This window comes from Ranitomeya imitator, chromosome 3 (assembly GCF_032444005.1).
Source record: "Ranitomeya imitator isolate aRanImi1 chromosome 3, aRanImi1.pri, whole genome shotgun sequence".
NCBI lineage: Eukaryota > Metazoa > Chordata > Amphibia > Anura > Dendrobatidae > Ranitomeya > Ranitomeya imitator.
In genome coordinates, this window is record NC_091284.1 from 127,534,433 (window position 1) to 127,822,790 (window position 288,358).

Genomic DNA, 288,358 nt, shown 5'->3' on the forward strand with positions numbered 1-288,358 from the left:
TGGCTGTGAGCGTCGGTCAGCCAGAAAGCAGAGCGGTGACGTCACCGCTCTGCTTTCTGGCTGCCCAGCGCTCACAGCCAGACCAGAGAAGCAGAGCGCCGAGGACAGACAGCGGTAGGTAAGTATGTAGCGTTTGTTTTTTTACTTTTTAGGATGGTAACCAGGGTAAACATCGGGTTACTAAGCGCGGCCCTGCGCTTAGTTACCCGATGTTTACCCTGGTTACCGGGGACCTCGGGATCGTTGGTCGCTGGAGAGCGGTCTGTGTGACAGCTCTCCAGCGACCAAACAGCGACGTTGCAGCGATCCGGATCGTTGTCGGTATCGCTGCAGCGTCGCTATGTGTGACGGTACCTTAACTCCCACCACTGATTAGCAGCTTTTTGTCAATATACAGTGTACACAGAGTGCGTTCAATCAGTAGTGTGGGCAGAGTTAATAAGGGCTCAACGTTCAGAGCATTGCTACACCGTCAGCAGACAAAACTGATTTTATCACAATTGCACCCAGTATGTAAGTGACACATTGTTGAAATCAGGGCCTCTGCCCCTAAAACATGCTGCTCTAACATGAGATAGCATAAACCTCATGACAGATTATCTTTAAATGTTAAAATTCTTGATGCTGAAAACCACTTGTAGATTCGGCTTTGAAGATTACTGCATTACATTTTATATTTTAGCACAATGTATGAATCTTGTGCAGTTCAGACCTAATTGTCCCCTTCAGGTACTTAAAGGAGACCAAAAAAATGTAAATTGAACTTTATCTTTGCAGATCTGATCCCAAAATAATATATTAAAAAAGTATTTAAATTTCCACCTATTGTTGTTATATAAAAGAAAAATATAGTGGTGTTCAGGGGTGGACCTTCAATTTAAACATGGCACAATCTGAATCAGCCACTTGAACATAATGGAGACAGATGTTTGTGGCCAATGTTTAATGAAAATATTTTTATTATTAAGATCAATGACTCACGTTATGGTGGGAGCTGTAAAGGGTCTCCTCGTGCAGACCACTGGTCTTATCTAATGTGGATTGCAACATTTATATTCAGGTAAGAGATAGAAATGGAATTTAAAGGTATTTTTCTATTCATTTAGTTAAAGTAGATCTACTCTTGTATGAAGTCTGGTTTGTGCTGATGACCTATTGAACACTGTTATAGACATAATTAGGCAACTGTTTTCCCAAAGTCTTCTGTAGACAAACTTCTGAAAGGATATGTTTTTTTTCTACGGAGGGAATAAAGTGGTTACCAGCTAAATCTACTAACTCCGTTTTCTAAAGGATAATGGTATGTTAAAATCCAACCCAACCTGAAGAGACATAGAGTGATAGTGAGGATTCTACATTCACATGAGATTGTCTATGATCGCTAACACAAATCTAGTTAAGTTAATGTGATGCTCAAAGTGATTCCTGATAGGGTATAACACTAGTGATGGGAAAGCTGCATCAGACTTTACAATAAAAATATTCTAGCTCCCTTACAGTCTGCAATGGTCAGTGAGTTTCTCTATATGTGCTTATGTGTCTAATAAGTTGAATCTGGCTAACGACATGTTGTGACATGGCATTTGTAGTCCAACAAGTATCATGGCTATTACCTGTGATTGTCTTCTAAAAAATAATGATTGTTTCATTTACCCTCTTTTATGGATGATGGGATGAGCGGAAATACCATGAGCAGTCTGACAGGTCTGACATCTCATAGCTATGATGTACTTTCAATGATATTTTTGGTGGGGGTCTAGGACCTTTAGCAACCGTCTAGATAAAAAACAAGAATTACTTGAGCTCCAAACCCAGCGACCACACAACGACTTACCAACGATCACGGCCAGGTCGTATCGCTGGTCGTGATCGTTGGTAAGTCGTTTAGTGTAACAGTACCATAAGACTATAATCTGCAAAAGTGTCCTAACTTATCTCTTCAAACTCCAGGGATCAAGTATAATTACTACTTCTGCATCAATTATAGTTATGTCTCTAGACAAAGGGGTGAAGTTTGCCTTTAGTCGGCTCTGCTTAATTATAACATATAGGGCTGAACATTACAGTTCCAATGTCAATGAGATCTTCAGTAAGACATAAAGAAATATTTAAGTAAAGCCAAGTGAAGCTGAAAGGGCATGACATGCTCCATCACTTTAGTGGCTTTGGAATACTAACCAACACTTATATTACAAAATTTAGGTTATTTAAGCCCATCCCAGGAATGCGTGTGGCCACTTAATAAGATGCCCACTTGTAGGGTTTATTAAGCCATACCCATTATGTGACCCAACTTGTAGGACTGTTCTAGCAAAATCAGGACAACTGACAAGTACAGTATGCTAATGAGTCTTAGCCTTCCGGTTCATCATTGATATGTCAATAGATGTCTAATGGTCTACAGTGTACACAGTCACAAATAGGTGGAAATAGATGGAAGCAGCTAATGGCAAGAACCACTATTGTTAGAAATTAAAATGGCTGATTTCCCTTCTACTAGAATCAGTTTTTAAACAGTTTTTAAACCTGAGAACCAATCTAAAGGTGCTAAGTGTGTAGACGTAACATTTTATTAAATTATAAGGTGTAATTTTTGCGTGTAAGGCTACATTCACACATGCGAGTGTTACTGTCTGAGAGAAAGGACTGACTTTTTTTGTCTCCGGTATCATCCTGGTAGCTCCAATTTTTTTCTCCTCCCTTTTTTCCCTGAAGAAGGTAGACTGTCTGACCTTTTTTAATCCATTTACTCTTAACAATGTATGATGAAACTCAGATCTGTACAAGATCTGTCTTCAAGTGTTTCATCCGTATTACACGAATCCCCATAGACTTTAATGGCTGAATCTGAACTGTAGAATGGATGAGATCAGGACTTGCTGAGTGTCACGGACCAGACACAAAGACCCGTTTTTAACACCTTAGTGACCACCAATATGTCTTTTTACTGATGTGAGATATAAAGGAATAGTATCCCCCTCTGGGTGAAGCTGTCAGCTCTATATAGCTGCCTAACTGATAGATCAGCCATGATCATGTAACCATTATACATTTCATAATGCTATACGTCCTAATTAGGGTTGATTGAATAGCTCCGGATAAGTGCTTATCAGAATAGCTATAGCGCTTCCCGAATAGCTGCAGTGGGAACCCGGATACCTGGAGTGCCCCCAAAAATTAGCTGTTCGATGCCGCCGTATGTGTCGCGGTTGTGTAACAGTCACAACACATGCATGGAGAGCCCAACAAACATTATTATCAGGAGCGCTCCAGGTATATGGATTACCGATGCAGCTATTCGGGAAGCGCTATAGCTTTTCGGACAAGCACTTCTCCAAAGCTATTCGATCATCCCTAGTCTTAATGTTATCCTTAGATGTTGCTGTCAATAGTGACTATGGCATCTAGATGGTTGAGTGTGGGGACATCCTCTTTAACCCCATTGGCATATTGAGATCAGGATTCACCTCAGGTCAGGTGAGGCCGCTGCATAGCCTCAGAGACTACTGCTGATGTCACTGAGAATGCGCAGACTCACAGCCTGACCTCAGGTGAACTCGACAGCGTGGGAAAAAGTTGAGAAACTTTCCCATGCAAGAGAGTTCGTGTCTGGTCAGGTGGGGAGGCTGCGCAGGCAGCTTGTCATTCATTCCTCCATGGTTTACAGCCCGGGCCGGTAGCTTTAACACCGCTCCCGGTTGTAAACTATTTAACCCCTTGAGATGGATTGCAGCGTGGGACTTGACTGTACGGCGGACAGGTATGGGCTATTGTTGCGTTTTTATTTTGGACTTTTTACAGAAGAACGAGGGCTTCGCTTGGATTGAGAGTGTAATAAAGATGGAAAACCTGTGGGCTTAATTATTTCATTAAAAGACTTTATTCTTAGGCTGTGTTCACACGTTGCGGTTTTTTCGCGGTTTTTTCGCGTTTTTTCCCGATAAAAACGCTATAAAACCGCAAAAAAAACGCATACAATAAGCATCCCATCATTTAGAATGAATTCCGGATGTTTTGTGCACATGATGCGTTTTTTTCCGCAAAAAAAACGCATACCGCACAAAATCCGGACATGCTCTATCTTTTTACGTTTTTTTTGCGGATTTCCCACTCCAAAATGCATTGGGAAGTGTCCGGAAAAAAACGCGTCAAAAACGCATCAAAACCGCGGCAAAAACACGTCAAAACCGCGGCAAAATCGCGGCAAAAACGCATGCGGTTTTCTTGCGGATTTCATGCAGAAAATGTCCGGAATTCTAAGGAATTTTCTGCATGAATTCCTGAACGTGTGCACATAGCCTTAATGTGTGTGTATTTTTTAACCCTTTCATACTATTGGATTAATAATGGATAGGTGTCTTATTGACACCTCTCCATTATTAACCAGGCTTAATGTCACCTTACAATAGCAAGGTGACATTAACCCCTTATTACCCCATATGCCACCACCACAGGGCAATGGGAAGAGAGACGCTAAGTGCCAGAATTGACGCATTTTCTGTGGTGGCTGGGGGTAGATGTTTTTAGCTGGGGGGCAATAACCATGGTCCCTCTCTAGGCTATTAATATCTGCCCTCAGTCACTGGCTTTCCCTCTTTGGCAGAGAAAATTGCGCTGGAGCTCACGCCAGTTTTTTCCGTGAAATAATCATTTAGTTTAACACTTACAGCTCCAAATTTTACACACACACTACTAACATTATTAGTGAGGGACATATAAAAAACTAATGGATATGCAATGGTTTACTGTATATAAACCATGTCTCATGTCCTGTCAGCTTCTGCAATGATTTTACAGAACCCCATAATTGAATTATCGGCTATTCTGCTACCTATCTCTCTATGAAATACATACAGTATATATGTATATATATATATATATATGTCTCACTGACATATATATTTATATATATAGAGAGAGAGAGACTGTATATATGTTTTCATGAATATTTGAGGCCATGGATCCATTATATGTCCATTTTGCAAAAGCTCGCCATACGGATGCCATACGGATGTCACAGATGTCATGGATGTGAGAAAATCGCATCCTCGCATTGCAAACGGATTACATATGGATCACTGTTCAGGGAACATTTGTGCGATTCTCAGCCATGAAAAACGGACCGATTTTTTTATACGTTGTGTCTGACTCCGACCTTATTCAAACTCTATGGGTCAGTGTGCTGTCCAAGAAAAAAACATAGAGAACTTGGACATGTACAATGTGTGTGTGAATGTAGCCTAAGACAGGGAAGTCTACCTGACAGATTCTCCACTGCCTCATGAGGGGACAGACAATTTCTGCAGCACTTCTCTTGGTGAATAAATACCGCGTAGAAAAAAATTCCAGTTCTACTGTTCCGATCTAGTCCAGACATCATCCATAAGAAGAGGGTTTAGCTGCCCACATAGATACCGGATTGTTCATACAAGTACAGCATTTATGGGCCGCTTTTAGGTATATTGACTAGCGGTCTATTTGCTGCAGAAATTCTTTGTGACTGAAAATCAGTTCCATACATCTGATTAGGGTAGTTTTGGCGGCGTGTACATGAATGGGACAGTCACAGACTGCAACAATTCTACTGCGTGTGAATTCACCCTTAGACAGTTTGACAAGGTCTACTTGTGTACAACAGGAGCTTGGGTCGCAAATATCCTGCATTTTCAGACTCTGCGAACCTACATTCAGTATAACGGGAAATGCTGCGTATCAATAACTCGGAGGTGAAGAGATGAAATGTTTTTAGGAAGTCAAATGTACAATCTAAGGCCAATAATGTGTCAGAGAAATTGCATTAATGTACTACAAACTAAAGAAACATTTTCCTCATACATAATATAAGGCAAAAATGTGGATTATTTTCAAATGTGCAAAACTGCTGCACTGAGGAAAATGCACACTAGGGGATGATGTACACATAATGGGCATGAATACTATGAAGTGCACTTATAGGACACAGCAAACGTGGGAAATAAATGGAGGAAGCCTGAAAAAGCCTCAGATCATTCACTGCTGAAAAGCTTTCATCTCTAATAGCTGCAGATACATTACATAAGATGTGTGCATTATACTGGCCTTTCAGTGCTAAACCTAACTGTATATAGAGATACATCAGAACAGTAGGAGTCTATTTAAACTATAGTAAAACAAACACCGAAGAAGCCAGTATATTAGTCATCTTAGCGGTGGGCCGTATATAGTCGCCGATGGGTGCTGCATATATCAACAGTCACGATGTGTAGATATAAGAATGCTGGTGGTATTAAAAGCTGAGAACCAATCTATAAGTACTAAGTGTGTAGACATATAGCATTAAATTAAATGATAAGATGTCTTTTTTGTGTGTAAGACAGGGACAACTACTACAGCAATTCTTCTGTGTTCTCTACCCAAGCACATTGTGGTCCTATCCCAAAGACCAAGCCTGATTTGGGCCGACAGCGAAAAGCAGTAGTCACTTCTTGGCAACAAGAACAAGTACTCAAGGACAACAGGCGAAAGTCACAGTCGACATTGGGAGGATATGTACAGAAAGCTAAATATACAGAGAGGTATATACACAAGGTGCAGAATGCTCCTCTGAACAAGATTTCTGACAGAAAAGGACGTCATGCAGGGAGGATGTGATGAAATGACGCCCTGAACGACAACATATATTCATTACTAGAGACGTAAATAGTTTTCAAAGTGCCACATTAAAAAAGCCAGGTTCATCTCCGCCAGTCCTGGAACCATTACAAGCCTTCTTATCCAGTAGGCACCAAGTGGAACTACAACATCTTTGGAATTCCCTCACTGCTCACAGTCAGTGGCAACAACTTCTGGCACAGCAGGAGCCATTCCTAAATCGAGGATGTAGGGATGTGTTCCCTAATCCGTGCAAGGTAAGCAGTATGAGCTCCCCACAAACACAAACACGTTAGGATATCTCCCGCGAGGGGTTCTTCATCCTTGAAGTTGATGCTATTCTGGGTCTTCAGGGTGTGCATGCAAGGTGCAATCTCCTCTTCTGTAAATCTCCCAAAAACCTTTCTCCAGCTGCTCAAGATGAGAGCTAAGAGGAAGTTGCAAATTTAAGTGCCTGAGGAGTGAATCCAACCAGAGCTGGAGCTGCGAGAAACTTGGCCTGTAAAAGAAGTAAGAAAAAAAAAAGAATTTCAAAATGTCTTCTCCCTGTGGGACCTTTGGTCGCATTTCAACCCTGGACCTCAATGCTAAAAGGCATCAATTCTACCGTGCTGCCCCTTTGAATAATTAAAACATACTTTAAGGAGTAACCGTATTTTAATTTTTACTTAAAAAAATCAATTGTTCACATGAAAGTAATCAACATTGTAATAGATCTTATTTGAGAAATCTGCTTCTTTTTCCTCCTGGACTAATCGTTCTCTCTTAATTCATCGGTGAAATCTCTATTCAGTGAAGATAATTTGCAGTGAATACAAAAAAATATTTGGCCAAAATATCCTACATGTCCTTCACCTACCCCTTACAGAGAAACTCGAGGCGACAAACTCAAACCTGCAAAATTTACTAAAATCTGGTTTAAAAAAATAAAACCCATACCTCCCACCTGGACTGGTACCATTCCTGTGACGTCATGCTTTAACATGAGTCAAAGCACCAACATCAAAAGAACGGCGCCGGTCCGAGAGGTGAGTATGTGTTTTGGTTTGTTTTTTTACCTGGAGCATTTTAACAGTTAAGAAGTGGTTGTCCCTCAAATTATATCTTATCCGTAGGAAATACAAGACATCCAGATTCTTACACAATATAGGAAATCGACCTGATGCTGAATGTCCAAAGTGCAAAATGGAGAATGCTAGTTTATTACATATGCTTTGGGAATTTTCTGAGTTGGGAAACTATTGGAAAGAGATATTATCTATGATTAAAGAGGATATAAGATTGAGATACATGTGGATCCCAAAAATCTACATAAGGGTTCATCTATAATATAACGCTGGGAGCGTCACTCTGTCCGAAGCCTCTATAGACTGCGCAAGCGCAAGCGCCGGCGCAGTCTGGGCCTCACAGAGCGACGCTCCCGGGAGATCGCGGTATGCGTAAGCACTGAATGCATACCGCGATCTCCACCGGAGAGTCAGGGACCGCCAGGAGGGAGGGTAAGTATACTCACCTTTCCCGGTTCCAGCGCTGCTTGCGGCTCCGTCTCCCGGCTCCTCTGCTCCCGGCTCCGGAGGGCGCGGACTGCGCAGGCGCCGATTCCTGCTGCCGGAATCGGCGCCTGCGCAGTCCGCGCTTTCCGGCGCCATTTTCTTGAAGACACACTCCGGCTCCACTGCAGGTGTGTCTTCAAGAAAATGGCGCCGGAAGCGCGGACTGCGCAGGCGCCGATTCCTGCTGCCGGAATCGGCGCCTGCGCAGTCCCCGCTTTCCGGCGCCATTTTCTTGAAGACATACCTGCAGTGGAGCCGGACGATAGGTGAGTATGGTATTTTTTTTTTTTTTATATGGCAGCAGCATTCGGGGGCATACACACTGGAGCAGGGGGCATATAATACAATGGTGGCGCAGGATGGGAGCAGCACATGACAGAACGGGCGCAGGATGGCAGCAGCACATGACAGAACGGGCGCAGGATGGCCGCAGCACATGACAGAACGGGCGCAGGATGGCCGCAGCACATGACAGAACGGGCGCAGGATGGCCGCAGCACATGACAGAACGGGCGCAGGATGGCAGCAGCACATGACAGAACGGGCGCAGGATGGCAGCAGCACATGACAGAACGGGCGCAGGATGGCAGCAGCACATGACAGAACGGGCTCAGGATGGCCGCAGCACATGACAGAACGGCCGCAGGATGGCCGCAGCACATGACAGAACGGGCGCAGGATGGCAGCAGCACATGACAGAACGGGCGCAGGATGGCAGCAGCACATGACAGAACGGGCGCAGGATGGCCGCAGCACATGACAGAACGGGCGCAGGATGGCAGCAGCACATGACAGAACGGGCGCAGGATGGCAGCAGCACATGACAGAACGGGCTCAGGATGGCCGCAGCACATGACAGAACGGCCGCAGGATGGCAGCAGCACATGTCAGAACGGGCGCAGGATGGCAGCAGCACATGACAGAACGGGCGCAGGATGGCCGCAGCATATGACAGAACGGGCGCAGGATGGCAGCAGCACATGACAGAACAGGCGCAGGATGGCAGCAGCACATGACAGAACGGGCGCAGGATGGCAGCAGCACATGACAGAACGGGCGCAGGATGGCCGCAGCACATGACAGAACGGGCGCAGGATGGCAGCAGCACATGACAGAACGGGCGCAGGATGGCAGCAGCACATGACAGAACGGGCGAAGGATGGCAGCAGCACATGACAGAACGGGCGAAGGATGGCAGCAGCACATGACAGAACGGGCGCAGGATGGCAGCAGCACATGACAGAACGGGCGCAGGATGGCAGCAGCACATGACAGAACGGGCGCAGGATGGGAGCAGCACATGACAGAACGGGCGCAGGATGGCAGCAGCACATGACAGAACGGGCGCAGGATGGCAGCAGCACATGACAGAACGGGCGCAGGATGGCAGCAGCACATGACAGAACGGGCGCAGGATGGCAGCAGCACATGACAGAACGGGCGCAGGATGGCAGCAGCACATGACAGAATGGGCGCAGGATGGCAGCAGCACATGACAGAACGGGCGCAGGATGGCAGCAGCACATGACAGAACGGGCGCAGGATGGCAGCAGCACATGACAGAACGGGCGCAGGATGGCAGCAGCAAATGACAGAACGGGGACGCAGGATGGGAGCAGCAAATGACAGAACGGGCGCAGGATGGGAGCAGCACATGACAGAACGGGCGCAGGATGGGAGCAGCAAATGACAGGATGGGAGCAGCAAATGACAGAATGGAGGCGCAGGATGGGAGCAGCACATGACAGAACGGGGGCGCAGGATGGGAGCAGCACATGACAGAACGGGGGCGCAGGATGGGAGCAGCACATGACAGGATGGGGGCGCAGGATGGAGCAGCACATACCAGGATGGAGACCATATACCAATATAAATGCTCGCCACCCGGGCGTAGAACGGGTTCAATAGCTAGTAGAGTATGACATGGAATATGACCGTGTTCAAAGAGGGATTTCACAAATCTTATATCAAGCTAGGAAACATGTTGCATTCAAATAGATTAATCCCTCATCACATTTAATGAAAAAATTAGGCTAAACAATACTATTAGATTGGAAAAGGTATCTATAAAAATTTAATGCAACAAACAAATTCATTGGAATTTGAGGTCCATGATTAGAAAGTCCTGGTATCTCATCAAGAGGGTTATTGGAGAGGCCTCATGATTTATTTGGGAATGCCTTACATAAGCCTAATGTGTCACTCTAGTACTCCTAAGAATACTTGGTAGGTCTCATCTAATATATAATTGCCTAGAATACTACTTCCTGCAATTTGTGCCAACTTCCGTGGCTTTGTCCGGAGCTAATGTCCGGAGCTAATGTCCGGAGCTAATGTCCGGAGCTAATGTCCGGAGATAAGTGACGTCAACAGTGTCCAGTGTCTGATTGGTTGCCGCCTGCTGCGAGCGACCAATCAGAAACGTGCCGTACTGTGACACACTCCGCCCGCCATTTTGGTGTGATTTTTGAATTTTTACCTCACAGCAAGTTTCTACTGCGTGGAGGCGGGCCCAGTGACGTTGCTCTTCAAGCTCCTGCCGAATTTCGTCAAAAAATGATAATACCATTTACCAAAACTATATATATTTAGTTGTGAAGTGGTTCAGTGACATTTTCACACCAATTTTGAACTTTTGTTTGGTGTTTTCTCCATATACTGCCTATTATTTTTGTTCTTTCTTACTATTATTTATTAATTGTATTATTCTTACATTTGAATAAATAAAGTATATATGGATTCTAGACTCCCGATTCTTTAGAATCGGGCTGCCATCTAGTAACTTATATTTACCTGTCTATATGGCTGAAGCATTTACCCTTATAATCTGCCGTCTACAATACAGTAATATGTTGCTTAAGGTGTTTGGAAGAACTGGGAGAACAAGGAGACCAGGAGAACAAATATGAAACCCCTTTCTATGTACTTTTTAGTGTAAATGATGTTATGTTTATTGTGATTAATGTTATAATTGACTTCAAAAGCTTAAAAAATTGATTTGATTTTAAAAAAGGAGTGGTTGTGCAGTGGTGATGAACCCCTTTAGTGATGCATTAGACTGTCATGGCTGTCATCGATACCTCCACTAGATATTAGATATTTGGGCATATTTACTACTGTGAGAGTTCCTTGACTTTGCACATTTAGGAACAAATTTTTGCATCTAATTGTAAATTTTTAGAGGCACTAGTCTAGGATTTCTCTAACTATTGCCCTATTAAATGGGTTGTCCACTACTCAGACAACACCTCTTCACTCAAGTGTTTGCCGGTTAAAAAAACACCTATGCTCACCTCTCATATTGGGGGCTGCTCTCTGACTTCCGGTTAATGTTCGATACATCCGTAGACGCGAACCATAAGGGTATGTGCCCACGCTGCGTCCTGGTGTGCGGATTTTTCCACACTGATTTTGATAAATCCGCATGGCAAAATCACTGCATTTTTTCTGCGGATTTATCGCGGATTTTCTGCGGATTTTCCACGTTTTTTGTGCAGATTCTACTGCGGTTTTACACTTGCGTTTTTTTAATATGGAGCAGGTGTTAAACCGCTGCGAATTCCGCACAAAGAATTGACATGCTGTGGAAAATAAGCCGCAGCGTTTCCGCGCGTTTTTTTCCGCAGCATGTTCACAGCGGTTTTTGTTTTCTATAGGTTAACATGGTACTGTACACCACATGGAAAACTGCTGCGGATCCGCAGCGTCAAAAATGCTGCGTATCCGCAGTAAAAACCGCAACGTGTGCACATAGCCTTAAGCTGGCGCTGATTGGGCTCAATGACTCGCATGACTTAACATCTGCACGTGAGCCATAGGAAAGTCAGTGCCGACACCCGATAGAATGGCGCCGGCATGGGAGGTGAGTAAATGTGTTTTTACTTTAACAGGGGCAAAACACTCAGATTGTAAAAAACACAATTTTTAAAAATGTAATTTTTTTTAACCATCACTAGCTCCGTAACGTACCGTTTTTCTGGATCTAAATCACAGCATAATACTGCACTGGGAAAGAATCCCGGTGGGCAATTTGTGGGGCAAAATCGATCTAGAAAGGCACGAACATTCAGCCCAAAATCCATAGTGCGAGGAAGATAATCAGGGTCTGCATTCACACGGCCAATAATCTGTAAGAGACCAGAAAAAAGATGGATAAGCCTGAGGTTAATATACAAAACCCCCGGTTTATCATTTTTTTAATCGTTTTCTTTTTTTGTGGTATTAATTGCTGTTTTTGGCACACAATTATTCAAAATGGCACACAAGAGTCAGCAATTTGTTGCAAAGATTGTTTTATGTCAAACTGCTTTTGCACTTTTTAGCATAAGTCACACATATCACAAAAATTGTGCCGAAATACTTTGAAACTCACAAAGGGATAACTGTAGCGGAGTTGCGCCAAGTTTTGTGACTTTTTAAACAGTTTCAATTTATGAATCAGGCGACAACATCTGGAATCGCCAAACTCCGCCATTAACACGGAAAACAAAAAAATAAATAGGTGATTACTGTATTTTTTGGACTATAAGACGCACTTTGCTTCCTTTAAATTTGGGAGGAAAATCGGGGTGCATCTTATAGTCCGAATGTGGCTTATCTGGGGGGCGGGCGGCGGCAGCAGTGGAGCGCGGTCACAGGAGGCAGAAGCAGGATTGCTGCTGCAGGAAGTGGGGTGATGCTGCAGGCCCTGGGCTGGGAGGGAGAGGTATTCCGGCGGTGTGAAGCAGGAGCGGAGCCCCCGCTGTGCACACTTACCTCATGGTGCGCTCCAGGAAAATGGCGCCGGTGCTGGGGCATTTGCACATTTAGATCTCAGCTCAATGATGAGCCAAGATCTCAATCTGCTCATGCACTAGCTTCGGTGCCATTTTACTGAACAGAGATGTGCACAGCGGGGACACCACTCCTGCCTGGCACTGCCGAAACATCCACTACTCGTAGCCTAGGGCCCGCAACATTTTCCAACTCGTACTGTCAAATGACATAGCTGTAACCCTGCTCCTGCCTCCTGTGACCCCGCTCCATCTTCTCCCCGGTAAGTTACATTCGGACTGTAAGATGCACCTATGACTCCTGACATGCCTGATCCTGAAGACAGGTTAAAAATTCCTTTTTTAGCTATTTTCCTCCTCTAAACTTGGGTGCGTCTTATGGTCTTAAAAATACAGGTACATATAAAATAGAATTAAAAAAGGTGCAAATTTCTATTGGGTACAAATAAAAAAAGACATAAAACTAGACAAAAAACAGGCACAAAGACAATGATGAGTCAGGGCCAAAGTATAAATATATCATCCAAATTACCAGATGTTGTGTAAAGATCAACTAAACTGAGAAAAAGGCAAACAGTTAGGCTGCAGTCACACTATCAGTATTTCGTCAGTATTTTACATCAGTATTTGTAAGCCAAAACCAGGAGTGGATCAATTAGAGGAAAAGTATAATAGAAACATGTGCACCACTTCTGCATTTATCACCCACTCCTGGTTTTGGCTTACAAATACTGATGTAAAATAGCGACCAAATGTGACAGCAGCCTAAGAGAGTAGGAAAAAAAGTCTGTATTACCTCGCAGAGCACAATCCCAAAAGAGAACACATCTACAGATTCATCGTAACGTCTTCCTACAAAAAGGAAAAAAAAACAGCTGAGACACCGATATGACTGAAGCCTCGGCATAGAGCAAATATCTGAAGCCTCCTGTCTGTCTGTCATGGAAATCCAGCGTCGCTGATTGGTCGCGGCCCGAGTATCATTATATACTCACCGTCCGGCGCCTTTCCCGCTCCTCGCGATGCTCCGGGCCATGCTTTGCGGTCTCGCAAAATAATGACGTTAGCGGTCTCGTGAGACCGCTAAGTCATCTGGGTAATTTCGCAATGCATCGCTGGGAACAGAAGCTGGCGGCCACATCGCGCGCCTAGGGACAGCTTTGCTGGACGCCAGAGGGTGAGTATATAACTATTTTTTATTTTCATTCCTTTTTTAACAGAGATATGGTGCCCACAGTGCTATGTAGTACTTGGGCTGTGTTATATACTGCAAGGCTGCTATATACTATGTGGGCAGTGTTATATACTGTGTGGCCTGTGTTATATACTGCATGGGCAGTGTTATATACTATGCGGGCAATTTTATATACTACGTGGGCAATGTTAAATACTAGGTGGGCTGTGTTATATACTGCGTGGATGCTATATACTACGTGGGCTGTGTTATATACTATGTGGCTGGGCAATATACTACGTGGCAGTTTTATATACTACGTGGGCTGTGTTATATACTACGTGGGCAGTGTTATATACTATGTGGGCTGTGTTATATACTGTGTGGATGCTATATATTATGTGGGCTGTGTTATATACTACATGGCAGCGTTATATACTACGTGGGCTGTGTTATAATTTACATAGGCTGTATTATATACAACGTGGGCTGTGTTATATACCACGTGGGCTGTTATATACCACGTGGGCAGTGTTATATACTACGTGGGCTGTGCTATATACTATGTGGTCAGTGTTATATACTACGTGGGCTGTGTTATATACTGTGTGGATGCTATATATTACGTGGGCTGTGTTATATACTACGTGGGCAGTGTTATATACTACGTGGGCAGTGTTATACCAGTATATGCCAAAAGAGTATATTGTACTAGACTATTTTATAGGAAGATATGCAGTAATGTAGGGGTGGGCGATAAATTTTCCAGAGAGGCAGACCGTGACTGCTGAGGAGGACTGAGCCAATAGACTGAAATTAATTTTGCTCAATGTTAAAATTATTAACTTATAATTGTTTATCGAGCATAATTAAGTTTGCTGACTAGATGCTACTGTTAGCACATGTTACGATAGGGCTTATTGTAAAGTCCATTCTTACCTGTACACTGTGTTCCAAATTATTATGCAAATTGGATTTGTGTCAAAGATTTAATTGTTTTGTTTTTCAAATAAACTTGTGGATGGTATTGTCTCTCAGGGCTCAATGGATCACTGAAATCAATCTTAAACACACGTGATAATTAGTTTTCCAGGTGATTCTAATTAAAGGAAAACTACTTAAAAATGATGTTCCACATTATTAAGCAGGCCACAAGTTTCAAGCAATATGGGAAATAAAAAGGATCTCTCTGCTGCTGAAAAGCGTTAAATAGTGCAATGCCTTGGACAAGGTATGAAAACATTAGATATTTTACGAAAACTTAAGAGTGATCATCATACTGTGAAGAGATTTGTGACTGAAACAGAGCACAGACAGAGTTCATGCAGATAAAGGCATAATGAGGAAGGTTTCTGCCAGACAAATTCATTGGCTTAAGAGAGCAGCTGCCAAAATACAATTACAAAGCAGCAAACAGTTATTTGAAGCTGTTGGTGCCTCTGGAGTCCCTCGAACCTAAAGGTGTAGGATCCTTCAAAGGCTTGCTGTGGTGCATAAACCTACTATTCGGCCACCCTTAAACAGTGTTCACAAGCAGAAACGGTTGCAGTGGGCCCAGACATACATGAAGACTAATTTTCAAACAGTCTTGTTTACTGATGAGTGTCGAGCAACCCTGGATGGTCCAGATAGATGAAGTAGTGGATGGTTGGTGGATGGCCACCATGTCCCAACAAGGCTGCGATGTCAGCAAGGAGGTGGAGGAGTCATGTTTTGGGCCGGAATCATGGGGAAACAGCTGGTAGGGCCATTTAAGGTCCCTGAAGGTGTGAAAATGACCTCTGCAAAGTATATAGAGTTTCTGACTGACAACTTTCTTCCATGGTATAAAAAGCAGAAACAAAATCATCTTCATGCACGACAATGCACCATCTCATGCTGCAAAGTATACCTCTGAGGCATTGGCTGATATGGGCATAAAAGAAGATAAACTCTTGGTGGGGCCATCATCTTCCCCTGACATCAACCCTATAGAGAACCTTTGGAGTATCATCAAGCAAAAGATCTATGAGGGTGGGCGATTCTGACTTCATGCAAAGAAATACAAGCAGAAACTCTCCAAAAACTCACAAGTTCAACGGATGCAAGAATTGTGAAGGTGATATCAAAGAAGGGTTCTTATGTTAACATGTAACTTGGCCTGTTAGGATGTTTTGGAGTTAAATAGCTTTTTTGTTCAGTGAATGTGACCTCCTAATGCTGCAAATTCCACAAATGAGCATATCAAATGTTTAGAAATTATACTGTGCCTAATAATTTGGAACAGTGCATTTTGAGTTTTTATTCATTTTGGAGATTATACTGTTACTAGATGGTGGCCCGATTCTAACGCATCGGGTATTCTAGAATATGCATGTCCACGTAGTATATTGCACAGCCACATAGTATATAGTATATAGCAGAGCCACGTAGTATATTGCCCAGCCACGTAGTATATTGCCCAGCCACGTAGTATATTTCCCAGTTACGTAGTATATTGCCCAGTCACGTAGTATATTGCCCAGTCACGTAGTATATTGCCCAGTCACGTATTGCCCAGCCACATAGTATATAGCACAGTCCACGTAGTACGATATATTACCCAGTCACATAGTATATAGCAGAGCCACGCAGTATATTGCCCAGTCACGTAGTATATTGCCCAGGCACATAGTATATAGCAGAGCCACGTAGTATATTGCCCAGCAACGTAGTATATTGCCCAGTCACGTAGTATATTGCCCAGCCACGTAGTATATTGCCCAGCCACGTAGTATATTGCCCAGCCACGTAGTATATTGCCCAGCCACGTAGTATATTGCCCAGTCACATAGTATATTGCCCAGCCACGTAGTATATTGCCCAGCCACGTAGTATATTGCCCAGCCACGTAGTATATTGCCCAGCCACGTAGTATATTTCCCAGTTACGTAGTATATTGCCCAGTCACGTAGTATATTGCCCAGTCACGTAGTATATTGCCCAGTCACGTATTGCCCAGCCACATAGTATATAGCACAGTCCACGTAGTACGATATATTACCCAGTCACATAGTATATAGCAGAGCCACGCAGTATATTGCCCAGTCACGTAGTATATTGCCCAGGCACATAGTATATAGCAGAGCCACGTAGTATATTGCCCAGCAACGTAGTATATTGCCCAGTCACGTAGTATATTGCCCAGCCACGTAGTATATTGCCCAGCCACGTAGTATATTGCCCAGCCACGTAGTATATTGCCCAGCCACGTAGTATATTGCCCAGTCACATAGTATATTGCCCAGCCACGTAGTATATTGCCCAGCCACGTAGTATATTGCCCAGTCACGTAGTATATTGCCCAGTCACGTAGTATATTGCCCAGCCACGTAGTATATTGCCCAGCCACGTAGTATATTGCCCAGTTACGTAGTATATTGCCCAGTCACGTAGTATATTGCCCAGTCACGTAGTATATTGCCCAGTCACGTATTGCCCAGCCACATAGTATATAGCACAGTCCACGTAGTACGATATATTACCCAGTCACATAGTATATAGCAGAGCCACGCAGTATATTGCCCAGTCACGTAGTATATTGCCCAGGCACATAGTATATAGCAGAGCCACGTAGTATATTGCCCAGCAACGTAGTATATTGCCCAGTCACGTAGTATATTGCCCAGCCACGTAGTATATTGCCCAGCCACGTAGTATATTGCCCAGCCACGTAGTATATTGCCCAGCCACGTAGTATATTGCCCAGTCACATAGTATATTGCCCAGCCACGTAGTATATTGCCCAGCCACGTAGTATATTGCCCAGTCACGTAGTATATTGCCCAGTCACGTAGTATATTGCCCAGCCACGTAGTATATTGCCCAGCGACGTAGTATATTGTCACGTATTGCCCAGCCACATAGTATATAGCACAGCCCACGTAGTACGGTATATTGCCCAGCCACATAGTATACAGCAGAGCCACGTAGTATATTGCCCAGCCACGTAGTATATTGCCCAGCCACGTAGTATATTGCCCAGTCACGTATTGGCTAGCCACATAGTATATAGCACAGCCCACGTAGTACGGTGCTGAGCGCAGATGGAAAAGATCCCACTCCAACGAGCACTTCATTGCATTCAAACAGTCCCTCACTACTTTCAAGACCACACTCGCCACAGCCAAACAAACCTACTTCTCATCTCTCATATCCTCCCTGTCTCACAACCCCAAACAGTTATTCAACACCTTCAACTCTCTCCTCCGTCCCCCAGCACCTCCTCCCTCCCCACTCATCTCAGCAGAAGACTTTGCCTCATTTTTCAAGCAGAAAATTGAGAACATCAGAGACAGTTTTAGTAAACAACCCCCAGAACCCTTCCTCCCAACCACCCAGCCCGCCACCTCCAAAACCAACTTCTCCACCATTACAGAAGACGGACTCTCCACTCTACTCTCAAGATCGCATCTCACCACCTGTGCCCTTGACCCACTCCCATCCCACTTCATCCCAAACCTCACCACAGTCTTCATCCCAACCCTAACCCATCTCTTCAACATATCACTAACAACTGGTGTTTTCCCCTCAAGCTTTAAACATGCCTCAATCACACCTATCCTCAAAAAGCCCTCTCTTGACCCATCCTCTGTATCTAGCTATCGCCCTATATCACTTCTCCCCTTTGCCTCAAAACTACTGGAACAACATGTCCATCTTGAACTGTCCTCCCATCTATCTTCCTGCTCCTTCTTCGACCGCTTTCAATCAGGCTTCCGATCACACCACTCCACTGAAACTGCCCTAACTAAGGTCACCAATGACCTATTAACCGCCAAGAGCAAGCGACACTACTCTATCCTCCTCCTCCTGGACCTGTCCTCTGCCTTTGACACAGTGGACCATTCCCTCTCATCCCTTGGAATCACAGACTTGGCCCTATCCTGGATCTCGTCATACCTAACTGACCGTACATTCAGCGTCTCCCACTCACACACCACCTCCTCACCTCGCCCCCTATCTGTCGGAGTCCCGCAAGGTTCAGTACTAGGACCCCTGCTCTTCTCCATTTACACCTTTGGCCTGGGACAGCTCATAGAATCTCACGGCTTTCAGTATCATCTCTATGCTGACGACACACAGATCTACATCTCCGGACCAGATATTACCACCCTACTAACCAGAATCCCTCAATGTCTGTCTGCTATTTCATCCTTCTTCTCCACTAGATTTCTAAAACTTAACATGGACAAAACAGAATTCATCATCTTTCCCCCATCTCACACGACCTCCCCAACGAACCTATCCATTACAGTAAACGGCTGCCCACTCTCCCCAGTCCCACAAGCCCGCTGTCTTGGGGTAATCCTTGACACTGATCTCTCTTTTAAACCACATATCCAAACCCTTTCCACTTCCTGTCGCCTCCAACTCAAAAATATTTCACGGATCCGCACATTCCTAAACCAAGAATCCGCAAAGACCCTAGTCCATGCCCTCATCATCTCCCGCCTTGACTACTGTAACCTCCTGCTCTGTGGCCTCCCCTCTAACATTCTTGCACCCCTCCAATCTATTCTAAACTCTGCTGCCCGACTAATCCACCTGTCCCCCCGCTATTCCCCGGCCTCTCCCCTCTGTCAATCCCTGCACTGGCTCCCCATCACCCAGAGACTCCAGTACAAAAGCCTAACCATGACATACAAAGCCATCCACAACCTGTCTCCTCCATACATCTGCGACCTCGTCTCCCGGTACTCTCCTGCACGCAACCTCTGATCCTCACAAGATCTCCTTCTCTACTCCCCTATTATCTCCTCTTCCCACAATCGCATACAAGATTTCTCTCGTGCATCCCCCCTACTCTGGAATTCTCTACCACAACATATCAGACTCTCGCCTACCATCGAAACCTTCAAAAAGAACCTGAAGACCCACCTCTTCCGACAAGCCTACAACCTGCAGTAACCACCGATCGACCAAACCGCTGCACGGCCAGCTCTACCCTACCTACTGTATCCTCACCCATCCCTTGTAGATTGTGAGCCCTCGCGGGCAGGGTCCTCTCTCCTCCTGTACCAGTTGTGACTTGTATTGTTCAAGATTATTGTACTTGTTTATTATGTATACCCCTCTTCACATGTAAAGCGCCATGGAATAAATGGCGCTATAATAATAATAAATAATAATAATAATAATAATATTGCCCAGCCACATAGTATATAGCAGAGCCACGTAGTATATTGCCCAGTCACGTAGTATATTGCCCAGCACAGAGCCACATAGTATAGAGACTTAAAAAAATATATATATATACTCACCTATAGCCCGTTGAAGTCCTGCTATACTTACCCTCCGCCGCCTTTCTCGCTCCTCTCCACGCTCCCGGGACCGCTCCATTGCAAGTGGCAGCTTCCGCTCCCAGCGCTGGTGTGAGTAGGACCTATGATGACATCGCGGTCACATGACCGTGCCGTCACGGCAGGTCCTTGTCGCACACCAGCCCTGGAACAGGACCTCACCAGAAGCTACCGCTTGCAATGGAGCGGTCCCGGGAGCGTGGAGAGGAGCGAGAAAGGCGGCGGAGGGTGAGTATAGCAGGTTTTTTGTTTTTTTAATTATTTTTAACATGACATATTTTTACTATTGATGCTGCATATGCAGCATCAATAGTAAATAGTTGGGGACACACAGGGTTAATAGCAGCGGTAACGGAGCGCATTACACCGTGGGCCGTTAGCACTGCCATTAACCCTGTGTGAGCGGTGAGTGGAGGGGATTACGGAGCGGGCGCCAGGCAGTGAGTGCAGGGGAGTAGGGGAGGGACTAATCGGACTGTGGCCGTCGCTGATTGGTCGCGGCAGCCATGACAGGCAGCTGCCGAGACCAATCAGCGAACGAATAACTGTGACAGTAGGACAGACAGACAGACGGAAGTACCCCTTAGACAATTATGTATATAGATCATTGGGAGGTTTCTTCAATAAAATTCAATGTTATACTTTAACGGGTGATGACTTTTATTACACTGACTGTCTTTTGCACTGACCATTTAGGAAAATCCGAGAAACTGTGATTTGCATAATAATTTGGAACATGGTGTATTGGTTAATCAAAATCATATACTTTACTGCTTTACGGCAGAAGCCGGTAGCCGGAACACCGAGGGAGTCATCGTCTCCAAGCCTGGCTCCAGAGACCGGCAGGACAGCTAGTTCCATATTAGTTGCCCGACCTTATACCCAGGAGGCACGGTGGCAACTGTGGGGGTCGGGGCGTGATAGTGTCCCTGTAAAAAGCCTCAGGCCATCAGTCATATGGGTTTGTCCTATCCTATCCATCAGGGGGACAGAGAAAGACACAACATCCAGAACAGTTGTGAGGTCCTTACCGAGGCGCACAGCAGGGAGGTACTATAACACCTAGGCGCTAGAGGAAGGCTACTGATCTTCACCTGGATAAGGGGACTCTGGATTTGCCTTCAGACCGGCCGGACTCTGCCTGCCCTGTGTTCTGGTGCTTTGGACTGTGGATGCTGAACCTTCAGTAAAAAGGTAAAGAGACTGCATTCTTGTGTCCTCGTTCTTCACTGCGCCTCACACCATCCACCATCTACACTTCGGGAAGCCCTGGGGATATACTTCACCTATTGGATAGTATACCATCTAGCTGCCATAACATCACCCCAGCGGACCCCTAAGCAGCGTCAGTCACCCTGACCGAATACCACAGGTGGTGTCACAAACACTATCCCTTTTAAGACCTTACCCTATCTACAACGGACGCCCCTAGGGCCATGGACCGGGTCAGCCACCGTGACATCCCCCTTGAGAACCGAAGGGCCCGGCTCCGAGTAACCCCTAGCCCTTGGGGACGATCCAAAAGTCCTCACAACCCCGCAAACAGTATGATCCTCCACAGTCCCCACACAGTAAGATGCCGCCACAGTTCCCCACACACTATGATCCCCCACAAAATATGCTGTCAAAACAGCCCTCCACACACAGTATGATGCCTCACAGTCCCCTATGATCATTCTCACAGCCTCCAAAAAGGTATGATTTCCTCAAAGTCCATCCCCTTTAGTTCCCCAGAGTGTTAAGCTCCTACAAACTATGATTGCCCCACAGTGCCTGCCACATAGCATTATGTCCTCACAGCCCTATACCCAGCATGATGCCCCCCCACAGCTCCCACACAATATACTGCACCCTCTTTTCGCCCACATGTACTTACTGACAATCGAAAAAATATATACTACTCACCTTGCCCCTTTCCACCAACGTACTCCTCTGGCCTATGCTGTGTGTGGATTGAAGCTCCACGTACCAAGCATGGTCTAGTGCCGCATTGTTGATATTAACACACCTACTAAGGGGATCATGGTGCCATTTGCCAATGAGCTCCCCGAACTTATGTGTCCCACTGTTTCCGGCCCATGTGGCCTATGGCTCTCAGTTTGCCCAGGTCTACAGTGTATGGTATCACATAGTGTGTTTTTTTGCATTTCCACTGGGAGGCTGTTACATATTCCACTATTTGACTGTAGAATGGGATGCAGCATGTGCAGTGAGGATAATATATGAACCTCTCATTTTATCATGTACTTGAGTCCTACAATTCTAGATTTTTATCACAGTGTATAGACATTCATACAGTTCTACTTCTTTCTCACCATTTATCATTTCTGGTGCCATCCAGTATGGATTCCCTACCACAGTGTAGCGTTTCCTTCTGTCCTTTCGGAGGTCCCGAGCTTCATCTGTTGTTAATCGTGCCAAGCCAAAATCTGCCACCACCAGGCTGCCATCCTGAATGCCAAAAACAAAGATGTAAGTTTTTGTGCAGGACCAAAAACATATAAGGTAGATAAAAAAATCATGAGATTTCTTATCATAAGCACAGTCTCATATGTTGATACATACAATCATGAGAAAAACTAATTAAAATTAATTCTATGGTTTCACATATTAGAACATAAAAAGAAAAAAAATTCTTTAGAAGATCATAAAAGTAGGTAAATAAAACCTCAGATAAATGAAAACACATGACAAATTACACCATATAATTGTTTACTGAAAGAAAAACAAGGCCAAAATGGAGAAGCAGTGTGTGAAAAATTAAGTACACCCTTACTGCTTCCATAGGAATTAAGAGGATAAGTTTCAGCCCTATGGTGCTAATCAGATAAATGTTAGTGATCGTTAATAAACAGGTGAAGCACCTCAATAAAAGCAGAAGTTTTAGCAGTTTGCTGGTCTGGAGCATTCAGGTGTGTGTTAACACAATGCCAAGGATAAAAGACAACAGCAATGATCTTACAGAGGCAATTGTCCCTGCCATCAATCTGTGAAGGGTTTTAACAATTAATTTTATATGTGAAAATTAAAAAAATAAATATCAAGTGTGACTTTAATCTTGGTGAGTCAGCGGAAGGGTGAGACTCTGTAATTTTGCACCATCTTGGTTATTTTGCTGTGACTGTTCTATATGTTATTGTCTGTCTGTGATTCAATAAAGTATTATCACACTGTTTTACCCTCACCCTGTGTTGTCTGAGTAGTATTACATACATAAAAAGAGAGCAGGCGTTCAGTGGGAGGAGCCCTGGTCCATGCAGTTTCGGGTCAACGGACAAGAGCATCCACTGACCTCCTGTGTTTCCACATCTAGCTTTCTAGAATTATTACATACAAATAGCATCTTCCTAGGTATACTAACAGACAGGAATATATCTATCTATGACTGTCTTACCTCCCGTACAAGGCAGTTGTGAGAATTCAAGTCCCGATGAATTATATTCATAGAGTGGAGGTAGGTCTAGAAGTAATTATGCACATATATCAGAAATACTTTTCACATTGTATAAGTAAAATATAGATAGATAGATAGATAGATAGATAGATAGATAGATAGATAGATAGATAGATAGATAGATAGATAGATAGATAGATAGATAGATTGAGTGGGTACGGAAAATATTCAGACCCCTTTACATTTCGTTTCATTTCAGCCATTTGGTAAATTCAAAAAAGTTCATTTTTTTCTCATTAATGTACACTCTGCACCCCATCTTGACAGATAAAAATAGAAATGTAGAAATTTTTGCACATTTTTAAAAAAAGAAAAACTGAAATATCACATGGTCATAAGTATTCAGACCGTTTGCTCATCATTTAGTAGAATCGCCCTTTTGAGCTAGTACAGCCATGAGTCGTCTTGGGACTGATGCAATAAGTTTTTCACACCTAGATTTGGGGATCCTCTGCCATTCTTCCTTGCAGATCCTCTCCAGTTCCGTCAGGTTGGATGGTGAACGTTGGTGGACGGCCATTTTCAGGTCTCTCCAGAGATGCTCAATTGGGTTTAGGTCAGGGCTCTGGCTGGGCCAGTCAAGAATGGTCATAGAGTTGTTCAGAAGCCATTCCTTTGATATTTTATCTGTGTGCTTAGGGTCATTGTCTTGTTGAAAGGTGAGCCTTCGGGCAATTCGGAGATTCAGAGTGCTCTGGAAGAGGTTTTCATTCAAGATATCTCTGTACTTGGCCGCATTCATATTTCCTTCAATGACAACCAGTCATCCTGTCTCTGTAGCTGAAAAACACCCCCATGTTTCACTGTTGGGATTGTATTGGACAGGCGGTGAGCAGTGCCTGGTTTTCTCCACATATACCACTTTGAATTATCACCAAAAAGGTCTATCTTCGTCTCATCAGACCAGAGAATCTTATTTCTCATAGTCTGGGAGTCCTTCATGTGTTTTTTTAGTAAACTCTATGCGGGCTTTCATATATCTTGCACTGAGAAGAGGCTTCCGTCGGGCCACTCTAACATAAAGGCTCGACTGGTAGAGGGCTGCAGTGATAGTTGACTTTGTGGAACTTTCTCCCATCTCCCTACTTCATCTCTGGAGCTCAGCCACAGTGATCTTGGGGTTCGTCTTTACCTCTCTCAACAAGGCTCTTCTCCCACGATTGATAAGTTTGGCTGGACGGCCATTTCTAGGAAGACTTCTGGTGGTCCCAAACGTCTTCCATTTAAGGATTATGGAGGCCACTGTGCTCTTAGGAACCTTGAATAATGAAGAAATTCTTTTTTTTAATCTTGTCCTGATCTGTGCCTTGCCACAATTCAGTCTCTGAGCTCCTTGGCCAGTTCCTTTGACCTCATGATTCTCATTTGGTCTGACATGAACTGTGAGCTGTGAGGTCTTATATAGACAGGTGTGTGCCTTTCCAAATCAAGTCATATCAGTTTAATTAAACACAGCTGGATTCCAATGAAGGAGTTGAACCATCTCAAGGAAGATCACAAGGAAATGGACAGCATGTGACATAAATATGAGTGCCTGAGCAAAGGGTCTGAATACTTATGACTATGTGATATTTCAGTTTTATTTGTTAATAAATTTGCAAAAATTAGTACATTTCTGGTTTTTTTCCAGTCAAGATGGGGTGCAGATTGTACATTAATGAGAAAAAATGAACCTTTTTTTTTTAATTTACCAAACGGCTGCAATGAAACAAAGAGTGAAAAATTTAAAGGGGTCTGAATACTTTCCGTACCCACTGTAGATAGATAGATAAATGGTTTATAGATATAATCTCACCATTCCAGCTGCTATATCTCTCGCCAAACTGACTCTCTGATTCCAGGGATGTTGAGCGTCCTAAAAGCACAAGGAAAACTTACCGTAATAACGTTTGTGCTATATGATCTATTCTGTGAAATGCTGTTACTAATCTAATAACATTTCCAAATGTCTATGCCAAGTATCTGAAGCTAGCTATAGATGTTAGATTGTTATCAGATGGCAGGTATTGGTTGACAATCAGGTTGTGTTAAGGTACCGTCACACTCAGCAACTTTACAACGAGAATGACAACGATCCGTGACATTGCAGCATCCTGGATAGCGATCTCGTTGTGTTTGACACGCAGCAGCGATCTGGATCCCGCTGTGCCATCGCTGGTCGGAGCTAGAAGGCCAGCACCTTATTTGCTCGTCAGGTCGGCGTGTATCGTCATGTTTGACAGCAAAAGCAATGATGCCTGCAATGTTTTTACATGGAGCTAACAACCAGCGAGAACGAGAAGTGAGTCACCGTTACGTCACTGGATCGCTCCTGCATTGTTCTGGAGCTGCTGTGTTTGACGTCTCTACAGCGACCTAAACAGCTAAGCTCCAGCGATCGGCTCGTTGTCTATATCGCTGCAGCGTCGCTGAGTGTGACGGTACCTTTAGATGTGCGTGTTGTTTACACAAGGGTTAGTGGCTGCTTGAAATCTCCTTATGAGAAAACAATAGGTGATCAACTAAAAAGTTAGTAATTGGAGGATCCAAAAATACCTATGAATGATATCACCACCCTGTAAAAAATAAGATAACTCCCTGAATGACAATAGTAATCAGCAGCAGTCTGTACATTGAGGATCTCTGCATGAGCCCTTATCCTGTCCGGGTCCAGGGCTAAAGGTACCGTTACACTAAGCGACGCTCCAGCGATATAGACAACGATCTGACCTAAACTAGATCGCTGGAGCGTTGCTGTTTAGGTCGCTGTAGAGACGTCAAACACAGCAACTCCAGAACGATGCAGGAGCGATCCAGTGACGTAACGGCAACTCACTTATCGTTCTCGCTGGTTGTTGCTCCATGTAAAACATTGCAGGCATCGTTGCTTTTGCTGTCAAACATGACGAATCACGCCGACCTGACGACCAAATAAAGTTCTGACCTTCTAGCTCCGACCAGCGATGTCACAGCAGGATCCAGATTGCTGCTGCGTGTCAAACACAACGAGATCGCTATCCAGGACGCTGCAACGTCACGGATCGTTGTCGTTCTCGTTGTAAAGTTGCTCAGTGTGAAGGTACCTTTAGTCTCAGTAGCTGCTCCAATTGCTTTTTGTTGTCAGCAGCGCTGAGGTCATTTTGACAGTGCTGCAGACAACCAATCAAAATCATAAGGCTAGGGTCACATTGCGTTAGTGCAATCCGTTTAGCGCTAGCGCTAGCGGATTGCGCTAACGCAATGTTTTCTATGGGGCTGCGGTCGGGGTCGCGGTAACGTCCCCGCTCTCGCAGATCCCAGATCTGCGAGAGTGGGGAACGGACCGCGGGCGCGCCTCGGACGCTGCAAGCAGCGTCCGCGGCGCGCCAGGAATCACCGGCGCGTCGCTAGCGCGTGCCGAACATGGCACGCGCTAGTGAAGCGCGTTCCCATTAGCGTGAATGGGCGCGTTAACGGCCGCGTTGCACGGCGTTAATTTCGCCGTGCAACGCTGTCCGTTTAACGCGGTCCCATAACGCAATGGGAACCCAGCCTAAGCCCAGAACACAAAATAAGCGTTCGGTACTTCAAAAATTCATATGAAAAACTAAAGACAGGTGATCAATAAATTCACCTGACGAGAAGAGTTCAGCTCACGGATTGGCTGCTATGACGCGGCAGCCAATCAGCGCTAGATCTGGGCAGGGAAGTAAAGGAGATTTGTTTTGGAAACTTATAGGAAGAACTTTTCTGAAAAGGGACAATCCATTAAAGTTAAAGAGAAATCGTCTCCTGATTACTGCTTCCCAAACAGCAGGCAGCATGAATCAGATCCCCGCTGCACGGTTGCAGCTAGACATATTTTCTGTGAAATACTCTCATGTTTCAGAGGAAATATACTTTGAAGATCCATCTGGGGGCCATAATCAAACACAATACAATATTAACTGTGCCCCTTGCCGGCTTTTCAACATGCTGCTCTAGGTGAATGAGAAGTGTATCGCTATGGGAGATACCTGTATGACGTTGCCCAGGCATAAGAAGGCAGCACCATACTGGAAAAAAAAAGAAAATGCCCCCAAAGGAACTTAGAACCAGCTTTTTCAGTTATACGTGGTAAGACTGATGTGTCTAAACTTATCACACTGAGATCTCACTGCCAGCGCTTACAGAAATTACAAGCGCAGGGAGAGGAGGACAGCTGAGCTGTCATTACATTCACAGCTCTGTATCTATCTCAGACATCAGGGAATAAAGCCATGGTAGCTGACATAGCTCCAGAATGGCAGTGCATGTGACAGCTCTCCTCTCACAGCGCTGTCATGTCATTCATAATGTCATCACATGACAGTGCTGGCAGATGAGAGCTGCAGCATGTCACACACAGAGCTGTGAATCTATGCCAAATATTGGATGATTATTTCCCAATGCTTGGGATAGATGCAGAGCGGTGTATGCAATGACACACAGCACAGCTGTCCTCCCTCTGCACTGATAATAAATGCAAGCGCTGGCAGTGTGACATAGGTAGACACATCATCCTGAGAAAGCCTGTTCTAAGATTCTAAGGGTTGTTTGCTATTTTCCCATATCATGCTGCCTGCTTATGATTGAGCATGATCATACAGTGAAAAAAGTAAATGTACAAGACAAAAACCTCTGCTAACACTACCTTGGTTAAAGGTGAAATTAGCAGATTGGGCACCCTAAACTTTACAAGATAATATCTGGAGATGTTACATCTGCACAAGGACCTGGTCCTGCGATGCCTGCTTCTGTGCTTCTGTTGTCAGGTGTGACGCCATATTCATTCTGCCGGTAGCACTGATGATGGAAGAAACCCAAGAACCAGAAGCTCTGGGCAGGGCAGGCATTCTCCAGCCATTAAAGTTAGAGTTATCAGCTCCATTCTTCAGCCAATTGGAAAGCACCACACACTACTAAAGCACCCAGCTTACTGCTGGAAGCTTCCAGGTATATCCTTGTTCTCCATTTAAGGGCTCTTGCAGACATCCATGCAAATCGGTCAGAGCACAGACTTCTAATGCACGGACTGGCAGCGATGTCTCGACTGCAGCATGTCAGCTTTATGTAGGTCTATGAGGCTGCCACGCTCGGGCCAGGAGACCAGCAGCCAGTCTATGCATTGTGGTCTGAAATCGGACTGAGATCCAAGAATGTCTGCATGAACCCTAAGTCTCCTGTCTAAGGATTTATTTCCTATTTTGATCTCTGTCTGTTTTACTGACTACTCTTCTGTCTTCTGATTTTGTACCTTTTCTGCCCTCTTGGTTTTGACCTGGCTACCTGACCACTCCTACCAGTCTGAACCACAAACACTGGCCCCAGCTAAGGGACTCTGTGAAAGTCCAGATCCCAGGGGTTAAAGGGTGAAGCTCAGGGCAACTCCCGGTATCTGGTAAAGGAGTGGCTTTCACTAAGCCTGTTTTAATTTTTAGAGTTGTCAGGCGACCATTGACAGACACTCATTACATTATACCTGGCCTTCACCCTTTAACCCTTGTACAGGGATCTGAACTTATACAGGGGCCCCTCGGATGGGGCCATGGAGTCAGCTGCTGTTCAGTGGTGCAGGCTGGCAGGAATGGTCAGGCAGCTGGGTCAGAACCAAGAAGGCAAAGAAGGCACAAAATCAAAAGAGTAGTCACTAGGCAGTAAAACAAGCCGTGGTCAAAACAGGAAACAAATACACTAGATGGGAATTAAACACCCATATATTAACCAGAGGAGAACAGGATTATATCTGGCAGCTTCTAGGGTAAACTGGGAGCCTCAATAGGGTGTGGTGCTTTCCAATTGGCTGAAGCAGGGAGCTGGATAACAGACACCCATACTGCCAGGGTGGATGACACTACTTAGTGGCTGGACCGATCCTGCACTGCCCAGAACTTCTTGTTCCAACGTCTCTTGCATCACCAGCGCCACCCGCAGAATGAATACTGTGGCACTTGATGACAGAAGCAGATCCTGGTGGAGTTGTAACAGGAGAGGACAAAAAAAATTAGTAACTACATTTTATTCTGCTCTTCAGCCATTTTACCATGAGGTGGCCAGTTTGTAAAGCATTTTAAATTAAATAAACTGTAATTATAGGTACACTATTCTACTTTAGACCACCACCATAATCGCCTCTTCCATCCTTAATACCTGGAGCACCATGCAGAATGGTTACCAATGCTAACCCTTTCATCATCTGAGACCATCAGGTATCATAGGTATACTAAAGCCAAGTGGCTACACCACTGTAGACCACCAGAAGCATTAAAGGAATACTATCACTTACCCCTAACACTATGCAATAACTGGAAAAAGGATACTTGTCTGAAGCTAAATAATTAAGAAGCTCAGCTTCAAGTCTACAAGCACAAAGTATTGTTACAGCTTTCATTGTGAAGGTCCACATTATTAAAGATCTCATGACATTTCCCAATCTAGGATCTCATAACATTTGTTTTAAAAATGGAAGAATTATGCACCAAGTTGCCCCCAGCACTTCTGAGACTTATTACTGTCATATATTTTCATGGACTAGGCAAATGGGAAAAATAGAAAATTGCATACCATCCCCTTTATCACCCAGCGTAGAGTCCCTCCAGGGATGTATTCTGTAATAAAGTTCAATCTCTTGTCCTTGTAAAGCACACCTATAAACCTCAAGACATTAGGGTGCTCCAGACAACGCATGACCTTCACCTGCGGGACAAAGGAAAACCACTGACATTGTTAATACTATAAAATGAGGTCATGCCTCTGACAATCCTCCCCCAATGATGTCACCAAGCCATAGGTGATAGCTCCTTTGACATCACACCTATGGTTTCATTACCCATTGTGGAGGTCTAAAAAGAAGGCATCACATTCTCACAATGGGCCATAGTTGTGGCTAAAGTCGCAGTACTAAATATATAGGGCCAGTGCTTTTATTCATGTTACTACCTATAATGTTCTCATGTCACCACCTGTTCTGGAGCCATTGAAGGGAATCTGGGTTTCCCTTCTGAGAGAGGCATAATGAAGGGTCAGAGACCTTGATTCCAGCAATGTGTCACTTACTGGGCTGTTTGCCACCATTGTGATAAATCCCTATTTTATCTGCTGCAGATCTACCAGTTTTCTTAATGCTGAGCCCTGTATAACCCCGCCCACAACACAGATTGACAGCTTTCTGTGTACACTGGGCATAGGCAGAAAGCTGCCAAACAATGGTGGGGACAAGGTTATTAAGAGCTCATGATTATGGAGGACTACATGGCAGCAGGTTTACTAGTCCTCTAGTAATAATCTCCTGCTGATAAAGTAATGATTTATCAAAACTACAGCAAGCAGGCTAGTAAGTGACACACTGCTGCAATAAGGGTCTCTGTCGCTACATTATGCTGCTCTCAGATTAGGTGGAAAAAAACTGGTGACAGATTCCCTCTGTGAATTCAGCATGTGCACCTGTGCCCTATAGAGAAATTACCCTTCTCTGCTGTCACAGAAGTACCATTTTCTTATTGATCCACCCTGTGCATCCTGTTTTTTCTATTTTTCTTCTGAGCTGCACAATATCACTATTCTGTCAGTATCACATTCTCTTTTTCTCTACTTTTTCAGCAGCAGCATATCCCCTCAAACCTTATCTGCTGTGGCAGAACATCCCCCTGACTCCCATCCAATGCTGCAGAATATCCCCCTGACTCCCATCCAATGCTGCAGAACATCCCCCTGACTCCCATCCAATGCTGCAGAACATCCCCCTGACTCCCATCCGCTGCGGCAGCACATCACCTGACTCTTACCTGATGCAGCAGCACATCCCCTGACTCTTATCTGATGCGGCAGCACATCCTCCTGAATCTCATCCGTACATCCCCCTGACTCATCTGATGCGGCAGCACATCCCCCTGACTCTCATCCGATGCGGCAGCACATCCTCCTGAATCTCATCCGTACATCACCCTGACTCATCTGATGCGGCAGCACATCCTCCTGACTCCCATCTGATGCAACAGCACATCCCCCTGACATTCATTCACTGAGGCAGCACATCCCCCTGACATCCATATGCTGCGGCAAAACATCCCCCTGACTTCCATCTGCTGCGGCAGCACATCCTCTGATTTCCATCTGCTGTGGCAGAACATTCCCCTGACTTCCATCTGCTGTTGTAGCACATCCCTTTGACTTCCATGTGCTGCGACAGCACATTCCTCTGACTCACATTCACAGCACATCTCTGACTCCCATTCGCTGCGGCAGCATATTCCCCTGACCAGTATCAACTGTGGCAGCACATCCTCCTGAATCCCATCTGATGCAGTAGCACATCCCCCTGACTCACATCCGATGTGGCAGCACATCCCCCTGACTCTCATCCGATGTGGCAGCACATCCCCCTGACTCTCATCCGATGTGGCAGCACATCCCCCTGACTCTCATCCGATGTGGCAGCACATCCCCCTGACTCTCATCCGATGTGGCAGCACATCCCCCTGACTCCCATCTCATGCGGCAGCACATCACCCTGACTCTCATCTGATGCGGCAGCACATCCTCTTGACTCTCATCTGATGCAGCAGCACACACCCCTGACTCCCATCTGATGCGGTAGCACATCCCCCTGACTCCCATCCGATGTGGCAGCACATCCCCCTGACTCTCATCCGATGTGGCAGCACATCCCCCTGACTCTCATCCGATGTGGCAGCACATCCCCCTGACTCTCATCTGATGCGGCAGCACATCCTCTTGACCCTCATCTGATGCAGCAGCACATCCCCCTGACTCCCATCTGATGCAGTAGCACATCCCCCTGACTCTCATCCGATGTGGCAGCACATCCCCCTGACTCTCATCTGATGCGGCAGCACATCCTCTTGACCCTCATCTCATGTAGCAGCACACCCCCTTGACTCCCATCTGAAGCGGTAGCACATCCCCCTGACTCCCATCCGATGTGGCAGCACATCCCCCTGACTCCCATCCGATGTGGCAGCACATCCCCCTGACTCTCATCCGATGTGGCAGCACATCCCCCTGACTCTCATCCGATGTGGCAGCACATCCCCCTGACTCTCATCTGATGCGGCAGCACATCCTCCTGACTCTCATCTGATGCGGCAGCACATCCTCTTGACCCTCATCTGATGCAGCAGCACACACCCCTGACTCCCATCTGATGTGGCAGCACATCCCCCAGACTCTCATCCGATGTGGCAGCAAATCCCCCTGACTCTCATCCGATGTGGCAGCACATCCCCCTGACTCTCATCCGATGTGGCAGCATATCCCCCTGACTCTCATCGGACGTGGCAGCACATCCCCCTGACTCTCATCCGATGTGGCAGCACATCCCCCTGACTCTCATCTGATGTGGCAGCACATCCTCCTGACTCCCATCTGATGTGGCAGCACATCCCCCTGACTCTCATCCGATGTGGCAGCACATCCCCCTGACTCTCATCCGATGTGGCAGCACATCCTCCTGACTCTCATCCGATGTGGCAGCACATCCCTCTGACTTTCATCTGATGTGGCAGCACATCCTCCTGACTCTCATCCGATGTGGAAGCACATCCCCCTGACTTTCATCCGATGTGGCAGCACATCCTCCTGACTCTCATCCGATGTGGCAGCACATCCCCCTGACTTTCATCTGATGTGGCAGCACATCCTCCTGACTCTCATCCGATGTGGCAGCACATCCCCCTGACTCTCATCCGATGTGGCAGCACATCCTCCTGACTCTCATCCGATGTGGCAGCACATCCCCCTGACTCCCATCTCATGCGGCAGCACATCACCCTGACTCTCATCTGATGCGGCAGCACATCCTCTTGACTCTCATCTGATGCGGCAGCACACCACCCTGACTCCCATCCGATGCGGTAGCACATCCCCCTGACTCCCATCCGATGTGGCAGCACATCCCCCTGACTCCCATCCGATGTGACAGCACATCCCCCTGACTCTCATCCGATGTGGCAGCACATCCCCCTGACTCTCATCCGATGCGGCAGCACATCCCCCTGACTCTCATCCGATGCGGCAGCACACCCCCCTGACTCTCATCCGATGTGGCAGCACATCCCCCTGACTCTCATCTGATGTGGCAGCACATCCTCCTGACTCCCATCTGATGTGGCAGCACATCCTCCTGACTCTCATCTGATGTGGCAGCACATCCCCCTGACTCTCATCTGATGTGGCAGCACATCCCCCTGACTCTCATCTGATGTGGCAGCACATCCCCCTGACTCTCATCCGATGTGGCAGCACATCCCCCTGACTCTCATCTGATGTGGCAGCACATCCCCCTGACTCTCATCTGATGTGGCAGCACATGCTCCTGACTCCCATCTGATGTGGCAGCACATCCTCCTGACTCTCATCTGATGTGGCAGCACATCCCCCTGACTCTCATCTGATGTGGCAGCACATCCCCCTGACTCTCATCTGATGTGGCAGCACATCCTCCTGACTCTCATCTGATGTGGCAGCACATCCCCCTGACTCTCATCTGATGTGGCAGCACATCCCCCTGACTCTCATCTGATGCGGCAGCACACCCCCCTGACTCTCATCTGATGTGGCAGCACATCCCCCTGACTCTCATCCGATGTGGCAGCACATCCCCCTGACTCTCATCCGATGTGGCAGCACATCCCCCTGACTCTCATCTGATGTGGCAGCACATCCCCCTGACTCTCATCTGATGTGGCAGCACATGCTCCTGACTCCCATCTGATGTGGCAGCACATCCTCCTGACTCTCATCTGATGTGGCAGCACATCCCCCTGACTCTCATCTGATGTGGCAGCACATCCCCCTGACTCTCATCTGATGTGGCAGCACATCCTCCTGACTCTCATCTGATGTGGCAGCACATCCTCCTGACTCTCATCTGATGTGGCAGCACATCCCCCTGACTCTCATCCGATGTGGCAGCACATCCCCCTGACTCTCATCTGATGTGGCAGCACATCCCCCTGACTCTCATCTTATGTGGCAGCACATGCTCCTGACTCCCATCTGATGTGGCAGCACATCCTCCTGACTCTCATCTGATGTGGCAGCACATCCCCCTGACTCTCATCTGATGTGGCAGCACATCCCCCTGACTCTCATCTGATGTGGCAGCACATCCCCCTGACTCCCATCTCATGCGGCAGCACATCCTCCTGACTCTCATCCGATGTGGCAGCACATCCCCCTGACTCTCATCTGATGTGGCAGCACATCCCCCTGACTCTCATCTGATGTGGCAGCACATGCTCCTGACTCCCATCTGATGTGGCAGCACATCCTCCTGACTCTCATCTGATGTGGCAGCACATCCCCCTGACTCTCATCTGATGTGGCAGCACATCCTCCTGACTCTCATCTGATGTGGCAGCACATCCTCCTGACTCTCATCTGATGTGGCAGCACATCCCCCTGACTCTCATCCGATGTGGCAGCACATCCCCCTGACTCTCATCTGATGTGGCAGCACATCCCCCTGACTCTCATCTGATGTGGCAGCACATGCTCCTGACTCCCATCTGATGTGGCAGCACATCCTCCTGACTCTCATCTGATGTGGCAGCACATCCCCCTGACTCTCATCTGATGTGGCAGCACATCCCCCTGACTCTCATCTGATGTGGCAGCACATCCCCCTGACTCTCATCTGATGTGGCAGCACATCCTCCTGACTCCCATCTCATGCGGCAGCACATCCTCCTGACTCTCATCTGATGTGGCAGCACATCCCCCTGACTCCCATCTCATGCGGCAGCACATCCTCCTGACTCTCATCTGATGTGGAAATAACACGGTCCTGCTGTATTTCATATATGGAGTTGGGATCTGTTCAACTGTAAATGCCTGTAGAATGAGATAGCATAAAACACTTGCCTCTTTCAAAAATGTTCTTTGTGTTTCTTCATCAAATCGAATTAACTCCTTCATCACCATCACCTCGCCAGTCTGACGATGAGTAACCTGGCAACAGACAGAAATAGTACACGTCATTATATCCAATTCGCAGACTCTAGGCAACATATGAACATTCAGGCAGATTTGTCAATGCATAGAAATACCATGAAAAATACTGCACTCGGGGCACTTACTGATGCAGGGGGGACACACTAATGTACCAATCACATGATCCAGCAGTGTTAATAATGCTCCTGCATTTGCCATTTAGCAAATATCTGGCAATTGCTACTGAATACACAAGTAAATCAGCATGCTTTTTTTTTTTTTTTTTAAATCTCCTAGCAAATGAAAGAATTGTTTGTGATGTTACTCTCTTAAGCATGAGGAATATTTTAGCATTGATTAAACTAATAGGATAGAGTCTGTACAGAACAGAGCTTGTCTGTATAGGATCGAGATTGTCTGCACAAAATGAAGCTTGTCTGTATATGATGGAGCTTGTTTGCATAGGATGGAGCTTGTCTATATAGGATGGAGCTTGTTTGCATAGGATGGAGCTTGTCTGAATGGGATGGAGCTTGTCTGCACAGAACGGTGCTTGTCTGTATAGGATGGAGCTTGTCTGAATGGGATGGAGCTTGTCTGCACAGAACGGTGCTTGTCTGTATAGGATGGAGCTTGTCTGTATAGGATGGAGCTTGTCTGCACAGAACGGTGCTTGTCTGTATAGGATGGAGCTTGTCTGTATAGGATGGAGCTTGTCTGCACAGAACGGTGCTTATCTGTATAGAATGGAGCTTGTCTGTATAGGATGGAGCTTGTCTGTATAGGATGGAGCTTGTCTGCACAGAACGGTGCTTGTCTGTATAGGATGGAGCTTGTCTGTATAGGATGGAGCTTGTCTGCACAGAACGGTGCTTATCTGTATAGAATGGAGCTTGTCTATATAGGATGGAGCTTGTCTGTATAGGATGGGGCTTGTTTGTATAGGATGGAGCTTGTCTGTATAGGATGGAGCTTGTCAGTATAGGATGGAGCTTGTCTGTATAGGATGGCGCTTGTTTGTATAGGATGGAGCTTGTCTAAATGGGATGGAGCTTGTCTGCACAGAACGGTACTTGTCTGTATAGAATGGAGCTTGTCTGTATAGGATGGAGCTTGTCTGTATAGGATGGAGCTTGTCTGCACAGAACGGTGCTTGTCTGTATAGGATGGAGCTTGTCTGCACAGAACGGTGCTTGTCTGTATAGGATGGAGCTTGTCTGTATAGGATGGAGCTTGTCTGCACAGAACGGTGCTTGTCTGTATAGGATGGAGCTTGTCTGTATAGGATGGAGCTTGTCTGCACAGAACGGTGCTTGTCTGTATAGGATGGAGCTTGTCTGTATAGGATGGAGCTTGTCTGTATAGGATGGAGCTTGTCTGCACAGAACGGTGCTTGTCTGTATAGGATGGAGCTTGTCTGTATAGGATGGAGCTTGTCTGCACAGAACGGTGCTTGTCTGTATAGGATGGAGCTTGTCTGTATAGGATGGAGCTTGTCTGCACAGAACGGTGCTTGTCTGTATAGGATGGAGCTTGTCTGTATAGGATGGAGCTTGTCTGCACAGAACGGTGCTTGTCTGTATAGGATGGAGCTTGTCTGTATAGGATGGAGCTTGTCTGTACAGAACGGTGCTTATCTGTATAGAATGGAGTTTGTCTATATAGGATGGAGCTTGTCTGTTACTTGGGTATTACCTTGATTGCCTGCCCAAAGCAGCCCCTGCCCAACACTTCTCCGGGTATAAGATCTGAGGGCCTGAAAATTCGATGTGATCCAGCAACACCACGGACAGATTCCGAGCGACACATATCTCTTTTGGAGCAAGATGGTGAACCCACACAGCTGGATCCGGGTGATCGGTCTATGCTGCAGCTGCGCCTTCACATGGGAGAGGAAGAAATAATAGTTAGCATTACTAGTTAGCATAATAGTCCCATTTTCTTTTCATGGGCAGAGGCTTTAGGGTATGTGCACACGATCAGTAAATGCTGGGGGTTGGACGCTGAGTACTCATACAATGTCAAACCCACAGTGTCCAGCTGTTACAGCATAGTGGATGGGATTTCAAGAAATTCCATGCTCACTATGCGTTCACAGACGCCTGCAGCTCACCCATGGAGTCAGACATGTGGCACGTCTTTCCAGACCGCAGAATGTCAGATGCGCGTCTCCGCAAGATAAATGTCACCCGTACAATGTATTGGATGCGGGGAATCTGCACAGTTCAGTGATCATATGCGGATTCACCTGCGTTCAATTGACGGCAACGCTTTGGACACACTACGCCCAAAGTGTTGCCACTTCCAGATCATCAGCACATCCCCTAAGAGTGGATGAAGAATAGCTTTAACTTTGGATTACACCCTCATTAATAAAGCATAAGAGATCTGATCATACTGCATTAAAAGCTGTTTCAATTTATTTTTCATTATCTAAGATAATTTAAAGTGGTTCTCTAGGAATAAAAAGCATACAATAAACAACTAGAGGAAATGCCTCTCTAAATACATTTCTAAATATATTTAATAAGAAAATGACACTAGTTTTGTCTATGGAGGTAATCACTATTGAATTAAAAAGCCTGTTCGAGAATGTTAGGACGGTGCCCTTGAGCATGTGCAGCAGGAAAGCCATTTCAGCAGTGTAGCTTCCTACTGTACATGCTCACTAGCACGTGTCCTAACATTCTAGGACAGGATTCTGTCAATGTAACAAGGTGGCAGCCATTTTAATTCTATAATGATTACTTCCATAAACAAAATGAATGTGATTTGACGATTAAATTTATTTAGGAATTTATTGAGAACTAGATGGTGGCCCGATTCTAACGCATCGGGTATTCTAGAATATGCATGTCCACGTAGTATATTGCACAGCCCACGTAGTATATTGCCCAGCCACGTAGTATATTGCCCAGCCACGTAGTATATTGCCCAGCCACGTAGTATATTGCCCAGCCACGTAGTATATTGCCCAACCACGTAGTATATTGCCCAGCCACGTAGTATATTGCCCAGCCACGTAGTATGTTGCCCAGCCACGTAGTATATTGCCCAGCCACGTAGTATGTTACCCAGCCACGTAGTATATTGCCCAGTGACGTAGTATATTGCCCAGCCACATAGTATATTGCCCAGCCATGTAGTATATTGCCCAGTCACATAGTATATTGCCCAGCCATGTAGTATATTGCCCAGCCACATAGTATATTGCCCAGCCACATAGTATATTGCCCAGCCATGTAGTATATTGCCCAGCCACATAGTATATTGCCCAGCCACATAGTATATTGCCCAGCCATGTAGTATATTGCCCAGTCATGTAGTATACAGCACAGAGCCACGTAGTATACAGCACAGACACATAGTATATTGGCCAGTCACGTAGTATATTGCCCAGCCACGTAGTATATTGCCCAGCCCGCGTAGTACATTGCACAGCCCGCGTAGTACATTGCACAGCCCGCACAGAACATTGCCCAGCCACGTAGTATATTGCCCAGTCACGTAGTATATTGCCCAGTAACGTAGTATATTGCCCAGCCACGTAGTATATTGCCCAGTCACGTAGTATATTGCCCAGTCACGTAGTATATTGCCCAGTCACATAGTATATTGCCCAGTCACGCAGTATATTGCCCAGTAACGTAGTATACTGCCCAGTCACATAGTATATTGCCCAGTCACGTAGTATATTGCCCAGTAACGTAGTATATTGCCCAGTCACACAGTATATTGCCCAGTCACATAATATATTGCCCAGTCACGTAGTATATTGCCCAGTCATATAGCATATTGCCCAGCCACGTAGTATATTGCCCAGCCACGTAGTATATTGCCCAGTCACGTAGTATATTGCCCAGTCACGTAGTATATATTGCCCAGTCACGTAGTATATTGCCCAGCCACATAGTATATTGCCCAGCCACGTAGTAATATATAATACAGCCCACATAATATATTGCACAGCCCACGCAGTATATAGCAATGTCGGCACCATATCCCTGTTAAAAAAAAGAATTAAAATAAAAAATAGTTATATACTCACCCTCGATTGGCCCCCGGATCGAAGCGGTTACCGACGCTCCTCGCGCGCTCCGGTCTGAAGAGTGCATTGCGGTCTCGCGAGATGATGACGTAGCGGTCTCGTGAGACCACACGTCATCAACTCGCGAGACCGCAATGCATGGAGAGGTCACCGTGGTGTCGCGAGGAGCGGGAAAGGCCTGTTCCTGATCCGACACACGGTGAGTATATAACTATTTTTTATTTTTTTAATTATTTTTAACATTAGATCTTTTTACTATTGATGCGGCATAGGCAGCATGAATAGTAAAAAGTTGACCACACAGGGTTAATAGCAGCATTAACCGAGTGCGTTACACCACGGTCAACGCTGCCATTAACCCTGTGTGAGCGCTGACTGGAGGGGAGTACGGAGCGGGCACTGACTGCGAGGAGGAAGGAGCAGCCATTTTTCCGCCGGACTGTGCCCGTCGCTGATTGGTCATGGCTGTTTTGCCACGACCAATCAGCGACTTGGATTTCCATGACAGACAGAGGCCGCAACCAATGAATATCTGTGACAGACAGACAGAAAGACAGACAGACAGATGGAAGTGACCCTTGGACAATTATATAGTAGATGACAATTACCTTTTTTATTCCTGGAGAACCCCTTTATATCTTGAATAATAACAAGATGACTGACTTCTTCCTAAAATAACACCGAACCTGTCTATTACATCTATCTGGTACAATTCAGCTCAATTTAACCCTTTAATGACGCATCCAATTCTGTTTTTTGCAATTAAATTTTTTACTCTTCTTGTTCTAGAGACATAGAGTTTTTATATTTCCATTAAGGTAACCATAAAAAGGATGCATTTTTATGGTACAAGTTTTAGCTTTGAAAGAAACTACTTATCTACCTATATAATTTACTGAAAAATGGAACAAAAATTCAAATGAGGTGAAATGGTGAAAAAAAAACACAGTTCCACCTTGATTTTTGGGTTGGTTTTACAGCAGCAATTGTGCAATGAAAATTTCCGTGTTTCATTAATCTTCAAATCATTAAGATTACCAAGCATATAGTTTTTCAAATTTCTATTATTTTATTTTAGTGCCTTAAGAAAATTTTGAGCTATAGAAAAAATCTGCTTGTATTGCACTTTTCAGAGAACTACTTTTTTTATTTTTCCCATTGATGGAACTGTGTACTAGCTGTAGATTTAATTGATACAATTTTCGGGTACATATGACGTTTGATTAATTTGTATTGCATTTTTTGGGGCATGAACAGAAAAAATGACAACTCTGGTGTTTTGATTTTTTTTTCACTGCAGCAGATAGATTGGACTTTTATGGATGTGTTCATACAAAATCCATGCAGATTTAGATTTTTTTTTCATTTCTTTTTGGAGTGGGAAAAGAGGAGTAATTAAAACATTCATTTTTTATTATTTCAATATTTTTAAAAACAATTATTTACTACTTTTCACTTTATTTGTCAGGGAAACTTCAACCTACCAAGTACTTGTACTATAGATTACTTTACTTACGTATTGCAGCTTACAGTGAAATCGATTGTCTCCTAATAAGCCCGGCATATTGTTTGTAGCGTGTTCATCATTTAATTTGCCTTGCTACAAAACTTAGTATAAAAGCCAAACCAGAATCTCAATTTGCAGACACGTGTTTCAGGGTGTTGCCTCTCCTCAGTGCAAAGCATGAGATTTTATTTGGCTGTATAAGGCCGGTTTCACACGTCCAGATAATTCCGGTACCGGAAAAAAATCGGTACCGGAATTATCCGTGTCCGTGTGCCCCTACGTTTCTGTGGCACATCAGTGTGGCACACGTGTGCCGCCCGTGTGCCCACTGGGTACCACACGCACCGTGCTGGATACCACACGTACCAGCATCTGGTGCTAAAGCCGCGATTCATATCTTCCCTGAAGCAGCGTTTGCTGCAGAGAAGATATGAATAATAGTGTTTAAAATAAAGATCTAAGTGCTGCTTCCTGTTCTGGCCGCATCTTCTCCTGTATGCGGTCACGTGGGGCCGCCGATTACAGTAATGAATATGCGGCTCCACCCCTATGGGAGGTGGAGCCGCATATTCATTACTGTAAATGAGCGGCCCCACGTGACCGCATACAGGAGAAGATGCGGCCAGAACAGGAAGCAGCGGCAGCCAACGAGGGAGCTTGGTGAGTATTTTCAGAACAGCGGGGGGGCGCACAGGGGGTGGGAGGGCGGGGGGCACATAGATCTTTATTTTAAACACTATTATTCATATCTTCTCTGCAGCAAACGCTGCTGCAGGGAAGATATGGATCGCGGCTTCAGCACCAGTGGGGGGACAGCGCTTAATGTAGCGCTGTCTCCTGCACGGCACACAGACTGCACACGGACAACGTCCATGTGCGGTACGTGTTTTACACGGACCCATTGACTTTAATGGGTCCGTGTAATACGTGCGCTCCCACGAACACTGACATGTTTCCGTGTTTGGCACACGGAGACACGGTCCGCAAAAAATCAATGACATCTGCACAGATGCATTGATTTTTATGTGTCTACGTGTGTCAGTATCTCTGGTACGTGAGGAAACTGTCACCTCACGTACCGGAGACACTGACGTGTGAAACCGGCCTAAGGCTGCCGTCACACTAGCAGTATTCGGTCAGTATTTTACATCAGTATTTGTAAGCCAAAACCAGGAGTGGGTGATAAATGCAGAAGTGGTGCATATGTTTCTATTATACTTTTCCTCTAATTGTTCCACTCCTGGTTTTGGCTTACAAATACTGATGTAAAATACTGACCAAATACTGCTAGTGTGACGGCAGCCTAAGAGGCTGCTGATTCATTAAAAGGCGCACACCTCTTAATGAATCAGGTGAGGCGTGAAGTGGCACAAGGCACGCCACCTCTCCTCATCAATTTGACAAGTGGGAGTTGCCACAGCTCAGTACAGCCCCCATCCCTCCCTAGCTCCTACTTTGTCTGAGCTCGGCAAAAAACACCAAAAGACTCACATTACTTTTGCGTCCTCATGTTGCACAAAAATTTTGCAACTTTTTAAAGCTTTTAACCCCTTCATGACCCAGCCTATTTTGACCTTAAAGACCTTGCCATTTTTTGCAATTCTGACCAGTGTCCCTTTATGAGGTAATAACTCAGGAACGCTTCAACGGATCCTAGCGGTTCTGAGATTGTTTTTTCGTGACATATTGGGCTTCATATTAGTGGTAAATTTAGGTTAATAAATTCTGCGTTTATTTGTGATAAAAACGGAAATTTGGCGAAAATTTTGAAAATTTCGCAATTTTCACATTTTGAATTTTTATTCTGTTAAACCAGAGAGATATGTGACACAAAATAGTTAATAAATAACATTTCCCACATGTTTACTTTACATCAGCACAATTTTGGAAACAAAATTTTTTTTTGTTAGGAAGTTATAAGGGTTAAAATTTGACCAGCGATTTCTCATTTTTACAACGAAATTTACAAAACCATTTTTTTTAGGGACCACCTCACATTTGAAGTCAGTTTGAGGGGTCTATATGGCTGAAAATACCCAAAAGTGACACCATTCTAAAAACTGCACCCCTCAAGGTACTCAAAACCACATTCAAGAAGTTTATTAACCCTTCAGGTGCTTCACAGCAGCAGAAGCAACATGGAAGGAAAAAATGAACATTTAACTTTTTAGTCACAAAAATTATATTTTAGCAACAATTTTTTTATTTTCCCAATGCTAAAAGGAGAAACTGAACCACGAAAGTTGTTGTCCAATTTGTCCTGAGTACGCTGATACCTCATATGTGGGGGTAAACCACTGTTTGGGCGCACGGCAGGGCTTGGCTCCACTCTTTAGCGGACATCATGTCACGTTTGGAGAGCCCCCGTGTGCCTAAAAATTGGAGCTCCCCCACAAGTGACCCCATTTTGGAAACTAGACACCCCAAGGAACTTATCTAGATGCATAGTAAGCACTTTGAACCCCCAGGTGCTTCACAAATTGATCCGTAAAAATGAAAAATTACTTTTTTTTCACAAAGAAATTCTTTTAGCCTCAATTTTTTCATTTTCACATGGGCAACAGGATAAAATGGATCCCAAAATGTGTTGGGCAATTTCTCCTGAGTACGCCGATACCTCATATGTGGGGGTAAACCACTGTTTGGGCACATGGTAAGGCTCGGAAGGGAAGGAGCGCCATTTGACTTTTTGAATGAAAAATTATTTCCATCGTTAGCGGACACCATGTCGCGTTTGGATAGCTCCTGTGTGCCTAAACATTGGCGCTCCCCCACAAGTGACCCCATTTTGGAAACTAGACCCCCCAAGGAACTTATTTAGATGCCTAGTGAGCACTTTAAACCCCCAGGTGCTTCACAGAAGTTTATAACGCAGAGCCATGAAAATAAAAAATAATTTTTCTTTCCTCAAAAATGATTTTTTAGCCTGGAATTTCCTATTTTGCCAAGGATAATAGGAGAAATTGGACCCCAAATATTGTTGTCCAGTTTGTCCTGAGTACGCTGATACCCCATATGTGGGGGTAAACCACTGTTTGGGCGCACGGCAGGGCTCGGAAGGGATGGCACGCCATTTGGCTTTTTAAATGGAAAATTAGCTCCAATCATTAGCGGACACCATGTCACGTTTGGAGAGCCCCTGTGTGCCTAAACATTGGAGATCCCCCAGAAATGACACCATTTTGGAAACTAGACCCCCAAAGGAACTAATCTAGATGTGTGGTGAGGACTTTGAACCCCCAAGTGCTTCACAGAAGTTTATAACGCAGAGCCATGAAAATTAAAAAAAAAAATTATTTTCTCAAAAATGATCTTTTAGCCTGCAATTTTTTATTTTCCCAAGGGTAACAGGAGAAATTTGACCCCAAAAGTTGTTGTACAGTTTCTCCTGAGTACGCTGATACCCCATATGTGGGGGTAAATCACTGTTTGGGCACATGCCGGGGCTCGGAAGTGAAGTAGTGACGTTTTGAAATGCAGACTTTGATGGAATGCTCTGTGGGCGTCACGTTGGGTTTGCAGAGCCCCTGATGTGGCTTAACAGTAGAAACCCCCCACAAGTGACCCCATTTTGGAAACTAGACCCCCAAAGGAACTTATCTAGATGTGTGGTGAGCACTTTGAACCCCCAAGTGCTTCATAGAAGTTTATAATGCAGAGCCGTGAAAATAATAAATACGTTTTCTTTCCTCAAAAATAATTATTTAGCCCAGAATTTTTTATTTTCCCAAGGGTTACAGAAGAAATTGGACCCCAAAAGTTGTTGTCCAGTTTCTCCTGAGTACGCTGATACCCCATATGTGGGGGTAAACCACTGTTTGGGCACATGCCGAGGCTCGGAAGTGAAGTAGTGACGTTTTGAAATGCAGACTTTGATGGAATGCTCTGTGGGCGTCACGTTGCGTTTGCAGAGCCCCTGATGTGGCTTAACAGTAGAAACCCCCCACAAGTGACCCCATTTTGGAAACTAGACCCCGAAAGGAACTTATCTAGATGTGTGGTGAGCACTTTGAACCCCCAAGCGCTTCATAGAAGTTTATAATGCAGAGCCGTGAAAATAATAAATACGTTTTCTTTCCTCAAAAATAATTATTTAGCCCAGAATTTTTTAATTTTCCCAAGGGTAACAGGAGAAATTTGACCCCAATATTTGTTGTCCAGTTTCTCCTGAGTACGCTGATACCCCATGAGTGGGGGTAAACCACTGTTTGGGCACACGTCGGGGCTCAGAAGGGAAGTAGTGACTTTTGAAATGCAGACTTTGATGGAATGGTCTACGGGTGTCACGTTGCGTTTGCAGAGCCCCTGGTGTGCCTAAACAGTAGAAACCCCCCCATAAGTGACCCCATTTTAGAAACTAGACCCCCCAGGGAACTTATCTAGATATGTGGTGAGCACTTTGAACCCCCAAGTGCTTCACAGAAGTTTACAACGCAGAGCCATGAAAATAAAAAATCATTTTTCTTTCCTCAAAAATTATGTTTTAGCAAGCATTTTTTTAGATTCACAAGGGTAACAGGAGAAATTGGACCCCAGTAATTGTTGCGCAGTTTGTCCTGAGTATGCTGGTACCCCATATGTGGGGGTAAACCACTGTTTGGGCACACGTCAGGGCTCGGAAGTGAGGGAGCACCATTTGACTTTTTGAATACGAGATTGGCTGGAATCAATGGTGGCGCCATGTTGCGTTTGGAGACCCCTGATGTGCCTAAACAGTGGTAACCCCTCAATTCTAACTCCAACACTAACCCCAACACACCCCTAACCCTAATCCCAACTGTAGCCATAACCCTAATCACAACCCTAACCACAACCCTAATTCCAACCCTAACCCTAACCCTATGTGCCCACGTTGCGGATTCGTGTGAGATTTTTCAGCACCATTTTTGAAAAATCCGCGGGTAAAAGGCACTGCGTTTTACCTGCGGATTTTCCGCGGATTTCCAGTGTTTTTTGTGCGGATTTCACCTGCGGATTCCTATTGAGGAGCAGGTGTAAAACGCTGCGGAATCCGCACAAAGAATTGACATGCTGCGGAAAATACAACGCAGCGTTTCCGCGCGGTATTTTCCGCACCATGGGCACAGCGGATTTGGTTTTTCATATGTTTACATGGTACTGTAAACCTGATGGAATACTGCTGCGAATCCGCAGCGGCCAATCCGCAGCCAAATCCGCACCGTGTGCACATAGCCTAATTCTAAAGGTATGTGCACACGCTGCGGATCCGCAGCAGTTTCCCATGAGTTTACAGTTCAATGTAAACCTACGGGAAACAAAAATCGCTGTACACATGCTGCAGAAAAACTGCACGGAAACGCAGGGGTTTACATTCCGCAGCATGTCACTTCTTTGTGCGGATTCCGCAGCGGTTTTACAACTGCTCCAATAGAAAATCGCAGTTGTAAAACCGCAGTGAAATGCGCAGAAAAAAACGCGGTAAATCCGCCATAAATCCGCAGCGGTTTAGCACTGCGGATTTATCAAATCCGCAGCGGAAAAATCCGCAGAGGACCAGAATACGTGTGCACATACCGAAACCCTAACCCTAGCCCTAACCCTAACCCTACCCCTACCCCTAACCCTAACCCTACCCCTACCCCTACCCCTAACCCTACCCCTAACCCTAACCCTATTCTAACATTAGTGGGAAAAAAAAATTTCTTTATTTTTTTATTGTCCCTACCTATGGGGGTGACAAAGGGGGGGGGGTCATTTATTATTTTTTTTATTTTGATCACTGAGATAGATTATATCTCAGTGATCAAAATGCACTTTGGAACGAATCTGCCGGCCGGCAGATTCGGCGGGCGCACTGCGCATGCGCCCGCCATTTTGGAAGATGGCGGTGCCCAGGGAGAAGACGGACGGGACCCCGGCTGGATCGGTAAGTATGATGGGGTGGGGGGACCACAGGGGGGGGGGGGGGATCGGAGCACGGGGGGGGGAATCGGAGCGCGGGAGGGGTGGAACGGAGCACGGGGGGCGTGGAACGGAGCACGGGGGGGCTGGAATGGAGCACGGGGGGGTGGAACGGAGCACCGGGGGGGGTGGATCGGAGTGCAGGGGGGGTGATTGGAGCACGGGGGGGGTGATTGGAGCACGGGGGGAGCAGACAAGAGCACGGGAGGGAGCGGAGCACTGGACGGAGGGGTGCCGGAGCAGTGTACCGGCCAGATCGGGGGGCTGGGGGGGCGATCGGTGGGGTGGGGTGGGGGCACATTAGTATTTCCAGCCATGGCCGATGATATTTCAGCATCGGCCATGGCTGGATTGTAATATTTCACCAGTTATAATAGGTGAAGTATTACAAATCGCTCTGATTGGCAGTTTCACTTTCAACAGCCAATCAGAGCGATCGTAGCCACGAGGGGGTGAAGCCACCCCCCCTGGGCTAAACTACCACTCCCCCTGTCCCTGCAGATCGGGTGAAATGGGAGTTAACCCTTTCACCCGGCCTGCAGGGACGCGATCTTTTCATGACGCCGCATAGGCGTCATGGGTCAGATTGGCACCGACTTTCATGACGCCTACGTGGCGTCATGGGTCGGGAAGGGGTTAAAGATAATTTTTTGTCTTTGATGTATCGGAGCCATAGCTTACTATAGTTAAGGTCCTTTTTTTTTCTGCAAAATACATCTCGATAGAAATTTAATGCTACTAGGAAAAAAACACCTGTTGCAAAATAAGGCACCATCAAAAAAACTTGTAAAAAAACATAAAATGTATGCGCTTACATGTTTTTAAAAGGCTGAAAAAAAGCGTAGATTATTACAGTACATTTATGATAAAGACTTACGTTACAGGCCTCTGGCGTCTGATTCCAGGCTCTGCGCAAGGGGTGGGCAAGGGGGTGTTTTCATGTGGGTCATGCTCAATGGTTAGCTGTAAGATCCTGCTGGTCTCTTGTATTAAAATATCAATCTAGAGAAATGATAATAAAAAAATTTTTCTAAAAAAAATAAACTAATAGGACAAAACAGAAATGAAGCTAATTAAGATGGCTCACCTCATCGAGAGGAACGCTGCGGATTGGGGTGCCATTGATCTCCAGTATTCGATCTCCAACATGAATCGAACCTTGGATGTCGGGACTGAGACAATCGGCGTCCAATCTAAAACACACAGCGCAGATTGTTGGAATATACGGTATACATTACTGTAGTCATTTCTTCCATAGAAGATACTTCATCATGCGCATGTGATAGCAATTAACTGCTAGAAAAACAGCGTGCGCCCAAACAAAAGCCGGCGTATAATATTATATCACTACTATTACTGATATATTTCTAACATAAAAATACACTAATGTAAAGTTGTGCGCTCACATTGTGCAAATAACATGCAAAATAGCTCTAACATCCAGCGCCAAATCCCCAATAGTGGAACATAAACCATGTCACTAACAAAAGCTAACATGTGGTTTGGATTCGCCATGTAATTAAAACAAGATTCTTTTTTTTTTAATGGACAGATCCAATGTATTGTCAAAGCTAAGGCATTTTAATAAACTATTTTAATGACCTGGAAAAAAGGAAAATGTAAAATATTGCCCATTGTTGAAGCTGACCAAAATGTCTAATAATTTAGCTTCCCAGCTCTCAAGAGCCTCATCATTCAGTGAATATAGTTCTAATCCTCACTGACTGTTCTCTACTACAACAATCATATATGGCTTACAGAGAATGTCATCAGAAAACGGCCTAGTGAACAAATCAATTTTTGTTATGACAAATGTATTTTTAAATTTTTTTCGATAGTGTCGATTTCTTTAAAAAAAACATAAAAATCTTGCAATTTTTACACATACCACTTAGGCTACTTTCACACTAGCGTTTTTTGACGTACGTCGCAATGCGTCGTTTTGGAGTCAAAACGCATCCTACAAAGTTGCCTGCAGGATGCGTTTTTTCTCCATAGACTTTTATTAGCGACACATTGCGACGTATCGCCACACATGTTTTGGCAGACCGTCGGCACAAACAAACGTTCCATGTAACGTTTCTTGGTGCGTCGAGTCGGCCATTTCCGACCGCGGATGCGCGGCTGGAACTCCGCCCCCTCCTCCCAGGACCTTACAATGGGGCAGCGGATGCGTTGTAAAACTGCATGGCGACGGCCCCGTACTGACGCTAGTGTGAAAGTAGCCTTAGCCTAAGGCCACATTCACATGTTGAGTATTTGGAGAGTTTTTTACCTCAGTATTTGTAAGCCAAAACCAGGAATGGAAAAATCAGAGGAAAAGTAAAAGGGCTGTTTCTCATCTACGCATAAATCAGACCTGTGCAATTCGAAAGGAAAAGGAAAGGAAAGCAGACAGCTGTGAGCAGGTGTTTTTATTCTGGGAAGGGGCCAAAATCCATGGAGCTTCCCAGCCTATTAATATCAGCTCACATCTGTCTGTGTAGCCTGGTTATTGAAAAGGGGGACCCCCCAAATAATGACCTTGGGTCCCCCTATTTTTAAAAAGCAGCAAAACTCCATAGTCAAAAGAAATAAACACACACATAAAAAATTCCTCTAATTGTAAAAAGCACTCCCTGACAACTACCCTCTTTTACCCACTTATTGGCAAAAAAAAAAATAATCCACAGGGTCCGCCATAAATCCATAATATGGAGGACCCAAGACGATCCCCAACTCTGCTACATCCGAAGGTTGTGATGAGCGGTGAGCTCAGTAACGTGACCGCTCAAGAAGGCCGCCAGGACACACTGAGACTAGGGTGAAAACCAGTGGCAGTGATGAGCGGTGACGTCATTAATGTTACCACAGGTCACAGCCGGCGGTTCTCACGGTAACCTCTGTGTGAGCCATAGGGCACAGTGTGTGAGCTAGCTAGCTGTGAACTGTGGTAACCTCATAGAGTACACCGCAGTTAACAGCTGGCGGCTCACACAAAGGTTACCGTGAGAACTGCCAGCTGTGACCTGTGGTAATCTTAATGACGTCACGGCTTGCCACTGTCGCTAGTTGTTACACTACTTTCAGTGTGTTCTGGTGGCTGGGGTGAGCGGTCACATTACTGATGTCACCGCTCATTACAGCCTCCAGATGTAGCAGAGTTGGAGATCATCGTGAGTCCTCCATATGATGGGTAATTGTCGAGGAGTGCTTTTCACAATTAAAGGACTTTTGTATGTGTGTGTTTTTATTTCTTCTGACTATTGGATTAGTAATGGGGGTGTCTGACAGACACCTCTCCTTTACTAACCGTCGGCCTTAATGTCAGCGGCCATTACACAGCTATCATCAACACCAAAACCATTAGCTATGGCTAAACACCAGATATGGTGCATATAATGGATGTGCCATTTCTGTGGTGTCTCAGTGCTGGTGTTGTTAATCTGGGAAGGGGCCAATATCCATGGCCCCTTTCCAGCCTATTAATATCAGCCAGAACTGTCTGCTTAGCTGGTTATTAAAAAAATATGATTTTTTGGGGTTCCCCACTTTTAAATAACCAGTGAATGCTACACAGACAGCTGTGAGCTGATATTAGTAGGCTCGGAAGCTCCACGGATATTGGCCCCTTCCTAGAATAATAACATTGTCACCAGCTTACATCTGGAGACTCCAAGCAATTTTTTTTAAATTATTTAATAGGTTAAATAAGGCTAACCACTCTTTAGTGCCACATGAAAGGCACTAAAGGGTGCTGGTTTATTATACGTAGGGGGCTTGTGATATTAAATATCTGCAGGACATCTATCCTATTTATTCTAACTACCTATCTATCTATTCTACCTATGCATAGCTGTATATAAGATTGCTTTATTGGTTTGTAAAGCTAGCTTTAAATGACATCATTTCCACAGTTATCTGTCAGTGAATGTAAGGGATTTCAACACTGGACAATCTCTGTAATCACGGCATGTACTATATCACCACAGCAAAGCACATTCAATAAGGTTAGCAGAAAATATATAGAAGCAAATATGTGATCAGATTCCTCCCGACACCCACATCTTCTGCAGATATTTGATTTGTGAAATACTTTCTGGTATCTATTTATTAGAAAAAAATTCCACTGGCATCAGGCTGGGTCAAACTGACCTAATCAATGAGCATGTAAGTAATGAAAGGATGGTTTCCATGGGAGCATCTGACAGAATAATAAAAAGTAGAATATGTCTTGCTTTCCCACTAGTCTGAAATGATACGTGTCATTAACATTTAGTGTTATGTAGGTTAGAAGTAAAATAATAAGTGAAAAAAAAATCAGCAATCCCTTACTTATTTTTTTTTACTTTGTTTTGAATACATTTTGTTGCATTTTACAATGAAAACTGGGAAATGTATAAATAAATATTCTATTCTATATGTCTTTTAGGCTATGTGCACACATTCAGGTTTTTTAGTGTTTTTTCACGGTAAAAACGCTATAATAACTCATTAAAAACGCATACATTATGCATTCTATCATTTAGAATGCATTCTGCATGTTTTGTGCACATAGATGCAATTTTTTCCGTGAAAAAAATGCATCGTGGTAAAAAAATCAGCACGTTAATTATTTTTGCGGATTTTCTGCGTTTTTCCCGCAATTCTATGCATTTGGGAAAAAACGCACAAAAAACGCGTCAAAATGCATAAAAAACGCATCAAAAAACGCACGCGGATTTCTGGCAGAAATGTCCGTTTTTTGTCAGGAAAATTTCTGCAAGAATTCCTGACCTGTGCACATACCCTTACAGTTCATCATCCTTACCTAGTTTTTCATTGCCACTGACTTGTGTCTGTTAGTGATGAGGGAGTATACTTGTTACCCGAGATTTTCCAAGCATGCTCGGGTGATCTCCGAGTATTTGGATGTGCTCGGAGGATTTAATTTTTGTTGCCGCAGCTGCTTGATTTGTGGCTGCTAGACAGCCTGAATACATGTAGGGGTTCAATAACAAACATGCAATCCCCACATGTATTCAGGCTGTCCAGCAGCCGCAAATCAAGCAGCTGCGGCGACAGAAACTAAATCTCCGAGCGCATCCAAATACTCAGATATCACCCGAGCATGCTCGGGAAGTCTCGAGTAACGAGTATACTCTCTTATCACTAGTGTTTGTCTGTAAGGTAATTGGCTGCAGCAGTAGCCTCCCCCCACAACTCTGTCTGTAGTAGGACACAAATATTGTTACCCATGGCACCTTAGCTAAGCTCCTCTTCCAACCATGTACCAGCTAAAAATGGAACACATAAATACATATACACTGCTTAAAAAAATAAAGGGAACACTAAAATTCCACATCCTAGCTATCTCTGAATGAAATATTCCAGCTGCAAATTTGTATTCATTGCATAGTGGAATGTGTTCAGAACAATAAAACATAACGATTATCAATGTAAATCTCAATGAATATTCCATGGAGGTCTGGATTTGGAATGATACTCAAAATCAAAGTGGAAAATCAAATCACAGGCTGATCCAACTTCTGTGGAAATGCCTCATGACAAGGAAAAGATGCTCAGTATTGTGTGTGGCCTCCACGTGCCTGTATGACCTCCCTACTGTACAACGGCTGGGCATGCTCCTGATGAGGTGGCGGATGGTCTCCCGAGGGATCTCCCCTCCAGACCTGGACTAAAGCATCCGCCAACTCCTGGACAGTCTGTGGTGCAACGTGACATTGGTGGATGGAGCGAGACATGATGTCCCAGATGTGCTCAATCCGATTCAGGTCTGGGGAAGGGGCGGGCCTGTCCATAGCTACAATGCCTTCATCTTGCAGGAACTACTGACACAATCCAGCCACATGAGGTCTGGCATTGTCCTGCATTAGGAGGAACCCAGGGCCAACCGCACCAGCATATGGTCTCACATGGGGTCTGAGGATCTCATCTCGGTACCTAATGGCAGTCAGGCTACTTCTGGCGAGCACATGGAGGGCTGTGCGGCGCTCCAAAGAAATGCCACCCCACACCATACTGACCTACTGCCAAACCGATCATGCTGAAGGATGTTGCAGGCAGCAGATCGCTCTCCATGGCACCTCCAGACTCTGTCACATCTGTCACATGTGCTCAGTGTGAACCTGCTTTTATCTGTGAAGAGCACATGGCACCAGTGGCGAATTTGCCAATCCTGGTGTTCTGTGGCAAATGACAAGCATCCTGCCCGGTGTTGGGCTGTGAGCACAACCCCAATCTGTGGACGTCAGGCACTCAGACCATCCTCATGGAGTCGATTTCTAACCATTTGTGCAGACACATGCACATTTGTGGTCTGCTGTAGGTCATGTTGCAGGACTCTGGCAGTGCTCCTCCTGTTCCTTCTTGCACGAAGGCGGAAGTAGCAGTCCAGCTGCTGGGTTGTTGCCCTCCTACGGCCCCTTTGACGTCTCCTGGTGTACTGGCCTGTCTCATGGTAGTGCCTCCAGCCTCTGGACACTACGCTGACAGACACAGCAAACCTTCTTGCCACAGCTCGCATTGATGTGCCATCCTGGATGAGCTGCACTACCTGAGCCACTTGTGTGGGTTGTAGGGTCTGTCTCATGCTACCACGAGTGTGAAAGCACAACCAACATTCAAAAGTGACCAAAACATTAGCCAGGAAGTATTGGTACTGAGATGTGGTCTGTGGTCCCCACCTGCAGAACCGCTCCTTTATTGAGGGTGTCTTGATAACTGCAAATGATTTCAATCTGTTGTCTATTCCATTTGCATAACAGCATGTGAAATTGATTGTCAAACAGTGTTGCTTCCTAAGTGGACAGTTTGATTTCACAGAAGCTTGATTTACTTGGAGTTATATTCTGTTGTTTAAGTGTTCCCTTTAATTTTTTGAGCTGCGTATATACGGTACATATACAGTGGGTACGGAAAGTATTCAGACCCCTTTACATTTTTCACTCTTTGTTTCATTACAGCCATTTGGTAAATTCAAAAAAGTTCACTTTTTTTTCTCATTAATGTACACTCTGCACCCCATCTTGACTGAAATAAACCACAGAAATGTAGACATTTTTGCATATTTATTAAAAAAGAAAAACTGAAATATCACATGGTTATAAGTATTCAAACCCCTTGCTGAGATTCTCATGTTTAAGTCACATGCTGTCCATTTCCTTGTGATTTTCCTTGAGATGGTTCTACTCCTTCATTGGAGTCCAGATGTGTTTAATTAAACTGAAAGGACTTGATTTGGAAAGGCACACATCTGTTTATATAAGACCTCACAGCTCACAATGCATGTCAGACCAAATGAGAATTATGAGGTCAAAGGAACTGGCCAAGGAGCTCAGAGACAGAATTGTGTAAGGCACAGATCTGGCCAAGGTTACAACAGAATTTCTGCAGTACTCAAGGTTCCTAAGATCACAGTGGCCTCCATAATCCTTAAATGGAAGAAGTTTGGAACCACCATAAGTCTTCCTAGACCTGGCCGTCCAGCCAAACTGAGAAGTCGTGGGAGAAGAGCCTTAGTGGGAGAGGTAAAGAAGAACCCCAAGATCACTGTGGTTGAGTTCCAGATATGCATTAGGGAGATGGGAGAAAGTTCCACAAAGTCAACTATCACTGCAGCCCTCCACCAGTTGGGCCTTTATGGCATAGAGTTTGCTAAAAACATATGAAGGACTCCCAGGCTATGGTCTGATGAAATGAAGACAGACCTTTTTGGTGATAATTCTAAGCGGTATGTGTGGAGAAAAGGGGGCACTGCTTATCACCACCCAATACAATTCCAACAATGAAGCATGGTGGTGGCAGCTCATACTATCGGGGTGTTTTTCAGCTGCATGGACTAGAAGACTGGTTGTCATTGAAGGAAACATGAATGCGGTGAAATACAGAGATATCCTGCATGAAAACTTGGCTGAAGGTTCACCTTCCAACAAGACAATGACCCTAAACTCACAGCTAAAATAACAAAGGAGTGGCTTCAGGACAACTCTGTGACCATTCTTGACTGGTCCAGCCACAGCCCTGACCTAAACCCAGTTGAGCATCTCTGGAGAGACCTGAAAATAGATGTCCACCAATGTTCACCATCCATCCTGATGGAACTGGAGAGGATCTGCAAGGAAGAATGGCAGAGGATCCCCAAATCCAGGTGTGAAAAACTTGTTGCATCATTCCCAAGAAGACTCATGGCTGTACTAGCTCAAAAGGGTGCATCTACTCAATACTGAGCAAAGGGTCTGAATACTTATTACCATGTGATATTTCAGTTTTTCTTTTTTAATACAGTTCCCAAATTTTTTTTTTCAGTCAAGAGTGTACGTTAATGAGAAAAAATAATGCACTATTCTGAATTTACCAACTAGCTGCAATGAAACAAAGAGTGAAAAATTTAGAGGGGTCTGAATACTATCCGTACCCACTGTATATACTTGAGCAAGATTCTATTTCTTTAAAGGGAAGAGTGAAGCGTTCCATTAAACAAAATGTTCATGTTCCGCATAGTATGAGATACTTACTCACGGACTCGCACGGTGTGAGAATGCTCCGCACATGATGGAGTGATGGAAATGGAAAGACCACGTCTCCCATCAGATGCAGGAAGAGACACCAGGGTCACCGTGTGGGGGGATCGAGAGACTGGAGAGTCAATTACTGGAGTCAAGGAGACCTGATAGTAGCAAGGTCCACTGTCAAGAGGAATAATTAAGTTACGTGTCTGACATTATGCATGAAATTACATCAATCAGTAGATTATTAAATTATCTATGAAAAAAGAACTAACCAGACCATTGGGTTTATAACATACAATACAAAAACGATAGCTGCGATCTGACTGGTCGTGTGCCTATGGCACATATGTATTGGTTTCCATAAGTTTTCCCAATCACCTGTTGCATGAATGTACAATAAATGTGTTTAATATATGCAATTCGTCCCTTCCTAATAAAACAGGTGCGCTGTGTGCTGTAATGTGAATAATGTTTTGTATTAATGTTGTGATGACTCGTGTATTTTGATAACGATGACTCAAATGTGTTTTAATGATATTATGATGTTGTATTGCATAAAACATAGGGACAGTATAGGGAGGAGGATATAAGTTAAGCATTAGTTACAGATAGGATTGGGAAGTGGAAAGGAGGGCACACTAGCTCTGGAAGTTAAATAGGTTTAGTACAGAAACAGTTAACACTTCTTTGTTTAGATAGTTGGGAAGCAATATAGATTGCATAAGAGTGATCGGGCAGTGGTTCAGGGGTGGAGGGCTGAAGATCACGTGAGCTATGAAATGGAGAGAGAGCAGCATGAGAACGGCTGCAACAAATTTCGGTGCTCCTTCCCGTATTGTCCGAGGTCAGCGGCCTGAATTGGGTATGGAGAAGCCTGGCTTACTTTCGTCTCCAAAGGGGAAAACAGACAAGGACTCATAAAAGGAAATTGGGAAGCTGCGGAGTTGGGCTGAACATCCCCAGGGCAAGAAGTATACAGACGGAGGGGCTACCTGTAAACCGTGGCTGTATTTGTACTTTACACTCATGACTTCAGGTCTTGCACTTTTTTCTTTTGATGGCTGCCACCCTTTATGTATTTTGTGCGCAATAAGTGTCTTACCACTTATGGTATTTATATTGCTATTGCACAATGAGACACATTTTAGCAGAATGCATTTGCACTTTATGACCTGTTTGTCATGCCAACTTGGCCTAGGGATTTTTGCAACTTGCTAGCCTGTTTTACAACCGTGGCCTCATCTTTCAGTCTACCATTGTCTGCTCCCTGTATAAATTTGTGATATGTATGATCATAATTTGTTGTGTAATAATAAACTTTAATATTTTTTAGTATTTTTTGGTTCATTTTGTGCTTTCTCTACGGTATGATTTTCATGATAAATCTAATGTAGATGCCATATGCAAATCAAGCTGAAAGTGCATGGGGGCGTGTCTGGTGTCTACAGTTGGAAGAAGCAGTGTCAGTGCAGTGACACACCCCCAGTGCTCTTCCAGGATGATTTGCATATGACTTCTACTACTACCACTATCACCTTATATAAAAATGTACGGACCTGTAAGAAACAATAACCATCTAGATTATTAGCATAGACTGTGCAGTCTATGCAATGAGTCTCTCCTAGGATAAAATAAGATGGATAGTTAACCGGGCAGTATATGAATGACTGTCGAACTGGGATCAATATATTGGATGTGAATGTTTTCTTACCAGTACAACTTGGATCGCTCCACCAAGGCATATGTCTCACCATCTCCAATAAAAGAGGAGCAGCGAGAACATACAAAGCATTCTGGGTGATACTTGTGCTCTCCTGCTACCTATCAAAACAGAATACATCAGTGTCAAATCTTCAATAAGAAACATCAGTCTAAAATTTCTCCTGGATACAGGCAGTGGTTTATTACAGTGGTAGGGAATATATTACAGTGGTAGGGAATAATCCCCGACCATCGCTCTTCTGCCATAAAAATCTTCTTTATTTTGCACACTTACTGCGGTGAGATAACCCACAGCACAGACAGCAGCCTACAATCGTTTCAAACAATTATTTGCCGTTTGTGCTGTTATTTATCCCACTGGTGTTTCCCCATGAAATAAAGAGGATTTATGCATTAAAGGGAATCTGTCAACAGATTTTTGTTACCTCATCTGAGAGCAGCATGATGTAGGGAAAGAGACCCTGAATCCAACAATGTATCACTTAGATTTCTGGGTGCAGCCGTTCTGACACAATCAGAGCTTTTAGATTTAGAATGAAGCAGAGCTGAGAATGCTAGCCCCGCCCACACCAGGCTCTTTGTGTACAAAGTGCATAGACAGTGAGCTGCCTATCACAGGAGGGGGCGTTACTGGACTTGTGTAGTCCAGCAATGATAATCTCTTAGTGATAAATCCTTCACAGTTAGTAAACAATAGCACGCACTTTGACTAGTGACACATCGCTGAATTCTGTGTTTAAGTCTCTATCTCCTGCTGTCTTCAGGCTACATAGCAAAAACCTGCTGACAGATTCCTTTAAAAGCAGAAGGGTGAGTGACTTGGATTATTTTCTACTGCTGGACTTGAGTATTGCGTTTCCTTTGCAGCCCTGAGCACCAATGCTGTGTATCCACCATTGCCGTAGAAAAGCTTTACACAGCCGTGTCCAGGGACAACCATGTCTACAAATATCTGAAGGGATGTCACAGTGTAGGGGGATCATCCTTATTCTCATTTGCACATAGAAACACGAGAAGCAATGGAATGAAACTGAAAGGGAGAAGATACAGATTAGATAACGGTGATGGTGATCAATGAGTGGACCAGGCTGCCACGAGAGGTGGTGAGTTCTCCTTCAATGGAAGTCTTCATACAGAGGCTGGACAGACATCTGTCTGAGATGGTTTAGTGAATCCTGCCTTGAGCAGGGGTTGGACATGATGACCCAGGAGGTCCCTTCCAACTCTACCATTCTAGGATTCTATGGAGTAGTGTTAACCCCTTGACTTTTTGCAGACAACAGTTTTGATCAGGATTTTTTTTTTTTCTTACCATGACTAACCCTTTGGTAATATGCTCAGAACAGCCCTGGCACATCCCGCCAAAACGTGCCCAATAGTGCTTTTTACAAAACAGTCTTCCATCTTTTTCATAATAGCGGTGGGATAAGGATACGCCGCAGTCACTGCACCTGAAAAAAATGAAACAAGAACCTTGTCAGAATTTAGAGACACTGAAAAACTAGCGAAATGTAGCAAATGCTAAATGTACATTCATTTCTATTAGTTAAAGGGGTTTTCCACTTTCAGAAAAGTGGTCCCCAAACGATTCGAATCCAACCTTGAGTAAGATCTTTAAGGATATGTTCCCATGTACAGAAAAGTGACATTTTTACTACTGCATTTTATTCTGCAGGTCCGTTTTTGCTCTATTTTTTGTTGAGTTTTCCCCTTACTTAGGTTTTTTTTTTTTTAAATGCAGAATTGATGCAGCATTCTGGATGTAATGCAATTGTAAAGTCAAGTATACACCGAGCCATACAGACAGCTTGATGTTCTTACACTAGGTGGCGCCAAATGCATTAAATTGCCGCACAAAGGGCCGAGCTGGCAGCGCCTTTTAGAGCAGATGGCGAAATAATTAACATCACAGTCAAAATAACAGAAATGATGGATTTTAAAATTGCATATGTCTGACGGAATATATTTGCTTTGTAGAAATGATCGGCACTGATCAGAAGGTTACAGATGTCCTTTTCTTTACACAACACAATTATGCATCATATGGTTGTGTGTGAGATTCAAAGAGTTTAAGGGATAGTCCCATATCACACATTTATGGCATATCACCAAATATATCCATAAATGCATTAGGGATCCTCCTCTATTGGGAGGGCCAGGGTCACAGGACTTCCCTGACATTCTGGCGACTGCTTTTCCTATTCAATTCAATGGGACTCTGGTTCTGTGCACATTTAATCTAGCAGTGATTAGAAAATGCAACTTGTAACTAAATCCTAAAAAACAATATAAGCTGGCACGCCCAGCTGGCAAGAAGACATAAAAGTAATATCACATTTTTGATTGAAAATTTCATAAGCTTCCATTTAAAAAATAAAATGTATCATCTATTAGTAAAAGTAGCTGCGATTGTTTAGTAATTGTTATCATCATCTTATAAAAGGCAATTTTTATATTGACAACTAATTTGTTGCTTTTCTTGCAGTCACTTTTCCAGAAATGGAACAAAACAGAAAAGTGCCAAGTACAGCAACAAACCTTTGCATAAAGCATAACGGGGCGATAGATTCACACTGTGGGTTTTCTGTGCTGCGCAGACATAACATTTCATAAAATCATCCACTAAATTGTTACTGTAAATAGGCAGCTGATTTTCCATCATGAGCGGCGTGACAGAAACGCCGCTTGTTTTCCGACATTTGTGGACGTCCCCTCTATTACCAGCCAGCCATACGGCTATAATGCCATAGAACTACGTAGTTTGGAGTTGGCAGCCTGGGAGTGAAAAGCTAGAAAAACGACATTTTCTCATGAAGATCATGGCCGACTCTAAAAAATAGCTGTCCTGTTCAAGACTGTATATTTTAATCTGGGGGCCACATAGCACAGATCCAAACTGAAGGCTTCCCTCATGGGCCCCAGACTGGAGTAAATCAACCCATTGGGTTCATGGGTTCCCAATGGTGGCGACAGGACCTCTTCCAACCACTTAAGTGAGATGTTCACCACGGCATGTAAGGGTTTATACTGGTGCTCCACTGGCATTAGTTATCAGCAGGCGCCTGCTGTGTAGAACAGCTGACACCAACCAGGTTTGTAGAAGGTTCAGTATATGAGCTTCCTCCATACAAAGCCCCCAACTTCTGCCATACATATGGTGGATCTTGGGAGACTGGCGAGGGCAGACTGGATTCCCCCAGCTCACAGGCCCCACAGCAGACACTAGGCTTGGCCCCATTGGCGGTACCCCACTCACCCTGTTCTGAGTCCTACGTAACCAGCTGTTATGTTTTGATGTTAGGTTTTATGGCGCATATTGAAATGAGTAGCTGCCATGTAATTCCTACATAGGGCAGCAGGGTGGCTCAGTGGTTAGAACTGCAGCATTGCAGCGCTGGGGTCCTAGGTTCTAATCCAACCAAGGACAACATCTGCAAGGGGGTTGTATGTTCCTCCTGTGTTTCCGTGGGTTTCCTCCGGGTTCTCCGGTTTCATCCCACTCTCCAAAGACATACTGATAGGGAATCTAGATTGTGAGCCCCATTGGGGACAGCAATAATAATGTCTGTAAAGTTGTGTGGAATTAATGGCGATATATAAGTGAGTAAATAAATAGGCCAGAAGAAGATCTGCATCATCACTGTGGTTAATAAATGGACCTATATGTATACTTGATATGGTAGTCACGAGTCAAACCCTTCAACAAGTAAAGTTACATCTAAGTCTATGTGATATCTTGTATTCAAAGACTTTCTGCACTGCAATGTTATAATGTTCAGAGCATATTCCCCTATTGGGAGAGAACTTCGGGATGACGATATGGGATTATTATATATATGATATATGTGATACCCAGTGAACACAGCAACCAGCTATTTTACAGATGTCATTTAACCATTCTTTTCTTCACCATGATAACTTCGCTGAGCTTGGATGTTTCCTATGGAAAACCACAGATAACACGTAGAAGTGTCACCGACTCACCGCACATTATAAGAATGACAGAATTAATTATGTCGCATTGACAAACCCAGCTCTGATAAGGAAAAAATGTGCTGTAGTAAATAAAAGGAAAGTGCAGAACCGGTCTGGATTATGCCACCTTGGAATATAAACTCTAGCCCTTGAGGGCCACTTAAAGGCTCAACACAAAATGACAGATCATTATGCAGGAGCCCAGGTGTCCCATGGATGGTCAGACCCAGGATTTTTTTTCACTCTGCTTTTACGCAAAAGAAAAAGGGAGATCAGTTTACCATAAAGTAAATACAACCGAGCCTTCAACTCTTTCCTTGATCTTACAGGCCCCCTGACTGAAAATCTATATAACTTTTCCTTGAATGTTCCTAGTGTAAGTGCTACATTACAGCAGACATAACAAGGACAGTAAAGCAGTTCGAGATGCATCTTCTGAGACCTTAGTATTATTCTCATGTCATTGGTAAAGGCCCTACAAGCAAATGCGAATGAAACTGTGACAAATATATGTCATGTGGAAAATTTGTGTACTGATTAAGTGAATATCACATGTGTAATAAGCTGCAAACCTATATCTTCAGGCAATAGCTGATTAAAGTTCCCCCACACTAATGAGAGCACGGTGTCGGTATTTTATTTTTTTTTACCAGCCTTCGGGCTTGTTCTGGAGTCATGGCGCCTTGATAGATGAGCAATCTTGTGGAAGTCTAAATAGGTCCACCAGAGTCTTCTCCACTGTGATCTTTAAAGTATCAAGCCATTGGGTTGCAGATCTTCCTCTTCGCCTTGTTCCTTCGATTCTGTCCTCCTCCAGTGATTGCTCTCTTCAAATAATGAGTCCAAAGTAGACAAGTGATAGCTTGGTGGTCCTTGCTTCGAGAGACATGTCTGGCCTGATATGTCACAAAATTGATTTGTTTGTTCTTATTACCATCCATGGTATTGATAATATCCTTCTCCAGCACCACATTTCAAAGGAGTCTATTCTTCAAGTCTTGTTTCTTTATTGTCCAAGTTGCATATGTTAACACAGAAAAGACCAAACCATGTACGAGCGGTGTCTTCATCACCATGAAATATATCATGATTTGAAGACCATGTCCAGTGATTTCATTGTTGATTTGCCCCTAGATATTCTTCTATTGACTTCTGCTGCCGTCGCTGCAACTTGAGTGATCATCGATTCGAGTAGGTAGAAGTCCTCTACAACTTCCAGTTCGTCGCCGTCTCAAATGTGTTGCGGTCCTACCTGGTTGAAGTAATATCTTTGTCTTCTTTGTGTTGAGTAGCGGTCCGATATTTGGGCTTTCTATTTTCACACTCCGTAATAAATCCTTCATTCCATCTACACTATCAATGTTTTATCGATGTTGGTGTAAAAGGCATAAAAAAGTCTCGTCTGATTTATAAAAGTGTTTAAAGTAAAATTTTTGCTCCTCTTGACACCAGATTGAAGCAGCTCCACCAATTCGGGCAAGGCTGGGAGGAGCCGGTGTGGGATACGGCGTGGCTATGCCACACCCATTAAATTAACGATAAGTGCCGGCGTTTCGAACAGCAGAACTGATACTCCATTTTCTGACTTGAGTAAGATTTCTGGCGAGGCGCACACCACTGATAAGATGCATCATGCATTAATGAATCTGTTGCATCACTATTTGCTTAACCAACATAGATGCCATGTCTCTACTGACCAAGACATCTAAGGGGTTAAACGGACAAATCTTTTTGGCAGGAGCCCAGCAATGTGTACCAGCCATTCCCCTGTAGCTAATTTCACAGGTACAGTGGAAGAATGACATGTATATTCTTCAAGAGTAAGAAGTATATTTTGCTCATGATGGATGAATACGTCATAGACCGTTAAAGGGTTAAAAAGTTTTCAAGGACCAAAATACCAATTGCCAATACTTAGGATAAGCGGTCAATATATGAGAATAGGCCACCCACGCAAAGATGCTGGAAAACATCATTATTGATCTTTTAATAGCCAGTGTTGGACTATCCCGCCAGACTACCTATCCAATCCAATGTGCCTAAGATGGGTCCCAGTGGTCTAGCACAAATAGAAGCTGAACAGGATCCTATAATGTGCCATTAGCGTCAATTTTCATTGGTTTTAGTTAGTACAATTTATTATTTTAGTCTAAAGAAGCACTCCAGTTTTTTTTTATTCCCTAAACCTGTGTAAATGTTAGTGTAGTGTCAGTGTATTAATACATGCAAGTTGCCTCATCATAGAGGACTAGAACTCTAGTGCCACCTATTGGAAGTAGCAATCTTAAAAGTCAATATCGTCCCTCTAAAGAGCCTTGCCACATGACTTAGGATAAAAGTCTAACGAATATTAACTTTTAGGCTTCCTACTTCCAGTAGGTGGCACTAGAGTTCTAGTCATCTTCTTCTCAGAAGAGACAATTTGCATATTTTCCAGAGGAGCATTGCAAGGCTTAAAAGTCTCCTCACCTTGGCATGTCAGGCTTGACATGTCACTCTCCGCAAGGAGAACAGTTACCCCTTGAATGAATATAATGATTGAATGCTTGCTCTCCTGTATCCAGCGCCGTTACGCTCCTCTATGGAGTGACGTGATGGTGATTCCGGCTCTCTCTATGCTCCGTGTGTGAGCCTGATGTGTCTTTTACAATAGAGCGCAGTGTGGCCTGGGATGTCTAAATTACCTTCACGTGAATCAGAAGAGGAGCGTAATGGTGCTGGTTACAGAAATCAGCAATCAGTGACTATATTAGCTGACATTACATTACACTAACGTTTAGGGTGTAAGAAGCTTTAACAGGTGGACTTCTTTAAATTTAACCAGGAAAAGGGAAAGGACGTAGCTCACTATGATCTACTATATAATTGTCTAAGGGTCACTTCTATCTGTCTGTCTGTCCTTCTGTCACGGATATTCATTGGTCGCGGCCTCTGTCTGTCATGGAAATCCAAGTCGCTGATTGGTCGTGGCAAAACAGCCACGACCAATCAGCGACGGGCAGAGTCCGGAAGAAAATGGCCGCTCCTTCCTCTCCGCAGTCAGTGCCTGGCGCCCGCATACTCCCCTCCGGTCAGCGCTCACACAGGGTTAATGGCAACGTTGACCGCGGTGTAACGCACTCGGTTAACGCTGCTATTAACCCTGTGTGACCAACTTTTTACTATTCATCTATTCATGCTGCCTATGCAGCATGAATAGTAAAAAGATCTAATGTTAAAAATAATAATAATAAAAAAAAATAGTTATATACTCACCCTCCGGTGGCCCACCCCCGGATCGAAGCGGTTTCCGACGCTCCTCGCGACGCCCTGGTGACCGCTCCATGCATTGCGGTCTCGCGAGATGATGACGTGCGAGCACCGCAACCGCAATGCACTCTTCAGACCGGAGCGCATGAGGAGCATCGGTAACCGCTTCGATCCGGGGGGCCAACGGAAGGTGAGTATATAACTATTTTTTATTTTAATTCTTTTTTAACAGGGATATGGTGCCCACGTTGCTATAGACTGTGTGGGCTGTGCAATATACTACATGGACTGTGCAATATACTACGTGGGCTGTGCAATTTACAACGTGTCCAGATATAAATCACTGCACTCGTACTATGGAAAATGCTTGTTGCAGGTGAAAAAGTTTATTGAAACCAGTGTTGCAGTAAAATACAGAGGTGAAGCGATAGGCATATTCTAGAATACCCGATGCGTTAGAATCGGGCCACCATCTAGTAATAGTATAATTAGGGTGTAATTGAAAATAGACATGCACTATTTCCTATGCTGGTGCCAAAATAATACCAGTTGGCACCCCATTAGCTTCCCCATGTTGCTCAGTATGGCAATGTAATACAACAAGTTATTCTGTACTGAAGAATAGTCTTCTAGACTAGATCTCTGTTAGCCCAGTATGGGATGGAGTATGCGCAGCTTAGGTCTGTTAGATTCTACATGAATGGAAGGCATATGGAAGCATGGTAGATCCCTATAGGGGCCAATGGGTGATGGAGGTTGTATAGTCTTGTGATACAGCACTAAGGGCCCGATTCATCATTATGCCAGTCTTGAGGAAGGGACGTGTTGTAGTCAGATACTCCTGATTCATAAAGAGGTGCACGTTTCTTCATGAATCTGGAGCGTCCGACAAGTGTCCTGCACCTCCATGCCCCACACCAGAAGTCTCACTCTAGTCAGGTACTGGAGTAAGATTTCTGGAGTAGGGAATGCCAAAGCTTCTCAATGATTAGATTTGCTGCGTCCCGCCGCGACCCCATCCGGCTCCAGCTCTGCCCATTTCGTCAGAGCTTGGAGAAACTGGTGTAAAAGCTTTGAAAAGTCGCAAAATTTAGTTCAGAGTTGGGACAAAATTTTGTGACTTTTCAAAGCTTTTACGCCGGAACTCTGACATGAAAGCTTTGACGAATCGGGCCTATACCTGGTGATAAAAGGAATCACAAGTTTACAGCAATTATGAAAAGAGGTGCGCAAAATGTGTACGACCCGGACAATCAGAAGGGTGGAAAAGCTGGATGACAAGATGACAAGAGCCGGGGGTTTTCCACCCAGCTTTCCAATATACAGATTCAATGAAAAAAAAATCTGCAACAACTCAAGAACAAATATTTTCATGGAATATTTTATTTCTGGGAAACTGTAGAAAAATAGAGTTTTGAAAACAAAATATTTATTTCTTTATTGAAAAAGTCAAATGTAAAAAACCCAATAACATTGTGCAGACAATAACACAGCTTTGTACAATCTGGAAAATGTCAGTAATTGCTTCATGTAATGTCCTGTCTGTGTCGCTGCGGTATACACCATTCTTACAACACAGAACAAGGAAGTGCTTCACTTGGTATTCTGAAGTGTACTGTGCCTTTAAGAGAGAACCTTGTCATTCTATTGTCATGGTCCCTGCAGAGCGACTGTGTTGGCCAACAATAATCAACCCTGGGAATCTGCATTAGGGCAGCCTGCAGCACTGCTGTGTATGTGGGCTGCATCCTAACCGCAGCCTGTGTGTGCGAGTGCTGATAACTACCACCAAGGAAACCTAAGAAATGGAGGGGTATGACAGTGTATATCTGCACCGCCTGATAATTACTGTTATTTTAGGGTCACCGACCATGTAGAATATTGCTCTACCGGGCAAGATGTGATCATGTAGTACAGAGGGTACAGATCCCTAAGATCTATGGGGTCCACATGGACTTAAACTAATATATTTGTAAATCCAACTGAAACAACGATAAAAAAAAAGGCAAGAAATAGACTTGGAATGGTCGCACGGCATATGCAGGGTTAATCTCGCCTGCACAGAGAGATAATTATGGGGAAATAATTGTGTTATTCATTTATGGAAGTGAAGAGTCACGATGCATCGGAAGTGTCGCGTTGGTAAATACCGGCAGCTGCCGATGCCCCTTGTGCCGCCACCAGATGACACCATGACATCATCCTTCTGATTATTATTAATGGGGAAGGAAACCCAATTGCTCCATTTAAATCCCCCCCGGACAAGAGCAACCAATGAGAACCCGCACTGCAAAGCGGAAGCTTCTCTTAACCCCTTAGGAGCCCCGGTGAAATAGGGGAGATCGTGCATTAAGGCCTAAAAATACAACCTGAAAATAGCGACATTGAGTCAGTGCAGCAGGGAAATCGCTCCCCCCAACCACTAATCCCACTCACAAGCGTCCTGTCAGCGCCTCTTTGTTCCATCCGACAGCTGTCATCACGCTTGAGTAACAGCTTAATATACTTAGTTGTATAAATTATTCATTTCCATTTTGAAGGTTTTAGAATTTCTGTGAGATCACACAGTCACACAGGGGCACAGATCCACCATCTCTCCACTCCGAATTCTGCATCAGCCAGAACTGAGAGATGCTCTGTTAGAACCTTTTATAAGGAGGAGGTTAGATAATGAATCTTTCTTTTTTACTCAAAAACAGCATTACACTTATCCAGAGTCATACAGTAGCTTCGGTCCATTCACTTTAATGGGCCTGAGCTGCAATACCATGTACAACCAATGAGCAAGAGCGGCGCTGTTTCTGATAAATAAAATCAGACACATTGATCAGTATATTATAAAAAAAAACCAATGGTGAATAGTAAAGACTGCAGTTTTATTCCAACAGGGCTTAAGCCCTTAACGACCAGGGGTATTTCAGTTTTGGAATTTCCGTTTTTTTGCTCCCCTTCTTCCCAGAGTAGTAACTTTTTTATTTTTTTTTTGTCAATACGGCCATGTGAGGGCTTGTTTTTCGTGGGACAAGTTGTACTTTTGAACGACACCATTGGTTTTAAAATATCGTGTACTGCGAAATGGGAAAAAAAATTCCAAGTACGGTGAAATTGCAAAAAAAAAGTGTGATTTCACAGCAGTTTTTTTTTTTTTACCATGTTCACAAAATGCTGAAACTGACCTGCCATTATGATTCTCCAGGACATTACGAGTTCGTAGATACCAAACATGTAGAGGTTCTTTTTTATTTACACACGAGTTCAAAATTGTTGGTACCCCTCGTTTAATGATAGTAAAACCCACAATGATCACAGAAATAGCTTGAATCTGACAAAAGTAATAATAAATAAAAAAAATCTATGAAAATGAACAAATGAGAATCAGACATTGCTTTTCAGCCATGCTTCCACAGAATTAAAAAAAAAATAAAACTCATGAAATAGGCCTGGACAGAAATGATGGTACCCCTTAACTTAATAATTTGTAGCACAACCTTTTGAGGCAATCACTGCAATCAAACAATTCCTGTAACTGTCAATGAGTTACCTCTCGACAGGTATTTTGGCCCACTCCTCAAGAGCAAACTGTTCCAGTTGTCTCATGTTTGAAGGTTGCCTTTTCCAGACGGCATGTTTCAGCTATTTCCAAAGATGCACAATAGGATTTAGGTCAGGGCTCATAGAAGGCTGTGACGCCCCAGGGTCCTGGTCATCACAGTGGCATTGCTTTCCCCACGGGGAGAGTGATGTGAGGCTTGGAAGTGATGAAGGATATCTTTCACCAGGTAATCACAACACGTTCATACTCCAGGCCAGAAGGGGGAGCTCTAAAGCTGGTTTAGGGTGAACTCCCCTATAAATACATTCTGGTCTGGAGGGAAAGAGAGATTTGAGTCAGACTGTCAGAGGACAGGAAAGAGGGCAGACGACATAAAGTATCAGAAGGTCTGAAGGGGCCATGTAGTCTGAGGTAGTACAGCTCCTGGAGAAAAGAGAACTTAGAAAGAACGAACAACTAGTGGAAAGTGTGCAGGAGAGAAAAGGCACAGGAGAGTGATAGCAGCGGAGCAGAGCAGTGAATTAGCTACCTCCCTGGCTGGCGCAGATTCCGGTAGCCAGAAGACCGCGGCCGTGCTGAACTCTAAGTGGTATAGCTAAAACCTGCAGGACAGCTGAACTTCAAGTTACCTCTCCGCCTTTACACCCAGGAGACACAGTGATACTTATGGGGCCCGGGTCGTGATAGAGACCCTATAAAAAGGCCTGCTTCACCTGTCATATGGGTTGTGTCCTAACCTTTATGGGGGACAGAGAGAAACTATGAGGACCTTATCAGAAGCCATAGGTAGTAAGGGACTACAACATCACTGCGCTTTGAGGAAGGCTTTCATCTCCACCTGGTGAAGGGGACTCTGGATTCGCTTCCAAGCCGCCAGACCCTGCCTGTCCTGTGATCTGGTGCCCTGGACTGTGGTTGCCTGAAGCTTCAGTAAACCAGGTAAAGAGACTGCAAGCCTGTGTCCTCATTATTCACTGCACTTCTTACCATCTTCACTTACTCATCGGGAGCCCTGGGGACGTACTTCACCTGAGGGAAGTTATACCATCTAGCTGCCATACCATCACCCCAGAGGATCCCTTTAAGCAGCATCGGTCCCTAATGACCGAAGACCACAGGTGGCGTCACGAACATAAACTGTAATAAATATCCCTTTAACATGGGCACCCAGGGCCACGGACTGGGTTACCGCCCTGACATGTCCCCTTATGTACTGGACCCAGTGCCGAGTGCCCCATGGCCCTGGCGGGTGTCCAAGGCAACTTCAGAATACTCCAATGCTTTCCTCTCAGCCATTCTTGGGTGTTTTTAGCTGTGTGTTTTGGGTCATTATCCTGTTGCAAGACCCATGACCTGCGACCGAGACCAAGCTTTCTGACACTTGGCAGCACATTTCTCTCTAGAATCCTTTGATAGTCTTGAGATTTCATTGTACCCTGCACAGATTCTAGACACCCTGTGCCAGATGCAGCAAAGCAGCTCCAGAACATAACAGAGCCTCCTCCATGTTTCACAGTAGGAATAGTGTTCTTTTCTTAATATGTTTAATTTTTCCATCTGTGTGTAAGGGGGTTACCTTCTCTGCTTACCTTCTCTGCCCCGTGCCTGGAACCACTTAGCTGTGCAGCAGGTTTCCCTGGGGACAGACTTAGAAGCCGGGACAGGAAGGAAGCCGGGCTGAGAGAGAAAAGAGGCGCGCTTTCCAGGGCTAGAGCAGCGTGTACAGAAAGGAGAGCACAGTGTGCAGCAGAGAGAGCAGCGTGTACAGCAAAGAGAGCAGCGGATACAGCGGACAGAACAGCACGCAGCTGCGCTCTGGGGAGGAGAGAGAGCTCCCGGTCGGAGGACTGAGACAGGAAGATTGTCCAGAAAGACTGCATCTTGTGAGTACGTGAGAGCGGACTCTGCTGTGACTGGAGAGGTGTGCCCTGACGCTCGTGCAAAGACATTGACCCGTGCAAAGACAGTGACCCGTGCAGAGACAGTGGCCCCTAGCAACCACGGCATTAGTGCAGAGCCCCTGATTCCTGTTGGGAGACCCAATAATTGACTGAGCATCATTCTCCTGAGATAGGCTGCACTGTTGAGACAGAAGACTCAGAGCACAGGGGACCCCGTTTGCCTAGCATCCCCTCTACTCACCACAGTAACCCCTCAAACCCCAGGTTGCGGGTTCCCAGAGACTACACAGCTCACGGATAACAGAGGGACGACAAGTGCCGCTGTTTCCCGGCGCCTACGTTGGAGAAGACAACCCTACAAGCAAGTCCTCATCAGACTGAAAAGTGTTTTTCCCAAGAACTTCCGTTTACTTCTGTTATACTGCTTCCCATATTTTGCACCGTTATTTCTGCATTTTATATTCTACTGTTTTCTCCCTGCGAGGAGAATATCGCCCCTGTTAATAAACCTCCCTCAACAGTTGGTCTGATTGTTCCGTGGTGATATAGTATACCCTGCCAGGGGTGAACCTAGCCTCTCTGCTGCCTGAGACGAACTGCAAAATGGCACCCCCCCGTACACCACGTACACACACAGCTCTGCTCCGCTCCGTACACATACACGGGTCAGCTTCATACCCTTTGTACACACAGGGCTCTGTTTTGTACACCCCATACACACGCGGCTCAGCTCTGCACACCACGTACACACGCGGCTCAGCTCCGCACATCACGTACACACGCGGCTCAGCTCCGCACACCTCGTACTCACGCGGCTCAGCTCTGCACACCTCGCACACACACGGCTCAGCTCCGTACACCTCGTACACACGCGACTCAGCTCCACACACCTCGTACACATGTGGCTCAGCTCCGCACACCTAGTACACACGTGGCTCAGCTCTGCACACCTTGTACACACGTGGCTCTGCTCCATACACCTCGTACACACGTGGCTCTGCTCCATACACCTTATACCCACACACGGCTCAGCTCCGGACATCTCGTACACACACGGCTCTGCTCCGTAAACCTCATACACACATGGCTCCGCTCTGTACACCTCATACACACGCGGCTCCGCTCATTATACCTCATACACACGCAGCTGCGCTCTGTACACCTCATACACACACGGCTCCGCTCCGTACACCTCATACACACACAGCTCAGCTCCGCACACCTTGTACACACACGGCTCCTCTCCATACACCTCATACACACATGGCTTCGCTCTGTACACACATGGCTCTGCTGCATCCACACTGTAAACCCCTCCTGACCCCACACATAAGCTTACCCTCTTCCAGCACCATGACAACCAGCACAGCAGAGTCCTGCATACATTGAAGCCACTGATCATGTGACCACTGACTCCTCCCGTCCGGTGATGTCATAACAGGTCCTGTGCACACAGAACAGTCTTCTATGAGCAGCCCCAGCAGATGGAGGAGAGGAGTGACTTCAGGTTGAGGACCTGTGATGATGTCACGATCACGTGACCGGTCACATGAGCTGGTAAAGGCTGAATGAGAGGATTCGGCGATTCGGGACGTTTGGGAGCCTTGAATACAATAGTAACTGAACCTGTGTCTACGACGCAAATTCAGTTACTACCTGGCAGAATCTGCCGCCCCCTCTCTTCATTGAAGGCAGCGCCGCCTGAGGCAAAGTACTCAACTTGCCACATGGTAGCGGCACCCCTGTACCCTGCACTCTATTACATGGGAACATAGAGCTGATGTGCCTTGCCAAAAAGTTCCATTTTTGTCTCATCTGTCCATAGTACATTCTCCCAGAAGCTTTAGGGCTTGTCAACATGTAGTTTGGCAAATTCCAGTCTGGCTTTTTATGATTTTTTTTCAACAATGGTCGTCTCCCATGAAGTACAATTTGGCTCATAAAACGACAGATGGTGCGATCTAACACAGATGTTCCTTGAGCTTGAAGTTCACCTTTAATCTGTTTAGAAGTTTTTCTGGTCTTTTTTGTTACCATTTATATTATCCGTCTCTTTAATTTGTTATCAATTTTCCTCCTGTGCCACTCCCAGGGAGGTTGGCTACAGACCCATGGATCTTAAATTTCTGCATAATATGTGTAACTGTAGTCACAGGAACATCAAGCTGCCTGGAGATGGTCTTATAACTTTTATCTTTAACATGTTTGTCTATAATTTTCTTTCTAATGTCATGGGGACAACTCTTTCCTTCGTTTCCTCTGGTCCATGTTGAGTGTGATACGCACCATGTCACCAAACAGCACAGTGAGTACCTGTAGCCCTATATACAGGCACACTCACCGATTCCAAGATTGTAGACACCTGTGATGCTAGTTAGTGGACACACCTTGATTTAACATGTCCCTTTTGTCACATTATTTTCAGGGTACCATCATTTCTGTCCAAACCTATTATATGAGTTTTTTTTTTTTTTTTTAATTCTGTGGAAGCATAGTTGAAAAGCAATGTCTGACTTCCATTTGTTCATTTTCATAGATTTTTTATTTATTATTACTTTTGTCAGATTCAAGTTATTTCTGTGACCATTGTGGGTTTTTCTGTCATTAAAAGAGGGGTACCAACAATTTTGACCACGTGTGTATTTCATTTTTTTATTGTTATATTTTGAATGGGGCAAAAGGGGGGTGAATTGAACTTTTATTTTTTTTTTTTTTTTAATATTTTTAAAAACATTTTTTTTTACTTTTGGCATGCTTCAATAGTCTCCATGGTACACTAGAAGCTGCCATAACCCGATCGCCTCTGCTACACACAGGCAATGATCAGATCGCATGTGTGTAGCCGAAATGCTCATTTGCTATGAGCGCCGTCCATAGGGCGGCGCTCATAACAATCTGGTAATGATAACCATAGAGGTCTGCTGCAGACCTCTGGTTGTCATGCCGACTCATCGTCATACAATAAAAAGGAATAATGAAACAGAAGTACTAAATCTGATGTTGCAGAAATGGCTCGTATCTTTATAGAGGGAAGAGCTCCGTTAAGGAAACTGGAACACTCTCACAGAGAACTGTGTCTTCCAGAAATGAACAATGACAGAAACACAATCTCTGATTTGTGTTACATCAAGTTTACACCCACATACCTCCCCTTGGTCAGCTCATATGGGGGCTGGTCGCAGGATATCTTCTCCCCTGGAGGTACAGGCTGTAGATATTGTCATCATGCTTCCTATTGCTATTTTACCTTTCTACAGAGATGAAACATGGCATGAATAGCATCTGTAAGACCCCAGGTAACCGGTTGTTACAGTGATATTGCCCTGCCTTAGGGGAGGGTGATATCATGCTTGGAGGCAAGGAGGATTCTCTTTACCAGGTAAGCACCTGCATGCAACACATTCCAAATCCAGAACAGAAGGGGGAGCTCTGAACCTGGATTCAGGGGAGCGTCCCCCAGCTATATGTGTTCTGGTCTGGAGGAGGAGTTAGACAGTTGTTGAGAGACATTGAAGAGAGAAGGAAGTCTGAGAGAGCAGACAGTGGAGCCGGCAGCCAGGATTGAGCTGCAGCTCCAGGGAAGGAAGTAAACCTCAAGGGTTGGAATGCAGAGGAGCTTGAGAGGAAAGGAGCACAGTGGAAGAGAAGGGGCTCAGGGGGGAACGGCAGCTGGTCACCCTCAGAGTCAGAGCGCAGAAACCGGGTACCGGGAGCCCGAGGTCATGTTGTTCTCCAGGAGGCACGGCAGAACCGGAGGGCATAGGACTGTATGTTAATTGCCCACACCAAGTCTGAGGTGAAGCAGTAACCTGAGAGCCCAGGTCATGATAGAGACCCTATAAAACAGCTCGCACTGCCTATCGTACAGACATCTGTCTCAGGACAGGAGAGAGGGGACCTTGCCAGCAAGCTACAAGCAGCAGGGACCTCACCAACTAGCGCAAATAGGAAAGGCTTACGGACCTCACCTGGGAGATGGACCCTTTATTGCCTCCAAGCCGGCCGGACCACAGCTACCCCTGCACTTGGTACTCTGGACTGAAGCTGACTGCTACCATCAGTAAACCAGACTGCAAACCTGTGTCCTCTGTCATTTACCGGCAACGCATCATCCCTACCATACATCTTGGGAGCCCTGGGGACCCCGCTTCACCTGTGGGTATGGTCACCTTCTTGCTGCATAACATCACGGCAGAGGACTCCTTTAAGCAGCATCGGTCCCTACTGACCAAAAACCACAGGTGGCGTCACGAACATAGACATAACAAATCCCTTTAAATACATTTCCCTTTAATTGGGCACCCAGGGCCACGGACCGGGTCGCAGCCACCGTGACATCCCCTTTAAGACCTCACCCGGCACCGAATACCCCACGGCCCAGGCGGGCGACTCACATCATCCATAAGTCTAAATTAATTTGGAGGGGTTAAAATGGCCTTACGGAGATGTGAGCGAATGTGTTATGTTAACAAATATATCTCCCATAAATATCGAATCAATGCAAACCCAATATTCCTCACTGACCACTGGCTCCACAATCCAGGGTCAGAGTGCGTCAAGGCAAAAGGGGTAATACAAACAGATAGTCAAAAGGCAGCTTCAAGGTTCGGCAACAAAGATCAGAATATCAGAGTTCAGAGTACAGTGCAAACACACCACTGAGCAAAAAGCTACAACTGGCAATAGTCCCAGCATAGTCGACCAGCTAAATAGCCAAGCAATCACCCTGAAAAGGCGACACCTGGAGGATTTCCAGCAAGCCTGACCTAATTGGGCTGCAAAGAAATTGCATACACAAAATTGACAGCCCAGCACGCCTCTGCATACTATAGGAAGGGTGAGATATCACTCACAATGCTGACAGACTGGCATGCCTATGCAATCCATAGGACGGCTGAGCTGCCAGTCACTGCATCCAAAAGCCACAGTGAGCGGTGGGATCGAGACGCACACACTGTATTAGTTTATTCACATATTTCTGGGATGAATAATGGAAGAACAACACAATGCAAAGCTAGAGTATGTTTCAGAATTTTTTTTTTGAATGAATGCAAGTATTTACTAATGCAATTTACAAACAGAAAAGCAAAAGTTGCCCAGAAGCAGGTGATAATCTGAGCACTGTAGTAACTGCTGCACCCACTTCCTCTCATGGCTAAATATATTACTTGCAATAGGACATGTAGGAGGAGAGAAGCCACGGAAACAGTGTCTATAAATTCATAAGTATGCTTTCAAAATGATTATGCCATTAAAATATAATTGACGATTGACCCCGAAACTAAAACCACCACTTAGATCTCTTCTGTTTTTATGGCTGTGGCATCTTGTAATATGGTAAATACATTCGGAAAGATGATGAGCATTCAATGCCATTAAAATTAATCAGGATCAAAGTGTGATAATAATCCATGAAACAGAGAGCAATTCTGGGTATGACAGCACTTCATTTAGGGGCCCCAAAGCAGGGGTGGAGGAAAGAATAAAAAGCAGGGTCAAATTGTTTGCCAGTGAACAGTGTTCCCACTTCTCTGCAGGTGTTTATCACTCCTCAGTCTGTTCAGATGGTGGGAAGATTTACTGGTTTCTAATATTTTGCAGAACACAACAGAACAACATCTCTGAGATTGTTTTTGTCACTATATTAAAAAATAATAAGTGTTTTGAAAATTCATCAATTTTTGCCAGTTAGAAAATAAATTATGTTTTACCACGACTCCCAACCAAAGGGCTTTACGACTCAGTAGGATAGGGTATAATACACTAGGTCCAAGTGAGAGCACTAAGCAGCAAAGAACAAAAACAGCAAAAAACTAAAGGGGACTTTCTGCTGGCACTGATCTCTGGCACCACAATTCAATGTACAGTGACTACACCTACATACTGTTTATATAGTAAGATCTCTGCCAGGAAAGAGACCAGTCCATTCTTGACATCTGAGGGTCTGAAAATGTGGACCCCTTGCTAGTGTTTAATGATAGGACACCGTCCATACTCTGGTTGATGATTATATCTGGTGGGCTTTACACTCAATCTTGTGCTGAACAATAAAAGATGAAGCAAATAGATTGAAAATGAAAATGGAAGTCAAAATAAACCAGGGGATGATGAAAACAGCCTTAAAAGTTTTCAAATACAAGGCGCTTTGGGGCATTAGAGAACCTATGTCAAGTATACAGAAACATTCCACAACTAGAGGTTGATCCGGAACTTCAGAAAAAAATGGAAAAAGTATATTCCTTTATTAAACCATTCATCAACATAGAGCGTACACACGATCAGTAGTTTGGCAAAGTCCTCAGAGGAAAGAATCCCAAAGAGAGTTAAGATCTGTGTTGGGGCGTTTGGAAGTAACACTTCTTACAACTGGTTACGGTACTTCGAAACCTGTCTACCCAGTCCGCAACTCTTCTTGGGATTTTTTCCTCTGATGGGTTTGCTAAAGTACTGATCATGTGTACCATCTTTTTTGAAACATGTTTTTAATGAAGGAATTAAAGTTTTGCTTTTTATCCGAAGTGCGGGATCAACCTCGATTCGTGGACTGTCTCTCCTTTGGAACTGAGATCCTGTGCACTCATCGATAGGTTAGCTGATCACACTTCATTTTCAGTATACAGAAACATTGCAGTAGTATACAAAGAAAGAGATGTCTCCTAATAATTGATAAAAGGATCCTAATGCCCTGAAACACGTTGTCTTTTGAGATCTTTTAATGATAGATGGGAACATTGCTTGTTTTCATCGTCCTCTGCTGAATATTGACTTCCACTTTGGTCCATTTATTGCTGTCCAGCCCAATCTTGCAGGCAAAACCCACCTTACATCCCCACTGTTTTCTTCTTGGCTGGGTGTTGAAACTTGTGGTACACCAGCTGCAATTATCGCTCCATATGCAGATACAACATGTCGCATATAATATCTATCAATACGTAGTATATGTTATGCAGTAATTTGCATATAAGTAGTCAGGACCTGATCTTTTCTATATTACAACCCATCCTGTAAATTAAAGGGGTTTTCTGGCTGGAACCATTTTATTTTTTTACTATGGTACTAAAAACTATCAGGCAAGTACCGTAGTTGCTAACTACCTGCCTGCTGTGCATAGTGCCATCTCAGAGCGGTCGCTGACTGCTCCTGCTGGAGATTCTGCTGCTCATGTCAACGGAGCAACTTTTCCGGGCTGCAATGTCGACAGACTGCTGGCGTCATGCTGACTGACAGCTAACTTCCTGGAGTAGACATCAGGGAACTGATTGTCAGTCACCATGACATTGGCAGTCATGTCCCATCAACAGAGCAGAGCGGAAGAAAGGAAGCTGTTCCACATACGGATTATCAGAGGAAGCAGCGGAATTATCGGCAGGAGCGGTATGTCACTGCTAAAATAAAAATGGTCCCAGATAACTCCCCTTAAAGGGACACTGTCACCTGAATTTGGAGGGAACAATCTTCAGCCATAGGGGCGGGGTTTTCGGGTGTTTGATTCAGCCTTTCCTTCCCTGCTGGCTGCATGCTGGCGGCAATATTGGATTGAAGTTCATTCTCTGTCCTCCGTAGTACACGCCTGCGCAAGGCAATCTTGCCTTGTGCAGGCATGTACTACGGAAGACAGAGAATGAACTTCAATCCAATCCAATATTGCAGCCAGCATGCAGCCAGTGGGTAAGGAAAGGGTGAATCAAACACCCGAAAACCCCGCCTCCATGGCTGAAGATTGTTCCCTCCAAATTCAGGTGACAGTGTCCCTTTAATGAAGAAGGCAGGTCATAGTAGTTGTGTGTATGTTGTAATAACACTTTATAAATATTTTTTCTTGCTCATTGTTAAGCTTTGTTCCCAGCATTAACTATTGGTGAGTTTTTAAGCCACGTATTTTTGCCCTGCTGAAAACTCAGCGTCTTATAGTTCCAGCAAATTGGATGGGATTTATAGAAACCTCCTGCCCAATGTGATTCTTTTTAACGCTGTGTAAACTGAACTGAGGTGCATCTTTCAAATCCGCAGCATGTCATTTTCTCCTGCTTGTGCACCAAAAGTTCTGTGCAGAATTTCCCCATAGACTTGCATTAGGTACGGAAATTCCACAGGTAAAAAAAACACACAGTTTAAGTGCGTTTCTATGACGGAAACACATAAAAACGCATGTAATCGGCACCTAAATATAGCAATAAAGTTCTGTCAAAGCCAAATACCAGGAAGTATCAAAAACAAACAACTTAATTTAAAGAGACAAAAACTGCAGCATCAAAAAACTCGCTAAAAACGCACACAAAACGCAATTAAAAAAAAACAAGTAACCTATTTTAAATAATAGGTGCAGAAATTCTGCAACAGCACAACTGCACCAAAAGCTCATTGTGCGAATGTAGCCTTACAGGACGGTTTCTACACTGTAGCAGTTACCAGCGGATCTCTATGATACATTTATCCAGCCATAATGTATCTGTATCACATTACTGTGGTGGGATCCACTGACAATGCGCTAATTGGGGTTGCCTGACTGTCTCCTTATGTTTGCCTTTCGGGAGACAAGAATGTGGTGTATTGTATTTCAATATGCTTGAAGCCTTTTTTTCCTCATGAGAAAAGTGTTGCCAGTTTGCGAAAGTGACTTATCCCCTAGGCCAGTGGACCCCAACCTTTCTGACCTTGAGAGCCACATCCAGCTCCTGCTCCCCTCACAGTAGTGGCACTGGCAACCAAAGCCCCCATTACGGGTATAATGATAACCAAAGCTTTCCACACAAATCACCCTGAAGCAGTATACCAAGATCCAGGGGTTCCCACCAAATCCCACCACATTCAGCGTTCTCCCATCATGCACTCCCAACACAGTCACCTCCATCTTCAAGAACCTCCTCTGACCAGTAGTATCATCCTGTCTCCAGCATACATACCGGTACTTAAATTATCTCTAAGCCCCCAAGACCAGTAGATGTGTACCCAGATTTGCTCTTCCGTGCTGGGCTTGACCATTTTGAGATGTGCTCTTTACACCAGTTTACTAAATCTGGAGCTAATGCACCAAGCTAGCAGCCAGCCGCGAGCCACAGTTCATGGGACCGTGAGCCATATGTGGCTCTCGAGCTACTGCTCTAGGCAGTAAATATGTAGGTTTAGCCAAACCATCCATGGAAATTAGTGGGGAAAGCAAAAAGGCAAATACGGTAGGTGCTTGGTGGTCCGTTACTTTATCTATATGGCTGATAGTAATCACCATTTCTTATATTTCCCACCTTGTCCAACTCAATCTATATCTGGCATTAATGGTGTGACTTAAGCCGTGTTCACACAATGCACTTTTCCGCATATTTTTGTCTGTGATCTTTTGGAAGAGAAAGTACCAGCAAAAGCAATGAGATTTCAGAAGTCTCGTACACACGCTTGGTTTTTTTTCCTGACTGAAATTGAGCATTGCAGCATTTTTTTCAAATCTGCAGCAAGTCAACTCTTTTTTCAGCAAGTCAACTCTTTCAGTTTTTTACAGCATTTTTACACATTGAAACTAATAAGAAACTGCAAAACACAGAACAATACAAATGCTGCATTTCTGCAGTTTATCACGAGCTGTTTTGGTGAATTTAACTGACTTTATTAACATGTCCCATAGACAATCTGCACAAAATAAAAACAATAAAACATAAAAAAAGCAAATAGCTGCAAATATTTTTTTACCTCCAAAAATGAAGATTTTGGCTGTGAAATAAAATACAGTAAAACTGCAACGCTCCAATATTCCCTTCCAGACATCCCCAGAATGAAGTGTCTGCCCAGTAGGTTTGCACCCACCGGAAAAGTCCTTACAGGGGTTGTACCTTAGTATGAAATAACGGTGAGTTCACTAAACCCCAGACATTATGGAATATTGTATTATATACTGTTTTGAAGTTTAAAGCCCTTATTCATAATGCAGAGGCTAAATGGATAGATATGACAAGGTTGTGAGACCGCTGGCCTTCAGGATGCTTTTTCTTACCGGTGTAGACCCCTTTAAGCTGGGATAATAGAATATGTCAGCTGTCTTTACTGGTAAGTAATTCAATGCTGGAAAAATTGTCTGTCTCTAATTAAGTCTCTTCCCCTTTCTGTACATATCTAGTCGCACAGCAGACACTGGAAACCCCGGAAAACACTGTCAGCCACTGACATGGCCGGATGTGGCTGTGAAATGAACACCACCTTCATGTCTAGTCATTGCAGAAAAAACTTTCATTGCACAGAGGAAAACAGTTTTATAAATCAATATTAAACATCTCAGGTGCGATACTAAATGCAATATTTGTCCCATCCGTAGCAATGTTCTGTCTAAGGGTAAGTTCACATTAGCATTCAGGAGCTTTGCGGGGGGCTGCGTATGTCCTCCGTTAAGCCCTGCCTACTTATGCATACTTCTGCATGCCTCCTGCATACCTATCATTAACATTGCGTGCACAGGCCATGCAGATGTAGGCGGATGCGTCCGCATGCGTTGTTTTGGCACTGCGCCAAACTGCGTTGAACGCACATCAAAACGACGCATCCGCATACATCCGCATGGCCTGCGTACCCAATGTTAAAGATAGGTACGCAGGGCGCATGCAGACGTAAGCGGAGCTGAATGGAAGAGGCTCGGCAGTGGGCGGGGCTTAATGGAGGAACTACGCAGCCCTCCACAGCTCTGCCCAATGCAAATGTGAAACCAGCCTTAGAAATAACATTATGGAATATTTGATTCATACAATTAAAGGACAAGAAATACAACCATTCGCCTGACTGGCATTAGGGTCATAGGTTGGAATTCACACTTGGTAACATTTACAGGACGTTTGTATGTTTTTTACACCTGCTTGGGCTTTGGGTGTTTCTCATAATCCCTATAAATCACTTTATATTGTATGTGACATAAGAGACTGAATTGTGGGCACAGGGAATGACGCCACAAGTTACACAGTTACAAAGTTGTATACAATGTCTACATTAAAGTAACATACAATTAATAATATGGTTAATAGTAGTCACGTACCCTTTCAGTAACCAAACCTAATTTTCCCATGGTGGCCACACAGGTTGCATTACCCCAAGATCTGCTGTGTTAAGGTATACACAGGCTCGGACTGGCCCACAGGATAACAGGAGAATTCTCCGGTGGGCCACTGTGCAAATTTGGTCACCACCCTCTTATATGAGCAGTACTTGGCACAATACACTTGATTTACCATGTACAGACAAAGGCAGCATTGTATTAAGGTATTAATCAACCCAGTTTGTGAATGATGATAAAGTCATATTGGCATGTATCTGATTTGATGTTACTGCTGGATCCTTGGAACTCCAGTCCGATACATGTACATACACCTAGTTCTAAAGTTGTCCAAAACCCAAAAAGATTGGAGGGATAAACTGGCAGTCTAATGAGCTTGGAAGTCAGGGGTCCTCCAGACAGAGTTGTCAGCTGTACAGAAATTCCAGGACGGTCCTTGAAAATTGGACACTTTTTTTAATTGAAGGCATCCGTGATTTTTTTCAAGCTGAAGACACTTGTCCAGATTATTTACCGTAACTGTAATTATCATCTTAATACGGTGTACAATGACTGCAGCTGATGTCTACAGACCATATTATGGGCTGTAGACAAGGATCACTGATCATAATGATTTATTATGGCTTTCCAATGTGTCTGTAAAAAATATTCTGTCTGTCCGTGATTTTCTGATAAGCTGTCCAGGAAAAATAAAAGGTTAAGTTGGCAATCCTCCCTCCCGAGCTCTTTGGCCAACATCTTTCTAATGTGTATGGCCAAACCCCTACATACGGGCATGGTTGGTTTGGCTGATTGTACATGTGCCCACTGTAGAGACAGGGCAGGAATCTCCGGTGTTAGCTTACCTTCTCCATATGTCCCCCACCAACATCATCTATCAACAGGTTCCCATACAAAGAAAATTGCGCCAGGTTCAGAAAACTTTTACAAAAAATGTTTAATAAACCTGCTCCACAATATACAACAGTCTAGAATATGCCGTCACCTTCATTAATATTTTGTTTGTTTTTTATATTAGGAGCAATAACATAAAATGAGTTCCATCCACTGCAGATCATCTCATTAATGAACTGTGTCCCAGGTAGGGCGGCTCCAATATCTACAGCATTATAGGCACTAGAATAATGACGCGGCCTGCTCCAAAATCAGGCCGGCAGTTATAGCGCATGGCAGAGATTGGGATGAGGCCAGGCTAGAAATGATCAGTACACAGCGAGGAGGAGACACATCACTCTATAAACAATTCCGAGACTGCTGACTGCATGAAAAAGGGCACAATGCACCAACAATATGTTTCCCACAGCACAGCATTAATATCCAGAAATGACCTTGTGCTAAATTGGTCGTCTGCACTGCTCAACAATTTTGGGGAGGAGGGGGAGGACGAGTAGGCAGACATCAGGGAAAGTGGTTCACAGGGTCCCATTGTATTAATGTATAATTACTGCATGGAGCAATATTTACCTTACAGATAACAATAACAGCTATCTATTCTCTATCTATTCTCTATTTATCTATCATTTATCTATCTGTTTATTATCTATCTATCTACCCCATATCTATCTTATCTATTACTTATCTATCTATCTAATATCTATAGATCTAATATCTACGTGTCTATCTACTGTATCTAATATCTATCTATTTCATATCTATCTATCTATAGTTTCTATTTATCTATCTAGAAAAAATGAGGAAGCAGAAGTGCGCTGCTTCCTCATTTTTTCTATTAAAAGGACTGGTATGTACCTGTAAAGCTCTGCACCCAACTACTATTATTTTTTTAGGTGATGTTATCTGATTAATTTTATCTATCTCTCTCTCTCTATCTATCTATCTATCTATCTATAGTATCTATCTATCTGCAGTATCTATCTATCTATCTATCTATCTATCTATCTATCTATCTATCTATCTATTCAAAAGGGCTTTATTAGCAGAACTAAATACATGTTAGCATTGCCACAGCAAGTTGTAAAATAATGGGGGGGGGGAGAGATCGGGATAGGGACGCATCCAGGAACGGGTGTAGGGGTCCATGACATATCAAGCTCCTCTTAGTCTGTGGCATTGTGCTGCTATGGCCGCTTCACTTTCCTCTTCCCCCAGTAGTATAAGCAGTTTCTCTTCCTCCTTCATGGAAGTGAGGTCTGGGAGGAGATCAGTCTTCTAAAGTGAGTGTCCCTCACTGTGGAGTAATTGGGGCACCTCACAAGAAGTGGGCCTCATCCTCCATAGCCTGCTAGGGGCACTGCTGGCAGAATCTGCTCTCTCGGGGCTTGTAGTTCTGTCGGTGCCACCCAGATTCAATGAGTAGGCTGTGGGCACTAAGTCTGTACTGACTCAGGATCTGTCACACTTCAAGGTTTGCTAGTTTCTCTAGATACGGGCCCAGTTTGTATTCCCTCTGTAGGTTCTGGTATATCATCAGTTTCTGTGATTTGTTCATGGCATTCCTCCAGACGTTAAGATTATTCCTCTCTGCCTTTGTGTACCATCGTGCGGATTTTGCATTTTGTCAGGCCATGCAGGTTGGTAGCTTTGTCAGGCTGGTTTTGGATGATTTGTATTGGGGGGGGGGTGTTCTCCTAGGGCTTCTTGATCGAGCAAGGCTTCGTGATGGTAGGAACTGGGACTACTTCTTTGCAGATGAGCCTTGAATTATAGCGCCTTCTTATGGATCGCAAGGTGTAGTGGAAATCTGCCCAGCTCTGCTCAGCAGGCATTGTTTGATGTGCTCTGATGGACTTGGAGAAGGTGTTTGCAGAACTATAGGTGGAATATTTTTCTTGGCCCAGCTTCCCACTTTGACCAATTTGGGTATGAGACTGGACCTCAGACTTCGCTGCCGTGCAGAAGGATTGGGGCAATGATGGTAGCAAACATTTTTTAAGATGGTACTGATGACTTCTGATGGCATAGAAGGCTTTGCAGGCCTTGTCTATCAGCAACCGTATGGCTTGCTTAATGCTCCCCGATTGGCTGAGTTCTAAGCCCAAATAGGTGTTCTTGTTGGTTTCTGTAAGCAGACAGTTGTCTATTAAGAAGAGGGGGGTGGCCAGCTGGTTTCTGCTTTCTTTTCTGGAACTCCATGACATTATTTTTTATTTCCAGTTGATTGGCAGTTCGCATGTGGTGCTGAAGATCTCTAAAGGTACCGTCACACATAACGACTTCGTTAACGATATCGTTGCAACGTCACGCTTTTGGTGACGTAGCAACAATCCCGCTAACGATCTCGTTATGTGTGACAGCGACCAACGATCAGGCCCCTGCTGGGAGATCGTTGGTCTTTGGGGAATGATCAGGACCATTTTTGGGTCGCTGATCATCCGCTGTCATCGCTGGATCGGCGTGTGTGATGCCGATCCAGCGATGCGTTCACTTGTAACCAGGGTAAATATCGGGTTACTAAGTGCAGGGCCACGCTTAGTAACCCGATATTTACCCTGGCTACCATTGTAAAAGTTAAAAAAAAAAAACACTACATACTCACATTCTGATGTCTGTCACGTCCCCCAACGTCCACTGTGTCAGCGCCGGCCGTAAAGCAGAGCACAGCCGTGACGTCACTGCTGTGCTCTGCTTTACGGCCGGCGCTGACACAGTCAGTGCAGGGAAACTCTCGGCAGCAGCGTGTGCATTAGCAGTGCTCCTGCCGAAAGCAGTTTTAACCCTGTGGACACCGGGGGACGTGACAGACATCAGAATGTGAGTATGCAGTGTTTTTTTTTTTTTAACTTTTACAATGGTAACCAGGGTAAATATCAGGTTACTAAGCGCAGCCCTGCACTTAGTAACCCGATGTTTACCCTGGTTACCTGGGTGCTGCAGGGGGATTTCGGCATCGTTGAAGACAGTTTCAACAATGCCGAAGTCGTTCCTCTGATCGTTGGTCGCTGGAGAGAGCTGTCTGTGTGACAGCTCCCCAGCGACCACACAACGACTTACCAACGATCACGGCCAGGTCGTATCGCTGGTCATGATCGTTGGTAAGTTGTTTAGTGTGACTAAAGCTTAAAGGTACCGTCACACTAAACGATATCGCTAGCGATCCGTGACGTTGCAGCGTCCTGGCTAGCGATATCGTTCAGTTTGACACACAGCAGCGGTCAGAATCCTGCTGTGATGTCGTTGGTCGCTGCAGAAAGTCCAGCACTTTATTTCGTCGCTGGACTTCCTGCTGACATCGCTGAATCAGCGTGTGTGACACATCCATTGCTGCGATCCTGTGACCTCCGGGAAAATGGCCACCGGAGGCGGCGCATGCTCAGATTGAGATCTCAGCAATGAGATCTCGTCTCCCGAGATCTCAGGGAGAGATCTCGTTGCCGAAATCTCAATCTGCTGCAAGGCAGTGGCTCTGGGAAAATGGCCGCCGCACATGCTCAGATTGAAATCTTGGCAATGAGATCTTGTCACGAGATCTCATTGCCAAGATCTCAATCTGAGTATGCGCCGCCCCGGCAGCTATTTTCTTAGAGGCCACCGCATCTCAGTAATGGATGTCCGGGGGCCTCTGGGCTTTCACAAAATCAGGGCCGGCTCCAGGTTTTCGAGGGCCCCGGGCGAAAGAGTCTCAGTGGGCCCCCCCCCTTTAACACATACCCCGATTTATGATGCACAGATACGGCAGAGAAATGTATAGTACAATGCCAGATTTCACTTTTTACATGAGTGACAGCTATTGTAAATTCTGCAGTGTATATATACAGGAGGAAAGGTGCTGTGCAGTGTATATATACAGGAGAGGTGCTTTTCTGTTTTGAGTTTTTCTATGAAACAAAGACTTTTCTACATAAACAACGTTGTTTGGTTTTGCGGCCCCAACAGATCTGTGCTACAAAGTAACAGGTGGCTCGGGCATTAATGAGGGACCTGATGCTGAATCCTTTCCACAAACCCTAATGACCCAATTAGTGCCCCGTCATTAGAAGCTCATTAAATGCCTCCCTGTCCCGAGCAGTCATGTACAGTATGGGGGGATCCTGCAGCCCACCCCATGACTGCTCCATACCATACACTGCCCTCTGTCGCTCTCACTATTATCCTGTGCATTTCTCTGTCATCGTTACCCCATGTTACACTTGTCACCCCCCACTACAGAGTAGCAGGGCAGCCAATGTCACCCCCTCCCGGACCCTAATGGCAGCAGGAAATGTCTGCTCCTCTATTGGGTTGGAACCTGATTTAATCAAGGAATAATGTGGATTTGTTGCCGGTGGCTGCAGGGGAAGGGTTAAGTGGTGCCATGTCCTTGGTGGGAGCAGTGGCAGCTGCTGGGACCTGGACAGAGACAGCCAATGTTGCTGTGACTGCACAGTGTGATGTGGAGGAGAGAAGCTGAGACTCCGGAGCAGAAATCACCCACATGCCAGCACTGGGCAGAGTCCCTCCAGTCACCAGCCTGGGGCCACGGGGCCCCAATGTACAGCCCACAGCTCAGTTTTATCCATGGCAGCAGCTCCCCTTCCTCCTGGCATCTGGTTAACCCCATTTATGCAGGTCGGATTGTTATCTTTAAGGTTCAGCAATAACCTTCATACAGATAGGAAGGGGTTAAGCTTCTTCCTACCCCACTGGTGCAGGTTTGGTGCAGCATGCATGTATTCTGGGTGAGCTGGGCGGCTACAGGCTGCACCCCACCAGCTGCTCCTCCAGACATCACCCACATTTTTAGGCAGCGGAGACAGACAGCAGCAGACTGAGCCACAACTGCAACCACTGCTGGATACCTTTGCACTCACTCAGGCACTAGTAGGACGGAGCTCCTCCGGAATCTGCCTGATAAACTTCAGCACTGTCTGCAGCCACCCAGTGGGGAGAGCAGAGAACGTGCTCTCTCCGCCCACAATGTCACACTGGCTGCCTTCTGTTAACCCCTATGTGTGCCTGCCTGGCTGCACTGACTGAGTGAGAAGATGCTTGTGTCAGAGCTGGCACATAGGGGTTAAGAGAACGCAGCCAGCAGTGACTTTGTGGGGGGAGAGAGCATGTTATCTCCTGCTCTGCTCTCCCAGCTGTATCTGACAGCGTGAGTGGGGCCCCCCCCCCTCTCCCCAGGGCCCCGGCATTTGCCCGCTGTGCCGGCTGCTGACGCCGGCCCTGTACAAAATGCACACATTCATTTTTTTCCCTATTTTCCTTCTGAAAATTTCTGGTGCGTCTTATGGTCCGGTGCGTCTTATAGTTCAAAAAAATACTGTATACTAATCTTAAACAAAACCACTGAAAGTCACAGACTGGTATCGGAGGAAAGAGGACCTTGCCCGCAAGGACACACAGTCTACAAAGGATGGGTGACTATCTATCTATCTATCTATCTATCTATCTATCTATCTATCTATCCCTTAAGGTACCGTCACACTAAGCGACGCTGCAGCGATACCGACAACGATGTCGATCGCTGCAGCGTCGCTGTTTGGTCGCTGGAGAGCTGTCACACAGACAGCTCTCCAGCGACCAACGATCCCGAGGTCCCCGGTAACCAGGGATTACCTTGTGCAGGCGTGTACTATGGAGGACAGAGTATGAACTTCAATCCAATATTGCAGCCAGCATGCAGCCAGCGGGTAAGGAAAGGGTGAATCAAACACCCAAAAACCCCGCCTCCATGGCTGAAGATTGTTCCCTCCAAATTCAGGTGACAGTGTCCCTTTAAAGGGACATGATGTTTATGAAGAGGGAGGCCAGGGCCTGCAAAGCCCGAGTAAGGCCGGGTTGACATTAGCGTATGTGTGTGCAGCGTATACCTGCATACCGATCCTCATGCGTCTACATATATTTAACATTGTGTACACAGGGACATGCGTCTGAATCAGTTCGCATGCGGATGCGTGAGTTGTTTCGCGGTGTCCGGCGAACGCAACATGTTACATTTTTTGAGGCGTCAAATAAGCGCAGGCATATGCATGTGGATGAGTGGTAAAAACAACGCATTACTGTCTATGGGAGCGCATTGGTACGCAACTGGTATGCGTTTGATGTGCTTGCGTACTTCGGACTGCGCAGGTCCAGGAACTGATTGAGACACACCCTCCTGGAAATATCGAACGCATGCGCATAAACAGCGCAAATGCAGGCAAAAACGCATACATACTCAGCGGGTTTTTTTGGCGTCATGCGTAAGCTGATGCGGATAAAAAACGCAGCGTAAGCATGGGTTTAAATGCGTTTTGGCATGCGTTTGCACATGCAGATGATACACTGTGGACAGATACGCAAATGTGTACTTAGCCTAACTCAGCCACGACTACAGCACTGACGTTTACACTAGTACCATATGTGGGGTTACAAATGGGTGCAGTACATACCTGAAAACGTGTTTATCTATAGTTGTCACAGTGTTTTTTTGTAACTTTAAGGGAATATTTGAATTGATTTTTGACACTTAATTTGAGGGCAACATAATGTAGAAAAAACACCTTGATTCCAGCAATATGTCACTTATTGGGCTGCTTGCTTTAGGTTGAATATAATCACTGTTGTATTAGCAGGAGATTAGGACTAGAGGACTAGTAAACCTGCTGCCATGTAGTTCTCCATATTCGTGAGCTCTGCATAACCCCACCCCACCACTGATGGGCAGCTTTCTTCTCATGCACAGTGTACATAGAAAGCTGTCAATCAGTGGTGTGGGCGGGGTTATTCAGGGCTCAGCATTCAGAGCACTGCTAGATCTGCCGCAGAGAAAAAATCTGATTATATCAAAATGACAGAAGGAGCAGTAAGTGATACATTGCTGGGATCAGGGTCTCTGCCCTTATACCATGCTGCTCTCTTTTGGGTGGCAAAAACCTGGTGACAGATTCCCTTTAACTGCCAAGGCAACGTGCCCATTTCAGCTGCATAAATCCCTGCAGGACAGCTGTGATTTTCAAAGGCAGAAATAGTGTGGTCACATTCTAAAAGGATGTGGCCTGTGGTAGGACATGTACTTAACTTCAGGTTTGGATCGGAGCAGATTTTGCTCTGATAAATAATGGATTTTTCATTCATCATAAAGTGTCCTGTCTAAAGGGAGCAAAGAATAACTACTATGACTGTAATGATCAGCGCAACAAGGGGGCTGTTTCCTTTGTACAATGATGCCATCATGCAACAACTAAATCACCATGACAAAAATTCACAATGTGGTGTGAGAACTAGCATCGGACCCTCACATACGTTTTATATAATTGTTTCTGAATTAGAGATGATGGAATAAATTTACAATACTCTGGTCAGTTATCTGTGGCTGCTGGTCGAGAGACCTGCGTACTGCCTCCTCTCTGAAAGAATCCGCGGCTCCTCTTTTGATTAGCCAGATTAGAGTGACATCATGCCCTGGGAACCGCTTCCTCCCTGACCGCATTCCGCAGCTCCTCTTTTGATTAGCAAGACTGGCGGAGCATCGTTTATGCGTCACGTCACAACGGCGACTTTGTGCCAGGTTAGCTTGTCAAGTGAGGAGCCGCAGGTAAAGGTTCATGGGGTATGAAGTCATGCTAGGCTGGCTAATCAATAGAGGAGCTGTGGATGCCATCACGTAGGAAGGAGACGCCTCACAGGACCTGAGTCTAGTGGGCACAGAATACAGGAGGAGCTGATCAGATTAATGTATAGTTTTGTGGGAAAGGTCTCATTAAAATTTCTATGCCATTCATTGAAGTCCCTGGTGTTTGTATGCATGTGAGTCCAGTGTTCCCTCTAGGACTGTGCTTGCAGAGATAGCTGTCAGTCACTATTAGAACCGCCCACTGGACTCATATACTTACAGACAGCAGCGATTTCAATGAATAAATTACAAGTTATACTGAACCCGTTCCTACAAACCTACATATCATTCTGCTCAGGTTCTTCTCTATGCCATGATGTCCACAGATCAGACTGCAGGTACCATGCGACAGGTACCCTTTAAGTTGTGGCTCTCATGGTTTATCTCATTTTGAGGGAAAGAGCGGCATCTCATGGAGAGACTCTGACTGACTGGGTCCATGTTAGCTGGAGGCAGGGAAGAGACGAAGTAACACTGAGCTATATTTGTGCTCTTCACCTTTCCCAATGTGAAGGGTCAGAGTTGGGTCACACAGTTCCCAATAATGACGCCGATTGGCGCTAGGATTGTGGAAATCAGTGCATGCCTTGTCATAGGATTGCAGTAATACAGCTCTTCTAGCGTTCTCCTTTTACTATGTCCAGGCAGTAACCAATACATGACTATGAGTCATGGAAACCAGCCCGAATTTCCTCTCAGCAGATAAGGACAAAGCAGCCCCCCCATCATCCCTCCTCATCATTACCTATACTCATATCTGAAAACACCAGTTCCATTATATCAGCATCACTTCTCATACAGTGACATGATGTCATGTGCTGAGTGGCGGAAACCATGTTGTGAGATCAATCAATATTCAGCAGGAAGTCTCAGAGACATGAGCTACATCAATTCTATGGACTACGTATCGTTGGGTCCTATGGAGCTGTGATGGTCCGATCTCATGCCGAATATGTAGCATGGGGTGAAAGTGGTCCATTATAGATGAAGACGACCTTGGTCACATATAGTTCAATAACAGTAACAGGCTACATATGGAATGGATTCATTCTTATACACAGTCCAAATATGAAAAGAAATGAGTGTTTGGCCACATCTATTAACAATGATTCCACATTCAGGACCTTTTAATTATACTGCTTATGTATGTATGGATGTGAGTGGGATTTGTTACTGTTGGTAAGTTGACCATTCCTATTTAGACAGCATAAAGTCTAATAGGACTACACAGTAATGTTGGGCAAGCCTGCTAAACCAATATCTATGGCCCCTTCCTAGCCTATTAATATCACCCCGCAGCTGTCTGCCTAGCTTTTGCTGGTTATTAATGACAGGAGGGCCACGCATATGTTTTTTTGGGGGTTCCCCGATTTTCATATATCCAGAAAAGACTAAGTATACAGCTGTGAGCTGATATTAATAGCCTGTGAAGCTCCATATTTATTACCCCCTTCCCAGATTCTGAGCCCCAATGGGGGCAGTGATGATGACTGAACATGAACATGAAGCTCCTTAAAAAGTATTGAGGTGGAGGGGACATGTTCCATCAATCCCACAATACAATTTGCCCATTGTTGTCCCTTTATTGAACCATCAAGAAAGGCTCGGCAGACTCAGTATTTCGGTTGCTATAAAAATAGAAGAGTTTCCGCTTGATAATTGCAATGTGTTGTCCCTACACCATATACAGGTCCTTCTCAAAAAATTAGCATATAGTGTTAAATTTCATTATTTACCATAATGTAATGATTACAATTAAACTTTCATATATTATAGATTCATTATCCACCAACTGAAATTTCTCAGGTCTTTTATTGTTTTAATACTGATGATTTTGGCATACAACTCCTGATAACCCAAAAAACCTGTCTCAATAAATTAGCATATCAAGAAAAGGTTCTCTAAACGACCTATTACCCTAATCTTCTGAATCAACTAATTAACTCTAAACACATGCAAAAGATACCTGAGGCTTTTATAAACTCCCTGCCTGGTTCATTACTCAAAACCCCCATCATGGGTAAGACTAGCGACCTGACAGATGTCAAGAAGGCCATCATTGACACCCTCAAGCAAGAGGGTAAGACCCAGAAAGAAATTTCTCAACAAATAGGCTGTTCCCAGAGTGCTGTATCAAGGCACCTCAATGGTAAGTCTGTTGGAAGGAAACAATGTGGCAGAAAACGCTGTACAACGAGAAGAGGAGACCGGACCCTGAGGAAGATTGTGGAGAAGGACCGATTCCAGACCTTGGGGAACCTGAGGAAGCAGTGGACTGAGTCTGGTGTGGAAACATCCAGAGCCACCGTGCACAGGCGTGTGCAGGAAATGGGCTACAGGTGCCGCATTCCCCAGGTAAAGCCACTTTTGAGCTACAGAGAAGCAGCACTGGACTGTTGCTAAGTGGTCCCAAGTACTTTTTTCTGATGAAAGCAAATTTTGCATGTCATTCGGAAATCAAGGTGCCAGAGTCTGGAGGAAGACTGGGGAGAAGGAAATGCCAAAATGCCTGAAGTCCAGTGTCAAGTACCCACAGTCAGTGATGGTGTGGGGTGCCATGTCAGCTGCTGGTGTTGGTCCACTGTGTTTCATCAAGGGCAGGGTCAATGCAGCTAGCTATCAGGAGATTTTGGAGCACTTCATGCTTCCATCGGCTGAAATGCTTTATGGAGATGAAGATTTCATTTTTCAGCACGACCTGGCACCTGCTCACAGTGCCAAAACCACTGGTAAATGGTTTACTGACCATGGTATTACTGTGCTCAATTGGCCTGCCAACTCTCCTGACCTGAACCTCATAGAGAATCTGTGGGATATTGTGAAGAGAAAGTTGAGAGACGCAAGACCCAACACTCTGGATGAGCTTAAGGCCGCTATTGAAGCATCCTGGGCCTCCATAACATCTCAGCAGTGTCACAGGCTGATTGCCTCCATGCCACGCCGCATTGAAGCAGTCATTTCTGCCAAAGGATTCCCGACCAAGTATTGAGTGCATAACTGAACATTATTATTTGATGGTTTTTTTGTTTGTTATTAAAAAACACTTTTATTTGATTGGATGGGTGAAATATGCTAATTTATTGAGACAGGTTTTTTGGGTTATCAGGAGTTGTATGCCAAAATCATCAGTATTAAAACAATAAAAGACCTGACAAATTTCAGTTGGTGGATGATGAATCTATAATATATGAAAGTTTAATTGTAATCATTACATTATGGTAAATAATGAAATTTAACACTATATGCTAATTTTTTGAGAAGGACCTGTATGTCACAACTTCTAGAAGTTTAATTACCCCATCAAGGTGACATAGATAAAAATGAATTGTAAGAGTTTCAACCAGTTTCTAATAATCTCGCAGTAAATCAATTTTGGATTCAATCTTTCTTTTTTTGATGAAAATGATGTTCTTATTTAGCTACTGGTGATAAATGTTCCTTTCCCCTATTAAAATTGCACAATTCTTTGCATAGAACTTGTGGACATGTTGAGCAAATTATGATTCATATAACAACACTTCTGGCCTTGTTTTATGTTGTTGTTTTTTTCCATAGTGAACCATTACCATAGCTGATGAATTTTATGAATACTGTGCAATAGTAATACCTTACACATAGAAGGGTGGGATAACCTTATCTAGCACGTCAGTTGCTTTTGAATAGTTTCATAAAATAATAGTCTGTGCATCCAACAATTACGACAATCCACATACCTACGACAAGTGTGTATGTCTTCAAAAATCATTATATATATATATATATATACATATATATATATATATAATATATATATACATATTATATATATATACATATTATATATATATATATATATATACATATTATATATATATATACATATTATATATATATATATATATATATATATATATATATATACATACATATATATATATATCAATAAACCACTTTTATTTGGGGGAATCATAATGTTAAGAAATAGCAATACCAATAAATCTATATATATATATTAAGTATATACTTAAAAAATAAAAGTGGAAAACATGTCTTAGGTTAGTAAATTGCAGGGGAAAGTTTTCTCCTCCATGTAAATGATGCTGTGACACTTACTGTTTCTTTGCTGCCTGTTGCTCCATCGCCCATGCAGCCGGTTCTCACAGCTGTCTGCCCTGACTGCCTAGTCCCTGTTTTTGGTTCCCCAGCCCCCTGTGAGTAATATAGAAGAACAGGAAGTTCTGAGCACACAGCTGCATTAACAGCAGAGACAACCTCCCCCCAAAGCGAAATCTCACAGTGTTCAACTTCCGCAGAGCCAGCGACTGATATACTGCTCAGATAAATGATCGCGTCATGATGAATTGCATCTACTAAAAATTCTAGATTTTCCATTTTGTTTTCTATTCCTTTGGCAATAAAATATTTTATTTTTGCCTTTTCTACAAGTTGTTGTAGTTTTAAACTGTTTAGAAGTATCGAGACAACATTTAAAGGGGTTTTCTAGCTTAGGAAATCTAATTTCATATATTTTAGGTTATGGGTAATCTGTTTGGGATCCTCATGTCTTGGCCAGAGTGGAGAGTGAATTAAAGGGCGTCTCTTGCTCCGGGGGACCGGCCCTGTCCTTTATTGATTTAGATGGACATTGTGTAATGCGTCATCTCACCTGTAAGAGCGCTGCAGGGAAATTGAACATTTGCTGCTCAGTTTTCCCACAGAAAATAAATGATTTTGGGGGGGGGGGGATAGTTTGTCAGCATCTTGCTAGTAAAGGGAAGCTGTCACCAGGTTTTTGCCACCTAATCTGAGAACGGAATAATGTGTTTTATGTTTTATAAGCAGGAATCATCACTAGAGGACCAGTAACCCTGCTGCCATGTAGTTCTCTATATTCATGAGCTCTGTATAACCACACCTCCACCACGGATTGGCAGCTTTCTGCCTATGCACAGTAAACACAGAAAGCTACTAATCAGAGGTGTGGGCGGAGTTATACAAAGCTCAGCATTTAGAGAACTGCTAGATCTGCAGAAGATAAGACAGGGATTTTCTAAAAAAAATAAAAATGCAGCCCAGTAAGTGACACATTGCTGGAATCAGGGTCACGGAGGGGGTAGCACAAACCTGCTGATTCTCTTTAAGGGATCCTTCTTACAAATGGTATTTTTTGAAAGCAGAGAATGCCAATAAGGCAATTTACAAGTTAGACTTCACTACGAATTTGAAGAGAGCTGTGGTTGTAGCTCTAGTTACTATGGCATTGATATTATACCTTGCTATTCACCTACCTTTCCAGTTTGGAATAAAAAAAAAAAAAGTAAAACAATGTGAAAACATAAGAGATTATATTTTTCTGGTTTGCAATGATGATGACTTTTTTTTTATACCATCGTATTGCAATAGAAACAATTACAGATACATATAAAGATTACATGATACAGTACATGAGTCTTGCAGGTAAAATACCGTAAATGATAATTTACAGTCTTAGTCCTGTCCCACACGTCCAGATAATTCCGGTACCAGAAAAATCGGTACCGGAGTTATCCGTGTCCGTGTGTCCGTGTGCTCACGTGGCACATCAGTGTGGCACACGTGCGGCAGCCATGTGCCGTCCGTGTGCCGACTGGGTACCACACACACCATGCAGGAGACAGCGCTAGAGTTAAGCGCTGTCCCCTGCTTTGGGTGCTGAATCCAGAATTCATTCCTTCTTCCCAGCAGCGTTCGCTGGAGAGAAGGAATGAAAAATCAGGGGGGGGGGGTTTGTGTGTGTGTTTAAAATAAAGTTCCCGGTCAGCTCCCGCCTCCCTCCCCCTGTGCGCCCTCCCGCTGGCATTAAAATACTTACCCAGCTCCCTCGATGCTTCCTCTCAGCGTCGCAGCTTGTCCCGTATGAGCGGCCACGTGGTGTCACACATTACAGTGATGAATATGCGGCTCCACCCCTATGGGACAGCATCCATGTGCGGTACGTGTTTACATGGACCCATTGACTTTAATGGGTCCGTGTGATCCGTGCGCTCCCACGAACACTGACATGTCTCCGTGTTTTTCAAACGGACACACGGTCCGTGAAAACACGCTGACATGTGCAGAGACACATTCATTTTAATGTGTCTACGTGAGTCAGTGTCTCCGGTACGTGAGGAAACTGTCACCTCACGTACCGGAGCCACTGACGAGTGAAACCGGCCTTAAGACCAGTTAATCAGTGAACGAACGTTTATGGAAATGCTCATTCCCGACTTTCGATCCAGTCAGACTAAGCTAAATGCTCATACAGCAGGTGTGACGATTTTTGTAACAATTTTAAAAATCATTGCCATGGGCAGCACTTGGTCAACGGTAAACAGGTGATGTGCTGAAGATAATATGATGTCCTATGTGCACAGAATGATCAAATTAAAGGGTTGCTTCACTACATCACTATTAATGACCTATCTGCTGGATAGGTCAACAATATGAGATCAGTGGTAGCCTGAGAACAGTTGATCGGTGGTGGTGCCGGGTATTGGACCCATACCAATCTAATATTGATAATCTATCCTCAGGATGGTGAGACTACTCTTTAAAGGGGTTTTCCAAGAATGCAATAAAATGGCCCTAGTCACGTAATTTAAACAGCAGCCCATTATAGTAACATAACAAGACGGAATGTAGTTTGAAGAAAAACAGTTCCCAAGAACTGTGTCTCAACTGACAGAGAATCTGTATTGTATGCACAAGTCTCCTTGATCCAAAGAGAAGTGTGTCACATCAGAAGAAATAAACCTTCTCAATGGCTGACTGAGCACAAAGGATTTTTTCCTCTAGATTCAGTCCTGTAGTGGAGGAGAAAATGTGTTTCTTCTCCTGTCATCCACATCTCTGGTGCTTATGATACAGCTCCTCTGTCAGTTGAGATACAGGTCTCGGGAGATGTGCAATATTCAGATTGCTGCTGGTCTTGACACATAGCTAGGATGAACTGGAGACTGAGTTATGCAATGGAGGAAATTTTATTAAATTTTTAGAGAAACCCTTTAATGATTATCCAGTGTGCGTAGAACATTTGTCCACACTCAGAGCACTTAATAACTCACACAGCACATATAATATAGAGTTGCAGGGAACCTGACAGGCGATACAAACCGCATAGTTTCAGAATCAAAAAAACATGGCTGTTATCATATACCACGGTTTGGGCAGCATGTATCACCTGTCAGATTCCCTTTAATGTATGTAGTTGCTTTAGTCCTTAATACAAATGACATCTCAAACTGATAGGCTTGGCTAACTCAAGTAACTTGATGTATTTGTTACTTCGCTTCCTATGGAACTGCTCATGGAAATTAAAGGGAATCTGTCATCACATTTGACATATCTAAACTATTAATATGGGCATACAGGTTATAGTCTGCTGAGAAGAGTGATACCTCTGTGCCTCATATCTCCTGTGTGCGCATAACTGTTCTTTTCTTTCATCCACAGTCATAGAGTGATAAAAGATGATTTATCCACAAGAAGGCATCTGATATAAGGCATACAGGTATCACTCGCCTCAGCCATCTATAACCTGTATGCCCATATTAATAGTTTAGATAGTTCAACTGTGGTGACAAAGACTGATTTTAAGACATTTCATGCTCATTTCTGTGGATTCTGTTGGTAATAACTGAACCATGGGGAATATATATAGAATACCGAACATTTTGTTTAGCCTCACAATGTTATTCAGATATATTACCTGTTTTGCTACCGTCTGTAAAAGTTGCAGAGTCATTCATTAGACTAAGTGCCTCTTACAACACTGGCACAGGAGCCTATTCTCCTCTACTGTCTGAGGAGCAGCAGCACCAGCAAATCTGCAGATATTATTTTATAATGCAGAAACCATACAGAATATATTACACCACAATATACACATTTTCCTTTTTCCCTTGTAATTGACAGTTATTTGATCTTATAGACTGATCAGCCATAAGATTAAAACATCAGTGATAGGTGAAGTGAATAACGGGGACAACTGCACCTGTCGAGGGGGAGTACAGTATATAATTGGCAGAAAGTGAAGTCAATTCTTCAAGTTGATGTCTTAAGAGCAGGAAAAATGACAAAGTATAAGGATACCAGTGAGTTCAAAACTGAATAAAATATATGACTTAGGCTGTGTGCACACGTTCAGGATTTTTTGCGTTTTTTCGCTATAAAATCGCCATTATACCACTAAAAAAAATTACATTAAGCATCCTATTATTAAAATGCAATCTGCCTTTTTTGTGCACATGCTGCATTTTTTCCGCAGCGGAATCGCATTCCGGAAAAAAACGCAGCATGTTCATTCTTTGTGCGGAATTGCGGGGATTCCGCACACATAGGAATGCATTGATCCGATTACTTTCCGCATGTGACTATGCCCACCATGCGAGAAGTAAGCGGATCATGTGCGGATGGTACTCAGGGTGGAGGAGAGGAAACTCTCCTCCGGGCCCTGGGAACCATATACCTGTAAAAAAAGAATTAAAATAAAAAATCGTGATATTCTCACCTTCCGGCGGCCCCGGCAGCCTTCCCGCTCCTCTCGATGCTCCCGTTCCCAGTAATTCCTCGCGGCAATAACCTGTGATGATGTAGCGGTCTCGCTTGATGCTACGTCATCTGGGGTCATTGCCGAGAGGCATTACTGGGAATGGGAGCATCGCGAGGAGCAGGAAGGCTGCTGGGGCGGCCGGAAGGTGAGAATATCACAATTTTTAATTTTTTAATTATTTTTAACATTATATATTTTTACTATTGATGCTGCATAGGCAGCATCAATAGTAAAAAGTTGGTTACACTTGTCAAACACTATGTTTGACAAGTGTGACAAACCTGTCAATCAGTTATTGAATTGGGGAAGCTCAGGAAAAATCCGCAAAAAAAACGCATGCGGATTTCCTGCAGAAAAAGTCCGGTTTTGTTCAGGAAATTTCTGCAAAGAATCCTGACGTGTGCACTTAGCCTTAAAGGGGTTGTCAGGCCTTAGGCTACAAGTCTACAGTTACTCTACTTGACTGCCGACTAGTGAATCCTCAGATCAAGTCCACTGCGCGCTGTAAGGCTGCCGTCACACTAGCAATATTTGGTCAGTATTTTACAGCCTAAACCAGGAATGGAACAATTGGTCAGTATTTTACAGCCTAAACCAGGAATGGAACAATTAGAGGAAAAGTATAATAGAAACATATGCACCACTTCTGTATTTATCACCCACTCCTGGTTTTGGCTTCCAAATACTGAGGTAAAATACTGACCAAATACTGCTAGTGTGATGGCAGCCTAAGGATTCTCCAGTGAAAGACACTCCAACCCTCCTTGGACCCGGTTGTGAGACCCTCCACCTATCAGATATTGATTTACTTTCTGTTAAACCCCCCACCTATGAGATTTTGATATGCTATACTGAGGATAGGTCATAATTATCGCAGGCTTGGAGAACCCCTTTAATACATCAGCAGAATCTGCACAAACCTCTGTGGGAGTTTGTTCCAATGCATTAGTCTAGACTCCAGGCTGATTAGCTCAGACCATGGTCTAGCCTGGATGCAATTGGATCCGCTGTTGTCTGAGAGCAGGACGCTTTACAACCTGTAATGTATTCACTGATAGCAAACTTGTATATTAAAAAAGGGCGAGAGGCTGAACTACAAAGAGTTTTAGAAACTTGTCTTTAACCCCTTTGTGAGGGAGGCCTTTTTCGTTTTGGCGTTTCTGTTTTTCGCTTCCCTTCTTTCCAGAGCCATAACTTTTTTTATTTCTCTGTCAATATTGGCATGTGAGGGCTTGTTTTTTGCAGGACAAATTGAACTTTTGTCCACTTAGAAGATTAGGCACCAAATATATGGATGATGACTGTGCTTCTTTCACTTCAAGTGATACCTCACACTCTTAGTATCAAAGACCTCTTATGGGGGATGCTTACACATAAAGTAATGGTATATTGCACAAACAAGAAGAAAAAAATTGGGCCACTCACTCGGTCTTTCTTGTTGAAATTCCTTTATTTAATCTTCGATTATATCCGCTTTATCTCGATAAAGTGCATGGTGCGGTGTGTAGGAGACAGGGGAGTGAGCAGGTTTCGCGCTGTTACTGCGCTTCAAGGAGTCCATATATTTTTATATTGATTGGGCGATTCTGAACGTGGCAATACCAAATATGAGTATATTTGATTTTTTTAAATTGTTTTATTTTGAATGGGGCAAAAGGGGGTTGATTTGAACTTTTAATTTTTAAAAAAAATATTTTTAAAAACCTTTTTTTACATTTGCAATTCTTCAATAATCTCCATGGGAGACTAGAAGCTGCAACAACCCGATCGCTTCTGCTACATACAGGCGATGATCAGATCGCATATATGTAGCAGAATTGCTGACTTGCTATGAGCGCCGACCACGGGGCGGCGCTCATAGCAATCTGGCAGTGACAACCATAGGGGTCTCTAGGAGACCTCTGGTTGTCATGTTGACCAAACGGTGACTGCGATCACATGACCGGTCACCAATGGGCGTGATTTCCGTAAGAGCGCGCTAAATGCTGCTGTCAGAGTTTGACAGCGGCATTTAATGCTTTAACAGTCACAGGTTGATCGCGATTCCACCTGCGGCTGTTGTGGGCAAATGTCAGCTGTTCAAAATAGCTGACAGAAAAGATGTGGTCTCTGCGCCGGAGTCCACCTCAAATGGGGAGACATGACATGCGCCGAACTAATACGGCACATGTCGTGAAGGAATTTAATTCAGTAGCCACAGCCACTACGCAGTTGACAAAGCTGTTATGCTCTGCAGCTTCCAAACTCAGTACATCCAGCTTCCTTCAGCACAGTAACAGCTGATCGGCGGTGATGCATGGTGTTGCACCCCTACAGATCAAATATTGATGACCTATCCTAATGAAAGATCATCAATATAAAAGTCCCAGACAACCAATTTAAGTCTTGGAATTTCAAGCCTGGGATTAGAAACTGATAATGCTAATGTCATACATTTAAATACACTTAAGTTTAAGTCAGTAAAACCCATACTTTTCTACCACACAGATTTCATTGTAAGAAACTATTGTGATGATTCTGTAGGAAAATGGGCAAAAAAGTATCAATAGCAACAGTAAAATGTGTGCTATATTAACATGACCTAAAAGGTGGCTCAGCAATGGAGAAGCTACTTCTCTCAGACTACCATAAAATAGCCAGGGGACAGTTTGTAGCTGTACATGGGGACAAAGGTAGGGTTTTTTGGAGAAATGTCTTCCGGTCTGATGACACAATTTGTTATATATGTAGGAAAAAAGGGGCAGGCAATGGCACGCAATCAGAAAAACGCCATGCAAACCACAAAGCACAGGGTTAGCAGTATCATGCGGTAGAGGTGCTTTGTTGCAGGATTGGCTAGTGTAATTCACAAAATTCAATGTCATTATACGGAAAGGAAAATGATGTGGAAATATTAAAGTAACATATCAGGTCATTGGCCAATAAGTTAAAGCTTGGGCACAAATGGGTCTTTCAAAAGGACAAATTTCCCAAGCATTAAGCATTCTGTCAAAGTTGTGGCAAAAGTGTTTAAGGATAGCAAGGGAAGGTAAGAGCCCCAAAAAATGCATCCACCAACTGGAGTGACAGTGAGTCGGATGGGAGAAAGAAGGCCAAAGATTGAGGGTCTACTTGAAGGAGGGAGACAACAATCCCCACCCTCTGTACATCATTCCCATATGACCGCAGCGGAAACCTGAAATAGAGCTTACAGGCTTCCTGAAATGCGACAAATTTATTCCGAACCCCAGAAAACCTATCCAGGAGTGTCACTTTAGGTTCCAGTTCAGCTGTCTGTTGTGAAGAAACCTTAGACCATAGGTCTGATAGCTCAAAAGACAGACTCTGCAGCTATCTCGCAATGTTAGCGACAGGATCCATATCAAGATCCAAAAAAGTAGGCCGAGTGAAAATGTCACGCTGTGACTATATGTAATTGGGGAATGGGGACCTGTACAGACCCTAGGACCCTAACTATTGCTCCCAAAGGTGCCACTGATGGTGAGTAGGTTTGGGCCACCTGCCTTAAGGTACCTTCACACTGAACGATATCGCTAGCGATCCGTGACGTTGCAGCGTCCTGGTTAGCGATATCATTGAGTTTGACACGCAGCAGCGATCTGGATCCTGCTGTGACATCGTTGGTCGGAGCAGAAAGTCCAGAACTTTATTTCGTCGCTGGACTCCCGCAGACATCTCTGAATCGGCGTGTGTGACGCCGATTCAGCGATGTCTTCACTGGTAACCAGGGTAAACATCGGGTTACTAAGCGCAGGGCTGCACTTAGTAACCCGATGTTTTCCCTGGTTACCAGCGTAAACGTAAAAAAAACCAAACACTACATACTTACATTCCGGTGTCTGTCCCCCGGCGCTCTGCTTCCCTGCACTGTGTAAGCGCCGACCGGAAAGCAGAGCACAGCGGCTTTACGGCTGGCGCTCACAGTCAGTGCAGAGAAGCACAGCGCCGGGGGACTGACACCGGAATGTAAGTATGTAGTATTTTTTTTTTCTACGTTTACGCTGGTAACCAGGGTAAACATCGGGTTACTAAGCGCGGCCCTGCGCTTAGTAACCCGATGTTTACCCTGGTTACCAAGGGACTTCGCATAGTTGGTCGCTAGAGAGCTGTCTGTGTGACAGCTCTCCAGCGACCACACAGCGACGCTGCAGCGATCGGGATCGTTGTCTAGATCGCTGCAGCGTCGCTAAATGTGATGGTACCTTAACTGTTCTCCTTTTATCCCCAAAGCTGTCCCATCCCTTCCCCCCAGGAAGCCTCCGACATAAATGCAAGTGTATAAACAAGTAAGACAATCAGAGATAACAAAAAGCAACTAACATACAAAACACTCACCCAAAATAGAGAGGTATGTTTGGAAGGGTAGAAATATACAAACCAAATGAGGACAATGAAGAAATTACACACCCAAAAACCAAAGAACAATCTCCAACTCTGCACAGCAATTTCAGGGAACTATCAGGAAATAAACTTTCACTGGCAAGGAATATAAGGTCTTGTCAGATATTATAGAGAGAGGGAATGACTAGATCAGGAACAGCTGTAAGATGGAGCTTCATGTTCCTAACCAGTACAGAAGGGGTCATGAACCTCTTCGGCACCATAGGAAACAAAATCCATTAAATATGGGACACGAAAGACCTGCAAATCACAATATGTAATGATTTTCTAACCCGGGATCATCCAGGAGGACGTGACATACTCGTGACAGGAGGCATGTGCAAAGGCACATAGCCTATAATTGTTGTATGGGTAGATCCATGTAGAAGACAGCACTAGCAGCATTCCATAAAAAATTAAATTTATTGTTAGAATAAAAACATGAGTGGCAAAGAGAAGCAACAAAAATAATTCAAATATATATATAACAAAGGTAGAGAATTGATGCACGTCTAATCTAATCTTGAAGCCTGGATAACTGATTAGACGAACGTGTGTGCATTCTCTCCTTTGTCATATATAATTTTAATTATTTTTGTTGCTGTTCTTTGCCACTTATGTTTTTAATCTGAACAATAAATTTCATTTTTTTACGGAATACTACAAGTGCTGGAATGTTCAGCTCAGAAAATATATATTTTCTATACCTATTGGGGAAATGTAACCATACCAGAAAGATGGCTCAGTGAGTAGCAGTGCAGCTCTGGGGTCCAGGCTTCAAACACCACCAAGGAGAACACCTGCAAGGAGTTTGTATGTTCTCCTCCGGTTTCCTCCCACTACTGATAGGGAATCTAGATTGTGAGCCCCAAAAGGGACAGCGATGATAATGACTGTAAAGCGCTGCGGAATAAATGGCGCTATATAAGTGAGTAAAATAAATACCTGAAACAGTCAGTGTGCCAATCTGAGTCCAAGGCCTGAAGATATCGTCCATCATAGATACTTTGTCCACAACTTGCACAAACTGGCAATTCATTACCTATAGGAGGAGAACAAAGTGTGTAAAGAAGGTGCCAAGAGGAATACATTATACAATAAGACAGTTCCTAATTGTTTTATATTTTTATAAAAAGTTTTGATGGTAATACTGGAAGTCCCCAATAATTGAGTGAATCTAATTCATTTTTAATTTCGTTAGATAGAGAGAGAGAGAGAGAGAGAGAGAGAGACCCCAGAATGGGAAATGCAGCTACCGGGCATGCTCAGTGTAAAAAAAAAACTGAATCAGTAGCCGGATTCATCTATTTCACCCATGTTTCATCCTTTTATCGCTGGATCCGTCGCTGTGCGTTTTTTCACCGGACACAAAAAACATTCCTCTGGACGTTTTCTCCGGCCGCCGGAAAACTAATTTTTGACGTATCCACCAAAAAACAGATGAAACGTTAGGCCATCAGGTGCAATCCGACGCTAATACAACTCTATGAGAAAAAAACGGATCCGGCAGGAAAAAAAACGGATCCTTTTTTTAAAAAATATGTGTGAAAGTAGCCTAAGGCTGCAATTGAACAATTCATCTTTACCCTCCAGTGTTACATGAGTCAAGACTAGTCTCGTGAGGCATCTTTACGCCCGTATTTATAATTGCTCTGATATTCTAATCATGCCTCTCTGACATGATTGAGAGCCGGCATACGCTCCCACCGGACTAGTCCAGCTTTAGATCTTCTCTGGGCGTGAATGATAACCTGAATAGCAGTCCTACAAGTCATGTATGAAGGACGACCCTGCTGAGCTAGTCCCGCCTCATTAGTATATGCAACGATATAGGAAACATGCACATTTTTCAACATTGCAACATTAGTCTGGCATATCATACACGTCATCAGAACCCCTACCGCTATAGTAGCTGTTGGTGACAGTCTACTTGTCAGGTTCCTTTCAAACCACGGCTATGTGTCAGTAAGTCAAATCACCAACTCCTCAATTTCCCTGATTTCCGACTCCACGACTCCACAGCAGTGGTCACTACTGAGCATGTACATAAAGTGCAGCACAGATTCATCTCAACTGAAAGCCCAGATCATTAGATCAGGAACAGAACAGACATTTATAGGACATTTCATAACTTTCCCAAATTATTCTATAAACATTATTCTGCACTGTACTACTGAACCCAATGTATTATATATGTTAGGAGTCGGTCCATTTTATACCGACTCCAACTCCACCAAAATGGACACTGACTCAGACTCCACAGCCCTGCTTTAGACATAAAAAAAGACATAGCACAGGAAGTTGATTGCTATTATTGTTAGTAATAAATTTGGTAACAGATTCCTATTGGTTAACCTTGGTAACTGATGCATTTTGGTGTTCATGTAATGGTGGGAATTTTTCGATTTCTTACAAATCTACTGAAACCTATGGTGAGCTAAAGCCTACCATACACACAAAATGATTGTCAGCCAAATGGTTGACTGGCAGCCATCTTGGCCGTCTTTCCCATACACAGGAGCACTCCATCAGCCGAGTGTTCCCTGTGTTCTTTATGAGAAAACTGATGACCGATACTGTATGCAGCCAGATATTATCTCCATGAGAACAAAAGGATCGGCAGTCTCAAATCGGACATGCCAGATCCTTAATTGTCTGGGGACCCTATAGACATATGACTATGGGCGGAAACAGTTGACATCAGCAGGTTCAACCAACATTAGTCTAATGTGAACGGAGGGCTTAATTTCAGCATAATCTTCAGGCTGAGTTGTGCTGTAAGAGGGTGAACTGTAGTCCCACTGAGAGGGCACTAGGACCCTGTGGTTTTTGCCTATTGCAGAAGAGAACAGACCGTGCAAAACTCCCAGAGACAATGTGTGCTGCTGGGTGGGGTCTAGTGTCTCGGGTGTAAAGTGAAACTTGGAAGTGAGAGCTGAGAGAGAAAAAGGCGGGAAGCAAAGGCAGAAGCTGCTGTGATATCTTAAAGAGAGACTGTGTGGATTTACTGCAAGTGTTTTTGGAGGAACAGAAGCTTTTGAGAGACTTTTTGTTGCTAACGTTCCCCTGGAGAAGAATTAACCTTTTGTTTAACTCTGTGAGAGACTTGTGTGGCTAACGTTTCCTGGAGAGGAGTTAACCCTTTATTTAACAAAAGACTGAGACTTTGCTAAGAACCCAGTACGTATTTGGAAGTCTGTGGATTCCCTGTGCATTGAGTGGAGAACCAAGTCTGGACAGACGGCTGATACAGAGACGGACGGATTGTCGTGGAAGCATTCCTAGGAGCTACAGAAGCAGAGACTACATCGTGAGACCACTAACTAAGTCCCCGGCGTTTGGGCTCGGCATCGGCCGACAAGACAAGACAAGAGGAGTTTGCTGTAACTTATTGGCGCTGAAAATATGAACTGGCTGCAGCCTGTGCGGATTCCTGCCTGAGAGGAAATCCATCTCAGGATACGGTACCATAGTTATAGATACCCGGGTATCTCTGCTCAGAGTGTTAAATTGTTACTTTAGAGGTGTATCTTATATTAGAGTTGTGTAAGTTATACTCAATGTGCCATTCCAGGGGCTCCCTTAATAACACTACATTCAATTTACACTTGTTCCTGTTTTTAGTTGCCTGTTAGGTAAATTTCTTACTAGTCTGTTGTAGTATACAGTTCTCAGGAGACCTTTGAGTGGCACAGTGATTTCAGCTGCTGCTGAATTGGTGTATCTTTGGGGTGCATCTGTCTTAATATTCTCCATATTACCTTGATTATTTTGCCTTTGAGTAAATACCGTTGGAGATTTCTGCCTTGGTCTTGGTTTGTGACTCACTGGATCTTATTCGGACCTCTGGTCATTACATTTTTGGCGTAGTCGGCAGGATCCAGTGTTTGTCATGGACGAGGGCGAGGGTGGAAATGACCCCGCTGTATCCGCATCCTCCTCAGGGGTTGGGGTTCCCTTGGCAGCCGCTGCGACTCCGGGAGGGTATGTGCCTGTAGGGGCTTTACTTCAGCACATGCCGAAATACGATGGGCGCAATATGGCGTTGCAAGATTGGGCTGAGAGAATCCGGAGTATTCTGCGCATGTGTAATTTGACCCCCGCGTTACGCGCTGAGCTGGCATTAAATGCACTGGAGGGTGATATTAGGCGTATGGTGATGGTGCGCCCAGAATCAGAGAGGGATACATTAGAAAAGATTTTGGAACTGTTAGAGGGGAGTTTGGGGGGCCGAGCGCGTGTGGCTCAGCTTCGGTCCCTATTCTTTAATCGTCCCCAGAGAGAGTGTGAGTCCCTGATGCAGTACTCTAATATTTTGCAAGAGATGTTGAATGAGATGCAGCGACTAGACCCGGGGGCCATGGGGGCATTCCGGGAGGTAGACCGCTTGCTCCGGGACCAATTCATCACCGGTGTAGCCAATAGACTTCTCCGGGACAAACTGTTGGAAATGGCCCGGGTTGCACCAGAGTTATCTTTCTGGCAGATTTACCGAGCTGCAGTGGAAAGGGAAGAGAAATCGGCCTATGTTCCCGAGGGGTCAGTGAACAGTGCCCAGCTGGAGGAAGGTGGTTCATCAGGGTCGGGGGGAGAGGGGCTGGTAAGCGTGGTACAAGCTCTGCGTGCTGAGGTGAAGGAGTTGAAGCTGAAATTGTCTCAACTGACAGTTGATCCCGCCTCTACCCCCTCGCGGGAACCTCCTGCCTCACCCCCTGGAACGGTGACCCCGCAAATGGCCAGGTCGTCCTATCAGAATGAGTCAAGCCCTCGCCCACGAGGAACAATCACCTGCTGGAAGTGTGGCCGCCAGGGACACATCTCGCGTTACTGCCGGGCGCTTACAGCCCCAGAAACCCCGTCGCCGGCTTTAAACTTCCGGCCGCTGCCATGAGAGGGCAAGCAGCAGCGGCCCCACCCACACAAAGCCCTCGACGGAATGAACAAGATTTGTTTGCATGTAGTCCAGTGATAGAAGCAGAGTTTGAAGGGCGGAAGATGAGGTGCTTGGTTGACACGGGATCCGAATGTACTATAATGCCTCTAGAAGTATATGAGAGATACTTCAGTCGACTAGTGATTCCAGAGGATGGCCGAGTGATACGACTGACCGCCGCAAATAATGGTCAATTGTCAGTAAAAGGGATCGTGTGGATGCAACTAAAAATGTTTGGTCAAGAGCTGGGGCAGAAAGGGGTAGTACTGGTGGATCACCCCCCTAGAAGAGGGATGGAAGTGACGCTCGGAATGAACGTGCTGCGAGATTTGAATCACCAGATGTATGCCAGTGAAGGACCCCGATACTGGGCCCGTGCGACAAGACACCGACCCACACAGAGAATTCTACACCGTCTAGTGCTGAGTTGCGACTTGCTGAAAAGTGCGGTCCCAGGTGGCCGGGTGGGCCGGGTCCGAGTGACTTCGAGGGCCCCGATCCTGCTGGGACCCAGACAAGAGGAACTCTTAATGCTGCCTGTGGGAGCTGCACAGAGATTGAATGGGCTTGAAGTGCTACTTGAGCCCGCCCGAGAGGGTTCCTCATTTGCCAAGGTACATGTGGCCCGTTCTTTGGCGATTGTGAAGAATGGACGAGTACCGGTCCGATGCATCAATGTTTTAGATGAAGCTGTTGCAATTCCCGCTGGGACCATACTGGCTGAACTGTTCGTACCGGCAGAGAAGGTGCCGGAAAATGCAGGGTTCGAATTGCGACCAGACCAACAGTCATCCTGGACATTCGCGGTCGAGGTAGGCCGGACTGAACCTCCTACGGAGGAATGGAATGTTCATGTGATCATGGAGCAGATGGGAGTGGATCGGGAGAAGCTGACCCCCGTGCAGTTGGAGCAGTTGGAAAGAGTTTTGTGGGAACATCAAGAGACCTTTTCCCGACATGGAGAGGACTTCGGGTGTACCCAGACGATTGAGCATGAGATTCCAACGGGGGATACTCCACCCATTAGAGAAAGATATCGCCAAATTCCTCCGGCGCTCTATCAAGAGGTGAAGAGCATGGTGGCCAGTATGCTGGACAACCAAGTGATCCGAGAGAGCCGGAGTCCCTGGGCGGCCCCTGTAGTCTTGGTCCGCAAGAAGGATGGGACACTCCGATTTTGTGTGGACTATCGGAAATTGAATGCCCACACCGTACGGGACGCCTATCCTTTACCCCGTATTGAAGAATCCCTGTCGGCCCTGGGTCGGGCCAAGTATTTCTCAACGTTGGATTTGGCAAGCGGGTACTGGCAGGTCCCAATGGCTGAAAAAGATCGGGCCAAGACGGCGTTTGTATTGCCAATGGGGCTCTTTGAGTTCAACCGGATGCCCTTTGGCCTCGCTACCGCCCCGGGAACCTTCCAACGCCTGATGGAACATTGCTTGGGTGATCTAAATTTTGAATCAGTCCTGATATATTTGGACGACATTGTGGTGTTCGGAACCTCATTTGAAGATCATCTGGAGAAGCTGCGTCAAGTTCTCCGGCGGCTCAAGAGCTACGGCCTGAAAATAAAGCCAAAAAAATGTCAGCTGTTACGAAACCAGATTGAATATTTGGGGCATCTGGTGACCCCGGACGGGGTACTACCTTTAGCCAGTAAGATTAAGGCGGTACAAGAGTGGCCACCTCCTTGTGACCTGCGAGAAGTGCGGGCCTTCCTGGGCCTAGCAGGATACTATCGGCGGTTTGTGCCTAAATTCTCACAAGTGGTGAGTCCCTTGAATGAACTTTTGAGAGGGACAGCGCTGGGTCCTCGAAATCGCCCCATTCCATGGGGGCCCCTACAGAAAAAGGCATTTGATGGAGTGAAAACCGCCCTAACGAGTGCCCCATTGCTGGCCTACGCCCGGTTTGACACCCCTTTTTTGTTGTATACCGATGGTAGTCTTCATGGGTTGGGGGCAGTACTAGCACAGGTGCAGGACGGCCGAGAACGAGTGATTTCTTATGGCAGCAGATCTTTAAGAGACTCCGAGCGAAATCCGGCTAACTACAGCTCATTCCGTCTGGAATTGCTGGCCCTGGTGTGGGCAATGACAGAACGCTTCGCCGAGTATCTAACAGGAGCTGAGGTGCTAGTCATGACAGATAACAACCCGCTAGCTCACTTAGAGAATGCAAAACTGGGGGCGTTGGAGCAGCGGTGGGTCGCCAGACTGGCCAAGTTCAATTACCGCATTAAATTTCGCTCTGGTCGAGAGAACGGCAATGCAGATGCATTGTCAAGAGTGCCCCTTGGGTCATCCGGGGAAGATGTTGATGAACAACTTGAGGATACTGAAACTCCAGCTTTGGGGCAAATACCTATCTTCCAAAGTGTGGTACACTCAAGTGGGGTGGCCACCGGGATGCCCTGTGTCCTGGGTAAAACACCCTCAGATTGGACAAGAGTCCAGGATGAGTGTCCGGACGTTGCACTTGTGCGCCGTTGGGTACAAAACAAGGCCTGGCCCAGTGCAGAGGACAAGGCTCAGTTGTCCATGGAAGGAATGAAACTCCTTCGACAATGGGATAAATTGTGTGTGGAACAAGGTCTTTTGTATCGTAAGGTGTACCTGCCATCGGAGCTGCAGCATCGGTACCAACTGATAATTCCTGTGGGGATGGGGCCGGTGGTCGCTCGTGAGGCGCATGAGAAGGGGGCCCATTTTGGAAGTGAAAAGACACTTCAGTGGTTGCAGCGAGTCCTCTACTGCCCTGAGTTGGGAGGGATGGTGGCCGACGCGTGTCGGCAGTGCCGAATTTGTGGGCTCAACAAAAGCCCTGAGCAGCGGGCTCCCACACAGTCTATTAAGACTTCAGCTCCACTGGAACTACTCATGATTGACTACGTGTTGATAGGGTACTCTACATCAGGGTACTCCTACTGCCTGGTGATGACAGATCACTTTACCAAGTATGCTGTAGCGGTGCCGACAAGAGATCAGACGGCCAAGTCGGCGGCTGAGGCAGTGTGCCGACATTTCTTCCAAGTGTTCGGGTGTCCGCAGAGAATACATTCAGATCAAGGGGCCTGCTTTCAGGGAACGCTGATGAAAGAGTTGCACCAGCTCTATGGTATCGAGCAGTCGAGAACAACGCCTTACCACCCTCAGGGTAACGGGGCGTGTGAGCATTTTAATCGGACCCTGTTGCAAATGTTGAGGTCCTTAGAGAGTCAGCAACAGACATGCTGGCCTGAGTATCTCCCCGAATTGATGTGGGCTTACAATAACAGGGTGCACAGTACTACTGGTTACTCACCACACATGTTGATGTTTGGTAGACCTGGCCGAGACATTGAGGATTTGAGCATGCCAGATCCCTCCTCCGCCCCCCTTCGGACTGCATCCGAGTGGGTACGAGAGCATCGGCGGCGGTTGAGGGTGGTGCATCAGGTGGTGGGTGACCGCCTTCGCCAGGTGGTCCATAAGGACACGCGACCTGTACAAACAGAGCTGTTCTCTCCGGGAGACAGAGTGTTGGTGAGGACAAAACGACGGTCAGGAAAGCTGAGTGACCGATGGGAGGCGATACCGTATCTGATAAAAAAACAGGTGAACCCTGAGATTCCAGTGTACGAGGTCGAACCGGTGGGGACAGGGGGGCCAACCCGTAATTTGCATCGTAATATGTTACAGCGGTGCTGGTTTGAAGATTCGGCGCCTACCCCCCTAGAGCCAGAGGCCATGTTTCAAGGGGCGGAAGCTCTGAATGATCTTGAGTTTGATGGTGTGCTTACTCCTGCGCCTGCTTATTTGCCCCCTGTGACCGATCTGGCCTCGGGTGATGAGAATGTTGGGGATATGGAGGATGTTGTTGAGGAGAGTGCATCAGGTCAACTGCTTGGTCCTGACGCTGTATCACAGGACATCGAGCCGCAGGAGGAGACAACTCCACTTACGCCCACTGACACGACCATGGAAGAGACTCTAGCTCCCTCTAAGGTCGCACCTGTTGATGTAGGACTCAGGAGAACTACACGATCTACGGCAGGAATACCGCCTCAGCGATATGCTCAAGATGAATTTGAGTGGGAAGGTATGTCGAGGACGCCAACCTCTAGTGGGGTGGCATGTAAGAGGGTGAACTGTAGTCCCACTGAGAGGGCACTAGGACCCTGTGGTTTTTGCCTATTGCAGAAGAGAACAGACCGTGCAAAACTCCCAGAGACAATGTGTGCTGCTGGGTGGGGTCTAGTGTCTCGGGTGTAAAGTGAAACTTGGAAGTGAGAGCTGAGAGAGAAAAAGGCGGGAAGCAAAGGCAGAAGCTGCTGTGATATCTTAAAGAGAGACTGTGTGGATTTACTGCAAGTGTTTTTGGAGGAACAGAAGCTTTTGAGAGACTTTTTGTTGCTAACGTTCCCCTGGAGAAGAATTAACCTTTTGTTTAACTCTGTGAGAGACTTGTGTGGCTAACGTTTCCTGGAGAGGAGTTAACCCTTTATTTAACAAAAGACTGAGACTTTGCTAAGAACCCAGTACGTATTTGGAAGTCTGTGGATTCCCTGTGCATTGAGTGGAGAACCAAGTCTGGACAGACGGCTGATACAGAGACGGACGGATTGTCGTGGAAGCATTCCTAGGAGCTACAGAAGCAGAGACTACATCGTGAGACCACTAACTAAGTCCCCGGCGTTTGGGCTCGGCATCGGCCGACAAGACAAGACAAGAGGAGTTTGCTGTAACTTATTGGCGCTGAAAATATGAACTGGCTGCAGCCTGTGCGGATTCCTGCCTGAGAGGAAATCCATCTCAGGATACGGTACCATAGTTATAGATAAACCATTATTTCTTATTTTTAGTGACTCTATAGCGACAGGGTCTGTTCCGCAGGACTGGCGCATAGCAAATGTGGTGCCAATATTCAAAAAGGGCTCTAAAAGTGAACCTGGAAATTATAGGCCAGTAAGTCTAACCTCTATTGTTGGTAAAATATTTGAAGGGTTTCTGAGGGATGTTATTCTGGATTATCTCAATGAGAATAACTGTTTAACTCCATATCAGCATGGGTTTATGAGAAATCGCTCCTGTCAAACCAATCTAATCAGTTTTTATGAAGAGGTAAGCTATAGACTGGACCACGGTGAGTCATTGGACGTGGTATATCTCGATTTTTCCAAAGCGTTTGATACCGTGCCGCACAAGAGGTTGGTACACAAAATGAGAATGCTTGGTCTGGGGGAAAATGTGTGTAAATGGGTTAGTAACTGGCTTAGTGATAGAAAGCAGAGGGTGGTTATAAATGGTATAGTCTCTAACTGGGTCGCTGTGACCAGTGGGGTACCGCAGGGGTCAGTATTGGGACCTGTTCTCTTCAACATATTCATTAATGATCTGGTAGAAGGTTTACACAGTAAAATATCGATATTTGCAGATGATACAAAACTATGTAAAGCAGTTAATACAAGAGAAGATAGTATTCTGCTACAGATGGATCTGGATAAGTTGGAAACTTGGGCTGAAAGGTGGCAGATGAGGTTTAACAATGATAAATGTAAGGTTATACACATGGGAAGAGGGAATCAATATCACCATTACACACTGAACGGGAAACCACTGGGTAAATCTGACAGGGAGAAGGACTTGGGGATCCTAGTTAATGATAAACTTACCTGGAGCAGCCAGTGCCAGGCAGCAGCTGCCAAGGCAAACAGGATCATGGGGTGCATTAAAAGAGGTCTGGATACACATGATGAGAGCATTATACTGCCTCTGTACAAATCCCTAGTTAGACCGCACATGGAGTACTGTGTCCAGTTTTGGGCACCGGTGCTCAGGAAGGATATAATGGAACTAGAGAGAGTACAAAGGAGGGCAACAAAATTAATAAAGGGGATGGGAGAACTACAATACCCAGATAGATTAGCGAAATTAGGATTATTTAGTCTAGAAAAAAGACGACTGAGGGGCGATCTAATAACCATGTATAAGTATATAAGGGGACAATACAAATATCTCGCTGAGGATCTGTTTATACCAAGGAAGGTGACGGGCACAAGGGGGCATTCTTTGCGTCTGGAGGAGAGAAGGTTTTTCCACCAACATAGAAGAGGATTCTTTACTGTTAGGGCAGTGAGAATCTGGAATTGCTTGCCTGAGGAGGTGGTGATGGCGAACTCAGTCGAGGGGTTCAAGAGAGGCCTGGATGTCTTCCTGGAGCAGAACAATATTGTATCATACAATTATTAGGTTCTGTAGAAGGACGTAGATCTGGGGATTTATTATGATGGAATATAGGCTGAACTGGATGGACAAATGTCTTTTTTTGGCCTTACTAACTATGTTACTATGTTACTATGTTACCCGGGTATCTCTGCTCAGAGTGTTAAATTGTTACTTTAGAGGTGTATCTTATATTAGAGTTGTGTAAGTTATACTCAGTGTGCCGTTCCAGGGCCTCCCCTTAATAACACTACATTCAATTTACACTTGTTCCTGTTTTTAGTTGCCTGTTAGGTAAATTTCTTACTAGTCTGTTGTAGTATACAGTTCTCAGGAGACCTTTGAGTGGCACAGTGATTTCAGCTGCTGCTGAATTAGTGTATCTTTGGGGTGCATCTGTCTTAATATTCTCCATATTACCTTGATTATTTTGCCTTTGAGTAAATACCGTTGGAGATTTCTGCCTTGGTCTTGGTTTGTGACTCACTGGATCTTATTCGGACCTCTGGTCATTACAGTGCAATCATAATATAGACCCAAAAGTATAGTTGTATTACAGGCGTGTGAAACTGGCTTTAGTAATTTTCTTGCGTCACTTAATGACTACTCAATATGGTTCAATTGTTTATCTTTAGGAAGAACATTTTATATATTAAGCAATTACAGTGATCAGTCGTCAGCATGCATTGGACGGTAGGTACTGCTATTAACCATCTATTATCCTTTTTACGCTGTGTTTCGAATTATGGTGCAAGAAATGCTCCTGCTGTACATAACGTCCTCCTTGTGGGATCACTCTGTTAAACTTTTTAACAAAAGAACACTTTTTTTAACAATTGAAATTAATGGGAGACTAAATGTCCTCCACTGTAGGACAAGCGAAGACAGCATTACAAAAGCCTAAATTAGCATTCTACTGCTGCTTCTACAAAACATTCTCTACACGCATGGCTGCCATACAAGGACTAGCTAAAAAATGTAAGCCTCCAATGATCAATAGATTAGTGTGGGTCAGCACGTAACCCTAAACAGTTCCAAAAGCAATCATCATGTGAAATAGCTGAGTTGCTCCAGATGATAAGATCCAAGTTCTTATGATGATCTCCAGCAAGTTTGAGGAGGCGGCAGATAATATGTGGAGGCTATCATTTTGAGATGCTTCGATCTAAGTACTGAAATGCTTCTGAATTTCGATTGGATGTTATATATTAATTCATCTTTTCATAAGACTTTTACCCTAATGATGGGAGAGAAATATTATATAATCGTTGAGCAGGTCCCTCAATACCTATTTCAATTATTCTGGGTATTGTCCACCCATGGATTCTCTTCTGCCACTAAAGGCTGAAGCAGGACTTATGTAGACATTCAGGGGGTACAAATATAAGGCTAAAAATATGGTACAATTACCTGAGACAAGAGAATTCTGAAGTAAGTACTCAGCTGACTTATTGTGGGCTCAAAGTGTTTTGTACTCGCTAAAGATTTTATTTCCTTTACATGTTCTACAAAGATTAAAAAACTCAGTTTAGTAAAAAAAATCACCTAATGATCTAAATGGCAGAGGTTTCATCACATGCAGGAGTGACATAAGTACAGCAACATTTAGTCGTAGCCAGTTATCTCATGAACACATAAGGTTGCAATGATCCTTGGGCCATACCACTTGACTGTGCTCTCTACACTGATATAGTAATGTGTTCAAGCAATGTTAGATAGATGTAATTGAAAAAATGAAAATAAATATAGTAACTCATTTACGCCCAGATGCCCCTATCTAATTTTCAATAAACATAGCTTTTAGTATTAGATTTGCATACACCTATTGACATAAAAACATAGCAAACTATATGTAAGAAAGCCCAAAAATCTGCCATATGTTCTAGTCGTCAGAGGCACTGAGAATGGAAAGCTGATTGGAAACCTCCCTATCTACATCAGGAAATTGCTTGCTCATCAAACTCCCACAAAGTTAGATTGTTATCTCCTCTGCTAAGCATGTCAAATATTTTGGGAATGTCATCAACTGAACGACACCAAAATTCACATCATGATTACACACACGTTCAGCTACATGGATTTCCTCCTCTATTGAAAAAAAAGTCTAATTGGTTAAAGGGAACCTGTCAGCAGCTTTTTGGCCTCCAAGAGATGACTACGCCCCTATTATGCTCTATAATCATGTCTTTAATAGCCAAAACGGATAGCGCATTGTATTAAAAAAAAAAATTCCTAAGCATGACGATGGCTCTTTGCAGTCAAGGTGGTGGAGCAGCTCTGTAGAGAAGTCATGTTGGTTTCAACCTAATTCTTCCAAGTCTACCTTGATTGACTTCCTGGGTCATTGTGCATTATTGCAGTACAATGTGTTAATAAAAAAGGATGTGCTCTGTTTCCAAAAGAATTCCACTCCTGTCTATGGGCAGTGTCCGATAACATAGATAATCTCCATTTATAGCAATCCTTTACCTGTGGACTCAAAAGTGTCCGTACATTCCTCATGTACAGACTACAGTCACCCTACATACCCTACTTGGTATCGCCATTTGCCTCCTGCGGCCTCCTCTGCATTTTTCCTTCTTCTAGGATGACCATCGATTTGGCATGGAGGATGCAGTGGCCAGTCTATACCATGTCTTTCTTATGTTGTGGGATAGGTAAGGCAGGAGAGGGGTGGTTTGCTCTTACACCATGCTACTGCAGTGTCTATTTTGGAAACAATGAAAATGGATACCGATCTAAGCAGAGGAGGCAATGGGAAGCAAGCAAAGGTCACCAGGTAGTGACTACAAATGAGAAATGTATAGTAACTTTTAAGGCCCAGGGTATAGAGTTACTTTAAGTAAAGCTGATGTGCAACCACAGACAAGACAGGGGTTGTTGGAAAAAAGAAAAACAATTTTTTTTATACATTTGTGAGTGAACATTTCCTAATACCTAAATACCATCATACGGGTACAGCCCATGATTCCTGTGATGCAGTAGTAGCACAGTAGCTTAGCTGTAAAGTTGCACAAGCCCTATATAGAGCTCAAGCCATACACCCTGAATATTAATCGGTGTCTGAACACCCAATTGGAGCACATTTTATCTAGTCAAAATGAACAGGACAAATTTGGGGCCTCCTAGTATACTGGTCTCAAGGCTGCCAATCTGAAATTTTCTATTATTAGAATTATTACCTGATGTTCACCATATGCCTCAGCTCATTAAAAGAATGGATGGAGATCTTTAACATCCCCTTCTCCAACAAGCAGAATTAATAGACTTTCAAATACTTGGCGCATCAGTGCATGCAAAGTCCGAATTATACAAGTGTCTTCTCAGATCTACAATCTGGTTTCCGCCCCCATAACTCAACTGAGACTGCCCTGACCAAAATCACTAACGACCTACTTACCGCCAAAGCTACTGGACAATACTCTGTACTCCTCCTTCTAGACCTGTCCTCTGGTTTCGACACAGTTGACCACTGCCTCCTACTACAGATCCTCTCCTCCTTTGGCATCAAAGACCTCGCCCTATCCTGGATCACCTTGTACCTTTCCAACCGCACATTCAGCATCTCCCACTCCCACACTACCTCCTCATCCCACCCTCTCTATGTTGGAGTCCCCCAAGGCTCTGTTCTAGGACCCCTACTCTTCTCAATCTATACACTTGGCTTGGGACAACTCATAAAGTCCCATGGATTCCAGTACCACCTCTATGCTGATGACACTCAGATCTACCTCTCTGGCCCAGACGTCACCGCTCTGCTGTCCAGAATCCCAGCGTGCCTATCAGCCATATCCTCCTTCTTCTCCTCTCGCTTCCTCAAACTCAATGTGGACAAATCTGAACTCATCATCTTTCCTCCATCCCACAAATCTTCCTTACCTGACCTATCTATCGCAGTCAATGACATCATGCTTTCCCCCGTACCCGAAGTCCGCTGCCTCGGAGTAACCTTCGACTCTGCCCTGTCCTTCAAACCACACATCCAAGCTCTTTCCACCTCCTGTCGCCTCCAGCTCAAAAATATCTCCAGGATCCGTCCTTTCCTCAACCCCCAATCTACTAAAATGCTTGTGCACGCCCTCATCATCTCCTGCCTTGACTACTGCAACATCCTTTTCTGTGGCCTCCCTGCTAACACCCTTGCACCTCTCCAGTCCATCCTTAACTCTGCTGCCCGACTAATCCATCTCTCTCCTCGCTACTCCTCCGCTTCCCCCTTCTGCAATTCTCTTCACTGGCTCCCATTCCCTCAGCGTATTCAGTTCAAATTACTAATACTGACCTACAAAGCCATCCACAACCTGTCTCCTCCATATATCTCTGAACTAATCTCCCGATATCTTCCCTCACATGATCTCCAGTCCTCCCAAGACCTCCTTCTCTCCTCCACACTTATTTGCTCCTCATCCAATCGCCTCCAAGACTTCTCCCGAATATCCCCGATCCTCTGGAACTCTCTGCCCCAACACGTCCGACTATCAACCACAGTCGGATCCTTCAGACGGAACCTGAAAACTCATCTCTTCAGGAAAGCCTACAGCCTGCACTAACACCGCTGCCGCCTCATCACTATCGAAGCTACCGCCTCACCAACACCGGAGCTCCTGCAACCCTCAACCTATTGTCTCCTTCCCCATAATCCTGTAGAATGTAAGCCCGCAAGGGCAGGGTCCTCGCCCCTCTGTATCAGTCCGTCATTGTTAGTTTGTTTACTGTATGCGATATCTGTAACTTGTATGTAACCCATTCTCATGTACAGCACCATGGAATCAATGGTGCTATATAAATAAATAATAATAATAATAATAATATTTTAATTGAGCATAATTTTAAACCATTGTAGATATACATCTGACCTGCAGTTTAATGGTTTCACTATGGAAATGCAGCATGTATATTGAGGGACTCACAAAGCCAGTGGTCAGCTTTGTAATCTGAGCCTAATTTTTTTTTTTCAATCTAATGTCCCTGTCCTATTGCTGTGGGGACAACATCTGCTGTCAGTTGAAGAATACAATCGTCAGATGTGACCTCCGGACCAGGAGTGTACTTTCAGCTCAGCCATTTTGTGATTCAGGACACATCCTGGAAGAGCTGGAAAATCTCCCAAGCCTCATCAAAAACATCTGAGACCTCCCCCCAAAAATCTGTATTTTCTGGAATATTTTGTGCTCCAGAGTTGGTAACCGAGACATGAAGGGGGGAAGAAGAAAGGGAAGGGGACGAATATGATGGTTAAAGTGGGTGTGTACTTGTGGTAAAAAATGCCCGGTGGCACACTTCGTGTGCTTTAAAGTTGACTTTTAAGGTACCGTCACACTCAGCGACGCTGCAGCGATATAGACAACGAGCCGATCGCTGGAGCGTCGCTGTTTAGGTCGCTGTAGAGACGTCAAACACAGCAGCTCCAGAACGATGCAGGAGCGATCCAGTGACGTAACGGCGACTCACTTATCGTTCTCGCTGGTTGTTAGCTCCATGTAAAACATTGCTGGCATCGTTGCTTTTGCTGTCAAACATGACGATAAACGCCGACCTGACGACGAAATAAAGTTCTGGACTTCTAGCTCCGACCAGCAATGGCACAGCGGGATCCAGATCGCTGCTGCATGTCAAACACAACGAGATCGCTATCCAGGACGCTGCAACGTCACGGATCGTTGTCGTTCTCGTTGTAAGGTTGCTGAGTGTGAAGGTACCTTTAGAGAAAGCATGTTATTCATGAAAGACCCACTTAGCACCCCTAAGACTTCATTTGTACTGTGACTGAGTGTAACTGGTTAGTGATATTACAGTATATAACACTGTAAGCATGACATTAAAAATAAAATGCTAAAATACACCTTAATTAATAGAACAAAAGGCTAACTCATTAGAAGGGCCACATGTTTTCATACCTCCTGTGACATCAATGTTAGTCATGCCTTTCCTTCAATCATCTGGGCCTCCTTGCAGTCTCTTAAAAGATGGGGGTCATGTAGACTTTTCCTTACCCCCTGACCTTGCCCTTGGAAATTAGAGGTCAGGCAAGCTTTTCACTTGGTAGCACTAACAATCCCTGGGCAGAGAATTATGGTACTGAATGATGATGGAAGTCACTGAATAATACCTTGGATGAAGACCTCAAATTTTTGTTTCTAGTCATTCTGAAACCTATAAAATAACCTTCAGTTGTTTACAAAGCTTCTGGGCTAACCCTACTAATATTTGAAGCACGTACTGTACAAGTGTATTGACAGGGACACGCTCTTTGTCCCCAAGCTTCCAACGTCATCTGCATGCTCATCAGTATGCGTTCTTTGATGGGATCAATACTTTTAATGTGAGCTTTCATTTGTCATTTATCCTCTTCTCAATTGATGCAATTGAATAAAATGAAATATCAAAACTATGAAGAGCAGATACATAAGCAAAAATATATGTGCTGTAGCCAAAATAAGCCTTTCAAAGGCATATATTCTAGGCATGTGTGGAAAAATGCTGCAAAATCATAATAATTTAAACAATACAAAAATAAGTGTCGGTTAATTTTCATCAATTAACAAAATACAAAGCAAATGGACAAAATTAAATCAAACTACTATTTGGTGTGACCACCCTTTGCCTTCAAAGCGGGATTTCTTCTAGGCTAGCTTCACTTGTACACAATTTTTGAAGGAATTTGGCAAGGAAATTGTTCCAAAAGTCTATGAAAACTAACCACAGATCTTCTGTATATGTAGGTTTGAGATCAGGAGCTCTGTGGGGCCATATCATCACTATCAAGACTCCTTGTTCTTCTCTACGTTGAAGGCAGTTCTTATTGATATTGGCTGAATGTTTGAGGTTGTTTTCCTACTACAGAATAAATTGAATTGATTGACCACAAATCACAAGTACTATAAAGCCTCAAATTGCCCTGAAATGACATTTATAAAACTCTGAGGTCTCCTAGGACTGTATTGGACCTTTTCCAAGTTCCTTAATGCAAAACAGCCATAGAAATGTCCAAGTGACCTCAATATATCTGACTATGGGTAATCGGAAGGTACACTGTAGTAACCAACTGCTTGTTTAAAAATATACTGCACTGACAGACTATTTATGCTTTTTAAAATATAAAATTGTTAACGAATTATCGATTTTGGGGGATAGATGACTGCCATGCTAATGTTTCCACACAGAAGAAGCCATGGCTCTTGACAAGCAGTGCTTCAAAAATTATGTCTTGGGAGAAACCACAGGTTTGTTGTTTGTTAAATGAAGAATGTATAGCTTTTAAGCAAACAAATTATATAGGTCACAGTGGACAAGCAGGGGATCTATGAATGTCTATTGGGCAGTGTCTGCAGCAGCAACAACACAACATAAAAAAATGATGAAAAAGGCAACGGGAGATCTGGCTAATTAAGGCCAGTGCTGGCAGCCCCAACAGCAGCAATACTGTACATCTATAGGTCACAGAGATGTTTAGCTGTTTATCGAAAGTTCCAGTTGCCACACGGTATAGAATATCAAGGGACAGGCAAGAAGTCTGGCTGGGCAATGATAGTGCTATAAAACACAGTGGACAAGTATAAGATGTGTGACTGCCTATCGGAAGTAGTGTGCCATCTCGTTTTCTTCAGTGCTGCAGTTTTATTATATTATTTTATTATTTCAGACTAATATTGTCTGAAATATTAGTCCTTTATTTTAAGGCTTTCCGTGAGCTATGATTGACTTTTACTACCCAATATTACAGTAAAATGACCGCTGCATTCCCTACCTTGGTTATTATACAGGCTACAAAAGTCTCTCCTTATTGGCAGCGCTATATTATGTGATATAATAGCTGTAAGGTATTATGGGGAATCCTGATGTCATCTGAAAATTCCCTGCCTGGTGCAATCTTCTGCTTTATGTAAAATGACAGAGGGTATTTTTTGGGGCAATTCACGTGAATTAAATCACAAATTGTTCGAACTGATTCGCTCATCTCTATCCACATCAAAACTCCATAGAAACATACCCTGTTACATTTTTTAGTAAAAGAAAGATTCCTACTTTAAAGGATTACCAATGCCATTTTCACACAGTTACTCCTTCCATTTAGCTTGTGAATGTATTAGGGCACACTGTAGAGGTAGAGTTTTTGCTTTAGGGAACTTGTCACCTATGATCATTGTCATATGAATACATCTCAGGCACATTTAGCTGGTTCTGGGAAGAACTACAACCGAGTACATGGAGTAGGAATACATTTTTTGAAGGCTATCCTGCTTCTTTAGTGTTTTTCTCTTACATTTTTTCACGTGTGCATACATTTACATATGGATGACATGGTTTAGTGGTTGTCTTGATGAACATTTAGTTTTTTCTTTGTGGAATTTCACATATCCCCCTTAAGCTTTAATTTGTACATAACTGCTTTTCTTAACCACTCTAATTTCAGTTACATATGATGATATTCAGTATGTGTGGTGACCTGCATCATGATAGCAATAACCATTAATTGCTCTCAGTAAGGGCTATTTCACATACGTTCTTATGTTTAGACTTTTTTTTATTACTGTCCGTTAATTAATTAATTAGTAGGTTCTGGGCCCATTGCAATCAATGAGCTTTTTCGCATGCAATTTTTTCTTTGCGGACCAATTGTCCACACAAAAAAACAAAAAACAGACATTTCCTATTTTGATTTGTTGTGGATTAATTCAATGCTCCTGTGAAAACTAAAAGCGCACAGATGTCATTCGTGTGATGTCTGCATGTTACGGTTGAAAGGGTGGGTGAAGGTAAGATTTTTTTCCATATGAGAAACAAGGATTGCAAAATGACACAACATGGACCAAAATGTCGACCATTTTCCACAAATGAGGAAAAAATGAAATCGGTATAAGAGAAACCAAAAAATAATATTTTATATATATATGATACCTTTTAATGGCTAACAAAAATAAAAAATATAGGATTGTATTGATCTTACAAAGGGCACATAATCTTCTTTCAACTGGCGAACACGGTACCCAAACCATTTTTTCTTTTGAGAAATTACGATGGCTTGTGTGTCGTCAAACTGGCATATTGTTGAGTGTGAACATAGTTTGGGTTCTGTCACAAAAGGGTTTGTAGACAGTTAATGGGGTAGTGGTCACAACTGACCAATGCCATGCTTATTCACATAAGGGACTTTGGACCCCCTGTTCTCAAACTCTACCCCATCTCATTAGACCCCAGTGTTCGTACATTTATCACCTGTCCTGTAAATATTTTCTATCACCCAAGTACCTCATTAAATAGGATGCAGTCCAACTCAACTCCTCTCCAAACAGAGAAGGGTTTTCAGATCAAATCTCAACCCTGTAAGTGAAAAATCAATTTTAGGGGTAAGACCAAAGTCTCTTTTCTTCATTGAAGTTCAACATCTCCCTGAGCAACCTAGTTCATTGAACGTTAGCATCTCCTTCCATTTGAATACCACCTCTTATAGACCCAGTATTTGGTACCTAAAAGGTAACACAGGTCAATCAAGTCGACAAATCCCACCAGAATGTCCCCTTTTCTACACACTTTTAAAAAGTCTTCTGTCCTTTTTTGGCTAAATAAATAATTTAAAATGATTTACACAGAAAAAAATTCTGGTTTGCTTAACTCCATAATTCTATAAAGTAAAGGAAGTACAACACTCTGGTTTTTGATAGGTGAACGGATCTGATTCTAACCTTCAGAATTAGGGTTGAGCGACTTTTACTTTTTTAGGGTCGAGTCAGGTTTCGCGAAACTCGACTATCTCTAAAGTCGAGTCGAGTGAAATCGGCCGATTATGGCGAAAAGTCGGGGATCGACCGAAACACGAAACCCAATGCAAAGTCAATGGGATTTTTTTCTCTCTCTCTCTCTCTCTCTCTCTCCTTCCCTCCCTCCCTCCTCCGTCCCTGAACAGAAAAGCTGGTGTTACACATTTCAAATCGCTACAGTGCACAAGCGACAAGATGACGATAGGCGTCCACGCCCCTAAGACCTATGTCATCACTCTGCCCACGCTCCTTCATTGGCTGAAAAAATGGCGCCAAGCGCGTCATACGAAACGCGACTTTGGCGCGAAAGTCGCGTACCGCATGGCCGACCCCACACAGGGATCGGGTCGGGTTTCATGAAACCCGACTTTGCCAAAAGTCGGCGACTTTTGAAAATGAACGATCCGTTTCGCTCAACCCTATTCAGAATATATTCAAAAGTGCCGGATTCCTTTTTTGAATAATTCCAGAATTCTGGCATAACTCCCATTAAAGATCAGCCCCATGGTTCCTCGTCCTCATACACTTGCATGAGGTGAAGCTGGCACAGATCTGTTTTGTTAATTTTAGTTGTCTCCAAACGTTGGCTACACACGTGTATGTTTTTGATATACAGAACTAAACAGTCAAAAAATTGGGAATCTCAACATCTTTCTCATGATCACGTCTACAGGAAAGTAATTCTGCAAGTCTGAATTTCATAGCACCCACCTTCCTCCAAACTCTTTTAAGTCAAATTGTCATCATTAATGAGAAGTGACAGATCTAGGTGGCTCAACATGAATAGAGAAAATATAGTAATTTCTTTTTTGAAACATGGGGAAAAAAGATCACAGCACTTCCAAGTGATAGCAGAGACTGCTGTTTGAAGGACATACAATTCCCCTTTCCCAAAATTAAAATGGTTCTCCGAAAAATAAAGAAAACTAACAGTGGAATACGTAAACTGCAAACTGTAACCTCTACAAAACCCATGGCATTATGTGGTACCATTTTTTACAGCAAGGGGATATCGGATGTCGGAGGCCATCATGACACTCCTTTGGCTTCCTTAGGATGAATCTCTATGTATGATTTTAAAGAGTAACTATAATTTTAATTTTAGTTGATGCATCAATAATACACATGGAAATAAAATACTTTGTAATATATCTTTATAAGAAAAAACTACTTTCTGAAGGACTGGTCATTTATTCTCAAAATTTTCAATTAACGGGTAAAATCTGTATTCAGTGAAGACAGATTTTTACATAACTGAGATATGAGATGGTAGTTACTACTGATAATTTTCCATGTACACAATAGGGGAAAGGAAAGCGTAGCTCTGCCTCTAGCTCCTTATTCTCCTCCCATATGCCTAAAATATTTTCAGTAGCAATTGTTATCTCCTATATCATTAATGTAACAATCTGTCTTCACTGAATACAGATTTTACCTGGAATCTGGGAATTTTTAAAATTTAAATCAGTTCAGGGGGAGAAAGAAGCAGATTTCTTTGAGAAAATATATTAGAAAGGTTCTGATTTTCATCTGGATCATTGATTTAGGAAATAAAATTTTATGATGATGATAACTCTTTAACCCCTTCATGACCTTGCACAAACCCAGTATGTCATGGTTGGGAAGTGCTTCCCAACATTGGATGTTCTAGGTACTGTATGTCCTGGCGATCTTACGAGTACAAGGGCTATGCGCAGAAGAATGCCGCCGGGTATTCAGCTCATTTCAGAGCTGAAAAAAAAAATAAACCGTCACCCTCGCAGCGGTGACAGCCAGGGTCCTTCGGAGGGGTGAGTATATCCATATTTTTTATTTTTATTCTTTATTTTTTACATGAATAATGGATCCCAGGGCCTGAAGGAGAGTCTCCTCTCCTCCAGACCCTGGAAACCATCCAGGATACCTTCCGATATTTGTGTCCCGTTGACTTGCATCGGTATCGGGTATCGGTATCGGCGATATCCGATATTTTTTGGATATCGGCCGATACCATCCGATACCGATACCTTTGAATATCGGAAGGTATCGCTCAACACTAGTCATATCAAACAAATTTTACCACTATCATGAAGTACAATATGTCATGAAAAAACTTTTTCATAATCTGTGGGATCCGTTGAAGCGTTCCAGAGTTATTACCTCATAAAGTGACACTGGTCAGAATTGTAAGATTTAGCCTGGTCAAGAAGGTGAAAACAGGTTTGGAGGATAAAGGGGTTAATGTTATACCTTATGCTCAAAGCTTTATTGTACATTTTAGTACGTAATGCACATGACACAATCTGTAACACCATGTGCTTTGTAGACCAGCATCAGACCTGGTGATAACTACAGGGTCACACCAATACCCCCATCTCATTGTATCTACAGTAACCCACCAGATGCACTTATAGTAATTACTGCTGGTTCAGCCATCTGTCACCAGTCATTACCATGTGACATCTGTCTACTGTACAGTGCTAGCATCCACTATAGCGATATCATCAGCACCGGCCTACACTTAGTGCCAGAGACCGAGCACTGAACAGCGGCTACCCGCTCCTCTCACCCTCAGTAATTCACTGTAAGGGCTCATGCCCAAAACTGAATTCCTTGTAGGAGTACCATCTGTGGTTTTCACCGATAGCACTCATACCTATGATATTCTATTGGGCTGTGCACATGTCCGATTTTTTCCTCAAACCCAGTGATGGGAGGGAGAAATCAGAGATATGTCCGATTTTGATTTGAGTGCCGGATCCAAATCGGCAATGCAAGTCTGTAGATCCATGCAAAAACATCGGACTACACTCGGATGGCATCAGAGTGTGGCCCGATTTTCTCAAAATGTCAGAAAGGAGAAGGTGGAGAAACTTTTTTTTTCTCTCCATGTCCGAGAAAAGCTGATGCCACTCTGATCAATCTCAGATCATACACTCCTCAGAGTCTGATCAGAATAATCAGCCATTTTTCTGGGATGGATTCTTCCTAACAACTACCATAAATGTTCCAATCCAAAGTAATAAAGAAAAAATAAGCGCAATCTAAGTTGAGAAGGCAGTGGTGTAGCATGGGTTGTCAGTGCCCGGGGCAAGTTAAGTGTTTTGCGTCACTTAGCCAGTGAACCATTAGGCTATGTGCACACATTGCGGATTTTGCTGCGGATCCACAGCAGATTGGCCGCTGCGGATTCGCAGCAATTTTCCATGCTTTTACCGTACCATGTAAGCATATGGAAAACGAAATCTGCAGTGCACATGCTGCGGAAAAAAACGCGCGGAAATGCTGTGTTGTTTATTCCGCAGCATGTCAATTCTTTGTGCAGATTCCGCAGCGGTTTACACCTGCTCCTCAATAGGAATCCGCAGGTGTAAAACCGCAGGTGGAATCCGCACAAAAAACACAGGAAATCCGCTGTAAATCCGTGGGTAATCCGCAGTGCGTTTTACCTGGGGATTTTGCAAAAACGGTGCGGAAAAATCCACACACAAATCTGCAACGTGCACATAGCCTTAACCCTCTCGGAATCCCTTCTTACAGTCCAATAGTTGATCCCCGTATTCCCCAAGAACATGTATTTTAAGGCAAAATGGATGTAAATAATGTATGGCTACATTTATGTCTTCACTAGATGGTGGCCCGATTCTAACGCATCGGGTATTCTAGAATATGTATTTATGTATGTATATAGCAGCCACATAGTATATAGCACAGTCCACGTAGTATAAAGGAGCTATGTAGTATATAGCAGACAAATACTGTACTACGTGGCCTGTGCTATATACTATGTGGCTACAATATGCATACATATTGTAGAATACCCGATGCGTTAATACAGGCCACGCAATATATAACAGTGGCCACGCAGTATATAACACAGCCACGTACTATATAACACAGCCCACGCAGTATATAGCAGCCACGCAGTATATAACACAGGCCATGCAGTATATAACACTGGCCACGTAATATATAGCACAGCCCACGCAGTATATAGCAGCCACGTAGTATATAACACTGCCAACGCAGTATATAGCTGCCATGTAGTATATAACACAGGCCACATAATATATAGCACAGCCCACGCAGTATATAGCAGCCACGTAGTATATAACACTGCCCACGTAGTATATAACAGTGGCCACGCAGTATATAACAGTGGCCACGTAGTATATAGCATGCAGTATAGAACATAGCCCACGTAGTATATAGCACAGCCACGTAGTATATAACACTGCCCACATAGTATATAACACTGCCTATGAAGTATATAGCAGCCACACGGTATCTAACACAGCCCACATAGTATACAGCAGTGTGGACACCATATCCCTGTTAAAAAAATAATTAAAATAGAAAATAGTTATATACTCACCCCTGGGATCCAGTGAAGCTCCGGCGATACGTGCACAGCTGCCGCCATCTTCCGTTCACAAGATGCATTGCGAAATTACCCAGATGAATTAGCAATGCAGGAACGAAAGATGGCGGCAGGCGCGTGCGGCTCGGCGGACTACGGAGGGTGAGTATAGCAGGTTTTTTGTTTTTTTATTATTTTTAACATTACATTTTTTTACTATTGATGCCGTAAAGGCAGCATCAATAGTAAAAAGTTGGGGACACACAGGGTTAATAGCAGCGGTTACGGAGTGCGTTACCCGCGGCATAACGCGGTCCGTTACTGCCGGCATTAACCCTGTGTGAGCGGTGACTGGAGGGGAGTATGCGGGCGCCGGGCACTGACTGCGGGGAGTAAGTAGCGGCCATTTTCTTCCGGACTGTGCCTGTCGCTGATTAGTCGTGGCTGTTTTGCCACGACCAATCAGCAACTTGGATTTCCGTGACAGACAGAGGCTGCGACAAATGAATATCCGTGACAGACAGAAAGACAGACAGATGGAAGTGACCCTTAGACAATTATATAGTAGATATTCCATTTCACCGGTCCACTTGGAGGAACAAACGGAATTCATGTGCAAAAGTATCCAATGCCATCAGACTCATCAGTTATTGAAATGGAAGCACAGGGGTCACATTGATTATTGTGGGACCCATGTGGGTACTATTTGGTGCCATTTTTTACAATGAAAGAGAATGTTATTTTTATATTCTTAAAAGTGACATAAAACAAGACCCCAAAAAGACCCCATAACAATCACTATGCATCATTAATACAATGGGTCCTTATTGCACAAAAATTTCATTTATGTCTCTAAATGGAACAGACAAATGGAGTTTTTCCCTGCCTCCGGCCCATCACCTCGCATCTTCTAGTTGTTCTCCTGTCCTGCAGCCTGCCCGCGTCCATTTATAGTTTATTCCCCAAACTGAGTGTAGTAAATGAAATGCTAGGTGAAATCCCAAGAAACAATGAAAACCCTATATTAAGGGTCACCAATCTAACCCAAGAAGAGGTGCGAAACCGGCTAAATAAGATTAAAATAGATAAATCTCCGGGTCCGGATGGCATACACCCACGAGTACTAAGAGAACTAAGTAATGTAATAGATAAACCATTATTTCTTATTTTTAGTGACTCTATAGCGACAGGGTCTGTTCCGCAGGACTGGCGCATAGCAAATGTGGTGCCAATATTCAAAAAGGGCTCTAAAAGTGAACCTGGAAATTATAGGCCAGTAAGTCTAACCTCTATTGTTGGTAAAATATTTGAAGGGTTTCTGAGGGATGTTATTCTGGATTATCTCAATGAGAATAACTGTTTAACTCCATATCAGCATGGGTTTATGAGAAATCGCTCCTGTCAAACCAATCTAATCAGTTTTTATGAAGAGGTAAGCTATAGGCTGGACCATGGTGAGTCATTGGACGTGGTATATCTCGATTTTTCCAAAGCGTTTGATACCGTGCCGCACAAGAGGTTGGTACACAAAATGAGAATGCTTGGTCTGGGGGAAAATGTGTGTAAATGGGTTAGTAACTGGCTTAGTGATAGAAAGCAGAGGGTGGTTATAAATGGTATAGTCTCTAACTGGGTCGCTGTGACCAGTGGGGTACCGCAGGGGTCAGTATTGGGACCTGTTCTCTTCAACATATTCATTAATGATCTGGTAGAAGGTTTACACAGTAAAATATCGATATTTGCAGATGATACAAAACTATGTAAAGCAGTTAATACAAGAGAAGATAGTATTCTGCTACAGATGGATCTGGATAAGTTGGAAACTTGGGCTGAAAGGTGGCAGATGAGGTTTAACAATGATAAATGTAAGGTTATACACATGGGAAGAAGGAATCAATATCACCATTACACACTGAATGGGAAACCACTGGGTAAATCTGACAGGGAGAAGGACTTGGGGATCCTAGTTAATAATAAACTTACCTGGAGCAGCCAGTGCCAGGCAGCAGCTGCCAAGGCAAACAGGATCATGGGGTGCATTAAAAGAGGTCTGGATACACATGATGAGAGCATTATACTGCCTCTGTACAAATCCCTAGTTAGACCGCACATGGAGTACTGTGTCCAGTTTTGGGCACCGGTGCTCAGGAAGGATATAATGGAACTAGAGAGAGTACAAAGGAGGGCAACAAAATTAATAAAGGGGATGGGAGAACTACAATACCCAGATAGATTAGCGAAATTAGGATTATTTAGTCTAGAAAAAAGACGACTGAGGGGCGATCTAATAACCATGTATAAGTATATAAGGGGACAATACAAATATCTCGCTGAGGATCTGTTTATACCAAGGAAGGTGACGGGCACAAGGGGGCATTCTTTGCGTCTGGAGGAGAGAAGGTTTTTCCACCAACATAGAAGAGGATTCTTTACTGTTAGGGCAGTGGGAATCTGGAATTGCTTGCCTGAGGATGTGGTGATGGTGAACTCAGTCGAGGGGTTCAAGAGAGGCCTGGATGTCTTCCTGGAGCAGAACAATATTGTATCATACAATTAGGTTCTGTAGAAGGACGTAGATCTGGGGATTTATTATGATGGAATATAGGCTGAACTGGATGGACAAATGTCTTTTTTCGGCCTTACTAACTATGTTACTATGTTACTATGTTACCAATGTCTGCCGAAGGTGCCCTGAGAATAGTGCCCATAGCCCCATTCAGTATTGTCTATGTTCTTCACTCTTAATCTTTATGGTCTAAGAGCTGGACAGCCACTCTTAAAGTATATTTGTTGCTGCCAGTACAGTAGCAGTTGAAATGACTTTGTCATGCTGCTGCGCTCTGCATAGGCAGTGACCAAGATCACACAATTACTATTATTATACTTTGTCATCTGTGTAGATACTGCAGTTGGCAGAGAGCGGGCTGCCTTTCTCTGAATGAAGCCAGCGTCTGCTGAGTATTCAATATTCCCATGTACTCTTAGTAGAAGCAGCAGCGGCTTAGTGAACATTCTCGAGGAACGAGACCTGCTGTCTTGGATCATATTGACCTCAGAATTTGGCTCTGTAGGCTGAACTTCAAAGGAGACTGCAATTTATACTTTATACTGCGTTGGTGCAGTATACAGGATAAGTGATCAAATGATCACAGGTTAAAATCCCCTTGAAGGTCAAAAAAATAGCGTTAAAAATAAAAAAAAATGATTTAGTATGAAAAAAAAACTATAAAAGTTAGGCATTGCCATGATCTGAAGACTCAAATTGAGGGGTCATTTTTCCTGCACAATGAACTCGCATAATCAACAACTGAAAAATAATGCTGCAGATGAAATGATAATCTATGGGCATGATTGCTATGTGCGCATACAATGTTCATCAGCCTGGATTGACCAGTTTAATGGGAACCTGTCACCCCCCCCCCCCTGGTGTTTTTAACTAAAAGAGCCACCTTGTGCAGCACTAATGCTGCATTCTGTGAAGGTGGCTCTTTTTTGGGGGTGCCTTCCAACCCTGCAATATCACTTTTCCTAATTTGCCCGCCATACCTTTAGTCTGTCCGGGGGCATGTCTTTTTCCCCCGGACACAAACACCTCCCAGCCATCCCTCAGCCCCTCTGTGAGCCGCCTCCTTCAGTAACATACCCGGCACCTGTGCTATAAGTTCCTTTTTCGGGCATGCGCAGTTTGCGCTGCCCTTCGACTCCCATCACATGATGGGAACTTACAGCGCAGGCGCCGGGGACATTAATGAAGGCAGAGGAGGTGGTACCCGGTGCAAGGAGGGGCTGACGGATGGCTGGGAGGCGTTTGTGTCAGGGGGAAAAGACTTGCCCCCCAGACAGACTAAAGGTATGGCGGGCTAATTATAAAAAGTGATATTGCAGCGTTGGAAGGGACCTCCCAAATAAGAGCCACCTTGACAGAATGCAGCATTAGTGCTGCACAAGGTGGCTCTTTCAGTTAAAAACGCCAGGGGGAGTGACAGGTTACCTTTAAAGCACCACTCCAGTGTTTTTTTTTTATTTCAATGCTGGAGTGGTGCCACTAATGTTAGTTTCTTAACCCTAGCAATATACTTGCCAGACCCCATGTTCAGCTCTTCCTAGCATTCCTGTGGTCCTGCGACGCCATCTAGTGACCATAACTTCTGACTAACCGGAAGTCAGAGGTAACAGTCGAAAACCCTCACTCTAAGTCAATTAGACCAACGTACTGGTCTCGTTCTGGCTGTCATAGAATTACACTGGGTAGTGACCTTCGGCTCACCCAGCAAACACAGGAGCCATCCGGCAGGTCACACCCTGCAGAAGACCACCGGAACAGCACCGGTAACAGATGAAGATGGCGGCTGGTAAGTATAGTACTAGCGACAGGGAACTTAAGTTATTAGCACCACTCCAGCAGTAAGTTTATAGAAAGCCAACCGTTTAAATGATCTAAGGTTCACCTGTGCAACCCGCAGAATCGCGGAAAGTAATGTGCTACCCCATCTTCTACCAGGCACAGTATGACCAGGAGCATGGAAGAAATCATTAGCAAAAAGGCAGAATATATCATTTCTCCACAAATATACCATTAATATGAGGCATAGAGGTAGGACTAGTGTAATATTTCTATTACCTGTATGCCCATATTAATAGGTCATACATGTCCCGGGTGACAGATTCACTTTAATGAACGCTACATGTCATAGAGTTCACTGTTCTTGGCAGGACACGTTGAGTACATGTGAGCGCTTTGCTCATTGATTGGGTGACTGGTGGTCTGTTTAGACCATCTGATAATCGGAAAACAAGCTCTCCGTCCATAGCAATTATTATTATGCTTTGTTTATATAGCACCATTAATTCCACAGCGCTTTACACACATCATCATCACTGTCCCCGATGGGACTTACAATCTAAATTCCCTATCAGTAGGTCTTTGGAGTGTGGAAGGAAATCCACGCAAACACGGGGAGAACACATATGCTCCTTGCAGATGTTGTCCTTGGTGAGATTTGAACCCAGGATCCCAGCGCTGCAATGGTAACCATTGAGCCACCATGATGAAACTCCAAACCTTCTGCCACCGTAGCATAAGCAGTACCATCACCAGCGCCACCATTCACAAACATAATGCTGCATTGATCACCATCCATTGCGTACAATATAGATTTAATCTGTTTGTAACAAGTGTCTATGAATAAGAGGGCAGAGTCCACATAGGAGTGTTGCCTATCTCCTCTCACTGCACTACCTATTGCCTCTTGCACAGTCCCACCTTGCTACCAGCTGAAAATGACTATATTCACACCAACTACATACCCCAAGGTCTCTATATGGGAAATCCCACCTCTGCCACCATTCAGCCTACGTACAGTATAGTATGCATTCAGCGCAAAGACTCAGGAGTGACCAGCCGTTCATGTCCTAGTGCTTGTCTCAGTAATTGGACATCAGCAAGGTAACCATAGACGTAACTACTAGATCTCATAAAAGAGTCCTGATATTTATCTAATTAGCTTAAATTAACAGCAAAATTCAGAATGATAATAAAGTCCTTTTCTACCTGGAAACCCCATGATTTGTCCATCCAATATGAGCGACCGTGAAGCATCTTATGCAACTTGTCGGTTTCCATGCACGCGGTTCTGACAGAAAAAAAATCCCAAACATTTTCCTAAGGGTTCGATCACACCCCACCACCACAGACCTGGTGGTTATTGCCGACTTCACCACCTTATGCAGATGAACTACTATATGTAGAGAGGCGTAGCTAGGGGGGCTACCAAGGCACCAGGTGCTCTTAGGGGGATACGCCAACAATGCTCTCCACCTTGGCCAGGATATTTAGATACAGAGCTGGGGTACCAGACGAAAGCTTAGCCCCAGATGAAAGACAGCCTGGCTACGGCTGCGGTACCATGCAGAATAGCTGCATCCACTGCACCAGCACCATCATAGGGGCCAACCACAGTCCAGGCAGCAGACTGCACCATGCTGCACTGATCATATAGTCATGCCTCACCTTCCTCTTCTCCCATGTGTTCCTCACTCCAGGAGCAGCACAGTAACATCAACCTCATTCACCCCACGTGTGTGAGGCCGCAGGTCAGGGGGTCCCAGTATGTGTGTCCCCTTGTTCAGTGAGCTTGTGTCCCTCCTGGCTTGTCCCTTGCATGGGAAGCACTGCTACACACAGATGCTACCCAGCAGAATGGGAGGAGGAAGGACAACCATGCAGATTTCCCTGGGAGAGATGCTCCTCTATGAGTGTGTGAGAGGCTGTGTCACAGGCAGGCTTGCATCAGGCAGTAGCGTAGAGGCGATCCTACGAGCGCTCGCCACAATGCTGCGTCAATCCTGAGCATAGCAATTACCACGTTTATGGGATTACATCACCTCGTACACAGCCTACATTCCCCCCCCTTCTTACCCAATAACTATTAGATATTGCGCTGATGTACGGGGTTGCCAACGAGCTTCATTTTTACGACAATTTACCCAAAAATCACATACTTACAATATTCTTTATAGGCAAATTAGAAAAGTAAATTCTAAAGATTATAAGTGAGGTGTCGCCACAGCCCAGAATAGCAGTATGAAGACATTAGACGCAATTTATGGATACATTGCAATTCTGTAACATAGGAAACTGTAAATGATTAATAGCTGCTATTGTAAAAAAAAAAACATTGCAAACAGATGATAAATGAGAAAAAAATCATCCCACTTTTCTGGATGAAAATAGGACTAATTTTTTATACCATCGTGTGACCCTTCGTGAACTGTGAAGGGTAATAATTACAGCTAACCTGTACAAGATCCTGCCCCTAGAAAGAAAAGCATGGACCCATCCTTTTCTTTGATGGAATTAGAAAAAAGTGCCTAATTTTACAGTCTGTCGAGGATTTTCAGAGTTGGCAACCATGATTATGTCCAGGTATTTACACAGAAGCCTAATGTACGCCGGCCAAACAAATCTAGGGGAGAGTCAGCACTGTCGATTCATCACTGGAAGGCCAGATTAGGAGATAGCGTCTATAAGAAATTCCAATATGTGATAAAACCATCGATCACTAACATACAGGTGCACCTCACAAAATTAGAATATCATCAAAAGTGAATTTATTTCAGTTCTTCAATACAAAAAGTGAAACTCATACATTTTATAGAGTCATTAAAAACAGAGTGATCTATCTCAAGTGTTTATTTCTGTTGATGTTGATGATTATGGCTTACAGCCAATGAAAACCCAAAAGTCAGTATCTCAGTAAATTAGAATACTTTATAACACCAGCTTGAAACATTTATTTTAAAATTTGAAATGTTGGCCTACTGAAATGTATGTTCAGTAAATGCACTCAATCCTTGGTCGGGGCTCCTCTTCCATCAATTACTGCATCAACGTGGCATGGAGGCGATCAGCCTGTGGCACTACTGAGGTGCTATGGAAGCCCAGGTTGATTTGATAGCAGCTTTCAGCTCATCTGCATTGTTGGGTCTGGTGTCTCTCATCTTCATCTTGACAATACTCCATAGATTCTGTATGGGGTTATGGTCGGGTGAGTTTGCTGGCCAATCAAGCACAGTGATACTGTTGTTTTTAGACCAGGCATTGGTACTTTTTGCAGTGTGGACAGGTGCCAAGTCCTGCTGGAGAATGAAATTTCCTTCTCCAAAAAGCTTGTCGGCAGAGGGAAGCATGAAGTGCACTAAAATGTCCCGGTAGACGGCTGCGCTGACTTTGGTCTTGATAAAACACAGTGGACCTACACCAGCAGATGACATGGCTCCCAAAACCTCATTGATTGTGGATACTTCACACCAAATGGTTGCAATGAAACAAAGAGTGAAAAATGTAAAGGGGTATGAATACTTTCCATATCCACTGTATATGCAAGCAAAATACAACGTAAATAATGGGGTTGTCCACTACTAGGAAAACCCCTTCATGAACTGAATGTTTGGCCCAGATAACCTTTAGAATCTATACTCCCCGCCCATGCCAGCAGTGTCTGTACTTGCTCTCCCTGGAGTTCTCATGCAGTGTTGTGCCACGTGACCCCATCAGAGAGCAGCAACAGCCTGGACTTCCACTTCATGTTCAGTCTGTACGTAGCTCTTCCAGCGCTGAAAAAGTAATTACGGAAACGGGGCCGGCATGGGAGGTGAGTATAGGTTTTTATTTTATTTTATTTAGTTCAACAAGGGGTTGTCCTAGTAGTGTCCTAGAGGGTGCCAATCTCTCCAATGCTGGGACTCCCTAAATCCTTAGAGATGAGGCCTCAAATGGTCTGGCCCAAGATGTTGTGCACTTGGTTGTCCACACCTAGTCTTCTCATGTCAAGCCGAACAACGCGTCACAGAGTCACCAATAACAGATCCAGAGTTGCACCGCCCTAGCCAGGCTTTCTCCAAGGATCCACAGCTTCGCTTTCATTCTGGACTCTGCTTCGACTCCTCCCGACCACCAAACGCCAAAAACACATGCGCTCCAACTCCGGCCTCTCACCGTTGCCTTTTACTGGCCAGATTATTTATTACATCACAAATCTCCAACAATACAGTAAACTGTGATTAACTCTTAGGCTTCTTTCACACTTCCGTCTTCTGCTGTGCATCATTGTGCAGTAAAATGACGTATCGACGGACGTTATGAAAATAGTGAAAAACGTGCGTGACGCATCCAGTGTAATGACAGATGCGTCGTTTGTGTTGTTGCCCCAATTTCAATGGAGAAATTTCAGGGAATCAAATGTGAGAGAGAGAGAGACTTTTTCCTGGATTTGAAAATCCTTCCGGGCATGCTCAGAGGGGGAAAACGTGATACGTTGCTGGATTCCTGTGTGTGGCGGTCAGCGATGGATCCTGCGTCCATAGGCTTCCATTATAGCCGACGACGGGCAGCGCAGGACGCTTCGCAGACCGATTTTCCGACGTGCAGAAAAACCGTTCCTCTGAACGTTTTCTCCGCACGATGGACCGCTATTTTCCGACGGATCCAATGCACAACGGATGAAACGGATGGCCATCCGTCACAATCCGTCGCTAATACAAGTCTATGGGAAAATGCAGGATCCTGCCAATTTTTTTGCAGGATCCTGCATTCTGAAAAAACGACGGATTGTGACGGGAGCTCAAAGACGGAAGGGTGAAAGAGGCCTTACATGTGTATCAGTAAAGCAACAGGTGAGTTTTGCACAAGAATTGCGTTTGTTCCTCGGATTTAAAAAAATGTTTGGAAAATGCCAGTAAAAAAACACCTAAAAAAATAAGGACAAAAATAAAATAAAAACAAGAACGTAGAAGCGCTCAGGAAACGTATAAAAAAGAATACAAAAAAAAATGATTCAGGTTTACAAAACTTCATAATTTCCGAAGCACCTTGTGCTTGAAAAGAGACAGTTTTGACAACTGGAAAAAGGCAAGGTGTGAACATTGCCTTATAGAGCTTACTCTATTTTTGAAAACAGCGGTTGTGCAGCAGCTGCAGTTTGCATTATGCGTGTCTGTGTCTGTTGTAAAGCAACATAATGCAAAGCTCAGATTCAGCAGAACTATGTTTTGAAAAGGGATTTTCTTGTCAATCTGTGATTGACATAAAGCTTTTCCTTAGGCTTCGCATGTTTACATGTTGAGGTAGTGATACAGATTTTTGGCATTACATCAGATCACAGTATGAATGGAGTTTTTGTAACCCTGTTTAAATGCATCATAAATAAATCTGTGCAGTTTTTTTGCAGTTTTTTTTTGTCCGCAGCACAACCAAAAAAAAATCCACATGAATAAGTAGTATGCTATTTATTCCACATGAGAAAGTCTTGATTTTGCCCAATGTGATTTTGCCCCATGTGATTTAACCCGATGCGATTTAGCCCCACTGAGAGCTTTCTGATGAAGCTGTTGTACTTACTTTGAAAATACATTATTATTCTTACTTATTATTATAGCGCCATTTATTTAATCTCAGAATGGCCACATAATCCTTTTTATACGTTTCCCTAGCTAATATTTGAATGATAATTTTAACCATTTCAGGATGGGGTAATTTTTCCCTCTTCCTGACCAGGCATATTTTTGTTGTTTTTTTCATACATACGGTTTAAAGTGCTGTAAAATTTTTTTTTTCCTTATTCAGATATTCAAGTAATTTTTGCGTCTTTTTTGTGATACATGGGGCTTAATTTTTATGTTCTTTTCAAAGTCCACCTTTTTTTGCTGATATCGGGTGAGATTAGTGGGAAAACCAAAAGGTTTTCTTTACATTTTTCTTCTTGCCAAAAAAAAAAACACTTAAATAAATCTGAAAATGAGTTCCACTTGTGTGTAACAAATATTGTTTTATATATTTTACAACTTTTTTTTTTTTGCTTTTTCTTTAGAGAGGTAGGGCAAGTAACAATAACTTGGGCTTGCATTGGATTTTTATTTAATAATTTTTACCAGTTTTTTATTTATTTATTTGTTATTTATTTCACATATTGTGCCTCCCCCCATCCCAATAAGGTCATAGAAGACCTTTCTGGGACATTTCAAAATTTAAATCCTATTTTTTCATATTCCTGATTACCACTGTAACTGGGGCTGTTATATCAGCCCCAGTTACAGTGAAAATGCAGCCTCATTTCAGCAGGACAGAGTGGGTCTCCTAGGACCCTACAGCTACTGTTCCTTCCCTACATCCAGTGAACACAGGACTGTTGTGTCAGGAGGAGGAAGCATCCTTCAGCGATCAGGAAGACAGAGACGGTAACAAACTGTCCCTGCCTTTTCTATGGTGAGATCGGCTGTTTCTGATAGCTGGCTCCCCACTCCGCATCTGTGCAATTGTGTGCAGCTTCTCTACAATCCAGTGACATTTTAATGTCTTTGGCTGGTCTGCAAGTAGTTAGTCCAAGTCTAACAGGACTCATAAAATGCACATTTTAATATCAGGATTATATAGTCATTCTGACAGTGTTTTAAGTAAGTACACTAGCTTCACCAGCCGTGAGGTTTATTGAATTTTTTATGCAGTTTGTACTGGAAAATCTGGTGGCAGGACCACTTTAAAATGTTAAAGTACTGCTCTTGAGCTTAACTAAAGAGGTTGCCCACTACTTTTACATTGATGACCTATCTTTAGGTCCCCGCCGCCAATTAGCTATACTCTGCAAGTACTCACTTGCCAAGCTGCTCCATCTGCACATCCGCCTCCCATTGATTTGAATAGGAATACCAAGCCTCGGCCACTACCAGAAGATGGAACAGCTCAGCAAATGAGTACTTCCGGCCAAAGCCTGCCGACACCGATAACAGCTGATCGGCGGGGGGTTCCGGGTGTCGGACCCAGCCGATCAGACATTGATGACTTTTCCTAGGGATTGGTCATCAATGTAAAGTTGATGGACAACCTCTTTAACTTCACATATAACATATTATTAAATACTAAATGGTGGCCCGATTCTAACGCATCGGGTATCCTAGAATATGTATGCAGTTTATTTATGAAGTTTTCAGAATAATGCAATTTATACACAGGATTCGACCGGCCGGGCGATACCAATTAGCGAAGCGTGGTTCAAATTCTGCGCCAATTCGCGGCCGGACTGCGCCTGTCGCTGATTGTTTGTGGCTGGCCGGGCGTGAGCAATCAGTGAAGCCAGGGCCGTCTCCAGGTAATTGAGAGCCCCGGGCGAAAGAGTCTCAGTGGGCCCCCTCTTTAACACATACCACGATTCATGATGCACATATACAGCAGAGCAATATACCACAGCCAAGTAGCATATAACACAGCCCATGTAGCATATTACACAGCCCACATAGCATATAGCACAGCCACGTAGCATTTAGCACAGGCCACGTAGTATATAGCACAGCCCACGCAGTATATAGCACAGCCCATGTAGTATATAACACAGCCCATGTAGTATATAACATAGGCCACATAGTGTATAACAGAGCCACGTAGTATATAGCACAGCCACGTAGTATATTGCCCAGCCATGTATATTGCACAGCTACGTAGTATATAGCACAGCCCACATAGTATATAACACAGCCACGTAGTATATAGCACAGCTCACGCAGTATATAACACAGCCACATAGTATATAGCACAGCCACGTAGTAAATAGCACAGCCCACGCAGTGTATAACGCAGCCCACGCATTGTATAACACAGCCCACGCAGTATACAGCACAGCCAACGCAGTGTATAAAACAGCCCATGTAGTATATAGCACAGCCCACGTAGTATATAGCACAGCCCACGTAGTATATAACACAGCCATGTAGTATATAGCACAGCCACGTAGTATATTGCCCAGCCATATATATTGCACAGCTACGTAGTATATAGCACAGCCCACGTAGTATATAACACAGCCACGTAGTATAGAGCACAGCCACGTAGTATATTGCCCAGCCATGTATATTGCACAGCTATATAGTATATAACACAGCCACGTAGTATATAACACAGCCACATAGTACATAGCACAGCTTATGTAGTATATAGCACAGCTCACGCAGTACATAACACAGCCACATATTATATTGCCCAGCCACATAATATATTGCACAGCTACGTAGTATATAGCACAGCCCACATAGTATATAACATAGCCACGTAGTATATAGCACAGCTCACATAGTATATAGCACAGCTCACACAGTATATAACAAAGCCACGTAGTATATTGCCCAGCCACGTAATATATTGCAGAGCTACGTAGTATATAGCACAGCTCACGCAGTATATAGCACAGCTCACGCAGTATATAACACAGCCACGTAGTATATTGCCCAGCCACGTAATATATTGCACAGCCCATGTAGTATATAGCACAGAGACGCAGTATATAACACTGCCCACGTATGATATAGCACAGCGATGTAGTATATAGCACAGCCCACATAGTATATTGTTATGAACTGGTGGTTTAGGAGCAACATGGGACGAGCTCTGAAGGAGGTGGTACCTGTACTGACCGCAGTCCCTAAGCTCAACACAACACTAGAAGTAGCCGTGGGATGCTCCTGTCACTCCCTAGGCACCTCGTCACAGCCTGAGAACTAACTAATAATAATAATAATAATTTTTATTTATATAGCGCCAACATATTCCGCAGCGCTTTACAAATTATAGAGGGGACTTGTACAGACAATAGACATTACAGCATAACAGAAATACAGTTCAAAATAGATACCAGGAGGAATGAGGGCCCTGCTCGCAAGCTTACAAACTATGAGGAAAAGGGGAGACACGAGAGGTGGATGGTAACAATTGCTTTAGTTATTCGGACCGGCCATAGTGTAAGGCTCGGGTGTTCATGTAAAGCTGCATGAACCAGTTAACTGCCTAAGTATATAGCAGTACAGACACAGAGGGCTATTAACTGCATAAAGTGAATGAGAACATGATGCGAGGAACCTGATTGTTTTTTTTTTTATAAATAGGCCACACAGGGATCGTTAGGTTAATGCATTGAGGCGGTAGGCCAGTCTGAACAAATGAGTTTTTAGGGTACGCTTAAAACTGTGGGGATTGGGGATTAATCATATTAACCTAGGTAGTGCATTCCAAAGAATCGGCGCAGCACGTGTAAAGTCTTGGAGACGGGAGTGGGAGGTTCTGATTATTGAGGATGCTAACCTGAGGTCATTAGCGGAGCGGAGGGCACGGGTAGGGTGGTAGACTGAGAAAGATAGAAATAGGAAAACTATCTTGCCACAGAGAAAATCCCCAAAGGATAGATAGCCCCCCACAAGTAATGACTGTGAGTGGAGAGGGAAAAGACATACACAGAATGAAACCAGGATGTAGCACAGGAGGCCAGTCTAGCTAAATAGATAGGACAGGATAGAATACTGTGCGGTCAGTATTAAAAACTACAAAAATCCACACAGAGTTTACAAAAATCTCCACACCTGACTAAATGACTAAAGGTGTGGAGGGTAAATCTGCTTCCCAGAGCTTCCAGTTTAACTGAATTAATCCATACTGACAAGCTGGACAAAACATAGAAAGCACAGAACGAATAAGTCCACAACCTGTGGACAGAAAAGAGCAAGCAAGGACTTAACTTTGCTGAACTGGTCAGGATATCAGGGAAATCCAAGAGAGATGTGAATCCAACCAGGAACCATTGACAAGTGGCACTAGCTGAAGGGAAGAGCCAGGCATAAATAGCCGAGCAGAAAGACAATCAGTGGAAGCAGCTGCAGACTGCTAAATCCAAGGAGCAGCCATACCACTTAAAACCACTGGAGGGAGCCCAAGAGCAGAACTCACAAAAGTGCCACTTACAACCACCGGAGGGAGCCCAAGAGCGGAATTCACAACAGTACCCCCCCCTTGAGGAGGGGTCACCAAACCCTCACCAGAGCCCCCAGGCCGATCAGGACAAGCCAAGTGAAAAGCACGAACCAAATCGGCGGCATGGACATCGGAGACAACAACCCAAGAATTATCCTCCTGGCCATAACCCCTCCACTTGACAAGATACTGAAGCCTCCGCCTCGAAAAACGAGAATCCAAAATCTTCTCAACTTCATATTCCAACTCTCCCTCAACCAACACCGGGGCAGGAGGATCAACCGAGGGAACAACGGGCACCACATATCTCCGCAACAAAGATCTATGGAAAACATTATGAATGGCAAAAGAGGCTGGAAGAGCCAAACGAAAAGACACCGGATTGATAATTTCAGAAATCTTATAAGGACCAATAAACCGAGGCTTAAACTTAGGGGAAGAAACCTTCATAGGAACATGACGAGAAGACAACCAAACCAAATCCCCCACATGAAGCCGGGGACCAACACACCGACGGCGGTTAGCAAAACGTTGAACCTTTTCCTGAGACAACGTCAAATTGTCCACCACATGAGTCCAAATCTGCTGCAGCCTGTCCACCACAGAATCTACACCAGGACAATCAGAAGGCTCAACCTGCCCTGAAGAAAAACGAGGATGAAAACCAAAATTACAAAAGAAAGGTAAAACCAAAGTAGCCGAACTAGCCCGATTATTAAGGGCAAACTCGGCCAACGGCAAGAAATCCACCCAATCATCCTGATCAGCAGACACAAAGCATCTCAAATAGGTTTCCAAGGTCTAATTAGTTCGCTCAGTTTGGCCATTAGTCTGAGGATGAAACGCCGAAGAAAAAGACAAATCAATGCCCATCCTAGCACAAAAGGCCCGCCAAAACCTAGAGACAAACTGAGAACCTCTGTCAGACACAATGTTCTCCGGAATGCCATGCAAACGAACCACATGCTGAAAAAACAATGGAACCAAATCTGAGGAGGAAGGCAACTTAGGCAAAGGTACCAGTTGGACCATTTTAGAGAACCGGTCACAAACAACCCAGATAACAGACATCTTCTGGGAAACAGGAAGATCCGAAATAAAATCCATGGAAATATGCGTCCAGGGCCTCTCAGGGACCGGCAAAGGCAAAAGCAACCCACTAGCGTGGGAACAGCAAGGCTTGGCCCGGGCGCAAGTCCCACAGGACTGCACAAAAGCATGCACATTGCGCGACAAGGAAGGCCACCAAAAGGACCTAGCAACCAAATCTCTGGTACCAAAAATCCCAGGATGACCAGCCAACACTGAACAATGAACCTCAGAAATTACCTTACTTGTCCATCTATCAGGAACAAACAGCTTCCCCACTGGACAGCGGTCAGGCTTATCAGCCTGAAATTCCCAAAGCACCCACCGCAAATCAGGGGAGATGGCAGAAAGAATCACCCCTTCCTTAAGAATGCCAACCGGCTCAAGGACTCCAGGAGAATCAGGCAAAAAACTCCTAGAGAGGGCATCAGCCTTAACATTCTTAGATCCCGGAAGATACGAGACCACAAAATCAAAACGGGAGAAAAACAGGGACCATCGAGCCTGTCTAGGATTCAGCCGCTTGGCCGGCTCGAGGTAAATCAGATTCTTATGATCAGTCAAGACCACAACACGGTGCTTAGCTCCCTCAAGCCAATGTCGCCACTCCTCAAACGCAGTCGAAAACTTTCTGGAAAAAAAAGCACACGGTTTCATCAAAGAACCATCAGAATCCCTCTGAGACAAAACGGCCCCTGCCCCAATCTCAGAAGCGTCAACCTCAACCTGAAAAGGAAGAGAAACATCCGACTGACGCAACACAGGGGCAGAAGTAAATCGGCGTTTAAGCTCCCGAAAGGCCTCAACAGCCGCAGAGGACCAATTCGTCACATCAGCACCTTTCTTCGTCAAATCAGTAAGGGGCTTAACTACACTGGAAAAGTTGGCAATGAAACGGCGATAGAAATTAGCAAAGCCCAAAAATTTTTGAAGGCTCTTCACAGATGTGGGTTGAATCCAGTCATGAATAGCTTGGACCTTAACAGGATCCATTTCCATAGATGAGGGAGAAAAAATAAAACCCAAAAAAGAGACCTTCTGAACTCCGAATAGGCACTTAGACCCCTTCACAAATAAAGCATTATCACGAAGGATCTGGAATACCATCCTGACCTGCTTCACATGAGACTCTCAATCATCGGAAAAAATCAAAATATCATCCAAATATACAACCATGAATTTATCAAGATAATTGCGGAAAATATCATGCATGAAAGATTGGAACACAGATGGAGCATTAGAGAGCCCGAATGGCATCACGAGGTATTCAAAATGGCCTTCGGGCGTATTAAATGCAGTTTTCCATTCGTCACCCTGTTTAATACAAACAAGATTATATGCCCCTCGGAGGTCAATCTTAGTAAACCAACTAGCCCCCTTAATCTGAGCAAACAAATCAGAAAGCAAAGGCAAGGGGTATTGGAATTTGACCGTGATCTTATTAAGAAGACGATAATCTATACAGGGTCTCAAGGAGCCATCCTTCTTAGCAACAAAAAAGAAACCCGCTCCCAATGGTGACGAAGACGGCCGAATATGCCCCTTCTCCAAAGATTCCTTAACATAGCTCCGCATGGCGGCATGCTCTGGCACAGACAGATTGAAAAGTCGGCCCTTAGGGAACTTACAACCTGGAATCAAGTTAATAGCACAATCACAGTCCCTATGTGGAGGAAGGGAACTGGACTTGGGCTCATCAAATACATCTTGGAAATCCGACAAAAACTCAGGGACCTCAGAAGAGGGGGAAGAGGAAATTGACATCAAAGGAACGTCACTATGTACCCCAACTAGTCACAGACATAGTTTTCCAATCCAGCACCGGATTATGTTCCTGTTAGCATGGAAAACCCAGTACAACAACATCATGCAGGTTATGCAACACCAGAAAACGGCAATCTTCCTGATGTGCTGGAGCCATGTACATGGTCATCTGCGTCCAGTACTGAGGTTTATCCTTGACCAATGGTGTAGCATCAATGCCCCTCAAAGGAATAGGGCTCTGCAAAGGCTGCAAGGAAAAACCACAACGTCTGGCGAATTCTAAGTCCATTAAGTTCAGGGCAGCGCCTGAATCCACAAATGCCATGACAGAAAAGGACGACAATGAGCAAATCAGGGTCACAGATAAAAGAAATTTAGGCTGTACAGTACTGATGGTAACAGACCTAGCGACCCTCCTAGTACGCTTACGGCAATCAGAAATAACATGAGCAGAATCACCACAGTAAAAACACAGCCTATTCTGACGTCTGAATTCCTGCCGTTCTGTTCTAGTCAAAATCCTATCACATTGCATAGGCTCAGGACTCTGCTCAGAGGACACTGCCATATGGTGCACAGCTTTGCGCTTGCGCAGACGCCGATCAATCTGAATGGCTAGAGACATATATTCGCTCCAACCAGCAGGTGTAGGGAAGCCCACCATAACATCTTTAGGGCTTCAGAAAGTCCTTTTCTGAAAATAGCAGCCAGAGCATCCTCATTCCATTTAGTGAGCAGAGACCATTTCCTAAATTTCTGGCAGTATAATTCTGCCGCTTCCTGACCTTGACACAGGGCCAACAGGGTTTTTTCTGCATGATCCACAGAATTAGGTTCGTCATACAATAATCCGAGCGCTTGAAAAAATGCGTCTACATTCAGCAATGCCGGATCCCCTGATTCAAGGGAGAATGCCCAGTCCTGAGAATATGATGATTTTAACTTGCTGAATGGGATCCACAGAAGAACGGGGTTTCAAGGCAAAAAACAATTTGCAGTTATTTTTAAAGTTCAAAAACTTGGATCTGTCCCCAAAAAACAAATCAGGAGTAGGAATTCTAGGCTCCAAAGCAGGAGTCTGGACAACATAATCTTGGATACTCTGTACTCTTGCAGCAAGTTGATCCACACGAGAAAACAAACCCTGAACATCCATGCCAGAGCATAAATCCTGAACCACCCAGAGATCAAGAGTAGTGTTGAGCGATACCATCCGATACTTGAAAGTATCGGTATCGGATAGTATCGGCCGATACCCGAAAAATATCGGATATCGCCGATACCGAAATCCGATACCAATACAAGTCAATGGGACACCAAGTATCGGAAGGTATTCTGATGGTTCCCAGGGTCTGAAGGAGAGGAAACTCTCCTTCAGGCCCTGGGATCCATAGGGATGTGTAAAATAAAGAATTAAAATAAAAAATGTTGATATATTCACCTCTCCGGCGGCCCCTGGACATCACGCTGGTAACCGGCAGGCTTCTTTGTTTAAAATGAGCGCCTTTAGGACCTGCGAATGACGTCGCGGCTTCTGATTGGTCGCGTGCCGCTCATATGACCGCCACGCGACCAATCAGAAGCCGCGACGTCATTCGCAGGTCCTTAATTCCTAGAATGAGGAGTTTAGTGAATGAGAATGACGTCGCGGCTTCTGATTGGTTGCGTGGCGGTCACATGAGCGGCACGCGACCAATCAGAAGCCGCGACGTCATTCGCAGGTCCTAAAGGCGCTCATTTTAAACAAAGAAGCCTGCCGGTTACCATCGTGATGTCCAGGGGCCGCCGGAGAGGTGAATATATCAATATTTTTTATTTTAATTCTTTATTTTACACATCCCTATGGATCCGATACCGATACCCGATACCACAAAAGTATCGAATCTCGGTATCGGAATTCCGATACCGCAAGTATCGGCCGATACCCGATACTTGCGGTATCGGAATGCTCAACACTAATCAAGAGGAAAAAAAAGACAAAACAGAGCACAGAAAAAAAAATGGCTCAGAATTTTTTTTTCCTTCTTTTGAGATGCATTTAATTCATTTTTGGCCACTTGTACTGTTGTGAACTGGTGGTTTAGGAGCAACATGGGACGAGCTCTGAAGGAGGTGGTACCTGTACTGACCGCAGTCCCTAAGCTCAACACAACACTAGAAGTAGCCGTGGGATGCTCCTGTCACTCCCTAGGCACCTCGTCACAGCCTGAGAACTAACTACCCCTAAAGATAGAAACAGGAAAACTATCTTGCCTCAGAGAAAATCCCCAAAGGATAGATAGCCCCCCACAAGTAATGACTGTGAGTGGAGAGGGAAAAGACATACACAGAATGAAACCAGGATGTAGCACAGGAGGCCAGTCTAGCTAGATAGATAGGACAGGATAGAATACTGTGCAGTCAGTATTAAAAACTACAAAAATCCACACAGAGTTTACAAAAATCTCCACACCTGACTTAAGGTGTGGAGGGTAAATCTGCTTCCCAGAGCTTCCAGCTTAACTGAATTAATCCATACTGACAAGCTGGACAAAACATAGAAAGCACAGAACGAATAAGTCCACAACCTGTGGACAGAAAAGAGCAAGCAAGGACTTAACTTTGCTGAACTGGTCAGGATATCAGGGAAATCCAAGAGAGATGTGAATCCAACCAGGAACCATTGACAAGTGGCACTAGCTGAAGGGAAGAGCCAGGCATAAATAGCCGAGTAGAAAGACAATCAGTGGAAGCAGCTGCAGACTGCTAAATCCAAGGAGCAGCCATACCACTTAAAACCACTGGAGGGAGCCCAAGAGCAGAACTCACAAAAGTGCCACTTACAACCACCGGAGGGAGCCCAAGAGCGGAATTCACAACAGTATATATCACAGCGACACAGTATATTGCACAGCCCACGTAGTATATAGTACAGAGACGTAGTACATAACACAGCCCACGCAGTATATAACACAGCCCACACAGTATATAACACAGCCTACGTAGTATATAGCAATGTGGGCACTATATCCCTGTTAATAAAAAGAATTAAAATAAAAAATAGTTATATACTCACCTTCCGACGGCCCCCGGATCCAGGCGAGGTGTTTAGCGATGCTCTTTGCGACGCTGCATAGGCAGCATCAATAGTAAAAAGTTGGTCACACAGGGTTAATAGCAGCATTAACGGACTGCGTTACACTGCGGCATAACCCGGTGTAACGCAGCCATTAACCCTGTGTGAGCGCTGACTGCAGGGGTCACTGACAGAAAGTAGGAAAGGGCGAATTCGCGGCCGGACTGTGCCCGTCGCTGATTGGTCGCGGCTGATTGGTCAGAGACGCGGGATTTCCGTGACAGACAGACAAACAGATGGAAGTGACCCTTAGACGATTATATATATACTAGATGGTGGCCCGATTCTAACGCATCGGGTATTCTAGAATATGCATGTCCACGTAGTATATTGCCCAGCCACGTAGTATGTTGCCCAGCCACATAGTATATTGCCCAGTCACATAGTATATTGCACAGCCATGTAGTATATTGCCCAGTCACGTAGTATATTACCCAGTCACATAGTATATTGCCCAGTCACGTAGTATATTGCCCAGTGACGTAGTATATTGCCCAGCCACATAGTATATTGCCCAGCCACGTAGTATATTGCCCAGCGACGTAGTATTCAGCACAAAGCCACGTAGTATAATGCCCAGTCACGTAGTATATTGCCCAGCGATGTAGTATATTGCCCAGCGACGTAGTATTCAGCACAGAGCCACGTAGTATATTGCCCAGTCACATAGTATATTGCCCAGCCACGTAGTATATTGCCCAGTCACGTAGTATATTGCCCAGTCATGTAGTATATTGCCCAGTGACGTAGTATATTGCACAGCCACGTAGTATATTGCCAAGCCACGTAGTATATTGCCCAGCCACGTAGTATATTGCCCAGTCACGTAGTATATTGCCCAGTCATGTAGTATATTGCCCAGTCACGTAGTATATTGCACAGCCACGTAGTATATTACCCAGTCATGTAGTATATTGCCCAGTCACGTAGTATATTGCACAGCCGCCCACGTAGTATATTGCCCAGTCACGTAGTATATTGCCCAGTCATGTAGTATATTGCCCAGTCACGTAGTATATTGCACAGCCACGTAGTATATTGCCCAGTCACGTAGTATATTGCCCAGTCATGTAGTATATTGCCCAGTCACGTAGTATATTGTCCAGTCACGTAGTATATTGCCCAGCCACATAGTATATTGCCCAGTCACATAGTATATTGCCCAGTCATGTAGTATATTGCCCAGTCACGTAGTATATTGCACAGCCACGTAGTATATTGCCCAGTCACGTAGTATATTGCCCAGTCATGTAGTATATTGCCCAGTCACATAGTATATTGCACAGCCATGTAGTATATTGTCCAGTCACGTAGTATCTTGCCCAGTCATGTAGTATATTGCCCAGTGACGTAGTATATTGCACAGCCACGTAGTATGTTGCCCAGTCACGTAGTATATTGCCCAGTCACGTAGTATATTGGCCAGCCACGTAGTATATTGCCCAGCCACGTAGTATATTGCCCAGTCACGTAGTATATTGCCCAGTTGTGTAGTATATTGCACAGCCACGTAGTATATTGCCCAGTCACGTAGTATATTGCCCAGTCATGTAGTATATTGCCCAGTCATGTAGTATATTGCACAGCCACGTAGTATATTGCCCAGTCACGTAGTATATTGCCCAGTCACGTAGTATATTGCCCAGTCATGTAGTATATTGCCCAGCCACGTAGTATATTGCCCAGTTGTGTAGTATATTGCACAGCCACGTAGTATATTGCCCAGCCACGTAGTATATTGCCCAGTTGTGTAGTATATTGCCCAGCCACGTAGTATATTGCCCAGTCACGTTGTATATTGCCCAGTCATGTAGTATATTGCCCAGTCACGTAGTATATTGCACAGCCACGTAGTATATTAACCAGTCACGTAGTATATTGCCCAGTCACGTAGTATATTGCACAGCCGCCCACGTAGTATATTGCCCAGCCATGTAGTATATTGCCCAGTCATGTAGTATATTGCCCAGTCATGTAGTATATTGCACAGCCACGTAGTATATTGCCCAGTCACGTAGTATATTGCCCAGTCACGTAGTATATTGCCCAGTCACGTAGTATATTGTCCAGTCACGTAGTATATTGCCCAGCCACGTAGTATATTGCCCAGTCACGTAGTATATTGCCCAGTCATGTAGTATATTGCCCAGTCACGTAGTATATTGCACAGCCACGTAGTATATTGCCCAGTCACGTAGTATATTGCCCAGTCATGTAGTATATTGCCCAGTCATGTAGTATATTGCACAGCCACATAGTATATTGCACAGCCACGTAGTGTATTGCCCAGTCACGTAGTATATTGCCCAGTCACGTAGTATATTGCCCAGTCACGTAGTATATTGCCCAGCCACGTAGTATATTGCCCAGTCACGTAGTATATTGCCCAGCCACGTAGTTTATTGCCCAGTCACGTAGTATATTGCCAAGTTACGTAGTATATTGCCCAACCACATAGTATATTGCCCAGCCACGTAGTATATTGCCCAGCGACATAGTATTCAGCACAGAGCCATGTAGTATATTGCCCAGTCACATAGTTACTACGTGACTGGGCAATATACTATGTAGCTCTGTGCTGAATACTACGTCGCTGGGCAATATACTACGTGACTGGGCAATATACTATGTCGCTGGCAATATACTACGTGACAGGGCAATATACTACTTCGCTGGCCAATATACTATATCGCTGGGCAATATACTACTAGTATATTGCCCAGCGACGTAGTATATTGCCCAGTGACGTAGTATATTGCCCAGTCACGTAGTATATTGCTCAGTCACGTAGTATATTGCCCAGTCACGTAGTATATTGCCCAGCGACGTAGTATATTGCCCAGTCACGTAGTATATTGCCCAGTCACGTAGTATATTGCCCAGTCACATAGTATATTGCCCAGCGACGTAGTATATTGCCCAGTGACATAGTATATTGCCCAGTCACGTAGTATATTGCCCAGTCACGTAGTATATTGCCCAGCCACGTAGTATATTGCCCAGTCACGTAGTATATTGCCCAGTGACATAGTATATTGCCCAGTCACGTAGTATATTGCCCAGTGACGTAGTATATTGCCCAGTCACATAGTATATTGCTCAGTCATGTAGTATATTGCCCAGTCACGTAGTATATTGCCCAGTTACGTAGTATTTTGCCCAGCAACGTAGTATATTGCCCAGTCACATAGTATATTGGCCAGTCACGTAGTATATTGCTTAGCGACATAGTATATTGCTCATTGACGTAGTATATTGCCCAGCGACGTGGTATATTGCCCAGTGATGTAGTATATTGCCCAGTCACGTAGTATATTGCTCAGTCACATAGTATATTGGCCAGTCACGTAATATATTGCCCAGAAACGTAGGTATATAACACTGCCCACGCAGTATTTAGCAGTGTGTGCACCATATCCCTGTTAAAAAAAAAAAATTAAAATAAAAAATAGTTATACACTCACCCATGGGATCCAGCGAAGCTGTGCGATGTGGCTGCCATCTTCCGTTCCCAGGGTGCATTGCGAAATTACCCAGATGACTTAGCGGTCTCGCGAGATCGCTAAGTCTTTTGGGTAAGTTCGCAATGCATCTCTGGGACAGAAGATGGCGGCCGGCGCAACCGCATCGTCCGATGACGGAAGGTGGGTGTAGCAGGTTTTTTGTTTTTTTATTATTTTTAACATTATATTTTTTTACTATTGATGCTGCTAGCAAAAAAAACTTGGTCACACAGGGTTAATAGCAGTGGTTACAGAGTGCGTTACCCACGGCATAACGCGGTCCGTTACCACTGGCATTAACCCTGTGTGAGCGGTGACTGGATGGGAGAATGGAGCGGGCCTGACTGCGGGGAGTATGGAGTGGGGAGTATGGAGCGGGCGCCGGGGACACTGACTGCGCCGCGGGGAGTATGGATCAGGGAGTATGGAGCGGGTTGCCAGGGACACTGACTGCGCCGCGGGGAGTATGGAGCGGGGAGTATGGAGCGGGCGCCGGGGACACTGACTGCGCCGCGGGGACTATGGATCGGGGAGTATGGAGCGGTGCTGGGGACACTGACTACGCTGCGGGGAGTATGGAGCGGGTGCCAGGGACACTGACTGCGCCACGGGGAGTATGGAGCGGGGAGTATGGAGCGGTGCCGGGGACACTGACTGCGGGGAGTATGGAGCGCCCATTTTCTTCCGGTCTGTGCCCGTCGCTGATTGGTCGTGGCTGTTTTGCCGCGACCAATCAGCGACTTGGATTTCCAGGACAGACATAGGCCGCGACCAATGAATATCCATGACAGACAGACAGAAGGACAGATGGAAGTGACCCTTAGACAATTATATAGTAGACTAGATGGTGGCCCGATTCTAACGCATCGGGTATTCTAGAATCTGTATGTAGTTTATTTATGAAGTTTTCAGAATAATGCAATTTACACACAGGATTCGGCCAGCCAGCCGTGACCAATTAGCGAAGCGTGGTTCAAATTGCCACGTAGTATATTGCCCAGCCACGTAGTATATTGCCCAGCCACGTAGTATATAGCACAGACACGTAGTATATAGCACAGTCACATAGTTTATTGCCCAGCCACATAATATACTGCACAGCCACGTAACATACTGCACAGCCACGTAGTATATAGCACAGCCACGTAGTATATAGCACAGAGATGTAGTATATAACAGTGCCCATGCAGTATATAACACCGGCCACATAGTATATAGCACAGCGATGTAGTATATTGCCCAGCCACGTAATATATACCACAGCCACATAGTATATAGCACAGCCACGTAATATATTGCACAGCCATGTAGTATATAGCACAGCCACATAGTATATAACACAGCCCATGCAGTATATAACACAGGCCACGTAGTATATAGCACAGCGATGTAGTATATAGCAGACACATAGTATATAGCACAGACACGTAGTATATAGCACAGACACGTAATATATTGCACTGCCATTTATTATATAGCACAGAGATGCAGTATATAACACAGCCATGTACTATATAACACAGCCCACGTAGTATAGAGCACTGCAATGTAGTATATAGCACAGCCCACATAGTATATAGCACAGAGATGTAGTATATACCACAGCCCATGCAGTATCTAACACAACCCACGTAGTATATAGCAATGTGGGCACCATATCCCTGTTAAAAAAGAATTAAAATAAAAAATAGTGATATACTCACCCCCCGTCGGCCCCCCGGATCCAGCCGAGGCGTTTACCTATGCTCCTCACGACGCTCCGGTCCCAAGAGTGCATTGCGGTCTCGCGAGATGATGACGTAGCGGTCTCGTGAGACTGCTACATCATCATCTCGCGAGACCGCAATGCATGGACCGGTCACCGGAGCGTCGCGAGGAGCGGGAAAGGCCTCGGCTGGATGCGGGGGGCCAACGGAAGGTGAGGATATAATTTTTTTTTTTTTTTTTCATTTTTAACATTAGATCTTTTTACTATTGATGCTGCATAGGCAGCATCAATAGTAAAAAGTTGGTCACACAGGGTTAATAGCAGCATTAATGGAGTGCGTTATAACTTGGTCCGCTAACGCTGCCATTAACCCTTTGTGAGCGCTCACTGGAGGGGATTATGGAGCGGGCACTGACTGCGGGGAGTAAGGAGCGGCCATTTTGCCGCCGGACTGTGCCCGTCGCTGATTGGTCGTGGCTGTTTTGCCGCGACCAATCAGCTAAAGAAGGACACAGGAAAGATATATATCTTGGTACTGTGTTAGCCAGTAGATAGAAAAATATTTAGAGTTGAGAGTCCTTACTCAGTGGTTGATACCTTTTAATGGCTAACTGAAAAGATGGTAGTAACAAATTGCAAACTTTCCAGACTACTCAGGTCTATGAATGACGAAGAGACCTGTGTAGTCTCGAAAGCTTGCAATTTGTTGCCATTTTTTCAGTTAGCCATTAAAAGGTATCAACCACTGAGGACTCTCAATTCTAGACAGAAGGACAGACAGAAAGACGGAAGTGACCCTTAGACAATTATATAGTAGATAGACAATGCCAGTAATTAATATAACAATAATGCATGAAAAAAGGCTGGTTGATGGCAGAATGGAAAATAAAATGTACACGGCTCTCTGCGGCCATTGACCTGCATCCGTTCAGTTGTGAATGAATAGGATGAGTGTGGTAGTTTGTGTCCACATTGTGAATGGAAGCAGGAAGGTTATTGATCGGATAGGTCCTGTCCTGGGTGTGGAGTATGTCTGATCTCATTAAGATGCATATAGCAGGCACTTCTCTGGCAGCTCAGTCACATCCCCCTCCTGAGGGAGGCCATGGCCTGACAGGCCTCCTTATCACATGTCCCTTTGTATCTATTTTCATTGTCTCTCCCTGCATACTTTACATTAGTGACTTGGGATGAGCTTTCTTGCTTCCACACTCTGAGTTTAGCAATTTCCTGACATGATCTATTTCTCAGTCTATATCTGTGCATGTACAGTATCTATAGGGAGACTTTTGAGCCTTTTCTGTATGAGACCACCTATTTGTGAAGGTTATCCTCTTGTTTTTTGTGACATATCTTCAACTTCTTCCTTCAGATGTGATATTTGTCTACCGATCTAGATTTCAGAGATAACGAATCTTTTGTTGGTAATGGAATATTGAATCTGATCAGGTTGATTTTTGGTGACGGGTGCACTTTAACACCCCGGCCCCTATCAGATCTTTTGCCTACTGAGAAATCCAAACTGCTCATTCCATTTTAATGAAGTGCGGCGTAAAAACACTGATGTGTGTTAATTTAGCTGTGATTATAAATAAATCATGACTTGCAGCGTGCCCACAGACAACAGTCAGATGGGACTGAGACTGGCAGCTGCATTATGGCAAGTCTAGAGTTAACCAAAGCCTGGGAGACTGGTACATTAATACTGACTGCTAACTATGGATTATTGATGGAAAATTACCTCCTGACCCCTCCATTAGTCACATTCCTTGTATTCTTTGTCATATATCTGTATATATCACTGCTGTTGTATAACTATATACATCAGCAGTGATCTTAGAGAAGCATTGAAGCAGTTCCTGTTGCTCATCTAACTAGGAATGGTTGTAAAGTAATTTCCAATCTATTTAGAGTACATCATTTTGCGGTGCGAAAAATTATTCACAAGCGGAAAACATTCAAAAAATTCTTCTCAGGAGTTGATTTCACTGCAAATGCAAATTCACCCCAAGGTCAGATGGTGCAATGTTCAGGGAAATTACTAAAGATCTCAGCTCAGACTCTAAAGGCCTCAGCATGTAAAATGTTCAAGTTACTGACAGTACAAACTGAATGAGTGGCTTGCTTGGAAGGATTGCCAGAAGAAAGCCTCTTCTTTCTAAAAAAGAACACACCAGCACAGCTTAAGATTGCAAAGTAACATCTTAAAAATCCCCAATTCTTCTGGACCAATGTCCTTTAGTCCAACAAGACCTAAGAGTAGATGTTTGGCCATAATACCCTGTGCCACATTTGGAGAAAGCAAGACACAACATATCCGCACAAACACTTCACACAAACTGTCAAATACTATGTAAAGTATTGTTGTGGAGGGGTGAGAATTGTTTTGTTTTGTGAGCACAGTACCCGAGTACCTTGCAGTCATTGAGGTGATGATAAACTCCTTTGTGTACCAAAGTATTCTAGAGTCAAACGTGAGACCATCTATCCAAAAGACTAAGCTTAGCTGGAACCAAGTCATGCAACAGGGCAATGTCCACAAACCTCAAAAAAATTGAGGTTCCCCATGAATAGAAGTAAATAAAAAGTGAGGAATATGCCATTATAAATGTATATATACCTTTAATTAGCAAGTCACAATAGTTTGACCTATTGGAAGTAATCACTATAGAATTGAACTGGCTGCCATCTTATTACACCAACAGAAGCATGTCCTAGAATGTTAATACAGATGTCTGTCACCATGTGCAATAGGAAGCTCACCCCCCTTCATGCATAGAAAGATGTGCTCACTCTGGATATTTTAATGGAGATACCAGTGGTGCTGAGGTAAGAAGAGGCTGCTCACACTGCTGTCCACCCTGTCTATCTGATTTTATACTGGAGATTCCAGTGGTGCTGAGGTAAGAAGAGGCTGCTCACACTGCTGTCCACCCTGTCTATCTGATTTTATACTGGAGATACCAGAGGTGCTGATGTAAGAAGAGGCTGCACACACTGCTGTCCACCTTATCTATCTGATTTTATACTGGAGATACCAGAGGTGCTGAGGTAAGAAGAGGCTGCTCACACTGCTGTCCACCTTGTCTATCTGATTTTATACTGGAGATACCAGAGGTGCTGATGTAAGAAGAGGCTGCTCACATTGCTGTCCACCCTATCTGATTTTATACTGGAGATACCAGAGGTGCTGATGTAAGAAGAGGCTGCTCACACTGCTGTCCACCCTGTCTCTCTGATTTTATACTGGAGATACCAGAGGTGCTGAGGTAAGAAGAGGCTGCTCACACTGCTGTCCACCTTGTCTATCTGATTTTATACTGGAGATACCAGAGGTGCTGAGGTAAGAAGAGGCTGCTCACACTGCTGTCCACCTTGTCTATCTGATTTTACACTGCAGATACCAGAGGTGCTGATGTAAGAAGAGGCTGCTCACATTGCTGTCCACCATATCTGATTTTATACTGGAGATACCAGAGGTGCTGATGTAAGAAGAGGCTGCTCACCCTGCTGTCCACCCTGTCTCTCTGATTTTATACTGGAGATACCAGAGGTGTTGAGGTAAGAAGAGGCTGCTCACACTGCTGTCCACCTTGTCTATCTGATTTTACACTGGAGATACCAGAGGTGCTGATGTAAGAAGAGGCTGCTCACATTGCTGTCCACCCTATCTGATTTTATACTGGAGATACCAGAGGTGCTGATGTAAGAAGAGGCTGCTCACACTGCTGTCCACCCTGTCTATCTGATTTTATACTGGAGATACCAGAGGTGCTGAGGTAAGAAGAGGCTGCTCACACTGCTGTCCACCCTGTCTCTCTGATTTTATACTGGAGATATACCAGTGGTGCTGAGGTAAGAAGAGGCTGCTCACACTGCTGTCCACCTTGTCTATCTGATTTTATACTGGAGATACCAGAGGTGCTGAGGTAAGAAGAGGCTGCTCACACTGATGTAAACCATTGCATGGCTTTCTGATCTAATACTTGAGATTCCAGGAAAACTGAGGTAAAAAGAGGCTGCTCACACTGCTATACCCCATGTCTTTTTTATCTAATACTAGAGATACCAGAAGTAATGAGGTAAGAAGAGGTCACTCTCTTTGCTGTCCACCCTGTCGTAGAATTTCTTGCTGTGGTATGTACTCTTTTTCTGTTGACTGGACTTATTCATATGAGTTGCACAGAATAGTGTGTTCTAATGGTGGTACTACATGGAGTATTGTTCTGTAATAGTGCTATTACATGGAGCAGTGTGCTGTAGTAGTAGTGGTACTACGCGGAGCAGTGTGCTGTAGTGGTAATATACACGTGGTGGTACATTACTTCTGTTGAATGTTGCAGTGATACATCACCGAGTAGTGCATTGTAGTAGTACTACTACTCAATGTGTTGTTTTGCAAATTTTATATGTTATTGATAATTTATTTGCCACATGGATTATTTGTACTGATTCACCTAATAAACTATATTAATCCTTACTCGGAGTGCATGACCCATTCTTTTTATAGCTATTTTTTTTTGTGTTTTGCTGCAGCAGTGGTATGTTGTAGTAGTGGACCCTGCCGCTGTGTTCTTCTTCTGTAGGAAACTTTATAGACAGTTTTCCATAGAGCAAATACTTGTAGAGCCAATGTCTCCTTAAAGTGATCCTGTCATGTGAAAAAACACGATTTACCTGCAGATGTAGGGTTAATATGCAGGTAAATAGCATTAAAACCCTGACTGGCCACCTAAATTAAATCACGGCTAAAGGAAGAAGGTTAACTTATATTCTCCTTGTATCCGCTCTCTTTCAGTCATAGGGGCTGTGTACGGAGCGTTTGCCGTCAGCTATCACTATACTGTAAGTGCTGCTGTTGTCTCTCCCCAGCACTTTGACACAAAATAGAGACAGATGACTGTAACCTCTGTAAATCCCGTTATGACTGAAAGCGAGCGGCTACAAGGAGGACATAACTTATTTTTCTCCCTGTAGCTGTGCCTTCAGTAAGGCTTTCGGTCATCCTTTTAACGCTTTTTACATGAAAATTGACCCTATATTTGCAGGTAAATAGCATATTTACACATGATTTGTTCCCTTTAACCCAACATTCATGAAAACATGGCATTTTTCCCACTGGACTACTTATGAGTCCGACAGGAAATAAAACCTGTAATCCTCTAAATGATATTTGAAGCATACTGAGAGTCATTACAACTTCATCAACCTCTGCGGGTGCAATATTAAATCTCAGTACACCCCAGAGCTTATACAGAATCCTAAGACATCAGTGTACACGGGATGCCACCTTGCATGTAAGTAGTGGCTCCTATATTAAATTGGGAATCATATTTGGTAATTTTCTTATGGGGTCTCTTGCCTCTAGATATGTCCTATCAGCAATGATTCCTTGAGACTGGTAAAGCTACGTTACCCATTTGTTGTAGGTATTTTTTTATTTTGATATCATAGTGTCACGGAATGGAGAAACCTGCTGAACGTGTCATTCTATACTTACTCTAGAACATGTTTCTTTGCATGGGAAACTAATAACCTTGAACTTACTGACTGGATAAATATATACAGAACTGACATCACAGGTGAAGTATTTGTAGCGCCAAACTACACCTTTGTTTGACCACCTCACTGTTTAAAAGTGAGAACCAACAGGGAGGCAAAACTTGTAATTTGCGTATCATCTCATGTCTAACTTTTCACCTCCAAAACAAAACTTGTAGTATTTTCCGTAAGCAAGTGGACAAAAAATTTTGTTTTTGTACAGTCTTTCTAAAAGGGAATGTATTGTCGTACAGGGATGCGTTGTTTAAATCTAGTTTTCTGTAGGTTCTGATAGCAAGCTAATAGTGATGAGCCAACGCGCTCAGATAAGGTGTTATGCTCGGGCATGCTCAGGTGCTAACCGAGTGTCTTCGGGGTACTCAAATAAAATGTTTAAGTCCCTGTGGCTGCATGTGAGTCGCCCACCAGGGCAGCGGGGTACTCGGCACCGGGTCCGGTCGCTATTAAAGGGGATGTCATGGTGGCTGTGACCCAGTCCGTGGCCTTGGGACTCACTGTAAAAGGGAATGGTCTTTAAAGGGAATTGTGATAAAGTCTGTTGTGACACCACCTGTGGAGTTCGGTCAATAGGGGGACCAACGCTGCTTTAATGGGGTCTTCTGGGGGATGTTGTTGCAGCAATGATGGTGACACTTCCCACAGGTGAAGCGGGGTCCCCAGGGCTCCCAAAGTGTATGGCGATGATGGTGTATGCTGGTCAATGAGTAAAGGACACAGCTTTGCAGTCTTTACCTGGTTTACTGAACATGTAACAGGCCTCAGTCCAGGGTACCGGCAACAGGTGCATTAGGTGTCCAGGCAGCCCGGAAACAAGTGAAAATCCCTTGGCAAGTCAGGTTGGGAGCCTTCCACTTTGCACTCACTATTAGTCCCTTGCTACCTGCAGTGTCCTACAAGATCCTAGTTCTTTCCCCTGTCCTGGGACAGGTTCCTGCATGGTAGGCAGCTTGAGCCGTTCCTTCTGGGGTCTCTGCACGGTGACTCCAGGCTCCAGAATGCTGCTGTACCATAGGCTTCATTTGGACAATATACGTGTAGTTCTATGCCCTCCAGTTCTGCTATGGGGCTTGCACAGCTCTCCACAGCCTCGGGCTACCGGTACCCAGTCTCTGCGCTCTGGCTCCTCGGAGGCCCACTCACAGCCTCCTTGAGCCCTATTCTCTCCTCTGTGCTCCTTTTCCTTCACTGTCTGCTCCAGACTGAACTGGCTCCTCCTCCAGACCAGGATCTTTATTCCAGGAAGCTGCCCTAAAACAGGGTTTTGAGTTTCCCCTCCTGGCCTGGAATTAGAAGGTGTTGTGTGTGTGTGAATTACCTGCCAAAGAGATCCCTTTTGTTTCCAGGCATAGCACTACCCTCCCCGAGAGGAAGGCAGCACTACTGTGATACCAGAACTCCTGGGGTGCCACACATGTCTCGCGGATGTTCGACAGATGCAACACATGCAGGGATTACCTGTTTGTTACATGCAGCCATGGGAACTCAAACATTTTTTTCGAGCACTGTTATTGTTACCCAGTAAAGATACCAGTCGTAAACTTTGGGGCTCACTATCCATTAGTCAAGAAAGCTGCCCGGACAGCTAGAACTGCTATATGAGTGGTTATATGAGTGGTACAAGGATGCATTTCCTTCAGTATATTAGGATTACTTGGGCACTGTTTTCAGGCAACAGACAAATGAACAGCCCTCAGACTATTGTATAAGGCCACGTTTATGCGTATCTGTTAGCAAAAAATCAGGAGTGGAACAATCAGTAGAAAAGTATAATAGAGACACATCACCACTTCTGTATTTATCACCCACTCCTGGGTGGGCACCATTATACAGCGTAGGTACCATCATACACTGTGTGGACTACTGTGGGGCTCATTATACTGTGTTCTGATGAACCTGTGGGCCCATAATATGAATGCTGTGGGACCATCATACTGCTAAAGGAGAGCTGTAAGCACATCATGCCATGTATAGGGAAGTTGAAGGCCCATAATACTGTGTATAGGGGAGCTGAGGGCCCAATATACTGTGTATAGGGGAGCTGAGGGCCCATAATACTGTGTATGGGGAAACTGTACAATGGGGGACATTATTAAATGTTAACTTGGCACTTCTGAAGCATTATTGTTGTAGGGGGAACCAGACTATTGTGACCGTCAAATGGGGCATTATTACTGGGGCAAAATGTGGACACTTGTGGAGGGCATTAATATTTTCTAGATGGCAATTTTATCATCTAGAGGTCACAAAGGAGGCATGTGGGGGGCACAGTTGGGGGCACAGTGGTGGCATTATTACGTGAGAGGCACAGTGGTGGCAGTATTATGTGGGGCAGCAAGAGGAGCACTGTTTTGTACCACACAGCAAGTGGAGTAATACAGACACATAGAGCAGCAGTGACTCAACATTGGGGTGTCAGTAGGATGAGGAGTTTGTACAATTTGGCAATTGATGGAGATGGTGCAGGAAATGTGAGAAGTCAAATTTGTCCTTGCTGTAATCTCTGCAGATGAGTCCTGGCTGGAGAAGTTGTCATGTTGGTCTGAGCAAGATGGAAAAGAGGAAAAATGAATGACTCTATTGGAAAGAATGTCAGCTGTAAGTTACTATCTGTAACTGTACTGTAATCTCTTCCATGTTCTGTAGGACTGGGATCTACCACCATATGACAGTAATATCAGTGTTGTACTTAGAGTAGAGATTTATTTCCAGTAACAGTATAGTCATCTGCTGAGGTTCCCTTGTCCCCATAATTAGGGTGCGCCACTGTAGTTGTTATCAGGGTTACCTGGTTAAGGGTCCACTCAGATGTTATACCTTCTCCTCAGCTGAGCTCCAAGCTGTGCCTTTGGCATGGCCCCATAGTATAACATGGGTCCTGGTGCGATCCAATGTTTTGTCGGATCGAATTTGAACCGAAAATACGGTCGTCTGCATCTGCCCTAATTTATACTAGCCATGAAAAACACTAATACTGCAGAATACGTATATGAAAAATGAACATCTGAATGAGCCCTTAGACTTTCAGTTGGGAGAAGAAGACACCACCCAAGCTTTGCACAGGCCAGAACAATTCCCAGTCCGCCCCTGCAGACAGATTGTAGTAAAAAAAAAATGAAAACGTACAACATCTCATTTAAAAAGATTTCTTTATTCTTTATTTTAAGCAAAATTACTTTTAATAACTTTTTTCAGTATTATTTTTACAAAAAAAGTGTTCAGGTTTTTTTTTTTTCCATTGGAGGCGGTATTAGAGGGAATACACTGAGAGGAGGAAGATGAGGGGGTGATCAGTAAACTAAGGCATTCACACATCAAACACACCCCTCACGACCAGACACGGCGGGGTAGGAAAGTCAAGATCATTCTGCAGCATAATGGTAACCGAGAGAAGGCAGAGAGAAGGCACCGAGCCTGAGAGGAAGGGGAGAGAGACCTCACTCTGCCGAAAATCTCACAGTTTTTTGTGTTTAACCCCTTCAATGGCAGAGTGTTTTAAATATGTTACAAATGTCTTTGGCAGCGACGTGTAATATAATAAAAATAATAATTACATATATATCAGCTCTTGTCCCCTCCTCTCTTGACATTGTCACTCTCCCTTATGCCAGAGCAGCTTACTCTTTAATAAGCCCTCACAGTATTAGGCAATACCTTCCTCTATCAAGGGCGCTGCAGAGAAAGGCATAGAAGTACAAAAAAAAAATAACAGACACAGACAAAACGGCAATGCTCTGCAATTTGTGGCAAATAAAAGGCAAGAAATATATATTTTTTGGTTTCTGTATAAAAAAAAAGATGATGCTTTTTGTAGACTCCTCTGTCACGCTCCGCCCTCGAGGAGGGAGAAGTCACACACTGTAATAATACACATAACAAAAATAATACACATCCCGTACAGTCGCCGGCCAATTGCATTACAACGGAGTTAATTCCAAGTATAAGTTACAACAACAACAATAACCTACTGGGGCCATGGTGTGAGAGGCAGGAGCGATAGGGTAGGGGCTGTATGGCATGGGGGTAATTCCTAGTTACTGGCCCAAACACAGGGCCACCAATTGCCCAAACTTATCCACTTTATGTTAACAGTACTTTAAAAAACCCAGCAGCACATTGGGTGGAAGAAAAAGAGATTGCAAAAACTGAAGACATCATGGACAAAAACTTGTATGAAGTAGAGCAGTAGTCGTTATGAATCAATCAGATTTAAAGGGAACCTGTCACGTTGTACATGTAGTCCAATCTGTGGACAGGGTGGTGTAGAGGAGAAGATGAGCAGAATTATACATAGGTTTGTTGGAAAAGATTCAGTATAACTGCTTTTTTTTTAATTGAAATCCCTGATGTTTGTCCAGTCCAGTGGGTGGTACTACTCAGTCACTGACAGTTATCTCTGTAACCAGTCATTCAAGGACCGCCCATTGGACGCATGTGCAAACAAACACCAGGTATTTCTATAAAATAGACGTTCTACTGAAACCTTTACCATAAATCTGATCAGCGTCTCCACTTCTATAATAACCTTCTATCAGTTCAAATTCCCTCTAAGCTCTGACTTTTCTCGGATTGATCAGTAAATGAAATGGAGGACTTGATTGAATGCTAGTGACAACTGTCCCTCTACGTACGTTTTTGGATACAAGGCCCTGTCTGATCAATCATTATTCTAGACATCATCTATGGAGTGTACGCTCACAAAAGTGTATGAGAAGTTTTTGCATAAAGCCATATAGTGGACAATTGGTTTCTCAAGGTGGCCCGAATGAATGCCAACCAGCTCCTGAATACAGATGATGTGTGTCTTGGTGTATGTTACATTTATATATATATATAGTGCATGTATGTCTGTACTTGTAAATGTCCGAGTGTACTGTACACAAGTCTGCATAGCTCTGTAGGTTCCTTCATGTGCATTCATTGACGTAGGCTATGTTCTCTATTGACATGTACACATATACACAGCACAAACGTATTCATACAGCATCAGTGTGTGTATGTCAGACTGCAGGCTTATCGTAGAAAGTGTAGCTGCCTGACTGTTAACAGATGGACGTATAAAAGGCAGGAGAATGGGAGAGTTGGGCGGTAACTGAGGGAATGGAGAACAGAGGGGAATACTTGAATCCTTTTACATTCACACCATGCAGTAGCACCATAGTTGATGAGGTTAATCGTAGCTCTCCGACTGCTTATTTTCTCCGCCTGCCACAGTATTTCCCCTGGCCGCACAATCCACCACCTACAAAGAGAAAGTCTATCAATCACATGCGGCAAGACTGTATTCAGAGAGTAAAATCACCTAGGCATACTTTTTCATAGTTGCCTTATATGGGCAGCCATTTTGAATTTGGATTATAAACCTTGAGATCTCAGTTCGTACTTCAGATACACTGTATAACATGACTTACATTTGTAGAATGAAGGAGCTAATGTGTTTAGTGATGCTCCTGGACTTCTTGACGATTGTAGGAGATTCATAGGAATGTCTGATACAATGCAACTATGATTTCAATGGCGCATTACAGTGAATGCCTGACTTGACACCATTAAATCAAAGGCATGCCATCTGGAGATATTTAATTGCCTTACAGGTTCCCTTTAACTGATAGAATCTCCAACATATATTACCAAAGGGGATGCCAACTTCCATACTATGACAGTATTATGTTGTGATATACCAGATGGTAAGAAACATCTCTAAGGGGTTTTCCATGACTTTGAGATTGATGGCTTATTATTTAGTCCCATTCATTGTTTACCAGACACAGTGCCATATATCTGGCATTGCCGCCTAGGTCCATTCACTTGAATAGGACTCAGCTGCCAAGACCTGTTATGTCAGGTGCAGTCACTACAAAATCCTGAGCCTGGTGAGCAATGAGCAGCTGTTTTCCTCTCTGCAGCCCTTTCAGTCATCTGATCGCTAGTGTGCGAGGAGTCAGAGATTTTCCCGTGTAGAACTTTTCGCAATTGCGCCTTTGCTACCGACCACAGACTGCTTCTTAGTAACAGTATCTTTTGAGAAATCAATGATTTGTGTTTCATGGGAACATCTGGCATAAACAACTGATGACCCATCCACAGAATGTCATCAGTATGAGATCAGTAGGGGTCCCATACCAAGCACCCCCACCTACCAGCTGTAATCTGCTCTGACCGGCACAGTGTACCGGGTATAAGCAGTGTACAAAGAGGAGCACACCAACTCTGTACCCGGTATGGTGGCCCCAGCCAGGTACTGTGCCTCAAATGTTGGACAGCCCACATAAAGAGGACTTGGCATTTACCACAAATGTGTATTTTTCACCTGGTATAAATGCTGGCGTTCGCCTGAATCTTGTGCTGTTTCTCTTTAATTCCTACTCCTCTCCATTCCTGAGATATCACCCCCTATTCTCTGTATGCAGACATAGACTTTTTAGCCAAGTAGGCATGGTTCTCAACTGTACTCTTTGGTGGTCTTCTTGATGACCACAACCAATTGATTACAAAGACTAGATATCTGAATACGGAAGAGAACGCCATAGCTCAGGGACAGAGACCTGCAGGAATGAAAAATAAACAGTGTCAGATTCAGGAGAATAGAGGTATCACTGGGTTAAAAAAAAATCCAAAACCTTTTTAAACAGACAGGTCCTTTTGAAGGCCTTGTACCAAACCTTAGCACCATGAATAGTGCCCAGAGATAAAACGCATTGAACATATAGAGATTATTGGTCTACAACACAATCTCTGTAGATTCTGCACAACATCAAGTAAAACAGAGAAATAGGGTAAAGGCAGTTTTTTTGGTGGGTCATTCATTTCTAATTTATTTTTGGTAGCCCACTCATTGCCCATATCACTGAATGACACAAGCTTTAATTAGTAACTTGTGATGGAGATTACAGATCTGTCCCACCTATCCATCCAGCGATCACTATGTCTAGTAGAACCGTACTTGCCTTGTGAAAGCCTCTAATGATCTCCACAGCACTGCGTCTCCTTAATCCTGTACATACTAATTAATGGTAATTAGCGGAATGACAGAACCACTTAATAAAATGGAATATTTGCTGCTGTCCAGAAGCATTAACAGTTCATGAACCCAGATCTTCCATCATTCTGACACGGATATTACTGGGATCATAGTAGATCATGGCACTTATTGTAATGGCTAATGGTCACGGCCGGACCCTAACGCAGGCTATGCTGCACTTACAGAACATATGTCTGCTCGGCATTGGGCTTTGGTACAATATTCTATACAGCTCCATTGATTGTGCCAGAGAGGAAGCTTTTATCTGTATGGATGACATTTATGGATTGAGAGCTATGAAAATAATGATGTTTCTGTTACTGGGAATTCTCCATTACACAAGTGACATTGGCGACATATGACTGCAGCCGATACGCTGTATCTGCAGTTTATTGCAGCTTTGATACAAGACGACTCCCTTGTGTGATATTTTATCACTTCTAGTGTTGAGCAAAGTTGCTGAAATTTGATTAGACAGATCGTCTTCATCGGGATCCAAGGGATAATGTTTCTCCTTGCGGAGAGTGACATGTTAAGCATGCTGAGATGAGGAGAGTTTAAGCTGCAATGCCCCTCTGGAAAACATTGGATCCCGGTCAGTCACCTCTCACACAGCCAAAACAGATCTCACACATTGCACTGACGAGGGGCAGTACCTTAAACACAGTGTCTGCAAATTGAGATTATGGTTTTGACTTTTATCCTAAGCCATGTGCTCGTTAGAAAGTCGATATTGACTTTTAGGATCGCTACTTCCTATAGGTGGCACTACAGTTCTAGTCCTCTTCCTCTCTGAAGAGACAATTTGAATATTTCCCAGAGGAGCATTGCGGTTTAAAGTCTCCTCATCTCGGCATGCTTAAAATGTCACTCTCCGTAAGAAGACATGTTGCCCCTTGGATCCAGGTCAGCTGCCTCTCACACAGCCAAACCAGATCTCTCACTTTGCACTGATGAGGGGCAACACCCCGAAACACAGTGTCTGCAAATTGAGGTTCTGGTTTTGGCTTTTATCCTCAGTCATGTGACAAGGCTCGTTGTTGTGAATTCCGCTCTTGGGCTCCCTCCGGTGGTTGTACGTGGCACTTTTGTGAGTTCTGCTCTTAGGCTCCCTCTGGTGGTTTTAAGTGGAATGGCTGCTCCTTGGATTTAGCAGTCTGCAGCTGCTTCCACTGATTGTCTTTCTGCTCGGCTATTTATGCCTGGCTCTTCTCTTCAGCCAGTGCCACTTGTCAATGGTTCCTGGTTGGATTCACATCTCTCTTGGATTTCCCTGATATCCTGACCAGTTCAGCAAAGATAAGTCCTTTCTTTGCTCTTTTCTGTCCACATGTTGTGGACTTATTCGTTCTGTGCATTCTATGTTTTGTCCAGCTTGTCAGTATGGATTAATTCAGTTAAGCTGGAAGCTCTGGGAAGCAGATTTACCCTCCATACCTTTAGTCAGGTGTGGAGATTTTTGTAAACTCTGTGTGGATTTTTGTAGTTTTTTATACTGACCGCACAGTATTCCGTCCTGTCCTATCTATCTAGCTAGATGGGCCTCCTGTGCTACATCCTGGTTTCATTCTACATATGTCTTTTCCCTCTCCACTCACAGTCATTACTTGTGGGGGGCTAGCTATCCTTTGGGGATTTTCTCTGAGGCAAGATAGTTTTCCTGTTTCTATCTTTAGGGGTAGTTAATTCTCAGGCTGTGACGAGGTGCCTAGGGAGTGACAGGAGCATCCCACGGCTACTTCTAGTGTTGTGTCGAGTTTAGGGACTGCGGTCAGTACAGGTACCACCTCCTTCAGAGCTCGTCCCATGTTGCTCCTAAACCACTAGATCATAACAGCTCGTTAAAGGGATGACATTGACTTTTAGGATTGCTACTTCCTATAGGTGGCGATCTCTGTAGAGACAAATTACAGATCATCTTGAATTTTGAAATTTGGCTCTAATTTATTCACTGTGAATGTAACGTGCCTTGTGTGCTTTGAAGTCTCTTCAAATAGCAGACCATAATATAGTTGTTTTTTTTAAATGATACTTTCCTTATCCCAGCCCTCGTCTTCTCCAGCCATATGTAGTCCCTCTCTGCTCTGGTTCACTCACAGCTCCGACATCCTTGGTCCCCCACTCTGGCTAGGCTTCATGTGACGTCATCACCTCGTGTGGGGACTTCAGGACATTGTGAGGTCTGGTTAGTGCGAAGGGCAGAAGATGCCAGGACAAGATTGAAGACTGGAGCAGAGCTCAGACATGAGCAGAGAGGGGTTGCATGGCTAGTCAGGCGAGGGGCAAGTTGTGTATAATTTGATTTTATTCTCTCTCACCCTCTGTCCCTTTAGAATCCAAACAACGAAAATTTGGATTTTCCTGAATCGATGAATTTTATTGAATTCCCAATTAATCTGAATAGCTCATCTCATTCCCTTCTCAATCATTTCCTTTTGAGTTTTTCTTTTACACTTTACTTTTTGCATTATAAATATGGCATTTCTCAGTATATAGCATCTTCTAACGCACAAGCTGCCGTCACACTAGCGGTATTTGGTCAGTATTTTACATCAGTATTTCTCAGCCAAAACCAGGAGTGGAACAATTAGAGAAAAAGTATAATAGAAACATATGCACCACTTCTGCATTTATCACCCACTCCTGGTTTTGGCTGAGAAATACTGAAGTAAAATACTGACCAAATACTGCTAGTGTGACGGCAGCCACAGAAGAAGAATACTGATTCATGTCCCAACAATGCACCAGTAGTATTATGGTCTATGATGCTGGACTGAACAATTTTTACAATAACCTTCATATTAAGACTACTATGAAGAGTCAGAAGCAAAGTGATCATAATTACCTCGGTAGTAGGATTTAGCTGGCTTTTGAGCTGTGGAAAAAAATGTATTAATCATATTATTATGAGCAGTATATGTCTCTTGTCATAATAACTGGGAGTTTAATGAAAAATAATAATTACCTCCTAATGGGTATCCTCCGGGGCCAGCACCTGGAACTGGACAGAAACAATGGAAATGTAAGTATGATGCGCCCTCTGGCGTTCACTTTACAGAATGCAGGTTTCATGAAATAGAGCTTGCAAAAGTGTAAAAATCCCTAGGATATGGAAATAGGTAAAACCCCTTACTGCATATTTTGATTTAACAGCTCTGAATAAAAAGAATCCCATTCCTTTAATAACAAGCAGTGATTTTTTTTACTATAAGAGCGGTGATATTATGGCGCTTTCTGCCACATGATGTTGTAATAGATGATTCACTATAAAAGTAGAAGGAGGCCTGGATGCCTTTCTTTAAAAAATATATTATAGGTTAAGGGTTACTAGACTTTGTGATGGGATGATAATCCAGAGAACTAGTCTGATTGCCGTATGTTGAGTCTAGAGGGGATTTTTTCCCACAATATTGAGAAATTACAGTCTATTAGGCCTTTTTACTTCCTTTGGATCAACATCTTAGGGTATAAGTCATAGTTTCAACCTTAAAACTATGAAACTATGCTGGGAATTTCCATGGGCCATCGATATAGACACAGATATGGAGCAGACATGGTCCAGCTAGAGGAAGAAATGTAGAAATGCTATTTACTAAGAGAAAATTATCTGGTGTGGCTTTTCATTTTTTGTTTTGGGGGGGGGGATGTAAGTCACTCTCAGATCTAAATATACTAGTAAATTCCACATTATATGCACAGCATTGGGGGTCACATGCTAGTGCCTTCATTAAAGGGGTTACTTATTCTTTAAAAAACGATGGCTAATGTTTAGCTTAAACCATTAATAATAGATTATTTTGGGTGCGATTATCGGCACCACCTTCAATGAGCTGTTTCATGATTTTTATCTTTGAAAGTAGACATCCCTAGGAAGGCAAAAACCCCATGAGGCAGATGCTAATTGCCCCATATTAAAACTAGAAGTCCCAGAAATTTCGAGCTCCAAAGGTCGAAATGTTAAATGACCCCTCTCTGTGACTTCTAGTGTTAAGGGAAAAATTCCTTTCCGACTCCACATACGGCAATCAGACTACTTCACTGGAACAACGCCCCATCACACAGTCTAGTATACATAATCTGTATTATTAGATTTTTTAAGAAAGGCATCCAGGCCTCCTTGTTTAGGGAATCAGTGATTACAACATGTAGCTGCAGGATAACTGATTTAAAAGTGTACATCATGCATGACACATATATATCTTGTATATGTGATACTTCCAACCATTTTTCACCGAAACTTTTTGATATCTTGGTAGCAGGTGAGGGGTTTTCCAGGACACAGTAACATCATGACTTCTCCCTTTATTGCAATAGAGATGACCAAAAAATGTCCACCTGCTCAAAGATGCTCAGTAGGACAGCCGCCACATCTATGCCATGATATGACAGTAGGCAAGAGTTATGGAAAGCTTTGCAGGCACCTACTCCAAATTTTCTCGAGGTTACAATGAAAGTATGGGTTCTCCAAGAGTAGAAACATTGTTCGTAGGGTTTCTCATGATATTTTATATGATGGGAGATCACTGGTTTAGGGCTCGTAAATAGTACGCGAAACGCGTTGGGGCTCTATTCTTTTGTCCTTGTGACTACCATATGGTTCCATATGGGTAAGTATAGAGTATGGGTCTTTTTGGACATGGTACACATATATCCATAGTGATAGTTATATACAAGTAATAGACCATGCCCATGACCCATTGCTTATCCCTAGACTATTGTATAATTCGTCCGTGTGTTGTCCCTATGCAATATTGATAGCATACAGACATCACACGGACCAATACAAGTCAATATGGTAGTTCACATGAAAATCTTTACACATCAAAAAATTGAAGCATGCACTACTTTACTTTAATTTGAGTTTCAGATTAGTCATGTCTGTTATATGCCACTTGGTGCACAAAAAATGTATCACATTCGGGTGACCATCCATACTGTATATCATGCGTTTTACTCGGCTCAGTTGCAATTATTAACATTGTAAACTGTATTTAACTGATGATCATTCATTAAATTATTCATGTAAAAAACAGATGGCATACGGATGGAAAAACGGAGTATATAAGTATGACAATATGGATGGAACATAATCAGTTTTTTTTTCTGGGTGAAAAATGGACAATTCTGCATAAGCTTGTCTATACTGAGCCTTGGGATAACACAATAACATCTAGGATAGATTTTACTTTATTAAATAAATTAGTAAAATAATACCTCCAAAACCAGTTCCGCCTACTCCACTTGGTCCTAAACTACTTCCAGTTCCATAGCCTAAAAAAAGGAATGATGGAATAAGACTTGGTATAATGATGTTATAGTACTATATATAACCTCTAGATTCATTATGATATTAGACTTTTCAGGCCTTTCACAATGTTTATATGTCGGATATGGGATTTTCATTTAGGAAAAAGACCTTAGTCCCAATGAAGTGGTCAGGTATACCAGTTAAACTATTCTGCTGATGGGGTCATTCTGCACCATGAACATGCTGGGATCTGGAGTTACATGAAGTGGTTGAGGACAGCTAGTGAGGAGAGGTGACAGAGATGGATTAAAAGGAGGCCGGTATGGGAAGCACACTGAACATTTTGTGGTGAGTAACAAAGGCTGTAAACCCCCCATGGTTAACGTGACAGTGTTGTCTCCCCACAAGTTGTGGCTCTTAACAGACTTGGTCCCTGTCCCCTAAGGTAAAGATAAAAGGGCCTAAGATCATATTTGGTTTGACCATGGTGCCAATCAGGAATAGGTATCTGAAGAAAGTGAACAGGTTAACGACAGATTTTAAGATCTTGGGTCATTATCTAAGATTGGTACTGGGGTTAGCAATGGAAAGAACAGATAAATCCCTTCATCTCGGCCCTTACGTGTCGGTTTACATGTTTTTTTTGTAGCCAATGCATCCATACCTCAACAATACAGCTAGATTGAACATTAATTATGATCACTAAAAGCTTCTTCAGATTTTCCAGGATTTTATATCCTTACCTGGCTTAGGCGGTTTGCCTCCAGCTCCTGGGTATTGGCCTGCTAATAAAAAAAAGGAACAAAAAAAATATTATCACATCTGACTCTTTTCATCTTCTAGCCTCACAGAGGAGCTGCAATATTAACTCTCACCTCCAGCTCCTATGCCTCCAGGAAGAAATCCAGCTCCAGCACCAGGTACAAAACCAGCACCAGGTCCAAAACCAGCACCAGGGCCGAAACCAGCACCAGGACCTGCACCAATTCCACCTGCTACTCCGGATACAAGGCCACCACCATAACCTTGGAGAGTTAAAAAAATAAGGTGAATATAATACATATATATAATACTATTACATATTGTAGAGAATATGTTGCCCAGCGTACCTGGCTTGGGTGGTTTGCCTCCAGCTCCTGGGTACTGGCCTGCAAAAAATGAGACCTATATTGACCTTGTGTCCCTTGCTGAAGCATTCCTTGAAGGACTGCTCATAATATATGCTGTAAAACAACCTCCTCATGATACAGCTGCTCTGTCAGTATTTCTCACTAACACCACATATTTATTGCTATTCTTGGTATTTGAGCATTTTCTATACAGTCTGCGATTCACTTGTTTTCCTCCAGCTGCCTGCAATCTGGTTCCTATCACTAAAGCTCCGCTGAGACAGGCAATAACAATAAATGCCATTTTCCCAGCTATTTCTCAATGATGCTAGTTTGGCTTACTTCAAGCAAAAAAGTCTCTTCGTTTTTTATTTTTTATTTTGATGTTTATGACACATTTTAATGGTTCCAATCCTATGGAATGATCCATATGTCTTTGGCCCCACCGCTCCCTAGTAAAACCTGCTGATGGAATATATTATAACTCTGGCTAGCCCCTTCATCGCTCCAGTGCAACCGTCTGCCAATTAATGCAAGCACTTGACCTGTTCTTCATGCTGTCAAGCACCGAACAGATTTACGACCCGTATCCCTTTTATCATGTAAGCATGTGATGCTTATCTCTTTCCAAAAAGTACGGTATTCACAAGTGTTTGGCCAGACAGGCTGCGGTATGCTGGCACTACAATATGTATCTGGCCCTAGTGTTAAATTCTCAGGACCATTTACAGATTGAAAAAATGCAGAGGCCACAGACAGGTCACTCAAGACAAACTCATCAAAGAGAAACTAGAACCTCTTCAGGGGATGTAATGTTTAGGCATCCATTTTTCAAATGCCTTCCTTGGACATTATGACTTTATAAGGTCCCTTCTTTGTTAATCAGGGCAAGAGGGGAATAGTTAAAAAAAAACCAACTTGCTCTAGAGTATTGGCAACCATTTATTTCTTGGGGTACAATCTATTGCTTGTGAAATGGGTAAAACTGAATAATGCTGTTAAAAACACTAGAATACTGCCTGTTACCTAGTTTAGCAGCCACCTCTGCAGTCTATCAGAGGTGGCCAGTTTCCTATAGAAAGAGAGTGTGCTTACAAGCTCTTTGCTTTGCAGCTTGTAAGCGCTGTTCTGATGCATGCCAGTTCTCCTTGTGCTCCTGCGATGTTGTAGAGGCCACACATCGAAGAGAGCACCATCATGGTCACTCTTCAGGAGCTCACCACTCCCCAACAGAATAGTAGGGAACAGTGCGCCCCTGAAGAGTAATCATGAGACAAATCCTTTAACGACTTTTCTGGCAACAGGAGAGGATACCGGGTTGTTTCAACATTGAGTTCCTGGCTGCTTGATCCATACAGATATCTAATTTATTTCTCACTAACGTATTCTCTAGAAATATTTTTCCACATGCATCTAAAAGGCATTCATTTTCTGATCTCACCTGCACCACCTATGCCACCGGGCCCAAGGCCAGCACCAGGTCCTACTCCAGCACCAGGTACTACTCCAGCACCAGGCCCAAAACCACCACCAGGTCCAAAGCCTCCTCCAGTTAATAATCCAGCTCCAGGACCATAACCTACAAAGAATTGTAAGAAGTCATTGATCCCATAGCTCCACGTGCAGCTGAAATGTAGAAGTAGATTTATGTAGTAGCCTGGCTGTCCATAAACACTGGCGCTAAAAGCTCTGCACCAGCGAATAATCAGGACAATGGCTTGGTAATAAATTGGCATTATTGAAATATATACATTTCTCAATTCTGCCCAGTTTGGACAATTTCCTAATGTATTTCTGTTGGTTGTTGCCACAATATTTTTGTACAATTGCACATTTATTTATATTTAATCCCTGAATATCCATGTTGGCTATAATGCTTCCTTAAAGGGGTTGACCACTACATGTCCTTTTCATGTGAACTAACTGCCATAGATGAGCACTTCACTAAATATTTCTCTGTGCCAAATCCTGTTGTAGCCTAAGCTGCTCCTCAAGTCACTTGATCTCTGAGACTCTCCGCCCTCCTGGGATGTTGAGTCAAAATTTCCCTCAGCTCTGGGCTCCGTAAACTGATGGGTGGGTGGGGCTTATCACACTGATGGGCGGGGCTGTATTCAGCGGAACTCACTCTGTGTCTGTGAATGCTGCTCCTGCAGACCCAGCTCTTTGTTATATCTTTATGTAGACAGCAGGGTATATACACATGTATATACCCTGCTATTTACACTGTGTAATGTATGTACCTGCTGCTGTATTCCCTTATATATTGTGAATACCTTCATATCTCTCCCTATTGAATCAATCCATCCCATCCATTTATCTATATATTCATCCTATCCATACGTCCATCCATCTATATATCCATCCATGTCAGTGAGGGGACGTAGAGGATAATCTTTATTGGCAGGACTGCTAGTCTAGGGCTTTATACATTACTTCTCTTCCCTGCAGTGCCCTATACAGAAGATGGTGCTAATGCAGTGTGTGAAGCTTGGAGATGAGTGAGTGGGAGAGGTTTAGTCAAAATTACAGGTCTGTGCTCACTGCTGGCTTGCAGCCCGGAACAGGAGTTGATGGGAAATGTAGTCAGAAGGGAGCAGAGGATTGTGAAGAGGAAGTGATTGCTGTGACAACAGACCTGATGCGAGAGGACAGGACGCAGAGCAGAAAGGTATAAAACAGCATAAACCTTAGCAGAATAGGTATATTTGGGATCTTTAGGGGCATTAATCTTAAGCATTTATGGCAAAATCAGTAACTGAGTCAGGGTAATGGATAAACTCTTCAACGGTTACCTGGTTTAGGTGGTTTGCCTCCTGCGCCAACTCCAGCTCCGGGAAAACCTGATTTGATAAATAAAATGAATTCCAGATTTACAATTCTTCTGTGTAGCTACAATATTAATTTCAGTATCCTAAAACATTAGGTCCACATTGTATTACTATTTAAATATATATACAATTTAAATTAAAAGTGTAATAACTTTATACATACATTACATTTCTGATCATGTACTGGTCCTGAGTTACAATCTGTATTAGGGTATCTTCAACTCAACGTATTTTTGGTCTAAATGCTGTTTATGTGGCGAAGGAATAGCACACGGACCCAATATTAGCCTGTGTGCGAGTTCACAAGAGATATTTTCCACTTGGTCCTCAGGTCTATGATAACAATATTTCAGCAGCATGCTGTGGCTGGTCTCTTTACAGACCATGCTAGTGCATGTACAGTATACAGCAGGTAGTTCTTTAAACCAACCAAGGACCTGCACAATCACATCTGCAATTTATGGATGTGAGTGGTCCAAGAAATTCAGGGATCTATAGCAACATTGCCAGAGGACTCATTCAAACATCCATTTTTCACGTTCGTCCATGTTTTTCACTGATAGAACATATACTCTTTAGTCCTTGTATAAATGTCAGGGTTTTTGTTGTGTGAATATATTGTTTGCAAAAAAAGGAGACATTTCTGTATTTGAGCCAATTTGTAGATCAAGCTCAAGTCAATGTGTCAATATAAAAAAAAACTAAAAACCCCCAATAGCACTCAGATGTCTTCTGTCAATCTTTCTTTTAATGGGTAGGAGAAGCTTGTAAAAAAATGTTTTCCATGCGAGAAAAACGGATGCAAAACCGATTGTAAAAATGGACACCCAGGCTAAAAATGGATAAAACAAATCAGATCTAGAACATGGTTTTTTCTTCTATGAAAAAAAGTGGATGTCTGAATTAAGCCTTAGGTCGGGGTCCCACTAGAGAGGAATACGGACGAGCGAGAGGCACAAAAACAATGCATTGCACACGGACCAATGTTTCTCTATGGGGCAGCTCCCATCAGCCGTATATTTCTTGGCCGTATTTTACAGACTGAGAAAATCGCAGCATGCTGCGTTTGTCAGCATATTGTGCAAAAAATCCACCAATGAAAGTCTATGGGGGCGAGAAAAATACGTATTACACACGGACCATACGTGTGACTTGCGAGAAATACGCACCGGTATTCTATAGAAAAGCCGGTAATTCAGTGCGGTGTACAGTAAAATCACACTGACAGGTTAGAATAGAATAGCTAAAACAAATGTCTACACATAGAATAGGTATATCTTTAATGTACTCTCAATCCAACTGATGACCCTCGTCTTCTGAAAAGAAAGGAAAATAAAAAAGCAACAATATCCCATACCTGTCCGCCGTACACTCATGCCCCATGATGTAAATCCATCTGAAGGGGTTAAGTAATTTTACAATCAGGAGCCTGCTAATGCAGCTGCCCCTGGCTGTAAAAACTGGGGAATGAATGGAATGCAGCTTCATTGACTTGCGGTGCTGCGCCCCCTGGTGGCATAAACTCATATGAACTCTAGCGTGAGAAAATATTCAGAAAAATTCCCACGCTAGAGTTCATATGAGTTTATATATATAGACTGCATATATGTTTTCACGAATACTTGAGCCCATGGATCCATTCTATGTCCATTTTGCAAGCCGGCGAGAAATTCTCGCCGTACAGATGCCATACGGATGACACACAGATAATTTTTGGAGAAAAAAAATCGCATCCTCACTTTGAATACGAATCACTTTTAAGGAAATTTTCTGTGTATCTCAGCCGTAAAAAACGGACCATATTTTGATACATTAGGTGTAACCCCTGCCTTATAGTGCAGAGCTGCAGTCACAGTTCTGCTTCTAAAATGTAGTTTTATGATTAATATTTATTTAGCAGGGTGTTGACAAACGCATGTGCACAATAGCAATATATTATTCTGTGAGTATCCAAACTAGAGAAACTTTAATATGTAATAAGTTGAACAGCTGTCACGGCGTACGCCACTTGTAAGTTATACCCACTAAACGGCAAAGGAGTATAGATTGGGTTGCTGACACATGTGATATACAGGTGCTTCTCACAAAATTAGAATATCACCAACATCTCAGCAGTGCCACAGGCTGATCGCCTCCATGCCACGCCTGATTGATGCAGTAATTGATGCAAAAGGAGCCCCGACCAAGTATTGAGTGAATTTACTGAGCATACATTTCAGTAGGCCAACATTTTGGATTTTAAAATCATTTTTCAAGCTGGTGGTATAAAGTATTCTAATTTACTGAGATAATGACTTTTGGGTTTTCATTAGCTGTAAGCTATACTCATTAACATTAACAGAAATAAACACTTGAAATAGATCTCGCTGTTTGTAATGACTCTATGTAATATATGAGTTTCACTTTTTGTTTTGAAGAACCTAAATAAACTTTTTGATGATATTCTAATTTTGTGAGAAGCACCTGTATGTAAAATGCAGAAACTTTTCTATCTACCGTATATAGTCGAGTATAAGCCGACCCGGGTATAAGCTGAGACCCCTAATTTTGCCGCAAAAAACTGGGAAAACTTAATGACTCGAGTATAAGCCCAGGGTGGAAAATGCAGCAGCTACCCGTAAATTTCAAAAATAAAAATAGGTAGCAATAAAAGTAAAATTAATTGAGACATCAGTAGGTTAAGTGTTTTTGAATATCCATATTGAATCAGGAGCCCCATATAATGCTCTATATAGTTCATGATGTGCCCCATAAGATGCTGTATACAAAATACGCCCCATATAATGCTTCATAAAGTTTATGATGGGCCCCATAAGATGCTCCATATTAAAATATGTCCCATATAATGCTGCACAAAGGTTAATAATGGCCCCATAACATGCTCCATAGAGATATTTGCCCCATATCATGCTGCATTAAAGTTGATTATTGCCCCATAAGATGCTCCATAGGAAATTTGCCCAATTTAATGCTGCATAAAAGTTGATTATTACCCCATAAGATGCTCAATGGAAACATTTGCCCCATATAATGCTGCATAAAAGTTGATTATTGCCCCATAAGATGCCCCATAGGAAATTTGCCCCATATAATGCTGCATAAAAGTAGATTATGGCTCCATAAAATGCAGTTTATGTTGATATTATTAACTGTACAGTATATCTGCTGCTGCTGCAATTAAAAAAAAAAATGACATACTCACCTCTCGTCGCTGCCCGCTGCTCCTCAGCGTCCTCTGCAGTGACTATTCAGGCAGAGGGCGGTGCGCAAACTAACACGTCATCGCGCCCTCTGACCTGACCATCACAGACAGAGGACACGGAAGACGGAGCCCGGCGGTGGAACGAGGAGAGGTGAATGTCGCGCAATGCCCCCGTTATACTCACCTGCTCCTGGCGCGGTCCCTGCACATCCCTGGTTCTCCGGGCACTGACAGCTTCTTCCAGCATTGAGCGGTCACCTGTACCGCTCATTACAGTAATGAATATGCGGCTCCACCTGTATGGGAGTGGAGTCACGTCCATATTCAGTACCACGTGACCGCTCAACACGGGAAGAAGCTGTCAGCGCCCGGAGAAGCAGGGACGTGTAGGGACCGCGCCAGGAGCAGGTGAGTATGATTAGACAGCTGCCGCTCTCTCCCCCTCCCCTGCCGACCCCTGGGAATGACTCGAGTATAAGCCGAGAGGGGCAATTTCAGCCTAAAAAAATGGGCTGAAATTCTCGGCTTATAGTCGAGTATATACGGTATTTACTTAATTGAAGAATCAGAAAAGGTGGCACACAAATATGAATATGCACATATTCTGCATAGATGATGGGTGGGCGCTCGCTGCCTCCTTGGTCCTTACTGTAAGAGTGCTGTCACATATATACATCCTTTTAGCTGTTTCCCTCCCTTGCGGCACTGAAATGCCAGAAAAAATGGCTGCCAGAACCGATTTTAACGTTTTCTATGTGATGTTTCTAGCATCTTGTGCATCAGTTCTGTGCATCAGAAATGATGACTTCAGGAGCTCTTGACCCGACACAGTGATAGGCTCACTTGTGGGCTCCATGCAGTCTATGAAGTTGAAGGGGGCTCAGTTACACTGCGTCCATCTTCTAGTACTTGCCATTCCTAGAGCCATTGTGACTTACGTATCTAATTATTGTTACTCACATCAATCAGGTGTCATTGCTGTCAATCTTGCAATGAAATGTAAATTGAAATGTGAACGTGGCCTAAGCAAACATTCTTCATCGCAGCAGAAGATGTCAAGCCGCACATACGTTACAAGCAAGGTTTAGACATTGACGTGTTGACCACTTTTTCATTACTGTATTGTTCTGCTATATATGTAGTCCTCAGAGTCTCAATAACTGGAGAATTTGCAAACATTCCATAAATTACAATTTAATAAACTTAACATAACATCTATTTATCTGCCCTGATTTCTTATGCCTGACTCGTGAGTTTTCCTTGGAGAGTGGACATAGTTTTCCAACTTAGAAGAAACGGAGCCACATGCTTAATGTCTCTGCAGCATCCAGTAAACAGCCGATAGCGACATTACAGCTTCAACTTCGGTGACTCAAACTTATTTTGGCTTCTCATATAAGATTTAAAATAATTTTCTCCTTTAGAGTGACTGCCAACTTTGGGTGTTTCCATGGTTTTCAGTGATATAGCTCTAGGGAACAAGAAATCTGCAAACAGCCAGCAATATTTCATTGCCTTTAATAAAGATGTGAACTAACCTGGGGTCAAACGTGACATCACGGTCTAGTCTTGGTTTTCCAAGAAATTTTTGAACATTGTTTTTTTTCATTTTTGTTTCAGTTGGATGTGAAATGATATTAGTACATTCCTCACATCAAAACTGTCAGCGCTTTTCGTCAGTTCATTGATATTCACTGTGACTAATGAATCAAAGTTTAACTGTTGGAAACTTTTATTTTGATTGTGTAACACTATATAAAGTATATGTACTGCTAATTAGGTCTGGAAGGCATGTTCTTGTACAAGGGTGATTGCCAAGGCGGCTGTGAAAACTCTACATTTCCTTTTCTGCTTGTTATCTGATGAATCCTTGTTCACACTAGACATTTTTCCATTACTATAAATTTATTATAAGAAGAACATCTCCATTTATCATGTCCATTCTTTTTATAGAACCTGATATTATCTTTTTTTTTTCCATTTATTCAAGGACAAATCAAATTTTATTCAGGTTCATTCAAACTAGTTGAAGTGATGAAGAAATACTATAGATGTTGAGCGTTATCCCGCCAGTGCCTTAAATTAAAACGGTTGTACAATGTCCCAATTTACACACCTCCTACCCCAGTGCCTAGACCACCAACACCAGCACCAGGTCCAAAACCAGCACCCGCACCAAGACCGCCAACACCAGCACCAGTTCCCAGACCACCAACTCCAGCACCAGCTCCAAGACTACCAACTCCAACACCATAACCTTAAAGAAAAAAATTAAGTCATAAAATGACAAAATTAAGTGAAAAAATGTTTGTATAAAACACAAAATTTACTATATCAATTAGTGAAATTATCTTACCTGGTTTTGGCGGTTTTCCTCCTGCCCCTGCCCCTGGATACACGCCTGACAAAAAAAGCAAAACATAAAGTATTGAAGCCAAGGAATGAGAGGAACCAAATCACAGAATAGATTTATTTATTTACCATTGAAATAAATCAGGTTTCAGTACACATGGACATAAGGACTGTTAACTCTCACCTCCAACTCCTACTCCCCCAGGAACTAATCCACCTCCAGGAACTAATCCACCTCCAATTCCAGCTCCAGGCACCAGTCCACCCCCAGGTGCTACTCCACCACCAGGTAGTACTCCTGCTCCAGTTCCATAGCCTAAATACACATTGTAGGTAATGAATCGATATAGAAACCCATAATTTCCAATCTTTACTTCCGTCTAAACCAGTGTTTCCCAATCTCCAGTCTTCAAGGCTCCCAAAAGATCAGGTTTTTAGGATTTCGTCAGTATTGGACAGGTGATGGAATTATCATCAAGACATCAGAATTTGTGCAATACTAAGGAAATCCTGAAAACATGATGTGCTGGGGGCCGTGAGGATTGGGGTTTGGGAAACAATGATCTAGACATCCAGATGCTAATATGCTCACCTGGTTTGGGAGGTTTGCCCCCTGCTCCTGGATAAAGCCCTGAAGAAGTGATGGAAACACAGAGAGAATAACATTTCAGAATCTATGTATCAATTTTCCATATATTTCAATTTCATATTATTAATGATAAAACTAAATGGTGCCAAAAATATGTACATTGCCTTTATTTTAGCTATGATGTGTTGTTATGCTTGATACGTTATTGAGATTATACCCGAGGCTCAATAGCCCTATAAATTATATAAGCTTCAGACTTGGAGTTACACACATTCAAGGGGCTCTACATAAGTGCAGAAGATTAGAGCTAGAGGTATGTACTTCTATTAGTCAAAGTGTCAAAAAAATGTTGTTAATTTCGGCATTTAAATGGACTGAAAGACTTTACAAAATACTCAATTTGTAACTCTGGTTTATTAATGAGGACACCTCTTCCCCACCTCCACCTCACCCTGTAAATTTGCCGTGTCTGATAGGCTTCTATAAATACATGATACACAAGAGCTCATCAATCACCACCCTTATGGGTCAGGAGATATGGTGAGGGCTTTCCTAGTAGCCAAATAACAAAACATTTTTTGTGGTGTTTTGACTACTGCTAAGGACCTGTAGTTATTATATGCTGGATTTGGCATGTCAAGCTGATAAAGAACCTTAGAGTACACATTATAGATGGCAACGTTGAGCTTTGATTCATGAAGAATAAGCAAAAAGGATGGTAGTCTCTTATTTACATAGGAAGAAAAAAGACCTAGGTCCATCAAGTTCAACCTTTCTCCACCAATTGTTCAACCATTTTGTGGTGATCAGATCCTTACAACCTAATTTAATGGTTATGATCTTTTTTTCTATGAAAAGTAGGGACCTTACATACCTGCCCCTGGGACTCCTCCTGCACCAACACCAACTGCAAATTAATAAGGAATATATGACCCATTAAAGGAAACTGCTGACATTACAACACTACCCAGATTCCCAATTACCAAAGTTAATGACCCTATAAATTAAGTGTTTCATGTAACTGAATACAAGAAATAATTAAATTAATCTAGAAAAAAGACAATGGTAAAAGTTCTATATAAGAAGGCTGAATTACTTACTTCCTCCCGGTACACCGCCAACTCCAACTCCAACTGGATATAAAATGAAAGAAAAAAAAAGACGTATGATAGCTGATCATGATTTTTACAAGTATTGTTTGTGGTTTGTACATTGTGTGATATTACCTCCTGCTGGGTAGCCACCAGGTCCAACACCAGCTAGAGAAAATAAAATGAAGAAATAATTATTTTTAATCCCCAGATAACAACCTGTTACATATTATTTCTAGAATGTCATAAAAAATGCCACATCGACCAAGCATACACATAGACGTATATCATAGGAAAAAGTAAGAAACATATGCAAATGGTTCAGTTTTGCTATAGTGACATTGTATGGATACAGATCTTCCTGTACATAATGTGTAGATCCTCGCAGTCAAGTTTCCAGTAAGCAGAATATTGCCTTACAGATGGACTTAAGAGTTTGGAAACTTTGTAAGGAGGTGGCGGGGAACCTCAGTTGTCTCCTCTCTCCTACCCATGCGGCACCTCAATGGTTCCCTCAAGTTTTATGTGTTATGTTATGTTACACCGATGCCTCTACCTTGTGCCAGTCATTACACTGGCTACCCATCCACTCCAGAATCCAGTACAAAACTACTACCCTCATCCACAAAGCACTCCATGGCTCAGCACCACCCTACATCTCCTCTCTGGTCTCAGTCTACCACCTTACCCGTGCCCTCCGTTCCGCTAATGACCTCAGAATAGCATCCTCAATAATCAGAACCTCCCATTCCCGTCTCCAAGACTTTACACATGCTGCGCCGATTCTTTGGAATGCACTACCTAGGTTAATGCGATTAATCCCCAATCCCCACAGTTTTAAGCGTACCCTAAAAATGCATTTGTTCAGACTGACCTACCGCCTCAATGCATTAACGTAACGATCCCTGTGTGGCCCATTTATATATATAAAAAAAAAAAAAAATGAATGTTCTCATTCACTTTATGCAGTTAATAGCCCTCTGTGTCTGTACTGCTACATACTTAGGCAGTTAACTGGTTCATGCAGCTTTACATGAACACCTGAGCCTTACACTATAGCTGGTCCGAATAACTAAAGGAATTGTTACCATCCACCTCTCGTGTCTCCCCTTTTCCTCATAGTTTGTAAGCTTGCGAGCAGGGCCCTCATTCCTCCTGGTATCTGTTTTGAACTGTATTTCTGTTATGCTGTAATGTCTATTGTCTGTACAAGTCCCCTCTATAATTTGTAAAGCGCTGCGGAATATGTTGGCGCTATATAAATAAAAATTATTATATTATTATTATTATGTTTTATGTATAATGTTTTATGTGTAATGTGTAATGTATTGTGAATGTTATGTGACTACAAGTGTATAAAGTTAGTTCAGGGACAGAAGGAGTTAAAAAGGGGGCCGGTCCACCAGGCTTACAGGAGAAGGATTTCCTTTTCTTGCAGCAGAACCTGGGCAAGCTTGCCTGGGGCAGGACATGCTTCACTGCCAGGAGCAGAGGGTGCCCTGGTCGAGGGGGACACTAACTAACACGGACTGTCGAGCAGAGTGAATAGGTCCTGGTGTTGAGGACCGACCCCAAAAGGACTTTTATGGTTCCTGGCCAGGATGGGAACTGTGGAGACCGTGCTGTCTCACAAAGCTGCAGGGACAGAGCAGGAAACATTGCATTGTTATAGTAAAGTTTTCCCGTTGGAACAGAACTGTGGACTGTGGTGTTTTCCTGCGAGCTCATCCCCAGCAGCTGGAGTACAAGTATGATGGAGGTAACTGACCGTACCACAGGACTAGGACCTCTATTGTCTGTCTGTGTGCAAGGGGCTGGGGTGCTCACTGACTGTGTTTTAGTAAACTCGGCCATGAATACCACCCCGTGCCACCTTATTACAACTTTGTTATAAATGTATTTAATATATGGCACAATAGAAGTAATATTCTCCACATCATTGAGTGCTGTACTATGCACAGACAGTCCTTGCATCGCTTCTTGTCCATGCAATGTCAATCTCTGAGGGATCAGATGACCTATGACATGACCCACATATCCTTATCTGAATGTGACTCCTGGAAAGCACATGATCCTTATCCACTATCAGGTCCATGCGCACTAGAAAGCAGATGTGATGTAACACAGGTTCTAGTTTGTATGTACAAGAAGTGGATTCGGGGTATGCACGCTAGATTGTTAATAATGGGAGCGCACATTCAACCATGAATTTATGGGTCACATAAGAGGTTGCCTAACCCACCAGGGCTTGACATCACATCGATGAGAAGTGACACATGGTGAGCACAGACATGACTGTCTATCGCATATTTATTACATATATTTATAGCAAAGCAAACAACCCCTTTAAAGTGAACCTGTCAGGACCCCATGCACTCCAACCGAGTACCATTCACTTATGTACAGTATCAGTAAATTCACTGCCCCTAGGTAACATTTTTCAGTAAAAATTAGGTTTATAAAAGCATTTATATTATCTCTGTTTTCTATGCTAATTAGGGCTTCCACTAGTCGAAAGCTCGCTCATTTTGATAGGGTCACTGCTAGTGATGAGCGAATATACTCATTACTCGAGATTTCCCGAGCACGCTTGAGTGACCTCCGACTATTTTTTAGTGCTCGGAGATTTAGTTTTCCTCAACTCAGCTGAATGAGTTACATCTCTTAGCCAGCTTGATTATATGTGGGGGTTCCCTAGCAACCAGGCAACCCCCACATGTACTTATGCTGGCTAACAGATGTAAATCATTCAGCTGCGGCGATGAAAACTAAATCTCCGAGCGCTAAAAAATACTTGGAGGACACCCGAGCGTGCTCGAGAAATCTCGAGTATCGAGTATATTCTCCATCACTAGTCACTGCGTCTCTGAAGCCAGGTGTATGTATATATATATATTGAAATAATTACAAGTTTATACTAATGGCTCTGAAAATCTGCTATGTTTAACTGTCCAAACATATCGGTTGTGATTTCATGAAAACTCCTGCCCACTGTCCGTCTAAAGATGCTCTTGAACTGTGCATATTTTTTCTCAATATGCTTTTATGGGGAGCTTGAGAAACATGAATGTTATAAAATGCAGTTGTGTTTTTGAATGCAGAATCAGAACTTTTCTGTTCTAAAAAATACATTAAAATGCTGCTTCAAATCTCCACCAAAAAATGCAGGAAATATAGGAAGGCAAATAAAAAATACAACAAAAGCACAATACGCTCATAAACGTCTCTTTCAAACCATGAAGGAGAAAAATTTTGAAAGAATTTCAGTACCCACCTCCAGCACCAAGACTTCCAACACCATAACCACCATAACCAGCTAAAATGTTAAAAAGGTATAGATAATAAATTTGGCTAAAATAATGAAACATTTTATTGTGTGCAACAATCTCCTATACAGAAATGAATACTGACCTCCAGTCTTTGGCGGCTTAGCACCTAAACCACCTGCTAAAGTGGGAAACAGATTTTAGGACAATAGCAAAACAATTATATATATATATATATATATATATATATATATATATATATATATATATATACAGTACAGACCAAAAGTTTGGACATAATTTCTTATTTAAAGATTTTTCTGTATTTTCATGACTATGAAAATTGTACATTCACACTGAAGGCATCAAAACTATGAATTAACACATGTGGAATTAGATACTTAACAAAAAAGTGTGAAACAACTGAAAATATGTCTTATATTCTAGGTTCTTCAAAGTAGCCACCTTTTGCTTTGATGACTGCTTTGCACACTCTTGGCATTCTCTTGATGAGCTTCAAGAGGTAGTCACTGGGAATGGTCTTCCAACAATCTTAAAGGAGTTCCCAGAGATGCTTAGCACTTGTTGGCCCTTTTGCCTTCACCCTGCGGTCCAGCTCACACCAAACAACCTCGATTGGGTTCAGGTCTGGTGAGTGTGGAGGCCAGGTCATCTGGCGCAGCACCCCATCACTCTCCTTTTTGGTCAAATAGCCCTTACACAGCCTGGAGGTGTGTTTGAGGTCATTGTCCTGTTGAAAAATAAATGATGGTCCAACTAAACGCAAACCGGATGGAATATCATGCACCTGCAAGATGCTGTGGTAGCCATGCTGGTTCAGTATGCCTTCAATTTTGAATAAATCCCCAACAGTGTCACCAGCAAAGCACCCCCACACCATCACACCTCCTCCTCCATGCTTCACGGTGGGAACCAGGCATGTAGAATCCATCTTTTCTGCGCTGCACAAACACACGGTGGTTGGAACCAAAGATCTCAAATTTGGACTCATCAGACCAAAGCACAGATTTCCACTGGTCTAATGTCCACTCCTTGTGTTCTTTAGCCCAGAAAAGTCTCTTCTGTTTGCTGCCTGCCCTTATCAGTGGTTTCCTAGCAGCTATTTTACCATGAAGGTCTGCTGCACAAAGTCTCTTCTTCACAGTTGTTGTAGAGATGTGTCTGCTGCTAGAAATTTGTGTGGCATTGACCTGGTCTCTAATCCTTGCTGCTGTTTCTGAGGCTGGTGACTCAGATAAACTTATCCTCAGAAGCAGAGGTGACTCTTGGTCTTCCTTTCCTGGGGCGGTCCTCATGTGAGCCAGTTTCTTTGTAGCGCTTGATGGTTTTTGCAGCTGCACTTGGGGACACTTTTAAAGTTTTCCCAATTTTTCGGCCTGACTGACCTTCATTTCTTTAAGTAATGATAGCTACTCATTTTTCCTTACTACTTTTTTCTTGCCATAATACAAATTCTAACAGTCTATTCAGTAGGACTATCAGCTGTGTATCCACCAGACTTCTGCACAACGCAACTGATGGTCCCAACCCCATTTATAAGGCAAGAAATCCCACTTATTAAACCTGACAGGGCACACCTGTGAAGTGAAAACCATTTCCGGTGACTACCTCTTGAAGCTCATCAAGACAATGCCAAGAGTGTACAAAGCAGTCATCAAAGCAAAAGGTGGCTAATTTGAAGAACCTAGAATATAAGACATATTTTCAGTTGTTTCACACTTTTTTGATAAGTATATAATTCCACATGTGTTAATTCATGGTTTTGATGCCTTCAGTGTGAATGTACAATTTTCATAGTCATGAAAATGCAGAAAAATCTTTAAATGAGAAGGTGTGTCCAAACTTTTGGTCTGTACTGTATACATATATATATATATATATATATATATATGCATACATATATATATATATATATATATATTTGTACCATGTTACCATGATAAAAAACAAATTGAGAGTCCTCGTTGATTGATATTTTTATATTTACTATCTAATAAACTGGCGATTTTTATGTTTACATTTTTGTAGCATTTTAATAAAACAGTTAAGAATAAACAGTGGCACAATCTAGTGCAGCGTCAAGGCTTTCTACAGCATAATCACTTGCTTCATTTTTCTATTGGCTTTAGAAAACAATAGATGTAGACAGTCATCGGTTAAGATGGGGAGCACGGAGTCTCTTTGTTCCTTCATGGCTTTAATGTAAGAAGGCCTGTAACTTATTTTTTAATTTTAATTGTAATACGTTAACTTAATCCAATGACAAATTCTTTATAAATATACATTAAATGTAGCAAGTACATAGATAAAAAATCAACGAAGTTTCATAAAAGGGAATTATCAAATATATCAATTTAATATTCTAAATACTAACCTCCTGCGGGAAGTCCACCAGCACCAACCCCACCAACTGTGCAAAAAGAAAGAGACATGGTTACTAAAAGCTTCCAAAATGGCATGAGTTATTTGAAAAGTAGAGAGATATGGATAACAAATAGGGGAAGTACTTTGCGCTTAATCATATGTTCAATACAATGCTGTCAGATTACTGCATCAATAGTGAAGAGTGAAGATAGATAAAGATAGAATACACAAACCTCCATATGGTAGCCCACCAGGTCCAACTCCAACTACATATCAGATAAAGGAACACTTTAGTGTATTAGGAAGGAATAGGGGGTGTTATGTCCCCTTTCAATGAACAGTTGTGAAATAGTTTACATCAACACAAAATTTAGCCTTAAATAGTTTCACCATAAAATGCATTGAGGTATTGTATATATATCAGGATATTGCACAAAAGTCTGATCTGTTAGCAGTGTATGTCTAATCTGAGAGAGAGATCAACTGTTGGAATTCCTACTGATACCCGGAATGAAGAACGCATGAAACTCAATAAGTAGAAGTGACATTTTTCTAGAAAGTGTTTTATCCAGCCTAGTACTTAGTGTCAGATCTGGTCTCTTCATTATAGGCATTGGTGGAGTTCCATTGGTTGTACTCCACTTATCAGTTAGTGATGAAATATAAAATAAATAAGTCATCAATGCAAATTGTGGAAAAACCTATTAATATTTGGTTGAACCTGTTGGATCTTTTTACTGAGAGGTATGAGTGTTCTTTGTGATCAGCATTGTTCCAAGGCAGTCTGAAGGTTATTATCAAAAATTACTAAGAGTTTTTATCTTAGTGAAATGATTATCTTTAATTAGACATGAGCCAATTTTTTGAAATCCGAACTCACCAGCTTCGACAAAATTTTCCCAGTAATTCAATTTGCGATAAATTTATAGATAAGATAATCTCAATATTTTTTAGGTCACTTTGACATTACTAAGACTTGTGCAATAAAGAGCTCAAAAGGGATTCAACACAGTCACATAGAAAAAACCAAAAGCCAGCTCACCAGGCAGCCTCAGCAGGTGCACGGAACTTCCACGTTGATCCACATAGTGTTGAATAGAGAAAGGAAAAAAACTTTGTTCTAGCTCCAAAATTTAAAATATCGATCCTTCATTAATCCATGATAAAAACATAGGCTGAGTAACTCTCCATAGCACAACAGGAAACGAGCAACGCGTTTCGATCTTTACAGATCTCTAAAGATCTGTAAAGATCGCAACGCGTTGCTCATTTCCTGTTGTGCTATGGAGAGTTACTCAGCCTATGTTTTTATCATGGATTAATGAAGGATCGATATTTTAAATTTTGGAGCTGGAACAAAGTTTTTTTCCTTTCTCGATTCAACACAGTCCCAAGAGACCTTACAGTGTTTACAAGTATTTTCTGGGAAATTGGAGAGTTTGCAATAATGAGATTATCTTATAATTTGTAAGTTTATTGCAAATTGAATTTTTGGGAAAATTTTGTCCCCGTGGTTTTTTGGGGTATCTAACAGCTGTAAAACATGAAAGGCTGGAACCCAAGCATTTCAATAGAGCACCCGCGATACTCGGTGAATAACTGAGCACCCAATGCAAACTCCAGTAGCGAGCACTTGCACTCAATATAGAGTATTCAATATGACAACCTAATGTTATCAAATTCTGTGAAGTTCAAAATCCTCACTATACCCCTGGATAAAATTCTTGATGGGTGTAGTTTCCAAAATGGGGTCACTTGTGGGGGAGTTTCCACTGTTTAGGCAGATCAGGGGCTCTCCAAATGCAACACGGCGTTAGCTCTCGCTTGCAGCTATTTTTGCATTCAAAAAGTCAAAAGGTGCTCCTTCCCTTCTCTGCCGTGAGTCCAAATGGTAAATTTCTCCTACATATGGGGCATTAGCTTACTCAGGAGAAATTGTACAACAAATATTGGGGTTCATTTTCTCCTGTTACCCTTGTGAGAGGAAAAAAATTGGGGCTAAAGTAAACTTTTTGTGAAAAAATAAATGTGGGTTTTAGGACATTGAGTGGTGCAGTTTTAAGAATGGTGTCACTTTTGTTTGTTTTTTCTATCATATAGGCACCCCAAAGTCACATGTGATGTGGTCCCTAAAAAAATGGATTTCTTGGAAAAATGAGAAAAGGCTGACCAACTTTGAACCCTTCTAACTTTCTAATAAAAAGTAAAGTTTCAAAATTGTGAAATTTTCACTTTTTTTTGTCAAATTTTTGATATTCTCAAAAATATACGCAAGTCATATCAAACAAAATGTACCACTGACATGAAGCACAATTTGTCATGAAAAAACAGTCTCAGAATCACTGGGATCCACAGAAGCGTTCCAGAGTTAAAGCCACATAAAATAACACTGGTCAGATTTCAAAAATTTGGCTTGGTCATTAAGGTCAAAATTTGCTTTGTCACTAAGCAATTAAACAGCCCTCTTTGATTGCAGTGTGTGAAAAAAAATACTATTATTAAAGTGCTTTTAAAGTAGTGTAGAACAGATCAATGAAATCAAAGTCACAATGACTCTCCAGGTACAGCACCTCCCTATCACTTGAATATTTGGATTATTTTTCACAGACTGAGACTACTACTCTCATTTTCAATGTTCTTCAGATCTGCAGTAGTACACCATAATCAGATTAGACCTTTATTTATTTTTAAGTAGAATGAGCAGTGCGCACTGACCTCCTATTCCTAGACTGTAAAATCCAAAAATGGCAGCTGCTTTAGCTGCCCTCATTTTTAGAGTCCATGTATTAGACCCTCCTCTGATTGATTGAATTAGACATATGATCCAATAGCTGCAAAGCATTATGAGGAATACTGTTCAGCCACGCCTGACCTAATTAGACAGCTCTCTGGCCAATGAAATCTTTGACAATGTGTGAAATGCATATTTTTTTGTGATCAAATGCCCATCAAATAGCAAAATGTTCGAATTCACAGAGACCTTTGAAATTCTTTGTGAAGTTTAGTCACAGCATATCAATATGCTAATTTTTAGCTTTAATGTTTATTAGACCAGAAATAGAAATAATTAAACTTTTTTTACTAATAAGTAATAAGAAAGTTGCAACTTATTAATAAATACTCATTAGAAGTAAGAAGTACATAGATAAAAAAGCAACAAAGTTGTTTACAAAGGAATTATCAAAAATGTCAATCCAACGCTCTAAATACTAACCTCCTGCGGGAAGCCCGCCAGCCCCAACCCCGCCAACTGTGCAAAAAAGAAAGAGAAATTGTTAACTAGGCTACCAAGAGCTTAAAAAATAGCAAGACGTTATGTGAAAAATAGAGCGATACAGATAACAAGTAGGGGTTAAACTTTCGGCTTAATCATATTTGTGTCCAAAACAACTGCTGTCAGATTACTGCTCTGGAACTGAAGATTGAAGACAGATAATGATAGAATACACAAACCTCCATACGGTAGCCCACCAGGTCCAACTCCAACTACATATCAGATAAAGAAACAGTTTAGTGTATTAGGAAGGAGTAGGGGGTGTTATTTCCCCTAAAATGAATAGCTGTGAAATAGTTTACATCAACACAAAATTTAGACTTAAATGTTTCGACCATAAAAAGCATTGAGGAATTGTATCAGGATATTCCATAAACGTCTGATCGGTTAGATGTGCATATCTACTTTGTCAAACTTTTGGAATTTCTACTGATACCAGCAATGAAGAAAGCATGAGCATGTCAATGAATAACACCAACATTGTTGTAGAAAAGTTTTATTTCCAACCTAGTGCTATTTCAGTGGTTGTACTCCACTCATCAGATAGTGAGGAAATACGAAATAAATAAGTCATCAATGCAAATTGTGGAGAAACCTCTTAATATTTGGTTGAACCTGTTGGACTTTTATACCAAGAAAGTCTGGAGGTTATTACTAAATACTAGTAAGAGCTCCTTTTCTTAGCAAAATTATTATTTTTATTAAGAGATGAGACCATCTTTAGAAATTTGAACTCCCGGCTTCAACAAATGTTTCTCAAAAATTTTATTTAAACCCATTTAAAAAGGATCATTCAAAATGTCAAACTTGACAAGTTTTGCTCTTGTTTTATTCCCGTTTATTTTGTTTGTTTTTTTAAATTTGCTATCTGGTTCTACAGATATGAGTTTGTTACTCAGTGTTATAGATGGGTAGACACCTGAATGTTCGGGTCCACCGGGTTCCGCCAAACAGTTACAAAAAGCTTGGGTTCGGGTAACAGAACAGTACACGAACCCGAACTCCTACCTATTAACTTGAATGGGGCGCCAGAACATCCAGTGTTTGCCATGCTGTCAGATACAGTATTGTGAAGTGTGGAAGGATAGCACATATGCTACAAATATACTGTATATTTATTTGTAAGGCATGAACAAGTGTGATTTTTTTTTTGCTACATTTCTCCTATCAGTTATTGAGAGGATATAATAAAACACACACCTCCAGCAGGAAGTCCTCCAACGCCATAGCCAGCTGTAATGAGAAAATAACATACAAGTAATTTAATATTTCACATTTAGCTACCATTCATTTACAGTAATAGTATGGCAGGACATTTACTGTAGGAAGGAGAGGGTGCCAACAAGCCACTATTTAGACAGAGGGCTAAGGCCATGAAATGAATCTCTACCCTGTAAGATGTAAAGTCTAGCTCTAACTCTTACACAGCTAGTTTACTATTGTTTAGCATGGTTGACGTAATTGTGTAATTGTACCCAGTTACTGTCATGATTCTAACTGTGTTCTAGGGATACTGCGAGTGACAGCTCAGCCACCCTATGAATAGCAGGGGCATTTCGGGCTGTCAGTGTTGTTTTTGGATTTCCTCCAGGTGTTTTCTTTTCCAGGTAATTGCCAGGATATTTAACTGGTTGACAATGTCAGGTCATTGGCAATTGTAGATTCAGCTCAATGGTGTGCTCACTCTGTTCTCTGTATTTTGATATTCTAATATTTTGTTGCTGGACCTTGGATTTGTCTTTCGACTACCCGTCTGTATAACTCCTTTTGCATTTTACCTATTCTAACTTTAGTTACCAGACTCCGGACTTTGCTCCTGACTATCCGTTTGTCTTATACTCTGTCTTTGACATACCTTCCTGGCTTTTGACCTTGGACCTCTTTATCACGCTGCCTCACAGCTAGTCCGTGACTAGTGACTAACATAAGAGTTACACCATTTTTCTTTACAAGATTTTTATTACATTGAATAGACATAATTTTGCCAACAACTCACCTCCAGTCTTAGGTGGTTTAACACCAACACCTACACATTAAAAAGATTTAAAAAAAACAGGAACATAACTTATTTTACAAAAGCAAGATTAACAAAAGATACTGATTATTAACATTATGTCATGCCATACATGTTATAGTTAATTATATTATTCTGTATTATCTTTAAATATGTGATCATCTTAAAGAGAACCTATCACTTGCTTAAAAAAGTTTACTTATTACCTTACTTTAGCACTGTGTCAGTCCATTACAGAGATATTCACATTTGTTTCTTCTGAAGCGCACTTTGTGAAATTTCTGCTCTGCAGTCCAACTCGTAGTTTCTTGAAAGTTTTCTGTGGTGGCGTGTGCTATCACCCCTTCTTCCCAGACTCTGGCAATCACAGTTCTGCAGCATCTTAGGCTGATAGATTTCAAGTCTGGGTATGAGGGGTGAAGGCACATGGTCCACAGAGAAGAAAGTGAAGAAACATACAGTTGGATTGCAAATCATAAATTTCACGTACTGTGCTCAAAAAGAACAAATGTAAAGATTTTTGTAATTGATTGATGAAGAACAAACTGTAAAAGCACAATCAGGGGAGTTCAGATATTTTTGTAAGTTGTTTAACTGATTTTTTCAAGCAAGTGAAAGTTCCTCTTTCAGTAGTTTTTGAATAACTTACCAGCTCCAGGAACACCACCAACGCCAGGGACACCACCAACACCAGGGATGCCACCAACTCCAGGGATGCCACCAACTCCAGGGATGCCACCAACTCCGGGGATACCACCAACGCCAGGGATCCCACCAACTCCTGGTACTCCTCCTACTCCAGGCACACCGCCAACCCCAGGTACACCTTAGGAAATATTTATTTACTCTGTTAAATTTTCCATCAATTTGCATGATAGTAGCACAAGGGCAGTCTCAGTAGATATTTCTGTAGAAACTGTATAGCAATATATACAGTAGTGGTGTATTTGTGAGGAATATAAAAAACATATGACATAAGTGTAGTTTTTTAAAGGCAGAACACTGAAGGTCTCTTTTCCTTAATTAATTTTCAGCTTTAAATGACCAAAAAAATCAATAAATATTTAACAATCGGTTTAGACAAGTAGACCGAGCTTAACGATGCGCACTTAACGATCTGTAATAGATTGTGAGTGCGCATACCCTGCCATTGTTCTTAGCAGCATCAGTCCTGTTTACATAGGATGATGTGCTGTCGAGAACGTTGATCTTTTATGCAGATCAGAAGCTCATTTCACCCAATGAACTAGTGCTTTGCTCATTCTTCAGGTGATTGGCAGTCTGTTTACGGTGTAAGATTATCGTCATCAAGCTTTCGATGGAACACTAGTTCATGAAAATCTTTCAGTGTAAATGCAACATTTCAAATAAAATAAATTTGCTCCGAAATTTGAAACCTTTCAATGTTGCTGTTACCTTATATTAAAAGAGCAATAGAGGAACACGCGATGCATTAAGAATATGATATAGGATACATTATTATTAACTTGCCATATTTTGGAGGTTTTCCACCAGGCTGAACTCCTAATTGAGGTATTCCTGATAGATAACACAAGATTAATTTAAAAAGTTCATGAAAATGTAGCTTTGCAGATTTAATGTTTTGACTTGTTTAGAAACCCTACCTGCTCCTGGCAATACTCCACCACCTGGCAGTGTACCAGCAGCTCCAGGATAAAAACCAGGTACAGCACCAGGAACAGCTCCGGGTATTCCTCCTGGTATACCTCCAGCTGCAGCTGCTGCTCAAATTAATAAAGAAGCATGATAAGTACCGTATATACATATTAAATGACCTCTAATTGCTACAATTATAGAATAATTGCATTTATGGAAAACTTTTCACGCAACACAAAGAACAAACTAGATGTTTTGATCAGTTGAGGCACAAAATTGAAGGGACAGAAATACTCAATGCTGCTCAACACTCAATGGTGACCTCTTCCCAAACCGGACCATGGATCAGTTGAAAGCCTATTAGTCTTTACTGTTTTTGCCTCATCATTTTAGTAATTAGTGAAGGTTTTAGCACCTCGGATGCCCATTATGATATGCAAACTGTTTTCGGAAAGGTCTACCCTGTCTTGAAGTTTTCATTTTCATGACTTGCACACAATTACGAAACAAAGCCACAATGAAGGGTCTACAAAACCTTTAATAAGGTGAATATTGCCTAAGTAAAAACATCGGGTCGTTATTATGTGAATAAAATCCTTTTTTTTTTCCACAGTATTTTCCATATACCGAGAGGCAAGTTATTTTCTGCTGCCCCAAGTTATTATTACATAATTCCTAAAAAATCCATAAACAGGATTACATTATCAGGACTTCAAAGATGCTATTTATCAGCCGTGATTGTTCAAAGGCGTTACTGCGAAAAATAGTTTTACAGATGGAAAAAAGCAAACATCTTTAAGATTAAGTCAATTGCTTACAGAACACAAGTCATATGCATCATGCTATATTACTCCACATATTTGGATTTCCAGCAAAATGAATAAATGAAAGGTAAAATAGAATGAGAATATCCAGGCTTAGGTGAAAGGGTCTTCGTTTACCCAGAAACAGCGCCACTCTTGTCAATTGGCTGTGCCTGTCAATGTCAATATGTGAATAGGGATTTGGTGCCTAATCAGACACATACTATATACTGAATAACAGTGGAGCTGTTGTTGAAAAAGAAATCCCAACTTGGCAGCATAGATATGTCATTATGGTAAAGGCAATATGGGATTCCTACTTTCTATGAACTAAAACCTGACAAGTACACATGATGATTGGCATTGTTTTCCTTTAACCCTGCTGTTCTGTTGGTCAAAAATGACCGACTTTGAACTTCAATATTCTTTAAAATATTCAAGATGCGGCTCTGAAACCCGTGGCCGACCGACCCATCCTCATTTAAGTCAATCAACCACAAGTTTCAGAACCGCATCTTGAACACCCCAAAAAATACCAAAGTTCAAAATAGGTCTCCCCAGACCGAACAGAACAGCAGGGTTAAAGGGAATCTGTCAGCCGAATTTCAGCCCCCCAAACTATTTATATGCACAGGTCTTTCAAAGGCAAGTCCAGCAACACCTTTACATGGCCAGTATGTTCTTCCATCACTAAGAAATCAGTATTTGAATTAATGTGCAAAGGAAGCTGAGGAGCTAGTTGTAAATCTGGCATCTCTGTCACTCCAGCTCTATTTTTTGCCCAGCAACAACTCCTTCATGCTTGCTTTGCCTGAAATCACACAGCAATAAAAGAATTGGGAAAATCCACTGCACTCTCAAAAGATGATACTTTGCAGAATGTGCTAAGCTTGGAGATGGGGTGGTTTATACCTTGACAAAGACCAGGGACAGGTTGAAATGTTCTTTATTTTGTTGCTTATTTACCCCATCCGATTCACCTTATCTATGTATGCTAATCAATAAAATCACTTTTCAAAGTATCAACTTTTGAGAGTGAATTTTCCTTCCTGTGTGCATTGGGACCACAACCCACTTCTCCTGCACCTCTACTTAAAATTTTGAGTGCAAACTATTTTTTCTATAGTAAAACATGTGGAGGCGGCGCTTGGTGGAAAATGGAGCTGGAGTAACAGAGGTGTCAGATCTACAAGTTCTAGTTCTTCAGCCTCCTTTGTAGATCAGTTCAAATGCTGATTACTTAGTAACTGAACTTAAGAAAGGGCTGACCAGTAGTGATGATGAGTGAACGTGCTCGGATAAGGTGTTACTTAGATTGTGAGCCCCATCGGGGACAGCTATTAAAATGTGTGCAAACTGTAAAGCGCTATGGAATATGTTAGCGCTATATAAAAATAAAGATTATTATTATCTGAACATGCTCGTGTGCTAGCAGAGTGTCTTCGGCGTGCTTGAAAAATATGTTCGAATCCCCCGCGGCTGTATGTCTCACGGCTGTTCGACAGCTGCAACACATGGAGGGATTACCTAACAGACAATCCCCGCAGGTGTTGCGGCTGTCCAACAGCCACGAGACATGCAGCCACATGGACTCGGACATATTTTTCGAGGACGCCGAAGACACTCTGCTATCACACGAGCATGTTTGGATAACACCTTATCCGGGCACGTTCCCTTATGACTACTGACCATGTAAGGGTATCTCTGGATTTGTCCTTGAAGGAAATACCATACATACACATGTAGTTTGGGGTGAAATCCTGCTGACAGTTCTTTTTAATTAATAGCCTAATGGAGAGGAAAAAAGTAAAAATGATCCTAAATGTGAGCCTCAGAAGCGTAACATTTGGAATAATGAGTTGCAAATGAATGGACAGAATGCCTCACCTCCATATTTTGCTGCTTTAGCTGCGGCTTTAGCAGCTGCCGCTTGAGCCCCAACCCCTAAGAACAGAAGAGGAAGTCTAGTCAGTCGATGTCACCACGTTCAGCGCAGTCAGAGCACACAGGCTCATATTACATCACAACCCTTACACAAAAGATGAAAGCAGGAAACTAGATTACATTTAATAGGAGTAATGGTTAAGTCGTTTCTCGCCAACACAATGTAGACAGAACAAATTAAATGAACCGTCCATAGATAATTGTAAAACCTATAGTAAATTATCATTTCCATGCTTAGCAGCACAGAATAAATTTGGTGCAATATTCAAAGCAGATGCTGAACAGAATGGTAATATATATATATACACAATAAAAACGCAAAATGATATAACTGAAAATTACCTAGGGAGCAGTTACATGGTTACTACAAGTTATACAACAACAACTGTCAGCGCTGCGGTATGTTAAACACAGCCGAGATCAGTTAAAATGGTTCCCGCATCTTTACCATTTGTCTTGGCACATACCAGTTCCAGTAGGGTATCCAGCCTTGCCACCAGCTCCAGCACCAGCAGGGCCTATAACACGGTGAACAGTCCTTGTTAATAAGAAGGTCCGAGCTATGGGATCTATGTGAGACTTTCTGAATTGTGTCAAATTGGCTTTTTTTAGTAACTAACCTTTTTTTTCTAAATTAATTATACTCCAGGTATTGATTTGAAACGCGCTGATTTTTTTATTTTACATTATGATCCTTTACAAGCTGCTGATAACTGCTACTCAACTAGAAGCACTGCATTATATTAAAACAGTCTGTGTTGGGGACCATCCCTGTCAGAGCCTCTCTGCTTTCCATCCCCATTAATCAGATAGCGAAAGACTCATATACAGACTGCTTGAATGCTTTGTAGAAATGGACCCGGGTGAGAAAGGAGTGTGAACTGGGCATTTAAAGTAACATTGTAGCATAGCATTCTTGAAAGATGAAGCAGAATATCTCCTGTGCGCCCCCCCCCCAACTCTGGAACTCACTACCACAACATATCAGACTCTCGCCTACCATGGAAACCTTCAAAAAGAACCTGAAGACCCACCTCTTCCGACAAGCCTACAACCTGCAGTAACCACCAATCGACCAAACCGCTGCATGACCAGCTCTACCCTCGCCTACTGTATCCTCACCCATCCCTTGTAGATTGTGAGCCCTCGTGGGCAGGGTCCTCTCTCCTCCACCACTCGCTATAATCTCCAGATGATAAAACAATGACTTTGTCAAAACTACAGCAAGCAGCCCAGTAAGTGACACATTGTTTGAATCATAGCCTCGGTCTCTACATTACGCTCTACTCAGATTAGATGGGACAAAAATGGTGACAGATTCCCTTTTAGGAGATCAGCTGAGTTTACAGTGTCGCTGGCAATGTTCCATTGGAGAAACACACAAATTATCACTCTTCAGGAAGGAAAGATGACTATCCTGTTAGTGCCACCTTTTGGAGATATCTTCCATGAAAGTAAATGTTTGCTCTCAGATTAGGTGTTAAAAACCTGTTGACAGATTCACTTTGGAGAAAGAGGTTGTAAAGTTTTCTGGTATCCCAGGCTAAGGAAGTTGCATCAACAGAAACTTTGCTTAGCTCTACAGAACTCCGGGCTCTTGGTATCATTGGGGGGTGAAAGCAGTCAGACCTCCACCAATTAGAAAGTTATCACCTATCCTCTAGATGGTAATAGCTTGTAAAGATGGAAATACCCCTTTATTCATACAGTTAAAAGGATATTCCTATATCCATGGAAGCTTGTGTGTCCACCCCTCCATTCCTGGTGTCACAACACGGTGTCCAGTCTCAAGAAGTAGGACCTGCATCTATCAGACATTTATAGCATATGCCTTGAAGATGTGATATCAATTTCTAAGATGGGAATACCCCATATGCCTCCAATATTAAATCAATGACAGCTAAAATATGGTTCCATGTCATCCATCTTTTCAATATCTTTTTACTTTTATCTTTATCTACATATGTACAACATATTGATACATTTCTTGAAGGGAATCTGTCACTACATTTGACCAATCTAAACTATTAATTTCGGCATACATATAGATGGCTGAGGAGAATGATGCCTGTATGCCTTATATCAGATGCCTTGTTGTAGATAAATCCTCTTTTATCACTTTTTATTGATAACCTTTTCCAGGCTCTGGGGAGGACGGTGCCTGGGATATAACTCTACATACATACAAGTATCACTCTCCTCAGCCGCCCATAACCTGTATCCCTATAATAATAGTTTAGATAGGTTAAATGTAGTGACAGACTCAATGTAATATATCACCGCAGCGGTTGTATTCTAATAATTTCATTTTCAGATATAACCAAAAAAGTTACATGATTGATCACATTTTAATTTCCTTGAAGCACCACTAGAGGGAGCTTACAATTTACACACTAAACTGAATAACAAACCGCTAAGCTCCTCCTAGTGATGGCTAAAGGGATTTAAAGCTCAAACTGCTATAAAAATCTATAAAAAAAATTAATACATGGTATTTAAAATTTACTTTCAAAATCTTGGGGGCAGTCAACCAATCCCTGTGCCCATGAAACAGCTGATGTGGCCAGGAGATGCTGTACCAGTCAGATACTTCTACTGATGTAGGAAAAGCAGAATTACATTGGCGACCATTCTGATGAATTGTTCACCTCGTGATATAAGGGTGGCTTGGGCCCTCCTTTACATGAACAGCTCCGTGTTCTAGTAGGAGACCGCTGTCTATGTTGTACAATACATGGTCTAGTGTTGTTCTCATGATACAATCCTTCTAATCAGAGAAGACTCTAATAAATAGACAGAGACTTACTGGAGAATAAACTTGGCTCATATTGCGAAGCCTTTGCCTAATGTTACACCAACTCTTGTCTTTTGTTCAAACCAAAACTTTTGCACAATGACGCATTTTAGCACCGCAAGTTTTCCAACCAAGTCTCGACAATTTCTCACTAAGCCATGCCTCTTATTCCATGTCTAACACACATCTCTTATCATAAAAGGAATCAGACACCTGGTTTATGCTTCTCAATCTAAGAAAAGCTGAAAATAGGGACATAAATCCTGATACCAGCCCTGGGTCAATTACCGGGCATCTGCTGTAATTTTAATCATATCACTGTATTATCTGCTAGTCTTCTCAATGATGAGCTTTGTCTAACTCCACCTGCACCACTGATTGACTGCTTTCTGCCTTCACTGTGCATAGACAGAAAGCTGCTTATCAGCAGGGGGTGGGGATAGCAGGAGCTCATCATTGAGAAGACAAGAAGGGCTACAGCAGATAAAACCGTAAGAAGCGTGGTAAGTGATAAATGATTATTAAGATTATTAAAGATTAGTGATACACTACTGAAAATAGTGTCTATGTCCCTACATTATGCTGATCTCAGATGGGTCAGTAAAAACATGGTGATATAATTATTTTTTATAAATGTGGAGCACACCATGTGCATCAGAATTCCGGTCAATTTTGATCAGAAAAACTATTCCTGATATCAAATGCTTCACTATATGAAACAGGAAAGATATATATCTTGGCTATCTACTCACTATATGAAAAAACTGTCCTACATACAGTATCTATTTATGACCTTTAGTAGAATTTGAACCTTTATTGTTATTTTCACTCATTTTAGTGGAATGCAACAAAGAAATGTTTATGATAGATAATACCCAGGAGATTTACATTTAATGACCCTTCCAAATCTACCTAATGGGTTACGTGCTTACAAGCAGCGCTGGTATTTCCCCCCCAAGAGTCAAACTTTGGAGCCCCTTTATCAGACCTCTCAGCTGGCTGTTAGGAGAATGGTGTAGATTAGAAGGCTATTAACGTCAAACCCACTCATTGCATGTCACAGAGAGTTATAAATTATCCTTGTATTGGCCAGACCTTTTTTTTCACATAGTTTTAACGTTGTTACATAGAAACAGATTTCACGGAATACTCTACATGCCAGAAACTATACTGGAATAATAACATTGAATAGTTTATTTATTTCTGCTCTCCTAGGGTCCTCAGCCTGAGCCTGCTCAATGTTACCCCCGTTTTAACAGAGCAGTGCGTCTTGATTCGTTGAAAGTAAACTTTCCAAATGGTTTTAGAGACATTTTCTCTCTCACATTAAACCATTTAGACCATTTTCAAATACTCAGTGCACTTACCACCGAAACCTCCAGGTACGCCTGACGTGTAAGGAAGCCCGTATCCACCTGGAAAGGGGAAGAGAATTTTTAATTTAAAGGAAAATGATTAATTATAATTTTAAATAAGATAATACAATGGTCTTCTCTAAACAATAGGCTCAATTTTTTTTAACGTTTATACCAGTTTTTGGCGTAGGCCACGTTCACACGTTCAGAATTTGGTCAGAAGTGGTGACGTGTTTCTATTATACTTTTCCTCTGATTGTTCCACTCCTGGTTTTGGCTTACAAATACTGATGTGAAATACTGACCAAATAATGAACGTGTGAACACGGCCCTAAGCTGAGCCCCAAAGAGGCGCAAAAACAGCTTGCCAAAAAATTGTGCAAAATTTACTTTTTGCACCATGTATGCATCAAAATTTAAAAAATTGGCTTGGTCTACCAGAGGAGGACATGTCCAGCAACTTTTCAACAGGTTTCACAAGCTTTAGCTTTCTCTAACACTAGCATATAGCATCCGGTGATTCTCTCATGGAAGAAAATCGGATGATATATGCAAATGACCTGCGGCTCAAACTCTGCTGCGAGTGTGAGCCGAGTGTCATTTCATTGTGATCCGATTCTCTCGCATGCAAAAATCGGATCATCAGTGAAGATGGAGAATTTAAATTCTACATCTTCTCCATTGTGTGAGTTGGCGCATATATAGCATGAAGACTAAGGGTGCATTGCTCTTGAAACGTATAGATGTCCTAGCTCTGCTATGCATGATGTTTTAGCCAAGCTATTTACCTGACCTTCTAACCACTATCTTGGACTTTGCATTTACCCACAAGTAAAGAAGATTTGATACCAGAACCCCAACAAACAGCCAATCCTTAGGCCAATTTAAAAAGAACTTTTGAAGATGAGACAGCCCATTTAAGAGGACATCCTAAATACAAAAGAATACAAAAAATACATACCTGGTAGTTTGGGAGCTTTAATAGGATATCCTAAGGGTACACCAGGCTGCTGTCCACCAAACCCACCAAAACCTAAAATATATAACAATAATGTTCAAGTAAATTACCGTATGTAAATAAACAGAATTAGACACCAGTAAAAAATTTGAATAAACAATATTAAAACAATATAGACACCAGCAAAAATTAGAATAAATAATATTAATACAATAATAAATACTGTATATGTATATGTCACTAGTCTCTGAATGATGTACAGGCAAACTCCGATTAAGGGAAAAATGTTAAGACTGCTCAAATTATAAAAAAAATTATATTCTTGATTTAAAGTAGTTCAAACCACAATAATTAATGTGCTTTAATCAGCAATTTGATACATCTTTCTAATTTTGAATCTTCATTTTTTGTTTTCACATAGGACACATTTTTAATTTGGTTTTACATTGGACTAATGATTCCAAGAGTCGCTAAAAAAACAATATTTTTCATTCAGAATAATGAGGGTTTGGTTTCCGTGTACTGTTCCCTTTTCTGATACCATGAAGCACAGAACATCTATCTGCACGTTAATGGCTCCTGCTCTTCTCTGCACCATTATCTTAACTGGCTTATGAGTGACCACAGGGTGGGGTAAAGGAAAGGACAACACTACTTGACACGGGCTTCCTCAACCAGAAATGTTAACTAATGCAAATATTTTCAGAACGTTTGCAGATTTCTAGAACTATCTGCTGGCTTGTTGCCTTAGTATGACTTTGTATATAATAAAACAATTTACTTTTACAGTGGTTGTGGCAGGGATAGTTGTAGAATATCTCAATGTGCTTACATGCAAATACTGCCTTCTAATTTTTTCTTTGTTATGTAGATAATAAGATATATGTATTCAACTTGACTTCATGGCCTTTGAATATTTAATGGAGTTAAATGGCAAAAAGGCTCCAAATGGCATAAAAAAAACAAAAGCATCAATATTCCCCTCCACCGATCCCCCTCTACTTCAGTTCCTATCATCCCCAGGTCTTCACTTATTACTTCCTAGCTAGGTCACCACTGCTGCCACTTATTGATTAAATGGGCATTTCCTAGCTTTTTCAGGACAAAACCAGAAAGGGGAGGCAAGCATGAACCTGGACAGCTTTGGAACTGGATCGGTAGGAGATTCATGAAGTTAAGTACTGCAGACGTCCCTCTTATTGCTGCTCTAAACTTGATTAAAGATTTAGCTGGACATATGAAATGTATGTAAATTAAGCCTTATAAATGGAGTATAAAGGAAGTATTCTAGTGTGGAACTGTAACGTTCACCTCCAAAGCATGCTTACCTGGGATTCCACCTAAAGCACCACCAGCACCTAAAATCAAAGGTGAGCGTTAATACATAGTAAGACTAAAAGATCTTGGTCTTAGAAGAAAAACATACTGTAAACTTCACAATTATTTACTTTTAAGGGATGTAACTATGAGGGCTAGTGTGGCAAGTTTCCAAATGTCTAGGTGTTGGGTAGAAGGTGCCATTAAGCCACTATTTCTTATCAACTATTATGTACCACATCTACTCAAGGTGTGCATGAAGTTTAACACTGTGTTTCTGTTTTGTCCTAAGTATACCTCCTATCAAAATTTTTATTAAAAGGTTTCAGGAGGAATTCCCTCAAAATCCCTAACGCAAGCCATCACCATGATAAGTGTGGGTATTGTCTGAGACTCAAGCTTCAGATATATGAATTTTGCAAGAACCAGTCTTTGGCTGTAACTATTAAATGAGTATATATGTAGTGGCAGTATGTGGTGTTGTTGGGTAGCATGGAAGTATGCCTCGGGGTAATCCTTGACGCTGATCTCTCCTTCAAACCGCATATCCAAGCCCTTTCCACTTCCTGCCGACTTCAACTCAAAAATATTTCACGAATCCATTCATTCCTCAACCATGAATCTGCAAAAACCCTAGTTCATGCCCTCATCATCTCTCGCCTTGACTACTGCAACCTCCTGCTCTGTGGCCTCCCCTCTAACACTCTCGCACCCCTCCAATCTATTCTAAACGCTGCTTCCCGACTAATCCACCTGTCCCCCCGCTATTCCCCGACCTCTCCCCTCTGTCAATCCCTTCACTGGCTCCCCATTGCCCAGAGACTCCACTACAAAACCCTAACAATGACGTACAAAGCCATCCACAACCTGTCTCCTCCATACATCTGTGACCTCGTCTCCCGGTACTTACCTACACGCAACCTCCGATCCTCACAAGATCTCCTTCTCTACTCCCCTCTTATCTCCTCTTCCCACAATCGTATACAAGATTTCTCTCGCGTATCACCCCTACTCTGGAACCCTCTACCACAACACATCAGACTCTCGCCTACCATCGAAACCTTCAAAAAGAACCTGAAGACCCACCTCTTCCGACAAGCCTACAACCTGCAGTAACCACCGATCGACCAAACCGCTGCATGACCAGCCTACTGTATCCTCACCCATCCCTTGTAGATTGTGAGCCTTCGCGGGCAGGGTCCTCTCTCCTCCTGTACCAGTTATGACTTGTATTGTTTAAGATTATTGTACTTGTTTTTATTATGTATACCCCTCCTCACATTTAAAGCGCCATGGAATAAATGGCGCTATAACAATAAATAATAATAATAATAATAAGTAGTAAATACACAGCTGTGATTGAAAGTAATTCTGACCTTGAGGTTTCTGTTTGACTCCACTCCCAGTGGCCACTCCAGGGAGAACACCAACTCCTGGGTATCGTACACCTAAAAATAAATAATTGATTTTATGGGCAAATAGTCAAGTAGGGTAGAAGAATTTTCATAAAATGTAATTTTCCTCTGAGTCAAGTGCATTGTTATGTTCCAGTACTTAACATTATCAGTGATTGTGTATATTGACAATTGGTATCTGGTTTTGTTTGGTAAATTAGAACCATCATTGAAGATGGTAGAACTGTGGAAATAATAAAACATATCTTTGATGCTTACCTGATCCGGGCAGTACTCCGCCTGGGAATGCCCCAGGAATGCCAGCACCTGTTAAATTGATCAAAGAAAATGATTATAATTCGTATTCTATGATGTCCTACTGGAGACCTGCATTGCTGGTATCCCCTTTGATCCCGAGAACTTGAGGCATGGAAGGCATGAAGTCCCCTGTATTTGCATTAGTAAGTATGTGCAACCACTTCTATAGACATTGTATGGAGCAATCGTCACTCATGATCACTATTAATCCATTCACACAGGGGACTTTAGGAGCCTTGTTTTGTGATTGGTGAGGATCCAGGTGATCTAACCCACAGTTATCATACATTTACCACCTATTCAGTGTATAAACAATATATATTGTTTATGGGACAACCTTTTTAAAGAGGACCCATCACCAGTGGTCAGTTTTGCTATTGTTTTATTTCCTCTACTCTCGAGTATTTTAGTGTTGTTTTTTTTTATCTGCCACACAGTTCCAGAGACATGGGCCCCTATATTTAGTGCTAACTCTTATTGTGTTTTTCAAGGTGATGTAGCCCACATCATTCTCTGGGGTTGTTTCTTGAGGCTGCTATGTATACTTATCCTGTAAACCACACCCTCTTGGTAAAGACCATAAAAATTAGCATTGAATAAAAAGGCCTATACTTTATGGCAGATTTGTAAAAAAAAGAGATAAACAAAAATCCATAATACTCAGGGGAGTAACAAGAATAAAATAAGAGAAAAAGCTGGCCACTTTTGACCTGGTGAACGCTTGTATCACCAAGTGGTAAGGTTTTTGTTACTTACAAATTAGTGTTTTTGTTAGGTAAAGGAGTCAGAAAGATTTTGTTTCCTGTGGATGGAGGGAGATTTATTGGGGATCGCATTGTTCAACTTAGATGTAACTTCATCAGGGACATTTACTTTATACGTTAGTTAAAGCGAATCTGTCAGTAGGATCAACCCTACTTAATCATGTATATGGGCATGTAGGTCATAGTAAGCTGATTCAAAGGTCACTTTAATACCTGTGATCTGATATCTTAATCCAGAGAAATCCACATTTTCTTATATGTAAATGAGCTGTTGAAGACTATGGGCCGAACACTGAGCTGTTACAGCTGTAGCAAATGTGTTAGCAAGAAGACAAAGTTCAGTTTTCCTGTTCTGTGTTAGTTACTTGCCTCACACTGGTATCTCCCCCTTTTATTTAACCCCTTCACCCCCAGAGCTTTTTTCGGTTTTGCGTTTCGTTTTTTGCTCCTCTCCTTCTCAGGGCCATAACTTTTTTTTATTTTTCCATCAATATGGCCATGTGAGGGCTTAATTTTTGTGGGACAAGTTGTACATTTGAACGACACCATTGGTTTTACCATATCGTGTACTAGAAAATAGGGAAAAAATTCCAAGTGCGGTGAAATTGCAAAAAAAAGTGCAATCTCACACTTGTTTTTTGTTTCACTTTTTTGCTAGGTTCACTAAATGCTAAAACTGATCTGACATTATGATTCTCCAGGTCATTATGAGTTCATAGACGCCTAACATGACTAGGTTATTTTTACCTAAAACGTCTATTTTACTTTATCTAAGTGGTGAAAAACAAATGGTGCAGTTTTCCGAGACCCGTAGTGTCTCCATTTTTCGGGATCTTGAGTCAGGGGAGGGCTTATTTTTTGCATGCCGAGCTGACAATTTTAATGATACCATTTCAGTGCAGATATGTTCTTTTGATCGCCCATTATTGCATTTTAATGCAATGTTGCGGCGACCAAAAAACGTAATTCAGGCGTTTAGATTTTTTTTCTTGCTACGCCATTTAGCGATCGGGTTAATTCTTTTTTTTAATTGATAGATCGGGCGATTCTGAATGCGGCAATACCAAATATGTGTAGGTTTAAAAAAATTTTTATTGTTTTATTTTGAATGTCGCAAAAGGGGGGTGATTTAAACCTTTATATTTCTTTCATATTTATTAAAACATATTTTTTTTAACTTTTGCCATACTTCAATAGGCTCCATGGGAGACTAGAAGCTGGCGTAGCCTGATCGGCTCTGCTACATAGGAGCAATGCTCCTATGTAGTAGAATTACAACATTGCTATGAGCGCCGACCACAGGGTGGCGCTCACAGCAATCTGGCATCAACAACCATAGAGGTCTTCAGGAGACCTCTGGTTGTTATGCCAACGCACCGATGACCCCCGATCATGTGACGAGGGTCAGCGGTGCGCGCATTTCTGGCCCGATGGCCGGAAGCGCTTGTTAAATGCCGCTGTCAGCGTTTGACAGCGGCATTAAACTAGCTAATAGCAGCGGGTGAATCGCGATTCCACCCACCGCTATTGCAGGCACATGTCAGCTGTATAAAACAGCTAACATGTCCCGGCTTTGATGCCAGCTCACCGCCGAAGCCCACATCAATGCAGAGGATGCTGCCATCGGACGTACTATTCCATCCGATGGCAGAAAGGGGTTAAATTATGCTCTGGAGGTAGATTCTCAGGGAGATCAGTGTCTGGTCCATAGCCTGGAACAGCTCATTTACATATAAAAAAAATGTGGATTTCTCTGGAATAAAATATCAGATCACAGACAACAAGCTGTCATTTTATTCAGTTTCCTATGACCTACATGCCCATATACCTGTAGACGGCTTATGAGTATTGATCCTACTGACAGATTCCCGTTAAATTTCCTTTCAAATAGCATGATACAGTAGATCTGTACTTCATGAACTATATGAATATGATTTTGGAGGGGTAGCAAATATTTTAGAATCAAATAGAATTAATAAAGAACTTTACATGATATAATAAGAACAAAACTAAAAGTAATAGTATATCGGAAAGCCGCAGCAATACTACACCACAAAACTATGGCAAACAAATCCTTTTTATGTATGAACATCTGTTTCTGCCCAGCAAGAGCATGATAACGTGGACAATTTGTTACCGCTCTATATCAATTTCTTAGAGTTTTTCATTGTGCTTTTCCTGAGTTATTGCTCCTGGATATGTATGACCACTTTCAAAAAAATGTTTTGGATCATGTCTTTATCAAGGTTTGGTCACTGTCAGTTTTAACCATCAGTGATATTTGCGTATGGCAAAACAAAAAGGTGCAAAGTTTCTCCTAAACATTACATTGCTAAAATCAAACAGCACACGGACTGCACAAGTATGGAATGCACAACTCGGTATATCAATGGCTGTTTAGAAAAATGTACATTTTTGTTTGGACTAGTCAATATGCTGCTATATCCGCCCATTCTGTACACTGTCTCACCTGGAAGTTTTCCTGGTTTTGCTCCAGCTCCGGGTTGGACTCCTGTTTGAGGTACTACAGCTCCTGAAAATAAAACAAAAATAGGGGTTATTGGGGCAGGCGATTTTTCAGGATCTCTCTCTATAACCTTTTAGACATGATATTGGCAAGAACAAATATAATTGAACTGGTCGTAATTTTTGTGATGGTGCACTAAAAGCAAATATCTGCATTTACAGGATTTTCCACAGACTAATGTACAGTACTGTTATTAAAAATAATAAAATCAGCTGGTAATTACATTCCCTGGTCCAGTGCTGATGACTGGCTGCAGGGGTTACGTCATGTCAACAGCACTGCAGACGATCACTGGGCTCAGCAGCTCTTCCATGTAGCTGTCACAAGCTCAGTGATCGTCTGCAGCGCTATAGATAGGCTGTCCTTGCCGCAACTGGTAAACAATCGATGGGGCAGCGGCAGAGTCACAGTCACACCAGTGGCATGCAAAATGCTGAAAAGGGAAAACGCTTGAACACTAGCTAGAAAATGTATTTAAATTACCTGTAGTTACACCAGGAATGACACCACCACCTAAAGAAAAATGTTTGCTTAACAATTAATGCAAAAAGACCTGATGCTACATATTTAAGTATTTATTGTATATTTATTCTTGCATTAATCAGCAGTACATGTGAATACGAGAAACTTTGTAATGTGAAGATACATCCTCAGGTTCTCCTTTCATCATCTGCAGGTTTGGTGTAAATGTTCAGAAACCTCCTCTATCACTACTATAAAACAATAAGAAAATGGGGAGGAGGGGGATGCAGCTGCAGTTCTTACTCAGTGTTTTCATGAAAAATCATAATGGAGACAGGAGAGAAGAAGCAACAAAGGGAGACAGCTGATTGTTCAGAGCAAAGGGACAGAAAACATCCCAAAACATGTCTGGCGTCATCTGATAAATATTTTTTTTTTTAACTAAAGGTGTACTTTATATAGAGTGAACTCTCCTCTGTGGTACATGATTTGGGCACATTTCACCTTGGGCCTCCTTGTCTTTAGATAATTATCTTTGGTATGAATGTCTGCTCTGCAGGTTTTATTATTATGTAATCCCCAGCACAAGCCATAAGTCTTGACAGCGCAGTGAATACAAATATGTCCCAGGAGACTTCCTGAAAAGTGAGTAAGGCCAACTTTTGCTTTTCCGTCCCTGGAAAGAATTGCTTCCCTCCAGCCACACACATGTTGCTTTCTCAGCAGGATTCACAGTAATGTGCATACACATAATAGCAAACTTCCACTCCCATGTGTGTTATTGGCAGACATGATAGAGAACACCGGTCACAAGCACAAAAGTCCCAAATAATGCTTACCTGGGATGACACCACCTGGGTATGCACCAGGTACTCCCCCTGTAGGTACATGGAAATAAAAAAAATTGTAGAATGAATGTTATGTAATTTATGCATTTATGTATTTGTAATGCTCATGTTGAACAAGCACTAGTGATGAGCGAGTGTACTCCTTGCTCGGGTTTTCCAGAGCACGCTCAGGTGACCTCCGAGTATTTATGACTGCTCAAAGATTTAGTTTTCATCATGGCAGCTGAATGATTTACACCTATTAGCCAGGCTGAGTACATGTGGGGGTTACCTGGTTGCTGGGAATCCCCACATGTAATCAAGCAGGCTAGTAGCTGTAAATCATTCAGCTGCTGGGATGAAAACGTAATCTCTGAGCAGTCATAAATACTCGGAGGACACCCGGGCGTGCTCGGGAAAACCTGAGCAACGAGTACACTCGCTCATCACTAATAAGCAACATAAAACTAAAGCAAGTTAAAGTGGATAACAATCATTGTCCACCATATATCCTCTATTGGGCATATTGCCTATAAGGCCAGAAAGGGCAACCCAAACAAACAAATTCTGGAAGATGGTGGCACATAGATGACCATAGAGATGAAACTTGAAGTTCCTGACACCCAAAATCGCAAAATTCTAAAAATACCGCACACCTACCATATGACAAAGGGATTGTTTGATCTCCTCACGCACAAAGGCCTTAGTGGTGCTGGAACCTCTGTGCCCTCTACAGCAGAAGCCCCCAACCAGTGGCTCCTTGGCAACATGTAGCTTGCAGGCCCCTGATGTGTGGCTCAAGGCTGTATGCTCAGGTCACGGTGACTGCTACTGTCTGTATCAGTGTTTTTATGGGCATTACTATTTGTTAGGAGCCATTATTACTTTATAAGAGGCACGCAAGATGATTTTACTCATTGGAGAATTATTTTAAAGGGGCACTTGGGGCATTATTAGTTTATAAGTGGGCACTCAGGGCATTACTATTTTATAAAAGGAAACTAGGGCTATTGATACTTTCTAAGGTGAGATTCTGAGAATTATAAACTTCACATGGTCGCTCAGGGTGCGACTACGATTTCTTTGCATAGAATGTGGCAGTGACCATCTCTCAAAAGTGAACGTTGGCTCTCATGGTAAGAAAGGTTTGGGAGTCCCTCTGCTATATACCTACAAAATGATGGATGTTCACAAACACTAATCTGCAGGACATGGAATTTGGGATTATTTTTGCATTTTGAAACTCACTTAGATCACAATACATTACATAATTTCATGGAAACTTCTAACTCATCATTCTGAAAGGTTATCCTGATCGCAGTTGGTAGGCTAGGATGGGAAGAGAGGAAAAGGAAGAGACGATTCTGACCTGCGCCACCTTGTACCACTCCTCCAGGGTACAAGCCAGGGATCCCTGCACCTGTCAGGAAGCAAAGATCAGCCATGAGGGATGTGTGTATGCAATGTGTTCATAAAGGCAGAGACCGATTGCATCAGTGTCAGGGCTTTAATACAAGTGGGTTGACTTTAGGGTTATTATTGGCCATTGCTATCAGTGAATAGATAGAGGCATTGCATATATCCAGAGGCTGAAAACCTATAGTGGTCAGGTTCAGCTGCCACTGGTACACTTATTACAAAGAAGAATATGATCGGGACCGCTATTCTGTAGTGATGAGTGAGTATGCTCATTACTCGAGTTTCTCCGAGCATGCTCGGATGGTCTCCGAGTATTTCTGCATGCTTGGAGATTTAGTTTATGTAGACGCAGCTGCATGATTTGTGGCTGCTAGACAGCTTGAATACATGTGGGGATTGCCTAAAAAACAGGCAATCCCCCTGCATGTATTTAGGGTGCCTAGCAGCCACAAATCATGCAGCTGTGGCGACAAAAATGAAATCTCCCAGCTCGCCGAAATACTCGGAGACCATCCGAGCATGCTCGGAGAAACTTGAGTAATGAGCATACTCACTTATCACTAATACTTACTCATACACAGACAGCAATATATCATTGCGTACACTGGATAGAATTTTAATCACAAGAGGTTTTTCCTTTTAAAACATGAATATGAGGACAATGATAATGACATTGTTATTACCTGGTCCTTTTCCTGGTTTCACACCAGCACCTGGTTGGACACCACCTGCAAGTAGAATTGAAGAAAGATATATGACAAATTTATTGTAGTTTCATATTGGACTAAAGTTAAAGGGTTTTTCGCATTTCAGCCTTTCATAGTTGAGACGGTAATGTAAGCGTCCAAGCGCCGGCCACAGGAGATGAGGCTTTGTAGACAGGAGGGTGGCTATGTTATTCTGCTTAGTGATCTCCTATAGAGGCGAAGGCGATTTAAAGAAACTGTATAGCAGAGCTTCATGAATGGCTAGAACAGTAGTTTTTCCACTAACTATAACCTATTTACCTGGTAGCTGTCCAGCACCAATGCCACCGACACCACCAACTCCACCAACTCCGCCAACTCCACCAACTCCTGTCAGAGATCAACAATATATATGGTTTATACTCTATAACAGTTTAGTCTCGCTCTGCTTGCCACTGGATATATCAGTTGTAGTTTTGTTGAACATCACAGGAGTTTTAGCTAAATATATAGAGGAAAATAAAATGTGTTCTCAATATATATATATATTTGTGAGAAGTGCACCATTTGGTTTCTTCAAATAAAGATATTGATTAGAGAAAAACGCAATGCAAGACATTTCATATAAAAATAATAAAAATGTTTAATATGATATAATAAAAATTCCACTTCCAGGACTGTTTAGTTTTCCACACAACGCTGCTTAGACTTACAAATGCCCTTTGAAATCATGGGAGTCTAAAGTGGATGTCTTACACTAACAGAATGGATTTAAAATGACCATGCAAATTAGTCAGGTCAAGGTACTTGGTCATATTGGTTAAAAAATATCCTTTTTGAAATGTGGAGTCCAAAACTGGATCCCATATTTAAGATGTGGCCATAAAAGTGATTTTTAAAAGGGCAATAATACATTGGGGTGACAAGATTTTCTCTCTCTTTTTATACACCCTAAAATATTTGATTTTGCAGCTGCTGCTTGACACTGAGCTAAAAGCAGTTATGGGTAGTTTCTATATATGTCTTATAGGCTAAGTTGGTCTGAATCAATTTGCACATCCCATTCCACTGGCCGCAACCTTTGTCTGTGGCTGCTAAGACATGGAGCATGAATACTTTTCTTCTAGCATCCGTGCTTCTTCTTTTGATTTGCCTAAAGCTTAAAGAATGATGTGCGCAAGGTCAGATAATCAAAAGAAGAGCTGTGGATGCCAGAAGAAAAGAGGCAGCACTCCTGCTCCAATGCAATGGCCACCGATCAATGTCACGGCCTATGGAATGGGATGCGAGGAAAAATTTGCACCAACTCTACTGAAAGGCTGGGTTCAGTTTTTTTATGTAGTTTTTGAAGCCAAAATCGACAAGTGGATTCTTTTTTTTGTAGGTTTTATCCATTTATGACCATTCCATCTTTTAACTTCAAAAAGAGCATAAAAAAAACCTGAACATAGAAACACACCCTTACAAAACATAGGAAATTTTTTTGAAAAATGTGTCTAGTCATCTGCATTGGGAACAATTGCCCTAACTTCCTTTACCTTCCATGCATTATTCTGCTTCATAAAACGGACCAAAGTAATGCTGCTGCAATTTTTTTCCATGCAGACTGTGTCGGTGTGTGTGGAAAATCGGCCATGTGCCCTGGCACACTGATTGACAAACGCTTGTCTGAACAAACCCTTATAGGTCCAATGGACATACAAAACCGTTTCAGCTCCTTCGTCCTCTTCTGTCCCTGGTCCTGAAGTTGATTGCCAAACTCAGGCCTCAAAAAAAAGTAGATCCCTTACTAAAAATGTTTTGGGCACTTCTGTTTTAATTCAGTCTGTGCTTGTTATGACTATACTTAAGAAACTATTGCTATCCCCAGGGAAAACTTAGCAATTAAGGTAATTAGGAAGTCCTCCGAGTAGGATATAAGTGTAGACTAAATTCCATCCACAGATTGTTATGTGGAATTCTTTTATCAGCGAGAATTTGTAATGCTCACACGGAGTGCAACAAGCGGCTCTCACCCAATCACTGCGGTATGTTTAGTGTAATGAGCTCCAATAAATGCAAGATAAAGAGTCAGGAAGCAGGCAGCAGCCAACTCAAACAAACCACAATGGTAAGGGCTGATGTCAACATCAACTGACTAACCATTTCCAATGTTATTTTTACTATTGTACTGGATAAACATGCATTTTCATTTTCTGGTGTATCCGGTTGTTTTACTAAGGTTTATCAGATTAATTCTAAGAATCTCAGGATTATTTGGTGGTTGTGTAATCTGTAAGAACACACAGGGGGATGCTAAACAATTGGATACAGAAAATTATTATATATAGCCATGCCTCCTGTTATTAAATAGGTCAAAAATCCGCTGAAGTCTTACATCACTTTCCAAATGTTTAACCGCTCTGGTTGGATTTAGTTTTATCAGGGACTATAAAAATTACTTGAGGGATATTAAAACCACTCGTTTAGGGCTGTGTAATGGTCCCGTATCACAGCCTTGTAATGTGAAGTTTAATAGGAAAACATGTAGAAGATTTGTGCACCCACCCAATAGCACTATATCATCTTTAGTTATAATGAAGTGTGACACCTTAACGAGAACCCGTCATCAGGTTTCCCTGTACTAAACTGATTCCACCCATTTGTTAACTCTTTAAAGAGCTTTTTAAATGTGATCTCATTTCACCATTGTAAAGAGTTTTACCAAAAACTATTAACTCCAGTGGTGAAATAAAAAAAACCTATGGAGTGGTGCTTTAAGAGTCAGTAAGACATGAAATGCGTTAGCATCTTTCATTTACTTTGCCATGCTGGATTGAAAACAAAAAACAACAATCTATCTTATACTACCGCTAGATATGACCCATAGCCAAGACAATCTCTATATCTGAAAAAAAAAAACCTGACACTTTTTCTTATCCTGAAAGGTTGGAATTAATTCCGAAAATAGAAAGTGAAAGAATGATTGTAGTTTTATTGTTGAACATATAAAGAATCATTTGTGTATGAGGACATATGCGCTGTAAGGATTAGCTAATATACATCTTGGCATTTGGAAATACTCATTGACCATGTTTTAGTAATGCAATAATAAAATCTTACAGGGACAGTCAGTAGCAACCGACAATAGAAGATATTGGAGTGATCTAAGACCAATATTGTTATTTTAAGATTTTTTTTAATCAGTGATGATGGTTTAGGTCACTTGTGTAGATTACCGTATATATAAATCCTGGTCAGTGAGAATTTCCTGGTGAGTATGTTCATGAATACTCACTGTTGTGTTATACAAATAGCTCTTTGTTTTAATATCACTGGTTAATGGTTGATTCATTTATTATAGCTCTGGTCGCACATTAAAATCATGTTGTTGTTGCTTAGCTTGTTAGTAAAAGCTGGGATTGAACTTTTCACATCCCAAAGACTGCCACATCCATAAAATGTCCCAGTCATCTACTCATCTGCACATTGATACGTTGATTTTTCATGTGCAGATTTGTCATACCTTTACAATTTGATGGCTCTTTTTCTTGCTGAGCCCCTGGAGCACCTAGAAAAGCACCGGTGATTTTACAGCACTGAATAGAATCTAATGCCTGCTACAGGGGCATTACAGTTAGACCTAAACCATCCATTGAAATTGGCCTCAAGTCCTTCCTCCGCCTGTCCATCGGTCTTTTCTACCAGGTATGGACTGGTAATTTTCCCAACAAAAGTTCAGTGAGGGGCATGACTAAATAAAGAAATTACATATTGTTCACCCCACCCTAGATTTCAATCCAGCTTTGAGTTTTCCTTTTTGGTCCATGGTTTAAATATTGTAAGGTCTAGTGTATGGATGAAATTTTACATCTAGTCTAGGTTCTGCATCACTGTTTCTTATAATAATCCTAAATCTGTAAGCTACAGGCACATTGAGCGATGCCACCAGACAGGTCTTTCATTAGACATAGCTCTGCTTTAGCTTACAGATATTTAGGAATGAATGGGAGAAGGAAGCTATATTTTACTCTATGTGGGCTGGTGGAACTTGTGGACCAGGGATGCTTTTTAATGTCAATCTAAAGCTATAGCTTTTCGAGCTATATGACCCAAAGACAAAGTAATGGAAACATAACAGATAATTCAAACATCTCTTCATTTGAATTGAAAATAAATTACAGGTTTGGCTAGCCTTTACATTTAGGGTATAACTGTTCAATCATGGTCAGTGGGGTAAGCTGTGCAGGAGGGGGCCCGCCAACGCCGGTGCATATTTCATCTGGAAGTGCATCTGAGGATGAACATTCAGCTGAAATGTATTGTGGCACAGAGACCCAATGACTCCCTGCACTGCAATTCAACCTGCTGACCAATCAGAGGCCAGCAGCTGACGTCGTCCTGCCAGTGAAAGGGGGTGCATGGCAGTGACGCCAAGCGCTGCCTGGCTCTTGTAAGCTGAAGTCAGCTGCCTGCTACAGTAGAAGACACCACATTGCTGTAGACTGGGGCAAGGTGAGTAGAATCATTTATTTTCTTATGTTTTAAAGAACAGTGGAAGAACGGGGGGCATATATACCAGGATGGGGGACATATATACCAGGATGGGAGACATATATATACCAGGATGGGAGACATATATACTAGGATGGGCCCAGGATGGGGAACATATACCAGGATGGGGTACATATATACCAGGATGAGCCCAAGATGGGGAATATATATACCAGAGTGGGTGACATATATACCTGGATGTGCCCAGGATGGGGAACATGTATACCAGCATGGGAGATATATATACTAGGATGAAGGACATATATAACATATATGCCAGGAAGGGGCCCAGCATGGGGGACATATATACCAGTAAGATGCCCAGGATGGGTGATATATATATCAGGAAGGTGCTCAGGATGGGTGGCATATATATCAGGAAGGTGCCCAAGATGGGTAACATGTATACCAGGAAGGTGCCCATGATGGGTGACATAAACCAGGATGGAGCCAGGATGAGGAACATATATACCAGGAATGGGGGGCATATATACCACAATAAGCCCAGTGTGGGGGACATTACTGTATTATTGTGGAGTGGAGGGCAACATGTATGTTCTTAAAGAAAACTACAAGGGCCCATACACCCGGCCAACATGCAAGGAGGGTGGGTCCTACTGTTGCACCTGGGCCCATTGGACTCCAGTCACGGCACTGAAAATGGTTTTCTATTTTTGAACAAAATCGAAACCACTTACATGTTCAGTTATTGCAGATATTGTAAAGGGATTACCTTGGAAACAATTGATCTTTGGCGTTTTTTTTAGATTTGTAGTTGACCTAAACAACTAATGTGTGACTAAAATATATTCTAGGAGAGATGGAAAGCAGCATCCTTAACAGGTATATAAAGGATCCCTCAAATATTCTTAAACACTATAGGTTAACAAAGTGGTTTCACTCACCTAGCCCGCCAACTCCTTGTCCATAACCTGAATAAAAGATAGATACAACAGTAACATTTTAAGTATATGATTTCTCAACCTTATATATACTGTATATTGATTGATTTTAGTTCAAAATTCCCAATATATCAATGTAAAAGTCAAGCTTTGTTTATAAAAAAAAAGCAACTAATCTCTTGGAAAGAAATAGTTAAAGCAATTGCCCATGCCTCAGTTTAAAAAATACTGATATGCTTGCCTACTATTTATTCTACTGAGAGATCGCTCCTTGGCTTCTTTTTAGCTCTTTAATATTAGAGCAGAGCTGTGAATTATGACTACAGTTTATCTACTGTGCCTACAGGGAGTTTGAGGTGTTCTGAGACACACCTCCTGTCTCATTATTAGCTCACGATGATGCTCTCTCCATCCCTTTATCTCTTGTAATTGGTGCTATGTATAAAAACAAGATTATCACAGGCTCACTGGTAATTCAGTGTATTGAAAGCTGATTTCCAGTCTAGCAAAGGTAAATTATCGATTACTAAACCACCAGTAGCAAAAAAAAAATATTTTCAGATAAACTGTTGCACATAAACAGATCTATCATTGGTCACCGTGATAGAACGGTGATGATGGAGCTGTAGGGTAGCGTGCCTACAATGTCTGCATGGTGCGCATTTCATGTTTTAAGAAAATAACCATTATGCTATATACTACCTTGTGCTCTATTATACTATACTATTACATATTATAATATTATACTATTATCAATGTGGTCTGATGTCATTTTGGTAAATGATAATTGTGGAGTGTCACTTTAAATGATAACGTTCTTGGTTCCTGTTCCAACAATCATTTGTGGACACTTAAAGGCTTAACTCAGTATTCAATGATTGAGCTCTAAATGCGGTAAAGGTAATTTTGAAATTGAAGGATTTTCCATTACTAACATTTTTTACTCCCTATACTTGCCCAGTGTAAAAATAACGAAATAAGCATTACTCACCACCTGGTGCTCCAGCACTGTCTCCCTACCCCTGCACCCGGTCTTTGTTGATTGATGCGGCAGTGAAATCACGGCTACAGCTCATGCCATCTACATGGACATCACTGCCAAAGCCAATACATGGCTGTAGCAGTAATGCGCTGTAGTTGTGCTGCTGACTGGCAATAAACAACATGTCCAGAGCCATCACTGGAGCAACAGCTGGTGAAAAAAGTTCATTTTGTTATTTTTACACTAGGCAAATCTGGTTACAAAAAAGGTAATCGTGCTAATCCGCTTTAATCAGTACAGAAGTTTATACCTAAATACAACATAGTTTTAATAGGTCAATTTTTCATAAAGTGTACAAAAAAACCTAAACAACTATGGCAAATGCACAAAAAAGGCTCAGGAATACAATATCATAAGGGTACTATATACTGTTGACTATTTCTGGAATGTGACAAGTCAGTATATCTAACCTGGTTTTGGTGGCTTGCCTCCTGCACCTAGTCCTCCAGCTCCTAATCCACCAGCTCCTAGACCACCAACTCCTAGACCACCAGCTCCGATGCCACCAGGTCCATAGCCACCTGCACCCAGGCTACCAACACCTAGTATAAAATATTTATATTAGGTAGACAAGCTAGAAACAACTGATAATCCCTGTTTTGCCGAGAATTAGTATTAAATTATAACATTCTTGATCCCTCCAGCTATCTCAAGTGGGATGTATAACATTTAGTAATATATTGCTTATCAAGCTCTACATACTATAAAGAAAAATATGAAATTAAACAAGATAGAATTTTTCGCCTAAACACAACTCGGTGTTAATAGGTGAGCGCTCACTTTGTATATAGAATGTATGGGAAAACATAAACAATTGTAAACCGCAGTTGTAAATTCTTCTAGCTTAATACTTCATTCTAAACACGTACATAATATAAACATATCCTAACAATGTCAAATTAACTTTATCATCTACTTTATAAATGCACAAGTTAAGGCTCTTGGGTGCAATAATACATATGTACAGCATATTGCAATGTAATTCTTTGTAGCATGTGGCAAATCAGCTAAATCTAACCTGGTTTAGGTGGCTTGCCTCCAGCACCTAGTCCACCAGGTCCATATCCACCAGGTCCATATCCACCAGGTCCATATCCACCAGCTCCAGCACCTCCAATGCCACCAGGTACAAGACCACCTGCACCTAGGCTACCAACACCTAAAATAAAATGTTTATATTCAATGCACAAATTGGAAACAAGGGATATCACCTGGATCTCCTGAACATCGACTAGTGAGAACTTATTACGGTATATTAACTCAATATATAGTGATGTAATATATCATCAGTAATTATATCATTAATTGAATCAAATTGTATAAATATAGTGAAATGTCAATATATCGAACCTGGTTTTGGTGGCTTTCCTCCAGCACCTAGTCCACCGGCTCCAAGTCCACCTGCCCCAAGTCCACCAGCTCCTAGTCCACCAGCTCCAAATCCACCAGCCCCAAGGCCACCAGCTCCAATTCCTCCAGGTCCATATCCACCAGCTCCAAGGCTACCAACACCTATAATACAATGTTAATATTAGATCCCCAAGCTGGAAACTATCGATATTTCAATGGTTTGTGACTCCGTTCTATGCATAGTGCTTTGTTTATTTCAGTAAAGAAACCATTTTTACACTAAGATTGACTTAGAAAAAGCAAATGTCACAGGACCGAAATTGAAAACAGGTGACTGCAGCGCCCCTGAGAGATTCATTCATCAAAAATGAAAATCCAATGGTAATTACATATTAATGCATTATTATTTTAAGTTCAAGTAATTGTGTTTGACTTGGCTTTCGACACGGAGCAAGCTAATACAGCGATCTCTAGTTCCTTGCGTTTGGGAATACAAGAACGTATCAATATACAGTAAAACAAATTAAACTTCTGCAGTCACATTGTGCGCTTAGAAAAACTGTTCTCAAACTCTCTACCCCAGTGCTGACCAGAGGGGCTTTATAACTATGTGAATGTAATACATTTCATAAATTTGCTGTGTGCCAGAATAGAGAACGGCCATGTAACAGATTTGAGGTTCTTTGATTGCTGAGAAGTACAGTAAGTGCATGAATGTTCCCAATTATATGCTTTACGGAAAACATGACTTTCATGATACAAGTCCCACCTAAGGAGGGGTATCTGCGTTCTACAATGTTATGGATTATCACTAGTTGATGCCATACCAAGATGACCATCATTAGGATTAGCCCATCATACTATTCAAACTTCTTACATTTTTTATTTGTACTTGACTATCAATTATAATCATTAGCAATTCTTCATATGCAATCAAGTAGACAGTAGGATACAATGTGATTTCCTCTTTAGTATGTTGGACCTTTTTGCCTACTTCCTCTCCATGCAGTTGCATATTGTGTATATCCACCCCAAATATAAAGAAACTTGGTTATAGTAAAGGGAAAGAGTCCTCAATATATATGACAGACCTTTTAATACCATTTCAGTTTTATCCAAAAAAGTTCTGCAGAGAAACTGTATGGAGTCAGTTCCAAAACGAGTAATGAGAACATTGTGAGGAAATGCAATGCATGTTCTGCTTTTCGCCAATGGCTTTTTGTTGAACTCTATAAAAGAGGCACTAATTGCTTTTTTACTTTAACTCTGTAGGGGTAAAGTGTACATCGGATTATGTGCAGTTTGGTAACATAATGCTACATAACGTCTGCGATCAGGGGGAAGGGTTTATCAAACAGGACAGCTCTGGGTAATGACATCATTGCAGTATCTGGCCAAAATCTAGTACATGCTTAACAAAGTGTTCTGTAAAAAAATGCTGTGCCTGGAAATGTAGAGGCAAGAAAAAAACCTTCAAATCAGTTCCTGTCAGAAGTGTAACACCCTAGATTTACAGGGTGTAGCATGAACCGTATAGGAACCTGAGTCCAACATGCAAAGGATATAGCAGCTGCATCCCTACAGTGGTAACCCTGTTCCTGTATGATGGCATCACTAGGATTTTGTTCTATCCTTTTTATATCTTAATTTTCCATGCTTCAGTTTTTATAACACAACATAAAACAAGTTACACATTTGACATTTTACCTGGCTTGGGGGGTTTTCCTCCTGGATATAACCCTAAATAAAACCAAAGTTTTGATATTTGGTAAGTCATTTTTAATTTATAGGGTTATTAATTCTTACTATGATGTTGCTTTAAGAGATGTGGAAGTTCTCAAAAGACAAAAAACACCGTCTACCACATGGGAAGTCACCAATATTGTAAACTAGATGGTGGCCTGATTCTAACGCATCTGGTATACTAGAATATGCATGTCCACGTAGTATATAGCACAGCCCACGTAGCATATTGCCCAGCCACGTAGTATATTGCCCAGCTATGTAGTATATTGCCCAGTCACGTAGTATATTGCCCAGCCACGTAGTATATTGCCCAGTGACGTACTATATTGCCCAGCTACGTAGTATATTGCCCAGCTACGTAGTATATTGCCCAGCCACGTAGTATATTGCCCAGCTACGTAGTATATTGCCCAGCTACGTAGTATATTTCCCAGTGACATAGTATACAGCACAGAGCCACGTAGTATATTGCCCAGCTACGTAGTATATTGCCCAGCTACGTAGTATATTGCCCAGCTACGTAGTATATTGCCCAGTGACGTAGTATATTGCCGAGTGACCTATTATATTGGCCAGCTACGTAGTATATTGCCCAGTGAGGTAGTATATTGCCCAGCCACTAAATCAACATATAAGGAGCTCAGTACGCATTAACCCCTGAGTTCCAAAAGAAGAGAACCAATGAATTCCCATAAAATGTCATATTTTATTATCAAAAATTTAAAATTGAACAGGTATGATACAAATACAAAAAACACTCAGGGGACCAGAAATACACCCTTACTAATATATCATGATGGTATATCACCACCTATGACTGAAGAGAAAGGATTCCACACTTTCTAAGAGATGATCAATGTTATAGACCGTTCAAATATAGCCCAATCTGCCCAACGCATGGAATGAAACATTATACAGTGCCCCACACGGGCATACTTTATACATCATACAAATGTAGGCACAGATGTAAAGCATATATTACCTCACAGTAGTAGAATAGGAGAATAAAATAAAGGGTCCGATGTCTGGTGGTTACATGGAACAGTGGACCCGGAAGAAGCCAAGGGCGAAACGTGCGTCGGGGCGGCAGGGGAGCACGGAATCACCCGGAATCACCCAGATCGGATCCACTGTTCCATGTAACCACCAGACATCGGACCTTTTATTTTATTCTCCTATTCTACTACTGTGAGGTAATATATGCTTTACATCTGTGCCTACATTTGTATGATGTATCAAGTATGCCCGTGTGGGGCACTGTATAATGTTTCATTCCATGCGTTGGGCAGATTGGGCTATAATATTGATCATCTCTTAGAAAGTGTGGAATCCTTTCTCTTCAGTCATAGGTGGTGATATACCATCATGATATATTAGTAAGGGTGTATTTCTGGTCCCCTGGGTGTTTTTTGTATTTGTATCATACCTGTTCAATTTTAAATTTTTGATAATAAAATATGACATTTTATGGGAATTCATTGGTTCTCTTCTTTTGGAACTCAGGGGTTAATGCGTACTGAGCTCATTATATGTTGATTTATTGATTTTGAAGTGCCAATTAGTATCTTTCGGACATTTGGTTGAATTATTGCCCAGCCACGTAGTATATTGCCCAGTCACGTAGTATGTAGTATATTGCCCAGCCACGTAGTATATTGCCCAGTTACGTACTATATTGCCCAGCTACGTAGTATATTGCCCAGCTACGTAGTATATTGCCCAGTGACGTAGTATATTGCCCAGTGACGTAGTATATTGGCCAGTTACGTAGTATATTGCCAAGTGAGGTAGTATATTGCCCAGCCACGTAGTATATTGACCAGTCACATAGTATGTAGTATATTGCCCAGCCACGTAGCATATTGCCCAGTCATGTAGTATATTGCCCAGCCACGTAGTATATTGCTCAGTTACGTACTATATTGCCCAGCTACGTAGTATATTGCCCAGCCACGTAGTATATTGCCCAGTCACATAGTATATTGCCCAGTCATGCAGTATATTGCACAGCCCACGTAGTATAAAGCACAGCCCATGTATTATATTGCACAACCCATGTAGCATATTGCCCAGCCCACGTAGTATATAGCAATGTGGGCATCATATCCCTGTTAAAAAAAAGAATTAAAATAAAAAATAGTTATAAACTCACCTTCCGGAGCCCCCGGATCCAAGCGAAGCGGTTACCGACGCTGAGTCCTCGCGCGCTCCGGTCTGAAGAGTGCATTGAGTTCTCGCGAGACCGCTACGTCATCATCTCGCGAGATCACAGCATGGGCCGGTTACCGGAGCGTTGCGAGCGGGAAAGGCCTGTTGTGGATCCGAGGGGCTGACAAACAGTGAGTATATAACGATTTTTAATTTTTAAAAATTTTTTAACATTAGATCTTTTTACTATTGATGCCGCATAGGCAGCATCAATAGTAAAGCGTTGGTCACACAGGGTTAATAGCAGCGTTAACTGAGTGCGTTACACCACGGCATAGCGCGGTCAGTTAACGCTGCCATTAACCCTGTGTGAGCGGTGACCGGAGGGGAGTATGGAGGGGGCACTGACTGCGTGGATGAAGGAGCGGCAATATTGCGGCCGGACTGTGCCCGTCGCTGATTGGTTGGGGCTGTTTTACCACGACCAATCAGCGACTTGGATTTCCATGATAGACAGAGGCCGCGACCAATGAATATCTGTGACAGACAGACAGATGGAAGTGACCCTTAGACAATTATATAGTAGATAGCACATGTATACCTTGTACATATAGGAATAAACTACAGAGATTCTAAATTAACATTTTAACTATTGGCTTTGGTTGTCCTGAGTCTGTCGGCCATAGTTTATAATCTAAAATATAACATGGCTAAAACATCAGGTTCGTCAATGTAGTCAGTTTTGTCAATATAAATCAGGGCCACATATTTACACTGGTAATGTTGGATTTTTCAATTTCATTATCATTGGATTTTAATGCTAGAAAGAAAGAAATAAGTTACTGACCTGCTCCGATTCCTCCTGGTCCTACACCAGCTCCTCCTTTAGAAAGAAGCCAAGGAGAGTTGATGTTAGAATCATGCATAATTTTACACATTAAATGAACTATCCACTTGAAAAAAACATCTAGATGTGTTTAAAATATACCGTATTTTTCAGACTATAAGAGCACCGGACCATAAGACGCGCCCCAAATTTTAAGAAGGAAAATAGGGGAAAAAAATTAATGTGTCAAATGGGGGTCAATCTTACAGTCTGAATTCAGCTTACTAGGGGGGGATTGGCAGTGCTGGTAGAGCGTGGTCACAGGGGTGTTTGATGGTCAAGCGATATGACTAACATCCAAGACTGGTGCTGCAGGTTCGACTGTGCTCTTGGTGTGGGGGGCTCCACCTGCATTTTGTGAAAGCCCATGGCTGTAATGCGGTGGCCTCCGGGAAATCCCATCCCAGGCTGGTTCGGCGGTGCTCTGTGGTGCGGGGCGCTCTGCCGGCATTTTGTGAAAGCCCGGAGGCCTTCACACATCCATTGCTGCAATGCAGTGGCCTCTGGGAAAAGGCCGGCGGCGGTGTATGCTCAGATTGAGATCTCGGCAGCGAGATCTTGTCCCGATATCTTGGGAGGCGAGATCTCGGCACAGATCTCATCTCCCGAGATCTTGTTGCAAAGATCTCAATCTGAGCATGAGCTGCCCCGGCAACCATTTTCCCAGAGGCCACTACATCGTAGCAATGGATGTGCGGGGCCTCTGGGCTTTCACAAAATGCCAGCGGAACCCCCCGCACACCAGAGCACCACCGAACCTGCCGCACCAGAATGGGAAGGGAATGTGATTATCGTCCTGCAGCGTGGGACCGAGACAGCCGCAGAATCACCCGACTCCTACTGCCGCCATTTGTAAGTATATTCCGATGCACCTCCATTTTCCCAAAAACATTTTTGGGAAAAAAGTGCATCTTATAGTCCGAAAAATATGGTAAATATATATAACTTACTAAGGCTGGGTTCCCATTGCGTTATGGGACCGCGTTTAACGGACAGCGTTGCACGGCGAAATTAACGCCGTGCAACGCGTCCGTTAACGCGCCCATTGAAGGCAATGGGAACGCGCTTCACTAGCGCGTGCCATGTTCGGCACGCGCTAGCGACGCGCCGGTGATTCCTGGCGCGCCATGGACGCTGCTTGCAGCGTCCGAGGCGCGCCCGTGGTCCGTTCCCCGCTCTCGCAGATCGGGGATCTGCGAGAGCGGGGACGTTACCGCGACCCCGACCGCAGCCCCATAGAAAACATTGCGTTAGCGCAATCCGCTAGCACTAGCACTAAACGGATTGCACTAACGCAATGTGACCCTAGCCTAATATCATTGTACTAGGAATGAAGCCCTGATCTCTAGATATGAACAGGGTCCTGGATCCCAGGATCTCCTTGTCAGGCTTGTTGTTCCAGATTAATATGTTTATTAGTGATGAGCGAATATACTCGTTACTCGAGATTTCCTGAGCATGCTCGGGGGTCCTTCGAGTATTTTTTAGTGTTTGGAGATTTAGTTTTTCTTGCCGCAGCTGAATGATTTACATCTGTTAGCCAGCATAAGTACATGTGGGGGTTGCCTGGTTGCTAGGGAATCCACACATGTAATCAAGCTGGCTAACAGATGTAAATCATTCAGCTGCGGCAATGAAAACTAAATCTCCGAGCACTAAAAAATACTCAGATGACACCCGAACGTGCTCGGGAAATCTCGAGTAACGAGTATATTCGCTCATGACTAATGTTTATATATGACCATTGCTTTGAATGAAGGGGAATGGTTGAGAGGCTCACTTAAATAGCTAAGCCAGCCCTTAGCTCTATCATGACTGATGCATAGACAGAGAAGAGTTCTTACTTAGCTGTAAACTCAAGTGTCAAACACAAGACAGAAAAAGACCTCCCAGGACTAATATTGAGATCCTCAGGTTGGGGCATGTATTCAAAATCTAAATTTGCACAATTTACTTATACATCAGTATTAGCAAGATGTATATATTTATATATGAAACATATTTAAAGATAGTTTTACATTTTTGGTATTTTTGGTATGTGGCACACAGAAACAGAGATTATTTCAAGAATTCAATCATTATTACGCAGGAATAGTTATTCTGCTAGAAATATGACCAAGGAAATGGGAAAGATCTCAGAATTGTTAAGGGAGCACTCTGGCTAAAAATGTGGTATATCATTTGCAGTCCCAAAGGTGCAGGACACGACCACAAAGATTCAAGACTCAACAAAAAGACAATCATTATCGCAACACCCCAGAGGATCTGAATTGGGAATATTACAGTCAATTAGTTTTACATTTTAAATCTATGAAACGTTTTGTAGTCTTTGCTCTGTAAACTTCATAAAAGGGAATCTGTCAGCAGGTTTTGGCTTTGTAATCTGAAAACTGGAGGAGATAGAGACTGAAAGACTGAATTAATCGATGTGCCATTCATTAAGCTGTGTGCTGTTTACTTACACTAAAGGTTTTATCATTAGGCCATTATCACTGCCAGGTCTGATCACAGCCTCCTCCTGTGATAAGCAGCTCACTCAGAGCCTGGTGTTGGCTGGGTTCGCTTTCTGAGCCCTGACTTATGTTACATCTAAAAACTTTCATTGTGTCACAATTGCTGCACCCAGTAAACTAAGTGACACATCGCTTGATTCAGGGTCTCTTTTCCAACATTATGCTGATAGCAAAAACCTGTTGACCAATTCCCTTTAAGGTCTTTGATTTCGGGATATAAGGATATGTGGAAAGGTTAAGGGAGGACACGTGTAAATTTCTTTATATTGAAAACACAATACTGATAGGATATGAGATGGCACAGTGTTTTTTGATGAAAACATCCAAACATGTAGTGAATATAGACCAGTACAGCTAAAAGGCAGCCATATCAACAGGAAAACCAAGATTCAGTTTGGTAGCAATTTATACATTTCTGAAAATGTAGATGCAGTATATTGCTTCAATCTGAATTATACATTAGGCTCATTGTGTGAAGATGATACATCCAATTTACATGCAACTCAGGTGTTTATTTCAAAATACTTCTTACCAGGATATGCCCCTGCACCTCCTCCCGGATAATACTGACCCCCAGGTAGTCCTCCGGCAGGAGCTCCTGTGTAAGACAAGCATTAAATAGCTGCAATCAACTGATTCTAAAAGCATGGATAACATTTGAGTTTTTTTGAGACTTTGCTAATATTTGTTTTGCAAATTGCTAACGATTCATTAATGGAAACCAACTGTTCACACATTGAATACAAAGCTATGTTCACACTAGCTCCATGGCATTCAATGTGCCCGATTGACTTCCTTTCGTAAAGTTCATGTGCTTGTGCATCACTTAGTAGAAGCAGTGCCACTTGCTTGTTTTTCTTGCGCTTTTCTTAGTTCTAATGGGAAGTGCATAATAATTGCATTTTTTTCATTGCCATTTTCACTGATTAGGAATTTTTTATTAAATTAACAACAACTATAAATTAACTTTGCACTTTAGCTGAGCACATTATGGAAAGACAGCCAAACAGTGGAGCTGGTCAGAATAACATTGTGCACATCCCAGCTCTTCAAATTGTTTTCTTTGCAGCTCTGTTGATATTATGTAGGACTTTGGACTCATTTTGATTTGTATTCCTTTCATGGATGCTATAAAGGACTGCACGCATATCAAGTTAGTAATTAAGATGGTTAATAACCAAGTGACGGCAATCTTTTTGTCAGTTCGGCTTTAATTTATTAACCATGATTTAACTGGATTGGGATTCTTGGAAGTGTAAGGTATGGTGTTTATATAGGGTAAAGAAAATGTAATTGGAAAAGCCACATTATGGAAACAGATGTGAAAAAAATGACATCAACATATTACATTATGGTTGGAGATTCCTAATGGAATGAGAAGAGGTAATACATGCAAAACCAATTAAGAGCATAAAAATGATTTGATGTGCTTCATTATTAAAGCTATAAAGGTGATCCAAAATTTTGATCTATTGAAAAATTAGTACAAATAACAAAGATGGGACATTTCTAATTCATAACTTTAGATAATGTCCAACATCTTTCTTAAAATAGTAGGAATAGTATAAAGTATGAGGGACATTCAGTTATGACTAAAGAAGATAGGACAAATCACAGACTGCACATGAGTCAACAGTGTGATGCAGCAGCACAAATGGCAAACACAGTTCTGGAATGTATTAAGAGAAGCATAGAGTCTAGATCACATGAACCAATTATCCCCCTCTACTCCTCCTGGTCAGCCTTCATTTTGAATACTGTGTCCAGTTATGGGCACCGCATTTATAAAAGAAAATAGAAAAACTGGAGCAAGTTCAAAGAAGAGCTACCAGGATGGTGTGCGGACTGCTGTTAGCAAAAAAGATGGTGACTTATTAGCTGTTTACAAATATCAGAATGGCAGTCAAAGAGTAGAGGGATCATTCGTATTCTCATTTGCACATGGAAACAACAGAAGTAATGGAATAAAATTGAAAGGAAGATGATACATACTGTATTAGATATTAAAAACAACTTTTTGACAGTGAGGGTGATCAATGAGTGTAACAGCCTACCACAGGAGGTGGTGAGTTCTCCTTCAAAAGGAAGTCTTCAAACAGTGGCTGGACAGACATCTGTCTGAGATGGTTTAAGGAATCCTGCATTGAGCAGGGGCTTGGACACGATGACCCTGTAGGTCCCATTCAACTTTAATATTCTATGATTTTATGAATTAAAAAAAGCCATCACAACAGGATGACATTTGTCCGTATGACCTACTCGGGATATTGATGCTATAAAGAGGAATCCTCTTCTTGGTACGTCATCTATGTGCCAGAATGGAGAGCTGATCTATAAGAGAGGCTCCTGCTCTAGAAGACCGAATGTACTCCTATTACAAGGATACATGAGGCCCCTTTCACATATCCATTTTTCATGTCCGTATGTGGTCCATTTTTTAAAGACCGCAAATACGGACACACAACCATTATTTTCACTGGTGGTGTGTGTCCATGTAAAAAAATGGCAAACATGTCAGTTTTTTACCAGCACCAAGGATACACACGTGCACACTGATGACACATGGATGACATCCGTGTGTCATCAGTGGGACATTTACCGGCACCTGGGAAAAGCCAAAGCTCTGATCATTATAGACTGGTCTCCCAGACTTCAGTGCGACCACGCAACAATGATGGGAGTTGTATTCAGCAACCACTGTGTAAATCATGTGTAAAATAAAGAATTAACCCCTTCAAGACCCAGCCTATTTTGACCTTAAAGACCTTGCCGTTTTTTGCAATTCTGACCAGTGTCCCTTTATGAGGTAATAACTCAGGAACGCTTCAACGGATCCTAGCGGTTCTGAGATTGTTTTTTCGTGACATATTGGGCTTCATGTTAGTGGTAAATTTAGGTCAATAAATTCTGCATTTATTTGTGATAAACACGGAAATTTGGCGAAAATTTTGAAAATTTCGCAATTTTCACATTTTGAATTTTTATTCTGTTAAACCAGAGAGATATGTGACACAAAATAGTTAATAAATAACATTTCCCACATGTTTACTTTACATCAGCACAATTTTGGAAACAAAATTTTTTTTTGTTAGGAAGTTGTAAGGGTTAAAATTCGACCAGCGATTTGTCATTTTTACAACGAAATTTACAAAACCATTTTTTTTAGGGACCACCTCACATTTGAAGTCAGTTTGAGGGGTCTATATGGCTGAAAATACCCAAAAGTGACACCATTCTAAAAACTGCACCCCTCAAGGTACTCAAAACCACATTCAAGAAGTTTATTAACCCTTCAGGTGCTTCACAGCAGCAGAAGCAACATGGAAGGAAAAAATGAACATTTAACTTTTTAGTCACAAAAATTATCTTTTAGCAACAATTTTTTTATTTTCCCAATGGTAAAAGGAGAAACTGAACCACGAACGTTGTTGTCCAATTTGTCCTGAGTACGCTGATACCTCATATGTGGGGGTAAACCACTGTTTTGGCGCACGGCAGGGCTTGGAAGGGAAGGAGCGCCATTTGACTTTTTGAATCAAAAATTGGCTCCACTCTTTAGCGGACACCATGTCACGTTTGGAGAGCCCCCGTGTGCCTAAAAATTGGAGCTCCCCCACAAGTGACCCCATTTTGGAAACTAGACGCCCCAAGGAACTTATCTAGATGCATAGTGAGCACTTTGAACCCCCAGGTGCTTCACAAATTGATCCGTAAAAATGAAAAAGTACTTTTTTTTCACAAAAAAATTCTTTTAGCCTCAATTTTTTCATTTTCACATGGGCAACAGGATAAAATGGATCCTAAAATGTGTTGGGCAATTTCTCCTGAGTACACCAATACCTCACATGTGGAGGTAAACCACTGTTTGGGCACATGGTAAGGCTCGGAAGGGAAGGAGCGCCATTTGACTTTTTGAATGAAAAATTATTTCCATCGTTAGCGGACACCATGTCGCGTTTGGATAGCTCCTGTGTGCCTAAACATTGGCGCTCCCCCACAAGTGACCCCATTTTGGAAACTAGACCCCCCAAGGAACTAATTTAGATGCCTAGTGAGCACTTTAAACCCTCAGGTGCTTCACAAATTGATCTGTAAAAATGAAAAAGTAATTTTTTTTCACAAAAAAATTCTTTTCGCCTCAATTTTCTCATTTTCACATGGGCAGTAGGATAAAATGGATCATAAAATTTGTTGGGCAATTTCTCCCGAGTACGCCGATACCTCATATGTGGGGGTAAACCACTGTTTGGGCACTCGGCAGGGCTCGGAAGAGAAGGCGTGCCATTTGACTTTTTGAATGGAAAATTAGCTCCAATTGTTAGCGGACACCATGTCGCGTTTGGAGAGCCCCTGTGTGCCTAAACATTGGAGCTCCCCCACAAGTGACCCCATTTTGGAAACTAGACCCCCCAAGGAACTTATCTAGATGCATATTGAGCACTTTAAACCCCCAGGTGCTTCACAGAAGTTTATAACGCAGAGCCATGAAAATAAAAAATAATTTTTCTTTCCTCAAAAATGATTTTTTAGCCTGGAATTTCCTATTTTGCCAAGGATAATAGGAGAAATTGGACCCCAAATATTGTTGTCCAGTTTGTCCTGAGTACGCTGATACCCCATATGTGGGGGTAAACCACTGTTTGGGCGCACGGCAGGGCTCGGAAGGGATGGCACGCCATTTGGCTTTTTAAATGGAAAATTAGCTCCAATCATTAGCGGACACCATGTCACGTTTGGAGAGCCCCTGTGTGCCTAAACATTGGAGATCCCCCAGAAATGACACCATTTTAGAAACTAGACCCCCAAAGGAACTAATCTAGATGTGTGGTGAGGACTTTGAACCCCCAAGTGCTTCACAGAAGTTTATGACGCAGAGCCATGAAAATAAAAAAAAAAATTATTTTCTCAAAAATGATCTTTTAGCCTGCAATTTTTTATTTTCCCAAGGGTAACAGGAGAAATTTGACCCCAAAAGTTGTTGTCCAGTTTCTCCTGAGTACGCTGATACCCCATATGTGGGGGTAAATCACTGTTTGGGCACATGCCGGGGCTCGGAAGTGAAGTAGTGACGTTTTGAAATGCAGACTTTGATGGAATGCTCTGTGGGCGTCACGTTGGGTTTGCAGAGCCCCTGATGTGGCTTAACAGTAGAAACCCCCCACAAGTGACCCCATTTTGGAAACTAGACCCCCAAAGGAACTTATCTAGATGTGTGGTGAGCACTTTGAACCCCCAAGTGCTTCATAGAAGTTTATAATGCAGAGCCGTGAAAATAATAAATACGTTTTCTTTCCTCAAAAATAATTATTTAGCCCAGAATTTTTTAATTTTCCCAAGGGTAACAGGAGAAATTTGACCCCAATATTTGTTGTCCAGTTTCTCCTGAGTACGGTGATACCCCATATGTTGGGGTAAACTACTGTTTGGGCACATGCCGGGGCTTGGAATTGAAGTAGTGACGTTTTGAAATGCAGACTTTGATGGAATGCTCTGCGGGCGTCACGTTGCGTTTGCAGAGCCCCTGATGTGCCTAAACAGTAGAAACCCCCCACAAGTGACCCCATTTTGGAAACTAGACCCTGAAAGGAACTTATCTAGATGTGTGGTGAGCACTTTGAACCCCCAAGTGCTTCATAGAAGTTTATAATGCAGAGCCGTGAAAATAATAAATACGTTTTCTTTCCTCAAAAATAATTATTTAGCCCAGAATTTTTTATTTTCCCAAGGGTTACAGGAGAAATTGGACCCCAAAAGTTGTTGTCCAGTTTCTCCTGAGTACGCTGATACCCCATATGTGGGGGTAAACCACTGTTTGGGCACACGTCGGGGCTCAGAAGGGAAGTAGTGACTTTTGAAATGCAGACTTTGATGGAATGGTCTGCGGGTGTCACGTTGCGTTTGCAGAGCCCCTGGTGTGCCTAAACAGTAGAAACCCCCCACAAGTGACCCCATTTTAGAAACTAGACCCCCCAAGGAACTTATCTAGATATGTGGTGAGCACTTTGAACCCCCAAGTGCTTCACAGACGTTTACAACGCAGAGCCGTGAAAATAAAAAATCATTTTTCTTTCCTCAAAAATGATGTTTTAGCAAGCAATTTTTTATTTTCTCAAGGGTAACAGGAGAAATTGGACCCCAGTAATTGTTGCGCAGTTTGTCCTGAGTATGCTGGTACCCCATATGTGGGGGTAAACCACTGTTTGGGCACACGTCAGGGCTCGGAAGTGAGGGAGCACCATTTGACTTTTTGAATACGAGATTGGCTGGAATCAATGGTGGCGCCATGTTGCGTTTGGAGACCCCTGATGTGCCTAAACAGTGGTAACCCCTCAATTCTACCTCCAACACTAACCCCAACACACCCCTAACCCTAATCCCAACTGTAGCCATAATCCTAATCACAACCCTAACCCCAACACACCCCTAACCACAACACTAACCCCAACACACCCCTAACCCTAACCACAACCCTAATTCCAACCCTAACCCTAAGGCTATGTGCCCACGTTGCGGATTCGTGTGAGATATTTCCGCACCATTTTTGAAAAATCTGCGGGTAAAAGGCACTGTGTTTTACCTGCGGATTTTCCGCGGATTTCCAGTGTTTTTTGTGCGGATTTCACCTGCGGATTCCTATTGAGGAACAGGTGTAAAACGCTGCGGAATCCGCACAAAGAATTGACATGCTGCGGAAAATACAACGCAGCGTTCCCGCGCGGTATTTTCCGCACCATGGGCACAGCGGATTTGGTTTTTCATATGTTTACATGGTACTGTAAACCTGATGGAACACTGCTGCGAATCCGCAGCCAAATCCGCACCGTGTGCACATAGCCTAATTCTAAAGGTATGTGCACACGCTGCGGAAAACGCTGCGGATCCGCAGCAGTTTCCCATGAGTGTACAGTTCAATGTAAACCTATGGGAAACAAAAATCGCTGTACACATGCTGCGGAAAAACTGCACGGAAACGCAGCGGTTTACATTCCGCAGCATGTCACTTCTTTGTGCGGATTCCGCAGCGGTTTTACAACTGCTCCAATAGAAAATCGCAATTGTAAAACCGCAGTGAAATGCCCAGAAAAAAACGCGGTAAATCCGCCATAAATCCGCAGCGGTTTAGCACTGCGGATTTATCAAATCCGCAGCGGAAAAATCCGCAGAGGACCAGAATACGTGTGCACATTCCTAACCCTAACCCTAGCCCTAACCCTAGCCCTAACCCTAACCCTACCCCTAACCCTACCCCTAGCCCTACCCCTAACCCTACCCCTACCCCTAACCCTACCCCTAACCCTAACCCTACCCCTAACCCTAACCCTACCCCTAACCCTACCCCTATTCTAACAGTGGAAAAAAAAAAATTTCTTTATTTTTTTATTGTCCCTACCTATGGGGGTGACAAAGGGGGGGGGGGGTCATTTATTATTTTTTTTATTTTGATCACTGAGATAGATTATATCTCAGTGATCAAAATGCACTTTGGAACGAATCTGCCGGCCGGCAGATTCGGCGGGCGCACTGCGCATGCGCCCGCCATTTTTGAAGATGGCGGCGCCCGGGAGAAGACGGACGGGACCACGGCTGGATCGGTAAGTATGATAGGGTGGGGGGGGACCACGGGGGGGGGATCGGAGCACGGGGGGGGGAAATCGGAGCGCGGGAGGGGTGGAACGGAGCGCGGGGGGCGTGGAACGGAGCACGGGGGGGCTGGAATGGAGCACGGGGGGGTGGAACGGAGCACGGGGGGGGGTGGATCGGAGTGCAGGGGGGGTGATTGGAGCACGGGGGGGTGATTGGAGCACGGGGGGAGCGGGCACGAGCACGGGGGGGAGCGGAGCACTGGACGGAGGGGAGCCGGAGCAGTGTACCGGCCAGATCAGGGGGGTGGGGGGGCGATCGGAGGGGTGGGGTGGGGGCACACTAGTATTTCCAGCCATGGCCGATGATATTTCAGCATCGGCCATGGCTGGATTGTAATATTTCACCCGTTATAATGGGTGAAATATTACAAATCGCTCTGATTGGCAGTTTCACTTTCAACAGCCAATCAGAGCGATCGTAGCCACGAGGGGGTGAAGCCACCCCCCCTGGGCTAAACTACCACTCCCCCTGTCCCTGCAGATCGGGTGAAATGGGAGTTAACCCTTTCACCCGATCTGCAGGGACGCGATCTTTCCATGACGCCGCATAGGCGTCATCGGTCGGAATGGCACCGACTTTCATGACACCTACGTGGCGTCATGGGTCGGGAAGGGGTTAAATAAAAAAATTTACCTGGGCTCTCTTGTAATTTAGATTACCAGTAGATGGAAAGCCCATGGCTGGGGGCTGATGTTGCAAATCTGGGAAAGGGGATAATATCCCAAAAGGTTCCCAGGCTATTGATAACAGCTCACTGCTGTTTCCATAGCCTTTACTGGTTAGTTTACTGAGGAACACCAGAAAAAAGTGATGTAGGGTCCCCTTATAAATTCTAACCAGGAAAGGCTAAACAGACAGCTTTGGGCTGATATTAATAGCCTGGGAAGGGGCCAGGAATATTGGCCCCCCTCCTAGGCTACCAATATCAGCCATCAGCTGCCCCAGAAATGGCACATCCATAATTTACTCCAAATCTGTTGCTTAGCCTTGCTCGTCCCACTTGCCTTGTGGTGGTGGGCAAGTGGGGTAATAGGGTTGGGGTTGATGTCAGCTTTGTATTGTCAGCTAACATCAACCATGGGGTTTAGTAATGGAGAGGCGTCTATATCAGCCCACAGCTGTCTGTTTAGCCTATGCTGGTTATAATTTATAGGGGGACCCTACATCATTTTTTTTTGGGTTCCCCCTGTCAACTAACCAGTAAAGGCTAAGTAAACCGCTGTGAACTGTTATTAATAGCTTGGGAACATTTAGGGCTAATGGCCCATTTCCCAGATTATTAATATCAACCCTCAGCTGATATTATGTTCCTCATCACTATCTTTATCTATGAACATCTTTAATATATAACACTCTTTAATTTCTATGCTGCATTGCATTCCATACATGCCACACTGACAGCACACTGACACATGGACATGTACAGCATCCAAACACATGGATATCACACAAATGTCACATATGTACACACAGATGGCACATGGAGACGGACCACGGATTTCAGCAGTACTGTTTTTTTCAGTACAAAAATCACCAGGAGGTGTGAAAGGGGCCTTACTGCTGCAACTATATAGCTACCCACCACCAAGGACCCACCCCACCCCAGAAATGAACTGATGACTGGACTGGCTTACTTAAAAAAGGAGCGTCATCAGAAGACAACTTGTTTATACCCTAGTCAAGCAGATGCACCATTACAAAGGAAACCTTACACATGTCACTTGGTATGATTTTTCAGTTTTAAAACAATTAATAAAATATCTAATATTATTTTATTAAAGCCATTGTGTAATTATTTGTTCAAAATTTCTCATCAGGGTGAACTACAAATTATTATATTTGCATGGTTGTGTTTTGACTGCAGTGAAAAAGAGCAAGATAGGACTGATATATTGTATGTATTCTACTGCATTCTTTATATCTCTCTCTCTTTCATTAGGGGACTTCAAAATTAGATTTTCTGCTAATAAAATTGCCACAAATCATACTTTGGAGAAAAATTTGTGAAAAAATTTCATGACCTTAAAGTTCAAAAGTTTCAATCATCTCTAAGTAGTATCTGTGTACGCTTGTATTGAAGCGAGTAACTGAGTGACAGCAACTTTTAATGAATTTAAGCAAGAAGAACAGGTATGGGGCACAAACTGGTAACTCAACTATTGACATACTGTGCAGACATTAGGTTTAATTATTGGGCAGAGATGACCTTTTTGTCTTTTATTCTTCTAGCCATAAAATTTTACCTATTCAGTCTATAATATATATCAGTGATCCTCAACCTTTCTGATCTTGAGAGCCACATTCAGTTCAGTGAGAAGGTCACGAGTCACATACAGTTCCGAGAGTGGGTTGCGAACCACATGCAGCTCCTGCCCTGCTCACAGTAATGCAACCAAAGCCCTCATCACGGGAATAATATAACCAACATTTTTCAATAGAAATCACCCCGAAGCAGTATACTATGATCCAGGGTTTCCCACAATACCCCTAGTCAGCACCCTTCCATTAGGCACTCCCACCACGATGTCACATCCTGCTTCAAGCACCTCCTCTGACCGGTAGTATCATCCTGTCTCCAGCATACCATATCTAAATTATCTCTAAACCTCCAAGACCAGTATATATGCATCCAGATCTGATCTTCTGGGCAGGGCTGCTCACAAAGTTCCCCATTCTGAGATGTGCTCTTCATACCCGTTTGCTAGACCTGGAGCTAATGCACCAAGCTGGCAGACAGCCGTGAGCCACAATTGATGGGATCGCGAGCCACATGGGGCTCCTGAGCTGCAGGTTGGGGACCCCTGATATATAAATATGTATATCTAACATCTTGCAATATACCAATTCCAATTCCCCAATTACTCATTCCTTATACTCCTTATAACCTTGCAATTTTTGCTGTGAGATACTTCTCCAGATGTCTTTACAATATAGCAGGTCTCCGAGGCAGTAAGGTTAACATAGCGTTGCGGACATTTATATTATATATATACCAGGATTAATGGAACGATTTCTGTAATTCACTGCCCAGTGCATGGGATTTACACATATATGAGCCATATGTTTTTTTTATGAGAAGCTGATATTGTATATGGCATCATAATGCTGTAATAAGTGTTCAGTGGATTGATATGTATGACTCGTGAACAAGATGGACAGTCTCTACAAGTCATGACGCAATGTCAAACCTCACAGAGTAGATGCTGGATACCAAATGTTGTACATCACTGATCGGCTGTTATAAACATCATCCATGTGACATATACCAAAGGGCTGTCGCCTGTGTGCTGTTATATATCTCGCATAAATGTGACTTTTGGTATTTTTGTCTTCTGCTTCTCTTTGATATTACGAGACGAAATGAACCTTGCCTTTCTTCAAAATAAACACATTCCTTTGCGTAATACACAGACAATCAATGATTAGTGGCTTTGTAAATCCAGCTCTGCCCTGACACTTTAGTATGAATGATTATGTATACGATTTCCTAACATCTTCTAGGTTTTGGATCATATTCCAGACATACTATTGCATAATCGTACATGGAAAGATTTCAACTGTAATGCAAAGGCTGGATGGATTTATAGACTGGTATCTGTCAGATCCCAGATAAGGGAATGCTTTTGGCTATGTAGGCCTCCTGACAGTGAACCGGTTAGTGCGGGAATGTCTGGTAGGTTGCGTTGCAGTGATGGGGTTAAAACAAATAACCACAACCCCACATGAGAGGTGTGTGTTTGATTACTAAAACCCCCGAGGAATTAAGAATTCCAGAACTGTTGATCTCAGCGTGAGAGGAATTTGGAGCGCACAGTATCTGATACACCAGCGCCAGATCTCTGTGTAAGACTGCCGGCTGTGGGGGAGCACTGCAACAATACTGGCTGAGGGGCAGATTAGTAAACACACTGTGGCGGGGGAGCCATATGAGTGTTGTCAGGTGGTCCATTGAAAGACTGGCAGTGACTAATAGAGTGGCAGCTCTTGGACTCATTATTTATTGCGGATTTAAGTTTATGCTAGTTTATGACCTCAAGGTTGGGTATTAGTTACCAGGGTGAGTGATGGCTAGTACAAAAATGTACGAAATACTGTGTTGTTGTATAGATGCCTGTAAGGCTTGAACATACCTGTCACATAAGTGTTGTACACTGTAGAAGCTTCTGACAACCCAAGTTCACCAAACCCAATTTTCAGTTTTTGTATTTAAAATTTTTTCAAGAATAGATTGGATTAAGTTTTACGCCACAAAAATTGATAAAGTTGTCTAACATTCAAATACAGGTGACAAATTGGACAAATGTATCAACGGGTATGCTACAAAAGTAACTAGTGGCCTACAGGGAAGAGAAAGTTTCCTATAGCAAAAAATGAAACAAGGCTATCCATCATGGTTTTACTACTCGGGCAGCCTGACCTTGAGTTACTTTTCCAATCTAACAGCTATTTTTTTTACAAAAGAGAGATCCACACGTGATAGAGTACTACTTACAAATTTGGGAAGGGTAAAGAGTGGCTTGATCTAAAATAGAAAAAGCTCATAAGAATGTGGGGTCAACCAAGTTCTTTCTTGTCTATTGTCACAGAAGAGGCAGTCTGTGGGACAGAAGATGGAGATCACAATGCATTCGTTCTTTTTCATATCTTTCTTAATAACTTCCTTAAAATACAGTCAATTCGAGCTCGGCATTTCACAATTACTAATTGTTTCCACGTTTCCTATTGTTTCAAATTGCTACCACAAGTGAATGCACAAATAGAATAAAAGGTCCTACTTTAATGCTTGTTGTTTTTCACTGGCCCTTTTTAAGAACCTGGGCTCAGAGATCATGCACGAGTTCTTGCCACTAAACCGGTTGGTTTTGATCATCTAGACTTTGGTCAAGGGCAACTTTATGAACTACGTCTATGATATGTAAACCTATCGACATATTACAATGGTGTGCTTTACAGATACTTAACAAGGACTATCTACAGTCAATGCTGGCATGTGAACCCAATGAAGTAACTGTGTAAATATGCTCCAGTATGGTGAAAGTGAGTGTGGCCCATACCTGTTATTGTGCTATTTATACTCAATAAAACTGATTGTAATATAATCCAGGGGAAAATCTAACTGGTAGGAAAGTGTATTGTACAAGAATGAAAGGGCACCATTGAAATCAGAAATGTTCTCAAAGAAGGGTAGAAAGTTAAAGAAAGAAAAGAGAAAAGAAAAGAAAGTAAATGGCATTTTTCTTGTTCAATGATCGATATTACTAGATATTTCACACAAGAACAATATTAACAATATGAACATTGTTCATTGACTTGACATTCTGGGAAATGTATGAAAACATTACTATATATAATACTATTGTATTATTGTATGCATAGTAATTATAAAAGAGTGGAACCAAAGATTAATTAGGATTACCAATTATCGGAAACAATATTTAACAGCATAAAAAGTTCTAAAATAGCCCTAGCTAACCAAGAATTAGAAATATGACCTGTATCTGATACTTAGGGCGGTACGACAACCACTGCCTGGTACAACAAGCCACTTGCCATCACGAGGTGTATAATAGCGCTTACAGGAGACAGCACGGGCACCCACTTTGGCCCATAATAAGCCCTTGACTAAAGGGCAGCTGTCCAGGGTTCTGACACCTTACAGATTAGATCAGCTGATGTTCTTATTTCGGGCAGTCGTTTGAAAATAAGCTTAGAAAAGATCTGTTGTGCTAATTAAGGTATTTTAGGCAATTGTCTCAAATGACTAACATCTTAATCTCTGTAATTCTTAAAGGGGTTTTCCACTACCTTGACAACCCCTTTTTAAAAATGAAATAATCTTCATTGGAACGTAAAAGTAACATATATCTCTTGCACCAGTGCCATTTCAGTCTTCCAGGATTCATGTGACATTGTTATATCATGTGAGCCCTGTAGCCCAAAAGTGGCCTCTAATTGGCAGAAGGGCTCACATGGAATAATAATGTCACTCTAGCCCCGGGAGGCCCTAATCTGACATCGCTGGAAAGGCACTGGTGCGGGAGATGAGTGTATATTCTCATTCTCAGTGTCAGAGTTTCTTAATCTCTGTCTTCGATTCTATACATTGTCTGGATTTTTCATGTCTTATCTTGGGAGGTTAAATCACTAATTAGAATGCAGTGTATCTTTCATTGCAAACTACACAACACTCTTGTCCTTAAAATGGCTAGCAATGGAGGAGTATGTGACCAGATCTGGCCATCAGGTTTCATTCCCATGTGGACGGTTTTTCAATTGGAAGAGGCTGATGGACAGGTCTGGCCAAATGTCCCATCTATAAGAAGTCATTTTGAGAACTGGAGCACTGGTGCAGTCTACAAGGAATGATGCACTAACAAGTGGCAGTAAAGTACTAGTCTCTAATTCAGGGATCTCAAACTCGGCTGGATATACAGTGGGAGAAATAAGTATTTCATCCCTTGCTGACTTTGTAAGTCTGCCCACTGACAAAAACATGAGCAGTCTATAATTTTAAGGGTAGGTTAATTTTAACATTGAGAGAAAGAATATCCAAAATAAAATCCAGAAAATCACATTGTATAAATTATATAAATTTATTTGCATTTAAAAACACTAATATTGTCTTAAAATTAGCACTATATAGTAATTCTAGCAAACATCTTGTAGTAATGTTCCCTATCCTGGTCCCCATTTTGTCATAACTTCCCCTATCCTGGTCCCCATCTTGTAGTAATGCCCCATCCTGGTCCTCATCTTTGAGCAATGTCCCCATCCTGGTCCTCTTCTTGTAGCAATGTCCCCATCCTGGTCATCATCTTGTAGCAATGTCCCCATCTCTTAGTAATGCCCCATCCTTGTCCCCTTCTTGTACTAAAGCCCCATCCTGGTCTCCTTCTTGTACTAATGCCCCATCCTGGTCCATTTCTTGTACTAATGCCCCATCCTGGTCCATTTCTTGCTGTAATGTGATCTTGTCTTCATTTTGTAATGCTGCTCCATTCTTACCCCCATATTGTAGTTATGTCCTCATCCAGGTCCCCATATTGTAGTTATGTCCCCATATCAAGGTCCCCATGTCCCCATCCAGGGCCTTGTGTTGTAGTTATGTCCCCATATTGTAGTTATGTCCCCATCCAGGTCTTCATATTGTAGATATCTCCCCATCCATGTCCTCATATTGTAGTTATGTCCCCATGTTGTAGATATGTCTCCATCCTGGTCTCCATATTGTAGATGTGTCCCCATCCAGGTCCCCATATTGTAGTTATGTCCCCATATTGTAGATATGTCTCCATCCTGGTCCCCATATTGTAGATGTGTCCCCATCCAGGTTCCCATATTGTAGTTATGTCCCCATCCAGGTCCCCATATTGCAGATATGCCACCACACAGGTCACCATACTGTAGATATGTCTCCATCCAGGTCCCCATACTGTAGTTATGTCCCCATCCAGAATCCCATACTGTAGTTATGTCCCCTGCCAGGTTCCCATATTGTAGTTATGTCCCCATAATGTAGTTATGTCCCCATCCAAGTCCCCTTATTTAGATATGCCCCCTACTGTGCTGTTCTTCATATACAAATAAAAGAGAAAAAAAAGAAAGATTCTTCTCATCTGTCATCTGTTACCTCCATATGCTTACTGTGCATGTGGCTGCAGGTACTGTAGACCCGTTGATGATCATGGCCTGGTACAAGAGCCGGCAGCACTTTATTTCAGCTGAATGTGTGCCCTTGGACACAGATTCAGTTGACATGTATTGCCACGAAGAGACTCTCTGCACAGTAATACCAATGCAATTCGCTGGCCAATCACGGGCCAGCAGCTGATATCTGCACGCTGGCACATGACAGTGATATTATACGCTGCCGCGCCGGCATGCCTATGTCAGCCACTGGCCTCTAATTGGTATAGGTACTGCTCTGTAGAGAGTCTCTGCTCAGCAATACATTTCAATTGAATGCGCGTCCTTAGACGCCAGCTGATGTAAAACGCTGCCATCAGTGGCCCCCTGGACAGGGCTGGGATCGCCAAGGGGTCTGCGCTTGCGCCACGGGCCACATGAAGCAGACTCAGGGGCCGCATGTGGCCCAAGGGCCATGTGTTTTAGACCCCTGCTCTAATTAATACTTACACATTGAAGAAAATTTTGAAAGAGACCACAACTTCTTATGGCCATAAGTCTCTTGCTAGGAGTTAGGAGCGCAAATTTTAATCATTTACAGTGTACACTTGTAGCAGGAAGAATTAAGGATTTGTAACGGGCCTAAAACTGTTTCAAATCCACAGATGTTCTGACTATGGAGCGGAAAAGGAAGGAGGAAATTTCTTGTACATTATACAGATCTTATTCAGCTGCAGAGAACGATGGGACATGAAATAGTACAGCACTGCCTCTTCCTCAAAAATAGACTTTGGCTCGTTCTCACTGTTGGTCATACATAATACTAGTAAAAACTAAAACCAGGCATTTTGTTCTTTGGAAGAGCATCAGGCAGCAGTATGGGCCGCAGGTGGTGGCAATTATAGAAACCCCACCGGTATTATATAGTAGTATGCCCTGTTTAAAAGACCTCCATAGTGATGCACTGATAACCCCCACTAGTAATTTGCATCAAGAACATGGGAAATGAATAAACGTGTGTAATAAAAATATCAGATTAGGTTCAAGTTAAAACTGTCCAATACACAGAAAATATATGGATTATCAAAGAAGCTTGTGCAATATTTTTGGTTGCTGCTTCTACTAAACTGATGTGTTAATGACACTTCATGTATTCAAGATTTTCATAATCACTTTCAATATTTAACTCGATATGTGAAATAATAAATATGCCAAAATAAACTAATTACTAATTTAGTCATCTTTTGGCTTTTTCTAACTTTGCATGGTGTTTAGCATAGTCATTTTAGCATATGTAGTGTAACTGTGTGAAGACGCACCCTCTGGTTAGCATAATTTTTTCCCAGTAGTACGCTGTTCTCAGATAATAGCTATAGATGGAGAGACATGTGAGACTGCATGTCCATTGGCAAACTCCATGAAAACAAATTGCGCAATCCAGGACCTACTTAAATGGGTTTTCCCATTAACAAAGTATATTTTAATTAACAGATCTTGAAATAATAATCACTTCCACAATTGAATGTATTAAAAAATAATGTTCCTGTGCTGAAATAATATTATAAATGTGCTGTGTACTGTGTAATGCAGTGTTCCCCAAGTCCGGTCTTCAAGAGCCACCAACAGGTCATGTTTTCAGTATTTCCTTAGTATTGCACAGGTGATAATTCCATCACCTACACAGGCAATAATTCCATCACCTGTGCAATACTAAAGAAATCCTGAAAACATGACCTGTTGGTGGCTCTTGAGGACCGGAGTTGGGGAACACTGGTGTAATGGCTGTGTCTGACCGTACAGGAACATAATCTGATCATACCACATCTCCTGGGCAGGGGAGGACGCAAACGAGAGTATACAGACATTACAGCATACTGTCACAAATTATTCTTTTTTGTGAGGTAAAACATTTTGCTGCCTGTTTTTAAGCAATGTTTTACCTCAAAGTAAGAATCAGTTGTTTTCCTGTCCTGTCCTGTCTGTATTCTCTCTTTTGCGTCCTCCCCTGCCGAGGAGCTGTGGTACGATCAGACCATGTTCCTGCACGGTCAGACACGGCCATTACACAGTACACAGCAGGGGCACATTTATAAGATTATCTCAGCACAGGAACATTCATTTTAAACACATTCAATTGTGGAACTCATTATTATTCAAAGATCTATTGATTAAAACTAACTTTGTTAATAGGAAAACCCCTTTGACCCCACATATGAAAGTATTCAATCATCATACCAAAAACCTCTCATCTGTGCTGGCGCACGGCATGTTAGTTCAGGAAGCAGGTAGATTCCATTTTCTTAGCAGCAGTGGCATGTGGTCGGGGAAAAAAAACACATTTGTAATGATACCTAAAGCAACCAACCCCTTTAGTTTGTATGTTAATTCCTTACAAGCCAATAAGCTTTAAGCATGTAAAGAAAGTAGATGAAGCGGTTGTTCGTTTTTAGAACACTTTCGGCCATTTGTGTGTATAGTTATAAATCCCCACACTCAGTATTACTTACCCTTCCTATGTCCAGCGTTAACTATTCACTGCTGTTCTGGTCTCCGATGTTTAGCTGCGGTGATGGCGTCTCGTTGACATTGCTGCAGCCAATCACTGAGATCAGCGGCTCGTGCCATCTACTTGGGGAGAACAACTAATATTCAATTGTTTTATTCTAAACTACAGGATATCAGCATGTGAAAGAAAGTTTTCTAAAAGAGAAACAGGACAGTGGGGAAGACCTTAAGGCTATGTGCACACGCTGCGGATTTTGCTGTGGATCCGCCGCGGGTCCGCAGCAGTTTCCCAGGCATTTACAGCACAATGTAAACCTATGGGAAACGCATTCCGCAGTGCCCATGCTGCGGAAAAAAATGTGCGGAAATGCAGCGGTTTATATTCCGCAGCATGTCAATTCTTTATGCGGATTCCGCTGCGGTTTACACCTGCTCCTCAATAGGATTCCGCAGGTGTAAAACCGCAGTTGAATCCGCAGTAAATCCGCAATAAATCCACACTAATTCCGCAGGAAATCCGCAGGTAAAACGCAGTGCCTTTTACCTATGGATTTCACAAATCCGCTGCGCAAAAATCCACAGAGCTCCAAAATATGTCTGCACATACCCTAATAATAGGCAACATATCCAAAATATAAAATAATTATATAGCTACTAGTGATTAGCGAATATACTCGTTACTCGAGATTTCTCGATCGTGCTCGGGTGTCCTCCGAGTGTTTTTTAGTGCTCGGAGATTTCGTTTTTCTTGCCGCAGCTGAATGATTTACATCTGTTAGCCAGCATAAGTACGTGTGGGGATTCCCTAGCAACCAGGCAACCCCCACATGTACTTATGCTGGCTATCAGATGTAAATCATTCAGCTGCAGCAAGAAAAACTAAATCTCCGAGCACTAAAAAATACTCAACCACCCGAGCATGCTCGAGAAATCTCAAGTAACGAGTATATTCGCTCATCACTAATAGCTACCCAAACCTTTTACTATTAGTCTGGCCATACACATTAAAAGACTGTCAGTCGAATGATGTTTCAGCTGATCATATGGCCGACATTCATCTCAATCAACACTTTCATACGCAGGAGTGCCTGCTCAGGTTAGTGCTCCTGTGTTCCCTACAAGAAAGCCACCGACTGACACATCGGCTGGTGACTCATCTCAGGGAGAACAATGCAAACGGCAGTCCAAAATCGGACATGTGCAATCGAATCCATTCCAGACCATCAGTCGGCTGGAGTCCCCATATCCATTACACGCCATCCAATCCTGTCGATATACCAATGTTAATGGATTAATTGAGTAGGTGTATATATTCCTCTGAGAATCTGCTGTGGTTGACAACCTCAGTCCCAATTGCTTACATTATTTTTTGACTTTTCTGCCCAGTAGACTGAAAGACGTCAGATGAGATGATCTTATTATGAAAGATACATGTATGATGTGTCACTGCTAAGGGCATAGCATTGTAGACCAAATTACATTTTCTGCTCAGCCAACATTTATGAGGAGTCTATCTCTTTAGCACAAACTATTTTGGGATTAAGTTTTGTTCTAATTGTTCTTTTTCCTATGTTAGTGCATGAAATTAAATGGATTTCTTCCCAGCTTTAATCTAGAGTCTTTTAGTACAACAGTTTGGGACCAGTTCAGTTTTATGTGTTGTGGAAATTTGCTCAGACTAAACTACAGTCTATTTACTTTCAGCATAATAAATCAAGTATAGACCTAAAAACCCCTCACAAAGAGTAGCCATGGAAAATTAATCGTCTGGCCAGGTTTTCTAAATATAGGGTCATTTAACAAGACACTTCAGACTGGAAGATTTGAACACATACTTTTTGGACTTATCCTATGTGCTCTCCATTTATGATGTTTTGATGCATCAATAGCGACAAAGTAATAGAAAGAAACAAGTGCATGTATAAAATAAGGTAAAGCTCATCTCTTTGCGTGGAGGTGAAAGTGTTAACGTCACTATGTACTAATTAGTGATGACTGATGAGCGAATATACTCGTTACTCGAGATTTCCCGAGCACGCTCAGGTGACCTCCGAGTATTTTTTAGTTCTCGGAGATTGTTTTCTTCGCCGCAGCTGGATGATTTACAGCTATTAGCCAGCATAAGAACATGTGGGGATTCCCTAGCAACCAGGCAACCCCCACATGTACTTAGCCCGGCTAATAGCTGTAAATCATTCCGCTGAGGCAATGAAAACGAAATCTCCAAGCACTAAAAAAATACTTGGAGGTCACCCGAGCATGCTCAGGAAATCTCAAGTAACAAGTATATTCACTCATCACTAGTACTAATTAGTATTTGAAAACTTCCATAGGCCCTGTGTGGTTATTAAGCCAAAGGCTTCACTCTGCCTTTTTGGTAATTCATTGGAGTGCTATTGGTTAATATGAACTTTCCACAACTTGTTATTAACATATCAAATCACACATTAACTATGGGCTTTAAGTCCCCAACAATCTGTGTTCTATCCAAAATAATATAGAAATACCCTCACTCACAGCTTATGTTATGAGTGCCCAAGCTGAAATTCTGTCACAGGACCAATTTTATGTCATATAAATTGCCACAATGTTAAAATCACCTACAAAGCTGTCAAAGACTTTGTTTCCCCAAAAACATATGTGTCCAGATTGGCAATAAACCAAGGGGCTCAAGTGGTTCAGTAATTCCCACTGCTCGATAAAGTGGCCCTCATGGAACAGAGTTGTGAACAGTGGACAGAACCATGTATCAAAGGCCAAGATGCCAGCTCTGTCCATATACAACTCGACTTGTACAGGTTGGCTGTTGTCGATCAGTTCACGTTCTTCTCAACTTCATGAAATGTTCGTTTACACTAGTCGATGTGTGGCGTTAAACGACTGACAATCAGCAACACATTTGCCAGTTGACATCGTTTAAAACCCTGTTTAGACATACTATGCCTAAGCTGTGCAATGAATGATCTGTAATATAACATTTAGTGTGCATGGGCTGACAAGATGGTGCGCGGCTCATTTGTCAGGTGATTGGCTGCCTTTTTAGATTGCACAAATTTTGAGAAATGTGTGTACCTGGGAAAGCTCATTTACAATAATCTTCAAGTACAAATACACCTTAAAGGGTTTTTTTGACCTACAGCTACAAGTCTACAGTCACTGTATGCGACTGAAAACTTGTGTAGATTATCTGGTGCCAGGATCAATTTGCATACTTCCAGCCATATTCCAATGGCTGCACTTGCAAATCACATAACTGTAGTCATGCATCTACCAATTCCGATGTCAGCACCTGTAAATCCCTACAGTGCGCATGATGTGAGGATTCATAAGTCTGAAGTCACACAGAGTAACTGAAGACTTGTAGCCTAAAGGTACCGTCACAGTTAACGACGCTGCAGCGATCTAGACAACGATGCCGATCGCTGCAGCATCACTGTGTGGTCGGTGGAGAGCTGTCACACAGACAGCTCTCCTGCGACCAACGATGCCGAAGTACCCGGTAACCAGGGTAAACATCGGGCTACTAAGCGCAGGGCCGCGCTTAGTAACCCGATGTTTACCCTGGTTACCAGTATAAATGTAAAAAAAAAACCCACTACATACTTACATTCCGGTGTCTGTCGCGTCCCCCGGCGTTCTGCTTCCCTGCACTGTGCTTTACGGCCGGCCGGCGCTGACACAGTGCAGGGAAGCAGAACGCCGGGGGACGCGACAGACACCGGAATGTAAGTATGTAGTGTTTTTTTTTTTTTTACATTTACATTGGTAAATATCGGGTTACTAAGTGCGGCCCTGCGCTTAGTAACCCGATGTTTACCCTGGTTACCAGTGAAGACATCGCTGAATCGGCGTCACACATGCCGATTCAGCGATGTCTGCGGGAGATCCAGCGACGAAATAAAGTTCTGGCCTTTCTGCTCCGACCAACGATGTCACAGCAGGATCCAGATCGCTGCTGCATGTCAAACACAACAATATCGCTATCCAGGACGCTGCAACGTCACGGATCGCTAGCAATATCATTGTTAAGTTGTTCAGTGTGAAGGTACCTTAAGACTGCAAAACCGTTTGACAGGATCCCTTCACTCAAATAGCAGCAGCCAAAAACACGAGAAGCCTAAGCCTGAATCAGAGGCTGGCTGCACAATTGCACTCAGTTATATTTTTCTCCGCAGTGCTTTGGATTTTCTGAGAAAATATAATTTGAAGAGCCTGTAGTGGACAATAGTCAGAGATAATACACTGCTCAAAAAAATAAAGGGAACACTTAAACAACAGAATATAAATCCAAGTAAATCAAACTTCTGTGAAATCAAACTGTCCACTTAGGAAGCAACACTGTTTGACAATCAATTTCACATGTTGTTGTTCAAATGGAATAGACAACAGATGGAAATTATTGGCAATTATCAAGACACACTCAAAGGAGTGGTTCTGCAGGTGGGGACCACAGACCACATCTCAGTACCAATGCTTTCTGGCTGATGTATTGGTCACTTTTGAATGTTGGTTGTCCTTTCACACTCTTGTTAGCATGAGATGGACTCTACAACCCACACAAGTGGCTCAGGTAGTGCAGCTCATCCAAGATGGCACATCAATGCGAGCTGTGGCAAGAAGGTTTGCTGTGTCTGTCAGCGGAGTGTCCAAAGGCTGGAGGCGCTACCAGGAGTCAGGCCAGTACACTAGGAGACGTGGAGAGGGCCATAGGAGGGAAACAACCCAGCAGCAGGACCGCTACCTCAGCCTTTGTGCAAGGAGGAACAGGAGGAGCTCTGCCAGAGCCCTGCAAAATGACCTCCAGCAGGCCACAAATGTGCATGTGTCTGCACAAACAGTTAGAAACCGACTCCATGAGGATGGTCTGAGTGCCCAATGTCCACAGATGGGGGTTGTGCTCACAGCCAAACACCATGCAGGATGCTTGGCATTTGCCACAGAACAACAGGATTGGCAAATTCGCCACTGGCGCCCTGTACTCTTCACAGATGAAAGCAGGTTCACACTGAGCACATGTGACAGATGTGACAGAGTCTGGAGATGTTGTGGAGAGCGATCTGCTGCCTGCAACATCCTTCAGCATGACCTGCTTGGCAATAGGTCAGTAATCGTGTGGGGTGGCATTTCTTTGGAGGGCCGCACAGCCCTCCATGTGCTCGCCAGACGTAGCTGGACTGCCATTAGGTACCGAAATGAAATCCTCAGACCCCTTGTGAGACCATATGCTGGTGCGGTTGGACCTGGGTTCCTCCTAATGCAGGACAATGCCAGACCTCATGTGGCTGGAGTGTATCAGCAGTTCCTGCAAGATGAAGGCATTGAAGCTATGGACTGGCCTGCCTGTTCCCCAGACCTGAATCCAATTGAACACATCTGGGACATCATGTCTTGCACCATCCACCAATGTCAAGGTTGCACCACAGACTGTCCAGGAGTTGGCGGATGCTTTAGTCCAGGTCTGGGAGGAGATCCCCCAGGAGACCATCTGCCACCTCATCAGGAGCATGCATAGGCACGTGGAGGACACACACACTACTGAGCATCATTTCCTTGTCTTGAGACATTTTCACTAAATCTGGATCAGCCTGTAATTTGATTTTCCATTTTGATTTTGAGTATCATTCCAAATTCAGACCTCCATGGGATATTAATTTTGATTTACATTGATAATTTTTATGTTTTATTCTTCTCAACGCATTCCACTATGTAATGAATAAAGATTTGCAACTGGAGTATTTAATTTAGTGATATCTAAGATGTGGGATTTTAGTGTTCCCTTTATTTTTTTGAGCAGTGTACTACTTCGGCACTGCCCCTGAGGGCTTTTCCCCACGCTGCTTCAGGTGATTCACAGGTCTCTCCCATGTGGCATCTAGTGAAAGAGACCTGTCAATCAACTGTAGCAGGTAGGGAACTAGTTTAACCAGTTTTATCTCTGCCTATGGTCCCAGTCGGATCTTCAATCTCCCTGGCTGGAGCATGTTAGAGAAAATTATATGTCTGCAATCATTTATCCAAGCTCTTCATATTCAGGTCACCCAGGCTCTGCATTAATCAGCTGACATGTTCCCTTTAAGTGCAAGAAAGACTTAAAGGCTATATGGCTATAATAATAATAATATGTGCCCATGATCCAGAAGTAGCAGCGTTTTGGATGCAGCATATATTCACTGCGTCCAAAACACTGTGTTCTATTGAACACAGGTAAATCTGCATGTGTTCACTGAACCGTGTGGATTTACCGCATTCAACACATTCTACTAACGTCTCTGCATTAGAAGTTGACATGTTGAGGTCCTAAAGGACGTGATGAATGTCAGTATCCGTGGATGATCTGCGGCATTGGTGGACACATAGTGGGCATGGGATTTCTATAAATCCTATCCACTATGCTGTAACATCTAAATACACAGCTTCAAAACCGCAGCAATTCCTGATTGTGGACACCTACCCTAATTATAGCTCAGCATTTAGATGAATTGCACATTGTTCTTGAAAATGTGGAGAGTCGGTGTCATGAAATCCTACCCAAACATAAAGCTCTAAAAACATGTATATATAAGTGTCGCTCATAGAGAGTAACTTCCTTTTTGTAACATGAGGTAAATGAGTGGTATCCGGCCTTTACTGCCTACCTGCCATACAAGCACATGCTAAATATTTCAGCGTGTTTGCCATCCAAGGGTTACTGGGAGGTTACTGAACATCACACTGTCCCCACACATGTAAGTAATTTACTCCTGAGCCTTTTATGCAGGAATCAAGTACAAGGGAAAACAGATGAAATAAGGAAACCCTGGTGGAACGGGATTTAGCGGGTCCCTACAGACCGATATTCTATAGGGATTGAATCACTGTTTAAATATGCTTTAATAGTTAATGAAAGGTTAAACTAGCTGTTAACATAAATTAGATGTGTCAATGGAAAACTTGGACATACACCAGCATGAGTTCCAGAACGATCTACACAGTGGTCTAGCAGCAGTCATGAGCCCAATAGCGATCTCCGGTGCCAATCTTCAGTATGTCCGCAGGGCACGGTGACTGGCACAATTTAGGAGAATCACTATTTCTTGGGTTTAGCTATAAACAAAGCAGCTATATCAAAGCGATATAGCTGTAAAATGGTCTGTTGCCCATAGCAACCAGTCACATTGCAGGTTTCAATTCTTAAAGGGGTACTCTCATCTCCAAGATCTTATCCCAAAAGGTAGTAGGTGTAATAATAGTATTAGCAAAATACCTCCAATTAGAAATGCAGCATAGCTTTTTATTTAACTTTGTTACTTTCCTCATGTGCAGGCATTTACAGGACCTTACATATCCATGGTTACGACCGTTGATATAGTGACAGTCAGTTAGCTAGTTGCTAGTGGTCGTAACCATAGATACTAACCTTAATCCAACTTTTCCTTTTCCTCCTTTCTAAATTTTTCTCAGAATCTGGTCTCTCCTATCATGTATGTCCACACCCCCCATGCACCCAATAGCACTTGGTAACTATGCTTAGATACTGGCTGATGACTGGATCATGCAACTTATTTGACATGTCCTATTATATTTATGGCTGGACCATACATGAAAAAAACTTTTTACCTATTGTGTCCCCCCCATTTCCTCATAGACTGTAAGCTTGAGAGCAGGGTCCTCAGTCCTTCTGTAACATTTGAACTATGTGTTATTTTGCATTATCTTTATTGTCTGTGCATGTCCCCACTTAATTGTACAGTGCTGTGAAATATGTTGGTGCTATATACATAAAATTGTTATTATAACCAAAACACATTTTGAGGTTACCTTGAATCTTAAAGAGGTTTTCCATTCTTAGTGACTGCAGACTGTCAAATCATGACAGTGTCCAATGCGTATACTGTCCCCTTTATTCCCTGCACAATTGGCTGTTAACATGACTGCGTGTATACAATTACATTAAGTAGAGTTGAGCGACATTTACTTTTTTAAGATCGAGTCAGGTTTCGTGACAAAGTCAGGTCGGGTGAAATCGGCCGATTATTTCGAAAAGTAGCTGGCCGACCGAAACACGCAACCCAATGCAAGTCAATGTGGAATCAAAGTCGGCAGTGAGTGGAGGACAGGAAAACACCTACAGTGCCCATTTTAATGCCCAAAACATCAATTCTTATTTCTTAAGCTTGTCAATCTTAATTTACTTCATAATAATAGTTAGGCATTGAAAACAGGGGGTCATTTGGCTAAAGGTGCGGGGGGATAGGGCTGGCTCAAGATTTTTGTGGGCCTAGGAAATGCGGAATATGTCACGACAGTGGAGCAGGGAGAGGTAAGTATTTCAACTTTGCAAGTACTGTGATCCTGAGCAAGCAGGGGGGCCCACTAGTTGGCACTGGCACAGGGGCCCTCATAGTACGGCGGTGTGTTTGATGGTGGGTGGCGCCTCCCACTGCCAGAGACACTTTTGTGTACTATAAGGGGCCCTGTGCCAGTGCTAACGAGTATTCCCCCCCCTACCTGATGAAGGAACCTGCACTTTCATCTGCACCTTCCTCTTTGTCCCCGTGTAAGGTGATATTTGACTTTCCGGAGGGTCAGATTATGGCTGTGTAGAGTGCAAGGGGAATGTAGTGGTCTGGGTCAATGTACCAGCAGACTCATCTAGCAGTGGGTGGGCATTGGGCAGGATGAGGAGGAAATACAGATATAGGCCCAAAATAGAAAAGTAGGCTAAAAGCAGTTCAAAATTGGTAACAGGACTAAACAGGCGGCATTGCTTTGTTCAGTGGAGGACAATTGTAACGAGTGGCGCAGACACAGTTAGTAGGCCCAAAATAAAAAAGTAGGCTAAATGCAGTTCAAAGTTGGTAACAGGACTAAACAGGCGGCATTGCTTTGCTCAGTGGAGGACAATTGTAACGAGTGGCGCAGACACAGGTAGTAGGCCCAAAATAAAAAAGTAGGCTAAATGCAGTTCAAAATTGGTAACAGGACTAAACAGGGGGCATAGCTAGGTACTGGGGTGGGCTCCTCTGCTGAGTAGCAGACAGTGGTAGGGGCAAAGTATTAACTGGTCTAAATGGAGGCCAGGGCCCCTGTATATTTTAACTATCATCTATCATTTCAACAAATTTGTATTGGCAGTGCCATTGAAGGATTTATCAGCGCAGACTACACAGTGGTGGAGCAGGGAGAGGTAAGAATTGCAAGTGGTAGAGCACTGTTCGAGCTGGGGGGGACACTCTCTCGTGGGCGGCGGTACTGGCACAGGGCCCCTCATATTACGACGGTGTGTCTGATGTTGGTTGTGCACCACCACCATCAGAGAAACTTCATTGTACTATGAGGGACCCTGTGCCAGTGCCATCGCCCAAGAGTGGGCCCACCCACCTGTCCAGGCAAACGGCACTTGCATGGGTGCTTGCGCCAGGTGGTGACCACGGCCCTGTGGGGGGAGTCAGCCCTTTTAGGGAGGTATAAAAATGGCCTATGGTGGACATTCAGCAGCTGCAAATGGAGGAATTGGAGAAGTCAGTAAGAGGATGCCAAAAGCAAGACATTTTTCAGGCAAGCTACGTGTCAGCAGGAGAAGGTGGGGCAAAATAATTTGAAATCCATGAGTGGTTCATTTTAATGACGGTTAGATCATCAACATTCTGGGTAGCCAGACGTGTCCTTTTTTGGTCAGTATTGAACCAGCAGCAATGAAGACTCTTTCTGATAGCACACCAGAAGCAGGGCAAGCGAGTTCCTGTAATGCATATTCTGCCAATTCAGGCCAGGTGTTTATTTTAGATACCCAGTAATCAAAGGGGAATGACCTGTGAGGAAGAACATCGATAAGGGAGGAAAAGTAGTTTGTAACCATATTGGACAAATGCTGTCTCCTGTCACTATGAATCGATGCAGCACTACCTGTCGTGTCAGCGGTCATTGCGAAATCAGTCCACAACCTGGTCATAAAACCCCTCTGTCCAACACCACTTCGGATTTGTGCACCTCTAAGACCTCTGCCATGTTGCCCCCTACGGCTCGTGTGAGAACCATCACCGTCGCTGTGTGCTGGGAATGCCTGAACCAAATGGTCTACAAGTTGCTTGTTTGGTAGCCAATATTTGCTCAAGGTTCTCATGTGGCATGATATTTTGTAATTTTCCTTTATATCGTGGATCCAGGAGGCAGGCCAACCAGTAATCGTCATCGGTCATCATTTTGATAATGCGAGGGTCCCTTTTTAGGATACGCAAGGCATACTCAGCCATGTGGGCCAATGTTCCAGGTGTCAATTCACTGCTTGTGCTGGGTTGAGGAGCACTTTCTTGCAAATCAACATCACTTGAGTCCCACAAAAACCATGTACCTGACCTTGCAATGCCAAACGTTTCTATTGCCCCCTGAGAAGCATCCTCCTCCCATAAATAATCATCCCCATCATCCTCCTCCTCCTCCTCTTCGTCCACCACCTCATCCAGGAGAGTTCCCTGAGCAGACAATGGCTGACTGTCATCAAGGCTTCCCTCTTCCTCGGCTGCAGACGCCAGCTCCTTAATGTGCGTCAAACTTTGCATCAGCAGATGCATTAGTGGGATGCTCATGCTTATGATGGCGTCATCTGCACTTACCAGCCGTGTGTATTCCTCAAAACACTGAAGGACTTGAAAGACGTCTTGGAGCTTTGACCACTGCACACCAGACAACTCCATGTCTGCCATCCAACTGCCTGCCCGTGTATATGTATCCTCCCACAAATTAATCACAGCATGTCTCTGTTCGCACAGCCTCTGAACCATGTGCAGTGTGGAGTTCCACCTTGTTGCAACGTCGATTATTAGGTGGTGCTGGGGAAGATTCAGCGATCGCTGATGGTTCAGCATACGGCTGGAGTGTATGGGCGACCGGCGGATGTGCGAGCAAAGTCTTTGCACCTTCAGGAGCAGGGCTGGTAACTCCAGATAATTTTTGAGGAAGCACTGCACCACCAGGTTCAAGGTGTGAGCCAGGCAAGGTATGTGTTTAAGTTCTGAAAGGGCTATGGCAGCCATAAAATTCCTTCCGTTATCACTGACTACCTTGCCTGCCTCAAGATGTACACTGCCCAGCCATGACTGAGTTTGTTGCTGCAATTACTCGGCCAGTACTTCCGCGGTGTGTCTGTTGTCGCCCAAACACTTAATTTCTAACACAGCCTGCTGACACTTACCACTAGCTGTTCGATAATGGGACACCTCATGTGCAACACTGGCAGCTGCGGATGGAGTGGTCGTGTGACTGCGCTCTGTGGACGAGCTTTCGCTTCTGGAGGAGGAGGGGTTGCGAACGCCTACCGCCAACTGTTTCCTAGACCGTGGGCTAGGCAGAACTGTCTCACTATGGCTGTCCCCTGTGGACCCTGCATCCACCACATTATCCCAGTGTGCCGTGATGGACACGTAACATCCCTGGCCATGCCTACTGGTCCATGCATCTGTTGTGAGGTGCACCTTTCTACTGACTGATTGCCTCAGTTTGCTTGATTGGTGGAGGGCTGGGATGGCTTTTCTCGCAAAGAAGTGTCGACTGGGTAGGTCATAGCGTGGTACTGCGTAGGCCATCAGGGCTTTGAAAGCTTTGCTTTCAACCAACCCGTAGGGCATCATCTCTAACGAGATAAGTCTAGCAATGTGGGCGTTCAAACCCTGTGTACGCGGATGAGAGGATGAGTACTTTCTTTTCCTAACGAGAGTCTCTTGTAGGGTGAGCTGGACTGGAGAGGTGCATATGGTTGAACTAGCGGTGGTGGTGGTGGTGGTGGACATGGCGGATTGAGAGAGGGTTGGTGATGGTATTCTCGATGTTGGCCTACATACAGTGTTTCCTACCAATAACCTTGTGATTCCCTGACTGCTTTGGCCTTGCGACGATACCTCCACATTTGCTGCTGGTGGTATCCTAACCGGTGGGCTTATAGTGAGGGAAGCAATGTAGCGTTGCTGACTACCTTCATTCTGAGCAGGTGCACCAACGGTACGGGATGTTTTGTAGTTAGTTCAGGCTTGCAAGTGTATGCTGGTTAAATGTCTAAGCATGCACGTTGTATTTAAATTTTGAATATTCTTTCCTCTGCTAAAGGTCTTTGAGCATTTCTTACAGATAACTTTTGACTGATCATTCGGATCTTGGTTAAAAAATTGCCACACTCCACTCTTCCTACTATGGAATACCTTTTCAGGCATTGCACGCTGTGCTACTTTCACCGCATGGCCACACTGTCCTAAAACGGTTTTTGTTTTTGACAAACGTTTTTGGCCTGATACGGGCCTGCCAGATGACAGCTGTTGTGATGTAGATGGCTGCTGCGGATCATCCTCGTCTGCTACAGAGCTACTGGCAGTGGCACCCTCTTCCCCCAATGGCTGCCAATCTGGGTCAACAACTGGGTCATCTATCACCTCCTCTTCAATGTCATGTGCACCTTCCTCTGTGTCACCGTGTAAGGTGCTATAGCGTTCGGGACGGGGCACCATAGTCTCATCAGGGTCAGATTCTGGCTCAGTACACTGCGAGGGCAATGTAGTGATCTGAGTCAATGGAACAGCATTATAATCTAGCTGTGGCTGTGCATCAGTGCACTCCATGTCCAATTCATCTTATAATGGGCAGTTAACAATTTCCCTTTCTAACCCAGGCACGGTATGTGTAAAGAGCTCCATGGAGTAACCTGTAGTGTTGCCTGACGCATCCTTCACTTTTGGTTTGGGTGAAGGACACAAGGAAACGTCTTGTTCCTGACCGGGAGCATCCACTGACGACTCGTTGCTTTTATATTTGGAACTTCCTGAAGAGGAGGCGAAAGAGCTAGAGGCTGAGTCAGCAATGAAAGCCAAAACTTGTTCCTGCTGCTCCAGCTTTAAAAGCCATTTTCCTACTTCCAGAAAAAGGAGCCTTCGAGGCCTTGTGTAGCCAGACGATGACACTGGCTCAACACCTCCAACCTTAGGTGCTATTGTGCTTTTGTCACTACCACCAGATGCACCACCACCACCACCACCATCAGTACCAGCTGCTAACCAACCCCCACGGCCTCTTCCACGAGACTTCCTCATTTTTTGGAAAAATCTAACCAAAATAACAACCGTTATATGGTACTGTAAAACAAGGTAGAGGGTGTATATAAACTTGTTGAGAATTTTAATCTCCCTTTTTTGGGGGGAGACTGACCCAAAACTCAGGCCCAGTGTATAAAACAATGCAATGTAAGTGCCAGAAAGTGGCTGGCTGACATACACCAAACTAACAGGACTGCAGTATATCCACTTTGTGACAATTTGAAACTCCCTTTTTTTGGGGGAGACTGACTCAAAACTCAGGCACAGTGTATAAAACATCGCAATCTAAGTAGCAGAAAGTGGCTGGAAGATATATGAAAAAATAAAAGGACTGTAGTACAATTTCAATCTCCCTACAATGATCTCAGGAAAAGTATGGCAGCAATAAAAAGGACTGCTGCACACAAAAGTGTGGACAAATAAACAAGATAACTGTGCAGAAAGGAGCGACAGGATTTTTGCTTTTAAAAAAGCAGTTGTTTGCACAGCAGCGTGCAAACAGCAATGCAGCTATCAGGGAGCCTTATAAGGCAGCCTAATGAGCTACAGAGATGATGCACCAAAATATAGCCTCCACTGTCCCTGCAAACAAATGGTGGTGTTGGACAGTGGAAATCGCTACAGCACAAGCAGTTTCGGAAGTTAATCTTCCCTCCCTAACTATATCCCTTCTTCTGATGCAGCTGCGGCAACCTCTCCCTATACTACGATTGGCAGAAGTAAGATGGTGGTCGGCATGCACGCCCCTTTATAGTCCCTGTGACGCCGCAGAAAGCAAGCCAATCACTGTCATGCCCTTCTCTAAGATGGTGGGGACCGAGACCTATGTCATCACGCTGTCCACACTCTGCGTCCTCCTTCATTGGCTGAAAAATGGCGCTGAAAGCGTCATACGAAACGCAACTTTGGCGCGAAGATCGCCAACCTCATGGTCGATCCCACACTAGGTTCGGGTCAGGTTTCATGAAACCCGACTTTGCCGAAAGTCGATGATTTTTTAATTTGTCCGATCCGTTTCGCTCAACCCTACTATTAAGTGTTTCTCTCAATGTTCTTTTGAGAGATAAGAAGCCTTTAAAGAATTTTTAGGATTTTCACCACCAATAGGTGGCACTAGAGTCCCTGGCCTATATTTATTTTAAGAGATTATTTGCATGTTTGTGCAGCGCCCCAGAAATCTGGTCGTTGCAGTATGACACTCTGCCGCTAAGGGGAGTGATGGTACGTCTGATGGCACTAAAGGAGTTCTACTGACCAGGTATCACCAGCACACATTACACTTCACACTCCGGCAACTAGGGGGAGAAAAAGGCTTTATTTATTGGGCCACTCCTCACACTGATAAAACTAGGGGTTGGATAGGAAGTTAGTCAGAAGCTGACTGGGTTGGATTCAGGCAACATCCCGTGGCAGGGGGTGTTGCAGGGAGAAGACACAGGGGGGTCCCTGTCGGGCGTGGGAACCTGGCAGGTACCTAGCGAACAGAGCAGAACGTTACGGAACCGCGCCTGCACTATCTTGCGGTGGTATCCTAAGGAAGAGATACGAAGCGAAGGGTATTGTGGAACAGTGAGAAACGAGATCAAGCACAAAGGAGAGCCAGTAGGAGTCATGCCGTGAGACCGAGGCAACATCCTACTGAGGTGTGTAGCCGGTGGCTGGAACACCGCGGAAGTAACTGACTCTAGGCCTTACTTCGAACTCCGCAGGACAGTTAATTATAGGATGGCTGTCTACCTTAAATTTCCTACGAAGACATAGGGGGCAACGCATGGAGAGGTGCGTCTCTAGGGTCCCGGAAGAGCTCAGAGCCTTCCCGTTATACGGGTGCGTCCTAGCCATAACATATCTGGGGGATGAGAAACTAGTAACATCTGGAACAAGAGAGAGAGAAAGAAATAGAAATAACTAGAAAGAACGAACGAACGAGAACAGGAGTTGTGAGGACTATTCCGAATGCTCAGCAGGGTAGCACTACAACACACAGGCGCTAGTGGTAGGCAACAATTTCGACCTGCAAAGAGAACTCTGGATGTGCCCATCGGACTGGCCGGTCTCAGAAAGCCCTGTTAACCATGCTCTGGATTGTGGATCCTGAAGTCTTCAGTAAAGAGGTAAAGAGACTGCAACCTTGTGTCCTCGTTATTGTCTGCACCTCACACCATCACCATCTACATCACTGGGAAGCCCTGGGGACATACTTCACCTGTGGGAAGGTATACCATCTAGCTGCCATTCCATCACCCCAGCGGACACCAAGCAGCGTCGGTCATCCTGACCGAACACCACAGGTGGCGTCACGAAACCTTGACAGACTCCTATCACCTTTTATTGGACGCCCCTTAGCAGGGTCACGGACCGGGTCCAGCCACCGTGACAACCCCAGAACTGAGACAGAAAGGACCGGTACCGAGTGACCTGTGGCCCTGTGTCTGGGGGCGATCCATTTGCATTGCCTAAACGTCTCCCTTTGCTCTCTCCATCACAAAAAACTTTACTGCTTAGACCCCCTGTTGAGAGAAGCACATGAGAACCTAGATGACCCATGACTTAGTTGACCCGTGACCTTCTTCTCATTACAGGAAAGACAGGAGAATCGTGACAGTATGTGCAGACTTTTATTCTCAGCCTGGAAACCCCATTAAGGACCTTGTGCAAATCAGTTTTAAGTTTATCAGAATGAAGGTTTCATCCAAATAAATCATTGACTCGATATTAGTAGATATTCGAAAATAAGTTGACTGAATCTGATTATATTGGCCAAAATTTGTACAAAATATCTTAGTTTAAAGAAAGATTTTTCTTCCATGAATGATTTTTTGTTAAAAAAAATATTCCCAGAAGGGTCATTTGTTCATCAACCGGTGTCACTGAACATATCTGTCTAGACAGGATGATTACAACCGGCAATATTGATTAAAATATGCATGATGATATTGGCATTACGATCATTCAGTACTGCAGCCCACTGGACTCATATACCATACAAGCACCAGGGAAATTCAATGAATAAATTATAAGTTATGCTGAATCTTTCCCAACCAACTTATACATCATTCTGCTTAGCTTTGATTTTTCTTTAACCTGCTGTCCACAGATCAGACTACATGTACAGTACAATGTGACATGTCCCGTTTATCTTAAACTGTATGGGGACCTTCACCGTCACTATAATAAATTTTATTTATTGGCAAATTTTCCTCCACATATTTGGCATGAGTATGAATGATACTAAGAAAAAGAAGCATTATCATACTTTCTATTAAATCTCATAATCTATTGACTCATTTAGATAGTAAAGACTAATATTCAATCCTTTTAGGCAAAACCTAATATAATACTCTATACAATAATTATGACAATAATTACTTACACAGTTATAGGCATTCTTAGTCAAATGGGTGAACATGACAAAGACCAACTGACCAACAATACAAGACCAACAAAGACCAACAATACAAGGGCCTAAATGCTGTTCTTACACAGGCCCCCTGATGTGAGTGTTCCCCTCAGCTGAGCAGAACTAATTTTACAGATATAGAGACATCAAATATAGGCCAGAAGATGAAAAATGCTGTTTTTGGGCTCACTTAGGCTGGTTGCACACTTGTGTTTGGCTGGTCATCGTTTGGCTGTGCACATCCTCCATTCAGGACCGCCTAATCTCCGCCTACTTCTGCATGTCTCCTGCATCCCTAACTTTAACATTGAGTACGCAGGGACATGCGTTGTATGTGGATGTTTCTGCATGCGGCGTTTTGACGTGCCTGGTGACCGAACGGGAACGCAAAAAGTTGCGTTCCCTTGCGGTTGGTGGGCACATCAAAACACCACATGCGAACGCATGTCCCTGCATAAATACTCATATAAATACCCTATTACAATACTTTAGTAGTTAAAAGAACCCACAATTGATTCACACCAAAGTGACAAAAACAGACACAAATCAAAATCAAGTGCTCAACAAATCTTTCTAAAATATTGGGGTAACCTGGATGTCCCTGGTATATTGCCTAAGCTCAACCTATCTATCCGTGGGGTTTGGCACCCTAGGGGGGAGCGTTATGGCTACGATGGCTACCACTAGGGACCCTGATGCACCCTACCGCCACTTAGAGGATCCCTCTACCCAATTTCTAGAGGGATCACTACCAATAAACATAGATCAATCCTTTGCTATAGAGGACCCTAGACCCCAATAGGTTAAAAACATATATACTGAACACATTCAGCAGACTAGTGGCCCAACTGGTGAAAGAGTTAATTTACAAAAAACCTTTCGCAGATACAAAACTCAATGTTGATGGAGTAATCATACATACATCAAGTTTGCTATTGAAATGGTTTAATTATATCACTCATCTGAACCTGTTATTGGTACTCTATCATAGCCATAGATCACTGAGACGTTATCATATCATGATAAATTTACTGGCATATCAGGGTCAATCCAGAAGACAATAATTCATAAACCTCTTATCCATATTGATCCATATAGCCATTCAGATTAAGACGTCTCAACCTTACCAAATAGCATATACAGTAAAGCTCCCAAATAAACTGTATGAACTCTATGAAGCAAGAGCATGATCAATTACCTGATCAGATGGACAAATATTGATACTCATCTTATTTTCACCTGCCTCCTGCTCTGTAGGTATTAACGCCTCAACGTGTTTCGCCTCATTAGGCTCATCAGGAGGCTTGATTTCTGGATGTCATGTGTCCCGATGTGGTGTATTGACTAAAGGTACCGTTACACTAAGCGACGCTGCAGCGATATAGACAATGAGCCGATCGCTGCAGCATCGCTGTTTAGGTCGCTAGGAGACGTCAAACACGGCAGCAGCAGAACGATGCAGGAGCGATCCAGTGACGTACTTATCGTTCTCGCTGGTTGTTCGCTCCATGAAAAAACATTGCAGGCATCGTTGCTTTTGCTGTCAAATATGATGAATCACGCCGACCTGACGACCAAATAAAGTTCTGGACTTCTAGCTACGACCAGCGATGTCACAGCGGGATCCTGATCGCTGCTGCGTGTCAAACACAACGAGATCGCTCTCCAGGACGCTGCAACGTCACGGATCGTTGTTGTTCTAGTTGGAAAGTTGCTCAGTGTGAAGGTACCTTAAGCCATGATAGAACACCCTCCTTTTAAAACTACCGCCATAGACAGAACGCCCACCAATGGTGATTCATCCAACGTCCTCACAGGACCACCCCTCAATATTGAGAGCGCATGCCCTAGCTGGAACGCATATTCTATCCAGCCAATCCATAATCAACAAGTGATACGCAGAGATACTCTCACCTATCGCATATCCTGGGCTCAGGTTCCACTTCCGGGTGGGGATCCCGCGATATTCGTGCCCCCACAATACACATATGCCCAACAGCCAATCCTACATTGTAGAACAGGCACTCCCCTTTTGCGTCGAGCATCGCATCACTGACCTCCGACGGACCCCGCCCATGTATGGAGACACCGTGACGCTGGCTAGGGCATGTCCCTGCATACCCAATGTTAAAGATAGGTATGCAGGATGACGCAGGATGCGTGCGGAAGTAGGCAAAGCTTAACGGAGGATGTACGCAGCCATAAGCAGACCAGCAAAACGCAAATGTGTACTTAGTCTTACACAAGCTTATATTTCAGATGAGTGACATCCAATCTTTTATCAGATATCACCATTGTTATACTATGGGGCACTGGAGATGTGTTTTTTCTCATGCCAATTTGGCATGAGAGAAAAATCCCAGCATGCTGCGAGTGGATCCGCTAAAAGGATTATACAACTCTATGGGTGCAAGTAAAACATTGGAGTGCAGTAGGAGGAGTCTCCAATTTTCGCAGAATCAGACAATGGAGTAGATGGAGAATTTAAAGCGAACCTGTCAGCAGTTTTGGCCAATATCAGATACGGCCACTGCCATTCAGGGCTTATGTACAGCATTCTATAATGCTGTACATAAGCCCCCGGTCTGACCAGAAAGATAAAAAAAATACATTTTATTATACTCACGCAGGGGTGGGTGGGGGGCAGTCCAGTGTGGTCTGGTCCGATGGGTGTCGCAGGTCCGGGTCGAGCGCCTCCCATCTTCTTGCGATGCCGCCCTCCTCTTGCTTCATCGCTCCCCAGCATCGCGCTCGTGTGCAGGCGTACTTATCTGCCCTGTTGAGGGCAAAGTAAAGTACTGCAGTGCGCAGGCGCTGGGCCTTTCTGACCTTTCCCAGCGCCTGCGCACTGTAGTACTTTGGCTATCATAAGAAGGTGGGAAGCGCTGGAATCGGACCTGCAACATCCATCAGACCGGACTGCACCAAACCGCCCCCTGGGTGAGTATAATAAAACTTATTTTTCTTATCTTTCAGGTCAGATCGGAGGCTTATCTACAACATTATAGAATGCTATAGATAAGCCCTGAAAAGGCAGTGGCCGTATCTAATGTCGGCCAAAACTGCTAATTTCTCCATCTTCTCCACACCTATGCTCCGGTTTTCTCATGTGAGAGAATTGGATCACACCAAGCTGACACTCTGCTCAAACTTGGAGCAGAGTTTGAGTAGAGTGACATTAACATTATTGATCCGATTCTCTTCAGAGACAATATACGATCGTGTGACCTGAGCCTTTGGGTTGAGCAATAGAGGAACATAGTTTTTTTTGATCTTATGAAAAGATTAAGCGTCACCTATTCTTACACGGCTGTAACTAAAAATTCTGAAGGTAAAACTTTAAGGTGAATCAGAAAAGATGTTTAGTCTCCTAGTAGCTTTTTTCACATATTAAGTATTTTCTTTTGTGTTAAAAAAAGGCATAGGAAACAATGCTTTGCCAAACCTCATTCTATCTTCTGGAAACAATATGTTTGAAATCATTTTAACAGCACAACCAGGCGAAGTATCATGTATCAGAGTCTGCTGGATCCAAATCTGGTGCAAGCATGGACCAGAGCTGTCAAGAGTGTAAAATTGCATAGGTTTCATTTCAATAAGGATAATTTCCTCTTGTAATTATGTTTCTTTAGCATCCAATTTAGCAGCAATTTAATGATAAACTGCCGTCAGGGAGTCTAGACTCTAGAGCAGTAATACATAGAAATGTCTGGACAGGATCTTTGACATTTCAGAGAATTTGTTTATGGTTGTTTTATAATATACCGTAAGTATCTGTTATTAAGTGCACAATAACCGATAGAGGCAAACATGCAGTTAAGAAGTAAGCCAGGGAAGCATAATGCTTGGTCCTAGGGTAAAAGTGATAATATCTGCCAATGACATCTTATGTCCTTATCCACTATGACATCATACTTCATAGGTCATGTCTCCAATATAAAAACCAGTGAGATAGTGCCACCTAGAGGTAATACATATTTATGCAGTTAGCAGTCATTGGATTGTTTGGATTGCTTTTTGCATCCTGATATACAAACTGTAGGGAATTCAGTAAGGCCCATGAAAAGACATACCAAGCAGGGGCATAGCTATAATAGGGGTAGGAGTTGCAATTGCACCCATGCCTTGGAGACTAGAAGAGCCCCAAAGGTCCATATGCCCCATAGGAAAAGACTATTATTAAAGACCAGTGATAGTTGGTGGCCTATTGGGGTTTTGAATTGGGATCCACAAGCTTCAAGTTATACCACTGACACCAAATAACCATAAATGTGATCTGATTGCCAAGACCAATTTCAACGCAGAGGGGTAACTTGAAGCTCCTGGGCTCTAACGTAGATGTAGATGTAATAGCGCCACCTACAGTGTGGCATGTACAACACAATCCTGACAGAGGGGCCTTTCGATTCCCACAGGCATTGGGGAATGGGTGCAAGTGCCAAATATGCAACCACCTGCAGGTGAACCCTGGAGAAAATAGGCCATGGAGTTGTAAAGGATATGAATATTAGGTTGTGTGCACAATGAATTTTTCTATATCCTTCTACAGTATCATCCAAGTGTCCTTCTTCTTTGAGGCTCCTTTAAGGTTGGAAATGGCCCATTAAATGCTGGCAAGCATCCACTATATGAGGGCTTACTTCTGCACAACCTACTGCAATTATTTTAGTGACCAAAATCCTGTTGTAATTGTATTTCCTTAGCGACAGTACATGATAATTCAGTGCTAAGTGAGATGGCATTTGAGGAAGATCAATTAAATTTCACTCCCACAATGCCCTGGCTTCATCATTTCTGGTCTAATCACTAAACATGGATTTTCTGATGATTCCTAAACTGTAAACAAATGCAGAACAATTGTAAGAGATCCATGAAATCACATCTGTTATTGTTTCTTTGTTGCTATTTGTGCTAAGTTCCTTTCCAAAAACCTGCCTACGGATAGAGGTCTATTACGTGCGTGATTGTTAAGCAACTGTACACAACTGCAAAGTCAAGGGGGACACATCTGCTAAGCAGTGGCCGCTTAATCCTATACATATCCAATTCATTATTGCATGTCGTATAGCTTTACTTAATTGCAAGTGTTATAGACAAACTTACAGGATGTTGTTCTTGTGTTCAAAGTGCCTGAAAACGTTGCATTAACCCAACTTTTGCCAGAAAACTATTCACTTTTCAAACAAAGCTAAAACATTTAACATCCGTCCCTGAGACATTGACTTGTTTTAAAGTAGCGGGGCAATCTGGGGTCCATTGCAATTTGGCAATGAGGAGGTAACTTGGTAAGAAGGTCACTGCTGGCAGGAAGATGTTAACAGCCTTTGCCTTTGTGTCAGATGTGAATGTGTCAGCTTTCACTTGCAAGTTAAAGCTTTTGCTTCCCTTGACAAAAAACATCTGGAATATCTGGAGAAACAGATCTCTAGGACAGTTCTCCTAGAATGTGGATTTCATCTGAATCTAGGAATAACAAGGATATAGTGAACCTTAATAGAACATGTTCTTCTAATACTTAAGCACTCAATGCAAGTTAGATAATGTCTCTTGGGGACAAGCAGAACGTGCTCACATGCAGAATGCTGAGTATATTGGACAAGTGCTGCTAAGATTTAGTGCAGGTAGTTGTAATGTTGTGTATTGTGCATGGGCAATGAACATGCAGACTTGTCGTAGTACACATCATGCTTCACTGCTCATTACTTACCTTTCACAGTATTCAGAAATGTGAAATGATTGACAATACAAAACACACTAATAAATTATATCAAAGTACCCCCAAATGTATGATGACACCGTGTGCATGGCATTAGGACAGTGCCTCCAGAGACATGACAAGTGGGGTATACCTTGAGGACCTAGAATCTAGATTTTGGCCAGGGAACTACTGTTCAAAACCTGGACACCAATGAATTATTGTGAAATAGTCATTTTACCTAACCCTGGACAGTGAACCCATCTAAAGAACATGAAATAGTCATTTTACCTAACCCTGGACAGTGAACCCATCTCAAGAACGTGAGTCATTTTTCCTAACCCTGGACAGTGAATCCATATCAAGAACGTGAATCATTTTACCTAATCCTAGACAGTGAACCCATTTCAAGAACGTGAGTCATTTTACCTAATCCTGGACAGTGAACCCATCTCAAGAACGTGAGTCATTTTACCTAACCCTGGACAGTGAAGCCATCTCAAGAACGTGAGTCATTTTACCTAACCCTGGACAGTGAACCCATCTCAAGAACGTGAGTCATTTTACCTAACCCTGGACAGTAAACCCATCTCAAGAACGTGAGTCATTTTACCTAACCCTGGACAGTGAACCCATCTCAAGAACGTGAGTCATTTTACCTAACCTTAGACAGTGAACCCATCTCAAGAACGTGAGTCATTTTACCTAACCCTGGACAGTAAACCCATCTCAAGAACATGAGTCATTTTACCTAACCCTGGACAGTGAACCCATCTCAAGAACGTGAGTCATATTACCTAACCCTAGACAGTGAACCCATCTCAAGAACGTGAGTCATTTTACCCAATCCTGGACAGTGAACCCATCTCAAGAACGTGAGTCATTTTACCTAACCCTGGACAGTGAACCCATCTCAAGAACGTGAGTCATTTTACCTAATCCTGGACAGTAAACCCATCTCAAGAATGTGAGTGGTTTTACCTAACCCTGGACAGTAAACCCATCTCAAGAACGTGAGTCATTTTACCTAACCCTGGACAGTAAACCCATCTCAAGAACGTGAGTCATTTTACCTAACCCTAGACAGTAAACCCATCTCAAGAACGTGAGTCATTTTACCTAACCCTGGACAGTAAACCCATCTCAAGAACGTGAGTCATTTTACCTAACCCTGGACAGTAAACCCATCTCAAGAATTTGAGTGATTTTACCTAACCCTGGACAGTGAACCCATCTAAAGAATATATGTATTCTGTACATGACATTCACTGTAAATGTTCTTAGACATAAGTACTCAAATTTTTACATCAGAATAACATTTAATTATTTATAATTATAATTTAATTATTTATAATTATAATTTTGAACTACATTTCTGCTAGAACTTCAATAATCATTATCAATCACCTGCATAATGAATGTTTCACAGTTTATCTTGGATTGAGACTAGATTACAAGATGAATACTAGTCAGAGCTCGACTACCCAAAGAGTCCAGTGCCCTAGCTCTATACCTAGCCCTGGTCAATGCAAAATAGATAGTTGGCAGCCATGTGGCAACTAGGGTCTATACCTCAACAGACTCTCCCTAGTTAAGCCCCTGCTATAATAAAATATACTAACCAATATAAAGTATAAAGAACTCCGAAAGCAGACATTCAGACTCGTCTCTCTTCTCTAGCCATATAGTTTACCCCTGATAAAAATCCATTATGATAACAGTGTTGATTGTGAAGAGAAGTCCTTATTATCCTGTATGTTACAACTAATAAATCTATGAAACACCATTAGTGTCCCTGTTAATATATGCTAGAGACTGCCCTGAGTAATGCCCAAGATATCTGACCATTTCTCAACCATTGGGACATAATCTAAATTTTAATTATTTAAAATGTATATTTTCCTCCACAGAAATGATAGATTACAGAGTAATAGTTTAATGTATGACATTTGGTAAGAAACACAGGTGTATATACAGTATTGTACAATTGTGGTACAACTGAGGCAAAACATAACCTCCTAGTAAAATGATATCAGGGGGTGAAACATGACGGCAGTGCTCTGACAGAAGGTAGGAATATGCAGAATCTAGATCTGAGAAATAACCCTTTCCATAACTAGTAATGTTTTTATATTATTATTATGACATGTATATTGTCTACATCATTTCCAAATTAGTGTGAATGTATAGTTTAACCCCCATAATGTACTCTGCTTTCTACAATAAGCAAGGCATTCAGTTGCAAATCTCTGTGAAATTCTCTTTCCAGAGCACTTATGGTCCATAAAAATTTGGCAGCAATTCAGACACTTGTTTCCTCTGTGAAAGTAAACCCAGCCCTCTTTCAATGCTGTAATATCCAGAGTACAGCTCTACGCTTATCCCTGTGTATACACACTGCTACAAGAATGGACATTAATGACATTAGGTGGCCTGGAGAGCATTAAGCCGAAGACTGATGCTTGAAAAAGTTCGAAACTACATAGAAAATTACGGTACATACTGCTTGATGTGCAAATTGCCTCTTCTGAGAAAAAGAGGACTTAAACTCTATACTGCTTGATGGACATCCAAGAGGAAGGTCACTGTCTTCAGAAGAACCTAAGCAGGTATGTACCATCTACAGATCATATTTAAGAATTTTTCTTCTGTTAGAAAAATGATAGATAGGAGGTTTAGCTTAATTTAGGTTCCTCACTGATAAATAAAGACACCAGTGTGGCAGAGCTGAGCACTGATAAGCTTGGGTCTACAGATAGTAAGATGGAAAAAAGACACATGTCCATCAAGTTCAACCGAGGGATGGGAGAGTAGATAAAGGAAGGGAAGGGCTATGGGTACCTGTGGTTTTGTATAGCATTGCAGATAAACCGATTACAGGGTTAGGCTATGGTCACACTATCAGTATTTGGTCAGTATTTTACCTCAGTATTTGTAAGCCGACACCAGGAGTGGATGATAAATACAGAAGGGGTGACATATTTCTATGATACTTTTCCTTGGAGTGTTCCTCACTTGGTTTTGGCTTATAAATACTGAGGTAAAATACTGACCAAATACTGAACGTGGGCACATAGCCTCATCACACCACTAAGAGATAAATCACAAATGTATATTGCAATGTTCTCTCTGTTTGTATTGTCATTTTATATTGTTATTATTATTTGTATTAAGGCATATTATGGTAATAAAAGGGTTAAACCCAAGGGCCCAATGTTCTAGCCCCGAAAACAGGACCCCTGGTATTTTTGCCCACCTTAACAAATGTGATAAGTCGTGTGTGTGTGTGTGTGTGTGTGTGTGTGTGTGTGTGTGTGTGTGTGTGTGTGTGTGTGGGGTTTCCAGGGACCCACTTTCTTTTGCCTTCTTTACACATGACCTGTGACTATTTGTTTCATATGTAAACTGAATGAATTCACATGTGTTTGCAGGCGCATTAGTGACTCTGCGAGTCCAGCCCTGGGCTTTCACCCTGTGTTTGGTCTTAGTTCTGAAGTTTAGTTGTTTGTGACAAGCACCTGGGAACTGCAGAAATCCAAGTTTAGGATTTAAGCAGCTCCAAAATCAGGATACAACATCCCTCAGAGTGGGAACGAAATGTGTTTTAGCATGTTTCCAGTCTGCGTTTAATGCTCACTAATGATAGCGCTTTTCTTCTCCACTGTCAGTCATATATGTCATTGACCTAACATAGTAAGGTGTGACGGTATAGACAGGTGGATGTAGTGTATATGACATGGTGTTCATGGTATGATGTGCGTATCACCTCCAATATACTACATATCTAGAGTTATAGAGGGCATTTAGGGAACCGAAAAGGCAAAAATGATGTTAAACATTGCAGAATATACATAAAACACATCAAGGACATTTCAAGAATATTGACTTATTAGGCCCTGAGTGTAAGTGAAGTGTGCTGGTGTGTGCATGGTTACTCACCTCCTTGCAGAGAAGTTTGGCAGAAGGCAAGAAGCAGGATGATGCTCCAAAGTGGAGCGGCAGGCCGTATGCTCTCCATGTCTCACAATGCCCCCGTCCACTCACACATGCTGGGTTTTATCCCGCCGCTCAGCTCACATCCCCAATGAGGGAGGGGCAGCAAGAGACACGACGTCATTCGAAATGTGCCAGCAGCCCCATCCCACCCCCCTTATTATTGGGAGAGGAGGGGGAATATTTTATTTTGTTTTGTTTCCTTTTTTTTTCTTATTTCTTTCTTTTTTTTTTTTTTCATTTTTCTTGGCTGACGTTTTGCAATTCTGGCTGAAATAGACATGGGAGCAGAGCCAGAGAGAGGGGGTGCAGAATTCTCCTCTCCGTGTTTATCTGTCTCTCTCGTTTGCTGTCTGTCTGTCTGTCCCTTCACTCTCTTAACAGGGGATTTATCAAACTCGTTTGCTAGTCGTACACTAGGGCGAACAGTTTTTATCAATGAACTCATCACAATACGTTCAAGCACAGGTGCAAGACTTCGAGTCGGAGAAGTCAGACAAGACTGAGTTTCATGCAGATTGTTTCCAGCGTGTACAAGCGTCTGTGCTTGGAGGACGAGAAAGCCTTCGCCTTTAATACAGTACAACAATAACATATAGAAAGCTCCAGTTTATGGACTTTCCTATTGTAAAAAAGCTACATAGGTGGATTTTTATATCAAGTTTCCAGTAAGACCTGTTGCTGATTATGATGTTCATATACAGTATAGTGACTTCAGATGCATTTACATGGTCAGCTGCAGCATATAGAAAATATGGGACTAAATATACGATATTTCATTACAAATGATTCTTCCATCAAAGTATACTGTAGAAGGTACTTAACAAGGACCTGTCACTAAGTCAAAAGTGGCCAGTTTTTGCTCTTTTTTTATTTCCACTGCTTCCTTGGGTATTTTAGTTTTCCTTTTTAACAATTATCTATAAGGTTCTAGAGATAGGAGTCTTTTAATTTAGTGCTAATTGGTATGGCTTTTACCAAGGGGGGCAGGACTCCCAGGATTTCCTAGAGATATGTCTTTAGGTTGATCTGCTTTATTACCCTGTGAGCAACGCACCCTTGTGTTAAAGACCATAACAATTAGAACTAAATAAAAAGTCCCATATCTCTGAAACCTTATGGCAGAATTTTAAAAAGAAAAAAAAAATACCCAGGGGAGCAGTGGGAATGAAATGAGAGGAAAAACAGACCTTCTTGAAAGGGCAGGGCAGTTTTAGACAAATAGGGTCCTAAAAGTGGGGCCCCAAATGCTCACATATTGCACCATCACACAGAAACATTTCTGTTGTATTTACATACTCTGAGTTCATGTCGTTAAACAAATGTTATCGACAATATTGAAGTCATTCAATGCTTGTTTCCTGGCCTCTTTACATCGGCTGAGAAAGAATGATGGGCACAGATAGTCCTTGATACAATATAATGCAGGTCCCCTATAGTGCATATATTATAATGCACTCCTCATGGTCCTTGATAAAGTATAATGCAGCCACCCTCAGAGTACTGTATACTGCAGCCCTCCTCAGAGTATACTTCAGCCCACCTCAGAGTATACTGCATCCCCCCTCATAGAGTATATTGCAGCCCCCTAATAGAGTATAATGCAGCCTCACACGCAGTATAATATAGTCCCTACAGAGAATAATTCAGCTCCCTCAGAGTATAATGCAGCCTCATATACACAGTAAAATGCAGCCCACCCACATAGTATAATGCAGTCTCCCGCACACAATATAATGTAGCCTCCCACATACACAGTATAGTGCAGCCCCACACACAGTATAATGCAGCCATATCACATACACAGTACAGTGCAGCCCCCACAAATAGTATAATGCAACCCCACACATACACAGTACAGTGCAGTCCCTCCCACACAGTATAATGCAGACCACCACACACAATATGATGCCGCCCCCACACACAGTATAATGTAACCCCCGACATGCACAGTATAGTGCAGCCCCCACACACTGTATAATGCAGCTCCCCCATACACAGTATAAGGCAGTACCAGCACAGACAGTATAATACAGCCCCCCACTCACAGTATAATGCAGTCACCCACACACACTGTTAGGGTTGATGGATTGTGTTAAATAAAATGTGCTCAGTGTGAACAGCATATGAACTGAAGTCGCACACAGAAACAAAACAGATGCTCTGCAACTGAGCTGTGTCACTTGCACACTGAGACGAAAGAGATGCTCTGCAACTGAGCTGTGTCACTCACACAGAAACAAAAGAAATGCTCTGCAACGGAGCTGTGTCACTCGCACACAAACGGAACAGATGCTCTGCAACTGAGCTGTGTCACTCGCACACAGAAACGGAACAGATGCTCTGCATAATACCCTGACTAGGGTTGTGTTTACTCTGGAACTTTAATGTGCTAACTGCACATGTAGGAACCAGATGCTAAGCCAAGGCTAATTGCCCCCACTGATGCTAGCTGCCTGCCTATGTGTACAGTCCCGAGGCTAGACAGACACACAACACATGCAGACAGAGTGGTAGAGTATCTACTGGCAACTGCCACATAAAAATGATACTAGCGCACCGGCATGTGCCTCTGAGAGCCTTTTACACTCTAGGTTCATGTCCAGACGGACAGGACCTTGCCCGTGCACCAATCCGGCACTGCCACATCACCAGAGCTGCTGACGTCCGACCACCAATGAGAAGATGCCACCTCACGGACATGCTCAGTATGGTGATCTCCAGACTTAGACTCCAGAGTGCTGGACTGCACCTGAATACTACTGGATACTAAGGGCTTGGCTGGAGAGCCAGCAGTAACCAAGCGTACACAACGAGCCTGGGCAAGATGTTGGGACTGACGTCTATGCTCAGCAGCACCTATAGCGGCTGAACCAGAATGGGAGACCGCAGAGGAAGACAGGGCTTGGGATCTACCCTGTGCAGCAGGAGAATCCTGGTTCCTAACACACGCAGTATAATGCTGCCCCCCACAAACAGTATAATGCAACCCCCACATACACAGAATAGTGCAGTCCCTCCACACACAGTATAATGCAGGCCCCCACATGCACAGTATAGTGTGGCCCCCACAAACAGTATAATTCAGTCCTGCCACAGTGTAATGCAGCCCCACACACAGTATAGTGCAGACCCCCCACAAATACAGCATAGTCCAGTCCAAGTCCACCCACATACACAGTACAGTGCAGTCCACCCACATACACAGTATAGTGCAGTCCCGACAGACACACACTATAATGCATACATACACAATACTTACCTCTCCTCCTTCTCCGCTGCTCTGACTTCTACAAAGCATCACATCAGCTCCACTGCTGGCACATGGAGGAGTGAGGGGAGAGGGAACATCATCTGACGCTCTCTCCTCCATTCATCTTTGATGCCGATAAGTTGAATGCTGGGGGGTGATGCCGGACCCCTCTTACTCACCCATAGCGGCTGCGTGGCGTGCCGCTATTAGTGCCACGCCATTGGCTGGGGCCCTTGGAGGAGTGGGGCCCTAGGCAGCTGCCTGGTCTGCCGGCCCTGTGAAAAGGAAGATGACAACTGAAACATGTATCAGACACTGACTGTGTGATCTCAGCAAGGTATGTTTGACTCTGGACTGCTGCAGCAACCTAGTTGGACAAGAGCATATCCAGAGGATTCTCCCTGTCTACTGCCCTAGAGCAACAGGTCTTTTCCTACTTGTGAGCATTGGAGAAACCTGTCACTCCAAGGCAGCTGGCAAGGCAAAGCCACCATAATCTGCCTGTTTGATTAGTCTCCTGTGCGGCTTGATCTCTGGTGGCTTTTAGAATTTTAGAGTCAAACATACCTGGTTGTGATCATACAGCCAGTGTCTAATAGATGCTGTGGATTGGGCAATATGTGTCAGGCGTCAGGTTCACTTTAAGATGTCTCTTCTTGCTTCAATTGTAATGTTGAGAGACATATTGAAGGGAAAAAGAAACTAGCAGAAAGTTTATCAACAAACAAGCCTTATTTCTTAATTGTCTCCTTACATTCTGCATAATGTCTCTCATTGCAATGTAATAGTTCATTTTCCGCACAGGTCTTATGGATGGTCTGCTACATTTTTTCCTAGTGAAAGAATTATAATTCACATGGAAAATGTGGAGATCAAATACCCACTAAGGCCCAACCAGTTATTTGCTACTTTCATAAACGCTCACAGTAGGTTTTCTATTTCTATATCACACATGGATGAGACCTGAGCTTCCTGTTTTTTCATTAAGTGGCAAATTTATTAATCACTCCCATTCTTCATTTCCAAAACTTGTTCGTGCTTTCATGTTCATATACTCATCAGTAGTAATGTATGATGAGATCTATGTTGAGAGGTCAATTTCTGGTCTGGAATTTGTAGAGGTAGGATAAGAGCTCATGGTACCCAAGACCCATGTTAGAGAAGATGCTTCCCACAGCTCTTCCCAGAAAAAGGTCAACTGGTGATCGTCTTATCATCAGGGAGCCATTGTAACAAAAAGTGACTATTCAAATAAGACAACCCAACACTCTAACCCCTATGGACTCTAATATTTTGGAGTATTTCTTTGAATTTCTTTGAAAACAAAACACAATTTTCCCTTAAAACAGATAGTAAAGTGTTCTTAATATAAAGTCTAAAAGTGCATGGACATCAAATTATGCAACTGTAGATATAGTTGTACCAAGTGGTAGTCCATGCTCTTAATATGGCGCTTCTGAAAAGTTATAGCTCTGTCCTGTTTAGTTCCACCATCAAGAACTTAAGTAGGACTCTTTTCACCATACAAACTGCAATTTGTGTTAAAATAGATTGTGAGATTGTTTTTTGGGAGGCATGGAATGAGGGAATGAGTGTGAAGGGGAAATTAAATACTAACACTTCTGGCGTGAGGGTCAAACCCTACACCATAAAACAGAGTCCACTTTCATCTTCTCCTTTCTCTATACAGTACAGACCAAAAGTTTGGACACACCTTCTCATTTAAAGATTTTTTCTATATTTTCATGACTATTGTACATTCACACTGAAGGCATCAAAACTATGAATTAACACACGTGGAATTATATACTTAACAAAAAAGTGTGAAACAACTGAAATTATGTCTTATATTCTAGGTTCTTCAAAGTAGCCACCATTTGCTTTGATGACTGCTTTGCACACTCTTGGCATTCTCTTGATGAGCTTCAAGAGGTAGTCACCAGGAATGGTCTTCCAACAATCTTGAAGGAGTTCCCAGAGATGCTTAGCACTTGTTGGCCCTTTTGCCTTCACTCTGCGGTCCAGCTCACCCCAAACCATCTCGATTGGGTTCAGGTCTGGTGACTGTGGAGGCCAGTTCATCTGGCGTCGCACCCCATCACTCTCCTTCTTGGTCAAATAGCCCATACACAGCCTGGAGGTGTGTTTTGAGTCATTGTCCTGTTGAAAAATAAATGATGGCCCAACTAAACGCAAACTGGATGGAATAGCATGCCGCTGCAAGATGCTGTGGTAGCCATGCTAGTTCAGTATGCCTTCAATTTTGAATAAATCCACAACAGTGTCACCAGCAAAGCACCCCCACACCATCACACCTCCTCATCTCCTCCTCCATGCTTCACGGTGGGAACCAGGCATGTAGAGTCCATCCATTCACCTTTTCTGCATTGCACAAAGACACGGTTGTTGGATCCAAAGATCTCTAATTTGGACTCATCAGACCAAAGCACAGATTTCCACTGGTCTAATGTCTATTCCTTGTGTTCTTTAGCCCAAAAAAGTCTCTTTTGCTTGTTGCCTGTCCTTAGCAGTGGATTCCTAGCAGCTATTTTACCATGAAGGCCTGCTGCACAAAGTCTCCTCTTAGCAGTTGTTGTAGAGATGTGTCTGCTGCTAGAACTCTATGTGGCATTGACCTGGTCTCTAATCTGAGCTGCTGTTAACCTGCGATTTCTGAGGCTGGTGATTTGGATAAACGTATCCTCAGAAGCAGAGGTGACTCTTGGTCTTCCTTTCCTGGGTCGGTCCTCTTGTGAGCCAGTTTCTTTGTAGCGCTTGATGGTTTTTGCCACTGCACTTGGGGACACTTTCAAAGTTTTCCCAATTTTTCAGACTGACTGACCTTCATTTCTTAAAGTAATGATGGCCACTCATTTTTCTTCACTTAGCTGCTTTTTTCTTGCCATAATACAAATTCTATCAGTCTATTCAGTAGGACTATTAGCTGTGTATCCACCAGACTTCTGCACAACACAACTGATGGTCCCAACCCCATTTATAAGGCAAGAAATCCCACTTATTGAACCTGACAGGGCACACTTGTGAATTGAAAACCATTCCTGGTGACTAACTCTTGAAGCTCATCAAGAGAATGCCAAGAGTGTGCAAAGCGGTCATCAAAGCAAAAGGTGGCTACTTTGAAGAGCCTAGAATATAAGATACAATTTCAGTTGTTTCACACTTTTTTGTTAAGTATATAATTCCACATGTGTTAATTCATAGTTTTGATGCCTTCAGTGTGAATGTACAATTTTCATAGTCATGAAAATACAGAAAGATCTTTAAATGAGAAGGTGTGTCCAAACTTTTGGTCTGTACTGTATGTCGCAAAGCATTGATTCTATCTCTCTTTATTCCTAACCTGTTGTTAATGTGGATAAAATTAAGTGTTACTGGACCCTATTGCAACTGTTATCTGAGAACAGATTTCACCTGTGAGCTTAGAAGGTACCTTGACTCTGGAGTATGATTAATACTGTATATTTTCTGCAATGCTAGATGCATTCTTCTGCATCAATTTATAGTACTGGATAGCAAGAATAAATCAGAGGGCCTGTAAATCTGAAAAATGTGAAATATAAATTGCAGTGACAAGTTAATCTATAGTATCGGTCTTTCCTTCCTTGATTACTCTAACCATCATATCCCCAGCGTTCACATTTTAGCCTGTTCCAAAAACTGCTCCAATAGTTGTGAGTACAGTATATCCCTTCATTCTGTTACCTATTTATTCTGATATGTAAGTTGGCTGAAAGACAGTTGAAAACTAGACTTTGACTTGTCTTCCAAGATCCTTCGTTCTCATTTATCTGGTAACATCTTGTTCTTAGTCTCTTGATTCTTTACTGTATCCACTATAATGATCACAATTAGATGTAATATATTTACTTTTTATATACTTCACCTCAACTTTGAAGCTATTTTGCCTTGTCACCCCATTTTCAAAACATACATTCCAGTTCCTGCACAGAACTTGAAAAGCACACAGAGTCCTCACAATTTCAAATTACAGAGCCGTAGCCCTTCACGTGAAACTCTATGGTGTTTCTAAGTGGCACCACATTATTTGGTCATTGATTCTAGAAAAGTCTTCTCCCAAAAGAAGGCCTTCTTAGAAAATTGGACATATGGCTTAATGAAAGTTTATGGACATTGTACTATTAATCCTTACTATGGTCATATACATGGACCTTACCACTGAAACGCTTGTAGCTCTGTTGGTTTTGGATATGTCTTTGTCAAGTCCCCAGTGTTAGTAAAAAATCAGTGAGAAATCAGTATAGAAGCAGCACCTCATAAATTTCTGGTGCATGTTTCTAGTGGGCTAGGTCCATTTCACCCATGTTATTATACAGAACCCCAAGGAGAGGTGATGACCCAATTGCAGCCAAAAGCTTTGCATTGCTGACAGGTATAACAGGTGAGGTGATACATCTGCTTCACATAGCTTTTGATGGAGATGAACATGAAATGCTTTCTTCTTGACTTTTTCTTGTTGGACAGTGCTATTGTTTAGAACACCCAGTAGTGAATACTTCCAATTGAAGGATTGTGGCTGATGTCACAAAGAGACGTCAAAGAGCACAAGATTGTATTGTAGTAATGTGGAAAAGGTGCACTTTTGTTTTTTACATTTTTGTTTACTTGTATTATTTCAGTTGGAATCAGGATAGTATGAAAGGTGCCTATCTGATATATATATATATATGTCCTTTTTTTCCATGATACCTAAAAGAACATCTTTCCTATTTATTGAGGCCAAATATCTAAATGAAATTTCTGGTGAATTCTATGATGTGGAAAGAGAATAGCGGACTGAATTTTCAGAATGTTTGGCGTAGATATTACTACCAAAAATCAAGCTCCATTGGCCAAATTCTCTACATTTTACAAACCCTTTACAAAGTTTAATCATTCTGAAGCTTAGTTCTTGGCGGTCATGATTTACGGCTGAGAAACCATACAGAAATGGATAATAAGTTGTCGAAAATTTGATATCCAATATTGGATAAAGAAAACTGAAGAAGCAAATTACAATGAAGCAAATGTATTTGATGGAATTTTTACATTGATTTAGCTTACCAGACTTGTTCACACAAGTAAGAAGATTGGGTGGATTGCATAAGCTTTTGGGCATAATACACAGCATTAACGGTGTTTGACAGACTGAATGAAATTCAACAGGGCTTGTCAAACTCAATGAGCTTGTGACACTTTGGCTAGGGCTCAGCTTGTACGTCATAGTCTCCACAGACTGGGCTAATATTGTCCTTCACAAATCAACTGACCTGCCTTTGAAGTGAGGTTCTGTGCCACCTCACTAAACCAGATGTGTCTTGCCAGGTCATGGTTTTTCTCCTCTGTCTGTCCCGTCCAAGACGTGTGCAACTGTTCTTTAAATTGCTGTAATTACTCAAGTTACTCAAAGATTTCCAATGCATTTGTTAAACCTAATTTATTCTCTGTGCTTACTGGATGTTAAATTAATTGGGGCAGATAAATTTGTCTCATAGATGTTTTGCTTAAATGTAATTTTTGTAAAATGTCATTATTAAAATGTACACTTTTCCAATGGTGACTCTACTGCATCAATTATGTCGTTAATTGAAATGCCCAATATAGCTAACAGACTATTCTGGATAGAATATGTCTTCAGCATACAGTTGTTCCCATGTATTGGCATATTATATGGGGAACCATATGCAATTGCCCTAGATCAGACATGTACAACATACAGCCCTCTGGTGGCATGTGGCCCACCGAAGAATGTTGTGCGCTTGCAAAGAATCGGGAGACTCCGGTTCCCACCTCCCTATATTCTAATGTATTCGTGTCCGCTTTCCGATTATTATTATTATTATTTATTTATATAGCACCATTAATTCCATGGTGATGTACATGAGAAAGGGGTTACATACAGGGTTATAGATATTGTGTACAGTAAACAGGTTTACAGTGACAGACTGGTACAGAGGGGAGAGGACCGATTAAGCACTTTGGTGACGGTACTGGGGCAGAGCAGGATAGTGCTTATCAGCCCCTGCCCCGACTTTCAACAGCGTGATGAGGTCACTACTCCACACTGTGACCTCATCACACTGTTACTGTCGCCAGCACCGCAGTGCAGAGGAGGCATGGATGTGCCAGAAAAAGCGCTATGGAAGGATTATGGAGAGGAGCTGTGTCGGGGGGAATATTACGGAGAGGAGCTGTGTGGGGGTAATATTATGAAGAGGAGCTGTAGGGGGGATAATGAAGAAAAAATGTGTTTGTTGGGAAATTAATGATAGGAGCTGTGTGTGGGGGAAACTACAGAAAGGAGCTGTGTGGGAGGGAATATTAGAGAGGAGTTGTGTGGGGGAAATATTACGAAGAGGAGCTGTGTGAGAGGGAATTAGTAAGAGGAACTGTGGTTGGGGGAAAATTACTGTGTGGTGCCCCTGGGGTCCAGTCGTCACAGAGGTACTGCACCTCATCCAGAGGTGTGGTATCCCTCTCTCAGGTAAGGAGGGAGCACTACCCAGTACTCTAACACTCACATCCAACACACATCAGTTCAGTTGGGGCACCTGTGCATTACCTTAGGGAGGAAGGCCTCATCCCAGGCTGGATAGGAATGGGTGGTGGGTGCGGTAGGTAGAGCAGGGGAGTCAGAGAGAAGGAGGGAGGAGAAGCAGTGGAGCAAACATGGAGAAGCTCCTTATCAGTGGGAGCTAGAGAGAGAAAAGACTAAAAGAGAGAGAGATTGCAGAGAAGGAGAAAGGAAGAAGAAGTCCTAGGGGCACGGGAAGTGCAGAAGCCACCCATGGTGCCCACATCCAGATGTGGAGGGACCAGGTCGCAGACAGGGGACTGGCCCCAACTTAGTGGAATACTTCAACTTCAACTAAGAAACCGGAGGCTGTGGCTTTTGACCAGGTTCGTGGCTACTGGCTTGGGACACCGTAGGTAAGTCTCTGGGCAGGAGAAGTGGAAGCCAGTGTAGTGAGACAGACAGAGAAAGGTATATGAACAGAGTCCTGGAAAGGTGCATCCCAAACTACCTGGGAGTTTGCTGGACCACTGACCCAGAGAACACAGCATCCAGCTGGCGTTTGTGGACTGGAGAACTGTGAGTAAAGTGGAAACTGCACCTTACTGTGTCCTTGCATTATTTCAGCAACACTTGCCCAGCCTATCACAACCACCTTCATCTCATCATTTATTCATACAGTTGCCCTGGGGTCTAGCTTTACCTGTGGAGAGCTTCACCAACTCTGCTGCATCACCATCGGCCCCATCGGACCCTGAAGCAGCGTCGGCTAACACCTTTATTGGCGAGTACCACAGGTGGCATCATGAACATTTTACCCCATAAACTTTATTTATCCCTTTAATTACAATTTCACTTCTATTGGACACCCAGGGCCGTGGACCGGGTCACCCCTGCTGTGACACATCCCCTTTAAAAACAGTGCTGATCCGGTACTGAGTACCCCACAGCCCTTGGGGGCGCTTCAACTTGGCATCACGAACAGGATGGACCGACCCAGCAAACTGGGTCCTGTGCACCATAGACTGTGTTGAAGTATTGAATTGCCACCATTTCTATCCCACATGGTGTGCTGAGGGGCGTGTCGCCATGGGCAGTACCAGAGCAAGGACGCGAAAATCATGGCAGCCCACTCTAAGTATTTCTGTGCCCTAAGAACATGTCAGTCGGCCAGCGAGAACCGCCTTCTGATTTGTGATGGCGGGAAAAGGCAGAAAAAGAAACTCCACCCACGAAGGAGAGATCGGGAACCGGACCTGGGTGCCAGAAAAGACCCAGATGGCAAGATGGCGAGTGTTAGAGACTCAGAGCACGGGGTGGAAGCAAAGTGCCCCCCAATCAACAGGATGGAAACCAAAGCCAGCTGTCAGCAGATGTCCCGGAGTTCCTGGGAGCTGAAGTAGAGGCTCTCAGCAACCAACTCCTGCAGATGCAACTGTCCACAGTGTCCAGGTGGAAAGCGGCCCTGAAGGTGAAACTGGTGATGCAGCATTCAATCCGGCAATCCCTGATCTCAGTGGAGGAGACGACCGATACCGGAACAACACCAAACGCAGGTACTATCGTCGACCCTGCCCCGGTAGCCGAGGAGCTTTTAGTGGGCCCGTTAACCACACTGCAAATCTGCGAACCCAGCCAGGTTCGTACCCCTCTGGACTGGGACCAGTCCTCAGGCATAGAGAGTCATCTGAGGGCTTCGCTCCAGCCCATGAATCTGCCCTGGGAGGTATACGCGAAGAAAGTCGTATACCGCCGGGCAAACCCGGAGACAGATTTAATCAGGTTCCCTGGGGAAGAAAAGAAGGATGGAGAAAAGGTGGAAGTCCTTAGCTGGGAGGGGTATAACCAGCAGATAGGACTTAAGTGGGAGATGGAGGACAATGAACGCAAAGCCCAGCGCAAGGCAATGGATGAGAGGGATCTGCAGACCAAGGCCCAGACCAGGGAGTGGACAGAAACAGGTACTGCCCTGGAAACAGCAGAAGTGAGCAAGAGATAGCATGTAACTGTAAATAGTTGATAAAGTATAAATTTGGTAGCTACATTAACCTGGTAAGGTTTAGTTCCTGTTAAAACAGAGACAATAGGGTCATGGACAGCGAGTGAACAGAACTTTAGCTGTACACAGTTAGCACATCTTAATGTGCTCCTTGTTGGTTTTACATCACCACTTTAAGAGTGTGAGTAGGACACTCTACCCCTTTAATAGAAGACCAAAAAACAAAAATCGGATGCTGTGGCCGAAGAAGTGGTACAACACAGCTATGTCTTGTAGCCACAGCAAAGGCCTACGTTGGGGGTTTGAGGCGGGTTCCCCATTTTGCATTAAAGAGAGGGATGCCCCAGTTTGGGATCCCATTGAAACCTACTGAACTTGATAGAGAAAGTTTTATAGAACTGGATATAAAGATGTTTATTTGTACTTAAGAGGAAAATGTTTTACTAATGTTTTGCTGCCTTTAATTAAGACTGACCTGGTGAGCTCAAGGAAGAAGAGTTCATTGCAAACGGTGTTAATGTTTATTGCAAGTATGCTAAAGTTTTACTGCAGAATCCTCTGCTTGATAGTATTGTTATTTAAACTGCAACGTTAAAATTTGGAGTACTGTTATGAAGGCAATCCAGTAACACAGTGTGCCAGTAATCAGAGCACATACAGTGATCTGACAATAACCCAAAAACAATAGAACGAGCTCTGAGACGTGGAATCTCTGTAGACCGCAATACCTGAACCTATCCTAAACACAACTAAAGGCAGCTGTGGATTGCGCCTGACACTACCTATGTAACTCGGCACAGCCTGAGGAACTGACTAGCCTGAAGAGAGAAATACAAGCCTGACTTGCCTCAGAGAAATACCCCAAAGGAAAAGGCAGCCCCCCACATATAATGACTGTTAGCAAGATGAAAAGACAAAACGTAGGGATGAAATAGATTCAGCAAAGTGAGGCCTGATATTCTAGATATAGCGAGGATCGCAAAGAGAACTTTGCAGTCTACAAAAAACCCTAAAGCAAAAAACCACGCAAAGGGGGCAAAAAGACCCACGTGCCGAACTAACGGCACGGCGGTACACCCTTTACGTCTCAGAGCTTCCAGCAAAAACGAATAGACAAGCTGGACAGAAAAAACAGCAACAAAAGCAAAGAAGCACTTATCTAAGCAGAGCAGCAGGCCACAGGAAAGATCCAGAAGCTCAGATCCAACACTGGAACATTGACAAGGAGCAAGGAAGACAGAATCAGGTGGAGTTAAATAACAAGGCAGCCAACGAGCTCACCAGAACACCTGAGGGAGGAAGCCCAGAAGCTGCAGTACCACTTGTGACCACAGGAATGAATGCAGCCACAGAATTCACAACAGAGTACCTCTCATAAAGGGAAGAAATATTTTTTTAACCTGTTTTTCCTGTTGACATGCATGTCCAAAAATTAATTGCCAGTTTCCTTGTAACACCTGTTTGCATTTGCTATGTCCCAGCCCGCGGAAGTGCTGTGTTTAGCGGGGGGTATGTGGCATCCATTACGGAGAGGGTCAGTGTGGAGACGATATTATGGAGAAAGGCAGTGTGACAGGGATATTTTGTGCAGGAAGCACAGAAAGGGGCAATTATTTATTCAGGGGTGCAGCATGGGAGATATTTTTATTTGTGGTAAGTATAAATATACTTTTATTTTTAAGGGTACCGTGCCAGGATTTGCTGCTGAAGATGGAGAAGAGGGATGTTTGCACAGATTAGCTCTGGACATGAAATCTCATCATGGCATCTGTGCTACGTGGAAACAAAAGGGATAGGGCCAATCAGTGAAGATGTCATCTATAAGGTACTTCAATGTAAATGTTTATTTGTGATCGTTCCTGCATCTCATCAGTACTGTGGTTCCTGTATGGTCCACAGTCTGATGATGGCTGGTATCAACTCCCAGTATCACCTTGCCATTGTTAAGGACATACTGGGAGTTGCAAGTTTACGTGATACAAGTGTATATGGGGCTTACCTGAAACTGCAATTGATCACTGTACTAAGCTTTGTGATGAATTTGTGCACTGACAGGGGTTCTGATAATGTGGCAATCCATACTGTGCTACATGTTAAAGCTGAAAAATACTCAAAATTTAGTTTTGATATTATTAGGAGGATTTAATTGAGTTTCTACTCAAAAAGCTAAATTTACGTTTGGATGTGTTCACATTGATTTTTTGAAGCAGAAACTCAATATCCTTCTCAAATACACAAAACTTGTATGACAACGTGGCCCTTGGACCATAAAATGTTGTGCACCCTTGCCCTATATGCAAAATTCTTAGGGAAGTAACATTTATTTAATAAAATAGTACTTTCATTTTTTTCTTTTGACCTTTAGTGCACATAAGAATTGCCGCCACAAGCAACTATTACCTGGGGCAGTGCGCATACCCCAGACTTTTGGTGGGGTGCCTCGGGTCCCTGGGCCAAACAGTTGGATCCTGTGGTAGAGTTGGGAGGCAGCTGTAGGATATAGGCCTGCAAGATGTCAGGGTCGTAGTGTAACAGGCCAAATTAATCCCTGTACAAATTAAACAGTTTGGCCCAGGCCAGAGCAGCGTCGGACTGGAGCACCTTGGGCCCACCAGAGAAAATCACTCTTGGGGCCCACTATGTAGCTACATACATATAGATACAAGACCACCAATTTTGCGGTAAAAAGCGCTAATATCAGGGTATAATATAACGTAGTACACGTTTTAATTATGTAGCAAGGGTTGGGGTTGCCCCCTCATAGAATATAATGTCACCCCCTCATAGAATATAATGTAGCCCCCTCATAAAATATAATGCAGTCCCCTCTCATAGAATATAATGCAGCTACCCACAAAATATAATGCAACCCCCTCAGGTATAACGCAGTCCCCACCATAGAATATAATGTAGCACCCTCATAGGGTACAATGCAGCCCCCTCATATAGTATAATGCAGCTCATCACAGAATATAATGCAGCCCCCCATAGAGTATACTGTAGCCCCCTCATAGGGCATAATGTTGCCCCCTCATATAGTATGATGTAGCCTCCCAGAATATAATGTAATCCCCTGAGAGAATGCGGCCCCACTACAGAATATAATGGAGCACCCCATAGAGTATACTGTAGCCCCCTCATATAGTAATATGTAGCCCCCGAGAATATAATGTAGTCCCCTGAGAGAATAATGCAGCCCCACCACAGAAAATAATACAGCCCCCCATAGAGTATACTGTAGCCCCCTCATATAGTATGATGTAGCCCCCATAATATAATGTAGTCCCCTGAGAATAATGCAGTCCCCCCACAGAATATAATGTAGCCCCCTCAGGGGTGGATTAAGGGTAGCCAGGGCCCCGGGCTGTTCAGACACTGTGGGCCCCCGGTCATGTGACGGGGTCATGTGACGGGGTCATGTGACGGGGTCATGTGACGGGGTCATGTGACGGGGTCATCATATACCTGAACCAGATTATTCCAGAAAAATAGTTGCTGTGTGAAACTATAACCTGTCAAACATCCATTGATCTAGTCAATGTACCCTTCAGTTCAGTATATAGTATACAGTACATAGTGTCAGTGTATAGGTAACACTGACTCACCAGTGACGTCTCTAGCTGAAGTCCTTCATCTTTCATCCAGTACAGACCGCCATCACTTCATCCAGCCAGGACTCGTCTCTGCAGGAAATACCACAGTTATCTCGAGCTCTGCTCGTAGAACACATTAGGCTGGTTTCACATTTGCGGTTGTGTCCGCAGCGTTTCTACCACATATATCCGCATGCGTTGTGTATTCCTATATTTAACATTAGGGACGCATGCGTTTTTGATTGTTCGCATTTTGTCGCGTTTGACGCCACATGCGTCGTTTCAACGTTTGCGGCTTGGCGCGGAAATGCAACATGTAGTAATTTTTAGAGGTGTCAATTTGCCACCTGGAAACGTATGTGGTCTATTGCGCAAGGATTGTGGCAAAAAAACGCATTACTGTCTATATGAACGCATGCGTTCACAAGCACATGCGTTTGCTTGCGTTCGTGAACGCATGCGTTTCACAAGAGAAAAACATGTCTAGACACTGATAAGCCACCCCCCACATAGTAGGTGATAAAGGGAGGTAGTCGACATTTGCAGGTCACTACTCAGCAGACACTGAAGCAGACGAGACACAGGCTACATCTTGGAGGAAAACAAGACACTGAAGAATGTGAGTATATCCTAGCCAATGCCTTTATTTTCTATTCTCTGTCTCTACATGTCCTAATTTCTTGCATTTCTTTCTTTCTACATGCATCAGAATGTCTTCTTCTTCTGATGAGGAGCAACGCCCTGGCATGGCCTTCCGTACCGCCACCACCACGATGCAGCAGGACCCTGGCATGGCCTTCCGTACCACCACCACCACGATGCAGCAGGACCCTGGCATGGCCTTCCGTACCGCCACCACCACAATGCAGCAGGACCCTGGCATGAGCGCTATGGACTCTGGCATGGCTGCACACTCTACGAGCACTATGGACTCTGGCATGGCTGCACGCTCTACGAGCACTATGGACTCTGATATGGCTGCCCACTCTACGAGCACAATGGACCCTGGCATGGCCTTCCGCTCTACAAGCACTAGGGACTGTGATATGGCTGCCTGCTCTATGAGCACAATGGACCCTGGCATGGCCTTTCGCTCTACAAGCACTATGGACTCTGGCATGGCTGCACGCTCTAGGAGCACTATGGACTCTGGCATGGCTGCACACTCTAGGAGCACTATGGACTCTGACACAGTGCAGCCGGACCCTGACAGGTCACCCACCACCACACCACGCCATATGAGCCCACCAAGGCTTCCCAGAACACGGCAAACCCAAAAAACAAACAAAAACAAAACAAAACAGAGGACTCTTAGTATTACTCCCCCTTCACCTCCCAATGTGTCTGTAATGTCAGGTTTGTCTCACCCTTCCAGTGCGTCTCAAGCCTCTCATGTGTCAAGCCCCATCCCCGAACTTCCAGACCCCA

General features: G+C 43.1%; 2 protein-coding genes across 19 annotated transcripts; both read right to left on the reverse strand.

Annotated features, from left to right (window-relative positions):
* Nucleotides 1-220: 220 nt before the first annotated feature.
* Nucleotides 221-134,161, reverse strand: LIMK1 (LIM domain kinase 1). Of its 2 annotated transcripts, XM_069761413.1 has the most exons (16): nucleotides 133,937-134,161; nucleotides 103,636-103,732; nucleotides 58,832-58,970; nucleotides 57,509-57,618; nucleotides 55,804-55,974; nucleotides 48,396-48,501; nucleotides 48,186-48,310; nucleotides 37,527-37,710; nucleotides 35,763-35,849; nucleotides 30,444-30,575; nucleotides 25,699-25,758; nucleotides 23,844-23,909; nucleotides 22,765-22,900; nucleotides 13,752-13,807; nucleotides 12,153-12,310; nucleotides 221-7,129 (listed from the first exon to the last, which is right to left on the reverse strand). In XM_069761413.1, the coding sequence occupies exons 1-16, from the start codon at nucleotides 133,992-133,994 to the stop codon at nucleotides 6,967-6,969; spliced, it is 1,848 nt and encodes a 615-aa protein (XP_069617514.1). In that variant the 5' UTR covers nucleotides 133,995-134,161; the 3' UTR covers nucleotides 221-6,966. The 2 variants fall into 2 exon arrangements, with proteins under 2 accessions (XP_069617514.1, XP_069617515.1); XM_069761414.1 differs by lacking the exons at nucleotides 103,636-103,732; nucleotides 133,937-134,161 and adding an exon at nucleotides 93,852-93,950.
* A 27,919-nt stretch (nucleotides 134,162-162,080) lies between these two features.
* Nucleotides 162,081-271,643, reverse strand: ELN (elastin). 17 transcript variants are annotated; one of them, XM_069761416.1, is made up of 48 exons: nucleotides 271,500-271,643; nucleotides 228,168-228,233; nucleotides 225,084-225,119; nucleotides 222,050-222,082; nucleotides 220,343-220,504; nucleotides 220,011-220,151; nucleotides 219,403-219,534; nucleotides 217,954-217,980; nucleotides 212,837-212,905; nucleotides 212,513-212,557; nucleotides 211,780-211,830; nucleotides 210,423-210,461; nucleotides 209,605-209,634; nucleotides 209,065-209,127; nucleotides 205,792-205,839; nucleotides 205,495-205,566; nucleotides 204,130-204,159; nucleotides 202,805-202,876; nucleotides 201,856-201,903; nucleotides 198,162-198,212; nucleotides 197,638-197,694; nucleotides 194,956-195,072; nucleotides 194,822-194,869; nucleotides 193,980-194,156; nucleotides 193,313-193,342; nucleotides 192,517-192,549; nucleotides 191,496-191,528; nucleotides 191,257-191,292; nucleotides 188,276-188,308; nucleotides 188,053-188,088; nucleotides 185,803-185,835; nucleotides 185,666-185,707; nucleotides 182,527-182,559; nucleotides 182,401-182,433; nucleotides 182,175-182,207; nucleotides 181,304-181,342; nucleotides 180,896-181,027; nucleotides 180,716-180,760; nucleotides 180,476-180,616; nucleotides 175,122-175,169; nucleotides 173,768-173,905; nucleotides 172,327-172,365; nucleotides 172,093-172,242; nucleotides 171,961-172,002; nucleotides 171,184-171,240; nucleotides 168,935-168,970; nucleotides 168,815-168,844; nucleotides 162,081-164,190 (listed from the first exon to the last, which is right to left on the reverse strand). In XM_069761416.1, exons 1-48 carry the CDS (start codon nucleotides 271,576-271,578, stop codon nucleotides 164,141-164,143), a joined length of 3,015 nt encoding a protein of 1,004 aa, XP_069617517.1. In that variant the 5' UTR covers nucleotides 271,579-271,643; the 3' UTR covers nucleotides 162,081-164,140. The 17 variants fall into 17 exon arrangements, with proteins under 17 accessions (XP_069617517.1, XP_069617518.1, XP_069617520.1 ...); XM_069761417.1 differs by having other exon boundaries at nucleotides 171,961-171,999; nucleotides 185,803-185,838; XM_069761419.1 differs by having other exon boundaries at nucleotides 185,803-185,838; nucleotides 212,837-212,898; nucleotides 217,956-217,980; nucleotides 271,500-271,642.
* Nucleotides 271,644-288,358: the final 16,715 nt, after the last annotated feature.

Coding starts and splice junctions, on each gene's coding strand:
- ELN (XM_069761415.1), bottom strand. CDS start 271,578: ATGGAGAGCATACGGCCTGCCGCTCCACTTTGGAGCATCATCCTGCTT. Junction 228,234..271,499: donor CCAAACTTCTCTGCAAGGAG/GTGAGTAACCAT, acceptor TGTCTTACACAG/GAGCTCCTGCCGGAGGACTA. Junction 201,904..202,804: donor TAAAGCTCCCAAACTACCAG/GTATGTATTTTT, acceptor TCCCCTTTCCAG/GTGGATACGGGCTTCCTTAC.
- LIMK1 (XM_069761413.1), bottom strand. CDS start 133,994: ATGAGGTTGATGTTACTGTGCTGCTCCTGGAGTGAGGAACACATGGGA. Junction 103,733..133,936: donor ACACATGGGAGAAGAGGAAG/GTGAGGCATGAC, acceptor CTCCTCCTATAG/GTAATGAATTGCCAGTTTGT. Junction 37,711..48,185: donor AGACGCCAGAGGCCTGTAAC/GTAAGTCTTTAT, acceptor TCCCATGTGAAG/GCGCAGCTGCAGCATAGACC.